The following is a 288,358-nucleotide window of genomic DNA, read 5'->3' on the forward strand; positions in this document are numbered from 1 at the left end:
TTGAGTTGCACCCCCCTTTGCCCTCAGAACATCCTCAATTCGTTGGGGCATGGTCTCTACAAGGTGTCGAAAACATTTCACAGGGATGATGGCCCATGTTGACGCCAATGTTTCTGACAGTTGTGTCAAGTTGACTGGATGCCCTTTGGGTGGTGGAGCATTCTTGATACACACGGGAAACTGTTGAGCGTGAAAAACACAGCTGAGCTGTTGTTGACACAAAAGAGATGAAACAAAGAGATGCGCCTGGCACCTACTACCATACCCCATTCAAAGGCACTTAAACATGTTGTCTTGCCCATTCACCCTCTGAATGGCACACATACACAATCCATGTCTCAAGGCCTAAAAATCCTTCTTTCATTTTCAGGGACCACTTTTGACTTGTGAGCACTATTTTCAGAATTACTGGTAAAAAATAGATACAAAGTACTGAAAAATCTTTCATAATTTACATTTTTGATTGATTAGAAGAATATAAAGATTGCCCTTAGTTGTAAGTGTTTCTATATTTAGGCCTGTGTGTGTAACATTCCATTAGAATTAGGAGACTTTAACCCCTGCAATGTATTAGTCACTCACATTAAGTGAATAGTTTGCAGACCGGTTGTATCATATCTATTTTTATAAAATTTGATTTATGGACAGCAGGTAGCCTAGAGGTTAGAGAGGCGGGCCAGCAACCGCAAGTAGCTATGTACTATTCCATTCCATAAGCCTTGCATTCCCCAGTCTATACAGTCTTATGAAAGACAGCCATACACTATATCCCAGATATCATAACATCCAAATACTAGCAATACGTGTATTAACATCTCAGATAGCTGTTCATAAGATATGTAAAGGTCACTTTCATGTGAGAGCCGAGCCATGTGTGAGATCTTGTTTCAGACAAAACCACCCGGGAGGTCTGTCTATAAGCTGGAGACGTCCTCCCCACCTTCAGCCTCACATAGCCTGCGGCCCAAACGGCAATCTATAATATATCACACTACTTTTGAGCATAACTTTATGGGCCCTGGTCTAAAATAGTACACTGTAAGGAATAAAGTACCATTTCCGACACACCCGCAGATAACGTTCCAACTAGGCCCGCTATCAATTCCATTATTCACTCACCTAAGCCAAGGTGACTTACATTTGTTCATTAGGCTACAGGTCTCTCTCTCTTCCTGTAGCTGTTTGAGTAATCTTCTGGGAGCCAGACATGTACGGAATCACCCCTCACTTTATAGAGTGGCAAAATCCGTCTTGTCATTTTTTATTGGCAAACATGCCTTGGGGCCTTTCCAACCTTGGTTATTAAAGCTGGGAGAATAGTTCAACACAATGATGTCTTGAAAAGGAAGTTTAATTGAAACGTATAACTTTGGGCCTCACTGTCATGTGTGTCAAGGTGTCGTGATGGCTTAGAGTTTTTCATAAAATCATTCAACTTTCAATGTTAGTCTCGCTTCTGCATCAATATGTGAGATAAGGGATGAGGGGCTTTCACTGGTGGTGAACGGTAAGGCTCAGCCTGGCTCATTAGGGTGTGTCTTGACAGGGCTGTTGGTGTGACAGAGAGACAGACAATGTAGCACTAGCTGGGGCTCAGGGCACCTCATCACACCCCTACAGGGAAAACTTTGTGATTGACACACACGTAGGTTCCGTTCGGTGTCTCAGCACAGTGTAGGTAGCTAGGTTAAAAATATATCGCAGCTGCAGCATCAGCACAGCGATAAGAACTGTCCAATCAGATGTCTCTCAGCTGCCAGGTTGTTAAAGAACAGATGAAGAAAATAAAAAACTACCTGACTTTCTAACTTGGCAGCATGCTGAATATCACTCTACAGGATAAAAAAAAAATGCTTTTTGTCTTCCTGACTCATGGTTGCAACATGGTTTCACTAGAATATGTAAAAAAATATATATATATATTGTGACATTTAGGTAGTGGTTGAAAAAGTACCCAATTGTCTTACTTGAGTAAAAGTAAAGATACCTTATTAGAAAATGACTCAAGTGAAAGTGAAAGTTATCTAGTAAAATCCTACTTTAAAAGTAAAAGTTTGTAAAAAAAAAAAAAAAGTTAAAGTCGGAAAGTATTTGGTTTTACATATACTTAAGTATCAAAAGTAAATGTAAATGTATAAATAATTTCACATTCCTTATATTAAGCCAACCAGGTGGCACCATTATTTTAACGGATAGCCAGGGGCACACTCCAACACTCAGACATAATTTACAAACTAAGCATTTGTGTTTAGTGAGTCCGTCAGATCAGAGTCAGTAGATGACCAGGGATGTCCTCTTGACAAGTGCGTGAATTAGACAATTTGCCTGTCCTGCTACGCATTCAAAATGTAACGAGTACTTTTAGGTGTCAGGGAAAATGTATGGAGTAAAAAGTACAGTATTTTCTTCAGGAAGGTTGTGAAGTAAAAGTAAAACTAGTCAAAAATATAAATAGTAAAGTACAGATACCTCAAAAAATGACTTATGTAGTATTTTAAAGTATTTGAACTTATACTCTTGCCTGACGCCTCTCTATCGTTCGCTACATACTTCAGTCTGAGACAGCCATCATTGAAGTTGTTTATGGTGATGTCAAAATGAGGGGCGTGGTACAAAACAAGGTTATCAGCGATTGGATCGTCTCTAACCAATCAAAGTATCAAAACCAATGACACATGTCAAAACACCGCTTTACCCACGTGTGTTCTGGCTCTGGTCCAACCCATCGGTTTCTGGGACCAATCAAAACGGTTAGAATGTGTTTTTACGTTCTATAAAACGTCAGAGAGGTAGTCATGGCAGAGAAGAAACTAACGTGAATGGGCGTGGCGTAGCGTTTGGCCCGGAGCAAGACGTTTGGGTAGCCAGGGCAACGTGGCACATGTCGGCTTAGTCGGAAATTGCCTTTACATTTCTTGCGCGCAATCTGTAATGTCTCAGCGATAAAGACTGAATAGAGCGCCGAACCATTGTAATTATTTGTCACTTAGGTCAAAATATTAGTATGTCAATGAGATGTCTGCACTAACATGGTATAACGTTTATGATTGTGATGTGTCCTAGCTAAAACTTAGAAAGTATAATGTTTCTGATTCTGACAAACAGGAAAGTCGTCTTGAATCATCATGGTACTGCAGCTCAATACTGTCTCACTGAACACGAACGAGTCTGCTTCAGCCAATCAAATACAGCATACAGTGTATGTTTTAGAAGAGGAACGATGGGAAACCACACATTGAGAGATGCTTTCTAGTTTGGAGAGTCAGCCATGCAAATACCTCCGCTAATGGGCCTCTTTTAGTAATGTATTCCCTTTATGTAAGTTGTGAAAACCATCGCCTGCTGCATCAGTTCGGTCGCAATACCATAATTGCAACTCCTGAAAAAACAAAATAACAGAGAAAAAAACACTTGTGTGTATGTTCTCTTTGTTTTCAGTGTGGCTCCCAGTGGATTCATTTAGACAAGGGTAGAGAGGTCAACACATCTTTCCAGCTACTCAGCTCTGCCACAGCTGAATTAATGTCATTCACTCCTGTTAGTTAACGTATTTTAGTCGCACTCCTCTCCCCTTGACTGTCTACACTCCACATTCATCATGCCATATGCTGTTGGAGAGATAAATAGATATATAGAATGGAGGCGGGACTATTCTGAGCCGCACGGGTGACGCAGGTCCTCTGTTTAATCTAATCTTCAAACTGAGAGGATGACACACCGTGCTCCTCTCCTGGGAGGGGGGTACAAAGAGGTGCCTGACCATAAATACTGACAGACTCTCTCTCTCTGTGTATCTGGGGTCATGGCACTGGCAGTGTCAATGCACCAGGTAAAAGTGGAGACTCTTAACAGACCCCTTCTTAAAGAATGTCCTTTCATTTACTGGACACACTTTTGACAGTTTGATGACTTTCTGTGAGGGTGCTGTCCCTGTACGGTCCGTTGTCATACCATGATAAGAGATTATTTACAAAATATGGGATAATAATGCTAAAAAATGTACATGTGATTGAAGACTGATGAACGTAGAGATGAATGAAAATCACTGATATGAGTGACGACCAGATGTCTGACTTTCAAATGTCTGTTTTACTTTTACTGAGCACCGAAAACACAATATGCTAAAGAGACAGACATAGAGCCTAAGATTAGGGCATAACTTGGTAGACAGCTTAACACATCCAACTTGATAGGCCTTTTATTTGAGATAATACAGGACACCTAGCTTCTGTTATTGAGGATGAGAGAGAGAGAGAAAGAGAGAGAGAGAGAGCGAGAGAGAGAGAGAGAGAAAGAGAGAGAGCAGAGAGAGAGAGCAGAGAGAGAGAAAGAGAGAGAGCAGAGAGAGAGAGAAAAAGAGAGAGAGAGCAGAGAGAGAGAGCAGAGAGAGAGAGAAAGAGAGAGAGCAGAGAGAGAGAAAGAGAGAGAGCAGAGAGAAAGAGAGAGAGAGAAAGAGAGAGAGAGCAGAGAGAGAGAGAAAGAGAGAGAGCAGAGAGAAAGAGAGAGAGAGAAAGAGAGAGAGAGAGAGCAGAGAGAGAGAAAGAAAGAGAGCAGAGAGAGAGAGAAAGAGAGAGAGAGAGAGAGAAAGAAAGAGAGCAGAGAGAGAGAGCAGAGAGAGAGAGCAGAGAGAGAGAGAGAGCAGAGAGAGAGAAAGAGAGCAGAGAGAGAGAGAAAGAGAGAGAGAGAGCAGAGAGAGAGCAGAGAGAGAGAGTGAGAGCGAGTGAGCGAGAGAGTGAGAGACGGGCATATTAACGTCTGTGTACTCAGATCTCAAGCAGGAGATGACACAGAATGTCAGAATCTGCATTTTTATTATGACACTATAGCCAGTGTACTGTCTCCAATGGGAAATCAGAGTGGTATCTGATGGTTAAAAAAATTGGCTTCCTCTCCTAATGATCGCTCTCTGCCTACACTCTAAAATAACTCCTGCCTAAGTTGAATCCTTTCACCCCACAGCCTTACCGTTTGTCTAAAAATAAGGGGATAAAAGGTTGATGAGAGCGGCATGGTTTTTCGCGATACCAATAAAGTGAGATCTGTCAGAATGCACCCTTTTCGCTGAAATAACATAGAGAGATACAGTATGTGGAAACACTGCCAATTAAGAAAAGATACACCAATGGAATGGAATCGTTAAATCTTTGGAGCTTCACTTCTGCTGTTGCTAGGTTCCCAGTTCCGGGGGATTTGTGGGTATGCTGTGATTGATGAAATGTATTGTCGATTGTCTGATGTTGTCAGGGTTTCAATTCTTTGCATAAAGACTGACTTGGGGTCAAAAATAACAACTTGAGAACATACATAGAAAGAAACCGATAATAAAAAATCTGAAAGAACTGAAATAATCAATTTGGCTTTTAATCATTTGATTAAAATCAGGTTTTGTCAGATGGTAGGGGAGAGGGGGCTAAGTTGAGCAACCCTTTTTTCTAGGAAACCATATATCAAATAAAAAGGATTTGACCAAATATTAAGGAAGAGGTCATTATTTCATTCGGTCTGTGAAGGAAGAATTCACACGAATAAAGTGGCAAGCAAGTTAGGTCCAAAAAACTGAATTTCACCAAGTCAAATGTATTTATTGTGTTAGACGTTTCATGATGCTTGTATCTAAACCAAAGTAGATAAATTACAAGTCCTTAGGAAACCTTGTGAAATCCATGCATTTCTAATTAATTTCGAACTCTCTGCAGTTCACACACATTTCTGTTACAACACAACTACTGCATATTTTTCCATCTCTCTGTTGTAATTTGAGAGCTCACCCACCGGGATCTGTTACATGCGTGGCATGGTCGTCTCTGTTGTGCACTGTGTGGTCTTGGCTGTGGAGGGGACTGTGTGTGTGGAGTGACTGGCAGACATCCCAGGCCCACAGACTGGCATGGCAGATGTCCTCTCACTAGTGGCACGGGGGACACACTGACCTCATCCGCCTCCTCACCCGACTAACCCGGTTGGGGTGCTGGCAGGGTCACTGGGGTGAGGGACAGTGGCCGAGGACAAATTGTGTGTGTGTGTCTGTTACATCTTCGGACATGGTACACACACACACCAGCAAACACACACACACACACACACACACACACACACACACACACACACACACACACACACACACACACACACACACACACACACACACACACAGCTCAGTGGCATTACTGTATGCAGCATACCATCCAGCACATTGGGAAGCACCACATTGAGTTGATTGATTTCATACAACATGAGGTCAAAATTAGCACTTTGACACAAGAAAGACTTGTCCGTTTTGCAACAGCATGTTGTCCAGAATAGTCGTACTGCATCACTATGAGAATGTAGCATTGTTTCCAAAGACATTTCAAACACAAAAAGGTACTTTTATCTCCTTTATTACAAACAATAGAATACATAACACCCCTTGTTCCCATTCTCTACATAACCTCAATTACACAATTTTCTCTGTGTGCAATCAACCCCCCCATTCCCCTACCCCATCTCCATGTGATGCCTATCCCTCTGAGGGCCAACCTGGATTTGTCACCTTGAGTGGGGCTGCTGTGTGGATGAGAGGGGGAAGGAGAAGGAAGGACATCCTCTCCTCTCCTGTCATTGGCCAGAGGAGGGGTGTAGCAGCCCCTTCCCTTCCACTCTGGAGCCTCCTGGTGTCAGCCCACCTCTTAATTACTGACACCCTCCCACTGTTGGGATGGGGACTGGGAGAGATGGGGGAAGAAGGGATGATAGAAAGGGGAGAGATGGAGGGACAGGGAGAAATTAGAGAGTTGGGGGGAGAAGTGGTGAAGAACTGGACTTGGCTGCTTGTAACCTGTTCAGAAAAGGAGGTTGTTTACTGGGCTGGGACTACAGGCCTGGAGGATGGTGTTTCTAGATTGACATGTATAACCACCAGGAGTGGGGTTGGTTCAGGACTTTATTATTACAGCCATGATGAAATATTCTCCCCATTAGCCCCCCATAATAATGATGGCATAAGCCTTGCAGCAGATCATCACCGTGGATACACCACGGTCAGTGGAGGCAGGACAGGACGCTTCCATCTTCATGGATTAACCTCTGTTCCATAGACAACATCAGCGACCCGGGGGGAGGGGCAGAGTGTAGCTAGCTAACTGTGCATGTCATAGGCTGCTCCATCCCTGAGGCTAGTGTCCAATGAGATGGCTCACTAACTCTCAAGTTGACCTTTACTCTGAAGACCTGCATGCAGAGACTGATGTGAGTAATTTAGTCCCACAGGTTTCTCCTACTGACAGAGACATGGTATGGTTTCTCCTACTGACAGAGACATGGTATGGTTTCTCCTACTGACAGAGACATGGTATGGTTTCTCCTACTGACAGAGACATGGTATGATTTCTCCTACTTTCAGAAACATGGTATAGTTGCTCCTACTGACAGAGACATGGTATGGTTTCTCCTACTGACAGAGTCATGGTATGGTTTCTCCTACTGACAGAGACATGGTATGGTTTCTCCTACTGACAGAAACATGGTATGGTTTCTCCTACTGACAGAAACATGGTATGGTTTCTCCTACTGACAGAGACATGGTATGGTTTCTCCTACTGACAGAAACTTGGTATGGTTTCTCCTACTGACAGAGACATGGTATGGTTTCTCCTACTGACAGAGTCATGGTATGGTTTCTCCTACTGACAGAAACATGGTATGTGTCTTGCTTTGTCGTGGTTATACTACGCACATGACACACCCTTGCAGCTCTGTATGGGGCGGTGAAAGGATTTCAAATGAGTCACAAAACAAAGTCAAAAAATGCTCTAATACATAAATAAAATCAAATTGTATTGGTCACATACCCGTGTTTAGCAGATGTTATTGCGGATGTAGCGAAATGTTTGTGCTTCTAGCGCCGACAGTGCTGTAATATCTAACAAGTAACACGTATCAGTTACACAACATATACCCAATACACACAAATCTAGTAAAGGAATGGAAATAAGAATATAAAAATATATGGACGAGCGAAGTCAGAGTGGCATAGAATAAGATACAGTAGAATAGTATAGGATACAGTATGTTCATATGAAATGGGTAATGCACGACATGTAGACATTATTCAAGTGACTAGTGATCCATTTATTAAAGTGGCCAGTGATTTCAAGCCTATGTATATAGTCAGCAGCATCTAATGTGCTAGTGATGGCTATTTATCAGTCTGATGGCCTTGAGATAGAAGCTGTTTTTTCAGTCTCTCGGTCCCAGCTTTGTTGCACCTGTACTGACCTCGCCTCCTGGATGATCGCGAGGTGAACAGGCAGTGGCTCGGGTGGTTGTTGTCCTTGATGATCTTTTTGGCCTTCCTGTGACATCGGGTGCTGTAGGTGTCTAGGAGGGCAGGTAGTTTGCCCCCAGTGATGCGTTGGGCAGACCACACCACCCTCTGGAGAGCCCTGCAGTTGCTGGCGATGCAGTTGCCATACTAAATGGGGATACAGCCCGACAGGATGCTCTCGATTATGCATCTGTAAAAGTTTGTGAGGGTTTTTTGTGAGGTGACAAGACAAATTTCTTCAGCCTCCTGAGGTTGAAGAGGTGCTGTTGCTCCTTCTTCATCACACTGTCTGTGTGAGTGGACCATTTCAGTTTGTCAGTGATGTGTACGTTGAGGAACTTGAAGCTTTCCACCTTCTCCACTGCGGTCTCATCGATGTGGATAGTGGGGTGCTCCCTCTGCTGTTTCCTGAAGTCCACGATCATCTCCTTTGTTTTGTTGACGTTGAGCAAGAGGTTATTTTCCTGGCACCACACTCCCAGAGCCCTCATACATAGATGACATAGTAAAAAGATCTAATTTGAAGGCCATTCCTTTTGTGATCAGATGAATCCGTATGTCTTACTGGGATTCTATTGTCTTATCATGTATTCCAGCACTACATTCACAGTGTGATACATTGTCATCATTAGGAAAAGGCGTCACTAAAGAACTTGATTAAAAAGAGACCCTAATACCATTGACTATTTGGCAGACAGGCAAATGCCACACATTGCCCTCAACCCATACCACCCTCTAAGCCAGATTGTCAACAGCACAATAGTTAATAATTTCCTTCATTCTACAATTCTAAAACACAAAGTGTTCCAAAGCCCTCTTTGATTGTCTCCCACCGTGAGCTGCTGATGAGATCGATGGGAAGGCACTGCTGGCCACACCACAGGGCGCCCGTCATCCAGGAACTGAGCTAACTAACTTTACTGCCTTTTACACCGGGGTTTCGTTCAGTCAGCCAACAGCAATCCCCTTAATTTAGGCTGCGTCCGGAATGGTAAACTATTCCCTACAGGGTACACTAATTTTGACCAGGGCCCATAGGACCCATGGTGAACTATGAAGGTAGTAGGGTGCGATTTGTGAGGCAGCCTTGCTCTTGGGGTCTCTTACCAACCACGAGTTGCGATCAGATTGAGCATGTCCTGGGAGCTCTCAATTCAGCCTCCTTTTCCCTGTTAATTGGAGGTGAGAAATCTGAATTTTGAAAATGTTCACGTGGGGAGGTGAAATTGCGTACTTTGAGCTAGACATTTTCTTTCCTGCTGTTGTTGTCTTCTCCTTCTTCTTTTTCACAACTCTTTCTGGCGTGCTATTAACAGCGTGTGGAGAAGATTAGCTTCCTGAGTTGTGGAGGGCTGTCTCTTAGAGGAGCACGGCGCAACACAACGGCAATAAAACATCTCATTTTCTTCTTATTTTAAGACTTGCTTTGCCATCATTTTCACCGTCCCCTGACAGCACAGTGTCATGCAGGCCAAAGCTCATAACAACCAGGCTGAAAGTAAAGTAACACCACTTAAGCTTTTATTTTTATTTTGTTACGAGATTGTTTAAGGGTATTCCTGTCTAATGTAACCAAGCAATTCACACCAAAAATGTGGGAGTGCAATGTAATAACGATTCCTTATATCGTGGTTTTTCTTATGTTTTCATGCTACTGTATTCCCTCCTATATCATATAAACCCCTTAATACAAATGCCAAAGAAATCACTCTGAAATTAGAAGTAACTGTGAAATCATGTATCATTGCAGTTATTGTACATTTAGGCCTAGACTCAATCAGATCATGCCTTTACCCAAGTCAGGACATTGGCTATAGTGTCATAATAAAAATACAGATTCTGACATTCTGTTAATCTCTCTCTGTTAATCTCTCTCTGTTAATCTATCTCTGTTAATCTCTCTCTGTTATTCTATCTCTGTTAATCTCTCTCTGTTAATCTATCTCTGTTAATCTATCTCTGTTAATCTATCTCTGTTAATCTCTCTCTGTTAATCTCTCTCTGTTAATCTATCTCTGTTAATCTCTCTCTGTTAATCTATCTCTGTTAATCTCTCTCTGTTAATCTATCTCTGTTAATCTATCTCTGTTAGTCTCTCTCTGTTAATCTCTCTCTGTTAATCTCTCTCTGTTAATCTCTCTCTGTTAATCTCTCTCTGTTAATCTCTCTCTGTTAATCTCTCTCTGTTAGTCTCTCTCTGTTAATCTCTCTCTGTTAATCTCTCTCTGTTAATCTATCTCTGTTAGTCTCTCTCTGTTAATCTCTCTCTGTTAATCTCTCTCTGTTAATCTCTCTCTGTTAATCTCTCTCTGTTAATCTATCTCTGTTAATCTCTCTCTGTTAATCTCTCTCTGTTAATCTCTCTCGCACGCAGTCTCTCAAATCAAATTTATTTAAAATCAAATCAAATCAAAATGTATTTATATAGCCCTTCTTACATCAGCTGATATATCAAAGTGCTGTATAGAAACCCAGCCTAAAACCCCAAACAACAAGCAATGCAGGTGTAGAAGCAGTCTCTGCCTCTCTCATACGTGTGTGTGTATATGTATGTATATATATATATATATATATGTGTGTGTAAGTATATATATATATATATATATATATATATATGTATAGAAACACCTGAACTGTGTTGCGATGACCAATGTGAATATGGTGTGTGCGTGAGTCTGTCTGTGATTGCATGCTGCATGTGATTGTGAGTCTTTTTGAGCACCTTACATTCCCCAGGTGACACACTGCACACATCTGAAATTCCCTTAGTAACAAGCTGATGCACTAGCTACCTACAGTGTCGGTACACACACACAAATTCAGTCTCAGACTTCCTCTCGCGCAGGTGGCTTGGAAGTCTTTGTGACGTGCGACACAGGAGCTCTCACCACCACCTGCTTGCGTCTTTGATCCGATCCTTAATTGGAGCGTTGAGCTCCCAATCTGTTCCCAATCTGTTCCTTGCAAAATGTCTTCTTTGTAGAAAGGAACCACACCCTTACAAAAACAACACATGAAAAAAATCACATCTGAAAAAAAAACGTGGTTTTCAGACACGTGTGAATCACATCTGCAAAATTTCGGACACCTGTGATTTTTCTCATGTTAACAAATCACGTGATATTATGAATTTCCTTTTGTAAATGGCAGGATTATAATCTGGGTCTCCCACAGGAGAAGCCAACGTCTTGACCATTTGAACAAGAGGGCAACATACATTTACGGTCGCAGGGGGGGGGGGCTGCCTCATCACGTGACCATAAGCAACCATCACCCACTCCTGTCGGCTACACTTTCACATGTACATTTTTACATTTGAATGTCAATTAGGGCTGTCAAACTATTTTAAAAAATGCAATCAAGTGTATTGCAGGATTTGCTGTGATTATTCACGTATAATTGCAAATTCATAATTTGCTCAAATTGAACTTTTGATTTTGTCCAAAGTAACAGTTAGCAAAATCAGGTAAATTGATAAAAAACACTTTCTTTAACCTCAAAGTCAACTTGTTTTGACATGGAATTGTTGTTTTGATCTGTATAGATTACGGGTCTTGGATGTTTTGATCTGTATAGATTACGGGTCTTGGATGTTTTGATCTGTATAGATTACGGGTCTTGGATGTTTTGATCTGTATAGATTACGGGTCCTGGATGTTCTGATCTGTATAGATTACGGGTCTTGGATGTGTTGATCTGTATAGATTACGGGTCTTGGATGTTTTGATCTGTATAGATTACGGGTCCTGGATGTTCTGATCTGTATAGATTACGGGTCTTGGATGTTTTGATCTGTATAGATTACGGGTCTTGGATGTTTTGATCTGTATAGATTACGGGTCCTGGATGTTTTGATCTGTAGAGATTACGGGTCTTGGATGTTTTGATCTGTATAGATTACGGGTCTTGGATGTTTTGATCTGTATAGATTACGGGTCTTGGATGTTTTGATCTGTATAGATTACGGGTCTTGGATGTTTTGATCTGTATAGATTACGGGTCTTGGATGTTTTGATCTGTATAGATTACGGGTCCTGGATGTGTTGATCTGTATAGATTACGGGTCTTGGATGTTTTGATCTGTATAGATTACGGGTCCTGGATGTTTTGATCTGTATAGATTACGGGTCCTGGATGTTTTGATCTGTATAGATTTCGGGTCCTGGATGTTTTGATCTGTATAGATTACGGGTCCTGGATGTTTTGATCTGTATAGATTACGGGTCCAGGATGTTTTGATCTGTATAGATTACGGGTCCAGGATGTTTTGATCTGTATAGATTACGGGTCTTGGATGTTTTGATCTGTATAGATTACGGGTCCAGGATGTTTTGATCTGTATAGATTACGGGTCCAGGATGTTTTGATCTGTATAGATTACGGATCTTGGATGTTTTCAGTGTATTTTCAAAGCTGTCAGACAATGCGATAAAAAAAAAGTATGCACAAAAAATGACAAAAAGTTAACTTGAGCTAACTGATTACCTCTGACAGCGCTAATTTGAACATGTCAAAAAGGATAAATGAGGACACGTGGAGCGCTAGCTTCTCTGTTCTTTTTACTGGGTTTCGGCTCCTGCAGCACTAACACAGTCCGAATAGATTGTTCAGAAATAAGAAATCTGTATTTTTTACACTCTTAAATCATTATACTCAAGTAGGCAAAGTTACCTTTTTACAGAATTTGCAATTCCATATGTGGAAACTCCATCTTTTCACATGTGAGGAGAACTATTTCACCGCCAAATTGGAACGTACAATTCCACATGTGAAAGTGAGATTTTCTTATATTTGAAACTGCAAATGTGATTTTTAAATGTGATAGTTTTTTTTGCATGTGAAATGCAATTACATATGTGAAATGCAATTACATATGTGAAAGTTTCACTACTACAGTTTCACTACTTTCTTTGGAAAATCTCACTTTCACATCTGCAGTTTCACATGTAAGAAAACTCTACATGTGAAAGGGAGATTTTCAGTTGTGAAACTGCCTATCCAATTTTCACATGGGAAAGTTAACATGTGAAACTGCACATTTTACATGAGTAACTGCAATTCACATGAGGTGAAAACATGTTTTTCTTCTCACGTGTGAAAAGGTGGTGTTAAAATGTGAAAATGTGAAATTTAAACTCAACATGGGAAAACAACAACCTCACACTGTCACTGGGTTCTTTCCATCACAGAGAGCTAGTAGATATAATAGAGTGTGTGTGTGTGTGTGTGTGTGTGTGTGTGTGTGTGTGCTTGCGTACATGCAGGCGTGTGTGTTGAGGGGATTTGCCGATGTGCTCCTCACAATGCCCTATTTCACCCCTCTGGTTAACCGGTGGTGTGGTTAATGTTTAGAAAGCGGAGAAGGAACGAAACACGGTTGGTGTCTGCATTGGTGAACAACAGTGGGGAGAGTAGGACTTAAAGAGGATGAGGCAAACTACAGTTAAATTCCCATCAACCGCCTGGTGAATTTGAATCTGAAAACGGCAGATTAAAAAAGGCACACTTTCTGTCCGGAGCCACGGCAGCCACTCTCTTCTTGGGGGTGCCTTATCAAAATAGTGCCTGACACCTATCACTTTCCTCTCATTAGCGACAACTTCGTGACTGCTCATGGCATAGAGAGAGAAGGGTTAGGAGCTGAACGTAATAATACCATCCGTCTCAAAGCCGCTCCTTCCCTGCTTTGCTTTTCTGCATATTTAGCGCTCCTCTCCTCCCCGTGTCACCTGTGGTTAAAGCACCTCTGTGACTCTCGTAGCACCTGACCAGCTTCACTTATTTCACTTTTTCTTCTTTCTAGAGAAGTGAAGAACAAAATAAACTTTCCAGCCAGCTGAGCTCCCGAGGTCGTCATGGAAACCATCGCTTCAGAGAGAGGAATGTTGGAAGAGGAAGATTGGTTTCTGCGGCTCGGGTTTCCAGGGTGGTACCAGGAGCAGAGAGGAGCAGAGAGGAGCAGAGAGGAGCTGTGAGGAGTAGAGAGGAGCAGAGAGGAGCAGTGAGGAGCAGAGAGGAGCAGAGAGGAGCTGTGAGGAGCAGAGAGGAGTAGAGAGGAGCAGAGAGGAGCAGAGAGGAGCAGAGAGGAGCTGAGAGGAGCAGAGAGGAGCTGAGAGGAGCTGAGAGGAGCAGAGAGGAGCAGAGAGGAGCTGTGAGGAGCTGAGAGGAGCTGAGAAAATGGAGGTGTGAGGAGCTGAGAGGAGCTGTGAGGAGCTGAGAGGAGCTGAGAAAAGGGAGGTGTGGAGCTTCTAGGACAGGATCAATATTGCCTGTCCATAACTTTATTACAGGTTACACATCTTTAAACAGCCAATCAAAGAGGTACTAATCAACCTTGTTCCTTGTTTAAGGGCAGTACATTCGTCAGAGGTGAAACACTGACACCATAGCATAGAGATACTGGCCACTAAGGGAAAGAGGAAGATTACCCCCAACAAATGTTCATTGTCCTAAGGTGCTTGCACACCACGACGAATGTTCTTCTGTCGATCATCTGGCGTTTATCTGACATTTGTAATATGTTAAATGTATGGTGTGTTTTGGGGACCACCCTCCGATAGCACCTGACGGCCTATATTTTCTAGTGTTGTCTAGAGACATTTCTACTCTGAGACAATCAGAGAGCATGGACCACATGGACACTTCTGCTAGAAGAGAGTGAAAGAAAGAAACAACGACAGCAAAACAATTAAAAATAGGGTGCACTTTCCGGTACGCCATATATAATTTAACTAGCTTGCTAGCTAACTAGGGCCAGAACAGCTCTGGCTTTAAGACATAGGGGACACATTATATTAGTAGTAGTAGTTAGCTAAGACACCACAAGGTAGCAACATGATTTTAATGAAAATGGCACACCTGAAGACCAGGAAGACTCTTCATCTCTATGGTGGAGAAGAGTATTGACAGAGAGACACCAAATCTCTCTGACACAGGCAGCGGATTGCAAGTCATCTGGGCGTTTGGGTAAGTCCATTTCTATCCTTGTTGAACTTGCTATAATAACGTTTTTATCCTTGTAAGGACACAGTCTCCTCTCAAAACACTTTAACTTCTCAGTCCTATAACCCACTGCATACAGGAAGTTTAAACTCTTTTTCTGTGCCAGTGTTGTGTTGTTCAGCACCCCCCCCCCCCCCCCCCCCCCCCCGCCCCCACCTCTTTCCTGTTTAAATGTGGATCCTCTTTGTTCAGACATAAAAGAAGCATGAGTAATTAGCAGAAAGACATTGTTCTCTTCCTGGCTAATTGGTCTGTTCCTCCCCTGAGAGACAGAGATACTCAGCCATGACCCATGATGCCTCTCCATTTCCACTGAGATCCATGCATTAACAAGGCATGTCTAACACACAGACATTGCCTATAAAGGTAAACATTGTCTTACATAGATTGGAAAGCTGCCGCGGTCATACCACTCTTAAAAGGGGGAGACACTCTAGACCCAAACTGTTACAGACCTATATCTATCCTGCCCTAACTTTCTAAAATCTTCGAAAGCCAAGTTAACAAACAGATCACCGACCATTTTGAATCCCACCGTACCTTCTCCACTATGCAATCTGGTTTCCGAGCTGGTCATGGGTGCACCTCAGCCACGCTCAAGGTCCTAAACGATATCATAACCGCCATCGATAAAAGACAGTACTGTGCAGCCATCTTCATCAACCTGGCCAGGGCTTTTGACTATGTCAATCACCACATTCTTATTGGCAGACTCAACAGCCTTGGCTTCTCAAATGACTGCCTCGCCTGGTTCACCAACTGCTTCTCAGAGAGAGTTCAGTGTGTCAAATCGGAGGGCCTGTTGTCCGGACCTCTGGCAGTCTCTATGGGGGTGCCACAGGGTTCAATTCTCGGGCCGACTCTTTTCTCTGTATATATCAATGATGTCGCTCTTGCTGCTGGTGATTCTCCGATCCACCTCTACGCAGACGACACCATTCTGTATACATCTGGCCCTTCTTTGGACACTATTCTAACAAACCTCCAAATGAGCTTCAATGCCATACAACTCTCCTTCCGTGGCCTCCAACTGCTTTTAAAAGATAGTAAAACTAAGTGCATGCTCTTCAACCAATTGCTTCCCGCACCATCCCGCCTGACTAGCATCACTACTCTGGACGGTTAGAATATGTGGACAACTACAAATACCTAGGTGTCTGTTTAGACTGTAAACTCTCCTTCGAGACTCACATTAAGCATTTCCAATCCAAAATTAACTCTAGAATCGGCTTCCTATTTCGTAACAAAGCCTCCTTCATTCATACTGCCAAACATACCCTCGTAAAACTTACTATCCTACCGATCCAGCAGGTTTATTTCACTGGTCATCCCCAAAGCCAACACTTCCTTCGGCCGCCTTTCCTTCCAGTTCTCTGCTGCCAATGACTGGAACGAATTGCAAAAATCACTGAAGCTGGAGTCTTATATCTCCCTCTCTAACTTTAAGCATCAGCTGTCAGAGCAGCTTACCGATCACTGTACCTGTACACAGCCAATCTGTAAATAGCACACTAGACTACCTCATCCCCATATTGTTACTTATCCTCTTGCTCTTTTGCACCCCAGCATCTCTACTTGCACATCATCTTCTGCACATCTATCACTCCAGTGTTAATGCTAAATTGTAATTATTTCACCTCTATGGCCTATTTATTGTCTTACCTCCCTACTCTTCTACATTTGCACACACTGTATATAGATTTTTCTATTGTGTTATTGACTGTATGTTTGTTTATGTGTAACTCTGTGTTGTTGTTTTTGCCGCACTGCTTTGCTTTATCTTGACCAGGTTGCAGTTGTAAATGAGAAATTGTTCTCAACTGGCCTGCCTGGTTAAATAAAGGTGAAATACATTTTTTATATAAAATAGGCTGTGTGTGTTGACTCACTATGGGGTTGTTCCATGTCATTTCATCAAGTCACCTTCTCAGATTGTTACGAAATCGTTTCTGTAGTTAGAAAGAGATAAGATAAGCATTACAGAAACATTATTTTGTTGAACCCTAATTTGATCCGTGAGAAATTAAGTTAATTGATTGCACCCAAATGGGTCCATTCAGGGGTTCGAAGGTGGCTTTTGACAATTCTTTGGGATTCCTCATGTCTTACTAATTGTTTTTTTTTAAGTTTGGTCCAAATTGGATGTTATGTACTATATTTACTTACATTTTATATGAATCCTATAAATTAAAAGTGCCAATTCGGGTGTAATCAAGTAGCTTAATTATATTTCAACAAGATAATGTTGCAGGAATGCTAATCGTATCTGTTTCTAACAACAGAAACGATTTCAGAACATTTGGTGGGTGTCAATCCTCTTTGTAGTGCTTTTTTGAGGTGGAACAAACCTATAGTGAGTGGAAAGGAGGGATAGAGTTGGTGAGGAGCAAACTGGCCTGCCTGCATGCCTGGAAGCAGACCTACTCCCCTGAGAGAGAAATCCACATGGCTAGCTAGGGGAGGAAGCGGGAGAGATGGGCGAGGTAGAGGGGAGAGATGGATGGTTTCCTATAGGTCCTCTCAGCCAGGTAATGAAGGGAGGGATGATACAATGAGGTGGGGAGGATGGATGGAAGAGAGGATGGAAGATGCAGGAAACGTAACAGGGTCACAGGGGAGAATTACACTTTGAGGCCAGTCACAGTGGTCAGGTCAAGCCCAGGGCCTGTAGCTCCATCGCCACCTTGAACTGGGAGAAGTGAAGGAGACAAAGCACCATCATAATGACTTTCTCAAAGGGCGAGCCAAGCTTCCTCTATCTCCCTCCAACTCCCTGGGTCCAACAGCCTCATTCATTTCACCCATTCCTCAATGCTGGATCCAGCAGTGGCTGCCTTAGCGCCGTGGAGGGGGGCGGATGGAGGAGCTTTTCTCTCTCCTTTCCGTTCTTTTCTTTCTTTTTTGGTTGTTTTGCGGTTGGGCTAGAAAGGGCAACGCCACTAACAAAGGAGGCGTAAATGGTGTCCTACTTTGCCTTTGTTGGTGAAAAAGAAAGAATTACAGGGGAGGGAAGAAGGAGGAAATCTCCCAAAGAAAGACAGCGGCGGTGCTGTCGCTAGCTATCGCGTGGCTGAAGCGTCAACACTGGCTAGGTCAGTCACGCGGTTTGCCCAATTATAGAACAGCGGTGACAAGCCAGGGGCGAAGATGGAAACTCAGCTCTCCACCATAATAAATCATAGACAGATAGCTCCTCTTAAGGTGAAGAGCCAGCCACATTTATGGAATTTGGAAAGTCAGACAATTACATTACGGACGGAGATCAGGGAATATGTGACCATTGGAGAAGGAAGAAGAGAAGTTCTCAGATCAGTGACCGGATGACAGTTTATCGATCATTACACATCTCACTTACAGTGAAACTGAAACACTTACAGTAGGCTATGGTTGACTTGAATTAATTGCATGCTGCTATTGATTGTTTAAGTTCCCATCATTTTTTCCTGAACCAATTATAACCCCAGTTTGTGCTACAAATTATTATTATGTTTCTTAATTAGCAATACTCTCATTCTGTCCCAAATCCAGCTTGTTCTCAGTCAAGCCAGACATGTACAGACAGTCACGATATAGACTGAGTGTTCAAAACATTAGGAACACCTTCCTAATGGTGCATGGACTCTACAAGATGTGGAAAGCGTTCCACAGGGATGCTGGCCCATGTTGCCTCCAATGCTTCCCACAGTTGTGTCAAGTTGGCTGGATGTCCTTTACGTGGTGGACCAGTCTTGATACACACAGGAAACTGTTGAGCGTGAAAAACCCAGTTCTTGACACAAACTGGTATGCCTGGTACCTACTACCATACCCCATTCAAAGGCACTTCAATCTTTTGTCTTGCCCATTCAGCCTCTGAATGGCACACATACACAATCCATGTCTCAATTGTCTCAAGGCTTAAAAATCCATCTTTAACCTGTCTCCTCCCCTTCATCTACACTGATTGAAGTGGATTTAACAAGTGACATCAATAAGGGATCATAGCTTTCACCTGGATTCACCTGGTCAGTCTGTCATGGAAAGAGCAGGTGTTCTTAATGTTTTGTACACTCAGTGTATATCAGGGAATGTATACTTTACATGTGCATAATGTTATATTCATTATATTACTGCATGTTAAACTGACAAATAAATAAGTACATTTTCCTGCTTCTAATTGTCTTAACTGCAGGAGGCTATTGTAAAATGACACTGTGTGATTTATGGGCGGTTGAGGTGTGTGAACACGGTCTCTATTGCTGGAGGGTGTGTGTATGTTTGTGTATTTGTGTGTCTGTGTGCGCATGTGTTTCTTGATTGCCTCCCTGTAGTGTGTGTGTGTGTGTTTGCGCACATCTGTGTGTGCTTTATCCACGCAGCACACTGCCTGCATTCTTCACCCTGACAGGAGAGATGAGCTCTGTTCCTGTGGAAGCTCTCATTACTGCCAGCGAAAGAAACAATGGGTCGGTTTGGAACAATGCTGTGTGCCCCCGAGCTGTGGCCTACATGGGTGCCAGAGATCCACAGGAATAAATCACTATGACTGGGCCGGGGGAGCAGCAGGCTTCTCTCTCTCTCTCTCTGCTGTTGTTCTGCTGGTGTATTTAACACAAAAATACAGCTTACATTACATACAGCTCTCATTCTAGTTCGTTAGCAGGAAAACTCATTTTCAAAGGGCAGAGGAACGAACCAATGTGCATAAACCTTGGATTGCTGATGCTATGTATTGGCCAATTAGAGGCTTTGATATATAAATCATTGGGAGGAACTCACGGTGTGTGGAGGGAGAAACATTATTCTGTTCACACCTCTGTATCGGGTTCAGAGAAAAGCCTGCAGTCTGAGTACACTATTAGCTTGGCACAGTCATTACTGTAGGTTCTGGGAGCTCATTGATGCTAATCTGAAAATTGGTACCTTACCTTGAAATGAGGCTTTCCAGATGAACAGATTAAGGCCATCTCATTTCACTCTGAATTCTGCTTGTGTCCTGCATTTCACAAACAGCACATCAGTGTTTTTAATGTGATGTGCCAAACGGCTGGTATTTCTGAAAGGGACTAACATTATATTGGCCCTTTACCGATATTGGATCCCTCTTATTCATTAAGTATTTTGTCATAATATCAGAAGATGAAATGCCTCTGAATGTGAATATCTTAACTTGAATTCCTACAGCCTATGGATACAGTAACTCCTCAACGCAAATGATAAAAATCACAGTTCTGACTCTACAGCAGAATGAGAGAGAGACAGATATTAGAGAGAAGAAGAAGAAAAATGACAGGGGGAAAAAGTGTGATAATTAGTGTTAATCTGATACCATTGCCTAGCAACAGAGGATGGGCTGCAATGATGGAGTAATGAGGCTCTATTTTTATCTTCTCCGTCTCTCCCTTCGCCCCCACCCTGAGATCTCCTCCATCCCCACCCTCAGCCCCCACCCTGAGATCTCCTCCACCCCCACCCTCAGATTTCCTCCGCCAGGTAAAGGTAAATAGGGGAATGACTGGATGGCTAATACAACGAGGAGAAGAACAGGATGCTATGCTGATGATGATACGTTTTGTATTCATTCACACCGTAGAATAGGACGGCAGAATGACCGTAGAACAGGAAACAGAGTGAATTAGGTATTGCTGCTTGATGAACTTAAACAAGCAGTCAGATCAGCCTTCCTGATTGAACATTCAGATCAGCCTTCCTGATTGAACATTCAGATCAGCCTTCCTGATTGAACATTCAGATCAGCCTTCCTGATTGAACATTCAGATCAGCCTTCCTGATTGAACATTCAGATCAGCCTTCCTGATTGAACATTCAGATCAGCCTTCCTGATTGAGCATTCAGATCAGCCTTCCTGATTGAACATTCAGATCAGCCTTCCTGATTGAACATTCAGATCAGCCTTCCTGATTGAACATTCAGATCAGCCTTCCTGATTGAACATTCAGATCAGCCTTCCTGATAGAACATTCAGATCAGCATTCCTGATTGAACATTCAGATCAGCCTTCCTGATAGAACATTCAGATCAGCCTTCCTGATTGAACATTCGTAAACTACATTACAACTTTCTGTGTGTATGTGTGAGTGAGAGAGAGCGAGACACAGAGATACAGAGAGAGAGAGAGACAGAGAGAGACAGACAGACAGACAGACAGACAGACAGACAGACAGACAGACAGACAGACAGACAGGCAGGCAGGCAGGCAGGCAGGCAGACAGACAGACAGAGATGCTGCCTCAGATCTCATTCTAAAGGGGAAGCCACGCCTCATGTTTATGTTTTACTCCAGAGCCATATTAATCTAAATCAAATTAATTTGTATGGACTCTAAACATGTTGTTCCTTCACAAAGCAGCAGAGTTCAATAAATATGTAGAGAAATATAAAGAGCTTTCTAAATTACACTAACATAGGTTACTAACGTGTGATCCATACCGGTTTATTAGAAAAACGTACTTTGCATCTGAGGATTATGATTTTTTTTAAAATTTTGGCTCAATAGAAAAGGGCAGACTTCCATAAATTGTTGTTCATGTTAGTAAGACCGATGAGTATAACATAAATTAACATGTGGTTCTCCATTTCCATACAGATTGCATTAGAAAGCATGTGTGTGTGTGTTAAAGTGCCATTCAAGTATTTAGAAGAACAAAATGGATTGGCTCTCCTCAGTCTCTCTCCATGCATCCACACTCAACAACTGCTCTGAAGGAGAAAGCCAACATATTGTACATTGGTAAAAAAATTATGCTGATATTGAAGTGCTGTGATGGCAATGTTGAAAATAATAGTTTTTTGCTACAGCAGTATCGCCTTTGCTAGCAGCTTTTCTGTGCAGACCGAGGCACGGTGAAAATGCTGATGCACAGGTGAATTTGTGTGGGCAGCAGGCAGTCCCCCGCGTTTTATTTTCTGTGGCGCCTTGCACACGCACCTGCAATTAAAATGCTCCATCCCCTCAGAGAGAGACTCTAATTCACCACAAAAAAAAAATAAAAAAATGCTGACGAAACATAAAGTGTCCAATTGAATCACAGATGACGAATCACGATCATTAATACCGCGAGGTGCCGAGTTTGATATGTCAATTGGGTCATCTGAAACAGGGAGGGAGGCTATTAGACACTGCCTTCCTTCCAAATGGAACCCTATTTACTATGTAGTGCACTACATTTGACCAGAGCCCATAGTGCACCATTTAGAATGCAGTCAAGTGGTTAGTCACATGGAAAGACCATATGCAAATCTACCACAGGGCTCTGAGATTATATTAATGATTAAAGAGAAAGTAATTTAATCAAAAAGGAGAGACCCAACCACAGCAAATAACGTGATATATCAATTAAACACTTCATACTGCCACCAGGACCAAATCAATTATCCTAGCTGGTATATAAAATGGAAATTAGGGTAATTTATTCTAGAATGAATTATGAATCAATAACGAATGGAAAAACATCAGTTTGTGATGTTGTATGGCCATTAGAAAAATATATAACAAATGTCATTTAATTAAAGCATTTTAATACTGTGCTGTAATCTCAGTTAAACCAGAACAAAAATCTTGGGTAATTTGTTCAGATTACGTAGTCTGTCCACAAGAGATTAAGCTGTACTGTGACAGCATGATAAAACAACAAACACCTGGATTGTGTATTCGAGGGAATGTTGCTAATAGAGATATTCTGTCGTGATGGACAAGGTTCTCTACATTGGTACGCACTGCAAGACAATAATACCTGTTTTGGTGAGTGAAGTTTCAAGATTCTTCTTCTAAAAAAACTATCTAGAACCTAAAAGGTTTCTTCGGCTGTCCACATAAGATAACCCTTTGAAGAACCCTTGTTGGTTCCACGTAGAACCTTTTTGGCTCCAAGTAGAACCGTTATGGGTTCCATGCGCAACCCTTTATACAAAGGGTTCTACATGGAACCCAAAATGGTTCTACCTTTATCTTGGCCAGGTCGCAGTTGTAAATGAGAACTTGTTCTCAACTGGCCTACCTGGTTAAATAAAGGTGAAATAAAATAAAATACCTGGAAGCAAAAAAGTGTTCTCTTATGGGGACAACCGAAGAACCCTTTTGGAACCCTTTTTTTTCTAAGTGTCCTCTCAATCCCTGATTATGTGAGAGCATTCAACGTAGAACTTTCAAACTGAATGTAATGTCCATACTATTCAAATCACACAGAATGAATATGGACTGTTTTCATGTTAACACTGTCAGCATTGCCATGTTTTTGTTTCTTAAAATGTCATTTTAAGTGTAACATAATACTCTGCACTTGCCTAAGACCATTCCAACTATTTCAGCAACCACCGAGTAACTTTAAAATAGCTTCCACATGCAGCAATATTTATTTCAAGTTCTTTACCTTTCCAGGTATAATTTATTCATTCACTCATTCAATTGTGATTGATCCATACAGTGGGATCCGAAATTATTCACATCCTTGATAAAGATGAGCAATAATGATTGTATAAAATAAATCATTCAAATATTGAGCTATAGTGTATGTTTTTTTTTTAAAAAGAAGGAAATTATAAGATTTTACACTAATAAAAAATGCTCAGAGAAATAGATTTAGTTTAACAAGTAATCTTTTCTTTTCTCAAAAAGGTAGGGATCAACATTTTCTTATAAATAAATTATAAATTATTCTTATAAATAAAAGTCAAAAGTTTAGTATTTGGTCCCATATTCCTAGAACGCAATGACTACATCAAGCATGTGACTACAATTTTGTTGGATGCATTTGCTGTTTGTTTTGGTTGTGTTTCAGCTTGGGAAATAATGTATTGTGTCATTTTGGAGTCACTTTTATTGTAAATAAGAATATAATATTTTTCTAAACACTTCTACATTAATGTGGATGCTACCATGAATACGAATAATCCTAAATGAATCGGGAATAATGATGAGTGACAAAGTTAGAGGGTCAAGATTATACCCCCAAAGACATGCTAACCTCTCACCATTACAATAACAGAGGAGTTTTCTTGGAGGTATGATCTTTGACCCTCTGTAACTTTCTCACTCATCATTATTCACGAGTCATTCGGGATTATCCATGGTCATGGTAGCATCCTTAATGTAGAAGTTTCAGACCCCACTGTATATATATGTTTCAGACTGGTGGTTATTTCTCTCTCCTCTCTGAGAGGAATAAAACACACCATTCGTAGAATACAGAAAATGATGTTCAGCTTGATCTGTGTGTGGTTGTTTACTTGTATGTCTTATGGCAATATAATCGCTATATGGAATATAACTTGGAATACCAGAGGAACGTGGGTAATTTTCCTAATGCAGTACTCGGTCTCTGAAGACCCCTCTGAAGACCCACTTCTCGAGCAAATGACAGTCGATCACAACAGCAGTTGTGGTTCTGGGAAACGGCATGAAGTTAAATTCTCACACGACTGCACTCCCTGTGTTTTCACCCCCATACTGTACGTCTGTGCGAGGCCTTTTCATATCCTCAGAGATAGGTCCATCAGCAATGTTCATTATACTTCATTGCACACCAGGGCTGATTATCAGCTTTAATAACTAGCAATTACTGAGACGCTGCTTTTGTGCTGCCCACGTGCAAAACAGAGGGACCTGATTGCACTCATCACAGCATCACACCACACATACCCACTGCCTGTCACTAATATTACATCTCTACTAGAAACTGCCTGTCACTAATATTACATCTCTACTAGAAACTGCCTGTCACTAATATTACATCTCTACTAGAAACTGCCTGTCACTAATATTACATCTCTACTAGAAACTGCCTGTCACTAATATTACATCTCTATTAGAAACTGCCTGTCACTAATATTACATCTCTATTAGAAACTGCCTGTCACTAATATTACATCTCTATTAGAAACTGCCTGTCACTAATATTACATCTCTATTAGAAACTGCCTGTCACTAATATTACATCTCTATTAGAAACTGCCTGTCACTAATATTACATCTCTATTAGAAACTGTCTGTCACTAATATTACATCTCTACTAGAGTCTGCCTGTCACTAATATTACATCTCTATTAGAAACTGCCTGTCACTAATATTACATCTCTATTAGAAACTGCCTGTCACTAATATTACATCTCTATTAGAAACTGCCTGTCACTAATATTACATCTCTACTAGAAACATACACACTGCCTGTCACTCATATTACATATTTGCTAGAAACTAACAGTCACTAATATTACATATTTACTAGAAACTGTCTGTCACTAATATTACATCTCTACTAGAAACTAACAGTCACTAATATGACATCTCTACTAGAAACTAACAGTCACTAATATTACATATTTACTAGAAACTGCCTGTCACTAATATTACATCTCTATTAGAAACTGCCTGTCACTAATATTACATCTCTACTAGAAACATACACACTGCCTGTCACTCATATTACATATTTACTTGAAACTAACAGTCACTAATATTACATATTTGCTAGAAACTAACAGTCACTAATATTACATATTTACTAGAAACTGTCTGTCACTAATATTACATCTCTACTAGAAACTAACAGTCACTAATATCACATATTTACTAGAAACTGCCTGTCACTAATATTACATCTCTACATAAAAACTCCAACATCTGTATAAGGGTGATCTATAGTCATAGAGTCATATCTCTATGGAGAGTCATATCTATAGTCATATCTCTATGGAGAGTCATATCTATAGTCATATCTCTATGGAGAGTCATATCTATAGTCATATCTCTATGGAGATAATCTCTTTAGTATTGGATCTGATGGAGTTCAGTTATTTTCATGCAATGAGCGAAAGGCCAATACAGAATCCAAAGTGCTTGTTTTGGTCCTATAGGATCCTACCATGCAACATGTTTAAATTATTTTGAAAACCTTATGCAGGTACAATTCTCATATCATATCATTTTTTAAATATATATGTTTTTATTATACTGGGAGTCCCTTGTAGATTGTGACATGCAGTAAGAGCGGTTAAATTAATATGTGCTCATCAAACTTTAAAGTTTGGTGGATAGAAAGGCGAACATAAGGCCATCTGGCAAAGCCAGAGCTATTTTCAGAGCTGTTCTTCACACTTCAGCTCAGTGTAGGAGTTAATTGAAACAGTCTGAACACTTGTTAAGGGGTGAGAATGTTTTAATTTGTACATGATAATTTGATAGTGAACGTTCCAAATGAGAACTATCCCATGCACCATAGCACCGCTTATGGAAATCAAATGTCAAATTATATTTTATAATTTATTGTTGTGTACGTGCAGATTTTGACGTTCTAATTAAAGCGATAACATATGCGCTGTTAATTTGAAAATAAAGTGTGTAGCAAGACCAAGTATGGAACTTAAGGTTTTTGGGCATTGGCCAGACGATCTAGAAAAGCACTGGCCAGACGATCTAGAAAAGCACTGGCCAGACGATCTAGAAAAGCACTGGCCAGACGATCAAGAAAAGCACTGGCCGAACGATCTAGAAAACCACTGACCAGACGATCTAGAAAAGCACTGCCCAGTTGGGCTAGAAAAGCACTGCCCATTTGGGCTAGAAAAGCACTGGCCAGTTGGGCTAGAAAAGCACTGCCCATTTGGGCTAGAAAAGCACTAGCCAGTTGGGCTAGAAAAGCACTGCCCATTTGGGCTAGAAAAGCACTAGCCAGCTGGGCTAGAAAAGCACTGGCCAGTTGGGCTAGAAAAGCACTGGCCAGTTGGGCTAGAAAAGCACTAGCCAGTTGGGCTAGAAAAGCACTGGCCAGTTGGGCTAGAAAAGCACTAGCCAGTTGGACTAGGAAAGCACTAGCCAGTTGGGCTAGAAAAGCACTAGCCAGCTGGGCTAGAAAAGCACTAGCCAGTTGGGCTAGAAAAGCACTGGCCAGTTGGGCTAGAAAAGCACTAGCCAGTTGGGCTAGAAAAGCACTGGCCAGTTGGGCTAGAAAAGCACTAGCCAGCTGGGCTAGTAGACCACAATTTTTAATAGCCCGGGTCCAAAATATGTGCCATGCGATATTTGAAAATACAACATTTTACTAGCCGGCAGGCTAGTTGGGAACATTTTCTACCAGCCCGGTCTGAAAAATACTAGCCTTGGGCTAGTGGCTAGCTTAATTTCCGTTCCAGATCAAGAAGCATAAACAATAAATGTGGAAAAGAAAAAAAAACACTGTGCATGGTGTCTCTGACAGATAGACTCTAGCTTGTTATGAGTTTTGAATGCTGCTGTAGTTTCAAAAAGTGATAGTAGGAGTCAACTCTAACATCAAATGACTAGAACATGTGTATTACTGTATTATGCAGATGATGAGCTAGAGTTACTGATCAAAAGGAACACTATCATGACAATCTTGGATGCACAATGCACCCTGGGACGGACTAACAAGGGGAGCATGTGTCTATTTTAAATAATAAAAGATTATACACATTTTCATGGCAAGAAAACTTAGAACAAATAAAGGTCCCTTTATACATATGAAATATGTAAAGAGATGGTCTTCAGATCACGTAACCAAACAGACACATATCAACTAAATTGAGTCAAGCAAATATCCAATTTACTTCAAATTAAGACCATTTCTTTGCACATAGGTGTAGGATGCACAGCGGGGGTGTTCATAACCTAATTGTGCTTAATTGGAAGGTTGAGCATGTATTATTTTTTCTTGAAGGAGAAAAAGATCCTGTTCTTGGACGAGATTAACAGTTTAACATAAGGTATGGAGACCTACTTACTGTACGTTATAAATAACATGCATACATACTGCCTGGCAGGCAACGTCAGAGATTCTAAATGTTACCATGGCAGCAACAGACAACCTAGCCTACCTGGTGCTGGCTTTCCATAGAGATCCTATTCAATTACTAATACTATGGGGTTTACTGCCAGGACAACAAGAACTCATTCATTTGTAATAATGTTTCTTTAACAACATGAATGTCTCTAACCAATTCATCCTCTCTTGATCAAAGAACATTGTCACATATTTATTGTTCTTTGCCGTTTCAGAACAGACAGTCCTCCAAAATTTTACAAAATTACTCTCTAAAATGCCCTTTCCACTGTTGAATTAAACATATTTACAATTATTCCAGTGATATGCATCATGTATGTTGAATGGGTTACGTCAATGTATGGAAACATGTGTTATATTTATCAAATCAGTCAGGGGCCCAATTGTTGCCATAATAAAAACAAATAAGTCTAGTCAGTAGGCTAATGTAGTTTCAAGTGCATTGAAGCAAGCACGCTTTTGTGTCACAGACACTGAGACCGACGAAGAGCAGAATAGGATGCTGTCTCTTGTCTTTTCCCTGGCATATACAGTGCCTTGCGAAAGTATTCGGCCCCATTGAACTTTGCGACCTTTTGCCACATTTCAGGTTTCAATTATAAAGATATTAAACTGTATTTTTTTGTGAAGAATCAACAACAAGTGGGACACATTCATGAAGTGGAACGACATTTTTTGGATATTTCAAACTTTTTTAACAAATCAAAAACTGAAAAATTGGCCGTGCAAAATTATTCAGCCCCCTTAAGTTAATTCTTTGTAGCGCCACCTTTTGCTGCGATTACAGCTGTAAGTCGCTTGGGGTATGTCTCTATCAGTTTTGCACATCGAGAGACTGACATTTTTTCCCATTCCTCCTTGCAAAACAGCTCGAGCTCAGTGATGTTGGATGGAGAGCATTTGTGAACAGCAGTTTTCAGTTCTTTCCACAGATTCTCGATTGGATTCAGGTCTGGACTTTGACTTGGCCATTCTAACACCTGGATATGTTTATTTTTTAACCATTCCATTGTAGATTTTGCTTTATGTTTTGGATCATTGTCTTGTTGGAAGACAAATCTCCGTCCCAGTCTCAGATCTTTTGCAGACTCCATCAGGTTTTCTTCCAGAATGGTCCTGTATTTGGCTCCATCCATCTTCCCATCAATTTTAACCATCTTCCCTGTCCCTGCTGAAGAAAAGCAGGCCCAAACCATGATGCTGCCACCACCATGTTTGACAGTGGGGATGGTGTGTTCAGCTGTGTTGTTTTTACGCCAAACATAACATTTTGCATTGTTGCCAAAAAGTTCAATTTTGGTTTCATCTGACCAGAGCACCTTCTTCCACATGTTTGGTGTGTCTCCCAGGTGGCTTGTGGCAAACTTTAAACGACACTTTTTATGGATATCTTTAAGAAATGGCTTTCTTCTTGCCACTCTTCAATAAAGGCCAGATTTGTGCAATATACGACTGATTGTTGTCCTATGGACAGAGTCTCCCACCTCAGCTGTAGATCTCTGCAGTTCATCCAGAGTGATCATGGGCCTCTTGGCTGCATCTCTGATCAGTCTTCTCCTTGTATGAGCTGAAAGTTTAGATGGACGGCCAGGTCTTGGTAGATTTGCAGTGATCTGATACTCCTTCCATTTCAATATTATCGCTTGCACAGTGCTCCTTGGGATGTTTAAAGCTTGGGAAATATTTTTGTATCCAAATCCGGCTTTAAACTTCTTCACAACAGTATCTCGGACCTGCCTGGTGTGTTCCTTGTTCTTCATGATGCTCTCTGCGCTTTTAACGGACCTCTGAGACTATCACAGTCCAGGTGCATTTATACAGAGACTTGATTACACACAGGTGGATTGTATTTATCATCATTAGTCATGTAGGTCAACATTGGATCATTCAGAGATCCTCACTGAACTTCTGGAGAGAGTTTGCTGCCCTGAAAGTAAAGGGGCTGAATAATTTTGCACGCCCAATTTTTCAGTTTTAGATTTGTTAAAAAAGTTTGAAATATCCAATAAATGTCGTTCCACTTCATGAATGTGTCCCACTTGTTGTTGATTCATCACAAAAAAATACAGTTTTATATCTTTATGTTTGAAGCCTGAAATGTGGCAAAAGGTCGCAAAGTTCAATGGGGCCGAATACTTTCGCAAGGCACTGTACCTTTCTCATTAATTTCACCCATTCCTCAATGCTGGATCCAGCAGTGGCTGCCTTAGCGCCGTGGAGGGGGGCGGATGGAGGAGCTTTTCTCTCTCCTTTCCGTTCTTTTCTTTCTTTTTAGGTTGTTTTGCAAATAACGAAGGAGGCGCACATGGTGTCCTACTTTGCCTTTGTTGGTGAAAAAGAAAGAAGACAGGGGAGGGAGAAAGGGAGGGAAGAGGGAGGAAATCTCCCAAAGAAAGATAGCGGCAGTGCTGTCGCTAGCTATCGCGTGGCTACAGCTCTTTCAGGATTGCTTCTCTTTTTGTCCCATGGGGCCACACAACACGATTTCCTGCAGTAGCCAAACGTTGCAGCACCCCTCTGTCCCGATGCACTCCGGAGTCATAAAACATTCAGCATGCCAGATAGCACATGGGAATTATACCTGCGTGTTTCCTAGACAACCAATAACGCAGAAAGTGTGCAAGGCTGGGAGGCATCACATCAATATTTTATAAACCTGAGTGTCAGCGGTTTCAGAGACGAATCTAGTTTTGCTCCCTGACAACCTGAGCTTATAGCCATCAGTCGCAGGGAAGGGAAGGACAATGAGGAGGTACAAGAGACCGTGCAGTATCAGCCCTCACCTTATAGCCAATTCCGGTTAGTACAATGCAAGCATTTAGCTGAATGGTTTCAGTAGCGCAAATCGTTTGACACATCCACCTCTGCCCATTCCCAGATACATCCTGGCGTCATCCAATCAGGAGATGTGGAGCTACACAAATCACAATAAACCCACTTTATAGCCCTGCGAATCCCGGAGCCTCATCATCTCAACCGCAGCCTCTTACCGTCTCCTGCGTGGTGGTTAACATGGTAGGAAAATTAATTGTTGTAATAAAAAGGGATCGGGAGAAGGTTTTGTTTCACCCTTCAGTATCGAACTCCTACAACCACTCAAGCCAATACAGAGTATTGTACTACACTTGTGTATCAAAAATGTTATATCACATAGTGCGGCGCACAATTGGCCCAGCGTCGTCCATGTTTGGCTGGGGTAGGCCGTCATTGTAAATAGGAATTACATAAAGGTTAAAAAAAAACATAGTAATGAATGGTTTACTGGTAGATTTGTTAGTTTGGGTAATTAACATGGCATTTTATGTAGCCTAGATTAAGCATTTCTGAAAACAGTATGAATTCCAGACTGATTAAACGTAGTACAGTTCAGGTCTGATAGCACCTAACTGTTTTTGTCTACACTTCTTCATTAAGGCAAAATAAGAAAATGCCTGCATGAGGTCTTTAAGAAGCAATAGTCATTTTCATCAGAACATCCTCTACATGCATATGAGGACATTAGTTTATTACTTTTAATTCATCAGTTTAGGATTTGACTGCGTAGTTCACAGCATGACAGCCAAACGTTGTTGTATTGATTTTCTATCTCATCCTGGGGGACTTTCTCCCCTTAATAGTCTTCACGCCACACATCCTCTCTGTGTTTATAATGATGACAAACTGGCCCATTTAGATGTGCCAGAGTGTTGCATCCATAGACCACGCAATGGAGGCAGGACAGAAACAACAGGCTGTGGTCTCACCAACAGCAGCCGAGTTTTCTAATCTAGCCTCAGTGATTTGTCACAGAGCTGCCATGCCAAGCAGCATGCAGGCTTCTGGAAAGACAGACCAGCCAACCTGTTCTCTTTCTCTTTCATAGTCAATGATAATTCCTCCAAATATCAAAGCAAACCCTATACCGGTATCCCTGACGTGCAGGGAATAGATAGCGAAGAACAGAACGTCTCACTTCACACAATCTTTAAACGCAGCGAGAAGCCGTTCTTTGCACCCTCTGCTTTCAGATAACACTGGATAACATTTTAATCTGCGCAAAAGGTTAATTAAATTACATAGAGAAGGAGACGGGAATCAAGGATGGTTCTGTTACTAGAGCTCTTAAACCGGAGAGAATAAAGGTCACCTTGCACGTGTACCCTCTGCCTATTCCCAGACATTTCAAATACTCATTAATGAGAATCAATTGTTCTTGATCTTCATTTAAAACAAACATCAAAAGTTGCATTCTGTCCCTTTGGAAGCTGGTGTTTTCTGATTCTTTATGCTTTCCGGCTGCTGCAGAACTCAATACAGTACTCTTTCTTTTCTGTAAAGATCGTTCTTTCGGCAAAGGAGAAGTTCAAGCATGTTGGGTTTCCCGTTCCTCACAGAAACCCCAGGACAATTCTCCAAGAGCTGGGTCCTCCCACCACCAAGGTTCAGATGTATATTGATCAATATTGATACAGTCAGTGTATGAGAACAAAGTCAAATGTAATCTCAAATGGTTTGTCCTCTACAATGTGGTGGGATTTCAAAATTGACACGGTACACGAGGAAGAGGCAAGAAAGAGAACACGGTGCTTTAAGCCAAATGCCAGAACAAATTATTACACGTTTTGAGGTACAAATTAAAGCAATACATTGCAAGAAGAAGAAAGGGAATGTTAGCAGGAGCAGCAGCTAGCCTCTGGAGCTATATTGCCCACACAATATTTCCACGTCGCTTCATTGTTGATACACTTCCATGGCGCTGTGCTTTTCAGTGATCTTTTTGAGCTAATGAAAGATGACAGCGCTGACAGCTGAATACGTCCACAAGACTCACTCTGTGATGGTGAGAGAATATTAATTCATGATGTATACTTTATTACAGAGAATATGGCAACCTGTAAAACAAGGATTAATCAGTTTGGATTGAGAACAGATTAGGCCTAAATTGTGTTGACAAACAGTATTAATGTATGCGTTGCTTCTGTATTTTCCTCAGAGGCCAGCGATGCCTCCACAATTAATCAAAACGTAAACAACAGCAGGACAACAACAGAATGTGGGCCTGTGAAGGAAGGATTATTAACATATGACAGCTAACGCCACTGCCACATCATTAAAGACTGAAAAAATGAAAATAAATTGACCGCCTAATAATGTTGACTGCTGAGTAGGTGTCTTCACCAAGTCTAATTTGGGAATTATTTATGACATAATTTTCAACAGATAATTCCAACAATATAAACGTGTTAGGTCAGCAAAACAGCATGGAAAGTGACTAAATTAACTGCAGAAAGGCAGGCCTGTATGACGATAATGTAATTTGACGATAGTGAAAAGTAAACCTACCTGCAGATTAACCTAATGACAGAACGACAAGTTTATCAGCAACTCCAGCATGATAAACTACTGTGTATCTAATGAATGCAAGGTATTTTTCCACCTTTGCTCCCAAGGCAATAGTCCCGCAACATGGTGCCATAAGGGAAATGCCAGCAGGATTCCGTCAAAACCCGAATTTCAACAATTAGATGGGATTAGGTGGTGCAATCTGTCTGGAACTGCACAGCAGAGGATGGATCAATATCTCTACCCAACACCAAACACAAACTCCCAAACAGCAGTCGGAGACTGGAGACAGACACAACAGTGAACTGCTAGAATCTTCTCAACTCATCTCCAAAGAAATGATTGATGATGTACAGTGCCTTCAGAAAGTATTCACACCCCTTGACTTTTTCCACATATTGTTGTATCACTGGCCTACACACAATACCCCGTAATGACAAAGTGAAATTATGCTTTTAGAAAGTTTTACAAATGAATAAAAAGTTAAAAGCTGAAATGTCTTGAGTCAATAAGCATTCAACCCATTTGTTATGGCAAGGAGCCTAAATAAGTTCAGGCGTAAAAATGTGCTTAACAAGTCATATAATAAGTTGCATGAATGGACTCTGTGTGCAATAATAGTGTTTAACATGATTTTTGAATGACTACCTCATCTCTGTACTCCACACATACAATTGTCTGTTATGTCCCTCAGTTGAGCAGTGAATTTCAAACACAGATATCAACCACAAAGACCAGGGTGGTTTTCCAATCAAATCAAATCAAAGTGCATTTGTCACGTGCCCTGAATACAACAAGTGTAGAGCTTACAGTGAAATGCTTACTTACAGGCCCTAACCAACAGTGCAATTTTTAAGTAAAAAATAGGTTTTAGGTAAAAAAAAATAAAAAAAATATTAAAATGCCTCGCAAAGGGAACCTATTGGTAGATGGGTCAAAATAAAATAACATGCAGACGTTGAATATCTCTTTGATCATCGTGTTATTACAATTTGGATGGTGTATCAATACACCCAGTCACTACAAAGATACAGGAATCTTGGCTAACTCAGTTGCCAGACAGGAGGGAAACCGCTCAGGGATTTCACCATGAGGTCAATGGTGACTTTAAAACAATTACACATATAGTTTAATGGCTGTGATTTGAGAAAACTGAGGACCAGTTTTGCAACAAGGCACTAAAGTAATACTGCAAAACATGTGGCATTTAAAAAAAAAAACCTTCATGTCCTGAATACTAAGTGTTATGTTTGGGGCAAATCCAACACATCACGGAGTACCACTCTTCATATTTTTAAGTATGGTGGTGGCTGCATCATGTTATTTGTATGCTTGTCATCTGCAAGGACTAGGGAGTTGTTTAGGATAAAAATAAATGGAATAGAGCTAAGCAAAGGCAACATCCTGGAGAAAAATCTGGTTGTCTGCTTGACAACAGACACTGTGAGACACATTAACATTTCAGCAGGACAATAACCTAAAACCTAAGGCCAGATATACACTGGAGTTGCTTACCAAGACAACATTGAATGTTCCTGAGTCACCTAGTTACAGTGTTGACTTAAATAAGCTTGAACATCTATTGTAACACTTGAAAATGACAACCAACTTGATAGAGCTTGAAGAATTTTTTAAAGAATGTGTAAATATTGTACAATCCAGGTGTGCAAAGCTCTTAGAGACTTACCCAGAAAGACTCACAGCTGTGATCACTGGCAAAGTGGATTCTAACATGTAATGTCTCATGGTGATTGAATACTTATCTAATCAAGATACAGTATATTACCGGTTAATTTTCATATTTCATGTTTACAAATGTTAGAATTTGTGTATTTTGTGTAGGTCGTTGACCCCCCCAAAAATGACACTTATATCCATTTTAATCCCACGTTATAACACAAGAAAATGTGGAGAAAGTCAAAGGGATGTGAATCATTTCTGTAAACCCTGTAAATATAATTTTATTTCAAACACCTGCATTCTCTTTTCCCTCCTCTCGCAATTGCATTCTGACACCTTTTAGAAAAAGCGCCAGATCTCCTAATTATCACCTCCTCTTCATTGCTTTGAACACACCACGAGATACATGCGTCAATTGAAATATCTGACCTGACTGCTTATCAAAAAATTGTCTCTGATGTGCAGATGGATGAATAAATGTGATGCTTGGCCGGGTGGTATCAACAGGTTGAGGCCGGGGGGTATCAACATGTTGAGGCCGGGTGGTATCAACAGGTTGAGGCCGGGTGGTATCAACAGGTTGAGGCCGGGTGGTATCAACAGGTTGAGGCCGGCGGGTATCAACAGGTTGAGGCCGGGTGGTATCAACAGGTTGAGGCCGGGGGGGTATCAACAGGTTGAGGCCGGGTGGTATCAACAGGTTGAGGCCGGGTGGTATCAACAGGTTGAGGCCGGCGGGTATCAACAGGTTGAGGCCGGGTGGTATCAACAGGTTGAGTCCGGGGGGGTATCAACAGGTTGAGGCCGGGTGGTATCAACAGGTTGAGGCCGGGGGGGGTATCAACAGGTTGAGGCCGGGTGGTATCAACAGGTTGAGGCCGGGGGGGGGGGGGGGGGGGGGGGTATCAACAGGTTGAGGCTTTGCCATTCAAAAACATCTATGTGCAAACTGAATTATTATCATTTTCATCATTATTTGCCTTTAACCCAGTTTCCCCCCCCTTACAGCTCTGCAATTATGAGTCTGGCAGACCTGTGCAAATCAACGCTGATGGTGTTGTTGGCTTCCGTTGCCTAGGTTGTAACCACGGCCTGTTTTATTCTCCTTTTACAGATATTATGCTTTCCCCTTTTCCACCAGTTGTGCCTCTAAAAGTCCCAGAAACAACCAACATTAGTGCTGATTTGGTGAATAACAAATATCTATCTATCTGGGACGCTGAGGTTTATTTTCCTGCTGGTCCCTAGTTGAATCTATTTGAGTAATGTCATTGTAGCCAGTGGTGTCTCTTTTTAATTGATGGGGCTCCATTCTCCCTGTTGGCCTGCCTCCATACACAATGGACGAGACTCAGTCAGGACCCGGTGCCTCGCCGAGCATTCATCATCCCTGTCTACGGAGGGGCGCACGGCGGCTCAAGCTCCAAACAGCATGGCATCCTGGGTCATGGTTGCCTCACAATAACATGCAGAACTCCTAAATGTTATCTTCCAAACCCACAAGGGCCTGAAGACGCCAGAACAGAAGCAGCCCTGAAAGGACCACAGAGGGTCCCATCTGGTGATAACGACATAATTGAACTATACAAGATTATCGCGCCTCCTCTGAATAGAGAGTTTATTAAAAGGGGTATAATAATGAATTTGCCAGCTTCTTTTCAGGTCCAAAATGTCATATTATATATTTTATTTTCATATTTTCTTCTGTAGTATTCTTTGGTCAGACGTTACACATCAGTTGCTGTATAGGCCCTTGGTTCTGTTGGTCATGATTCATGCCTTCTTCAAGAAGAGACGATGATGAATTCCAGTGGAGTATTTATGGTGTTAAACTGTATCTCTTATTCATTCTAAGACAGAGCTCAGTAAGAGACAGATTGCTTTAGTAGTTAGCAGCCGAGTAATGATGCTAAATGAAAAGTGGCATTAGCATCAACTGTGGTCCGCCCCTGGTGCCAGTCTCGGCTTCTTTACTAGCCTTTGACACAGGATCAGGTGCACCACGGTGACAGGCCTGACAGGGAACGAGGACAGTGGAAATAAGACAAACACATAATTCAACACTCACACATTTTCCTGTCTGATGTATGAGGAGGCGCCGTCGTGATGTCTTAACGCAAAACGTTACAATGCATTAGCTCTCATAACAAAGATAGCCATCAATGCCATGGTAACTCCAGCTCACGACTTGGGCTAATTATCTGCCTTAATTGTCACTGACCCTCCCTCCCTTTGCACCCCTCTACCGGGTACGTCGTGATCCACGTGCATTACCATACTAACCACGCCAATTTGCATTCACAGTGTATTTCATCACCTTGTGGCGTGATGAGCAGCAGCTAGAATGCTCCTCCATAATTGCGGCGCTGCTGCGACTCCGTTTCCACTTGGCTTAGTCTCCACAAATGTAATTGTATCTTTACTGTGAACACAGCTGTGCTTTACCTCCCCTTCCCTGTGCCTTTCAGGTTCACTGATGCCTCATATCACGCTTATTACAGAGGTCTTATCACCAACTTTCTTTGTGCTGGTTAGTCTTTTTCGGGAGTTGAGCAAGATGTCGGAGACTACTCCGTAGCTACTGAAGAAGTTGTTGGGAGGTGGTAGAAACAAGTGTGTGCCTCTTTGCCTTTGTTCCTGGGACAATAAGGTAGCCTTATACAGGTAGGGTTAAATGCCAAAAGGTCAGAAATGTGTAGCTTCTGTACTGTTTTTATGGGAGTTGTATACACAGAAACAAGAACCACCACCTTTGTACATCTGTGCCTTGGACAAGCTATAGTCTTATTCAGGTAGCCCACAGAAGGGTAAAAGGCCAAATAACACAGTATTGGGGACTGTAATGGCAATCCAATACAGACCTCCTGGGAAGCTGGTTGCTACATCTCTGGAAAAGAAAAATCAATACCACAAGAAAGCCGTCCACTTGTGTTCCTGGTGTGCTGGTAGGTTGAAAGGGGAGCTGAAGAAAGGCACTAAGGCAGTATTGCTGAAAATGTCATATCCAATTCCCCGGCACAGCTTCTCCAGCACAGCTGAATCGCATCCAGTTGGGGCTGAGATTGTAATCCGTCTGTGACTGGAGGAGAATGGGAGGATAGGGTGGTTAGTCTGGTGATAGCCAGCAAGTTTTAAAACACAGATTGCAAATCACCAAAGGTGGATCTCATCTGTGTGACTTTTGTGCCTTAGACTATTTGCACAAGCACTGGCAAGCGATTGGAGTAGGAGGTTTGAGGTCACTCGTAAAGCCATGATGTACTTGTCTTTTGCCTTTTTCCTGTAGACCTATGGTTTTGTCTTTTGTCTTCAGGTGTATGATGATACAACAGGAGGAAAGACCTCCATTATCAGCAGCAATATTTTTTCGTGGCCAGGACACCCTTGTCTATTTCAGACATTGATGTCTATTTCAAAGACTGGTCCTTTCACTCTGTGTCTAATAATAAATATCTGTAGTTTAGGTCCGGCACTGTACCCACACACTTATGTTCCCTACAGCATCTAGAGGAAAACATACAGAACGTTGATGACGGTTGACTTTTAATAGTTAAAAAAAAAAAGAAGCTGTGTTTCTTATTTTCTGTCCTCCCCGTCCCTCTGTGTTGTTCAGCCTCCAGGGCAGTAGCTGTAGAGCTGAGCTGTGGGGAGTGTGGGCTGAGGGCGTGGGTGTCCTGATGTTCTCCTGGCCCTCGCCCACTGGGGTGAGTCAGAGTGGGGCTTGAAGACATAAAACGTATACTGTGTACGCACACCACTGCTCAACTTCCTCACTCCCACTCACTCACCCCAAAACAAGCCACCTAACTCTTCTTCCTCAAACTCTTCTTAGCCCTGATGCAATGGCCCAAGGGGGGGGTCTTGAAAAAAAATATTATTGAAATTATTTATTTTTCTCTTAACGCATTGTTCAGGTTTGACTTTGCCCAAGGACCGACATGGCTTGGCGTCGTCATCTGATGTATTTTCTAGCAAATCCTTTTAACACGGTTTACCATCAATGCCACTGTGTGTTCTAAATTACAACCAGGCATACAACTAGTTCCAATGACGATGATTAAAATGTGCGGGAGTGATGCCGATTAGCGTGAGCAACAAAACCTCGGCAAACCCACACAAATGTACAGGCACCATTCAGACTAAATGGATCATCAACCGCAGCATAAATGCAATCTCAAGACTTCAATGAAACACCTTATTTTCCTGAATTCGGAAAAACAAATATTTACGTTGAGGTCTATCTGCCCTGAAGAAAAATAAAATAAAACCCCTCACAATACAGGATGTATGAGGCGGGTCAACTGGCCAGTAAAGTGTAGTCTCAGGGAGCTGATACGCCATAGGTACAACAGCAATAAATACTACGGCAAGAGCCCATCTGGGGGTTGGCGGTGGATATACAGAGGGGAGCAGATTGCTCCATTATACCAGGCTAAAGGTTGGTTAAGTAAGAGCAAGGCTAAAGCCTATACTACCAATTTCAACCAGGGAGTCAGCATCAGACACATCCCAGGGAACCGGGGGCTTGCGATCAATTTACAGATAAATAACCAGGGCGGAGAGTGGTGTGAGGAAGGTAACACTCTGTCTGCAGTAAAAAACTGTGACCCCTCCAGGGAGAAGCCATATTAGAAGGAGATGCAGCATTTGAAATCCGCTCTGTCTGGTTTTGTTGTGGGATCTGAGGGACACTGCTTGCTGCCTCTATGTGGAATACTGTTCCAAATGGCACCCTATTCCCTATGTAGTTCACTACTTTTCACCAGGGCCCATAGGCATCTAGTCAAAAGTAGTGCACTATATAAGGAATAGGGTGCCATTTGGGACACATAGGTGGATCTGCGCTGTCAGGAGGAAATAACCACCGCATGCACCTGGGGTGTCAGTCTATTGGTCTGCAGCTGTCAAGCCATCAGCATGGGCCAGGGAGATAAGACCAAATATGTAATGTTCTGTTGATTACTGTATTGTTCTGGCCACAAAAGGGATTTCTCACTGAATGGCTGATGTAGAATGCAATCTTCAGCTATCTTGAATTGAGGCAACAATACCTTAATTGTAATTCTGATCCTGTCATTCCAATTCAAAGGGAAAATATGAATTGTCATTCACTGATATTAATGTAAACAGTTTTATCTTTATAGGTCTAGGCTGTGTCTCACTGTTTATTTCATTCATTATCTTAATTCATAACATTTTCTCAGTCTAAATCAATTTCCTAAATATAGGATTGTTTGCTCAGGCTATATTACAGACAGGAAAGCTCTTCAAGAACCATACAGCAGTGATTCAAAATGCATAACTACTCTTTAATATCCTTTTTTGACTGCAAATCAAAACCCACTTTGTTTATTCAAAGCCGTAGTGTCCATTTCCATTTCCGGGTTTGCCTGATGAATTTATTGGAGTGTTTTGCATAATTTCATTTGTTAGTTCTCCCCTCGGTGAACCAGATTCCAGTTTGAGGGCGCCTGCCTACACGTCGAACAGCTCCAAACAGAGCTTTCCTCTCTCAGCTTCTTATGCAGGGCTTCGGCACTGGCCCTCGTCTTGAATGACGCTGCCTGTCCTCCCACTCAGACGTTATGTAAAGATAACAGGGCATCAGATCACCCGTCTCTTCACAGGAGTATGCACGTCAGTTACTTCGCTTCTCTAAAGTATCAATCAGTCTGGGGCCACAGGGAGACGGTTGTCTTTACCCCAACCTGGCTATTCTCTCTGCTGCATGGACGCCATTGAGGTTTACAAGCAATTCCCCCCCACATAAATGAATCCGAAAGCGACAGAAAGAGAGATGTTATGCAGGCAGAGAAAGACGTGTGGAGAGAGAATGAGAGCAAGAGAGAGAAATGTGGAAAACTGTTAGATTGAATAATAGCATACTCAGCACATAACAAGGTGTTTTAAAGTTGTATTGCTTTGTGTGTGGGGGGGGGGGGGGGGTGTTGAGGTTTGAAGCATAGAAATAAAGGTTCTGGTAGGGCCAACCCTCTCCCTCTATTTATATGGTTTTAAGAGTTTTTGCCATTGTCTGAAGAGGAACGTTTTAGGTTGAAAATGTTCACGGCCAAGGGAAATGAGTAGTGCTCTAAATAAAGCTGGGTAATTTTTGCATTTGCTCTTGTTTATCATGAATATACTGTACATTTGAAGATCACTAATATCCAGACTGTATCCCCCAAAAAACTGTGGACAATTTAAATGGCTCAGAGGGTAAAGTCAGAGAGAATAGATTGTAGGGCTGGGAATTGCCAGGGGCCTCATGATACAATTTTTATTCCGAAATGTAGGTGCCGATACGATATGTATTGCGTTGCTCACGATTTGATACGTATTATTTGATACTGCGATTTTTTTTGCAATTTGATGTTCCAAACATATTGCTCACTATTTGCCCGCTGCAGAGAGAAAGGAGAGAGCATGAGAACATTAGTGTTGCCAGGACAACAACCTCTCCCTCAGTCTTGGAAATAAAAGTGTTCTCACTCTTTATGTGTTTTACAGGTACAGCCGACTAGCGCTAGTTAACGCTACCTAGTGTTACAAATCGATAATTGGAGTCAAAGTATTAATATAATATTATCCAAAATAATAATATCATATTATCCCACCCTCAAATAGATTGGCTGTAAGACAGGGCACTGTCTGAGTTAGCCCAGCTTCTAGACGGATATCGTATTCTCCATCTAGCTGTATAACACTGAGCCCCCCTCCAAATCAAAACCAAACATGGATTCCATGTTGTGTTGTTTGTATGTGTGCACAACTATGTTTCACACCTGTTTGTCCTAGCTAATCAGCCTTGCAGTAGGCAACCGTGCTTACCCAGATGGGAAGTAGTGCAAACGTGTGCACACGAAGCCAGAACAAAACATTGGCATCCATATTAAATTTTGATTTGTGGATGGGGGGGGGGGGGGGGGGGGGTAGCATTTAAAATCTGTTTTTCATAGTTTCCTGTTTACTGCTCGACAACGCTAACATCGATTCCCCAATCAGAGCCATCTACATTCGACTTGGGAATAGCTCTGGACCATACTATTTACCTATATTTTTCGTAGCTGTCTATTTACCACCACAAACTGATGCCAGCACTCAAACCGCACTCAAAGAGCTGTATGGGCCCATAAGCAAACAAGAGAACGCTCATCCAGAGACGGCATTCCAAGCGGCTGGTGATTTTATTGCAGGGAAACGGAAATCCATATTATTTCTGCATGCATGTCACCTGTGCAACTACCGGAGAGAAAAATAAATCTAGATCACCTGTCGTCCACACACACAAACGCATACAAATGCATCATTAATAAGTGCATCGACGACGTCTTCCCCACAGCAACCGTATGTACATACCCAAACCAGAAGCCATGGATTACAGGCAACATCTGCACTGAACTAAAGGCTAGAGCTGCAGATTTCAAGGAGCTCTCAACACTAAAGTGCCCTCCAAGCTCATCAATAAGCTAAGGACCCTGGAACTGAAAACCTCCCTCTGCAACTGGATACTGGACTTCCTGACGGGCCGCCCCCAGGTGGTGAGTGTAGGCAACAACATCCGCCACGCGGGTGCCCCTCAAGGGTGCGCGTTTATTCCCCTCCTGTTCCTCCTGTTCACCCATGACTGTGTGGCCATGTACGACTCCATCATTAAGTTGGTATTTTATTAGGATCCCCATGAGCTGTTGTGAAAGCTGCAACTACTCTTCCCTGGGGTACAAGGTTCCTGGCAACACAACAGTGGTAGGCCTGATCACGGATGATGACGATGAGACACCCTATAGGGAGGAGGTCAGTGACCGGGCAGTGTTGCCAGGACAACAACCTCTCCCTCAATGTGAGCAAGAAGAGTAGCTGATCATGGACTACAGGAAATGGAGGGCCGAGTACGCCCCCATCCACATCAATTGGCCGCAGTGGAGCGGGTCGAGAGTTTCAAGTTCGTCGGTGTCCACATCACTAAGGATCTATCATGGTCCACACACACCTACACAGTCGTGAAGAGGCCACGACAATGCCTCTTCCCCTCAGGAGGCTTAAAAGAGTTGGCATGGGCCCTCAGATCATCAATAAGTTCTTCACCTGCACCTTTTGAGAGCATCTTGACTGGATGCATGACCGCTTGGAATGGCAATTGCTTGGCGTCTGTAAGGGTTTTCCTGTGGTGAAGGAGAGGCGGACCAAAATGCAGCGTGGTGGTTCTTCATGTTCTTTAATAAAGGAACTATACATGAAATAACAAAACAATAAATGTGCGAAAACCTAAACAGTCCTATCTGGTGCAAACAGAGACAGGAACAATCACCCACAAAACCCAACACAAAACAGGCTACCTAAATATGGTTCCCAATCAGAGACAATGACTAACACCTGCCTCTGTTTGTGAACCATAACAGGCCAAACATAGAAATAGACAAACCAGACACACAACATAGAATGCCCACCCAGCTCACGTCCTGACCAACACTAAAACAAGGAAAACACATACGAACGATGGTCAGAACGTGACAGCGTCCGACCACAAGGCACTACAGATTATAGTGCATATGTCTCAGCATATCAGTGGTGCCCAGCTCCCTGCCATCCAGGACCTCTATACCAGGTGGTGTCAGAGGAAGGCCCTAAAAATGGTCAAAGACTCCAGCCACCCAAGTCATAGACTTCTCTGCTACCACATGACAAACAGTACCGATGCACCAACTCTGGAACCAACAGGACCCTGAACATATTTTACCCCCAAGGCATAAGACTGCTAAATAGTCAGTTAAATAGTTAACCGGACTATCTGCATTGACCATTTTTGCACAAACCTTTGACTCATCACATACAGTGGGGAGAACAAGTATTTGATACACTTCCAATTTTGCAGGTTTTCCTACTTACAAAGCATGTAGAGGTCTGTAATTTTTATAATAGGTACAAATATCCAGAAAATCACATTGTATGATTTTTAAGTAATTAATTTGTATTTTATTGCATTACATAAGTATTTGATACATCAGAAGAGCAGAACTTAATATTTGGTACAGAAACCTTTGTTTGCAATTACGGAGATCATACGTTTCCTGTAGTTCTTGACCAGGTTTGCACACACTGCAGCATGGATTTCGGCCCACTCCTCCATACAGACCTTCTCCAGATCCTTCAGGTTTCGGGGCTGTCGCTGGGCAATGGCTATAAAAGTAGCGAGGCTACACACAGACACTGGTTAGTCAGGCTGATTGAGGTAGTATGTACATGTAGATAAGGTTAAAGTGCTATGCATATACAATGGGGAGAACAAGTATTTGATACACTGACGGAATTTAAAATAAAAATCCAGAAAATCACATTATATGATTTTTAAGTAATTCATTTGCATTATATTTTATTGCAAACTGCAGCAGGGATTTTGGCCCACTCCTAGATACAGACCTTCTCCAGATCCTTCAGGTTTCGGGGCTGTCGCTGGGCAATACGGACTTTCAGCTCCCTCCAAAGATTTTCTATTAGGTTCAGGTCTGGAGACTGGCTAGGCCACTCCAGGACCTTGAGATGCTTCTTACGGAGTCACTCCTTAGTTGCCCTGGCTGTTTGTTTCGGGTCGTTGTCATGCTGGAAGACCCAGCCACGACCCATCTTCAATGCTCTTACTGAGGGAAGGAGGTTGTTGGCCAAGATCTCGCGATACATGGCCCCATCCATCCTCCCCTCAATACGGTGCAGTCGTCCTGTCCCCTTTACAGAAAAGCATCCCCAAAGAATTATGTTTCCACCTCCATGCTTCACGGTTGGGATGGTGTTCTTGGGGTTGTACTCATCCTTCTTCTTTCTCCAAACACGGCGAGTGGAGTTTAGACCAAAAAGCTCTATTTTTGTCTCATCAGACCACATGACCTTCTCCCATTCCTCCTCTGGATCATCCAGATGGTCATTGGCAAACTTCACACGGGCCTGGACATGCGCTGGCTTGAGCAGGGGGACCTTGCGTGCGCTGCAGGATTTTAATCCATGATGGCGTTGTGTGTTACTAATGGTTTTCTTTGAGACTGTGGTCCCAGCTCTCTTCAGGTCATTGACCAGGTCCTTCCGTGAAGTTCTGGGCTGATCCCTCACCTTCCTCATGATCAGTGATGCCCCACGAGGCGAGATCTTGCATGGAGCCCCAGACCGGGGGTGATTGACCGTCATCATGAACTTCTTCCATTTTCTAACAATTGCACCAACAGTTGTTGCCTTTTCACCAAGCTGCTTGCCTATTGTCCTGTAGCTCATCCCAGCCTTGTGCAGGTCTACAATTTTAGCCCTGATGTCCTTACACAGCTCTCTGGTCTTGGCCATTGTGGAGAGGTTGGAGTCTGTTTGATTGAGTGTGTAGACAGGTGTCTTTTATACAGGTAACGAGTTCAAACAGGTGCAGTTAATACAGGTAATGAGTGGAGAATAGGAGGGCTTCTTAAAGAAAAACTAACAGGTCTGTGAGAGCCGGAATTCTTACTGGTTGTTAGGTGATCAAATACATGCAATAAAATGCAAATTAATCACTTAAAAATCATACAATGTGATTTTCTGGATTGTTGTGTTAGATTCCGTCTCTCACAGTTGAAATGTACCTATGATAAAAATGACAGACCTCTACATGCTTTGTAAGTAGGAAAACCTGCAAAATAGGCAGTGTATCAAATGCTTGTTCTCCCCACTGTATGTTGCTGCTAATGTTTATTATCTATCCTGTTGCCAAGTCACTTTTTCCCTAGTAATATGTACAGTCGTGGCCAAAAGTTTTGAGAATGACACAAATATTAATTTTCACTAAGTCTGCTGTTTCAGTTTGTATGATGGCAATTTGCATATACTCCAGAATGTTATGAAGAGTGATCAGATGAATTGCTATTAATTGTAAAGTCCCTCTTTGCCATACAAATGAACTGAATCCCCCCAAAACATTTCTACTGCATTTCAGCCCTGCCACAAAAGAACCAGCTGACATCATGTCAGTTCATTATGTGTATGCAAAACATTAGCCCTTGTTCATGACGATCAGTTCCGTTACAGTACACATAAGAGTCAATTGACGAAGGTGTCTTCTGTAAGGGGGAGTTTTGTTATGATTCCCGACGCTCGATCTGAACATTACATGCATCACTTGCGTTACATTTTTGGAAACATAAGGACCTTATCTTTCATATTAGCGAGAAATCATTTAAAAAAAACAAAATGGTTAAATTGATACACACCTTGATAGGGTTAGTGTTCCCACACGGCCATATCTCAATGTTACAGCGCTTGTTTACTGAAAACAGAAGGAATATAAGAGGCCTGTGCTAATTACCTATCTAGCATGCTCCGAAAACCAGTGTGTAACTCAGGAAGTGTAGTGGAAATGTAGTTTTGCTGGATGGAGGCACCCATGCTGTATGGAAACTGCTAAAGACAGTTCACATAATTGTCAATTTAATGAAATGTAGCCAATTTACTCATTACTACATTTAGCTAACATTAGATAGTTAATCCTGAGATTATTGTCCTTGTGGGGACACACCCCCCTCAGAGAGAGAGAGACACAGTCGCATGTGAGCTCTCACATTTTTCAACATGTTTTTTTACAAAAGGATAGATTTGGAGTTAGATACTCTTGGATTTTTCGGCAGGTACACAGCATGGCCTTCGCTCTAGATCAAAACTCCAAACCAACAACCCAATTTTGACCAAAATTAACCGGAGAGATTACTGCTTCCAAAGCTATACGGAGGGTGCTCTAGCAAACAAACAGCAGAGACCTGAGGACATCATCCAACCTGGAACTGAGTGAGTAGTGTTGGGTCTGACGCTGTTTTTGAAAGCCAAGAATAAAAAATAAAAATAAAGTACATTACAATGATTTATTTTATGGGGACTGAATGCTGAGTCTAGGCTCCCAGGCATGCAAGGACAGACCAGATTCAAATTCAATTAGCACTAAGGTGTGAAGTAAAAGGTGTCGAGGCCTTTGAGCCAAACAAGTGGCAGGAGTCTTTAAAGCATCCTCTGAAGCCCCCTGCTGCTGTTCAAAACCATTCACTGGAATTTTCTAGGAGTCTTCCTCCAGAAATAAAAGCCTCTCCCATGTGGGTGTGACACCTTCTCCCATTGCCTGCTACTTGGATTCCACCTGGCGATCTGTTCACAGTCTGCCCTGGTCTGTCGCCCCCTGACTGGTACAGGTACCCCCACCACACTCACACATCTCTACCGAGTTTTCGACTCACCTCGAGCACTCATGCACTGTTGAGGCGATTGACTCTGAACTTACCTTTTTCGGCAAGACAGATCTTCCAAAGGTGGGGGAGTGGCAATCTTTACCAAGGATCACCTTCAGTGCTCGGTTGTCTCCACCAAGTCTGGTGTTTTCTGTAATGACCTTTGTGATCACTGTTTTACAGCCTGTGTTCGTATTGGCAGCTCAGTGAAACGACCTGTCCTGATTTGTCATAGATGCTTGCTAAAAAACTTTAATGAGCAAGCCTTCCTTCATGAACTGGCCTCTGTAAAATGGTATAGAATCAGCTTGATTCCCTCTGTCCAAGATGCTTGGACCTTCTTTTAAAAAAATGTTCTGTGGTATTGTTAACAAACACACCCCCCAAAAGAAAATGAGAATGAAACACAGGTTCAGCCCCTGGTTCCACCGTGATCTTGCAGAGTTACTCCACCACAATAATTGCATTTGGCGAAAGGCTCGGCACACGCATACTCATGCTGACTGGGTATCGTTCAGGCAAATGAGAAATAAGTGCACTCAGGCTACACGGAAGGCCAAAGTTAGTTACTTTAAGGAGCAGTTCTCTCTCTGGGTCTAACCCCAAGAAGTTCTGGAAAACGGTTAAAGACCTGGAGAATAAACCCTCCTCCTCACAGCTGCCCATGTGCCTTAATGTTGATGTGGTTGTTACTGACAAGAAGCAAATGACTGAGCTCTTTAATCACCACTTTATTAAGTCAGGATTCCAAATTGACTCAGCCATCCCTCCTTGCCCGTCCAACATTTCCTCATCTCCTACCCTTTCTAATGCGACTATCCCTGATGCTTCTCCCTCTTTTTCCCCTGCCCCACTACAAAGTTTCTCCCTGCAGGCAGTCACTGAGACCGAGGTGCTAAAGGAGCTCCTTAAACTTGACCCCCAAAAAACATTTGGGTCAGATGGTTTAGACTCTTTCTTCTTTAAGGTTGCTGCCGCTATCATCGCCAAGCCTATCTCCAACCTTTTTAACCCATCTCTCCTATCTGGGGAGGTTTCCATTGCTTTGAAGGCAACCACGGTTCGTCCTTTATTTAAAGGGGAGATCAAGCTGATCCTAACTGTTATAGTCATATTTCTATTTTGTCCTGTTTATCAAAAATGTTGGAAAAACTTGTCAATACACTGACTGGCTTTCTTGATGTCTATAGTATTCTCTCTGATATGCAATCTGGTTTCCACTCAGGTTATGGATGTGTCACTGCAACCTTAAAGGTCCTCAATGATGTCACCATTGCCCCTGATACTAAGCACCTGATACTAATACAATATTGTGCTGCTATTTTTATTGACGGCCAAAGCTTTTGATGTGGTAGACCCTTCCATTCTTGTGGGCTGGCTAAGGAGTATTGGTGTCTCTTGCCTGGTTTGCTAACTACCTTTCTGTATAAAGTTTGAAAATCTGCTGTCTCAGCCACTGCCTGTCACCAAGGGAGTACCCCAAGGCACGATCCTAGGCCCCACGCTCTTCTCAATTTACATCAACAACATAGCTCATGCAGTAGGAAGCTCTTTCATCCATTTATATGCAGATGGTACAGTCTTATACTCAGCTGGTCCCTCCCCGGATTTTGTGTTAAATGCTCTACAACAAAGCTTTCTTAGTGTCCAACAAGCTTTCTCCAAAACAAAGGTCATGTGGTTTGGTAAGAAGAATGCCCCTCCCCCCACAGGTGTTATTACTACTTCTGAAGGTTTAGAGCTTGAGGTAGTCACCCCATACAAGTACTTGGGAGTATTTTTTATTTCACCTTTATTTAACCAGGTAGGCTAGTTGAGAACAAGTTCTCATTTGCAACTGTGACCTGGCCAAGATAAAGCATAGCAGTGTGAACAGACAACACAGAGTTACACATGGAGTAAACAATAAACAAGCTAATAACACAATAAACAAATCAATGACAGAGTAGAAAAAACAGTCTATATACAGTGTGTGCAAAAGGCATGAGGAGGTAGGCAATAAATAGGCCATAGGAGTGAGTAGTTACAATTGAGCAAATTAACACTGGAGTGATAAATGAGCAGACAATGATGTGCAAGTAGAGATACTGGTGTGCAAAAGAGCAGAGAAGTAAATAAAATAAAAACAGTATGGGGATGAGGTAGATAGATTGGGTGGGCTTTTTACAGATGGACTATGTACAGCTACAGTGACCGGTTAGCTGCTCGGATAGTTGATGTTTAAAGTTGGTGAGGGAAATAAAAGTCTCCAACTTCAGCGATTTTTGCAATGCGTTCCAGTCACTGGCAGCAGAGAACTGGAAGGAAAGGCGGCCAAATGAGGTGTTGGCTTTGGGGATGATCAGTGAGATATACCTGCTGGAACGTGTGCTACGGGTGGGTGTTGTTATCGTGACCAGTGAACTGAGATAAGGCGGAGCTTTATCTAGCATAGACTTATAGATGACCTGGAGCCAGTCGGTCTGTCGACGAATATGTAGCGAGGGCCAGCTGACTAGAGCATACAGGTCGCAGTGGTGGGTGGTATAAGGTGATTTGGTAACAAAACGGATCGCACTGTGATAGACTGTATCTAGTTTGCTGAGTATGGCTAGATGATGCACTATCGTTCTGTCAGCACATATCAAAGCTGCAAAAGTTAAATCTAGACTTGGTTTCCTCTATCGTAATCGCCCCTCTTTCACTCCAGCTGCCAAACTAACCCTGATTCAGATGACCATCCGACCCATGCTAGATTACGGAGACATAATTTATAGATCGGCAGGTAAGGGTGCTTTCGAGCAGCTAAGAGATTCTTTACCATTCAGCCATCAGATTCGCCACCAATGCTCCTTATAGGACACAACACTGCACTCTATACTCCTCTGTAAACTGGTCATCTCTGTATACCCATCTAAAGACCCACTGGTTGATGCTTATTTATACAACTCTCTTAGGCCTCACCCCCCCTTTATCTGAGACATCTACTGCAGCCCTCATCCTCCACATACAACACCCATTCTGCCAGTCATATTCTGTTAAAGGTCCCCAAACCACACACATCCCTGGGTTGCTCCTCTTCTCAGTTCGCTGCAGCTAGAGACTGGAACAAGCTGCAACAAACACTCAAACTGGACAGTTTTTTCTCAATCTCTTCATTCAGACTCAATCATGGACACTCTTACTGACAGTTGTGGCTGCTTTGTGTGATGTATTGTTGTCTCTACCTTCTTGCCCTATGTGCTGTTGTCTGTGCCCAATAATGTTTGTACCATGTTTTGTGCTGCTACCATGTTCTGTTGCTACCACGTTGTTGTTGTGTTACTACCATGCTGTGTTGTCATGTGTTGCTGCCTTGCTATGTTGTTGTCTTAGGTTTCTCTTTATATAGTGTTGTGTTGTCTCTCTTGTTGTGGTGTGTTTTGTCTTATATTTATATAGTTTAAAAAAAAATCCCAGGCCAGTCCCCGCAGGAGGCCTTTTGCCAGTCTGTCATTGTAAATAAGAATTTGTGCTTAACTGACTTGCCTAGTTAAATAAAGGTTAAATAAATAAAAATAAATTCTTACTTGTGCCTCGATTCGGCAGTCTCATCCAGATCAACATGGCATTTGTTGTTCTTTATGATAGCTACATTAGCATTTCATTTTTGGGGAGTAAATACAAGCGAATATATTGATAAAAGTCACCTTGTCCTAGAGAGATTTACACGGCTATCAAAACGTGACGCCAGGGTACGCCTACACGAAACCCTGCTCTTATTTGACTTGTTTCTAAAATACCTTGGGAAAAATGAATGGTGGAAAAACGATAGATAGGAACCATTTCCCTGTTTGACCCCTCAGTTTTATGGGTATTACGACTCATACTGTGGTACTCTGTAGAAGTTTAAAGAGGGGTTCGCCCCGGTCTCAGTCAGAGAGCAACTTTTTCAACAACAAAAAAAGTGTACAATAATTGACTTCTCACAGCTAGTACTAGTAGGTAAGTGATTGGACAGGACTCGGGGTGCGTTTGTGAATTGCCTCAAGTATGTCAGAGTGAGTTCTCGGTCGTTAGTAAAGTCAAAGCTTTGTCAGATTATGTTCCTAAATTCAGAGCGTTTTGCTATCAAAGCGTTTAGAGCGCACGCTGAAAGCTCTGGCCGAGGAGTTGGGTTGATATGAGCCTTCCGACCTCACATCAGCAGTCAAGATAACTGGTTAAAGTTGGCTAACTATTTACAGACATTAATGAGAGAACACCTCACTCTGACCATTTTACTCGCCCTAGCAAAGCTAGTTAGACTGTTTTCTTGAGCGTTTGTGATTAACCAAACTGCTGGTAGCAATTTTAATTACGTTTTTTGTTTTTGCCAACGTTTACTGACACCGGTCATATTTTATTCGACGGGTGTTGCGCGTCGTAAATTCATCAATTAGGTCAATGCTTTGGCAGACACGACAGTGCTCTGAAATAGAAGTAGATGGTGAATGTACGGACGCACCCGCCGATGTCACTCATTGGCTCCACTCTGCCTTCCACTGATCTGTCAGACCGTTGCAGACGCGCTGCCTCCCCCTCGCCAAGCTCTCATGTTGCCGATTCTGACTGGAAATAGAAAAATATACACACCGCTGAACAATAACTCAAAAGTTATCGCAGCCGGTAAGGACAATTTTAATGGTTTATAAATGTAACATGTTATTTTGTTATGAACATAATTTGCGCAGCTAAGTAAGCTTGCTAACTAAACGGCGTCCAATGGCGAGGAAGGCAATGTGTTGACGAAGCTTTGGCCTAACTGAAAGTAGCTAGCTTGCTAGCTAACCAGTCGCATAAAAACAAGGGACTCTTCCTGACGTGTCGTGCTGACAGAACTAGCAAACTAGCTAGTCGTCCTTTAAAAATAAAATCTACCAAAAACTGGTTACTAACATTTGTAACTGAGTCGGCTGGTTGGGTCTTTTTTTTTTACAGAAGTGTCTTGTTAGCGAGTATATGCTAACGTTACCATGCGAGGCCTGCCATTACTTGCTAGCCACCAATTAGCTTCGTTCGTAGCTAGTGTCAATGCACAAAGTCCGAGCTACAAGTTAGTTAGCGAGTTTTAGTTAGCGAGTTACGTGTAATAATATAACGTTACGCTCTATTAGTAAGACAGTCGAGGTAGTTATGTGACCTGGTCGAGTTGATAACCGGTAACTGACGTCAGTTCATATGGAACAAGTTATTGCTGTTTGAAAGTAACCTTAACTACGTAAGTTACCGGTGAGGTTGGATTTTGTAATGCGATGAAATGTAACTTTCATGTTTGGAGAGCTTGCAGTGCTAGCCGAACTAAACCTATCTGGCTACAATATCCATGTGCAGTAGTTAGTTACATCGTTGTCACTACAGTAAGTTGACAATGACGTTTATCGTCTGTGGTGTTCCTCCAACTTTGGAAATAGAATGGAGATATTTAGGCCTACTTCTGGCTGACTCGCATGCTGAAACGTATCCCGTAAATAGCTACTGGTGGGCATTCGGAGTTTTGTACCAGCCTAGCACTAAACACCCGTTTCAAAACAATCAAGCATATATATTTTTTTGTATCACTATTTCATTGTAGGTGATTCACCAATGTAGGGTACTTGGTAATTCTACAATGGGAAAATAAATATGACCTAATCATACCTTGGCAGGAGAGGAGTTCATAATCACAGGCATCGATAATCATTGACCTCTTCCTAGTTTGATATTTGCATGGACATATGCCTGCAAACTTGTGATTTTATAGGATTGTTTACCAAATGTATGATTCATCGCTGAGTAATTTAAGTACTTTTGCAATTGTAGGATTTCCCCTCTTGGAACAGGATACACTACATTTCCAATGTCCACATATTAACATTAGTTAGACTATCTGCTCAATGGTTTGCACGTCATGTGCTATATTTAGGCCAAATCTATGGTATTTGTCTTTTTTGATTTATTTTGGATGCCTTATAAGGCTACCATGAACAGACGTTGCTCATAGATTGACAGCAAGACAGGTTATTTCCTGTGTCACAGGTCTACACACAGTATTGTATGTGGTCTACCTTATACCCAGTTTTCATCTTTTATTAAAAGATTGTGGTGGAAATTCACATGGTGAAGGAAGAGATGAGGTGTAATGGCCAAGAAAATGGTTTCTCTATTGTGCCTCACTGACTGATATCCCACAAGATAGATAACAGTACATCCTCCAAAGCAATAAATAGTTCATCACCTGGGGGAAGATCTTCCTCTCCTCCCAGCCCTGCAACTACTGCACATTTCAAAACCACATTATTGGCTAGTTTTCTTTAGGGTTGCCCAGCGGCACCTCAATGTTAAGACACCTGTCTGCCTTTGAGTGGTTCATAATAGCTACATGTGGGGTTTGTCAGGGTAGCTACACTGACTGTCAAACTGCTGAAGGGCAATTCCACTGTAACAGAGTGAATGACAAAAACACATTTACTTGAACTGTGCCTATGCAAAGTTTGGTAACCGAATTACGGCACCAAAAGCACAAAACGTAATTATTTTACCAAACTTTCCATCTGCCCTAGGGATGTGACAAATTTACATTTATCAACATTTAAACAGCCTTTTATCGTTTAAACTTTAAAAAAAAAAAGACATGAATTCAATGTGGTTCTGTATATGACCGCTAGGGGGCAATGCAGTTCAATCTGCCCCAGTCCTGGCACCTACATACTGGTCCCACTAGGTACCACAGCAACAATGTCATTAAGCCTGTCTATTTCTACAATTTCTCTTATGTGATTTAAATCAAACCTTGTCTTTAATCCTAACCTTAACCACAATGCTAACCTTATGCCTTAACCTTACATTAATGAATACACAGCCAATTTTGACTTTGACTGTGGTAACCGCACTTACCTTACTGCTATCCCCCACTCAGCAACGATGGTATTAGTGCTGTTTTATGTTCTGTTGTGTGCCTCCATGTTCTCAGTATGTACTTCATGTCCCACTTCTCATCGACGTGGTGGCTCATTGCAGTGATTTGTGACAAACGTGTTCCTAGACGTCCAACAATCTGTTCAAGCTACGTATGGTGTTTGAGAGCTCGGGCTTTGCACTTGCCAAGCAATCATTGTACAATTGCTTCATCGGGGCTGTCGTGTTTTTTTTTTTTTGGACATGGCATCTTGTAGTCTTCTGGTTTTAGATATGCTATTGACGCCGACATCCTCTACCATTGACAATTGCAGTATATCAACTGCGCTGTGACTCTCACCCTGTCCCTTATTGCACTGTTGCCACTAGGCTCTATTACACCTCGCAAAGTTAGCATTTAATCACCTTCTCATTTGACTCATTAAAGTATTGTCATACAGGACTTTGCTGCTCTCACTCGGGACATTTTTCGACCTGTCAATGACGATGATGTGCGGAGTGCTTATCTGTGGTAGATAATTAGAAAAATGCATATCTCTTCGTAACGTTACAGCATTGTTGCATTAGGTATGTGAACTCAGTGTGGTTGGCAAAACGTTTTGTGGTTTGTGAACGCCAAAGGATTTCAGACCCCTCAAAAGAGCCCCCGAACCAAACGAGAGGGTCTGAGTTTGGTTCGCTTGAATTCCACGGTCCGGTTGCCTTTTTAGGGCAATGTGAACACAAAGCTCCCAGGTTCGCTTGTCACAGACTATTGCAACACTGTTTCCCCTACCATAAACCCTCTCACTTTGTGTGTCACAATAAAGAGAATATGACGTGCCGGTTTGCAGAAAAAAACATGGGCTGTTTTTGGTTAGGGCTATTGATTAGCGATTTTCAAGGATACACAGTTCAAATGAATTGTTTGCAATATGTGCTCTATAAGGCTAATAGATTCAGTAGCTGTTTATTTGATTGTAAAGTTTGATAGGGCTGGATGATATGGACTATCATAACACAATATTTTTGGTAATAGTCATTGGTCTGTTAGTGGTAGATTTGCGATAGTTTTTCTTCACAGTGCAGTTATCTTTTTGGTTTGGGATCGTTCATGTTTAGGGATTTATTTCTATGTTTAAATGTTCACACCCTAATCTGCACTGTTCTTGAAGTAAATGTGTTTTGTAATAATGTCTGTGGAAATTGTTAAAAGTAGTCCTTGTGAATAGTTATGTGGCTTGTTTAACTTTGCAATCATTGGTTTTTGTTTTACATACATTTGAAAGTGAACAATCTGACTGTCACTGTTATACTGTTGAATTGCCCTGAACTGGTTCTGCCTGTGTCTGAGGGTTAGGACATACACTAATGCATCAGGACACCCATTTACTTAAGGACATTTAAGCCAATTTGCAAGATACTCCGCTGAGACAAGGCGTTCAAACAAGTGCTATCGGTCGGTCGGTCCTCTGGTTGCAACTGAAGTGACTTCCCAGCACTGAGCAGCCACTGCTGTGTGCCATGAGGTCCAGACTTTGCCTTGCCTTAGCTCCTAGAGAGACACGATTATCTGTCAGGGTAAAAAAAAAAAACGCTGAATAAAGAAACACCCGTCTAGTATCATGCCTTGGTCTCATCTTTCGTTTCTCTCTCCAGATAGGCTACGTCCCCGACTGTAATGTTCTCAAGTCCAGGTTTGTCAGACTGTCTAATCGCATTACAGCTAATCTCAGCCTCAGTATTGTTTGGCAATGGTCTCTTTCCTCCCCCCCCCCCCCCCCCCTTCCGGCCTGTATCTCTCTGGAAGATATTAATGGAGCTGATGTGATGCATGGGTTGCTCGCTTCCCAAATGGCTCCCTATTAAGTGCATTAGATTTGACAAGACCCCTATGGTGCCTGGTCAAAAGTAGTGCACTACATAGGGAATAGAGTGCCATAGGGAATAGTGCCATATATATGGGCTCCCGGGGAAGGAGAAACAGAAACAAATGTCAGTCTTCATTAGGCCCAGGAAGCTCTCACCTGAGTAACTGCTGGGCTTTGCACGGCTCGAGTTTGCAAACACAGCAATAATGTATCGTTGCCCCACTTAAAATACACACACACACACACACACAATGTTTAGTAGGGCTGTGACAATACCAGTATACATACCATATTTTTTTTCCATGGCAAAAATGAAATCACGAAGCAGACAACTCTTAGGTCCTTTTAAAAACCTGCTGTATGTAAAATACTTTGTTATAGCTTGTAAAATAAATACATGTGACTCTGGATGAAAATGTTTTTTTTTCTTCTGACATTAGAGCTGTTTTCGTATAGAAGTTAAATCCGTTTTGTTTCCTTGCCATGGTACTAGCGAGTATTGCGACACTGTTATCGCCCCGGCCCTAATGTTTACCATACTGTATCCTGATTTCAATTTTTTTTTAATACAGCCTGCATTTTTATTGACCACATTGTGAATGACTAATCTAGCTACATGTTTTCATATTTCATGTAGCTAGCTAGCTAACATATTCATGCTTCACCTATTCCTCTCTGATAAGATACCGTTGGACAAATATGCTTATCGAGGCCCATACCAGCAATGGTACCAGGCAGTATTAATCAAATCAAATTTATTTATATAGCCCTTCGTACATCAGCTGATATCTCAGTGCTGTACAGAAACCCAGCTATGCCGATAACGATTATTGGAGGACAAAAAAAGCCGATACCGATTTAAATCAGCCGATTTTTCTTCTTTTAAACATTTATTTGTAATAATGACAATTACAACAATACTGAATGAACACTTAATTTAACTTAATATAATGCATCAATAAAATCAATTTAGCCTCAAATAAATAATGAAACATGTTCAATTTGGTTTAAATAATGCAAAAACAAAGTGTTGGAGAAGAAAGTAAAAGTGTAATATGTGCCATGTAAGAAAGCTAACGTTTAAGTTCCTTGCTCAGAACATGAGAACATATGAAAGCTGGTGGCTCCTTTTAACATGAGTCTTCAATATTCCCATGTAAGAAGTTTTAGGTTGTAGTTATTATAGGAACATTTCTCTCTATACCATTTTGTATTTCATATACCTTTGACTATTTGATGTTCTTATAGGCACTTTAGTATTGCCAGTGTAACAGTATAGCTTCCGTCCCTCTCCTCGTCCCTACCTGGGCTCGAACCAGGAACACATCAACAACAGCCACCCTCGAAGCAGCCTAACCCATGCAGAGCAAGGGGAATAACTACTCCAAGTCTCAGAGCGAGTGACGTTTGAAACGCTATTAGCGCGCACCCCACCAACTAACTAGCTAGCTATTTCGCATCGGTTACACCAGCCTAATCTCGGGAGTTGATGAGCTTAAAGTCATAAACAGCTCAATGCTTGAAGCACAGCAAAGAGCTGCTGGCAAAACGCACGAAAGTGCTGTTTGAATGAATGCGTACGAGCCTGGTGCTGCCTACCCTTCGCTCAGTCAGACTCTATCAAATAATAGACTTAATTATAACATAACACACAGAAATACGAGCCATAGGTCATTAATATGGTCGAATCCAGACACTATCATCTCGATGTTTATTATTTCAGTGAAATATGAAACCGTTCCTTATTTTTTTCTAATGGGTGGCATCCATCAGTCTAAATATTCCTGTTACATTGCACAACCTTCAATGTTATGTCATAATTATGTAAAATTCTGGCAAATTAGTTTACAACAAGCCAGGCGGCCCAAACTGTTGCATATACCCTGACTCTGCGTGCAATGAATGCAAGAGAAGTGACACAATTTTGCCTGGTTAATATTGCCTGCTAACCTGGATTTATTTTAGCTAAATATACAGGTTTAAAAAATATATACTTGTGTATTGATTTTAAGAAAGTCATGGATGTTTATGGTTAGGTACACATTGGAGCAAGGACGGTCCTTTTTCGCGAATACGCACCGCATCGATTATATGCAACACAGGACACGCTAGATAACTACACATGTTTGATATTACTATTTTAACTAGTGATTGATTGTTTTTTATAAGATAAGTTTAATGCTAGCTAGCAACTTACCTTGGCTTACTGCATTCGCGTAACAGGCAGGCTCCTCGTGGAGTGCAATGAGAAGCAGGTGGTTAGAGCGTTGGACTAGTTAACCGTAAGTTTGCAAGATTGAATCCCTGCGCTGACAAGGTAAAAATCTGTCGTTCTGCCCCTGAACAAGGCAGTTAACCTACCTTTCCTAGGCCGTCATTGAAAATAAGAATGTGTTCTTAACTGACTTGCCTAGTTAAATAAAGGTTGTGGGGATGAATGGATTTAAAATAAAAATATATATAATTCTGAGACACATGCGGTATGCTGCTAGTCAATAGTTATGTGCTTGGTGCCTGCCCTTTGGGTCCATTTGATGCTGTCTGTCAGTCACAAGAGTGCTGCTGGTCAATTAGAATTCATTGTGATGAGAATGGTGACAGGGGTCCAGGTTCTAGAAATATGACCACTCCTTTGTGAAGACTGTAGGACAGGGAAGAGGGACTGATGAATAGGGGGCTTTCTAACCTTTGAGCTCTAGCCTATCATCATTGTGTGACTGACTGGCTAATGGATTCATATTTGGTCATTTGTGGTCATTCATTAATCATCCAAAGGGAGTAAGTAGTTTATTAATTTGTGTCCCTTCGCGTTATTGATATGGTTTATGGAAATGGTACGGCTCTAAAATGTTGGCATGCTCCTGCTCAGCCCAGTCCAAGCTCTGGTGTGCCAGGGCAGAGAAATGGTGGAACCAACTTCCCCCTTAAAGCTAGGACAGCAGAGTCCCTGCCCATCTTCCAAAAACATCTGAACCCCCCCCCCCCCCCCCCCCACTTAACCAGCACGGGCACTTGACCCCCACCCAATCCCCCTCTTCTAGCTCTGACTCTACTGATGGCTACATTGTTACTTTCTATGCCTGTGATATGTGGTTGTCCCGCCTAGCTATCTTAAGATGAATCTGCTAATTGTAAGTTGCTCTGGATAAGAGCTTCTGCTAAATGACTGAAATATAAATGTAAATTTGTTTGGCATTGCTTCTCTTCCTAGTTGTTCGATCCTAGGGGAACTGATGCATTGCAGAGAGCTGAGGGATATCTTTTTAGATAAATCGCCTTTCAACATTCACATTTTAAGTCTGTTTTGGAATAAATCTGATTGACGGAAAACATGCAATGAATGACGTGTGTGCCACAAGAAAAGAGAACAAAAATGTATTAATTCCATAACAAATATGAATGGGGCAAATAAAATCTGTTAAAGAAATGTGCTCTGAAAATGGTCTGAAACATGAGAATCTTTCAGGCTCCATGCGATCTCCCCTCCACAGGCAGGGCTTGACATTAACTTTTTTGTCCAAAAGCTCAAGTAAAAAAAACTGCACACCCAGTATCTCTCCTGGAGGATAGTTGGCCACTCTGCAACATTACAATTACAACTAAATACTTTTGATGTCTTTGTAAAATAATTCCCTATTTCAATGAACCAGGGATCAATTGGCTAAGGTGGGTAAGGTAGATAACTATGATGTTTGTCTATTTCTAAGGTAAAAATCAGAAGTGTTCAGAGGAAATCTTGACCGCATAGGAGTTACTTGTCAATTAGGCTCTTCTAATAATATTTTTTTTTGACTTTGTCAGTATTACATGGCCAATTTTGAATAGAGGAAAATCTTAGCCAATGCTTGAGAATGCAACATTGGTTTCATCAACTGCGCTGCACCATGGGTAGCCCAGTCACTGCTGGCTCCGACAGAGCCTGGACTCGAACCAGGATCTCTAGTGACAGAGCCTTAGACCACTGCCACTCGGGAGGCCCATTGCTGACAATTTTTTGTTGTTGATCTCTACTCTATCACTCTCGCTTGCTCCTCTCTCTTCCTCTATTTTTGCTGTGGAATTGTGAACGGCAGAATCCTGATTCCTCAACACCTTGTTTAAAAGTTACAGCCACATATCCCTGTTTTACCTTCACCCTTTTCATGTGGCTTCCATCAGAACTTTGTTGTCCCAATGTGAAATACCTGACACAAGATTTGTTGGAGTTTTTCCTTTTGAGGCAGGCAGACAGCAGTTTAATCTATTCGCCTATACAGTGGCCCAAGTGCTGGCTTTAAAACCATTACACCCTCACCCCCATCAGTCTTTTACGTTGTATGAATGCGCTCTGAATCCTGAGTCATCCATCATCAGAAAAGGGTCACGGAGCCAATTAAATTTACACAATATTAAGGAATAACCTAGGATGGATGGCTGGCTGGGGGTTTATATAATTCCTTACAGAATGAGTGCATCTCTTGGACAGTGTTAGGTATTTCTATTACGTTCAGTTCCCTGAAAGCGAGTACAACCGATAACATAAAAGAACTGAGTGTTCAGGGTTGCCGTCTGGTCTGTCCTTCGCCTGGGCTTCAATGATACCTTTCCCTCCAATGTTCCCTCCCTCCCTCCCTGCAGTCTGCCATCCAGGTGGGGGGTCCACCAGCACCAGGCTCTGTCAAATCAAGGTAGAGGTCGACCATTAGGATGAGGGTTGACCTAATTAGAATATATGCCTGGCGAAACCCTGCTCTCTCCCAGGCCCCCCACAGATATTTTCTGCGGCAGCCCCTATTCCTGCATATTTTTCACACCAATAGAGAGGGGGAGAGCGGGGTGGGGGGGCAGACAGAGCGGCAATTGTGCAGAACGCTCACCCTGTCATCTGTGCTCCTGTGCAGCGCAGAGACACTGTTGCAGGTAGGGGTTCACAGCTGACAAGCTCCCCTCTAATTGCTACCGATCTTTCCCATGTGCTTCTAATTAGTTTCTTCTCCCCTAGCAATTTTTCTCGTAGAGAATTGCAGATTGCCGATAGAGGGAGAGCGAGGGAAACGCTGTCTCTCTGGTCTCTATAGGGGTTTAATATCGCTCTACAAACACTGTTGCCCTTTCCCTGTAGTGGATACTAAGCTGCTCTGCATATACCTGTGCAATAGAAAAGGTCAATCACTTGGGGGGGGGGGGGGGGGGGGGGGGGGGTTGCACGGAGACTCTCGCCTTAAACAACTGAAGAGGAGGCTGATGATACTCTGCTCCACATGGTGGGGCGTGTGTGGGAAGATGCCAGTCTGGGTGTGTGCTGCATCGTACGCCTGCCTGCCGCTCTGGGAATCAATAAATGCGAGCAGTGACCTGTCACTTCCAGCATTACTATGCCGTGTTTGTTTATGAAGTCTGGGCTGGGGAAACTGTCTGGAGTCGCATATTCATTTTGTTTCTCCGGCTTGGGGGAAGAAAAAACACCAACGATGTAATGTTATCGGTTGCTAAGAAACACGGTGTCCTATAAAAAGCCCGGGGGGGGGGGAACAGTGATCTTCAGATCAATAGATATAGTGTACTGGGGGTCGTCATTTGAGGTTCACGGTGGTTTGCCATCGGAAACCACCACAAATATATGTTCTGCAAACACAATTTTCATTGTTTTAATGCAATCTACAACTTTGCTGTTGCCGTTGTTGATTGGGCTGAAAATTGCCATAGACCTCATAAAACGACATTATCACGATACTTAGGTGCAAATACGATATTGTGTTGCGACTCTATACTGAACAAAATATGAACTCAACGTGTAAATTGTAAGTGCAATGTTTCATTAGCTGAAATATAAGATATGTATATGTTCCATATACACAAAAAAACATATTTCTCTCATTTTGTGCACACATTTGTTGACATCCCTGTTAGTGAGCGTTTCTCTGCCAAGATAATCCTTCCACCTGACAGGTGTGACATATCAAGAAGCTGATTAAACGGCATGATCATTACACAGGTGTATCTTGTGTGGGGGACAATGAAAGGCCACTCTAAAATGTCCAGTTTTGTCATACAACACAATGCCACAGATGTATCAAGCTTTGAGGGAGATTGCAATAGACATGCTGACTGCAGGAATGTCCACCAGAGCTGTTGCCAGAATTTAATGTTAATTTCTCTATCATAAGCTGCCTCCAGTGTCGTTTTTAAAGAATTTGGCAGTACTTCCAACCGGCCTCACAACTACTGACTACGTGTAACCAAGCCAGCCCAGGACCTCCACATCCGGCTTCTTCACCTGCGGGATCGGCTGAGACCAGCCACCCAGACAGCTGATTTAAACTGTGGGTTTGCACGGAAAAATACTTTCTGCTGTCAGAAACCGTCTCAGGGAAGCTCATCTGCGTGCTCGTCGTCCTCAACAGGGTCTTGACCTGATGGCAGTTCGGCGTCGTAACCGACATCAGTGGGCAAATGCTCACCTTCGATGACCATTGGCACGCTGGAGAAGTGTGCTCTTCACTGTTTCAACTGTACCGTGCAGATGGCAAATGGCATGTATGGCATCGTATCGGCAAGCAGTTTGCTGATGTCATTGTTGCGAACCAAGTGCTCCATGGTGGCAGTGAGGTTATAGAATAAGCTATGAACAATGAACACAATTGCATGTTATTGATGGCAATTTGAATGCACAGAGATACTGTGATGAGATCCTGAGGCCAGTTGTCATGCCGTTCATCCGCTAGCAATGGCCCCATGTCTCAAGGATCTGTACACAATTCCTGGAAGCTAAAAATGTCCCAGTTCTTTCATGGCTTGCATATTCACCAGCCATGTCACCCATTTGAGCATGTTTGGGTTGATCTGCATCGACAGTGTAGGACTACGGGTTCCAGGTTCCTAGGTGTTCCATGGATTGGGACCACATGCCACAATCAACAGCCTTATCAACTCTATGCGAAGGAGATGTGTCGAGATGCAAGAAGCAAATGGTGGTCACACTAGATACTGACTTGTTTCTTATCCTATTTTTTTTTTTTTAGTTCTCTGTCCAACAGTTTCCCAGTTGTGAAATCCATAGATTAGGGCCTAAGACATTTTAATTCAATTGATTGATTTCCTTATAAGGAACTGTAAAATCTTTGAAATTGTTGCGTTTTATATTGTTCAGTGTATGTATTGTGGTTCGATATTGCGATTTGATATAACAAATGTATTGTGCACCGTATGTCTGCTGCAGGGGGACATGATAAAGCCACGAGAGAATGAGTTTGAGGTAAAACATGTTGGCTCACCATTTTAAAGCGTTTTTAAAAAAAAGATTGAGAACTAGCTATAGGGGGATAAATATCTGAGTTTTGGTGCAGGTACAGCCGACTAGCGCTAGCTAACGTCAAACCCCCCCCCCCCCCCCCCCCCCCCCCCCCACTTGTCCTTCCATCTCAGTGACATATGCCGAACCCAGAGTCTGTGCAGCCCCGTTTCCTGCCTCTGCTCTAATGAGGATGGAACACGTTCCCCAACACAGAGGGAAAGGAGAGAACGAGGGGGAGAGAAAGAGAAGGCTCTCCCTACACCCCAAGGGACCTCATTAGGACTTTTTTTTGCCTTCCTAGAATGTGCATGAATCAGTATGTCCTTGGGGAAAAATGTAAATAAATGCATTTGTCACCTCTCTCTCTCTCTCATTTTTCCTCCCTCTTTCCTGAGAGCAAATTGCAATTCGAGTCTTAATTAGTAATCGCTGCCATTACGCTTTTTTTATTATGCAAATGAATTGGTCGAGCGCTTTGGAAGTGTTGTCTCACAAGCCCTGTGCCAGGTGTTTCCAAGCTGAATGCCGGGGACTTTGTTTTTGCATGTGAAAGAACAAAAAAAGACAACAGCAGAGTGAAATCGTAGGACAAGCTATAATTATTTGACAGATTTTTCTCTTTTCCCAGCTATAGTGCTGGAATGACATGAGTGACGGTGCCACTTTGATATCCTTTGTTACAGCCTTGTGTGTGTGTGTGTGTGTGGGGGGGGGTTACAGAATGTGGTTGTTTTGTGGGGGTTTGGAGAATGTAGTGGCTGTTGAGTGTGAATTGGGACTGACTGCCACTTATTCAGGATCTCACTTTTTTTTTTTTTGATTTTTTTTCTGGGAAACCGTATTTGCCAAATGTGAATTGATACTCAGAAATCCAGAGTGTTTGCCTGACAACCGTGGCGCTGAAAAGCCTGCCTGTGTTTTTAGTCGATAAGTTGTCCCTTCAGATTCTGTGGTCAAGGCTTCTTTTTATAGGAAGATTAGGGCACCCTGTCTGTCCCCTTCTGCAGTTCCTGGCCTCCTTTTCATGAACACCTAAACCTCCACATCTGAGAGAGGTTTGAGGCAAACAAAACTGAACCATGCATAAGAGCACCAGCTCTCTGGATGACTGATCTCACACACGTCAGCTATGGAGAGCGAGACCTTTTTAAATAGGTTAACATTCACATGGTCAGATGGATAACCAGGACTTGTACTCAGACCGTGCGCTGACTAGGGGTGTGAATGTTAACATTTAAAAGAAATTGAATCATTAACATTAAGAAAAAATCCCTAACCTGATATTTTTGTCTCCACAAAATAAAACCTAATGTAACCTAATTTTAAATGGCACACTGTAGCAGTTAGAAAAAAAGACGACTTCTTTATTATTCCATAACTGCAGCTTGTAATAGGAACACATTTCCCTACTTTAATCAACCAGTCCATTTTGAATTCGTTATAAAGTTTTTGTGATATAGTTATGTTTTATAGGCAATCATGTCTTTAGGCCTAATGGGAGGTGTGTGTGTGTGTGTGTGTGTGTAGGGAGCGGTGAGCTTGGGTGCGCAGCGTGTGTGTGTGGGGTGCGGTTGCATCGAAATTGAGTGATCCACAACAAAGGGAAAAGAGAATGTAGGGATAACTGTGATCATTTGTCTAGGTACATTTTTGTTGTGAGTTGCTAATGCACATAACAATTGAAAGAAACATGAGTCAACGTGAATTAGCGGTTGTCTTCTGGACATAATGTCACCTGCCTCAAGCGGATTTCAGGTGCCGCCTGCTGTAGGACTGAGGTAGATCTTCATTGCCCCCTAGCGGCCATAGCATGCAAAAGGATTTGATGTGGAATTTTATAACATTTTGTTATCGTTTTAACAGTAAACCGATAAAAAAACGGTAGTTTTAAAAAATTAAGAAATTTTCACATCACTAGCTCTGACCATGGCAAGTGTCTTACACTGATATTTTCAACCTCTCCCTTACCCAGTTTGTAATACCTTCATGTTTCAAGCATACCACCGTAGACCCTGTGCCCAAGAACGCCAAGGTAACCTGTCGAAATGACTATTGCCCCATGGCACTCACATCTGTAGCCATTTTGCTTTTTTTTTTTTTTTTGAAAGGCTGGTCATGGCTCACATCAACTTCATCCCATCCCAGACACCATGGACCCACTCCAATTCGCATACCGCCCCAACAGATCCACAGATGACGCAATCTCTATTGCACTCCACTCTGCCCTTTCCCACCTGGACAAGAGAAGCACCTATGTGAGAATGCTGTTCATTTATTATAGCGCAGTGTTCAACACCATAGTGTCGTCCAAGCTCATCACTAAGCTAAGGACCCTGGGACTAAACAGCTCCCTCTACAAATGAATGCTGGACTCCCTAATGGACTGTCCCCTGGTGGTGAGGTTAAGCAACAACACATCCGCCACGCTGACCCTCAACTTGAGGGCCCCTCAGGGGTGCGTGCTTAGTCCCCTCTTGTACTCCCTGTTCACCCACGACTGCATGGCTGCCACAACTCCCAACACTTAAGTTCACTGACGATACGACAGCGGTTGGCCTTATCACTGATGACGATGAGACCGCCTATAGGCAGGAGGTCAGTGACCTGGCAGTGTGGTGCCAGGACAACAACCTTTTCCTCAATGTCTGCAAGACAAAGGAGCTGATCGTGGACAACAGGAAACGGAGGGCCCCAATCCACATCGACGGGGCTGTAGTGGAGCGGGTTGAGAGCATCAAGTTCCTCGTTGTCCACATCACTAAGGAATTAGAATGGTCCACACTAGGTTTGGTTGGTAAACCGTATACTGGGGTGTTTGGAAATGGCAACTGGATGGTCGTCCAAATTTTTTTCCCAATTTGTAGCTACTTTCTAAGTAAATGCCTGCAGTTAACTTGTGCAGTATGTTAGGAGATAAAATTGATAATGTTCTTCATTTAACCTGTCACATTATTTTGCATGATGAAGCTGAGCCAGTCGAGTGTTTGTTTGTAAATGGCACAACGGGCAAAAGCGTGAGCAGGTGAGTCCAGCTGTGTATTGACAGGGGTCGTGTTTTTTATATATACAGTGCCTTGCGAAAGTATTCGGCCCCCTTGAACTTTGCGACCTTTTGCCACATTTCAGGCTTCAAACATAAAGATATAAAACTGTATTTTTTTGTGAAGAATCAACAACAAGTGGGACACAATCATGAAGTGGAACGACATTTATTGGATATTTCAAACTTTTTTAACAAATCAAAAACTGAAAAAGTGGGCGTGCAAAATTATTCAGCCCCTTTACTTTCAGTGCAGCAAACTCTCTCCAGAAGTTCAGTGAGGATCTCTGAATGATCCAATGTTGACCTAAATGACTAATGATGATAAATACAATCCACCTGTGTGTAATCAAGTCTCCGTATGAATGCACCTGCACTGTGATAGTCTCAGAGGTCCGTTAAAAGCGCAGAGAGCATCATGAAGAACAAGGAACACACCAGGCAGGTCCGAGATACTGTTGTGAAGAAGTTTAAAACCGGATTTGGATACAAAAAGATTTCCCAAGCTTTAAACATCCCAAGGAGCACTGTGCAAGCGATAATATTGAAATGGAAGGAGTATCAGACCACTGCAAATCTACCAAGACCTGGCCGTCCCTCTAAACTTTCAGCTCATACAAGGAGAAGACTGATCAGAGATGCAGCCAAGAGGCCCATGATCACTCTGGATGAACTGCAGAGATCTACAGCTGAGGTGGGAGACTCTGTCCATAGGACAACAATCAGTCGTATATTGCACAAATCTGGCCTTTATGGAAGAGTGGCAAGAAGAAAGCCATTTCTTAAAGATATCCATAAAAAGTGTTGTTTAAAGTTTGCCACAAGCCACCTGGGAGACACACCAAACATGTGGAAGAAGGTGCTCTGGTCAGATGAAACCAAAATTGAACTTTTTGGCAACAATGCAAAACGTTATGTTTGGCGTAAAAGCAACACAGCTGAACACATCATCCCCACTGTCAAACATGGTGGTGGCAGCATCATGGTTTGGGCCTGCTTTTCTTCAGCAGGGACAGGGAAGATGGTTAAAATTGATGGGAAGATGGATGGAGCCAAATACAGGACCATTCTGGAGGAAAACCTGATGCAGTCTGCAAAAGACATGAGACTGGGATGGAGATTTGTCTTCCAACAAGACAATGATCCAAAACATAAAGCAAAATCTACAATGGAATGGTTAATGGAATAAACATATCCAGGTGTTAGAATGGCCAAGTCAAAGTCCAGACCTGAATCCAATCGAGAATCTGTGGAAAGAACTGAAAACTGCTGTTCACAAATGCTCTCTCTCCAACCTCACTGAGCTCGAGCTGTTTTGCAAGGAGGGATGGGAAAAAATGTCAGTCTCTCGATGTGCAAAACTGATAGAGACATACCCCAAGCGACTTACAGCTGTAATCGCAGCAAAAGGTGGCGCTACAAAGTATTAACTTAAGGGGGCTGAATAATTTTGCACGCCCAATTTTTCAGTTTTTGATTTGTTAAAAAAGTTTGAAATATCCAATAAATGTCGTTCCACTTCATGGTTGTGTCCCACTTGTTGATTCTTCACAAAAAAATACAGTTTTATATCTTTATGTTTGAAGCCTGAAATGTGGCAAAAGGTCGCAAAGTTCAAGGTGGCCGAATACTTTCGCAAGGCACTGTATGTGTATATATATATATTTATTTTGCCTCAATAGAGTGATCAAGGACACGCAACTATGGTTTTCCTTCAAAGAAAATTGCAACGCTATTTGGCTGTTAGCCACACACGTAAACAAGCTTACAATGAAAAGGCACAGCATTTTTTTTTTTTTTTTTTTAAACGATGCATGGCCATCAGTTTATTATAGAAAGAGTTCATCTTGAATTTTACAGGAGAAAATAGGCTTACCACACCAAGAGAAAAATAACAGGAGAAAAGCTACACCAGTCAGAGCTTTGTCTGCTGATAAATACCAATTTGTGAATTCTCATCCTAGTGAAGTGCATCTGAAGCACAACATTAGTCTGATGCAGAAATTACAATAAGAAGCTTTTTAGCTCTGCATTTAGAAAACGCAGCAAGATATATATTTTCCTGAAAAACAATTCTGCATTAATGCAACCCCTAAGTTTAACTTGCTAGTTATCTAAGTAACTTACTGAATAAGGTGACAGGGCATCATATTGTGTAAACTTTCTGCCGTGTTTGAGAAGTCAAAGCCCTTTGGTTGAGTTATTTGTGCAGCTGCCACAATCTTTTGATTTCCTTGCCTCTTTTTTTTCTCCTCTGCGTTTTCATTCTGAGCAGAGCAGGCAGGCCCGTTGCCTTTGACTCCAGACAGACCGTGTACACAGACCGTTGACACAGACAAGTATGCGTCAACTTTGTTCATTTGTTTATTTTCGTTTGAGCTCATTAGCATATTTACATAGCAGCCTCCATGGACATGTGCTATTACATGTGCAAATTTGGTTGACATTCTGGTAACAGATGCACAATAGTCCTTTTAGGGTTTTTTTGCGCCACCTTGTGTACTAAGCCGGTAATACCATAAATCCTGGAACAAGAGAACTGTATGACTATGAAAATTTGGAACTCCCCCAACCCTGGTCCATACACCCCAACACAGTCTTGAAGAAAGCACGACAATGATTTGGCATGGGCACTCAAATCTTCAAAGTTCTACAGCTGCACCATTGAGATCATCTCGACTGGGTGTATCACCGCTTGGTATGGCAACTGCTTACAGAGGGTAGGGCCCAGGGGCGGAGCGAGCTCCCTGCCATCCAGGACCTCTATACCAGTCGGAGGAAGGCCAAAAGTTGAAGACTGTTCACTCTGTTACTACACTGCAAGCTGTGCCGATTCACCAAGCCTGGAACTAACAGGACCCTGAACAGTTTCTACCCCCAAACTATAAGACTGCCAAATAGTTAGTCCGGGTAGTTAACCATCTGCATTGACCCCTTTTGCACAAACTCTTTTGACTCCTCACACATGCTGCTGCTACTATTTATAATCTATCCTGTTGACTAGTCACTTTATCCCTACCTATATGTACATGTCTACCTCAATTACCTCGTACCCTTGCACATCAACTCGGTACTAGTACCCCGTGTATATAGCCAAGTTATCATTACTGATTTGTGTATTTATTCCATATTATTTTCTAATTCTTTCCCTCTGCGTTGTTGGGAAGGGCCTGTAAGCATTTCACTCTTAGTCTACACCTGTTTACGGATCATATGACAAAAATAATTTAATTTGATTGCGTGGGCAGAATAAATCTGAAAACTGCCTATAAAATTACAGAAGGCATGCAGGAATATAGTTTGCTGGTAGTCTCAGTCCTCATTAAATGTTTTTGGATGGAGTCAAATGATAAACTGTTTTGATTTCACAGCTTTGTATTGAGAATTATACCATCTGTTAATGGCTCAATCTCAAAATCTCTGAAAGGAGATCGAGGGAATAGTGGGTGTGACAACATGGTTAGATCTGCCTCTCCATTTCTCTCTCTTTCCCAAGCTGAGCCAGCGCATTTGGCCCTGCCAAGGCACTTAGTGTATTTATTGCTTAGAAGAACCTACCCATTTCCAGAACTCATACTTTTTAATATGGCTTGATGTTGAAGACCCCCCCCCCCCCCTGTGTGATTTAGATTTTAATCCAGTCTCTGCAATGGGATCCTTCCTCTGTTTCTGATTGGAATTTTCACTGTTATGGTATACAGAATAATGGCCAGCATCTCTGTGGGACGAAATGTAATCTAGCAGATCTAATAGATTTAATGCAGTTTTAACCCATCAGCGTTCAGGATTAGACCCACCAGTTGTTTAAAACCCTGCTGTTGGCATCTGACTCTTGTCTGACTGGAGAAAGGCATGCTCTTTTTAGCTTTGTAAATCACTGCAGAGCAATGCAAGCTATTTTGCCTTGGAACGGCCGTCCAAAGAAGGATCGTGACTCAATAACCCTTTGGCGTGTTTGATGCTTCAAGTTGTTGTTCGAGGGCCAATCATTGAATTGTGCCTGACATCTGATAATATTATTTTGTTTTCCACTGGGTCAAAAACACCCAGCTGATCTTGGGGAATAGCTTTGACAGGTCGGTTGCAGGAAGCGTCGTGATTGGCCATTATCAGCGACCCAGTGTCAAAACCAACTCACATTTTCCCAGCCAGTTAGTTCCTTGTGATTGTAGAATGTTGATGAACCACTGTTTGAGGGGGTGTAGTGTCCGTTGTTCATTATTTTGAGGTACAGTGGAATGTTGCGATCGACTCTTCGAGCCTCAGGAATGTCTGGAATTAGCAGTGCAGTGACACTACTTTTTTATGATTCGTGTTCAGTTTATAGGGTTATAATTTTCCAACAGAGAGTTACCGTGACATATGTTAGTTCTAATTTAATAACCGAGAGGGGGATCATTTTCTTTGGGGACTGACGCAGTCCAGGGCAATTAGATGGCGGGTTGGGATTATGGCATTTGTCTTCTCCTCCACTTACTGTCACCATCGGCATGATGCATTGTTGATTTCTCTCTCCAGGGCTGTCTGAAAACGGTTACTAGCCGCCCGGCATCAAATCCTTGCTTTCTCAATCCTGGTTTCCCTCCCACAAGGAGGTTTGAGAGGAATTGAGGAAACAAGAACGTTGAAAGCAAAGATTTGACTTCTAGTAACGTTGTCAGACACATCCCAAGTGAAGGCCGTATTTGGCTCACATGCACGTATGTTCCTCCTGTTAAATTGAAAGCAGGATGTGTTGCACTACTAGCGTTAGTGACGCGTGGTTTGGGTGCTCCTTGTAAATGCCGCGTCTCCACTATCACGCTTGGGAGTTTGAACTAAGTCAGTGCTAATCTGAATCCATTTCCTCCCCAGCTTGCTTTGCAATGCATAAAATTAATTAGTATGAGTGAATATTCCCCAGTTACGACGGCAACACCAAAAGCCTTATTCGCCAGGGGTGTGTAGTAGTGCACCGGGTGGGTTTAATCTTCCAGAGGTATTTTGATGACAGATCTAGTCAGGTGTGGAATGCTGAAAAGGGGGGCACCAGCACCTTTCTGCCTAGTTGTTTACTTCACCAACACAACATGGTGTGTGTGTGTGTGTTATTTCTCCCCACCAGACCTATCACTCAGCTCCACCTCCCATCACCTCTGTCACACCTCCACATACACATGCAGAGGTGACGGTGTGACTTTGCACCTCAATGGTGTGATGCTCTACGACCAATTCCAATGAGTGAGACATTGTCATTATTTCTCTCAGAATTTAGGTTTGTCCATACAGGTTTCAGGCATTATGGAGTAAAGTATAATGATATACAGTAAGAGCTGCCTCTTAACTTTCACAATGATCGTTTTAAGCCATAGCCAAATACTTTTTATTTCCTGCAGCATAGGGAAGGTTTGTGATCTTGCAATTTAAGTCGTTTAAGGAGCTATCATCAAATATTAATATCACCAGGGAAGCCCAGGGATAGGTTTTAATCTAAGACTCGAGCATGCCAGGGCTAATTCAACAATACGGTTTCAGGGGAAAGGCTTGCAAAAACAAACGCCTGGTTATATATTTTTTTTCTGTCTCTTCCCGTCTTTCCGTCTCTTTCTCCTTCCCTCTCTCCCTCCAATCATCTGGTTATTACTGAGGCATTCAAAGCCCGTGTTATTGCCAAACACCATCTCTTTGTGCTCAACTCCCCATGTTGTTGCAAAATAATGTAAACAAATGTAATGAACACACTGACTCCTGATGGTTTCTTGTCAGGGATCTGTTTATAGATTATTGAGGGAGGTTGGAGGAAGGACTCATTAATTCCATGTTTAAAACTGTAGAATTCTCAAGGTGTGAGAATCACATTTGTTTACAGCAGAGGCAGGGTGCCGCACATGTCTGCTGTAATTGTCGGATGTTATTATTATTATTATTATTATTTTTTTTTAGGTGTTTGTGCGTTTGCTCGAGGGGCTTGTGAGGACCCCACAAAGATCAATGGCAGAGGGAGAAAGGATTTAGCTTTCTGTTTCATGTTCCCTATCCCTGAGAGAAATGCTGTTTTATTTTAGTACCACCCAGATTTTAATGAGCTGTTTAGGAAGGAGAAGCTATTGTTGGGTTGTGTTTTTCTCACTCTAAGAAGCCTGTTTGTGGAGTACAGTAGTAAGATTATGACATTGTTGGTTTTCACACCATGAAATATTCTATGAGGAATGGTGTGCATAAGCAGTGCACAGACCTTTTCTTGTTTACCTATTCAGATCACTGAGCATCTGTATCTTGTTCCTATAGAGTTGATTAGGCCAAGCAGTCTTTGATGAATAATCAACTCTTTTTGTGTTTGTCTTGCAGTAACAATCTCTGGATTATTATTTTTTTTCTCCCACTAAGAGACTTGGAGAAAGGAAGAGACGGGCCAAAAACCTTTCAAATGAGATGTTCAGTTGCTCTTGCTAAATTGTTTGACTACTACAGTCGATCAATCAAATACACCTATAAGGCAGAATTATCTTGGCTTTCTTTACCTCTCTCTACTTCCACAGTATTCAGCTCCTGTGGCCCAACATATCCCCACCTTTCCCACACTCACCCTTACACAAACTCCCACTCACTCGGGGTGGGGTGCGATTTTGGGGGGAGAGTGTTGGTTATTGATGGGAGGGATGGATGAGGTACGTAAAACCTCCCACGGCTCCACTTGACGTTGCGGCATCCGGCTGTATAGCTAATGAAGAGTGCAATATAGCCAGTGACGTGCCGCGAGCCCAGCCAAGCCACCTGAGTGGCTGAGCCTGGCTCTGACGTCACACAGCCCAGCCGTTGATTTGGCGCTGTCTCCGAGGCCTCGGAGCGAGAGCCACAATCCAACCATGGGTTCTGGCACTTAGACAGCCTGGCGCAGACAGAGAGCGCTGCAGAGCAGAGAGCAAGGCAGACACAGGCAGACAGAGTGAGCTAGCTCTGCAGAGAGCGACTGAGTGAGTGTGTGTGTGAGAGAGAGCAGGGAAGAGAGGGAAGAAAGAGAGGGGGCTGTCTCGGGGACCTTTCTCCGACCGGCAACATTCACAGCCAATGCAGCCTCTGGTACTATGGAAACTAAACCCCTGACCAATGGAAATAATGGAGGCTACAATGTGGCAGGTGAGTGAGTGTTATGTTGTCTGCACACTCCGCTCAAGGGGTGTAAGTTCCTACCAGAACAATGTCCAATGAACGAGCACTCTCTGTGTAAGTGGGTTTTCCCTCTGTTTCTCTTGTCTTATTCAAGGAGAAATAAACGTGAGACTGTTTGAACGTTGCTGTAGTGTTCAGCGATTCACGTTTTGAGAGCGAAGTTTCCCGGAGATATGCTGCAGCTTTTCTAGAAGTTCACAAGCTTAGTGTTTACAAAGGAGGGATACGATTGGCAGCCTGGATCTTTGTCATTTTCGGCACCAAGGTTGTCTTTGGCCGTAGTAACATTTTTAACTTTTTCAGTTGAAAATGTTATTTGTGCTGCTGCGATGTTGTTTCTTTGCCAACGGGCTTATTTCCCTAGGTGAGTGGGAGGGAGGCAGGGGGAAGAAAGTGGTGTGCTTGGTCCCCTACTCAATCTCAATCTTTTGGCCCCCTACTCAATCGTGTCCTGAATAGCACCACGGTGCTCGGACCAAGCTGCTCAGTCCCTCGTGCTGAATCCTTACTCGCTGTGCCACGCTTGGACCAGGAGGGAAATGCATACAACAGTAAGACAGGTTTCATCTCTCTCCTTCAATGTCTATTCAAATTGTACACCGTCGTTCACTGGCATTGTCAATTTGTGACACGGCAGCTTTTTTTTTTTTTCACTGGAAAGGTTGTTGTCTAATGGGGTGCGGATTCTGCCGATCTTTTCAACTCTGAATATTATTACTCTGTATGGTAGGAGTAAGCTTCTTCTTCTTATTCACCTAGTAATTGCCCAATCTGCTCAAAAGCTTTTCAGAAATGTTGTAATTTGCTGTTTATCCTCTGGTGCCTTTTGTCAGCGTTTTCAGGCTTGTTTCTGTTTCCAGGTACGTTTTTGTTCCGTCGTCCTCTGGCTGATGAATTGCTTATTATCCCTGATCGTACTGTAGCATTACTATCTTGGTGTTATTTGCTAATACTTCACTGGTCCATTTCCCCCGTATGATACCTTGGGGGACCATTAGCCAAAAAAAAAAAAAAAAAACACACAAAGAAAATTCGAAGTCCTCGTGAACCGTATTGTAATTGGTAGAGCGGGCCGCTTATATTTAGTTGCCCTTAATACTGTGCATCTCATTTCTGTTAAATGGGGCAAACAAAGTCCTGGTAAAGTGGTACAAGGTTACGATGGGAATGGAGTCTGTCGGACTGCTGCTGGCACCACAGACCTAACGGCTACTTTGCATCTATTGGCCATCAGCCGTCCTCATCAAATCCCCCACAATCCTGGTCTCATATTCTTTGATGTCTATTTATTAATTGTACACCTAATGAAAGGGGGCCAAATTAATCATTGTAATTTGATGCCTATCTGAAATGTCTCTTGCCGCCGGTGAGCGTTGGCTCCCATCACAATCCCAGATGGCTGGAGTGGAGAGGGATGGGTGGGGGAGAGAGAGGGAGAGGCGACAAGGGCCATTTTCGCAGAGTCTGGTTAATGATTCAGCTCAGTCTCCTCTAGCCTCGCTCTTAAGAGGGGTTTAAAATGAATGACATAAAGGGACCCAGTGCTACTGCATGCCACAATGCTCCAGAGATGCACTCCAGAGATAGCATTTAACATTACCCAGGAACCCCGGCGTAATTGCATTAACATTAAGCGGAAAGGGAATATATGTCTCAAAAAGGCAATTAAGTGGTGTAATTGCTATATGGATTTAGCTGTGATGGGAGTGGAGCCTAGCGCGTTGTTCTCTAACCTCCTCAGGAAGTCCTCATTAGCAGGACCTAGCGCTCCTTTGTGTGCTGACTGGCGGCTGCTGCCGTCCAGCAAAGGAAAAAAAAACTGCACCATGCCTTTTGATTTTTATCCCCCCCCCCTTTCCCTTGTAGGTTTCATTCATTCTTTCTCCTTTTTCTCCACCGTTGGTAATTGAAAGGAAGCTAGAGGTAGCCTCGTCTCTGGCAGCAGCCGCAGCCTCATCTCTGGCAGCAGCCGCAGCCTCGTCTCTGGCAGCAGCCGCAGCCTCGTCTCTGGCAGCAGCCGCAGCCTCGTCTCTGGCAGCAGCCGCAGCCTCGTCTCTGGCAGCAGCCGCAGCCTCGTCTCTGGCAGCAGCCGCAGCCTCGTCTCTGGCAGCAGCCGCAGCCTCGTCTCTGGCAGCAGCCGCAGCCTCGTCTCTGGCAGCAGCCGCAGCCTCGTCTCTGGCAGCAGCCGCAGCCTCGTCTCTGGCAGCAGCCGCAGCCTCGTCTCTGGCAGCAGCCGCAGCCTCGTCTCTGGCAGCAGCCGCAGCCCCGTCTCTGGCAGCAGCCGCAGCCTCGTCCCTGGCAGCAGCCGCAGCCTCGTCCCTGGCAGCAGCCGCAGCCTCGTCCCTGGCAGCAGCCCTGAGGTCAGCTGGCCCTTCTGCGTTAGTGAATCTCTCACTCTGCTGTGCGAGTCATTCCGCTGAATGGGATGATCTGTTATGTGGATATGATGGTTGCTATTGAAGTCATTAGTGTAGCTCGATCTACTGACAGACTAATATATTCCTGCATTTAATATAACCGCGGCCGGTTATATATTTTCACGGCTTTGTGTTTAAGCAGATAGAAATGGGCAGCGGGGTCTGGGAGTTGAACCTCCCACCCCTAATTCAGATCGTCATTAAAGAAAGCACCCTGGGGGCTGGAGGTGGACTTCAGTGTGTTGAATGCAGCAGAAACTTAGTGTGTGAATGGAACCACGAGTGGTATTGGCACACTTCCAAACTGAAGCCAGGGAATATTTCAGATGGTGATGGAAGGGGCCATGGCAGAAATGGGCACTTACAGAGTTTCCCTCCGGGGTTCCCCCCCCTGGTCTTTTAATTATAATTTGTGTGTTTGGTCCCGTGTGACTCAGTTGGTAGAGAATGGCGCTTGCAATGCCAGGGTTGTGAGTTCAATTCCCACGGGGGACCAGTGAATAAACACTCAACATTTATGCACTCAATACTGTAAGTCGCTTTGGATTGAAGTGTCTGCTAAGTGACACGTGTATGTGTGATAAATAACAAATAGGAAGGAATTTAATTAGTTGTCTTCTCCCTCAGTTCAAAGGATTCTAATCTTGCAGAATGAAATGCACTTTTTTTGTTATTCTGGACAATGCAACAAGTCACTGTTTTTTGTTTTGTTACAATTATAAGTCATCCTCCAGAGTAAATGCTTTCCCCACGGGTAAAAATACATTCGTTTTTTTGTGATTCACATACTGTAATTGCATTTGCAGGAAATACTGTTTACCCAGTTTATTTTCAGGAAAATGACATATGTTCATGGTTAGTTAAAACATGATTGAACTGTCACGGACAGATCAGTCTATTTGACTCTGGTTTATTACAATGTCAAGTTGTAGACACAGTAGCTGGTTGTCCTCGCTCTCCTCTCTTCTGCAGGTTAGTGCCATACTCCCTCACTATTCATGTGTACTAGACACCTGTCTCTGTCCCAAATGGCAGCCTATTCCCTATATAGTGCACTACTTTTGACCAGAGTACATAGGGTACCATTTGGGAAGCAGCCCTGCCTCTCGTTTTGCACACAACACGACAGGAAGAGAAAGCAGCCAACAGTTTATCCAGCCTGACAAAATTAGGACCTTCACGCTAAGCTGTCACTCGTTGACACCAACACAGATGTCATGTGTATCTATTTCATGTGTATTTCCCTGGATCCATTTGCCGATTTTTAGATGAACGCGAGAGACGCGTGTACACACACAGTCCGTTACATTCACCAGGGTCACTCACAAACGTGGCACATCCACCCGTGGTTTTATTCTGTTTCGCTCGGCCACAGTTGTAAATACCTCAACAATTTCCCAAGTCAACTGTGAGGAGAGGAGACTGCCATCTCTTATCTGGCTAGCCGCTCAGCTAAAACACACTGGCCAATTAGTGGTAAATGTGGACTCGAGATCCTCCTCGCCTGCTCTGTTCAGCGCTGCCTGCAGCTGATCAGGCTCCAGCCAAAAAGAAAGACGCTCTGCCCTTTTTTTAATTGAATAAGTGTGATGGAGGAAGAGGAAGAGGACGAGGAAGAAGGGAGAGGCTTCTTCTGTTTTTCTATCTCAAAGGAAAATAAAAATGCCATTTTCTTTTGCCTCTGTAAAGTCTTCCCTCTGTCCTCCACAAATGCATTTGTGTGAACCAAGTGACGTTGTGAAAAGAACGAGCATCTGTCGTAGAAATGATGCACTCATGATGTCATCAGAAAACACAAAGGAGCATATGTACAGGCATGGAATATTAGTCTGAACGTCCAATCGGTGCTCTAGCTGAAACCAGAAGCCCCTGAAGAGTCATGTGTCCGGGGTGGCCTCCTGCTGCTGTAAGATGCTCATCGCACCACAACCCTGTGGAGGTTGATCCTCATGGGGCCTGAGTCAGGCTGCACTGGTCCTCCCACTACCACCACCACCCTGCCCTGCTCCCCTCTCCTCTACCAATGCCACCACCCAACCCTGCTCCCCTCTCTTCTACCAATGCCACCACCCAGCCCTGCTCTCCTCTACTCTACCAATGCCACCACCCAGCCCTGCTCTCCTCTACTCTACCAATGCCACCACCCAGCCCTGCTCTCCTCTACTCTACCAATGCCATCACCCTGCCCTGCTCTCCTCTACTCTACCAATGCCACCACCCAGCCCTGCTCCCCTCTCCTCTACCAATGCCACCACCCAGCCCTGCTCCCCTCTACCAATGCTACCACCCAGCCCTGCTCTCCTCTACTCTACCAATGCCACCACCCTGCCCTGCTCTCCTTCTCTCCCCCCTGGAGAACCTCCATCTGTAGCCGGCCATGCGTGGGCGTCCTAGCACGCCTGGTGCCGGCTGTGCCGCGGAAAACGAAAAGAAAAAAAAAATGGCTCTTCTCTGGTCGCATTAAAAGCATCATTGTCCTTGAGTGGGTGCATTTAGAGAAGAGGCGGAAAAATATGCTTAGCGTCTTGTTCAGTCCCTTGCTGACGGCTGGTCTCTGTGATCCACATAGTGTGTGGGATGTGGAGGGCTTTTGGCAGGCTCACTCTCACATAGCACAAGGCAGGCAGACCAGATGGCCGGAGGCCTTGGGAAAGGGTCCAAGCAGAGGGACTCTAACAGATACCACACGCCCTGTTGACGGACAGGAGGTTGCGGCAAACCGACAGACGTCGCTTTGTGTGTTTTTAAGTGCAAGGATAGGAGCCACCCACACATATACACACACCTGTCCTCTCCACTGACGGCCCCCACCAGCCCCGGGCTCCAGATCTCATGAATCCCAATCAGGCGAGGTTGTCGGAACCATAAATAATGCAAGCAGTTCCTGCTTCAGCCCCGCGCCACCTCCATTAGCCTGATAAACGAGCTACATTGTCAGAGTCAGGAACCCGGCAAGTGTTTGCTTAGCTGTGCCCTGCCATTCTCAACACGTCCCGATGATCTCAGGCCTCCAGCAAAGGCATGGCTTGTTTTAGCGACTGTCTGGACTGGTGTGTGTTTTTACACAACTCAATTCTGGAAGCGCTAACAAATTGGTTTCGATTATAGGAATTTGGCATATGCAACTTGTCTGAGTTTTCCTGGCCAGTGTAGCACTGATCAGACAGCTAATGTTCTGAACTAGCTACCATGTTTCTTGGTACCCATGGCATCGTCTGAGGTGACACAGTGCCCGTTTACCCAGGGCTTCGTAGGGCCGAGAGGTGAGGTGGAGCGAGCTGGAAATCCACTTGACCTAGCTGACCTCTGACTCTGTTCTATAAAAGTGTTGTTGAGAAGTTTACATTGGTCATTATGGATTTAAGTGAACACACATACTAACAAACCATTGTCTCTCTCCCTCTCTCCAGGTCACGGAGGGGCATGAGAGCCTTGTGCGAGGCCAGTGCCGTTGCTTGCCGGACCCAGTGCTGGTGACGGGGACATGGGCCTCTTCCTCAGGGCTTCCAGTACGACCCAGCTCAACACAAGCCAGAGCCTCAGCCACCAGCTGGTCCAGCACCATCCAGACACCCACGGCAGCAGTAGCACCTCGAGTGACCCTGCCTCAGAGGGCTTCAACCTTCTCTCCGGCGCCACCACCCCACGGCAGGCCCAGCACCCAGCACCGCAGCCGGTACACACACACACACACCGTCGCTCACGTCACGACATTACAGCTTATGCTGTCATAGATTGTCACAGCTAATGTCTCTGTCCAGACTAGAGTTGGCAGACTGCAGAGGCAGCGCTGACCAGTCAGAAAGAATAGGATGGCAGTGTGTTGACAGATTGCCAGATTGGAGATGACACTGGGAGATTACTTCTCCCGTTGTCACGATAAGGAGGAGATGAGTCCCTGGAGGCCTAGGTGCTGCTAGCTGCAGCGTCACGTATGGGGGTGTCACCACCGTCTCTCCTCTCTGAGGCAAGCAACCTGGCAGACAGAACACTTACGGCTTGCTGCACCATCTGGCCATGCTGACGTCTGCCGTGGAACCACACACACACACACACCCCCGTCAGGCAGTCCCTGGGTGTAAGGAAAGGACTGTCTCACACACACGCACACACACAGGTTTAGAGCCCATCTCGCCCACTGACGTGATAACGGCAGAGCCCATCTCGCCCACTGGCGTGATAACGGCAGAGCCCATCTCGCCCACTGACGTGATAACGGCAGAGCCCATCTCGCCCACTGACGTGATAACGGCAGAGCCCATCTCGCCCACTGACGTGATAACGGCAGAGCCTGGTGGAAGGGCCAGTTGCTGCTCACTCAGTTTTCATCCGTTTAGAACAAGGGTGGGATGTAGGGAGGGGGAGAGATTAAAGGTTTACAGTGATGCTTTATTACACAATTGGGAGATTTTTGTTATTGATGAAACGTCGTTGATCTGTTCAGTACAAATATCTGCTGCTGAAACGGTAGCCTCGGGGGAGGGCAGGCTGAGGCTGACCAAAGGAACCGTGTCGTGTGTTGTCCATCTCTCTGCTCTCTAGGTCTTGAGCTCTTGTAGACAAAGCTCCAGTAGCTTTCTCTAATGAGAATGTCGTCTGATACTGTCACTGTAAAGGAGACTAGTGCCACTATGAGAGGTCTGGAGACTGAGGAGAGCCACAACGCCAGTGCCACACCGACACCAGCGGGGGGAGAAGAGCCAAGCCCGACCAAGACAGATTGCAGGGAGCAGGCAGAGACCCAGCCACAGGCCCAACCTCAGACCCAGCTCCAACCACAGAGGTCAGATGAGAGCTGCTGTCAAGAGAAGAAGGAAACTCAGGTAAACCTCTCATTACAGAGCAGTGTTTGTATCTCTTCCCTGCATCCCACACCATCCCCACCAGTCAGCCTTTTCCCACTGCTTTCAACCCGTAACCCCCACCCCCTAATCAACCTTCTACCCACACAATTTCTATATGAAAGTTTGTCGTGTCAGTTGAAGGGGTTGTGTTATGTACCAGGGGACTACACACCACTGAAGGTATATTCAGCTAGAAACGGGGGGCTACTGAGACAGGCGGGGGTTTGGTGTATCGGTGGGCAGAGCAGGGAGAAATAATTGCTTTCCAATACAGCACAGGCTCAGGGGCCCGGGGGAGTCTCTGGCAAAGCACAACCAATCAATTGTCAGATAATTGAGTTATGAGAATCTGCAGAAGCGGTATACCTCAAAATCACTACTCAGTTATTATACGCTTCAAGGTTAAGGTTGTGGAGGTTTCTGTATGGCAGGCAGGTTATTACACCCCCCCCCCCCCCCCCCCCCCCCTCCCTCTGATATGTAGCTTGTGAACAGCTAGGCTAGTCTCCCTTGATGCTGTGACATTTCCCTCATGCTTTCTCCCTTTCTGAAGGGCCTTGACCCTGCTTATGTCGGCTCGTTTTCCTTTTCATATCTGTCGGCAGCGCTAGTTTACCGTCAGCCTGGCTGCATCTGTAAAGGTGGTTTATAAGGTATTACAGAGAGCGGCGTCACGGTGCAGCCGTCAGAGGAGAGCTGCATCTGAAATGGCACCACTTTGGACTCTGGTCAAAAGTAGTGCACTTTATAGGGAATGGGGTGCCATTTCAGTCATCTCTTAGCCTGGCTAGCCCCCCTTGAGCATTACTAAAGGCAGTCAGAGAGTCCAGGTCTAAAGGCAGTCAGAGAGAGAAGGGCTGTAAGGAAATGGAAAGGCCAGAAGCCCTGCAGTCAGTCTGCAGAGGAGAGCTAGGCAAGATAGGAAAAGCTGATCATCTCTTAGCTCAAATCCCAGCTTATCCACAAATGTCTCCTGTGTCACCCCTAGGAGGATGGGGAGGGGAGGTGGAACGAATGTCTTTGTCGCCATCTGTCTCCTCCACTTTGCAGATCGAGACGCCTCACTGAACACATGGTGCTGTTTTAGACGCGTGCAGGAGAGAGCGGTTATGATGCCGTTCCCTGCGGCCATCCCCCCCAGAATCTAGAATTCACAGTAGAATGGAGGCCAAGGCTCTCTTTCCAAATCTTCTACTGCAGTCACTTATTTAGCCTTGGGTGTAATGTAGCCTGACGCATTAGGGTTAACAAATATACATGTTATTGTGCATTAACCATTAATAAACAAGGTAGAATCGGTTGGACATTTAGGCAAAAGAAAATATTATAATTTTTTAATATTTTTAATAACCCTTTGTGTAGGGATGGTTTTAGTAGCAGATTCCCGTATTCTTTAGTCTGTCATTTCACTTAGTCCTCCTCAGTCAGTTTGTTGTGAAGGGGAATCATCCCAGGACTTACAGACAATGAGACCCTTGTCTTATGGTCCATTTTGTCTCATTGCCTACTGTGCAGCAGCAGACATCGGAACAGACAGGAAAAAGGCCTAAGGTACAGGAGGCATGTCTAAGTGTTTGCTTGATGAACCTCATCATCCAGTAGTTGACAATGAATGGTTTCCCTTTTCATTTACACACTGCCTGCATTTTTGAAATGTCAGTTTTTTAATTTTTTTTTAAGTGTTTTGTTATTTTGAAAGGAACGTATTTTTTGTGAGTGAATTATATTTTTTTGTTGCTTGTTTTTTTTTGTGTGTGTGTAGTTTTCAGTTATTCAAGTACAAAATTTCAATTTGAATGCATCAGAAACAGGACGAGTGATCCGACCAGTTTATGGTTAACCTAGGGGACAGTGTGCATGGCGTCTTCTCGAGCTTGGAAAAATCTACCTGTAAGTGGGTTGCTATGCCAGTGTGTGCTGTGCTTTGCACGGGAGTTCTGGGTACCTTGACGCGTGTGGTTTGTTTTTAAACTCCTACCTGCAACAATCTCTTTGTCCCATCCTGACTCTGTTCTTAACCCTCACCACTCTCCAATCCCCAGTCTAACTCAAAGTTAAAGTTAGTTCGAAGCCTGGCTGTTTGCGAAGAGTCCTCTCCTCCTCCTATTGCCACTGATCTGCCTCGAGAATATCAGGTAACCACCACCCTCCCATGACAATTCTCAAGCCCTCCTCCTCCCCCTGAACCATCATCTGGTGTTTAACCATCATTTCATTGCATATGTATACCCTTCAAGTGCATATCTTCTAATAGAGAAATATCAAGAGGTTCATAAGAAATTCCTCTGGTTGGTTGCCACTCTCCACTAACCACTCCCCCTTTTTAGTCATCTTGAGCCTCCAGAACAGTAGTGTTCCAACAAACATGAGAATCATTTATTTTAGTAACAAAAATTCTGTCAAGCAACAAAAAAAAGTTGACTATTGAAGTACCTACCTAGATTCAAGCCACTACCTCATGACTCATATTTTAGTTTAGTCTCAGCTGAGGTCTAGATTCAAAGTTTTTTTTGTTTTGTTTAACACGAAATCTGAAATTGAAACAAAAAGTGACACTAGGATTAGCCTATTAAAATAAATCATTTCAATCTAACGGAATGAGGTTAAATTGGATGGAGCCAGGCTTCTGTATAACACCTTTTATTAAGTGTTAGGCCGGCTTTCATTACACTCATCCCAAAGAAGTAAATAGTGTATTTTTGTTCAGATGGTTTACTGTAGAAAAATATTCATTCTGGATCATCATGGAAACTCAACTGTGTGAGTGAATTAAACAAACGGCAGTTAGAATATCTACGGTAGGGTGTCAAACTATGACTCCTTCAGTCAGATACTCGGTAGCTTGTCACACTAAAGGCGTCAGTATGCTTCAGTTCGGATGGCGGCTAGCTGCCGTCGGCTAAGCTAACCGAACGAGTGGGCACGCATACTCCCTTAAAAGACCTTCGCTTGAAAAACGATAAAGCGGTAGTAGTACCGCGTTGTCCATTTTTAGACGCCGTAGCCAGTATACGGTTCCTCAAAATAGTCAATTTTTTATTATTATTAATAATATTATTGCAGCTTCCCTTTCCTCACCCATTAAAGAAAAAAAATCCACTCCTTTCCCTGCGTTTGATGTTGTAGGCTTGTTCTACTTTAGTATTGACCTTGAAAAACGAAAGGGAAGTCACTTTCACCAGATTCTTAATCAATGAGATGGAGGGAAATACCTGCTCGGGTTCTAGATACTCTGTAGGGTGTGAATGAGGAGTGGGGAAACATCTGCTCGGGTTCTAGATACTCTGTAGGGTGTGAATGAGGAGGGGGGGGGAGAAACACCTGCTCGGGTTCTAGATACTCTGTAGGGTGTGAATGAGGAGGGGGGGGGAAACACCTGCTCGGGTTCTAGATACTCTGTAGAGTGTGAATGAGGAGGGGGGGGGAAACATCTGCTCGGGTTCTAGATACTCTGTAGGGTGTGAATGAGGAGGGGGGGGGAAACACCTGCTCGGGTTCTAGATACTCTGTAGGGTGTGAATGAGGAGGGGGGGAAACACCTGCTCGGGTTCTAGATACTGTGTAGGGTATGAATGCTCGAGACCATAGCATTAAACTGACAACCCATAATACCCATGGTTTTTCCAACCAGCTACAGAATCTGTAAACTTGGGAAGGTGGGGGTTTTCATTGTCCTGATGGATAGCAAGCTACTGAGAAAAGAGAACACCTGATCCCATTTTCTGTTTCATAAAATGTGACTACAACAGTCTTCGTCTTTATTTTGAAGGAGAAAATTGAGATCCAGCTCACCCAGTCGTTTGACAAAGAGGAGGAGGCGTCATCGCCCATCAAGAATGAAGTGGACCAAGATAAAGGAGTGGAGAAGCTGCTGGAGAAGACTGAAAGGATGCCCAGGAAGATGCTGTCCAGAGGTAGACATCCTCTGCCTCCCCTGGTCAAAACAAGTGCACTATATACAGAATAGGTTTCCATTTGGGACACATCGTGTGTGGGTAGGCACTATGCACCTACTATGGTCAGTAACCAGAGGTTGTGAAGTTTCTTCAAAGGTCTCACGGACTCAATAAGCCTTCAATGCTTCTGTAAAAGTGAAAATGCAATTGATGGTCTATGTCCTGCAGGCTTAGCCTACACCACCCCCCCCCCAAAATGTTTGTTTCTCATTAAGTACTTGATTCACTTTTGCAAAGTTTCTGTGAAATGAGGAGACGCAATAGAAAAGTTAGTAATCAATGCCTTTTTCTCCTCCCTCCAGATTCCAGTCAAGACTACACCGACTCTACCGGGATCGATGTCCATGAGTTCTTAGTAAATACGCTGAAAAACAACCCCAGGTGTGTAGACATGCCAGCCATTTAGAAACCTTTTGTCTGCATCCACAAGCCAAGCTGAGCTGTTGTTCTTTCACTGGTGATTTAAGCAAACACTCTTTCTCTTAAAGGTTGTTACATTTCGAACATTTGGCTTCTTCATTAGTCGATTACTAATTGCAGTTTCTGTCATACCCTGAGGTAATGAGATGAGTGCTGAAATTACTGAACGGACACCAAACTTATTCTCTCCATGTTCAATCCACTATATTCACAGGGACAGAATGATGCTTCTGAAGTTGGAACAGGATATTCTTGACTTCATCAGTAATAACGAGTGAGTAGTTCAGCTGAGTCATTTTTTTGTTGGTGCATTTGAGTGAGTTGAGTCTCATGTCTTGATTTCTTGGGGGGGGGGGGGGTTTGATTTCAACAGAATAATCTGTTTCTGGTCATTTATTAAGCCCATGCATAATTTCGTGTGATGTCACGTTCTGCTAATGAGATGTCACTCTGGGCTATGTTGGACCGTTTTGCCCAGAACGACTCTTCCTAATTGTCCTGTAATCTCTCTTTTGAATTATTGATTTGATCCACTGTCCTCTCCTCCCATTCTTTCTCACTCTCCGCTCCCTCCTACAACCTCTTTGGTCCTCTCTCCCTCCCCCTTCCTACAACCTCTTTGGTCCTCTCTCCCTCCCCCTTCCTACAACCTCTTTTGGTCCTCTCTCCCTCCCCCTTCCTACAACCTCTTTGGTCCTCTCTCCCTCCCCTTCCTACAACCTCTCCTACCCCAGAAGCCAGAAGAGAAAGTTCCCTCCGATGACCTCCTACCACAGAATGCTGCTGCACCGCGTTGCAGCCTACTTCGGCCTAGACCACAACGTCGACCAAACCGGGAAATCTGTAATCATCAACAAAACTAGCAATACGAGAATGTGAGTAATCTCCCTTTCTGCCACAGCCAATAATTCAATTGCTCAGCCTTACTCTAATTCAAACTGCTTAGGCTGCAGAAATGACTGTCTCCGTATACTCTGCCGAGGGAAAACAGATTTTTCTTTGCGACCCTTGAAATTAGTTTTTGGGGGGAAACTTAATTATCTGCGTTTTCAATATTGCAGTGAGGAAGGTAGGGAGGAGGAGAGTAATGTTGTTAGAGGCGGAAGGGAGATGGTGTAAACATGTCAGGTTTCAACTCCCGTTTTCATTGTTATTTTCTCTGCTCTCTCTCCCCTTTTCTCCATCTCTCTCTCTACTGCTACTCTCTCTCATATATGTGTATGTGTATATATATATCTCTGTCTCTGTCTCTGTCTGTCTCTCTGTCTGTCTCTGTCTCTGTGTCTCTTTTTTTGTGTAGACCTGATCAGAAGTTTTCAGAACACATCAAAGATGACAAAACTGACGACTTCCAAAAGCGGTACATTCTCAAAAGGGACAACTCCGGCTCAGACCAAGATGACAATATGGTAATGAGTTGTTTAATGTGAGCCGCTCCAGATCTATACTAGGCCGCATTATGATCAATTAACTTCCAAGATAAAAGTTACAATTTGAAAATAAAGAATTAGATCTTCACCATGAAAGCCAAAGCCAGGAAAGTTCTGAAAAGACACAAACCCACTGAAAAATGTATTTTCCTCTGCACAAAGCAGTAGTCAATGGCCAAATGGTATTGGTGTTTAGTTCAGTGTTTCCTAGAGTAAATTCCCTAAGCCCTTTGTTGGTGTTAACAAACCATAGTGCTAAATGAGAGTGATGTTAGTGCTAAGCAGGGTGTTTATGGGTCTAGTGCTAAGCTGGATGCTGATGTGTCTAGATGTTAGTGCTAAGCTGGATGCTGATGTGTCTAGATGTTAGTGCTAAGCTGGATGCTGATGTGTCTAGATGTTAGTGCTAAGCTGGATGCTGATGTGTCTAGATGCGGATGAGACTGAAGGAAGACAGGAGGAGTAAGTCTATAGAGGAACGAGAGGAGGAGTACCAGAGGGCCAGAGACAGGATATTTGCTCAAGAAGTAAGAACCCTCCTTTAATATTAATTTAATAGCTTTTAAATGCAGATTGTGAGAGTTTGATTCAATATAAACATGTAGATAACGTAACTTATTTTATTACAGGGTCCAGATGGCTTTCCTCTTGAAAAAAGAATACAGGAGGATGATGCCTGTAACAGCACACAGCAAAGACGGCAAATCTTTAGGTCATTATCTCTCAACATAACATAGCCATAACACTTTCCCCATCTTGTACTCTCTGCTATGAAGGTCCTTAATAGCCTAGAGTGTTCCTGTTTCTTATAATAGCTAATATATGTATAATCCCATAATGGTTTAAAGTGGATCCTTCCTCAGGTTAAAAGATGTCCGCTCGGCCAACAGTTGCCAGAGCAGCTCTGAGAACGAGCCCAAGAACTCTGAACCCCGGCCGTGGAGCAGCACTGACTCGGACAGCTCAAACCGTAACCTGAGGCCAGCCATGACCAAAGCAAGCAGCTTCAGCGGCATCTCTGTCCTCATCAGGGGAGATAGCTCAGGCAGCAGCAAGAGCATGGGTCGCCTCTCTAAGACTGGTAAATAACCTCCACTTCCACCATCAACTAGCCTGGTTAAACCAGACTGAATGCCACATTCCATGGTGAGTGCAGAGTTTAGTCTGGTTTAACCAAGCTAACCATCAACCACCATCTACAGTTCAAGTCTCCACCCATATATTTGGGCAATCTGCAGTGCAGCACCTGTCACAGCCATAAAAATAGATTGAATACAAAGGGTGTCATAATGGGTGGACTGGCAGCCATTTTGAGTGTACCCATGCCAGAAAGTAAAATCAGAAAGTATACGCTTAAATCTGTGATTTGTTTAGTCAACTTAATGAATGAACATTCTACATTACCATGGCAATCCAGCTGAGTTGATAGAACATTCTAAAATACCATGGCAATTATTGCATCACAATACCAGGCAGACATTGCGAGTGTATCAATGAGTTTAGGCCTTCCAAGCCTGTTCTATTCAGTCTATTTATATGGTCACAACCATAGAATTAGCGATTTAGTTAGTGCGTTCCTAAGTGTAATTTTAGCTATCTACTCCTATTTCAGAGCGCAGAAAAACTCATTCACCTTTTTTTCTAATTTTACCCCTTTTTTTTCTCCCCAATTTCGTGGTATCCAATTGTTTTAGTAGCTATCTTGTCTCATAGCTACAACTCCCGTACGGGCTCGGGAGAGACGAAGTCATGCGTCCTCCGATACACAACCCAACCAAGCCGCACTGCTTCTTAACACAGCCAACCCGGAAGCCAGCCACACCAATGTGTCGGAGGAAACACCGTGCACCTGGCAACCTTGGTTAGCGCGCACTGCGCCCGGCCCGCCACAGGAGTTGCTGGTGCGCGATGAGACAAGGATATCCCTACCGGCCAAGCCCTCCCTAACCCGGACGACGCTAGGCCAATTGTGCGTCGCCCCACGGACCTCCCGGTCGCGGCCGGTTACGACAGAGCCTGGGCGCGAACCCAGAGTCTCTGATGGCACAGCTGGCGCTGCAGTACAGTGCCCTTAACCACTGCGCCACCCGGGAGGCCAAAACTCATTCATTTTCAAACGCACAACACTCGTTGAATGGGACAGGTCAAACGAGAGAACACATCACTGAGACCATTTTACTTGCCCTAGCAGTGCTGGTTACTGTTTTCATGTTATCTAGCGTGTTAGTGCTGCTAGCAACAATTTAATATATTTTGTCAGTAAAGGTAGGCAAAAAAAATATATTAAATTGTTGCTAGCAGCACTAACACGCTAGATAACATGAAAACAGTAACCAGCACTGCTAGGGCAAGTAAAATGGTCTCAGTGATGTGTTCTCTCGTTTGTCTGGAAGAAGGTAGCAAGCTAGCCAACTTTAGCCAGCTTGGGCTGCCGTTGTGAGGTCAGAATGCTCCATACATCCCTACTTCTCAGCCAGAGCATCCGGTGTGCACTGTGAATGCTCCGAGAGCATTGCACTCCAAATTTACGAATGGCCCAGTGAGCACTCTGACACAGTCGAGGCAATTTACGAGCGTACCCCTAATAGGATATCTATGGTAATCCATGGACATCCTATTAAATTACTGGAGGGGCTATGTCATAAACCCTCAAAGTTCCAGAATGAGGTAAAAATGCCAGCCATAATGATCAGGGAGAATTACAAACAATTGCCATTCATTTGAATTTTTTTTTTTTTTTTAAACCTTTATTTAACCAGGCAAGTCAGTTAAGAACAAATTCTTATTTTCAATGACGGCCTAGGAACAGTGGATTAACTGCCTGTTCAGGGGCAGAACGACAGATTTGTACCTTGTCAGCTCGGGGATTTGAACTTGCAACCTTCCGGTTACTAGTCCAACGCTCTAACCACTAGGTTACCCTTATGAATGGCAGTAGAGGCATAATGCTAATTTGACTTATGCAGGGAATTAAACGTAAGATGTGATATATTAGAAATTGTGTGTAGTATTGTCAAAGAAAAATATTGTCCTTATAAATAGTTTATGAAGGTTTTAAAATGTTCTGTATAAATATCCTCTAAATTATGTCAACGGACCATAAATGTCAAAATGTTGATTTTCTTGGGAAGCGGCGTTCCACAGAGTGCTTTTTTTAATGATACAATATCTGTACTTGTTGAATTTGCAACTTCTCTAAGCCCTATCAACTGATCTCAGCCAGTCTATGGCAGTGGATTGGAATGTTGGCATATTTGCAGTTAATTTGTGCAATCATTCCACAAACTGTCAGTCTAGCTAGCAAAACCATACAGTGTAGGAAAATTCTTAAGTCATTATTTTACATTATCTTATCACAGCACCATTGTCTCACGTCAGATGGTCTCACTCCTACGTCACGCTTGTCCCTCAGCTGATCTGTCTTGTAGGGCGTGGAACTCATCTCAAAATGTATGGATTTTACCGCCTAACGCTAGTTCCTAATTCAGAAAATCACTTGGCTCTCGGTAGCAATGAAGCACTGGCTACTACGGCAAACCATGCTCAATCAGTTTAGCCAACTTGCTCCAGCCAGCAGCCTCGTGCAAGCTTGTTTGGATGGCCATACCGTAGCTAGTTTGCCAGCTTGCTGATGAAGTTATACGGCGCTAAAATTATGGGACTGTTCTCAGAAATCGACAGCTGGCACTGTGCCTCGCTAGTTTGTAACATTTGGCCAACGTGATGACATTGCAGAGAGCAGTCAGTTGTGCTGTACAACTCTAATCACACTAATCACAGCAGAACAGATGTCATGACAACTAATTTGTGCATTAGCTAGAACTTCACTGCGCTAGCTAGAGGGAGTATTCAGCATTGAGTGTGTGAACTGGTGGTGTTAGCATCCTTGCCTTTCATTTCATATGGATTGATTTGAGACTGGTTCCGCCAGCATGCAGAAATGAGCTAGGAAATTTTCGTGCACATTTTCGAGTTTCATAAATACTGATCCTACCACCACAAAATACCTTAACTAGATGTAGAATTAGGTAGTGCAGACTTCTTCGGGGGGGAAAGTATATTAGTTACAGGTTTGTTGGTAAGATTGCCTCTCTTTTGAGGATGAAAGGGGGTTCAGTGAACAATGTCACCTTGGTAATAGCCATTCCACCTTAGTAACAGTTTTGAATGTTAGTACAGCATATTGTAGCCAAACTTACTTTTAACCATCCGATGCGTGTTTGCTAGTAAGCGCAATGCCCGTCTGCACTGATATCTGACATGAGACAATGATCACAGCACTGGCAAACCATGATTGACAAGTCACAGTCCCTATGACTACTCTGCCAGGTGAAATGGGTGCCTCACTATGTGGTTGTATTCTCAAACCAATGCCGACAGACGAGGAGAACCAAGCCATCCGTTCTTAGTCTCCTCCCGTCTGCCTGCATTAACGGGGTGTTTATTTATTAGTTTAATTTTATTAGATCAGACATTGACGGAGCACTTTTCTTTGCTATTTGGCGACCTGAGATTGATTGCATGTTTTTCTTAGTGCATTGTCACGCCTTGCTCGCACTTATTAACATACCACTCACACACGTTCCCAAGACGGTGTCTATTTTTTTTACATGGTGTGCTTTCTAATGCTTTCCTTTTCAGCATGCTTTCCCCTCCAATTATATCAGCCACTCCTCGTCTCTCATGGTATTAGAAATAATTTGGTATCGCGAGTGTGAATTCATTGGTTATTACATTCAGAGCCTCATCTTAAACATCTTCAGTTTGATAGGTGTGATGTAGCTAACTGTTTCAACAATGCAGGACTTAAGCAGTACTACATTTTCCTGTCATTCCTTTAAACCACACGTGTTATGGTAATATTCTATCAGTGGGTTGGTGTTTTTAGAATTGTAGTAGAACGTCTTTAGTCAATTATGTTTTATTCTATTTAATGTCATAATGATCTAATAATCTATCTGTTCTAGAATCTATTCATTTCTTAGTGTTCTGCTCACCGTGGTGGTGTTGGTGCTTGGACAGTCAAGTGAATAGCTAAACAATGTGAATAGCTAAATGAAGACATTAATCAAGGAATTAATTAACTGGCCAGTTAGAGCTGTTGCAATAATTATCCTCTTTCTATTTTATGACAGCATCACTCCCACAGGTAATTAGAATAGATAATTGGCTATGTAGGTTTGGAGAATCAAACATGACCTTTCGAAATAGTGCATACCTTTTTAATACAAAATAATTTGTTGACCTAAGTAGAAATATCAAGGTATTTATGGCCTCAACAAATGATGTGTGAGGCAGACTACTATAAATACCCAATGAATTCAAGCCGCGTCTCCTCCAGTAGATGCCATCAGTAATATGGCCTTACTGCCTTGCTCCTGTGACCATTGGAGAGCATCTTATGACTCTCCCCATCCATCCCCACATAACCACTCTGAGCATGGTGTCTGTAGGTTAAGGCTTTCCTTCTCACTCCTTCCTTTCCTAGGTTCTGAGTCTTCGGGTAGTGTAGGGTCCTCCACGGGTTCGCTCTCTCGCTCCCAGCCAACCCACCCTGTCCCGGCTCTAACCAAGGCTGGCTACCCCCACAACCACTCTGCGCTTCCCTGCCCAGCGGCCTACCCAGCTGTCTGTGCTAGTAGTACTGTGGTCTATGAGGCGGGAGGCAGGAGCGCGGCACCGCCAGCGAACACAGCTAACACTAGCTACTATTTGCTTCCTCTGGAAGCCACAGGGATACCGCCAGGGAGTGTCCTGGTCAACCCACACACAGGTTGGTAACCGAACCCTACCTACCAGGTTTAGTTAAAGTACAGGGGCTTGCTATGGGGGATGCAAAATGTGTCTTGTGTTTTGTATCCTGTCATTGGGTTTCTTTCACAAACTGATAACTTCTCTTTCAAACTAACATGACTCACACAACTTGCTGCTTATTCCCCCACTGCTTTCTTCTTGTGGTGTTGAGGGAGAGGGAGAGAGGGAACTATAGCTTCTGATGGTTGTGTGTTGTCTTCTTGCAAGCAGCAAAGTGTTGGAACACCACAGTAGAACACAGAACACCAGGCGTCCTTCACTCATTATTTCTGATGTATTTGAGTTGTGATGCTGCTGAGTCTTTTGGGGGAGGTGATAATTACAAGTTGCTTTAACTGCCCTTTAAAAAGTAAACCCAACCGACAGATTGCGCATCGCTTTCCCTCAAATTATTCAGAATTGACACAGGAGTCACTGTCTAATGACGCGGCTTGCATGCAAATGAGAATCTGTGTCTCTGCCTCCCACGAATGAGGAGGGAACGGAAGCACTTTGAAAAACGATGGCTGTCTCGCAAGATCAATATACCCTGACTTTGGTCAAAACAAATTCCCCAAAGTGTTGCTGAGACACGGGATAATGAAGCCACACTGTACAGTGTTATTGGATATAGAGATAATGGATAGTGGGCGAGTCGAAGCTTTGATGTATAATGTATTCCTCTTCACTCCGCTGGTTCAATGGCCATCCGAGAGAATGTTGCTTCTTAAATATGCATGGGACTGGCTGATAAGCCCGGGTATATGGCGCTGGCACTAATATGTTTTTCGAGAGCCAGCCAGGGCTGTGCAATTGCTTATTGACCTTTTCCTAAGGAGTTGGAAAATGGGGAATTCTTGTGTAGAACCCAGATAATTAATTTTGCCACCTGATAGTTAACTCAAGAGGAGTTATTTTCAGGGTCATCGGACGGTCATTTGGGCATTTGAACGTGGGGAAAAAATAGAGCGAACCCACCCTCAACAAGTCGTCCAGGTCCTGAGGCAGTGAAGCATCCCCAAACCATCACACTACCACCACTATGCTTGACCGTTGGTATGAGGTTCTTACTGTGGAATGCATTGTTTGGTTTTCACTAGGTCGTCCAAAAAGGTATACTTTTGACTCATCTGTCTATAGAACGTTCTTCCAAGAGTCTTGATGATCATCCAGGTGCTTCCGGAACGAGATGGATCCCATTTTATGTCTGCCGAAAACAAAACACTGTATTCCACAGTAATAACCTCATACCAACGCTGAAGCGTGGTGGTTTGGGGATGCTTTGCTGCCTCAGGACCCGGACAACTTGCCTTAATAGAAGGAACCATGAATTCTGCTCTGTATCAGAGAATTCTAAAGGAGAATGTCAGGCCATCTGTCTGTGAGCTGAAGCTCAGCTGAGTCATGCAGCAAGACGATCCAAAACACACAATCAAGTCGACATGAAAATGGTCAACAAATTTGAAGTTTTGAAATGGTCTTGTCAAAGTCCAGACCTAATCCCAATTGAGATGTTGTGGCAGGACTTAAAACAAGCAGTTCATGCTTGAAAACCCCAAAATGTTGCTTAGTTAAACCAGTTCTGCATGGAAGAGTGGGCCAAAATTTCTCCACAGCAACGTGAGAGATTGATCAACAACTACAGGAAGCATTTGGTTGCAGTCATTGCAGCTAAGTGGCACAACCAGTTATTGAGTGTAAGGGGGCAATTCATTTTTCACACAGGGGAATTGGGTGATGCATAACTTTGTTAATTAAATTTTTAAAAATGTTATTTGTAAACTCAGGTTCCCTTTTATCTAATATAAATATCATCTAATATCAAAATGGAACAAATCAGAAAGGGGACAAATACATTTCCATTGTATGTGTAACGTGTCTGTGTGAACCCTTGTCCCTGTGATAATGTCTATAACCAACCGGTGCTTCAGTAGACGTGTGTAGAATACAAATGTAAAGGAAAAACCCAGCCTGTTGTGATGTGATGAAGTCACACACTGGAACCGGGTGTCTCTGGATTGCTCCGTGGCACTAACCTCTTTTCTGCACGAAGAAAATACCTTCTTAAACCGATATTCGGCTTTCAGAGCCAGCCTATTTCGGTGAACCACAGAGAAATGCATTTGATGCTTTCATCAAGTAGCGGCTCAGGGAAATTCACTGGAGCACAAGGCATTTTTTCACCAGAGATTTTGAAATAAGCACTTGGATAAAATGATGTGTCATATTCTCCACATAAAGTGCCTCCTCCACACAACATTCTTAGTATATTTTTCCTGCTCATGCAAAGGGCAACATTTATTATAAATATTTACTCACTTGGCTGTGTGAATTCATAAATAGGCTATGTAAATGAAGCCCTCTGGATACTCTGCTGTCTTCAGCTGCTGTAAGGATAATGATAGCCATTACATTTCTGGATACCTAGCAATTTGGCAAACCTGTATGAAAGCGTTGAAGTGATCTATTTAATGTTGATAATGGGGCCAGTGTCGATAGTGATGTTGAAAATATTCATTATTATTATTGATGTGATTTATAGAGATGGAAAGTGTTGCTCGATAGTGTTGACGATAATGCTGAAAATAATGATTGTGTTTTATAGAGATGCTAGTTTTGGTGGATTTCCAGTGTGTTTTCAGCCCTGCCCTTCTCTCTCGCTGCAGGACAGCCGTTTGTGAACCCGGATGGAAGTGCTGTGGTGTACAACCCCAACCACGGCATGGCTCCTCAGCATCATAATCAGCAGGGCAGGACCCAGCAGCCCATGCCCACTCCTCCGCACTTGCCTGGCCAGCACCAGCCCACCAATCACAACCACGTCCTCGCACAGGTTCGCTAACACCCTTCAGCAGGCCATTGAATTTAAATTTAAATTAAATAGAACCCCCTAGGAGTAAATGTATATGTCACAGGCTTAGTCATAACATCTACTATACACCACATTCACATTACAAACACAGTGCTAGTACAGTCTGAGAGGGCAGGGGAAAGTAGGAAGTGAACTGATGCACATGCTCAGTTATTACACAGACATCCTAAGCCACCCTGAAGATTGACATGGCCCCCAATTCAAAACATTACCATGACAGCTCATGGGGGTGGTTGTCATGCGTACGGTGTTATTCGTTGAGGAAAATTTGCAACCTTTCTCCTTAGTTGTCACCCCTGTCAGAGGAAATGAATTGAGTTCAGAGTGTCAGCTAAACCCTGTGACCACTGGTGCGGCACACAGCCCAAACGGTAATCATTAGCGTTTTATACAGGCCCCGAGTGGTAGGAATGGCGATCTCTAATAGCAAGATCCTCAACACAACCTGTCATGGAGAGCCCCTTTTAAAATCATATTTAAAAAACAGCCGGAAGGCTTGACATTCATTAGTGAAAATGGAAGGGCAGGAATTTAACTTCACCTCTGATAGTGTGGGTGCACTACCCAGGGGTCGGGCAAGGATGCCCCCCCCCCCCCATTGTGAAGAAGCAACGTCCCTTCCTAATAAAGACATCATTCCAAACCGGGGGTGCGGGGGCTGATGAAAGGATATTTATTTTTGAACAAAGAGCTGTCCCATTGCTTTCATATCAATAGATTTTCACCAGTCGGCCATGGTAGAGGATGGAGGATATCCATGGTCATCTATTGACTGAGGTTAATTAACTTCATTACTGTTGGATTCTCCCATGTGTAGTTGGATTCCCCCATGTGTAGTTGGATTCCCCCATGTGTAGTTGGATTCCCCCATGTGTAGTTGGATTCCCCCATGTGTAGTTGGATTCCCCCATGTGTAGTTGGATTCCCCCATGTGTAGTTGGATTCCCCCATGTGTAGTTGGATTCCCCCATGTGTAGTTGGATTCCCCCATGTGTAGTTGGATTCCCCCATGTGTAGTTGGATTCCCCCATGTGTAGTTGGATTCCCCCATGTGTAGTTGGATTCCCCCATGTGTAGTTGGATTCCCCCCTGATCTGGCGCTGATTCACTCCGTTAACTAATATACTGTTCCTCTATTGTTTGAGATGATACTTTCTCCGCTTGTGACGTTTGCAATCTCTGCCTAATGTCTGACTAAAACCAATGCCCTCTACCTCTTCTCTACTTCTCTCATCTACCTCTCTCATCTACCTCTGCTTCTCTCATCTACCTCTCTCATCTACCTCTGCTTCTCTCATCTACCTCTTCTTCTCCTCTACTGTTTTTCCTCACCTCTGTCTGTTCTGTCCCTTCCTCAGCCGGTGCGGCCCCTCCAGCCCTCTGCTCAGCCTGTCCACTACTCGTCTGTCTCTTACCCATCTCAGCTCCTCTCCGTCTCCCCTGACCAACTATACACTGTGGTACTTTACTCTTCTTCTCTTCGCTCTTCTTCCCCCCCCCCAGTCTTTTTGTCATTCTATGCCATCTTCCCTCTTCGGGCTAGGGTAAAACAAACAGCTGTGGATAAAACTTTTGTAAATGAGTAGTGAACTTATGCTACTGAAAGAATACACACAGGGATGGAATTGAGAAAAGTTCCTGAATCCACGTGGGTTATTGAAATATGATTTGAGATCCACACTCCAGTCCAGTTGGTAGCGGTAATGCACTTTAGTTGGTTGCCAACTGTCATGTAAAGTCCACAGAAAACGATGAGAGATTAACCAAAGAAAACAAACTAAAAAAAAAAACAGCCAGGTTTCCTCTCTTATCTGTGGATTAATTGTCGGAGTAGAGAACACACAATTTTTTGTGAATCGAAAGGGGTCAAAGTTCCAGCAACAAAAAAGGACCTGAAAAAGCATTTCAGGTAAAATAATAATCCTATGTTTTATTTTCCAGGACAATTTAGCTAGCATCCGCAAGACAGTTAAATATCCGTGAATGTTTCATGTGTGTTTCCACCTGTCCGTAAATTAATATAGTTCGTTGGTTTGATCATTTTTTGCATCTGGTGGTGATGGACAAAATCTCACGTGGACCGACATACGGAGAGGCGTTTGGTCAGCATGCTAATTAGACTTCATTAATATGCCAATTAATGAGGAATTGAATCAGTTTAACTTTCATGTTCGTTTGCTACCCCACATTGACGCAAATCATGTGTTCTACTGACCTCTTTCCTGACGTCCCTCTACGAATAAACATCCCTTAATGACTAATTACATTACATTTTTACCGTCTAATCTGAATATGATATTCTATAAATAGCAATGCTTAAAGTTCCTAACCACTCAACCATCTGCTGCCTAGTAAACCACACCACACTTAAACTGGAGTCATCCTGACTTGCTTAATGTTTTAGGGCCTTCAGGTTTGTTCTTTGCATGGGTGGCTGTATCCAGTTGTATTGCTGTAGGCTAGTACAGTAGTTCAAAGTTCAGTGACTACACTAGGAGCCAGCAGTATAAGTCTTTGGGGTTTCAGAAAAGTGCCATATAAAAGTGCTATGTATTATTTATTTCATACAAGGTCCTGTAGTAGTTCAACTAGAGCCACGACCGAACTGTTAATAATAAATATATCATCTATGCATGTAACACGTTTCTGTGTGTTCCATCCCACAGCAAGAGAACCTGGGAGCCCAGTTCAGCCACATGAGTCTGTCCCGGCAGGCCTCTGGGGAGGGCCCCTCCTCCATGGTGCTCCAGGCCCCCCCGCAGCAGCAGGGCTTCATGGTGCCCCCCCCAGGCCAGCCTGTCCCTGCCCCCCAGGCCTACAACACCCCCGCCCCTCCGCCTGTCAACCAGCCACTCATGCAGCAACAAGGTTACATGCAGCAGGTAGGTTCCTGTACATCTGACCCTTACCTGGTTTATTCCTATTAGGTTATACAATGTAACTCTGTTTTATTAGTACTATCATACGTTATTTCCATCTGACTGTCTTGATCAATGCTTGGCCGGTCTCTTTATTCCTTCGTCTACATGATTGAAATGTTTCATCATCAGTATCTGAGTGATACACGTACAGTACATTTGTTCATAGATACTTTCTCTCTACTTAAAATAACATTTATATTGGACTTGTTAACTAAGCCACTGCAGCTGAGGGACTGTAGTCTAGGTTCAGAGACCTCCGAGAGCTGCTAATCAGTAGTGGTGTTAATGGTATCTCATTTTGGACTGCTTCATCTCTGCCTACAGATGCCAGCGTGTTACTGTGGGCCAGGCCAGTACCCCCTGTCTAACCAGGGGTACAGGCCTGTGGGCACAGTGCAGTATAGTGCCCTGCAGAGCCAGCCAATGCCCCCGCCCACACAACAGACAGGTAAATATCTAACACAGGCTGAACCAGTAACTCAACCATTCATCTCAGCTGCCTAGTTCCTCTATTAAAAACAGGTGTCACATCAGGTGTGTTTTTTTTTTCTCTCTCTGGCGTAATATCTGGAATATGATCAGTGGAGTGGTGTGCTAGACATTTATTTACATGGGGGGTTAAATCCATGTCTTTCTCCCTGTGTGATATGTTTTTTTACATGTTCAATCTTACTGCGGGGTGGGCATGGTTGTTACCGCTCTCTTCACACACTTTATTTTCTATTGAGCTAAGCACTTTGTTGTCTCTGGTTATCTGCTCTTATGGCAGGTACACAATAGGCTCATCTCAATAAACTGTGGCAGGGAAAGTAGACGGTGCCCCTGGGGCAGAGGAGCATTGCGAAAAGCTGACTCCTGTGTTGGAACGCTTTTTCTCTGCAGGCTTGGCCATTGTGTTGCCCTTGGCCTTTTAGCCCACACAATAACCATTTCCAATCAAATGCACCGTTAGCATTGTCTCCCTCGTCTCCACTGCGTATCGCTGAAGCATCATTCATTGGCCTGTCTAGAGAAACAGATGCTCCGCTGCACCATTTGAAATACAAAAGTCAATCGGATCTCTTAAAGGGAATGGGGAATTTTGTTTTAATTACCTGGCAGCCTTTGTACATGCATCAGTCATGCAGATTGGCAGTGGAGAACAGGATGGGGATTTGATCTAGAGTTCCAGCAGCAAAATGTCAGGACCCACAGGCGTATAAACATTGTTACATTCTAAGTCAGGTGTTTTAGAGGGGTTTCTTACCTGGATATCAGCCCTCCAGGTGTGGGTAAGAACCAAAGGGCCTATCCTGGATACGGGTGGAAGTTGACCGTCGACAGAAGAACCAAAGGTCCTGGATACGGGGCCGGGGCGCTGTCTGAGAGGCCTATAATTCTCACAGTGAACCGGTCTCTTTTCCAGCACCTCACTTTCACCTCTTCAGACAGAACTGTTAGCCAACATCCCTCCACAGCTAAGCACTCAATCAAACTGCTGTAAAAGTCAGCCATTTTAAAGCCTTCTGTCTACTGGGTGTACTTGAGGATTGACCATCAACCATCCATCAACCAACCAACCAACCAACTATCTGACTTGACTGAGACATTTCATTTATCTCTCCATGAATATTTGTGAAGGTCTGGGGTATTTTTTTGTTTTTATGCTTGATGTTCCTGCCAAAAGAGAGTCTTCATTTAGCTTTTTACTTCAACATCAGACGTCAACTTTTTTTGTGCTCCACTTGCACAATTCTACAAAACATTCACATATTCTGACGACATTTTGAATGAGGTATTATTCTGATTATTGTTAGCTATCAATGTCTTGTGCAAAAGTCTCAACTGCAATTCATATCATTCTGAAGATAGATTTAATTATAGATTCATAATGTGCGCAATTATCGTAGTCATAACATATCAGCAGAATTCTCTGCTATCAAATGTCAAACTTTTATATGTTTTCTGTAGAAATGTACTGTACTTCTCCAGATATGGTCAAATAAAGCCTAAGGAAACAGTTTTTTTTTTTTTATGAAAAGGAGGATGAGAAATGTGGTAGATCTGAATTGAAGGACACCATTACACACTGAACTCCTCCTTTCCCCAGGCGGCTGAGAAAGCCTAGTCCTATTCCCTTATTCTTGTAAAAATAGATGAAGCTTTTGAATGTGAGAAAGGCAGCAGAAGCCCCAGTATATCTGGTGTAATAAGGAGAAGGGTGGCGTGCCTGTTTCATCTTATCTCCTAAAGCTGCCTGACAGTCAGTGGCTCCTTTTAACCAGGCAGGCAAGACAGTCTGCCAGCAGCAATTCAAGCTTTTTGAGTCCTGAGGTCCAGTGTCTGTGTGGTATGATGAAGCAAAGCATCTCCCTTGTATTCTCCTTCCTCTCCTCTCTTTTCTCTCTTCCATCCTCTGCCCAGTCAGCTGAAGCACAGAGTGTTTAATATTATATTCGCTTCATGCTCGGTTTGTAAGTGGAGGTGAGAGAATGGTACTAAAAATAGCAACCAGCCTCTCTTGTTGCCTGCCTCTCCTCTCACCGGGAGCATCCATTCCTTGTGTCCCACTTCTCTTCTCATCTGGGCTAAATTGATTGCTGTCGCTCTGGCCAAAAGCCAGGAGAAATTGAAAATTGCCCAGACAGCCCTCTCCTCCCTTAACTCCCTCCCTTCTCGTTTTTACCTCCTGCTGTTTTCTCCCCTCCACCACCCCCCTTCTACTCAGGGCGCCTGCTTAAGAGGGGCTTTCAATAACATTCTCCACTATAAGCACTCTCTGGTAACCTTGATGCTGATGTATTTTACCCAGCGAAAGAAAAAGCTTTTTAAATTTAATTTTCCTAACACCTTCTATGAAAAGTTTTTTTAAATGTTTTTTAATCTCGTCTCCCATAATCTTACCAGTGGAGGAGAAATCCTATTGAATCGACTTTGGCGCTGAAAGGTTGTTTATTTACTGAGCCATTTTAATGTTGACTACCCTGAATCATTGATTGCTTCCAATGGAATAAGCACACAGCCTGTTCTGTGGCAAAGTGTTTAGTTTTTGTTGAAAAAAAATAATATTATAATATTCTTACAAAGCATACAAACAACATGCAGACACAAACATCCACAACACCACCCCTGCCCACACCCACCTGTTCACACCTGCACAACACCACCCCTGCCCACACACACCTGTTCACACCACCCCTGCCCAGACCCACCTGTTCACACCCCCGTCTCTAGGGGGATGTATCATTCTCTACCACATGGCCTCAAACTCCACCATTTTGTTTCTCTTCGCCGCCCATGCACTTTCAACATTTTACATAATAAAGCATTTGACTTCCATTGTGTTAACGATGGAGGATTGGTTGATTTCCAGTTAAGTATGTTTTTGTCAAGATGATTGACGAGAAAGGATCGTCCAATCCATCGGGTATCACGCTGCACCCTCACACATGTCATGTCTTGAAATATGCAGACAGATTGATTAATAGTAAATTTACTTTATAATACTTCTGCCAACTTTCTAGCTCCGCCCATAACTTTTGGACTTTATAGGCTTCCCAGAAGAAGGCTATAGAGTCATTGTTAATTTTACACCTAACACTTGACTCTGCCGTTGTGCTGTCGAAATTTGTGAATTTTGTCTCTTGTGTAATAAATTCTATACATTAGTTTATGCTGGATTGTGTACATTTTCACTAACTGTAATTGCGTTAGTTATGTTCCAACATTCCCTTCATCGTGTGCCAATATCAGTTATTTTTAAGTCTTAGTTCCACTGGTTAATCTATCCAACTGAGATTGCCCGTTGGATAGATTGCCCGTTGGATAGATTGCCCGTTGGATAGATTGCCCGTTGGATAGATTGCCCGTTGGATAGATTGCCCGTTGGATAGATTGCCCGTTGGATAGATTGCCCGTTGGATAGATTGCCCGTTGGATAGATTGCCCGTTGGATAGATTGCCCGATGGATAGATTGCCCGTTGGATAGGCTCTCTGCAAGGGTTTGTATATCTTACCCATCAAATGAACATCCTTTTCTGACTCAACTAGGATTACCTCAAGATTACTCTGATATCCAAAATAACATAAATTGAAATTTCTTGATATGGAACTTTTAAGTTGAATGTATTTGAAAATATCTACATTGGTCAGTCCAAAATTGCTTTTGAATTCTGTCATGGAAATACATTTATTAATAAATAAATGTCATAAATAAATGTAATTTACGGTTTCTATACCTTTTTTAGTTTTCCCTGTGGAATTCTGAACGTTTTTAATTTCCATACAAGTGCTGAATTCTAAGAAACAAGACATTTGAATCCACTTTTTGATTAAATCAACTTCATCTCTCTCTCTCCCCCATCTCTCGCTCCCCCTCCCTCCCTCTCTATTTCTCCAGGTTACCAAACTGTGATGCTCAATCATCCACAGAGCTATCAGAGTATGATAGTAGTGCCACAGAGTCAAAACCCAGTCAGTGGCCAGCAGAACCCGGTCAGTGGCCAGCAGAACCCGGTCAGTGGCCAGCATAGCAATATGGGACATCAGATGCAAGGCATGATGGTCCAGTATCCCTCTATGTCATCTTATCAGGTGGGTACTCAGCATTTCAACATCTAATAACTCAATGTCACTTTATAATGTAAAAACACTATTAACAATGATGAACATTAAGAAATGTAAAGCATATTTATTTAAACCTTTGTTTAGCCAAGTAGCTTAGTCATTAAGAACCATTCTCTTTTTCCATAAAGTCTTGTGTAACCGTGAATATTTTTTGGCATCCCATGTCATCCATCTGAACTATGGGTCTGTCTTGGCAGGTATCCATGCAGCCCCAAGGCTCCCAGGTTGTACCACAGCAAACGTATCAGCAGCCTATCGTCATCCACAACCAGTCCAACCAGAGGCCCATGCCTGGCTCTGGTGTCCAGGTTTACTACAGTGTCATCACACCCAATCAACAGAGGTAGGACATCACCACACAGTTTTAACATAAAAAATACCTATACTTAGTGTAAGACCCATTTATAATACCAATACATTGTTGAGTACATATAAATGCATTCCCAGTTGAACAGAACACCATGTGGTAGGACATCGCACAGTTTTAATGTGGACATACTCCGATTATAGACCAATAACATTACTACAGAACATTAATACTGTATCATTCCCAGTTTTACAGTAAGCAGTTTTTTTAAGGTTGAACAGATAACTAGCTCTTCTCTGTGATGCTTCACACTGAGCTGTGTAAAACCCCCCCCTCCTGGGTCCTCTTCTTTAATAGGCCATGTTCAAGATGATTTATAAGGCCAGATATCTACTGAGTCTTAATATAACAGCGCTGGTCCAGTGTGGCGAGCTGCTCTCTACGCCATCCTTCATGCCAGCCCTCTGGTCCGCTGTGCAGACGCACATTATTCTTCAGGGTGCCGAGTGGCACGGAGAGCTGAATGTCTGCTGCGGCAGCTGCCTGCCTCTGCTTTGGGCTGACACGTAACCCTGCCTGCCTTCGTTTTGCTTATATTGTTATAAAATCAAAATGGAGGAGAGTGAAAGAGGAGCCTGGAAAGAAGGAAACCCCAGTGGCACACCGCAATTCCGTAACGGAGACGCAGTGATTTATGCTGTTTTCCCTTGATTTGTTTTGATTTGTTAGAAAATGAGCCTGTAGAGATTCCTAGCCGATTCCCAGCCTTCACCGGTTTCAGATTGAGGATATTTATGGTTGTTCTAATGCAATACAGGGTTATTGATCTCCTGTGTACACAGTGTTCCACTTCAGTAATTTAGCCCATTTTAAAGCCGATGTGCCGAATTCTGATTACATGAATGAATCTGTGCCTCTCTGCTACTCGGCTTTAGTGTGTGTGGTGTTTCTCTCACTGCAGCTCCTCTGTAGAGTTCCTGCCTCCTTCCGGATCAGAGCAGATGCTGTTCCCTCGGCCGTCCTCCCCCTGCAGCTCCCAGCAGCCACTCCATCAGACACATCAGTGCTCAGGTACACGCAGAAACACACACACAGACCAACACACTGCAGTGTTCAGGTATACAGCAGAGAGCCAGTCTAAGCCACATTATGCATTATAACCAGGTCTCAACTAGGAAGTAAAAATCACAATTTATAAATAAAGTAGTCTGGCAACCAGCTGGTTATCAGTAGCTGGCTACAAGACTGCTTTATCCCTTTATGTTGGATCCCTGAAAGAGCATATTTTCTCTTTTCAACTGTATAAGTGTGAAATATAAAATGTTGCTCCTAATGAGTGAGTTCTTGAAACGAGCTGCTGTATGGGTTGTCTCTGGAACAAAACCCACAGACGTTAGCTTCGCTGTACCACCTTTTTTTTTCAAAAAATAAAAAAACCTTTCTCCTACCTCTTTTAGTTCTTTAACACGCTCTCCAATCCAACCGTCACAATGTAGACAGCCCAATCCCCTCTGTTCTGAACAATGGCGTGGAAGAGCCCTAAGAACATTTTAATTAGAGCCCAACTAAACAAAGGCGTCATCAGGAGAAATGACTTGCAACCGAATTCTCCGGCAAATCAAAATGGATTGAATCGATTCTAACGGGTCTTCTTGGGGAGGGGGCGCAGAAAGGCAGCATTCTCATCTCCCGATCTCCCCCCCCCCCCCCCCCCCCCCCCATCTCCTCCTCCTCCTATTCAGTTAGCTTTGAGGCTTCAAGGTGCTAATTGAAATTACACTCCAAGTCTTAACGATGTAATTATTGAACAGATATGGACTGGTAATTAAGAAGTAATTCCTCTGCTGCTTTGTTCCCAGTTATGGTCATCTTATTAAAAAAAGTCCCTTTATGGGCAATCTAATTCTAATTTGAAACGTTTTAGGAGGCCTTAGTTAATGTGATTTTCCTCTGTGGCGAAGCTCCTTTGATCAGTATAGCCACCGTCGGTCTCCCCGTGTCTCAGTCGGTCTCTCAATTTACAATTGCATTTCAATTTAAGGGCTGTATTGGCATGGGAATCATATGTTAACAAGTGAAGTAGATAATAAGCAAAAGTGAAACAAAAAATGAACAGTAAACATTACACTCACAGAAGTTCTTTGTCGCGCTCGCTCTGTCTTGCGCTCTGTCATCTTTTATTTTCTCCTTAAATAACTAATTAGAGGAAAGGGTAATCTTATTTCAAATCCTGAAATTAGATTTCTCTCTCTCTCTCGCTCTCTCTCTTCAGAACTGAGATGGTTGAAATGTTTTTATTTCATGCCAGGATTACCACGTAAAAAATACATTCCCTTCATTTTAAACCTCTTGTGGCAAATGTACACATTTTTTTTTTCAATGTGGAAATGTGTTTTGGTTATTACTATGGGTCAACTTCCTTTCTGTGTGACCCCCTTTTTATTCACAAAGAAATACAAATAGACTGCTGCGTATTACACCAAGACAGTGCTAGTGATGGATTAAATCCAAGGTTGGTAGTACTATAGAGTCCAGGTTCTCTTTTGTTTGTAGACCTCCCTTTTTATTGTCACAATAAAATAGATGGAAAACAAAATATAAATGGAGGTTTTCATCCTTGAGATGGGGTGGGAATTATGTGGCTGTCAGGATGAGTGTTATAGATAGATGCTCGTTACTTTTATCCCCCAGCAGAAATAATTACAGACAGGCTAAGGGCAGTCAGAAGTCTTCCTCAGCAGAAATAATTAGACCGGCTAAGGGCAGTCAGAAGTCTTCCTCAGCAGAAATAATTAAGGGCAGTCAGAAGTCTTCCTCAGCAGAAATAATTAGACAGGCTAAGGGCAGTCAGAAGTCTTCCTCAGCAGAAATAATTAGACAGGCTAAGGGCAGTCAGAAGTCTTCTTTTAATAAGGTGCAGGTCCAGAAAGTTCTCAAACCCTTTGTTGGGCAAACTCATTTAATTGGATGTTTGACGGCAAAACATTTGAGATGATGCAATTAAAAGTATTAATGATCTGAGCTGTCTTGGAAAGAAGGTCCCAACTAGGAATAAAATGCATGTCAACAAACATTGTTCAAACATAGAGTTACATTTCTAATTACATATCAAAGAAGTGGAGGTTAACATCACATGTAATTAGATGACAAAGGATTTTAACGGCAAGTCAGTGAATATGATTTAGTTTTCATACATAATACACTAATGAAATACAAAACAGTCAAAATGACATACTTATCCTATTAAACGTGATTCATATATTTCTAAAAGGCAAATGTCACACACACACACACACACACACACACACACACACACACACACACACACAATAAACGTACTGTGATTCTTAAGTGGAACAGGTTCTAGTATCTGAAATGTAAGACTAAATCTTTACACATCTTTCATTGCCCCTGAAGAGATGCATATAAACTCTCATTGAATTTGATGTAATATTGTAGTGTCTGTCCTTGTTGCCTCTGTGCCCCTCCTCCAGGTGGTGGAATGGTGATGATGCAGCTGATGTTGTCCCCTGGCCAGCAGCCGAGGCCTCACACGCCCTCGCAGTGGAAACACAGCAAGTACTACAGTCTGGATCACACCAGAGGACAGAAGTCCACAGAGCTCTCAGTCATAGACACCTCACAGGTGAGAGTCCCTTGCTCCGCTCCCCCATACAGCCTAAAGAGAACATGCAGATTTGAAGAAAAACATTTTGCAAGTATTTCTTCAGTATCACACTCTTGGTGTAAATATAGTAATGGGGTTTGATGTTGTGGTCTGTAATGTTGTAAGAGAGTAGCCTTGAATACTTTTATTTTGATTTTGATTTTGAACCAGTGGTTTTCCTGGTGTCGGGTGTGTTCACCCAATAACCCTCCCCTGTCCTCCATCTGTCCATACAGAGCAGTCCCCAGCTGGGCAGTCCCTCTACCTCCCCTGCCCAGTCGCCAACCCCCTCCCACCTGACCAATGTGAAGAGCATCCGTCCTGGCCTCACCCCCGTACCCATGATGCCACAGTTCTCCAGACCCTTCGTGCCAGGGCAAGGTGAGGGAGACACCCAGTGTTCCTTTACCCAGTCCTGGGGGAACTTTAACCAGCCATTTCACATGCTTAATCTATTCCAATTAAAGAGGAATATGATATTCCAATGGCTTGCTGATTAGTTGAATTAGGTGTGCTAATACTACATTCAAACAAATATGTGGAATGCTGAGGGTCCCTGAGGCTACTCAGCTGCTCCAGCTTTATGGCAAATGGTAACCCTAAAGAAATGTAGCCCAATTTAGTGTGTCGTCATTTGTGTTTCCCAGGAGATGCTCGGTACCCGTTGCTAGGGCAACCCCTCCAGTACAACCCCCAGAGCCGTCCTCCTCTCCTCCACTTTCCCCCCATGGCCCCCAACCATCAGGTGAGTCTACACAAGCCAGAGGAGGAAATATCTGTGTGGATATCTATGTACCATTTTAGAAATGCTTAGCGACATCTTCTCTTTAGTACCGTGCAAATAAAACAAAAGATCAAAGTCAAACAATGGTCCCCGCTTCTACTTTTGTTCCTCATTTTCTCTTCCAATGTAATCAATATCAAGCATTTGGGATACCTTGAGCTAGAGTCCACAAAGTGCAACAGCAGACTACAAGCTGGTCAACTGAATGTTCTCTCGTCCTCCTTTCTGCTCCCAGGTACCTATGGGGATACGGCACAGCGGTGGAGGAGGCAGAGGGAGGAAGCAGCCGAGGAAAGCTCTGTCTACAGATCTCAGTGTAGGTCAACCAGGTAATGGTAGAGAACACCTCCGTCTGTTAAGAGGACAGAGATGTGGACCTCGAATCAATAAATATCTTACTCTTAGATATATCTTTAAATACAACATTTATCCATGATATTGGTATTTGATCTAAAGAAATATATATATATATATATATATATCCACATGCTTCGTAAACAACAGTGAAACACTTACTTATGGACCCTTCCTAATAATTCAGAAATGAAAAATGTAGAAACAATTATAACACAATGAATAAATCCACAATGACTAACGATAACTTGGCTATGGGGTACTGGTACCAAGTCTGTGCAGGGGTACGAGGTATTTGAGATGGATATGTACATATAGGTAGGGGTAAAGGATAGATAATAGACAGTAACAGCAGTATACTGTAGGTAGGGGTAAAGTGACTAGGCAACAGGATAGATAATAGACAGTAACAGCAGTATACTGTAGGTAGGGGTAAAGTGACTAGGCAACAGGATAGATAATAGACAGTAACAGCAGTATACTGTAGGTAGGGGTAAAGTGACTAGACAACAGGATAGATACTAGACAGTAGCAGCAGTATACTGTAGGTAGGGGTAAAGGATAGATAATAGACAGTAACAGCAGTATACTGTAGGTAGGGGTAAAGTGACTAGACAACAGGATAGATACTAGACAGTAGCAGCAGTATACTGTAGGTAGGGGTAAAGGATAGATAATAGACAGTAACAGCAGTATACTGTAGGTAGGGGTAAAGGATAGATAATAGACAGTAACAGCAGTATACTGTAGGTAGGGGTAAAGGATAGATAATAGACAGTAACAGCAGTATACTGTAGGTAGGGGTAAAGTGACTAGGCAACAGGATATATAATAGACAGTAACAGCAGTATACTGTAGGTAGGGGTAAAGTGACTAGGCAACAGGATAGATAATAGACAGTAACAGCAGTATACTGTAGGTAGGGGTAAAGTGACTAGGCAACAGGATATATAATAGACAGTAACAGCAGTATACTGTAGGTAGGGGTAAAGTGACTAGGCAACAGGATAGATAATAGACGGTAACAGCAGTATACTGTAGGTAGGGGTAAAGGATAGATAATAGACAGTAACAGCAGTATACTGTAGGTAGGGGTAAAGTGACTAGACAACAGGATAGATAATAGACAGTAACAGCAGTATACTGTAGGTAGGGGTAAAGGATATATAATAGACAGTAACAGCAGTATACTGTAGGTAGGGGTAAAGTGACTAGGCAACAGGATAGATAATAGACAGTAACAGCAGTATACTGTAGGTAGGGGTAAAGTGACTAGGCAACAGGATAGATAATAGACAGTAACAGCAGTATACTGTAGGTAGGGGTAAAGTGACTAGGCAACAGGATAGATAATAGACAGTAACAGCAGTATACTGTAGGTAGGGGTAAAGTGACTAGGCAACAGGATAGATAATAGACAGTAACAGCAGTATACTGTAGGTAGGGGTAAAGTGACTAGACAACAGGATAGATAATAGACAGTAACAGCAGTATACTGTAGGTAGGGGTAAAGTGACTAGGCAACAGGATAGATAATAGACAGTAACAGCAGTATACTGTAGGTAGGGGTAAAGTGACTAGGCAACAGGATAGATAATAGACAGTAACATCAGTATACTGTAGGTAGGGGTAAAGTGACTAGGCAACAGGATAGATAATAGACAGTAACAGCAGTATACTGTAGGTAGGGGTAAAGTGACTAGACAACAGGATAGATACTAGACAGTAACAGCAGTATACTGTAGGTAGGGGTAAAGTGACTAGACAACAGGATAGATAATAGACAGAATCAGCATGTGATGAGTCAAGAGTTTGTGCAAAGAGGTTAAATGCAGATAGTCCGGGTAGTTATTTAGTAGTCTTATGACAAAGGAAGCATAGGGTTAGTCTGTACTGCTTTAACTAATGAGGTCATAGGCTAAAGGCTGTCTCCAAGTTGGGTCTGACACTTCTCTCTCTCCTCTCTCGGAGGCAGTGAGTGGGCAGGTCCTGGAGATGACTGAGCTGCCGGAGGGGATCAGCCGGACCGAGGCGGACTCTCTGCTAGGTGAGCTCTCCAGAGTCAGGGCTGTGGTCTGATGGCTCCGAGAGCACCACTACCATCACAGCCGCGTTGTCTGGCAGTCGATGGCTAACGGTGACCACCACCACGCCAAACCCCCACGGTCAAACCCCTGTCAACCCAGCCTCCACCTAATCCCTCCTGGTCACGTTCCCCTCCAGGTACGCTGTGCAGGATGAACCACAACGGCCCCTGATCCTCCATCAGACTTACCACGAGCAGGTGCCATGGCCGAGGTTACGGCCACAGACACTCCCCGAGAAGGCCAGTTCCCAGTAGAGGGCGTTAAGGACACCTGGCTCGCCTTTTAAACCCTGACCCCTCACCAGCACCGCCAGTCACTTCCTGTTGCCATCACTCCCCCCAGCCCCTCCTTTCCCCCTCCCTCTTCACTCACTAGGTTGGCTTGATGTAAAGGGTTGTTTTTCCACTTGATTTGTAGAGACTTGGTTGGGGGGAAATGTGTTGTACTTCGTAATGTTCTTACTAGCGGTTTGATGAAAAAGAACAAAATGTAACTGAACTGACGTGAACGAATATCCAAAAAAACACGATTATTGAAGTTCCAAATATTAATAACCTGTCTGCTCTCTGTTTTGAGAACAGGCCGGAACACATCAAAAGCCTGTATTTCTGTTTTATTTTATTTGTTCATTTGTTTTATAGTTGTTGAAATCTTGAGTCAGGCCCAAAGCTCAGCTCTCTCATTATTACTCACCCAGCCCAGTTGCAGTGTCTGGCCTGGTTCAGTTTAACTCAACCAAAGCTTCCCCACATCCCCAGGGTAGCTGACTATCGGCCAGCCTGCCACCAGCCACTTGCCCCATATTGTGGCCGGTACATGATGAAGTTGCCCTCGGCTACACAATGGGTCTCTAGTTGTGCCTTTCTCTCCAAAGTCTACTGCTTTATTCTCCAAGAAACGCAAAATGAAGTCACCCCCTGTCAGAGTCTATTGTTAAATGAAAAGACCTGCACCTTGTAAATAATTTATATAGTAGCTAAATAATTCAATCAGTTCTCTATTACACAGTGAACGTTCTGTATGTGTGTTGTTCACAGGCAGGCACAGATGAGAGCAACGGGGAAAAAAGGCTTGTTTGAAACCCCTGGTTTTTAACTTCATTTAAAATGACACTCCTCCACCGCAACGGCATATTTTAGCAATCATCTGCTTGGATGGCCTCCCCTCTCTCTCTCTCTCTCTCTCTCTCTCTCTCTCTCTCTCTCCACCACACTGTCCTCCCTCCTCTTCTACAAGGCCTACAGTGTCAAATCTTTCATTAGGTCTTTTTAAATGATATACTTACTGGGTCACTGGAAGAAACAACAGTTTGCACATTTATACAACTGAATATATAAAAAATGATCTATTTTTCCTTTAATTTCTCTCAAAGATAAAAAAAAAACAAATGTGTGGATTCTGAAAGGCTGTTCAATGCCGGTGCAAGTCATTTTTATTTCATTTTGAAACCAATAAATGTTTACACCAAAATATGTGTGATTTTTCAGATCACAGGAAGTCCTTTGAAATGGATGGGTACTCCGGCTTTCTATCTGTCCAGAATATCCAACCGGCTTTGGGTGTCCTCTTTCATGATATTTAAACTGACGATTTAAAAACACTAGGTATAGTCAGTCCTACCTCAGATGTCAGTGTAAGGCATAGAGAGTGGTTTGTTTTGCTATGGGTGGAAGGTGGGCATGTGGGTTTTATACTTGGTCTTATCTCATTTGGTCTTTGGTTGGTGCTGTTCATCTCAATCCAGGTTTTATAGGGTCATTTGTCTGCTACATTAACCTCCCACCAACCTCATCTCTTCCAATGCCTCACAGTTCCCTCTTCCACTGTCATAGTTGCCAGAAACAGTTCAGAATGGATGGCTTCTGCTGTGTTCAAGACAACTGGGGAAATAAGAACCATTTGGACTGAGGGGAAGAAAAAAAAATTGAACGGTCATCCAACTCAGAAACTTGGGTCTCTTTCTGGAACTCGGAACTTTCCAGTTGTCTTGAACACACCATTCATCGTTCTGTCTTATCTGTCATGTGAAGTCTGTTTCGTTGTTGCATTAAGGTTCTCCATTCTGATTCTGAGATTATTAACGGATAATTAAAACAACATCTAGAGTACTTAGCTCTGTGTTGCAGCCAAGGTTGGTGAAATGGCGTTTTTATAATTGAAATTTTCTCAGCAATAAATGACCCTTAGGTTGTTTTGTTATGATTATCGTTTACACTTTTTTTCCCTCTTCTTGTATTCCCCCCCATGATTCCTGTCTAGCACACAGGGGTGGTATTCGGCATATTTATGCATTGTCAGGTTTAAAGCAGCAAATGTAATATTTTTCATTCATCTTGCTCTATAATTTATAGACACCGAAGACCATGGAGGGTTGATGGTAAGTACTAAACCAATTGAAAAAAACTAAGTTGTACTCACTATCACCCCCAGTATAATCCTAGACGTGCATAAATCATTGAACGAAAGTTGCCACACAAGGGAGACCCATACAGAAAAGTTAGTTATGGCAATGTGCCTTAAATGTTTTTATACCCCCATTTTGGTTTGCAGCCTGAATTCAAAATTGATTAACTGTTTTTTAATGACAACTGAAAATGTTTTTAGACATTTTTGTGAATTTATTGAAAATGAAATACAGAAATATCTCATTACATACAGTACCAGTCAGAAGTTCGGACACCGTGCCATTCAAGGGTTTTCTTTATTTTGTACTATTTTCTACATTGTAGTTTAATAGTAAAGACATCAGAACTATGAAATAACACACATGGGAACATGTAGTCACCAAAAAAGTGTTAAATAAATCAAAATATATTTTGAGTCTTCAAAGTAGCAACCCTTTGCTTTGACAGTTTTGCACATTCTTGGCATTCTCTCAACCAGCTTCATGAGGTAGTCCCCTGGAATGCATTTCAATTAACAGGTGTGCTTTGTTAAGTTAATTTGTGGAATTTCTTAATGCGTTTGAGCCAAGCCGTTATGTTGTGACAAGATAGGGCTATATTCTGTATACCACCCCTATTTGGTAAAAGACCAAGTCCATATTATATCAAGAACGGCTCAAAAAAGCAAATGGTAAGGACCGTCCATTACTATAAGACATGGTCAGTCAATATGGAACTTTTCAAGAATTTTGAAAGGTTCTTCATGTGCACTCGCAAAGACCAAGCGCTATGATGAAACTGGCTTTCATGAGGACCGCCACAGGAAGGAAGACCCAGAGTTACTTTTGCTGCAGAGGATAAGTCCATTAGCGTAACCAGCCTCAGAAATTGCAGCCCAAATAAATGCTTCATGGAGTTCCAAGTAACAGACATATCTCAACATCAACTGTTCAGAGGAGACTGCGTGAATCATGCCTTCATGGTCAAATTGCTGCAAAGAAACCACTCCTACAGGACACCGATAAGAAGACGCTTGGGCCAAGGAACACAAGCAATGGCTGTTTGGCCCTGTCTGGGGGTATCGTCGGACAGGGCCATAGTGTCTCCCGACCCCTCAGGTCTCAGCCTCCAGTATTTATGCTGCAATAGTTTGTGTGTCGGGGGCTAGGGTCAGTCTGTTAAATCTGGAGTATTTCTCCTGTCTTATCCGGTGTCCTGTGTGAATTTAAGTATGCTCTCTCTAATTCTCTCAGAGGATCTGAGCCCTAGGACTATGCTTCAGGACTACTTGGCCTGATGACTACCTTGCTGTCCCCAGTCCACCTGGTCGTGCTGCTGCTCCAGTTTCAACTTCTGCGTGTGGCTATGGAACCCTGACCTGTTCACCAGACGTCCTACCTGTCCCAGACCTGCTGTTTTCAACTCTCTAGAGGCAGCAGGAGCGGCCGAGGTACTCTGAATGATCAGCTATGAAAAGCCAACTGACAACTCACCTCTCCTGAGGTGCTGACCTGTTGCACCCTCTACAACCACTGTTAGCTAGCTGTGCCACCATAGACTCTGGGTTCGAGCCCAGGCTCTGTCGCAACCGGCCGCGACCGGGAGGTCCATTGGCCTAGCGTCGTCCGGGATAGGGAGGGTTTGGCCGGTAGGGATATCCTTGTCTCATCGTGCACTAGCGACTCATCGCGCACTAGCGACTCCTGTGGCGGGCCGGGCGCAGTGCATGCTAACCAGGTCGCCGGGTGCACGGTGTTTCCTCCGACACATTGGTGCGGCTGGCTTCCGGGTTGGATGCGCGCTGTGTTAAAAAGTAAGTGCGGCTTGGTTGGGTTGTGTATCGGAGGATACATTGCTTTCGACCTTCGTCTCTCCCGAGCCCGTACGGGAGTTGTAGCGATGAGACAAGATAGTAGCTACTAACAATTGGATACCACGAAATTGGGGGATAAAATAATACAAAAATTGCTAATCCTGACCAGAGTACCTTCTTCCATATGTTTGGGGAATCTCCTTTTTCCGAACACGAAACGTGTTTGCTTATTTTTTTCTTTAAGCAATGGTTTATTTTCTGGCCAATGGTTTGTTTTTCTTCCGTAAAGCCCAGCTCTGTGGAGTGTACGGCTTAAAATGGTCCTATGGACAGATACTCCAATCTCTGCTGTGAAGCTTTGCAGCTCCTTTAGGGTAATCTTTGGTCTCGTTGTTGCCTCTTTTGGAGTTTGCCAAAAGGCACCTAAAGACTCTCAGACCATGAGAAACAAGATTCTCTGGTCTGATGAAACCAAGATTGAACATTTTGGCCTGAATGCCAAGCGTCACGTCTTGAGGAAACCTGACACCATTCCTACAGTGAAGCGTGGATGTGGCATCCAGCTGTGGGGATGTTTTTCAGAGAGACTGGGCGACTAGTCAGGATCGAGGGAAAGATGAACGGAGCAAAGTACAGACAGATCCTTGATTAAAAACCTGCTTCAGAGTGCACAAGACCTCAGACTGGGGGCAAGGGTTGTGGGGGTTAATTTCTTTGTCTCTCCTCATTTGATAGTAAACTTATCACACACGTCAGAGTTATACTTAAACTAAATCTTTATTAGTGAGAGCTTTGCAATAGCGATGGCTGGTTGACGAATCACCCTCAGATTTGTTGAGAGCTCTTAGACAAAAGTACAAAGGTCTTTTATAGCCAAGATACACCCCTTTCAACATACAGTACATGATGAACAACCGATATATAGAATGGGTCACAAGGTTAAGATTTGTATGAAAGATACCTATAATTCATAGCAGACGGTATCTGCTGTAACAAGTCATCTTTGTGTACAGACCAGGGCCTGGCGCTGGGGTCATCTCTCCCTGGTACCATATAGAACAGAAACCTTAACTCATACTCTGGAATGCGGTCTCTTTTTAGGTTTTATCACCCAAAAGACTTCGTAAATCTCCTGTCAGTGTTATCTCCCAGAGGCCCATCCTAAGAACTATACTCTATTCTGTTGAATAAAACAACCATTTGATGCAATAAAACTACAATTTTCCACCATAATCCCCCTTTTCAGAATCCTCTCAATTTAAAAAAAAAATAATTAATACATTTAAGAACATTCATTCACATGTAGAAAATGCATACATTCTACATGAACCAAGAAGCATAAAAGCAATAATTAATTGCATGGGTTCCTGCACGTAACCGGCTGCTATAGCACTGCCTCAGCCTCCTTCCAAGGAACTTAGCACTGTCTCCCATTTCAACCACCAACACATATTCTAAGCCCTCTAGCAATTTTCCTGGGGAGGTTATGATACAGTCACCTGCACGAACCCATGAAGAAATACAAAAGATGCATAGAGTTTGAGATTCAAAGCTATATCTTCCTAGACAGGGAAAAGCACATATGTAATGCATAATGCAGTGCATGCAACAATGGAGTTTAATAAAAATTATTTTAGTTATCTATCACACTCCAATGGATCAGCATGGTGGAAATAACTATTTCCATCCCAGAAACTAAAATTAGCATATCTTGTTGGACAAATCCAGGTAGTGACTCCTGGCTAAAGTAAAATGTATTCCATTGGTGCCTAATGAACATGACCCAAGTCAAGCATCATGATTCCCCTATTCATAAGGCAATGCCTGTAGATCAAATAGATTAGGATCAGTTTCACTCTCCGGGGTCAGAGTTCACCCTCTTCATTCACAATGGCATGCTGAGAATAGTGTCAACATCTTTAGTTCATAACAATCAAAACAATCAATCCCTAATACATTAATTGCTTCACTCATATAGTTATTAACACACTAAACTCAAATGAATTCTTCAGTTTTAAAAATCATTCTGTTTCCAAATCATAATTAAAAACCCAATTAATTATCCAACCAAAATTTAGAATGACATTGCTCAGTTATTCAAATTGGTCCTATTACTCAAAGTCAAAATCCCTCAATTTAACACACATCAACATTGGCAGATGTTGTTATTTTTAACATCCAGTATAATTATCCCGTAATTCTACTATTAACTTTTGTTATCACGATTTATAATACTGATCAGTATCTCAATGCATTCTTAATTTAAATTACTATAATTCTATGTAGTGTGTAGACCTCTACAATCAACCCCCAGGCACTGATTCTTCTAGCATCCCTGTCGTCTTCTTCAGATAGCTTTGCAGTTCAAAGTGGATGGCCCATGATAATGTCCCAATTTCAATGTCTCACCTGAGCCGCCATCACCTTTACCACAATGTCTTGTCCATTCGTCAATCAGTATACCAGCAACATAAGAGAAGTTTAGAACAGATTTCTCTCCAAGCTCACTCCGCGTGGAATCCTATCACATTCCTGAGAAAAGACATGAGAGAAAAGCAGTTGATAGCTTAGATCGGATGCTGTACGCTGGTTGCTGGCTCCGACTCATTTCTCTCGGTAGAAGTGGTGTGGACAGGGCCATATTGATCACCTTTGTCGCTCTTCTTCAGCCAGTTAGAGAGGGGTTTGAGGTACACACACTGTTCGGTCCAATTATCTCTTCCATGCATTAAGATACCATCTGATGTCACTCTTCATGATAACCCCGAGAGGACAGATCAGAACAACAGTTTAGTTCAGTTCATTAACTATATGATAAATTATTACTGTTAACAATTATTCTTAATACAAATGTCTAAACATATATCAAAGAGAATAACAACACATTCTATTGAAACTATTCTTTCAAATTGGCTTATACATCCCATCACACTGTCAGCTTCATCGCAGAGCCACAGGATCAGGAAGTTAGACCTATAACCCATCGGGAACAGAACAGAACAAACAATACACTCCTTCACACATCACTCCATACACTCCTACACATCATTCAAGGTGTGTAAACTTCAATCCAAAACCTCGCTATTTGTGTTGAATAAATTAGTCTTTCAATTTTAATTAAGCAAGCTGTTAACTTAAGGTATAGCGTGCCCAATTTCAACTTCCTGCTACTCATGCCAAGAATATAAGATATGCATATTATTAGTAGATTTGGATAGAAAACACTGAAGTTTCTGAAACTGTTTGAATCATGTCTGTGAGTATAACAGAACTTATGTAGCAGGCAAAACCCCGAGGACTAACCGTTCAGAATATTTGTTTTTTTTAGGTCTCTGTCTGTTCAGTGAATTCTCGTTGGCAAACGATATTCCTTAGGAATTTGTTTTCAGTTCCTACCGCTTCCACTGGATGTCACCAGTCTTTGGAATTTGGTTGAGGTTATTCCTTTGTGCAATGAAGAAGTACGGCCATCTAGGAACTGCGTAACACTGTTGAGAGTTGCGCAAGACTTGAAAAGTAGCTTGGTTTGTTGTCTTCCTGTATTGAACACAGATAGACCCGTCTTAAATTTGATCAATTATTAATGTTTAAAAATAGCTAAAGTTGTATTACAAAAGTAGTTTGAAATGTTTGGCAAAGTTTACAGGCAACTTTTGAGATATTTTGTAGTGACGAAGCTGTTTTTTTCTGGACCAAATGCGCCAAATAAATGGACATTTGGATATACATGGACGGAATTAATCGAACAAAAGGACCAAGTGATGTTTATGGGACATATTGGAGTGCCAACAAAAGAAGCTCATCAAAGGTAAGGCATGTTTTATATTTTATTTCTGCGTTTTGTGTAGCGCCTGCAGGGTTGAAATATGCTACGCTCTTTGTTTACTGTTGTGCCATCATCAGATAATAGCTTCTTATGCTTTTGCCGAAAAGCCTTTTAGAAATCTGACATGTTGGCTGGATTCACAACGAGTGTAGCTTTAATTTAGTATGTTACATGTGTGATTTAATGAAAGTTAGATTTTTATATAATTTTTTTTGAATTTGCCGCTCTGCATTTTCCCTGGCTTTTGGCCAAGTGGGACGCAAGCGTCCCCTATACCATAAGAAGTTAAAACATTTCAGTTTATATCTTAAGCAAACACTAGCGGCCGTATCTGTCCAAGCAAAACATACCAATAGTTGAATTACAATCAGAAACGCAGATTTTAATCAATACCATAGACCCAATGCTATTGAAACCCCGTAAATAACACAATTTACAATTGTCTGTAGTCGTAAAATCAGGCACATAATAATGACACAATTCCCCCCCAAAATTGCCCTAATTAAAGGTCCAAGCGTTTCTCTGGCGAGATTCTCATATGCGCCAAATGGATAGAATAGTCAGACTGTGCTTTTTAATAAAAGTAGTAAAAGTACTTTTATTAAGTGAAGTTAAGTAAAAGTAGTAGTACCCGGACAGAGAGAATCCAATAAGCGTTTTATAGTTACATCGTTAGGGTAAGTTAACCAAAAGCAACCTAAATAATGTGGTCTATTTACCCCTCTTAGTTTCGCCTACTGTTCTGACTTGGTGGTGCACATGTAGCCTGTAACCAGTTTTAGAGAAATGTAATCATTGAATATTGTAAGAGCTTTTGTTGTCTGCCTATATTCCCCCTTTATTTATTATATGGTTCTGACTTGGTGTACAGGGAGAACACTAAGAATGGCCCGTGTTCTGAATTCTGTCGCTGTACTTTTCAAAGTGCTAATCAAATAGTAATATTGACTATGTCCGTCCTAGCTCGCTCATTGTCTTAATTGAAATTACTGATTGCCTCTCATCCACTTGTCGTATCCCATGCCATATTTTGTACATCTCAATTTTCATTAGAAATCACATTTATTTAAGCAAGTCAGCCATATCAGCTATGTATTATTTTAAAGGCAGTAAATGAGGCTGAATTAACTGTTTCGCTGCCAGACTCCGTTGAGAGCCAGGTGTAGCAGTGGTAAGATGTTGGGACAGCTTTATGCAGGCCCTAACAGTTTGTGGGCACCGTTTGTTACCGTTATAGTACAATTAATGTATTGTTTAGTGTTGTGTAGTGGCTTTGCTGGTCTAAGGCACTGCATCTCAGTGCAAGAGGTGTCACTACAGACCCTGGTTCGATTCCAGGCTGTATCACAACCGGCCGTGTTTGGGAGTCCCATAGGGCGGTGCACAATTTGGCCCAGCGTCGTCCGGGTTTGGCTGGGGTAGGCCGTCATTGTAAATAAACATTTGTTCTTACCTGACTTGCCTAGTTAAGTAAAGGTTAAATAAAAATGTACATGTTAAAATCGCCACTGTACCATAGCCATTGTCCCATAGAATTTAGAATGGGTAGAATGGACAGCAAGTAGCCTCTGATACAACACCTGTTATCCTTAGAGTTGCACATTTTGGGGAATATTCAGAGGTGGAAACTTTCCGTGGGAATTAACAGGGAGATATGGGGATTAACGGGAATATGTGCAAATTAATATTAATACCATTTAAGTGTAAGGTTTTTTGCATTGGATATATTTACCACATCATATGGAGACTAACATTTGACATAATTGCAAATGATTAAATCCTTCCAATATACATTTTTAAAAACCATATAGTTATGATTTCTCGGAACAACAAAAGGGAATATTGAATGATCCCCAATGATCCATCGCATATCCCAAAAATGTTTTCAACATACATGATTGTCTAGAAACTAAAGCTGTGGTTGTCTTCCATGTCTTCTCCCTGGATCTCCTCAATGTCCACCTCTTGAACATCAGACTCTGAGGCCTCATCTTCACTGTCACTTTCCAACCTTGGTTTGTTGTCAGGCTCAAAAAGCCTCAAATTTGCCCGGATGGCCACCATTTTTTCAACCCATGTATTGGTCAGCCTGTTGCATGCTTTGGTGTGTGTGTGTGTTCCCAAACAAGGACCAGTTGAGCTCTGAGGCAGCTGATGTTGGTAGGATTTGGAGGATGGTGGAGGCAACAGGGGAAAGAGTCTCAGATCCACAAAGTCCCTTCCACCAGGTGGTTGATGAGATATGTTGGCACGACTGCCGTATTGCATCTCCATCCCAAAGCCCTTGCTTGGAAGTGTACTTCGCCAGACTGCCAAGAACCTTGCCCTCATCCAGGCCAAGGTGGCAAGACACTGTAGTGATGGCACCATAGGCCTTGTTCACCTCTGCACCAGACAGGATGCTCTTGCCAGCATACTTGGGGTCCAACATGTATGAGCTTCAGGCAGAAGTCTTCACGCTTTTTGATGTATTTCAGAACAGCAGTTTCCTCTGCTTGGAGCAACAATAAAGTGGGCAGGGCAGTACGGATTTCTTCTCTTACATCTGCAAGCAGTTTGAACATCAGACAGGATGGCATTGTCTCCCTCAATCCGTGCAATGGCTACTGCTATAGGTTTCAGGCTGCTTACCACTCTCAAAATACATAATCCAGGAGGTTCCTCTTGATGGGGCTGGCCATATCGGCAGACTGTGATATGGCCATTTCTTGGAGAGACTCGTTCCCCTCCAGGAGACTGTCAAACATGATGACAACACCACCCCAATGGGTGTTGCTGGGCAGCTTCAATGTGGTGCTCTTATTCTTCTCACTTTGCTTGGTGAGGTAGATTGCTGCTATAACGTGATAACGCTTCACCCACCTAACCATTTTCTTGTAGAGTGTATCCATTGTTTTCAGTGCTATGTCCCTGAGGAGCAGATTCAATGCATGAGCAGCACAGACAATGGGTGTGATGTGAGGGTAGGACTCCTCCACTTTAGAACAAGCAGCTTTCATGTTCGCAGAATTGTCTGTCACCAGTGCAAATACTTTCTGTGGTCCATGGTCATTGATGGCTGATTCAGCTAATCTGCAATGTAGAGACCGGTGTGTCTGTTGTCCCTTGTGTCTGTGCTCTTGTAGAATACTGGTTGAGGGGTGGAGATGTGGTTAATTATTTCTTGCCCACGAACATTCGATCCCACCCATCAGAGATGATTGCAATACAGTCTGCTTTGTCTATGATTTGCTTGACCTTCACTTGAACCCTGTTTAACTCTGCAATCAGCAAATGAAGCATGTCTGGAGGGGTGTATGCTAGGCAAAGAACATTTGGAAATCTCTTCCAATACACATTGCCTGTGAGCAGAGGAGAACCAGTTGCATACACAGTTCGAGCAAGTTGAGCATTTCTCTGACTACGTTCCTCCATTGAGTCAAAAAAACTTCTGATTCCAGGAGGACCATGAGCTGTTGCTATCGATAAGGTCTCTGATTCATCATTTTCACCTCGAATAGAAGTAGAGGGACTTTTGTCGTGAGCGCTGAGGGAACTTTATGCACTTGGCCAGATGATTCTGCATCTTTGTTGCATTCTTCACATATGATTTAGCACAGTATTTACAAATGTATACACCTTGTCCTTCTACATTAGCTGCAGTGAAATGTATCCACTCATCAGATAGTGCTCGTGGTATTTTCCTGTAAAGATTAGGAAAAAATTAGTTAAAAAAACAAATATAATTCCATGTACAGATACATAGTTAAGAAGTTAGATTAAACAACTCCTTTGTAAGAAAAAATGTTTTAAAATAAAACATGAATGGAAACAGGTGAATTAACACTCCTCAGTTAGCACGCTCAAGCAAGCTAAAACCCACATGGTAGCAAAAACTAACTAGCAGAAATTGTTAAGTTAGAAATGATTTAAACACACTTTGCTGTAGGCTACTATTTACTAGTTAACAAAAAATAATGTATGTCATATGAAATATATATGCACCCCACCCAGTATTGTAATCAAAACTTACCAGAAAGAATGTAGTCCTTGGCTCAGACAGTGTAGTAGAGTGGGAACAATAGCATCTCATTAGTGTGCAAGATCTTGAGAGATCAGCTGTACATGTGATGGACGAATGCACTGTGAATGCAGAGGGTTGCAATTCCATTGAACTGGGGATTGTTTAATCAAAATATGCCACAATACCTATAATTGCCTTGTGTATCCCACAAAAAAAGGTTCACTGTTATAAGCTAACTATTTTGATGAATTTAAGCAAAATTCCCCAAATTCCAGGGCTTAACTTCCCATGGAAAATATCTGGAAAAATGCTGTAAATTTATCGGAAAGTTCCTGACCCTTTGCAACCCTAGCTATCCTCATACAGTATGTGCATTCTGAGATGGAGACCCCCAAAAAATTACCCAATGTGATTATCTTTTTTTCGATTCTAATTCTACGGTCATCTGTACATACCTCTCAGGTTGCTTTTCTGCAACATGTCCAACATCTGAAGCACCCATCAGCGCTCTTGCCATCACAGTGGAACTTCTTGCCTGGTTGCATGGCCACCCTCCAGACGTTCTTTGGGATTGTAACGTTCGAGCCTGGGTGAATTTCGATCTACAAAACATGAATAATTCAGTCAGATGCTGTAAAAGACTAGGAAGTACTGTAAGTAACATAATATCCTCTGTATTTTAAATAGTCATACTAGTAAATACATTGACTTGATTTAAACAATGTACCTTCTCAGTATGTATCATAACCTCATGTACTATGTTTCTATACAAATGTATACACATATATAAGAGAACCTGTCTTAACCTTTAAATAGCTAAATGAACCATAAACCAGTACAGCCATCTCAATACTGAGCCAGCTAACGGTAGCCACTAAGCTAATAGCAACACTATAGGTTTGACAGGCTAGCGGTAGGACAGTTAGAGTATAGTTTTTCAAAACAAAGTACAACTCTGTAATATATAACAATTGAGCGGGAAGATGTCAGAACCTATGCCATGTAAACGGAGTAGAAAATAAACCACAATATTACCTCAGAGGAGCTATAAATCAGCTATAAAGTCCAAACCAGAATATTCGCCAGCTCCATTTTGTCTTATGTTATTCTATGGCCTAGCCTAGCTTGGCCGCAAACCCAGTCATCTCCGTCAAGATCGGTAGCAGTTTTCACTCTGTTCATTTCAACATTTTAAACATTACAATTTCAACATAAAAGGTAAGTATCACTCAGACAAACATTTAGGTGGCTAACTGATTTTTGTACTCTAACGTCCTTGGGTAGGTGGAGGAAGTCTGGAAGGCATCTAGGAATCTTTGTGTTGTCCTAGAATTTATAGAGCGGCTTTTGATAACCCTTGGTTGGAGTCTGAGCAGATTATTTGTTGCGATTGGAAACTTAATAAAATGGTGGTCCGATAGTCCAGGATTATGAGGAAAAATATTTATATCCACAATATTTGACTGTGGCAATGCGTAGGTCCGGAGACCTGTTGGATAAACCCCACTGAGTGGTGGATGGCTCCGAAAGCCTTTTGGAGTGGGTCTGTGGATTTTTCCATGTGAGTATTGAAGTCACCAAAAACATTTATTATCTGTCATGACTACAAGGTTCGATAGAAATTCTGGGAACTAGCTGAGTAACGCTGTATACAGCCCAGCAGGCCTGCAAACAGTAGCTATAAAAAGTGATTGAGTAGGCTGCATAGATTTCATGACTAGAAGCTCAAAAGATGAAAACACAATTTTGAGGGGGTAAATACAACATTTCTGTCGTAAATGTTAGCAACACCTAGGCCTTTGCAGGATGCGCTGGGGGGCAAGGTCACTAGAGTAACCACGAGGAGAGGCCTCATTTAACACGTTTGTCAGGCCAATCTCATCAAGTTTATGATCAGTGATTTGTTCATTGACCATAACTGCCTGGAAGTGAGGGATCTAACATTAACTTGTCCTATTTTGAGATGTGAGATATTTTCCCAATCTCTGTCAATAATGACAGGAATGGAGGAGGTCTTTATTCCAGTGAGATTGCTAACACAAACACCGCCATGTTTAGTTTTGCCTGACCTAGATTGAGGCACGGACACGTCTCAATGGGGATAGCTGAGCTGACCACACTGACTGCTAGTGGCAGCCTCCATTAAGCTGGCAGGCTGGCTTCACAGCCTGCTGCCTGGCCTGCACCCTATCTCATTGTGGAGCTAGACAGGGTTCTATGTTGATAGATAAAATGACAGCACCCCTCCAGCTTGGATGGAGTCCGCCACTCCTCAGCAGGCCAGGCTTGGTCCTTTGTGTGTGGAGTCCCAGGAAGAGGGTCAGTTATCTTCAAATTCTATCTTTTGGGAGGGCCAGAAAACAGTTTTCATCCAGCAATTGAGTTGTGAGACTGCTGTAGAGCTATCACTCCCCCTAACTGCGAGTGGGCCAGAGACAATTATTCGATGCCAACACATCTTTCTAGCTAAATTACACACTGAAGGTATGTTGCGCTTGGTGACCTCTGACTGTTTCATCCTAACATCGTTGGTGCTATACCATCTACACTCGCCAATTTTAGTCTCAGCCAGCACCATCTTCAGATTAGCCTTTATGTCAGTAGCTCTGTCTCCTTGTAAACAATGTATGACCGCTGGATAATTCATTTTAAATCTAATAACCCGGGTAATGGAGTCGCGAATTACTAGGGTTTCCAATTTGTCAGAGCTAATGGTGGGAGGCTTTGACGGCTAAGACCCCGTAATGGGTGGAAGAGAAGACCAGAGAAGGCTTGGGCTCTGACTGTGACTAGTTTCTTAGTGGGGAGAACCGGTTAAAAGTTTCTATCGGCTCAATGAGAGACACCGGTTGAGGATGCTGAACGCATTTTTTCCCCCAGAAACTAGGAGAACATCTGCGGCAACTGTGCAGGGGGATTAACACAACTACCTGTATTTACTGGTGGAACAGACGCTGTATAATCTTTTCCTACACTTAAATTGCCCTTGCCTAAAGATTTGGTTATCCTCACCATAAGGTGATAGATCTCCTGTATTCTAATTATTAATTTGAGAATAATTATATCCTTAATCCAAAAATTAAATCCTCTTATCAATTAAAACATTTTTTTACCTTTATTTAACTAGGCAAGTCGGTTAAGAACAAATTCTTATTTACAATGACAGCCTACCAAAAGGCAAAACGGCCTCCTGCGGGGACGGGGGCTGGGATTAAAAATATAGAACAAAACACACATAAAAGCAATCTACACACAATACCCCATAATGACAAAGCAAAAACGTTTTTTTTTTTTTTTTTAAGTCGGAAGATTACATACACCTTAGCCAAATACATTTAACTCAGTTTTTCACAATTCCTGACATTTAATCCTAGAAAAAATTCCCTGTCTTAGGTCAATTAGGATCACCACTTTATTTTAAGAATGTGAAGTGTCAGAATAATAGTAGAGAATTATATATTTCAGCTTGTATTTCTTTCATCACATTCCCAGTGGGTCAGAAGTTTACATACACTCAATTAGTATTTGGTAGCATTGCCTTTAAATTGTTTAACTTGGGTCAAACATTTCGGGTAGCCTACCACAAGCTTCCCACAATAATTTGGGTGAATTTTGGCCCATTTCTCCTGACAGAGCTGGTGTAACTGAGTCAGGCTTGTAGGCCTCCTTGCTCACACACACTTTTTCAGTTCTGCCCACACATTTTCTATAGGATTGAGGTCAGGGCTTTGTGATGGCCACTCCAATACCTTGACGTTGCTGTCCTTAAGCCATTTTGCCACAAATTTGGAAGTATGCTTGAGGTCATTGTCCGTTTGGAAGACCCATTTGCAACCAAGGTTTAACTTCCTGACGGATGTCTTGAGATGTTGCTTCAATATATCCACATAATTGTCCTACCTCATGAGGCCATCTATTTTGTGAAATGCACCAGTCCCTCCTGCAGCAAAGCATCCCCACAACATGATGCTGCTACCCCCGTGCTTCACGGTTGGGATGGTGTTCTTCGGCTTGCAAGCCTCCCCCTTTTTCCTCCAAACATAACGATGGTCATTATGGCCAAACAGTTCTATTTTTGTTTCATCAGACCAGAGGACATTTCTCCAAAAAGTATGGTCCTTGTCCCCATGTGCAGTTGCAAACCGTAGTCTGGCTTTTTTATGGCGGTTTTGGAGCAGTGGCTTCTTCCTTGCTGAGCAGCCTTTCAGGTTATGTCGATATATGACTCATTTTACTGTGGATATAGACACTTTTGTACCCGTGTCCTCCAGCATCTTCACAAGGTCCTTTTGCTTTTGTTCTGGGATTGATTTGCACACCAAAGTACATTCATTTCTAGGAGACAGAACGAGTCTCCTTCCTGAGCAGCATGACGGCTGTGTGGTCCCATGGTGTTGATACTTGCGTACTGTTGTTTGTACAGATAAACATGGTACCTTCAGGCGTTTGGAAATTGCTCCCAAGGATGAACCAGACTTGTGGAGGTCTACAATTATTGTATTTGAGGTCTTGGCTGATTTCTTCTGATTTTCCCATGTCAAGCAAAGAGGCACTGAGTTTGAAGGCACAGGTACACCTCCAATTGACTCAAATTATGTCAATTAGCCTATCAGAAGCTTCTAAAGCCATGACATCATTTTCTGGAATTTTCCAAGTTGTTTAAAGGCACAGTCAACTTAGTGTGGTGACCTAAACTGGGATATGCTTCAATCAATCAAATTTATTTTATATAGCCCTTCGTACATCAGCTGATATCTCAAAGTGCTGTACAGAAACCCAGCCTAAAACCCCAAACAGCAAGCAATGCAGGTGAAGAAGCACGGTGGCTAGGAAAAACTCCCTAGAAAGGCCAAAACCTAGGAAGAAACCTAGAGAGGAACCAGGCTATGTGGGGTGGCCAGTCCTCTTCTGGCTGTGCCGGGTGGAGATTATAACAAAACATGGTCAAGATGTTCAAATGTATATGCTTAACACCCCGGCCGTCCTACAGTCTAAGCTAGATGCCCTCAATCTCACACAAATCATCAAGGAACCCACCAGGTACCACCCTAAATCCGTAAACATTGGTACCCTCATAGATATTATCCTGACCAACTTGACCCCCAAATACATTTATGCTGTTTTCAATCAGGATCTCAGCGATCACTGCCTCATTGCCTGCATCCGTTATGGGTCCGCGGTCAAACGACCACCCCTCATCACTGTCAAAAGCTCCCTAAAACACTTCTGCGAGCAGGCCTTTCTAATCGACCTGGCCCGGGTTTCCTGGAAGGATATTGACCTCATCCCGTCAGTTGAAGATGCCTGGTTGTTCTTAAAAAGTAATTTCCTCACCATCTTAAATAAGCATGCCCCTTTCAAAAAATGTAGAACTAAGAACATATATATAGCCCTTGGTTCACTCCAGATCTGACTGCCCTTGACCAGCACAAAAACAACCTGTGGCGGACTGCACTAGTATCGAATAGTCGCTGCGATATGCAACTTTTCAGGGAAGTCAGGAACCAATACACACAGTCAGTTAGGAAAGCAAAGGCTAGCTTTCTCAAACAGAAATTTGCTTCCTGTAGCTCTAATTCCAAAACGTCGAGAATGGAGAATAAGAGCACCTCCTCCCAGCTGCCCACTGCACTGAGGCTAGGGAACACTGTCACCACCGATAAATCCACGATGATCGAGAATTTCAATAAGCATTTCTCTACGGCTGGCCATGCTTTCCTCCTGGCTACCCCAACCCCGGCCAACAGCTCCACACCCCCCACAGCTACTTGCCCAAGCCTCCCAGCTTCTCCTTCACCTAAATTCAGATAGCAGATGTTCTGAAAGAGCTGCAAAACAGTCTGGGCTAGAAAATCTGGACCCTCGCTTTCTAAAATTATTCGCCATGATTGTTGCAACCCCAATTACTTGTCTGTTCAACCTCTCTTTCTTATCGTCCAAGATTCCTAAAGATTGGAAAGCTGCCGCGGTCATCCCCCCCTTCAAAGAGGGAGACACTCTCGACCCAAACTGTTACAGACCTATATCCATCATGCCCTGCCTTTCTAAAGTCTTTGAAAGCCAAGTTAACAAACAGATCACTGATCATTTCGAATCCCACATACTTTCTCCGCTGTGCAATCTGGTTTCTGAGCTGGTCACAGGTGCACCTCAGCCATGCTCAAGGTCCTAAACAATATCATAACCGCCATCAATAAAAGACAGTACTGTGCAGCCGTCTTCATCTACCTGGCCAAGGCTTTCAACTCTGTCAATCACCGTATTCTTATCGGCAGACTCATCAGCCTTCTTGGTTTCTCAAATGACTGCCTCGCCGGGTTCATCAACTACTTCTCAGATAGAGTTCAGTGTGTCAAATTGGAGGGCCTGTTGTCCGGACCTCTGGCAGTCTCTATGGGGGTACCACAGGGTTCAATTCTTGGGATTACTCTTTTCTCTGTATATATCAATGATGTCCTCTTGCTGCAGGTGATTCCTTGATTCACCTCTACGCAGACGACACCATTCTGTATACATCTGGCCCTTCTTTGGACACTGTGTTAACAAACCTCCATACGAGCTTCAATGCCATCATACAACACTCCTTCCGTGGCCTCCAACTGCTCTTAAATGCTAGTAAAACTAAATGCATGCTCTTCAACCGATCGCTGCCCGCACCCACCCAGCCCGACCATACTACTCTGGACGGTTCTGACATAGAATATGTGGACAACTTCAAATAACTAGGTGTCTGGCAAGACTGTAAACTCTCCTTCTAGATTCATATTAAGCATCTCCAATCCAAAATTAAATCTAGAATCGGCTTCCTATTTTGCAACAAAGCCTCCTTCATTCACGCTCCCAAACATACTAGAGGTCGACCGATCATGATTTTTCAATGCCGATACCGATTATTGGAGGACCAAAAAAGCCTATACCGAATAATCGGCCGTATTATTATTATTATTATTATTATTATTATTATTATTATTATTATTATTATTATTATTATTATTTATTTTTTTTAAAAATTTTAATAATAAAAAAAAAGGTATTTGTAATAATGACAATGACAACAATACTGAATGAACACTTATTTTAACTTAATATTATACATCAATAAAATCAATTTAGCCTCAAATAAATAATGAAACAAAGTGTTGGAGAAGAAAGTAAAAGGGCCATATGTGCCATGTAAGAAAGCTAACGTTTAAGTTCCTTGCTCAGAACATGAGAACATATGAAAGCTGGTGGTTCCTTTTAACATGAGTCTTCAATATTCCCAGGTAAGAAGTTTTCGGTTGTAGTTATTATAGGAATTATAGGACTATTTCCCTCTATACCATTTGTATTTCATTTACCTTTGACTATTGGATGTTCTTATAGGCACCTTAGTATTGCCAGTGTAACAGTATAGCTTCCGTCCCTCTCCTCGCTCTTCCCTGGGCTCGAACCAGGAACACAACGACAAAAGCCACCCTCGAAGCAGCGTTACCCATGCAGAGCAAGGGAAACAACCACCCCAAGGCTCAGAGCAAGTGACGTTTGAAACGCTATTAGCGTGCGCTAACTAGCCAGCCATTTCACTTCGGTTACACCAGCCTCATCTCGGGAGTTGATAGGCTTGAAGTCAAAAACAGCGCAATGCTTGACGTACAACTAAGAACTGCTGGCAAAGCGCACGAAAGTGCTGTTTGAACGAATGTTTACACGCCTGCTTCGGCCTAACACCGCTCAGTCAGATACTTGTATGCTCAGTCAGATTATACGCAGCACAGGACACGCTAGATAATATCTAGTAATATCATCAACCATGTGTAGTTAACTAGTGATTATGATTGATTGTTTTTTATAAAGTAAGTTTAATGCTAGTTAGCAACTTACCTTGGCTTACTGCATTCGCATAACAGGTAGTCAGTCTCCTTGTGGAGTGCAACGGTTGTTATTGCATTGGACTAGTTAACTGTAAGTTTGCAAGATTGGATCCCCTGAGCTGACAAGGTGAAAATCTGTCGTTCTGCCCCTGAACGAGGCAGTTAACCCACCGTTCCTAGGCCGTCATTGAAAATAAGGTGTTCTTAACTGACTTGCCTAGTTAAATAAAGATGAAAGAAATTAAAATGAATTAAAAATACAGATTTTCCAATTATGAAAAATTGAAATCGGCCCTAATTAAACGGCCATTCCGATTAATCGGTCGACCTCTAAAACACCCTTGTAAAACTGACTATACTACCGATCCTCGACTTCGGCGATGTAATTTACAAAATAGCCTCCAACACTCTACTCCGCAAACTGGATGCAGTCTATCAGTGCCATCCGTTTTGTCACCAAAGCCCCATATACCACCCACCACTGTGACATTTTTGCTCTCGTTGGCTGGCCCTTGCTACATATTCATCGCCAGACCCACTGGCTCCAGGTCATCTATAAGTCTTTGCTAGGTAACGCTCCACCTTATCTCAGCTCACTGGCCACCATAACAACACCCACCCGTAACACGCGCTCCAGCAGGTATATCTCACTGGTCATCCCCAAAGCCAACACCCACTTTGGCCGCCTTTCCTTCCAGTTGCCTGCTGCCAGTGACTGGACAAATTGCAAAAATCGCTGAAGTTGGAGACTTATCAGCTATCTGAGCAGCTTATTGATCGCTGCAGCTGTCCACAGCCCACCCAACTACCTACCTCATCCCCATATTGTTTTTATTTACTTTTTTGCAGACCAGTATTTCTACTTGCACATCATCTGTACATCTATCAAATTTGCTAATTTGTAATTGCTTCACCTCCTTACTCCATTTGCACATATATTTTTCTAATGTGTTATTGACTGTACTTTTGTTTATCCTATGGGTAACTCTGTGTTGTTTTTTGTTGCACTGCTTTGCTTTATCTTGGCCCGGTCGCAGTTGTAAATGAGAACTTGTTCTCAACTGGCCAACCTGGTTAAATAAAGGTGAAATAAAAATGTATAAAAAAAAGTATGTAAACTTCTGACCAATTGTGATTAAGTGAAATCTGTCTAAACAATTGTTAGAACAATTACTTGTGTCATGCACAAAGTAGTGTCCTAACTGACTTGCCAAATCTATAGTTTAACAAGGAATTTGTGGAGTGGTTGAAAAAAGGAGTTTTAATGACTCCAATCTAAGTATGTAAACTTCTGACTTCAACTGCAATATCACATTTACATATTCAGACTCTTTACTCAAAACTTTGTTGAAGCACCTTAGGCAGCGATTACAGCCTTGAATCTTCTAGGCTATGACGCTACAAATTTAGCACACCTGTATTTGGGGATTTTCTCCCATTCCTTACTGCAGAGCTATTTTCAAGTCTCTACAGAGATGTTCGATCGGGTTCAAGTCCAGGCTTGGCCTGGGCCACTCAAGGACATGCAGAGACTTGTCCCGAAGCCACTCCTGTGTTGTCTTGGCTGTGTGCTTAGGGTCATTGTCCTGTTGGAAGGTGAACCTTCGCCCCCAGTCTGAGGTCCTGAGCACTCTGGAACAGGTTTTCATCAAGGATCTCTCTTTGCTCTCTTTCATCTTTCCGTCGATCATGACTAGTCTCCCATTTCCTGCCGCTGAAAAACATTCCCAGAGCATAATGCTGCCAGCACCATGCTTCACCCTAGGGATGGTGCCAGGTTTCTTCCAGACGTGACGTTTGGCATTCAGGCCAAAGAGTTCAATCTTGGTTTCATCAGACCAGAGAATCTTGTTTCTCATGGTCTGAGTCACTCCAAGCCGGCTGTCGTGCCTTTTACTGAGGAGTGGCTTCCGTCTGGCCGCTCTACAAAAACTGTTTTCGTGTTGTCATGAAGGGGTGTATCGTGTGTAGATTGATGAGGATTTTAGAATAGGGCTGTAAAGTAAATAAATGGAAATAGTTGCGGGTTCTAAATACTTTCCGACTGCATTGTATCGCTATCGGGGCTCTAGTTAAGAGTACTATTAGAGTGAGGGGAAATAATCTATATAAAAAGCACTGGGATGTTTGACATGCTAAGATAGACGTGGCTATTTGCCTTGTGAAATAAAACCTACTTCCATAAAGGGCTAGAATACAAATAGTATTTCAACCCTTGAGGCTACAGATTATATTTTAATTTGACATTACAAAGTAATGTAGTGGAGGCTGATGTATTAGCACGTTAATCAAATGCAATGTTCTAATTCTCATAACATATATGTATTATGCTTTCTTAGTTACCACACCCGTTGTTTTTTCAAAGGGCCTCGTTAATCACATTCACAACTCTTTCTAGTTATCGGCAACAAATATTTAATCAGTACCACAGCGCTATCTGCTGTTAATCGGTTGACAATTGTGTGGACTACAAGTCCCATAAGGAAGCGTTAATGCCTACGGACTACTACACCCATCATGCTAATTTAGTTCAGCGATGAGATTGAACGTTCTAGCACAGTTTCTAATACTTTCAGAATAGAAACGACTGGACAGCATTACAAAACAGAAAAAGCCAACACATTTTATTAAAATGCTTTGGTTTGGAGGCTCTATTCCAGCAGCCATCATCTCAGCCAAAGAACAGAGCTCCATCTTCGTGGTCGTAATAACAGGTATTGTTTTGTAGATTACGGTAGCTAGCCAGCGCAGATTTGCTAGCAAACCAGTTGAATGATTCGCTAATGTAGCTAGAACACTGAGACCAAACGAGCTCTGTCATTGTCAGTAAACTAGCTATGAATAACAACAACATGACGAAACGTTAGCCAACGGGTCGTAACAGAAATAAATGACAGCTGTCAAATATCAGCTAACGTTAAATAATACGATTTAGCTAGTTTAGTTAATTGTTAGCTAACTGGTTAGTTCTAGCCGCTAATGACAACCAACATGTCTGGCTAGATTTTTTTTTATTTTTTACGTTACATACAACAGAAACATAGCGTTTGTCATTATTCACCGTTCGTTCCTAGCCTAATTTCAGTAGAACCAGCGACTGTCACCACCAACATACTTGTCTTGTGGGCTGTGCGTGTGAAGCGAATTATTCACACTTCTGACATTCTTGTCTTCTACCAGGCGACGATGAGGTGTCAGCACAAATTATGTCCAGTTGGGAGGACGACAGAGTGGCCGAGGTCTCCCATAACTGCTGTGTCGCAATCAAGGTGGATGCCAAGAGGTAGCCTATAGTGCAATCCTACACTTGTGTGGATATGATACACACTGCTTCCTTACCTTATTTTTCAAATGACGTTAGTAATACCAACATAAATGTTATGTTTTTTTCTTCCAGCGAGACATGCTCTCAGTTCTCTCAAATCTGTATCCTTCTCCTCCAAAGGGTTTTTATTACCCCTATATTTGGACTGTTGTTTCTGATCCCTCAGTCATAATTTTGTGTAGAAGATGTTCCATCTCTTCTAATACCTGTGATTATTCACCAACCATATTCTTTCAGACATATTCTAGACTATGTAATCAAGTCCAATCCCTTTTATTATTGTTATTATTATGTTGTACACTTTGGTTTGCCCTTAACTTCCCCTTGAAGACCCGGTGGTGTGCATCCCGTCCAGTTTCTTTATTGGAGAGAATGGAATCCCCCTGGAAGTTGTTGCCGGGAGTGTCTCTGCAGAGGAACTCATGAAAAGAATCGACAAAGTCAAACAGGTGAGACTTAAATAGAAAAGAGAAACGACAACAGTAACTTGTTTTCAATAGCGCTGAGGGTGTCGCACTGAACATGCATCTCTTGTGCCTTACAGATGCACGCCCAGCAGATAGCAAGCGAGGGAGCGGAAGCAGGGACTCCCGTGGAGGCTTGCCCACCAGTTGTGGTAGCCTCAGAGCCAGCCCCAGCACAGCCCCCCTCACCCCCACTGGAGCTCCAGCCCAGCCACGCACCACCTGCAGCGCCAGCCACATCTAAAGGTATGTTTGTGTGTCAGACCACTGGACGATGCTGATTAATGATGGTTCACCACAGGAGTTTTGCTGCATAACAATGCAACAAAATACGAGCAGTTGCGCTATACAGAAATGTCGTTCGGTGTGTGTTACTAGATATGCTACATGACTAAAATTATGAGGACAGCTGCTCGTCGAACATTTCATTCCAAAATCATAGGCATTAATATGGAGTTGGGCCCCCCCTTTGCTGCTCTTAACAGCCTCCACTCTTCCACTATATGATGGAACATTGCTGCAGGGACTAGCTTCCATTCAGCCACAAGTATTCGTGAGGTCGGGCACTGATGTTGGGCGATTAAGACTGCCTCGCAGTCGGCGTAACAATTCATACCGAAGGTTTTTGATGGGGTTGAGGTCAGGCCTCTGTGCAGGCCAGTCAAGTTCTTCCACACCGATCTCGACAAACCATTGCTGTATGGACCTCGCTTTGTGCAGGGGACATTGTCATGCTGAAACAGGAAAAGGCCTTCCCCAAACTCTTGCCAAAATGTTGGAAGCACAGAATTGTCTGGAATGTAATTGTATGCTGTAGCATTAAGATTCCCCTTCACTGGAACTAAGGGGCGTGGCCTGAACCATGAAAAACAGCCCCAGACCATTATTCCTCCTCCACCAAACTTTACAGTTGGCACTATGCATTGGGGCAGGTAGTATTCTCCTGGCATCCGCCAAACCCAGATTCTTCTGTCGGACTGCCAGATGAGGAAACGTGATTCATCAATCCAGAGAGTGCATTTTCACTGCTCCAGAGTCCAATGGCGGTGAGTTTTACACCACTCCAGCTGAGGCTTGGCCTTGCACATGATGATCTTAGGCTTGTGTTCAGCTGCTTGGCCATGGAAACCCATTTCATGAAGCTCCTGAGGAAAACTTGTGCTGACGTTGCTTCCAGAGGCAGTTGGAACTTGGTAGTGAGTGTTGCAACTGAGGACAGATGATTTTTACATGCTACGTGCTTCAGTACTCGGCGGTCCTGTTCTGTGAGCTTGTGTGGCCTACCACTTCGCGGTTGAGCTGTTGTTGCTCCTAGACGTTTCTACTTCATAATAACACCACTTAGAGGTGACCGGGGCAGCTCTAGCAGGGCAGAAATTTGATGAACTGACTTGTTGGAAAGTGGCCTCCTATGACCGTGCCATGTTGAAAGTCACTGAGCTCTTCAATAAGACCATTCTACTGCCAATGTTTGTCTATGGAGATGGCATGGCTGTGTGCTCGATTTTATACACCTGTCAGCATGGGGTGTGGCTGAATCCACTCATTTGAAGGGGTGTCCCCATACCTTTGTATATAGTGTCCTGTTGATATGAACAAGTGAAAGTGTGCACAGAAATATGAAACAACCATGTAAAAAAAAATATATATATATATTTTTTTTTTCTCCACACTCGTCCTCACAATAACCATACTCGAGAACGTTGTCGAGGAATGCACGCGGAGCATGGAGCACGGCAGTATGCATATTGAGAAACACGCACTGATAATGATTTCTGTAATCCGCTTGTGGTTCTGCTCAGAATCCCTGTCCAGGCCAGCAGAGGAAGGCGGAGCATCAGCCTCAGTGGTCGTCACCCCCGGGGAAGACGGGAGCGCATCGTCTGACGACGCATCAACCAGCTCTCAGCCTGACAGGGGCCTTGATGCTAAGGTGGAGAGGTAGGAACGACACACAACGGAGGAACAGGGATGGAGGGTTGAAATAGGCTTTATCTTCTGAAACTTTCCCTTCTGTAGGTTAACAAAGAAACTGGAGGAGAGACGGGATCAGAAAAAGAAAGAGGAGGTAAAGAATACTGACACCTCCCCTACTGACACCTCCCCTACTGACACCTCCCCTACTGACACCTCCCCTACTGACACCTCCCCTACTGACACCTCCCCTACTGACACCTCCCCTACTGACACCTCCCCTACTGACACCTCCCCTACTGACACCTCCCCTACTGACACCTCCCCTACTGACACTTCCCCTACTGACACCTCGCTGGTGTCCCCTACTGACACCTCCCCTACTGACACCTCGCTGGTGTCCCCTACTGACACTTCCTCTACTGACACCTCGCTGGTGTCCCCTACTGACACCTCCCCTACTGACACCTCCCCTACTGACACCTCGCTGGTGTCCCCTACTGACACCTCCCCTACTGACACCTCCCCTACTGACACCTCCCCTACTGACACCTTACTGATGTCCCCTACTGACACCTCCCCTACTGACACCTCCCCTACTGACACCTTACTGATGTCCCCTACTGACACCTCCCCTACTGACACCTCCCCTACTGACACCTCCCCTACTGACACCTCCCCTACTGACACCTCCCCTACTGACACCTCCCCTACTGACACCTCCCCTACTGACACCTCCCCTACTGACACCTCCCCTACTGACACCTCCCCTACTGACACCTCCCCTACTGACACCTCCCCTACTGACACTTCCCCTACTGACACCTCGCTGGTGTCCCCTACTGACACCTCCCCTACTGACACCTCGCTGGTGTCCCCTACTGACACTTCCTCTACTGACACCTCGCTGGTGTCCCCTACTGACACCTCCCCTACTGACACCTCCCCTACTGACACCTCGCTGGTGTCCCCTACTGACACCTCCCCTACTGACACCTCCCCTACTGACACCTCCCCTACTGACACCTTACTGATGTCCCCTACTGACACCTCCCCTACTGACACCTCCCCTACTGACACCTCCCCTACTGACACCTTACTGATGTCCCCTACTGACACCTCCCCTACTGACACCTCCCCTACTGACACCTCCCCTACTGACACCTTACTGATGTCCCTTACTGACACCTCCCCTACTGACACCTTACTGATGTCCCCTACTGACACCTCCCCTACTGACACCTCGCTGGTGTCCCCTACTGACACCTCCCCTACTGACACCTCCCCTACTGACACCTCCCCTACTGACACCTCGCTGGTGTCCCCTACTGACACCTCGCTGGTGTCCCCTACTGACACCTCCCCTACTGACACCTCGCTGGTGTCCCCTACTGACACTTCCCCTACTGACACCTCCCCTACTGACACCTCGCTGGTGTCCCCTACTGACACCTCCCCTACTGACACCTCGCTGGTGTCCCCTACTGACACCTCCCCTACTGACACCTCGCTGGTGTCCCCTACTGACACCTCCCCTACTGACACCTCACTGGTGTCCCCTACTGACACTTCCCCTACTGACACCTCCCCTACTGACACCTCGCTGGTGTCCCCTACTGACACCTCCCCTACTGACACCTCGCTGGTGTCCCCTACTGACACCTCCCCTACTGACACCTCGCTGGTGTCCCCTACTGACACCTCCCCTACTGACACCTCGCTGGTGTCCCCTACTGACACCTCCCCTACTGACACCTCGCTGGTGTCCCCTACTGACACCTCCCCTACTGACACCTCGCTGGTGTCCCCTACTGACACCTCCCCTACTGACACCTCGCTGGTGTCCCCTACTGACACCTCCCCTACTGACACCTCGCTGGTGTCCCCTACTGACACCTCCCCTACTGACACCTCGCTGGTGTCCCCTACTGACACCTCCCCTACTGACACCTCGCTGGTGTCCCCTACTGACACCTCCCCTACTGACACCTCGCTGGTGTCCCCTACTGACACCTCCCCTACTGACACTTCGCTGGTGTCCCCTACTGACACCTCCCCTACTGACACCTCGCTGGTGTCCCCTACTGACACCTCCCCTACTGACACCTCGCTGGTGTCCCCTACTGACACCTCGCTGGTGTCCCCTACTGACACCTCCCCTACTGACACCTCGCTGGTGTCCCCTACTGACACCTCCCCTACTGACACCTCGCTGGTGTCCCCTACTGACACCTCCCCTACTGACACCTCGCTGGTGTCCCCTACTGACACCTCGCTGGTGTCCCCTACTGACACCTCCCCTACTGACACCTCGCTGGTGTCCCCTACTGACACCTCCCCTACTGACACCTCGCTGGTGTCCCCTACTGACACTTCCCCTACTGACACCTTACTGATGTCCCCTACTGACACTTCCCCTACTGACACCTTACTGATGTCCCCTACTGACACCTCCCCTACTGACACCTCGCTGGTGTCCCCTACTGACACCTCCCCTACTGACACCTCGCTGGTGTCCCCTACTGACACCTCGCTGGTGTCCCCTACTGACACCTCGCTGGTGTCCCCTACTGACACCTCCCCTACTGACACCTCGCTGGTGTCCCCTACTGACACTTCCCCTACTGACACCTTACTGGTGTCCCCTACTGACACTTCCCCTACTGACACCTTACTGATGTCCCCTACTGACACCTCCCCTACTGACACCTCGCTGGTGTCCCCTACTGACACCTCCCCTACTGACACCTCGCTGGTGTCCCCTACTGACACTTCCCCTACTGACACCTTACTGATGTCCCCTACTGACACCTCCCCTACTGACACCTCGCTGGTGTCCCCTACTGACACCTCCCCTACTGACACCTCGCTGGTGTCCCCTACTGACACTTCCCCTACTGACACCTTACTGATGTCCCCTACTGACACCTCCCCTACTGACACCTTACTGATGTCCCCTACTGACACCTCCCCTACTGACACCTCGCTGGTGTCCCCTACTGACACCTCCCCTACTGACACCTCGCTGGTGTCCCCTACTGACACCTCCCCTGCTGACCCCTCCACTGGTGTCCCCTACTGACACTTCCCCTACTGACACCTTACTGATGTCCCCTACTGACACCTCCCCTACTGACACCTCGCTGGTGTCCCCTACTGACACTTCCCCTACTGACACCTTACTGATGTCCCCTACTGACACCTCCCCTACTGACACCTTACTGATGTCCCCTACTGACACCTCCCCTACTGACACCTTACTGATGTCCCCTACTGACACCTCCCCTACTGACACCTCCCCTACTGACACCTCGCTGGTGTCCCCTACTGACACTTCCCCTACTGACACCTTACTGATGTCCCCTACTGACACCTCCCCTACTGACACCTCGCTGGTGTCCCCTACTGACACTTCCCCTACTGACACCTTACTGATGTCCCCTACTGACACCTCCCCTACTGACACCTTACTGATGTCCCCTACTGACACCTCCCCTACTGACACCTTACTGATGTCCCCTACTGACACCTCCCCTACTGACACCTCACTGGTGTCCCCTACTGACACCTCCCCTACTGACACCTCGCTGGTGTCCCCTACTGACACCTCCCCTACTGACACCTCGCTGGTGTCCCCTACTGACACCTCCCCTGCTGACCCCTCCACTGGTGTCCCCTACTGACCCCTCCGCTACTGACACCTCCCCTACTGTCCCCTACTGACACCTCCCCTACTGACGACACCTCCCCTACTGACGACACTTCAACGGTGTCCCCTTCTGACACCTCCCATACTGACACCTCCCATACTGACACCGCCCATACTGACACCTCCCATACTGACACCTCGCCGGTGGCCCATACGGCTCTTTTATTACTATATAATGCACATTATGGCTAATCTAAATGTGTATACATAGTATGGATGGCCTATTCATACTTGTGTGCGCCTGTATCTATTTCTGTGTGATGGTCAGGGTGAAATAAAGGAGATGGAGAGAAGGAAGATGGGGAAGGAGATGCTGGACTTCAAGAGGAAGAACGAGGATGAGAAGACCAAGCGCATTATGGATGAGAGGAGCAGAGAGAAGGCAGAGGAGAAGGCTGCCAGGGAGCGTGTCAAAGCACAGATCGCCCTGGTAAACAAATGCATCAAACTCTCACCCCTCAGGTTCAAAACCCAAAAGACTTTGAACTAAAATAATAATCCCTTGTTGGGCTTCTCTGATTAAACTTTTACTCATAACTCCCTCTAGTGGCCTGAGTGAACACTACAGGGTTTGGTGATGAAATAGACAATGTTTGTTGTTGTGGTGGTGTGGAATGAGTATAGAGGCTGGCTGATGCAAGTTTGTCCCACAGGACCGTGCTGACAGAGCTGCCCGCTATGCCAATAACCAGGAGGAGGTGGAGGCAGCCCGGCTGGCAGCACTGCAGGCCAGACAAGCAGAGGCGGAAGCCAAGAAGGAGATCGTACACAGGGAGAGGAGGTATGGAGCTACTTTAGTCACAGGAGAAAATGTAGATTCACTTTAAACAGTTTTTTTTTTTACACCCATGAAGTTATTAAGTTCACTTTAATAATGGGAATTGATGGGAAATGATGTAAATATATCACTAGCCACTTTAAACAATGCTACCTTATATAAATGTTACTTACCCTACATTATTCATCTCATATGCATACGTATATACTGTACTCTATATCATCGACTGTATCCTTATGTAATACATGTATCACTAGCCACTTTATACTATGCCACTTTGTTTACATACTCATCTCATTTGTACATACTGTACTCGATACCATCTACTGTATCTTGCCTATGCTGCTCTGTACCATCACTCATTCATATATCCTTATGTACATATTCTTTATCCCCTTACACTGTGTACAAGACAGTAGTTTTGGAATTGTTAGTTAGATTACTTGTTATTACTGCATTGTTGGAACTAGAAGCACAAGCATTTCGCTACACTCGCATTTACATCTGCTAACCATGTGTATGTGACAAATAAAACATTTGATTTGATTTGATGTCACCACTAATGTAATCATAGAATAACATTAAAAAAAACATTATTTTCCTCCAGCGCCATAGCAAGAATACAGTTCCGTCTCCCAGATGGTTCTTTCTTCACCAGGCAGTTCTCCTCAGAGGCCAGACTGAATGAGGCTCGGCAGTTTGCTGTCAATGTAAGACTTTTTCCAACTCAAGTTAGACAAGTGAACATTAACAACATGTTCATTCTCTCTGGTGGAATATGATATTAAATATCATAATGCCGGCTGTCACTAAAGAGTTGATATTTCTCCTTTCAGGAAGTGGGAAATCGCTATGGCAACTTCTCCCTGGCGACTATGTTCCCTCGCAGGGAGTTTACGGCTGACGACCTGGGTAAGACTCTACTGGAGTTGGAGCTGGCTCCCGGTGCCTCCATAGTCCTGCTGCCTGTGAGTGACTGGAAACCAAATACAACTCCCATTTTCCACTTTGTCATTTGTGAATTCACAACAAGACCGTGTCATATCACTGCACGTTTAGATTTAGTCCTTGTACATGCGTGTGTAACCGATATGAAATGGCTAGCTAGTTAGCGTTTCAATCAGGTGACGTCACTTCCTCTGAGACCTGAAGTAGTTGTTCCCCTTGCTCTGCAAGGGCCGCGGCTTTTATGGTGCGATGGGTAACGATGCTTCATGGGTGTCGATTGTCGATGTGTGCAGTGGGTCCCTGGTCCAAGCCCAGGTAGGGGCGAGGAGAGGGACGGAAGCTAAACTGCATTGGTCTTGCTTCCCATGTTTGTTTTTTTAGGGACTTTTTGCTTGTTTTCCCTGGTAAAATGACAACACTGAGTATAATGTGTTTTATATCCTTCCTAACCGCTTCCAGCAAACAGGACGGCCCAATAACACGGTGGTGCAGTCTGGAGGGGGTATCTGGGCTGTGTTGGGTACCATCCTCTACCCCTTGCTGGCTGTGTGGAGGTTCCTGAGTGGCTTCCTCTTCACCAGCCCCGCCACCCCTGGAGCAGCAGGCCCCAGAGGCCCAGCCCAGCAGCCCAACACTACCTCAGGCTCTGGTTCCTCCTCCTCATCTGCTGAACCGAAGAGGTAAGGCCCCATCCAGCAGACTCTTCGATATACACTCCTATGTTTAGGAGTAGCTGAGATTGTTGTGATGGTACATTATGGTTAGGAGTTCAGTTGACAAGACTTTGCCCGATTTGTTACAATGTACAATTACATTGAAATTGAATGGTTACGTTCGTCGGGGTTAATCATTATCAGGTTTCATAACAGAAACATGCATTGTTGTTGTAGCCAGAGGGCAAATAATTCTGAGAATGGATCTAGGGGTTTGATTGAATAGTGTGGTTGTGTAAGATTGGGTGTTCTAAAGCCTAATTGGTTTGTTTCACATCCATTTTTAACTTTTTTCAGAGAAACCCTTCGCAAACGCACACTGGAGAAGCAACCAGTAGACTTCAAACGAGACGGTAAAATCCACAGGCTACGGAATCACCAGGACAGTGAGGATGAAAATAACACTTGGAACGGCAACTCTACCCAGCAGATGTAGTGCAATAACACTGTGTCCCCCCTTCCCTCCCTCCTGCTAATATTAGGGCTGTTTGTTTTATGTTTATCTTGTCTAAGCCTGTACTCTGCTCCTCCTCTGCATGGATAGATGTAATCAAGTTTACCTCCCGACCGTTGGGCTTGAACAGAGAAGACCCCCTTTGTGTTGAAATTGTTACTTGATTCATTCAGCCTCTTACAGAATACAACCAGCCCGGGGGGGGGGGGGGGGGGGGACCGTCAGTATCCTGACATGTCTACTATGTGATGAAGGGCTGAGACAGGTGTTGATTGATGGCCTTGTCTAAATGAGAACTTTCGTGTTTAATTTAACATTCAATAGCCAGATAAAATGGTGTTTAATGCTGTATGATATGAGGCCTGTGTGTGTAGCAGTATTTAATCAAGGCTGTGACCCCTTGGTATAGACTACCTCCCTCGGCAGTAGAATGTGTTTCTACTACTAGTTGAACATGGGAAACCACTGTACTGCTCTCATTTAACTATGGGAATAAAAATGTTTTCCAATAAACAATCATTTGGCTGGCTCTATAATTTTGTTAAATCAAGCCTTACCATAATACTTTTTGTTGGTTTGTTTGCAATGTCATCTAATGAGCCGTGAATAACATCAGTGACTCAATCAGATCTTTATTGGTTCAGATGTGCAAAATACAATTGATTTGAGATTCTTGCTTTCGCAGCAGTGCTTTATAATAAATATATATATATATAGCACAGGATACTGATTAATTTACATCTGTCCCTAATTTTAAGGTCACCCTGTTAGGTGAACTCTCGTTTTAATATGGTCAAACTATTTCTTTAGAAAAGAAACAAACAGTCAAATCAGTGTAAAAGCAGGTGAGCTGGTTCTACTGTTCATTTGCTAGTGTTTTGTGGTAGAAAACTGAGTAGGTCGAGCGATACACATCAACCCTGTTCCCCATAGACTGGCTAGAAATGTTATACAAGATGTAAGCTTGCATTCAATTGCCCCTCCGTTGCACACGACAACAAGCTTCTATTTTCATGGCTGATTCAAGATTACTACAGTATTTCATTTAACCCCTTGAAATGGGGAAAACAACTCTTCTTGAACATGCATGTGCTCTTATGATCATGTTAAAATTAGGTGAAGTTACACTTCTCAAAAGGCACTGAATTGGTGGAACGACCCAGCTAACATTGTCATGATAATTTCAAAAACAAACTACACATAGCCATTGAGGCTGTATACAACTGTGTATAAGAATAGTATTTTTGTCTGTCTTTTCTATATATACAGTTGGAGTCTTTAAAACTCATTTTTCAACCACTCCACATTTCTTGTTAAACTATAGTTTTGGCAAGACGGTTAGGACATCTACTTTTTTCATGACACAATTGTCCCAAAAATTGTTTAGATTATTTCACAATTCCAGTGGGTCAGAAGTTTACATACACTAAATTGACTGTGCCTTTAAACAGCTTGGAAAATTCAGTCATGGCTTAAGAAGCTTCTCATAGGCTAATTGACATAATTTGAGTCAATTGGAGGTGTACCTGTGGATGTATTTCAAGGCCTACCTTCAAACTCAGTGCCTCTTTGCTTGACATCACGGGAAAATCAGAAACCTGCAAAGACCTCCAAATTGTTTTTTAGACCTCCACAGGTCTGGTTCATCCTTGGGAACAATTTCGAAACACCTGAAGGTACCACGTTCATCTGTATCAACACCATGGGACCACGCAGCCGTCATACTGCTCAAGTTCTGTCTCCTAGAGATGAAAGTACTTCGGTGCGAAAAGTTCAAATCAATCCCAGAACAACAGCAAAGGACGTTGTGAAGATGCTGGAGGAAACAGGTACAAAAGTATCTATATCCACAGTAAAACGAGTCCTATATCGACATTACCTGAAAGGCTGCTCAGCAAGGAAGAAGCCACTGCTTCAAAACCGCCATAAAAGCCAGACTACGGTTTGCAACTGCACATGGGGACAAAGATTGTACTTTTTGGAGAAATGTCCTCTGGTTTAATGAAATAAAAATAGAACTGTTTGGCCATAATGACCATCGCTATGTTTGGAGGAAAAAGGGGGAGGCTTGCAAGCCGAAGAAAACCATCCCAACCCGTGAAGCACGGGTGTGCCAGCATTATCTTGTGGGGGTGCTTTGCTGCAGAATGGACTGGTGCACTTCACAAAATAGATGACATCATGACGAATGAAAATCATGTAGATATATTGAAGCAACATCTCAAGACATCAGTCTGGAAGTTAAAGTTTGGTCGCAAATGGGTCATCCAAATGGACAATGACACCAAGCATACTTCCGAAGTTGCGCAAAATGGCTTTAGAACAACAAAGTCAAGGTATTGGAGTGGCCATCACAAAGCCTTGACCTCAACCCCATAGAAAGCAAGGAGGCCTACAAACCTGACTCAGTTACACCAGCTCTGTTAGGAGGAATGGGCCAAAATTCACCCAACTTATTGTGGGAAGCTTGTGGAAGGTTACCCAAAACGTTTGACCCAAGTTAAGCAATTTAAAGGCTATGCTACCGAATACTAATTGAGTGTATGTAAACTTCTGACCCCCTGGGAATGTGATGAAAGAAATAGAAGCTGAAATAAATAATTATCTGCTATTATTCTGACATTTCAAATTCTTAAAATAAAGGGGTGATCCTAACTGACCTAAAACACAGAATTTTTACTAGGATTAAATGTCAGGAATTGTGAAAAACTGAGTTTAAATGTATTTGGCTAAGGTGTATGTAAACTAGCGACTTCAACTATAACTTATATCTTATGTTCTTATCTGTACTTTGTCATGTATTTGTATGTGTTATGTGGATCCCAGGTAGAGTAGCTGCTGCATGTGCAGTAGCTAATGGGGATTCTAATAAACTAAACATGTCACAGCATCGACCTGATTAAAGAGATTTAAGGCATTAGGTCTACTTGCCTCCTAAGTACTTGACAATTTTTTTATTGTTTCAGTGCAGCCCTTAAAATAATATTCCCATCTCTCAGATGGTCTTGAAGCTGATGAGGTAGTCTGGATAGGCACCTGCATCACAGAACACCACATAGATAAATGGATTCTGCAGATCATTGACGGCACAGTCATGTAGCCCCTGGCGGAGGTCAGCGGGGTTCAGGGGGTTCGGCTCCTTCATGCCATGCACCCCCAGGCAGGGTGAACCCACCAGCGCCCTGGCACGGTACATGTACTTCAGCCCATTGGCATCTGGTTTGGAGTATGCATCGTGGCACGAGTACCACATCTCTTTGGCAAAGTAAGTCCCGTCGCCGTATGCAGTAGCTAAAAGGAAAACAGACTCAAGGTTAATTAAACACTGAATGAAAATGGAGGGCTTCATCTTCAGGAATCTAGTCAAACCACAAGACTGTTTTTGCTGTGATAAGAACTTAAATCTTTGATTAAGCTCCTCCTAAGAGCACTGTCAGTATCTACCTGAAGAGAGCAGTAACGAGGATATAGATTGTTCCGTACCGTTTCTCCCACAGAAGCTCCTGTTGAAACCACAGGTGTTGATTTTCTGACAGATATCTTTGGTTGTTCCGTGGTAAAGGTGCAGCTCGTTCTTGTTTTTGGGATACTTCTTATCCATCGCCTGTTTTTTCACTGCGTACCGCTGCCACTGGTCTTTGCTCTGAATCCTCTGGATCTGTCAGTGATAATAGAGAAAACCAAATTTTTTCTTCTGGTTATATATGTAATCTATATATCACAGCAGTAACACCTCACTGAAAGCGCAAACCACTGCTTTTAATCAGGGCAAGGCGACCGGAAACATGACCGAATACAAACAGTGTAGCTATTCCCTCCGCAAGGCAATCAAACAAGCTAAGCGTCAGTATAGAGACAAAGTAGAGTCGCAATTCAACGGCTCAGACACAAAAGGTATGTGGCAGGGTCTACAGTCAATCACGGACTACAAAAAGAAAATCAGCCCCGTCGCGGACCACGATGTCCTGCTCCCAGACAAACTAAACAACATCTTTGCTCGTTTTGAGGACAATACAGTGCCAACGACACGGCCCGCTACCAAAACCTGTGGGCTCTCCTTCACCGCAGCCAACGTGAGTAGAGCATTTAAATGTGTTAACCCTCGCAAGGCTGCCGGCCCAGACGGCATCCCTAGCTGCGTCCTCAGAGCATGCGCAGACCAGCTGGCTGGTGTGTTTACGGACATATTCAATCTATCCTTATCCCAGTCTGCTGTGCCCACATGCTTCAAGAGGGCCACCATTGTTCCAGTTCCCAAGACAGCCAAGGTAACTGAGTGAAATGACTATCGCCCAGTAGCACTCACCTCCGTCATCATGAAGTGCTTTGAGAGACTAGTCAAGGATCATATCACCTCCACCCTACCTGACACCCTAGATCCACTCCAATTTGCTTACGCCCCAATAGGTCCACAGATGACGCAATCACGAACACACTGCCCTATCCCATCTGGACAAGAGGAATACCTATATAAGAATGCTGTTTATCGATAACAGCTCAGCATTCAACACCATAGTACCCTCCAAACTCATCATTAAGCTCGAGACCCTGGGTCTCGACCTCGCCTTGCGCAACTGGGCCCTGGACTTCCTGACGGGCCGCCCCCAGGTGGTGAGGGTAGGAAACAACATCTCCACCCAGCTGATCCTCAACACTGGGGCCCCACAAGGGTGTGTTCTCAGCCCTCTCCTGTACTCCCTGTTCACCCATGACTGCATGGCCATGCACGCCTCCAACTCAATCATCATGTTTGCAGGGGACACTACAGTGGTAGGCTTGATTACCAACAATGATGAGATGGCCTACAGGGAGGAGGTGAGGGCCCCCGGAGTGTGGTGTCAGGAACATAACCTCACACTCAATGTCAACTAAACAAAGGAGATGATCGTGGACTTCAGGAAACAGCAGAGGGAGCATCCCCCTATCCACATCGATGGGACAGTAGTGGAGAAGGTGGAAAGTTTTAAGTTCCTCGGCGTACACATCACGGACAAACTGAAATGGTCCACCCACACAGGTGAAGAAGGCATAACAGCGCCTCTTCAACCTCCGGAGGCTGAAGAAATTTGGCTTGTCACCAAAAGCACTCACAAACTTTTACAGATGCACAATCGAGAGCATCCTGTCGGGCTGTATCACCGCCTGGTATGGCAACTGCTCCGCCCACAACCACAAGGCTCTCCAGAGGTTTGTGCGGTCTGCACAACGCATCACCGGGGGCAAACTACCTGCCATCCATGACACATACAGCACCTGATGTCACAGGAAGGCCAAAAAGATAATCATGGACATCAACCACCCGAGCCACTGCCTGTTCACACTGTTACCATCCAGAAGGCGAGGTCAGTACAGGTGCATCAAAGCTGGGACGGAGAGACTGAAAAACAGCTTCGATCTCAATCATTAACTCAGAGGCTGCTGCCTACATTGAGACCCAAACACTGGCTACTTTAAGAAATGGGTCACTAGTCACTTTATACAATGGCACTCTAAATAATACCACTTTTATAATGTTTACATATCTTACATTACTCATATCACATGTACATACTGTATTTTATACCGTCTATTGCACCTTGCCTATACCGCTCGGCCATCGCTCATCCATATACTTATATGTACATATTCTCATTCATCCCTTTAGATTTGTGTATATAAGGTAGTTGATGTGAAATTGTTAGATTACTTGTTAGATATTACTGCATGGTCGGAACTAGAAGCACAAGCATTTCGCTACACTCGCATTAAAATCTGCTAACCATGTGTATGTGACCAATAAAATTTGATTTGATTTACCTGGATAATTTGAATGGTTGGCTGCGTATTAGTATTTGGGTCCTTGCTGGTTGCAATGAACTCCTTCTCAATTCTCTGGTACTCTCCTGAATGGGGAGCCAGTGTGACGATCTCCAGATCCTTGCCCTCCATTCTAGTCCAGCTCTGTGGGAACTGAATGACGGCTGAAAAACAGACGCACAGTGGGAATAATTGAACAGATCATCAATGTAAAAACACGACCATGAGCGTTAACCCCCGAAATTTGACAGGAATATTCTCTTAATATTCTGTATTGGACACTGTATAAAACTATACATTTGTATGAACTAAAAACTATACTTTCATATAAAACATTTTCCTAAACATTAAAACCGAGGCATTACCTGTTTCAGAGTCCGCCACAAGGCTCCTTTTGACCCTGGTGATGGTCCCTTTGCTGTCAGTCTGCTGCATGTCCTTCAGGTCCACAGTGAATGTCTCCCCCTGGTGGTTATATTTAAAAAGCTTCTCTTTCTTGTGGAAGGCCAGCTCCAGATCATAGCTTAGACTACAGTCCAGCTCTCCCCAGGTCTCTCCCTCCCCCGCCTCCCAGCGCACTGTCTCCCTCAGCCTCTTCTCCTCTCCCTCCCGGCTCTCCCTGTCCCTTGCCCCCTGCAGATAGTCCTTAATATGGAGGACGGCGGAGAGAACGTCGTCTTTCTTCCCAGAGATGGTCATCTTGTCTGGGGACGCCAACAGCACATGAACCTGGTTCTTCTGGCTCAGGGCCACGATGGCCTCCTTCTGGGCCTCCAGGAGCAAGGGCAGGTGGCTGGAGAGAATGTCCTGGCTAATGCACTCCTCAGAGATCAGCTCGTCCAGGAGTTTCTTCACCTTGGTCAGGCTGGCAGGGGATGGCCCATACACCACAGCCTCCATACTGGGGAAGACCACGGCTGCTGTGGCACTGGCCAAAAACAGGGCTGGTTTGGTAGGGATGGGCTGGGTTGGTCTGGTTGTTTTGGCAGTTTTTGATGACGTTTTGGCTATGGGAATGAATTAAAAAACAAAGAGTGCTGTGAGGAACCTTACAAGACTTTCAAAAATAACAACATTGTATCCTTTGGTTTTGTATTAATGAAGCAGAAAAAGAACATGATCTAATTCTGTATACAGCCAAATTCTTAAAGGTATATTGATGATTAAAGTCCCACTCCCACCTCCTTAGAACCTCATTTATCCACCGGATTGACTTAACAAAAGGCACATATTTTTGTGCCCTTAAGTGTGTTTACTTTACTGTGGGACTTTAAGTTAAAGGTTGCAGCTTCAACTCTGGTCTTAAAACCCTGTCACCTACCTGCAGCCTTGGGGATCACCTTCTTGAACTTTTTCATGACCTCCTCAAAGTCCTTTATCATCTTGTTTTGGAAGATAACAATGTGAATCGTTGTAACTGACGGAGTTCTGACGCTTATCAGTAAATCAGCTATTGCGGCTATCATTGCATTCCCGACCTGCACTGCTCCCAAGTTACCAGCACCTGTACAAGGGCACAAACAATACCACATCTGTTAGAACAGACACTTGTGTCTTTAGTGTCCAGTGTATTTATTTGTTATATCTTCATACAGTACATGGACAGCAAATAATACACGTCACTGTAAGGTTTTCAACAATAATACTAGATTGTTATCATGCCTACCTGTTCCGAGCGCTGGGAAAGAGACCGATTGTATTTTCTCGTCTTCACACATCTTTAACACTTTCAGCATGGAGCTGGTGATCTCCTTCTCCTTGGTCTGTCCCACCATGTGGATGATGTGCTTGGTCTTGAGATTCCCAGGCTTGGTCATGACAACACCATCACTGGGTTGGGTCCCTGGGATCAGAACGGGAAAAAAAGGATTAGCAAGTTGTTTTTTACTGTGTTAGAATTAATGTATATTAGGGATGTTTACGATTCGATACGTATCTGTTAGCTCCGATACAATACAGGAATAGATTTGTTTGATTAGGGGAACGAATTGACGTGCGTTGGTTTCAATTTAACTCACGTTATTGTTGCATGAACACATTCATTTTCCATTTTAAATTCAAATCTGCTGCTGATGGGAGCTCAGGAACTGGGCCTCTCTGAGCTGACATCTCTGAGTGGCCCTCTGTTAGTGTCTGTCAATGATGTATATAGGCAACTAAGCTGAGCCATTGGTCAGACTAAGTGAACATGTCCCACCCCACTATCAGATTAGAATATTTTGTATTTTATTAGGATCCCCATGAGCTGTTGCGAAAGCAGCAGCTACTCTTCCTGGGGTCCAACACAAAACATGAAATAATACCGAACATTAATAGACAAGAACAGCTCAAGGACAGAACTACATACATTTGAAAACGGCACTCGTAGCCTACGTATCAATACATACACACAAATATCTAGGTTAAAGAGGGGAGAGGCGTTGTGCCGTGAGGTGTTGCTTTATCTGTTGTTGTTTTTTAAAAGCAGGTTTGCTGTTCATTTGAGCAATATGAGATGGGAGTGCCATGCAATAATGGCTTTATACATATTCCTATCTTTTATACAGTGCCTTCGGAAAGTATTCAGATCTCTTGACTTTTTATTTAACATTTATGTTAGTCCTATTCTAAAATGGATTAAATACAATACAAATCCTCAGCAAATCTACATACAATAAACCAATAATGACACAGTGAAAAGTATTTTTGGAAATGTTTGCAAATTTATTGCAAACAAAAAACAGATATACCTTATTTACATCAGTATTCAGACCCTTTGCTATGAGACTCGACATTGAGCTCAGGTGCATCTTGTTTCCATCGATCATCCTTAAGATGTTTCTACAACTTGATTGGAGTACACCTGTGGTAAATGCAATTGATTGGAGGTGATTTGGAAAGGCACACACCTATCTATATAAAAGGTCCCACAGTTGACAGTGCATGTCAGAGCAAAAACCAAGCCATGAGGTCGAAGGAAATGTCTGTAGAGCTACGAGGCAGGATTGTGTCGAGGCACAGATCTGGGGAAGGGTACCAAACCATTTCTGTAGCCTCTATGGAGATGGGAGAACCTTCCAGAAGGACAACCATCTCTACAGTACTCCACCAATCAGGCCTTTATGGTAGAGTGGCCAGATGGAAGCCACTCTTCAGTAAAAGGCACTTGACAGCCCGCTTGGAGTTTGTCAAAAGGCACCTTAAAAAAACTCAGACCATAAGAAACAATATTCTCTGCTCTGATGAAAACTCTGGGCGAAGGTTCAACCTTCCAACAGGACAACGCAGGAGTGACTTCGGGACAAGTCTCTGAATGTCCTTGGGGGACCAGCCAGAGCCCGGGCTTGAACCCGATCGAACATCTCTGAAGAGACCTGAAAATAGTTGTGCAACAACGCTCCCCATCCAACCTGACAGAACTTGAGAGGATCTGCAGAGAAGAATGGGAGAAACTCCCCAAATGCAGGTGTGCCAAGCTTGTAGTGTCATACCCAAGAAGACTCGAGGCTGTAATCGCTGACAATGGTGATTCAACAAAGTAAAGGGTCTGAATACTTACGTAAATGTTATATTTCCGTTTTAAATTTTTAATAAACGAGCAAACATTTCTAAAAACCTGTTTTTGCTTTGTCATTATGGTCTGTCGTGTGCAAATCAATCCCAGAACAACAGCAAAGGACCTTGTGAAGATGGAGGAAACAGGTACAAAAGTATCTATATCCACAGTAAAACAAGTCCTATATCGACATAACCTGAAAGGCCGCTCAGCAAGGAAGAAGCCACTGCTCCAACACCGCCATAAAAACAGACTACGGTTTGCAACTGCACATGGGGACAAAGATCATACTTTTTGGAGAAATGTCCTCTGGTCTGATGAAACAAAAATATAACTGTTTGGCCATAATGACCATTGTTATGTTTGGAGGAAAAAGAGGAAGGCTTTACATGTGGATATATTGAAGCAACGTCTCAAAACAGTCCGGAAGTTAAAGATTGGTCGCAAATGGGTCTTCCAAATGGACAATGACCCCAAGCATATTTCCAAAGTTGTGGCAAAATGGCTTAAGGACAACAAAGTCAAGGTGTTGGCAGGGGCCATTACAAAGCTCTGACCTCAATCCGATAGAAAATGTGTGGGCAGAACTGAAAAAGCGTGTGCGAGCAAGGAGGCCTACAAACCTGACTCAGTTACACCAGCTCTGTCAGGAGAAATGGGACAAAATTCACCCAACTTACTGTGGGAAGCTTGTGGAAGGCAAACCAAAATGTTTGACCCAAGTTAAACAATTTAAAGGCAATGCTACCAAATACTAATTGAGTATATGTAAACTTCTGACCCCCTGGGAATGTGATGAAAGAAATAAAAGCTGAAATAAATCTCTCTACTATTATTCTTACATTTCACATTCTTAAAATGAAGTGGTGATCCTAACTGACCTAAAACAGGGAAATTCCACTAGGATTAAATGTCAGGAATTGTGAAAAACTGAGTTTAAATGCATTTGGCTAAGGTGTATGTAAACTTCTGACTTAAACTGTACGTAAGAATGCTGTTCATTGACTATAGCAGCCTTCAACACCATAGTACCCTCAAAGCTTATCATTAAGCTTGAGACCCTGGGTCTCGACCCTGCCCTGTGCAACTGGGTCCTGTACTTCCTGACGGGCTGCACCCAGGTGGTGAAGGTAGGAAACAACACCTCCACTTCGATGATCCTCAACACTGGGGCCCCACAAGGGTGCATGCTCAGCTCCCTCCTGTACTCCCTGTTCACCCATGACTGCATGGCCATGCACACCTCCAACTCAATCATGACACAACTGTAGTAGGCCTGATTACCAACAATGATGAAAAAGCCTACAGGGAGGAGGTGAGGGCCCCGGTGGAGTGATGCCAGGAAAATAACCTCTCCCTCAACATCAACAAAACAAAGGAGCTGATCGTGGAGTTCAGGAAACAGCAAAAGGAGCCCGGACCTATCCACATCGATGGGACCACAGTGGAGAAGGTGGAAAGCTTCAAGTTCCTTGGCGTACACATCACTGACAATCTGAAATGGTTCACTCAAACAGACAGTGTGGTGAAGAAGGAGCAACAGCGCCTCTTCAACCTCCGGAGGCTGAAGAAATTTGGCTTGGTCCCTAAGGCCCTCACAAACTTTTACAGATGCACAATTGAGAGCATCCTGTCGGGCTGTATCACTGCCTGGTATGGCAACTACACCACCCGCAACCACAGGGCTCTCCAGAGGGTGGTGTGGTCTGCACAACGCATCACCGGGGGCACACTTCCTGCCCTCCAGGACACCTACAGCACCCGATGTCACATGAAGACCAAAAAGATCATCAAGGACATCAACCACCCGAGCCACGACCTGTTCACCCCACTATCATCCAGAAGGTGAGGTCAGTACAGGCTCATCAAAGCTGGGACCGAGAAACTGAAAAACAGTTTCTATCTCAAGGCCATCAGACTGTTAAATGGCCATCACTAGCCAGCTACCACCAGGCTACTCAACCCTGCACCTTAGAGGCTGCTGCCCTATATACATAGACATGGAATCACTGGCCAGTTTAATAATGGAACACTCGTCACTTAAATAATTTTTATATACTGCTTTACTCATATCATATGTATATACTATATTCTATTCTACTTTATTGTAGTCAATGCCATTCCAACATTGCTCGTCCTAATATTTATATACATTTGAAATCCATTCTTTTACTTTTAGATGTGTGAATTGTTGTGAATTGTTAGATACTACTGCACTGTTGGAGCTAGAAACACAAGCATTTCACTACACCTGCAATAACATCCGCTAAAAATGTCTATGTGATCAATAACATTTGATTTGAAGTTGTCAATTGCCAGGAGGTTTGTCATTATTGATTGATAACAATTTTTCCACCTCTCCCACACTAACTTTAGAAAATTAAAATGTACAATGCTTTTCTTTCATTATTAGTTTTTTTTATGCCTGAATACGAAGGCTCACTGTTCGTTGTTGGCATTTTTTCTTGCCTACGTTTGCCCACTTTGCCAATGAAGTGATCATTAAAATAATCGGCAACATTAAATGGTTTTGTGATGTATAAGCCATCTGAGTCGATGAAAGATGGAGTTGAATGTCTTTCTGCCCAGATTGTCATTTAATGTACTCCAAAGTTTTTTCAATCATACTTTATATCATTGATCTTGGCTTCATAATACAGTTTCTTCTTCTTCTTGTTGAGTTTAGTCACACAAAGTCAGAAGTGCAGCCAGACTTATTAGCCACTCCTTTGCCCCATCTCTTTCAACCATGCAGTTTTTCAATTAGTCATCAATCCATGGAGCCTTAACAGTTCTAGCAGTCAGTTTCTTAACTGGTGCATGTTTATGAATAATTGGAAGAAGCAATTTTATTAATTCATCAAGTGCCGCGTTTGGATGCACCTTATTAATCACATCAGACCAACAAATGTGTTTAACCTCATCCACATAGGAGTCAAAGCAAAATATTTTGTATGATCTCTTTTACATTATTTTAGGCCCAGCTTTTGGAGCTTGGGCTTTTCTGGATATAGCCACTATAATGTAATCAGTTCATCCAATGGGTACGGATACAGCTTTAGAACAAAGTTCTACAGTATTAGTAGAAAATGTGATCAATACATTTGGATGATCCTGTTACTAGTGTTTGTTTCCAGAACAGCTACCTTCACCTTGAACCTCAGGAACTTGACCACTATCGGCCTGGACCTGTCATCTGGGCCGGTGCTGGGTTTTCCAAGCCTGTGGACACGCTCCACCTAGCTGCTAGGTCAAACAGCTCCCCAGACCCAGCCTTGGTCGGCAGGATCCCTGGACAGATATTAGCAATCCCAGCAAGTGATGCCAACCGCGTTGCGATATCCAAACTCAAAAGGTGGCTAGCTAGTAACTAAACGTTTTCAATATAACACTTTTTCAGAGACTTTCAAAACAACAAACAGAGCACTCCCTCACTCAACAGGAAGTGACGTCACCTGGTTTATCTCTGTATGAGGTTGAAAATGTACAGTGCCTTCAAAGTATTCACACCTCTTGACTTTTTCCACATTTTGTTGCGTTACAGGCTGAATTTGGATTGGTTTGGTCTTCCACAGACTGATGCACTCATATCTCAAACAATTGAACTGGGGACCGATGCATATCGATAAATCCGTTCCATCCTTAATGTACATCAAGACTCATACCTAAGGCTTTGCACTCGTCCACGACTGTCTGTCCAGCCGCTTTTAGAATGGCTCCTGATACACCTGCAGAGTGAGATAGGACATGAGTATAATCTTCAGCTGAAGACCTGTATGATGCAATAATATCAGGTATGTTTGGCTGATTCGAAAGTTGAAATTGGGGGAGGGGGATCTTACCACAGTTCAGATCGAGGCTCGTGTTTGTACTGCTGACGATGGCGTCCGTTTTCTCCTTAGTGATGTCACCGCACACTACCTTGACCTTCACTGGCCCAATTATTGCTTCAATTGTGTGTCCTGGATGAAGGGATTCACATAGAAAAGTGTAAGTAGCAGGCATTTAGCAGTAGAACAACATTTAGCAACAGACTGGAATTGTACGAACCTGTCTGAACACTGGTGTCATTTTCCTCAGAGTTGGTGTTCCATATATCACTGTCATCTTTATCACCATAAAGATCATCCTCAAGATCATAGTCACTGTTGTCTTCAACCTGGTTTTGGAATCACAATGTTTGCATTTAGTTGGTCAGGAAAGGTTAGTACATCAGATTTGTATTTCCTCAACATGCTGTACCGTCTGGTCTGTCTTCCACTGGTTGAGCCCCAGCTGAAACTCCTGCAGGATCTTGTCCTCATAGATGACGATGCAGATCAGTTTAATGATGGTAGAGGAGGAGCACAGTGATAGATGATCCTGGATGCCCTGGAGGGTGGCACCAATAGAGTCTGTGCCGCTAAGGCCACCACCACCTACAATGGGAATCATACAAAATGACCTGCATTAGGTGGAGCTGAAAAAATAGGACAACAAGAACCAATGGATGACTAGATTTTGAATGTGACAATTAAAAATAGCAGCATGGTGGTAGCCTAAAAAAATTATTTGATGGGGTAATTCAGAGTTTTTAATAACAACAGTTTCTTTTAAGAACCTGTAACAACGCTGAATGACTAATAAACCATTGCCCACCAGTGCCAAGAGCAGGGAAGGACACAGTGGTGATCTGTTTGTCCTCACAGCACTCCAGGACCTTGGTGACTCGTTGTGTAGCTTCAGCCACAGAGTGGGGCCCCAGTATGTGGATGATGAAGTCACACTGAAGGGCCCCGCCACTGGTCACCCCTGCTGCATCAGCCCTCAGAGGGCCTGGATAAAGCAGATGTCACACACAGAGAGCGAGCAGGCGAGAGAGAGAGCGAGCAAGAGAGAGAGAGAGAGTGCACAGAGAGTGCACAGAGAGTGCTCAGATTACACAGATCCACAAAGAATTTGAAAACAAATCCAATTTTGATAAACTCCCATATCTACTGGGTGAAATTCCACAGTGTGCCATCACAGCAGCAAGATTTATGACCTGTTGCTACAAGAAAAGGGCAACCAGTGAAGAACACACACCATTGTAAATACAACCCATATTTATGCTTATTTATTTTATCTTGTGTCCTTTAACCATTTGTACATTGTTAAAACACTGTATATATATATAATATGACATTTGTAATGTCTTTATTGTTTTGAAACTTCTGTATGTGTAATGTTTACTGTTAATTTTTATTGTTTATTTCACTTTATATATTATCTACCTCACTTCCTTTGGCAATGTTAACACATGTTTCCCATGCCAATAAAGCCCTTAAATTGAATTGAATTGAGTGAGAGAGAGTGAGAGTCAGACTGAATGGCTGTGAGCCACCACAGGTGAATTGCTATGGGAGATCGGAGACACTCACAAATGGTTTTGCACTCCTGTTCAACTGCGCTCCCAGCTGCTTTGATGATCGCCGCACTAACTCCTGGAAATAACGTGTTTAAAATGAGGTCATATCCTTAAAATCAATTTGAAAAAAGACTGTATGGAGAAAGTTATATTCACAGAATAGCTACTACTGTATTTTCTGTAGTGTGCTAACAATGTACCATTTTATGTTTGTTTTTTCCATATACAGACCTCCTGTGAAGCTGATATCAGCGTTGGTGCTATTCACAATGCCTCTGACAGTTTCTTGAGTAATGTTGCCTTTCCTCAATTCAATTCTGACACCATGGATCTTAACTAGGGGTCGGAAAAGGTAAACATTTCAGCGACAATCATTATTGTGATGATGACAACCAACGCAAATGTTGAAATAGAACAGCGCAAATTCATGTAAAATGTAAACAAAGATGTATCAAAATCCAACCGTGATTTGGGGGAAGACTGGACTGAGAAGGTGTGGCTGCAGCCTAGATAAAACCCATAACCTTAAGTTATTACACGCATCAACCAAACAAAACCACAGAACATGTCCAACTGAGCCTTAGTCACACTAAATCTACCTGCTTGATTTTGTGTGGGGGCAGGTTCCTTTTGTTAAAGTAATTTCTCAAGGAGTCAAAGATCTTCTGCTCAAAGGCCACTATGAAAATGATTTTGATGCTGGATGAGGTCATCTGTGACGTGTGGCTCTCCAGTCCTTTTAGAATGGCCTTGATGCAATCTTTGGGTTCAATGCCACCTTTCCCTAAAGCATAAGACATCAGATTCCAAAGTGATAAATAGATCATTTGAAACCAATAAATATAATGATTAATCAATACAAGTGACACAGGAATGGATCTTTTAGTTTTACACTACAGTTCAGTTGAATCACCTGTGCCAATAGTAGGGATGGACACTGTGGCTGCATTCTGGCTCTCACACAGCTGAAGGACCTTCTCTATGGAGGTGATGATACCTGCAGAATTCTTGGGCCCAACCATCTGAGCTATGTTTTTACAGTTTAGGTTCCCACCACAAGTGAGCACAACACCATCGGCCTTCAGCATACCTGGGGAAATTGGGACACAACGTAAATTCTACAAACCTCAATGCACTTTCATTTCTAGACAAATAAAGACTTAATAAAATAATACTCAACCAATTAGTTTGCATTCATCTGCTACAGATTTCCCAGCCGCTTGCAGGATGGCTCCAGAAACCCCTGTCAAGTCAATGAGTATGAGATATGTTAAAGAGCGACAATCAAAAAAACAACTTTTCTGGTTGAAAATGGCCTTTGTGGAAACATTTATTCAGTATTTTTTCAGTCAACTTAGTGTATGTAAACTTCTGACCCAATGCAATTGTGATACAGTGAATTACAAGTGAAATAATCTGTCTGTAAACAATAGTTGGACATTTTTACTTGTGTCATGCACACAGTAGATGTCCTAACCGACTTGCCAAAACTATAGTTTGTTAATTAACAATAAATTTGTGGTGGTTGCAAAACTAGTTTTAATGACTCCAACCTAAGTGTATGTAAACTTCCGACTTCAACTGTACATTGGACAATATTTGTACATTTCAATAGGTCCAAATTGCAATGACATTAATTAATTAATTATTATACAAATATTGAAATAATTTAATGAAAAAACAAAAAAGGTGTGTGTAACATGAAAGTATACTCCCATTTATATTGTGTAATATATTGACTAGCCCCACAGATAGGCTATCCAAAGTCAAACCAACTTTGCTAAAGTCGTGCACCGGCTGGCTGAAGTTAATTGGCGAAAGAAGTTTGCTAGCTAACCTAGGCTACTTCCAGACACAAGACCTGGTTTTACGTTATCTAGAAGGGTGATTGATTGTAACTGTGTACTGTTTTTGTCAGGGTGAATGTAGAAACTCTTCCCATGTGCGAACACATACAAGAGACACCCACATCAAAGCAAGGCTCCAAGACCCAAATCTCTTTCTCAGGTGCGTTTCCTAATAAGGAAGATTGAAACCGAGGCTAAATCAGTAAGTTCAGCAACCCTCTAAAGACTTGTGACTAACATGAACTAAAACCTAAAAGTCTAAATTGAGATAATTTAAACATTGAAACTGACACTTACCAGAGTTCAGATCCAGATTTTGGTTGTTGGAATTCACTATGACATCCACTGTCTCTTTGGTGATGTCGCCCTTCTTCAGGATCACTGACACGCCACCTATACTCACTGTTAATAGAGGAGAGAAGTCTGAGTGAGGACACGGCATGCTATAGGTTTCCTGCAGTATTTATCTTTATGTTAACACAAAAATGTATGGTTGAAGGAAATAACCTTTGATGTCTGAACCTGGTTTAGCCGCTAGGGGTGGTAGTGGAGGTGTGTTATGTGAGGCGTTGGCTGCAGGGGGAGAAGTTGGAATTGTGCCTGTTGCTGGTTTGCTGTTTTTTTGTTGACGACGATAACCCTGTTAAATTAAGCAGGACAAAAGAGGTTTCACTTTCAACAGGAATACTTGAACACATTTACAAATGCCACTGTACATGTCCTCTTCAATCACACACAAGAATGTACCGTGGTTTGACTTGGTATGTTAAATCTAAGGTAGAGCCGGGTGGCATTATAAACAAAAAAAACTGTCCAACTAGATCAATATGGAATGTTGTGTGGAGAAGCAGAATTACCTTTTCTTCAATAGCTGATTGGAACTCCCCCACAAGCATGGCATCAGAGTCGATCACAAATATGCTCCTCAGTTTGGGGGGTTTCTGATCAGCGTTGATGAAATCTAGGATTCCCTTGATAACTGCTACACAGCTTTCTTTGACAGAAAAACCAAAGGTGCCATACCCCATCACTGGCATGCCTATGGAGACACACTTCATTTTTTCTGCTCCCAATAAACTGTCCCTGACAGCAGACTGCAGATAGACAATGTTGAGAGGTGTGGAAGCCTTCCCCAATACAGGAATGCCTGCATAGATGAGGTGTTTAGTTCCAAGGGTTCCTGGGTTGGACAAGACCACATCTCCCGCCTGTAGAGTTTGCCTTTCCTTCAGGAACTTGTCACACACCTTCCTGATCTCAGGCCCACCCATCTGAAGGAATTGCTTGGCGATCTGAGTATCGAAGGCCAGGCTGCTGCTCAGAGGGCAGACCAGAGCATCTGCAGCATGTTGGGAGATGTTACCCTGACCCACGGTTAAAGTGACGCACCCTTCTATGTCGTAGCTGTATTTCTGGCAGTGGGTAATCAATGGTGATAGGTAGAGCTTACACCCTAAATCCTTGGCCTTAGCCTGCAGAGCAACTTGGTTCTTCTCCAGGACTTTGGACTTGCCGGCTTCGGAGTATGTATATTTCTCTGTCGTTATTGTACTGACCTGCTGTTTCACTGCATCTAAGGCCTCTTTGATTTTATCCCTCGCTGCAGTGATCTTCAGGCAAGGGGATCCTTGTGTTTTGCATGGCAGTATAGTCACGCCAAGGGCCTTAATTTCAGGGACCTCTGAGAGTTTCATACAAGAGGCCACATACTGTACTTCCTGCACTGATTTGAGAGGGACGTCCACTGTTTCTGGCTTCTTGTTATCCAGGTATCCCCTTAACTTCCCTGACACATCTGCTACAACATTGGAGAATCCACAGACACCGATCTTCTCCTGTGAAACTGAGATGATGACATTGTGGTTGTTCTTAGTGGATTTGAGCTCCCCGTCGAGTCCGGCAAAGAATTGCAGCCATTGTTCGCCCTTTGTCACGTGGGTTTGGTCTGGTGTGAGTTTGATGACTTCCTCTTTGATGACCTCGTGTAGTTTGTCTTCAGCTCTCTGGATGTCAGTTCTATCTGCCAGGATCTGGATGGAATCATTACCAAGGAGGAACACAGACGATATGTTGTTCTGGGCAAAGTGGTTCTTCTCAATCTTCTTCAGGTCCACAGACTTTAGGAACTCCACCAGAGGCATTGATATCTCAAGGAGTTTGGCTTCAACTTTCCCCAGGGCCTCTTTCACGGCACCTTCTGCTGTGCTCACCTGGTTCTCCAAACCCTTTAGGCAGATGATAAAGCTTTCTTCATCTTTAGAAAACCCTACGTCCACTAGTTTACCAGAGACGAGATCACAAATGAAATCAAGCTTTTCCTTAGAGTCCAGTGGGATTTTTCTTAATACCGTGTTCCTCTCCCTCTCAAACTCATCACTAGCATTTTTCACCATTTGCTCAATCTTTTCCACTAGGGTCTTCGCTTCATTCTGCACACACACCACCACTATCTCAGCACTGGTGCTCCTGTAAGAGATGCTAGCGCCAGGGGATTTGAGGCCAAGGCAACCGCTCTCAATCCTTTCCCAGACCTCCACCTCTATGGGCAGCTGAACCTCTTTATATTTATTTAGCAAGGCCAGAGCCTCTCTCCGGGCTTTCCTCTCCCATGTAGGGAACAATCTGAGCATGCCCAAAGACTCATTCTCCATGGTCATGTTCAGTTCCATCTGAGGGGGTTCTGTACTCATGTTGAAGGAAACTCTAGCATGGACCCTAAGGAGTACAGTTGTAATTTCCTGCTTGCGGGTCTCGTCACGGTTAATGAAGTCAAGGAGTTCCACACTGAGTGGAAGGGTCACTTCAGTGGGGATGTCTGGGAGGAGGGCTGTTTGTCCCGTCAAAGCCTTCTGCAGGCTGGAGTAGAACAGCTGAGCTATGAGGTCGACCCCACCAAAATGATGCTTGTGTTCTGCCACCTGATGGGCAACTGGAACAAGAAGAACAGGGGACAGAATGAATTACTACTGAATTGACTTAAAGACATCATATATTTCTCCTGTTGAAAAGTGATATCCCAAGTAGAAATACAGTAATACAGTAAAGTACACACACTAAAGCAAAAAAAATATACAGTGTCAGTCAAAAGTTTGGACTAACCTACTTATTCAAGGTTTTTAAAATATTTGTACTATTTTCTACATTGTAGAATTATAGTCAAGATATCAAAACTATGAAATAACACATATGGAATGATGTAGTAACCAAAAAAGTGTTAAACAAATATTTTATACTCTTCAAAATAGTGTCATGATGTTACCCTCTTTGAGTACAGCGAGCACCATCCCCCGCTCTCTGCTTCTACAACCAGACTGTCACGTTCTGACCCTAGTCCTTGTGTTATTTGTTTGTTTTAGTTGGTCAGGACGTGAGTTGGGTGGGCATTCTATGTTTTGTGTTTCTAGGTTGGTTTTCTGTGTTCGGCCTAGTATGGTTCTCAGAGGCAGGTGTCGTTAGTTGTCTCTGATTGAGAATCATACTTAGGTAGCCTGGGTTTCACTGTTGTGCGGTGGGTGATTGTTTCCGTGTCTGTGTTTGTTCGCCACACGGTACTGTTTCGGCTTTGTTCACGTTTATTGTTTTGTATTCATTGAGTGTTCAGTTTATGTTTTATTAAACGATATGGACACTTACCACGCTGCACATCCTCAGAAGAGGAGGAGGAAAACCTTTACAGAACCACCCACCAAACAAGGACCAAACGGCGTGGTAACAGGCAGTGGCAGCAGGAGCAGCGCAAGAAGGAGGAATGGACATGGGAGGACGAGTTGGACGGAAAAGGACCCTGGGCAGAGCCAGGGGAATATCGCCGCCCCAAAGCAGAGCTGGAGGCAGCAAAAGCAGAGAGGCGGCATTACGAGGAGCTGGCGCGGCAGCGCGGCTGGAAGCCCGAGAGGCAGCCCCAAAAATGTATTGGGGGGGGGGGGGGGGCACAGGGAGAGTGTGGCAGAGTCAGGAGTCAGACCTGAGCCAACTCCCCCTGTTTTCCGTAAGAAGCTAAGGAGGAAATTGGATTGGAGGAGAGTGAACGGAGGGGAGATTATGAGACATTCGAGGAGATGTTGATGAAATTGGAGGAGAGTGAGGAGAGAGAGCTGTTGGTTTGGCGCAGTATGCACGGCATTCGTCCTGAGGTGCGTGCTAGTCGTCTGGTGAAGACTGTGCCAGCCTCACGCACCAGGCCTCCTGTGCACCTTCCTAGCCCTGCACGTCCTGTGCCAGCTCAGCGCTACAGTGCTTCTAGCCGTGCTAACCGTGGCGGGCGTTGTACTGGTCAGGCACCGTGTTATGCGGTGGAACGCACGGTGTCCCCAGTACGAGTGCTTAGCCCGGTGCGCTACATCCCGGCTCCCCACATCTGCCGGGCTAGGGTGAAGATCCAGCCAAGGCGGATGGTGCCAGCCCTGCTCTCAAGATCTCCAGTATGCCTTCATGGTCCGGTCCATCCAGTGCCATCTCCACGCACCAGCCCTCTGGTGGCAGCCCCCCGCACCAGGCTGTCTCTTCATCCTTTGTCTACATCTGCTCCCGCCTGTCCAGCGCTGCTAGAACCTTCCTCCTCTCCAGCGCCGCCAGATTCTCCCGTCTCTCCAGAGCTGCTAGAGTCTCCCGTCTGTCCAGCGCTGCTAGAGTCTCCCGTCTGTCCAGCGCTGCTAGAGTCTCCCGCCTGTCCAGAGCTGCTAGAGTCTCCCACCTGTCCAGAGCTGCTAGAGTCTCCTGCCTGTCCAGAGCTGCTAGAGTCTCCCGCCTGTCCAGAGCTGCTAGAGTCTCTCGCCTGTCCAGAGCTGCTAGTCTCCCGCCTGTTCAGAGCTGCTAGAGTCTCCCGCCTGTCCAGAGCTGCTAGAGTCTCCCGCCTGTCCAGAGCTGCTAGAGTCTCCCGCCTGTCCAGAGCTGCTAGAGTCTCCCGCCTGTCCAGAGCTGCTAGAGTCTCCCATCTGTCCTGAGCCGCCAGAACCGCCAGTCTGTCCTGAGCCGCCAGAGCCGCCAGTCAGCATGGAGCCGCTAGAGCCGCCAGTCAGCATGGAGCCGCCAGTCAGCCAGGAGCCGCCAGCCAGCCAGCCAGGAGCCGCCAGTCAGCCAGGAGCCGCCAGATCCGTCAGCCAGCCAGGAGCCGCCAGAGCCGTCAGCCAGCCAGGAGCTGCCAGAGCCGTCAGCCAGCCAGGAGCTGCCAGAGCCGTCAGCCAGCCAGGAGCTGCCAGAGCCGTCAGTCAGCCAGGAGCTGCCAGAGCCGTCAGTCAGCCAGAAGCTGCCAGAGTCGTCAACCAGTCTGAGCTATCTCTCAGTCCTGAGCTACTTCTCAGTCCTGAGCTACCTCTCAGTCCTGAGCTACCTCTCAGTCCTGAGCTACCCCTCAGTCCTGAGCTACCCCTCAGTCCTGAGCTACCTCTCAGTCCTGAGCTACCCCTCAGTCCTGAGCTACCCTTCAGTCCTGAGCTGCACCACAGTCCAGAGGAATTTGTTATGTTCAGAGGTGTCCCTCAGTCCTGTGGGCCTATTTATTAGGGTTCCCAGGTCAGGGTCGGCGGCATGGGTTATCTAATTATACATCTAATTGTTGTATAAGATGAATGAGTGAGGATGATCCTGTTTGAATAATGGTGTAATATGATTGTGGACTGTTTAATGAAGAAAAATACAATTCCCTTTTGATTTGAACTAAATCAGAAGATCGCCCCTGAGCCCAGTTAGGGCCAGACATCCTGAGACAGCCCTCTTCTGCCATTCTGAATAAAACCCCACTTTGAGAAATTATCAGTAGGCCATGTTTTTCTACATTAGGAGGGGGACTAAAGATTGCAGACCATTGCTGAATCTTTCAACCATACCACGTGGTTAAACTCTTAGACTATCGATACCGACAGAATGAGAACAAGTCTTTGATACTAATTACTAGTCTGCAGCCAGGAATTCGGCATCATTGAACGCGAAGAACGACAACCGCCGAAACATCCATCTATAATGAATGTCACTCTGAACAATCCCCTCTAACCACAACCGAGAGAGAGAGGGAGAGAGACGGACAATCATACAAAATAAAGATTTTTCACCAGCTATCAAGACGACACACTGAGCGTAAATATATATATTGATTGCAATTGTTCCCGACTGAGTGTGCGTTCATGTGTAAGGATTAGCATTTCAATTGTTAGAATTATTAACTCTGTAGTGACTTCTTAGTCGACTACCCCATTGCCCCTTTGTCTAACAAGCTGCCATGCCTGCCGGTTCAGCCCACTAGGGCACATTCTATAATTTCATGTAGCCATATTTACTGTTTGTTTATGCATTTCTGTGAATTACTTAGTTAGTAATAAATAAATTATTTAAGACAATAGACGTATGCATGACTCATAGTGAAGACTGGATTCGTGCAGATAACCAACAATTTACGACGTTTGGAATGAGACTAACGTGAGGTAAAATAAATAAATAATTAATCAGAAGACTATTGATCAGATATGAAAATATCTGAAAGGTTATATTAGGAAATTATAACTTTGTAATCTGAATACTTTCCTTGGTGCCCCTATTTCCTAGTTAATTACAGTTACACGATTAATTACTTTGATCGCGTTATACTAATTACAGGGAATCTTTGATAAAACTATGTCTTCAATTTAATGATAGTAAAGACACGACATTTATGGTGCCCCATGTGAGGACTTTCAAATTAGGATGTACGTTTGGGTCGTGCGAGTAATCTAAGATAGAATTAGACTTTGCTGTGGAATTCTATATATCAATTGTGCAAACAGAATTGTAGAAACAGACTGCTTTGTTTTCATTCAAATCGGTTGTGTGCGTGTTCCCATTCGAAGAGGATACAGAGCCTCCGGTAGTGGTTTTTAGCGTCAGAGCACTGAGTGATAAATTCCAGATTTTAGTCCATTAGGCCAAATGGTACTATTTCTGTCGGTCAATATTAACTTCTAGAGCCAGAAAGGTTAGAAATTAGAAGATATTCGTTCGGTGACCGAGCCGGAGTATTTAGCTGCCTACCGCACAGTGTGGACAGTGTGGACTGACTACAGGCATATCGTATTATGTACCGTGCCGCTCTGGTCAACATAACGCTAGCAAAGTATGCCGAAAGGTTTAATGTGAGACGTCACTAGTAAACCCACCCTTTCCATGGTGAAAGGGACCCTATTTTGTGCTTAGAACGTGATATTTCTGAACAACGTAGGGTTAGCTGGCAAGAGAGGCTAGGCTAACAGAGGGAACATTTTTCACTTCCTGTGTTCAGCTTAAATTCCTCCGCCTTGCGCGACGGAAGTCCCGCTCTTTGTATTTACGTTTGATTTCAGCATTCAGCATCACTGGTGGTGAAGTACATCTCTTTTTTTTTAAGTTTTGGAATTCTAAACGTGGATCACGCTGAAATAATCCAGCAATCTCAATTGCTTGGGTATTATTGTCTCATTCAATTTATTTATTTAAATTGTCGAACATACCTTTCTAGGTTCTTCCAGTAAAATGAGACACTTTAAACTTTGAAATAGTAACCTAGATGAACCAACTTCCCAGGTTAATTTAAAGTTTAATTCCCAGATATCCTATCCAGGTAGGATTAATCATTATCATTGGTTAATTCAATTTGCTTTTGCAAATTCATTCACGTCCAACTTCCACAGTACTGTCCAGTACTGATGGTTCATTAACGTCTATAAATAGTTTTAAATCGTCTTTGCACAAATTAGAGACTACGTTAGAAAACACCTCCCAACATTTGGGAATGCTAAACCTTCCATGTTTGACGGATGCATAAAAATATGCCCCACCTCCGATAAACTGATATCGCGTCTATATGATGCTTTTCAATCTGTTAGCACACCTTCCACTGATGCCATCAAGGCAAAATGGGAGGAAGAACTAGGGACTGACATCTCGGTGGCAGACTGGGAAGAGAGCTTGGAGTATATCTACACATGCTCCATTAATTCCAGACATCGTCTCATACAATTCAAGGTATTACACAGATTACACTATTCCAAAACTAAACTGCATAGGATATTTCCTGACACATCCCCTACATGTGATAAATGTCAGGCTACGGAGGGTACACTACTCCACTGCTTTGCCCTATGCTCTAGCTTGCATGGTTATTGGAGTGGAATTTTTGGGATCCTCTCTGAAGTTTTGGAGACTTCAATAGATCCAGACCCGCTTCTGATAATCCTGGGAGTAAACGGATTAACCAACCCCCAAAAACAACTAATCTCGTACGGTCTCATCTCAGCAAAAAAACGAATATTGTTGTTTTGGAAGAGGAGGGAAGCGCCCTCTACCAAATTATGGCTCAGTGAATTGGCAAACACTGTACACTTAGAAAGAATTAGATATATTCTGAACAATAAATTATCAACATTTGATCAAATCTGGCAGCCTTTCCTCTCCTACTTGGATGAGTCGGCGCTGTGAATTTGTACTTATTAACGCACTCTCAATTGTAATATTTTAATCTACCTTTGGGCAGCATGTGATGGCCCTGCCACCCGAGCAGTTGGGAGGGGGGGAGGGGGGGGGGGGGGGGGGGGGTTGGGGGAATAAGGGGGGGGGGGGGGGGATAGGGGGGGACATCTTCCCTCTTTCTTTCTACGTGTCCTTGTTTTGTATGTCGTGTTTTGTATTATTTGTTCTGCACCCAGAACTCTGGGTCTTGTTGTTCCTATATGCTCTTTTATGTTTAGATAAGAATTGTATACCTGTCTTGTATACCTATACACCATTCTTGTGTGTGTTTAATAAAAATATTTGAAACAGAAAAAGAATTAAAAAAAAAAAGAAAAAATCGTCTTTGCAGCTCCCAATATATTCCAAAACCAAAACTTTGGAAAATTAGGAAAAACATTTTTCCTTTCAAAATGTTCTACTAATGTGCAAGCTATCAGAGGGGGTAGTCCCCACTCGCTATCAGAGGGGGTAGTCCCCTCTCGCTATCAGAGGGGGTAGTCCCCTCTCGCTATCAGAGGGGGTAGTCCCCACTCGCCCGCTAATTAGTGAACCTCCACCCACAAATGGATTGATCTCTGACCTCAGCAGCGATACCAACCCTAATTATGCCATTAGTGGAAAAGCAGACAACAACGCTTTCCAAAATCAACCATCGGGCGCAGGCCTCGTAAAGGTTCTATCCAGTCTAGCCCTGATGTCTTGCCACCCAAGATTGTCATCTGTCCAATACCGCAGTGCACAGCTGAAGCACGAGCAGGTAATGGGGGACATAAAGGGACAGAGGGAGAGAACCGAGAAACCAATGACAAATGCAGAAAAGGGAAAAATTCTGCTAGCTATGGAACTGCGCTTGAAAACTGAACAATTAAATGTAATTGCAAAAACGTATGACGATGAACAAGCACAAGCAACTCAACAAAATCATCTTCTACAGGAACAAAATCATATGCTACAGCAGGGGTGTCAAAGTCAAATGGACGGAGGGCCAAATAAAAAAATCAGCTACAAGACGAGGGCCGGACTGTTCGAATGTTCATTGAAAAATTTTTAAATGACGCATATAGTCTAGTGAACCTAATTGAACCTACTGAAAACCTAACAAATATATTACAATATGATCAGATAAATAAAGCAATATTTTCTTATGGCTCTGTCAGTAATCTTTAATTTTCAACAGACACAAAAGACAAATTTCCTTTATATAAATATCCCCATAACATGAACATTAAATGAAAGAAACCGGTATTCAAGGCACCATCAGTAGACTATATTTTCTATTTTAGCAAAAGTGGGCTAAATTTACTTCAAAGAAAAAACAATAATAGCAATTTTCTATCATCCACTCAACTGAAATATTTTTAAAATATAATTGGATTGAAATACAAAAAAATAAAGTGCAAAAATCTATTAATCAAAAACAACACTTTGTTTAAGGAGAAGTAACATGCAGTGAAAACAAATATTAAATTTTAACTTTTAAACTGAGTAAAAACTCTAAATATGTGATTGCACAGTAATGTTCACTTGTTTGAGGTTGAGGGTGATACTTGGTGGTGTCCCATCTTTTCCACAAGTTCATCAATGTTCGGGGTAAGGCTCTGAGCTGAAGAAATCCTCAGAATTGAGTGGAGGTGTTCAGCAGTAAGTCGACTTCTGTGTGATGTTTTGTTCAGGTTCATCAAAGAAAACAGTTGTTCACACAGGTATGTGCTGCCAAACATAGACAACGTTTGAGCAGCCTGGATGCGCAGCTGGGGCATTGTGCCGGGGAGGAAACGGGCGAACTCCGCAGCACCCACTGCCGCATATTTTGCCCTCAGTGCATCATTGCATTGGAGGTCAATCAACTCCATTTGGAGGTTTGGTGGTGAGCTTTCCACGTCAACAGCAAATGGGTTACCGAGCAGTTCCAACCTGCTTTTTTGTGCTTCAAAGTCAGCAAATCGGCGTCGAAAGTCAGCGGCAAGCATACCTATTTTATCAGCCAACTGTGTGCTCGGGAACGCACTGGTAGAGAGCTTCTCTTTCATGGTCTGGCAGCTGGGAAAGTGGCTCAAATTTTCTTTCCGCATCTGCGTCTCCCACAGAGTCAGTTTGGTTTTAAATGCCTTCACTGTACTGTACATATCAGAGATGACACGATCCCGACCCTGCAGCTGCAAGTTTATTGCATTCAGATGACTCGTAATGTCACACAGAAAAGCCATTTCACACAGAAACATTTCGTCTCGGAGTTGTGTTGTGTCTTTCCCTTTGCTGTCCAAGAACAGACAAATCTCCTCACGAAGCTCGAAACATCTTTGAAGCACCTTTCCCTGGCTTAGCCATCGCACCTCTGTGTGATAAGGCAAATCACCATGCTCCGTTTCTAACTCCGTCAGAAATGCCTTGAACTGGCGGTGATTCAAACCTTTGGCTCTGATAAAGTTAACTGTGCGCGTGATGATGCTCATTACATGCTCCATTTTCAAGGCTTTACCGCACAACGCTTCCTGGTGTATGATACAATGATAAGCTGTCAGCTCACCTGTCGCGTTTTCCTCTTGCATCTTTTCCCGTATCTTCGCCACCAGTTCGCTCCTGTGTCCACACATCGCAGGTGCTCCGTCGGTTGTCAAACCCACGAGTTTTTCCCAAGGCAGCTCCATCTCATTTACACATCTTGACACCTCTTCATACAAATCATGCCCCGTAGTTGTGCCATGCATAGGACGTAAAGCCAAAAACTCCTCTGTCACGCTTAGGTTGGAGTCCACTCCGCGGATGAAAATTGACAACTGGGCAATGTCAGAAATGTCGGTGCTCTCATCCACAGCCAAGGAATATGCAATAAAATCTTTTCCCTTTTTCACAAGCTGCTCTTTTAGATTGATGGACAACTGGTCTACTCTCTCGGCAATGGTGTTTCTGCTCAGACTCACATTTAAAAAGAGTTGCCTTTTTTCTGGGCAAACTTCGTCACAAACTTTAATCATGCAGTTTTTGATGAAATCCCCCTCCGTAAATGGCCGGGCTGATTTAGCGATCTCTTCTGCCAAAATAAAACTGGCCTTGACAGCAGCCTGGCCTTGTGATTTGGCTTTTTTGAACAGAGCCTGTCGAGATTTGAGGCCTCGTTTTAATTCCTCTGCCTTTTGTAGCCTTTGTTCCATGTCCATATTCTTGTTTTTGTCCGCGTGTTTCGTTTCATAATGTCGTCTCAGATTATACTCTTTCAGTACCGCCACACTTTCTCCACACAGAAGACACACAGGTTTTCCAGCTACCTTCGTGAACATATACTCCGACTCCCACCTTGTTTGAAACCCCCGGTTCTCAGTATCCACCTTCCGTTTTGCCATTTTTGATGGGTATCTGAAAGTTAATTTTACTGTGATGCTGACGACTGCTGTGCCAATAAATATTGAAATGAAGCAGCCTACTGCTCGGTGCGTCACCTTTGCATTGTGGGAAATGTAGTATTGGTGCGTGTAAAAGATCTGCGGGCTGCCGGCTTGCTGCGGGCCGGTTCTAATAATAAATCAAGATCATCCCAGGGGCCGTAAAAAACCTTCTTGCGGGCCGGATGTGGCCCGCGGGCCTTGACTCTGACATATGTGTGCTACAGGAACAACTCAATTTAGCCAAAACTAAATACGATGACGTTCACGCCAAACTAGATAAATCTGAAGAGTTATCTACAAACAGGAGCGCTCAGCTTGATAACATGCATGCAGTTTTGTTGAACGTTACTCAAAGTAACACGGTTCTACTCAAAAAGCTGCGACCAAAGACGATCAGTTAATGAACACAATGACAAAGTTGGATGACAAATCAGCAGAACTCATTGAAGTCGCTGACCAAATGAATGATGAGGGAACTCAGGTGATGAAGATGGAAATATTGATTTCTAAGCAAGCGGAGGAAATCTCATCACTGAATCTCTCGCTCCGTGCTCAAGACCTCTATCTGCAAACCATGACAGATAAGTTTGAGGCCGAAAGGAGCAAGTGTGACACTCACGTGTCCAAAATCAGTACTCTAAGCGCTCAAGTGGACACTGCAATGCAGCAGAATACCACCCTTAGGTACCATCTGGAGGAAGTCCAGAATGGTCATGCTCTACAGCGTGACTACCAATCCAAGCAACCGGAGCCCTGTACTCACAGGAGTAAAGACGATAGGTTTCAGACCTTGCCTCCTTCATGTGTTCCTCAGTCTCCTCCTATTGGCTATTCTGCACTGAGTAATATTGCGCCTCTTGGCCAACAACAAGGTTTGGCTTCTCCTCTTGGCCTTTCGGCCCCAATCTCTCCACAGGATGAAGCCAACCCTCTCCGCCCGCTTGGAGCGGAATAACTTGACAAACTCATCAATTTCCCCACCTTTGACCCCGTTCCAGGTCAGCCAAACGATACTGAGACATTCCTAGCTGACATAGAGGACGCGTTGGACGGCTACCCGAACGCTACGGTTTCTGACAGGGTTTACCTGTTGAAGCGAACATCGAATAGACACGTGACAATGTTCATTTGCCTACAACAGCAACACGTGCTAAATGACAACGCTAAACTTGCCACAGCTTTGAAATTAGAATTCAGTGGTTCTGCGACTTGCAAACACGATAGCTCACTGGCTAACACCGTCAAACAAGCTCGGAACGAAAACCCACAAGCTTACTATCATAGGCTCCGTTCAGCTTACTTTGACCTACTCACTGAAACAAGCATGGAAGACCTGTTACTTTTTAAACAAATGTTCCTGTTGAACATGTATCCTACCTTCATTACCTACTTGGGCCCTGCCGCCCACGTTGGCTTGCCTATCTTACAACTCAGAGAGCTTGCAAGCACAACTTTTGAGGCATCAAAAGTTCACAACGCTAAGAGCCCTGACCACTCGGTTTTGAAGTTTGACCAGGAGCACTCCCTCCAGTTAGAGGGTGCATTATCAGGTATTGGAGCGTTAAGAGATGACGCACAACAACAGTTTCCACCACAAAACCATGATTACAATAACCTCCGCGGTCGAAATAACTGTAAATTACGTCGCCATCAGCATGACTACCGCCACAATCGACCTGTTCGCTACGTTCCTGCACCCAACCCCCAAAAAGTGTCAGAGCACAAGGGTAACAAAGGGTTGAAGGACGATCAAAACGTAGACCAATGTTCTCCAGAAGTTCCACTACGGGAAGAACTAAAGAGAGAACGATTTGAGAAAAGGGTAAAAGATAAGTCACAAGAACTAGACGGGGAACTACCGGACACCAGGTCCGCAGGAATTAACACCCATAGCAAGGACGTTAAAGTTCAAATTTCTCCCGACCCTATCCAGAGCCCGCTTGATCAAGAAACAAGCCCCCGGGCTTTATCTATAGACTCTGATACAAAGGTTGCGAAGAAAAAGGTAAAACGTTTCGTTAAAGCCAAGCCCACTCAAAATCGGAAAAGTCAATCTGCTTCCACCTTGAACAGAAATGGCACATCACGTCGTTGCGAACGACCACTCCACTTTGTGGGGAATATGTCCACTAACCACGAATCTAAACGGCCATACCTGGAAACTTGTCATGCGCTAATTGATTTGGGTGTGACAATATCACTCATCTCTCAAACATTGTTTGATGATCTCAAAAAGGCTTTGAAGCCAACTAAACGTTGGTTAAAAGTGGAACGATGCGACACTACACTTCGAGGGGTCACTCAGACTACCTCGTCTCTCACATTGAGAGTCATGCTGAAACTACACTTCAATGACGTATCGCTCGTCCACCCTGTGTATGTTACCAGCCTCGAAACTGTAACCCTGCTACTTGGAGCAGACTTGATGGATCGGTTACTTCCATTGATGGATTGGAAAACCAACCAGGTATGGTCACAGGCCACCGTGCCTCCTCCACTGACCACACTGGCTTCCCCTAACGCTAGCTGCAAAGCAGTCATTCACGAGGGGTACCTGTCGAAAGCACCCCTTGGGAAAAAGATGTTTAAAAACCTCTTGGGGCAGAATTCTATCCAAGGAGATATTACGATATCTCGACACATTCCATCAGCCAACTTGATTGACCATTCTTTTTATGATTTCGAGCCAGCTGTCTCTGTGAATAAGCAACTTCCCTCCTCCTTGCAGTCGTGCAATACGGTAGTTGAGATTAACTCCTCTTGCCCTTCGGACACTTCCGCAAGCACTGTGGCTGTCTCAGCAAGAAAAACATTGATGCGCAGAGTATACTCTGCTTCCGATGACACACCTTCCGCTTTGTTGGGGACTGTCACCCCTTACAATGTCACTAATGGCGTCAGTCCAGCAACTGACCTGATGACTCCCACTAGTGAAACACTTTGCGATATCACAGACCGATATCCTTGTCTCAGTTCGCAGGTTCTGAAGAGGTTGCCACACGCGGACGCGATAGTGACTGACATGCCTCTACAGCCACTAAGCGTTTTGAAGCACAAACACCAGGAGAATTGTTTGAATGGTTACAGCCATTCTCATAACAACGCGGTCGCTGACAACTCGTACATAGGGTCCGACCTTTTCGTTTGCGCCTCAGACACCAACACCACCCGCTGGTGGAGGGGTCCCGAGACACAAAGGGGGGGCATAGTAGCCCAGACCCATGACGAGCCTCATCGAGGCCGGTGGGGGGGTAGAGACTACGGACAACACCGTACGAGGCCGCCAGAGCATAAATTAAATCTAGTTGTAAGTAAACTCCCCAATGAGAACAGTGAGGACAGACAGGCCCCTAGACGGGGATTATCTTAGAACACATCTAAGATAGTACTGAGGTGTATCACACTGATCGTAAAGGAAGTCCAGTGGACTTGTCCACCTCCAAAACAAATGGCAACAATAATCATTCCTTGCCATGTGTAGGTTCAACTACAATACAACTAGTAAAATGCTCTAATCATGTGTTCCGGTAGTATAATATTTCAGAATAAATCGGTAGGATAACTGGTCCCTTCGAGCACCAGTACCAATACCATCGACAGTCAGTCTAGCTACAATCAGTAAGAAGGTTAGAGACCTAACCAATCAAATTACCCTTGACAATAGCGACATAGGAGTCACTCAGAGTGCAACACGTGGAAGGGAATCTTCAGTGCACTATTTCAATGGTTAACACACGTCACTAATAAATAGAATCCTTCATTCAGGAGGAAAATTATTAGAATCATTAACCACGATCACACCGCGTACGACTGGCACACTACTTAAAGAGTACTTCCGTCATGAGGTTAGCTCCTCCGTGGATAACATAGCTATGAAATAGACTTCATACCCATCACCACTACAATAGTGGAAGACACAGTGACTTGAAGTAAAAACTACTACAGACTCCCTCGACACCAATTCTGACTGACCTCCAGGCATTGACTTGAAAATTACCTGACTACGTCAGACTCATTCTGAACAAGTTGTAATCTGCCAGGATACTTGGTTTTCTTCCCTTGACATGCACGCTTGTGTAAGCATAAACACACATGGACAACGGAACATCCAATTAGGATTTATGCTAGGATCACTTAAGGGTCCAAGCAAAATACCAGCCTTAGTAAAGTTGAACATTTACTGCTAGGTCTTTTCATCCCAGAAGTCCATAGGTCATCCATGTAGACTGCCAAAACTAGTGCCTTACAGCTGTAAACTTATGATATAGTTATCAACTTAGGATAGTTCCTAAGCAACACACCAAGTAGGAAAACCCTAGATATGGCGATAGAGACAATGCCATGATAGTCATTTTGCCAGAACATTGGACGTATATAGAATACAGTCCAATTAGATAATTTTTTTTGTGTGAGAACTATATTTGGTAAATCTTTTGTTTATGCTTTCATTCCTTTTCGGTTCAGTTCTTTTGACACTTAGGAAGTGATAGAGCCATAAACAAAGTCCCCATACAACCATCACTTAGTGCCACAACGCCGCTCATTGGAGAATGAATGTAATTATCTATACAGTGCCTTGCGAAAGTATTCGGCCCCCTTGAACTTTGCGAGCTTTTGCCACATTTCAGGCTTCAAACATAAAGATATAAAACTGTATTTTTTTGTGAAGAATCAACAACAAGTGGGACACAATCATGAAGTGGAACGACATTTATTGGATATTTCAAACTTTTTTAACAAATCAAAAACTGAAAAATTGGGCGTGCAAAATTATTCAGCCCCTTTACTTTCAGCGCAGCAAACTCTCTCCAGAAGTTCAGTGAGGATCTCTGAATGATCCAATGTTGACCTAAATGACTAATGATGATAAATACAATCCACCTGTGTGTAATCAAGTCTCCGTATAAATGCACCTGCACTGTGATAGTCTCAGAGGTCCGTTAAAAGCGCAGAAAGCATCATGAAGAACAAGGAACACACCAGGCAGGTCCAAGATACTGTTGTGAAGAAGTTTAAAACCAGATTTGGATTCAAAAAGATTTCCCAAGCTTTAAACATCCCAAGGAGCACTGTGCAAGCGATAATATTGAAATGGAAGGAGTATCAGACCACTGCAAATCTACCAAGACCTGGCCGTCCCTCTAAACTTTCAGCTCATACAAGGAGAAGAATGATCAGAGATGCAGCCAAGAGGCCCATGATCACTCTGGATGAACTGCAGAGATATACAGCTGAGGTGGGAGACTCTGTCCATAGGACAACAATCAGTCGTATATTGCACAAATCTGGCCTTTATGGAAGAGTGGCAAGAAGAAAGCCATTTCTTAAAGATATCCATAAAAAGTGTTGTTTAAAGTTTGCCACGAGCCACCTGGGAGACACACCAAACATGTGGAAGAAGGTGCTCTGGTCAGATGAAACCAAAATTGAACTTTTTGGCAACAATGCAAAACGTTATGTTTGGCGTAAAAGCAACACACCATCCCCACTGTCAAACATGGTGGTGGCAGCATCATGGTTTGGGCCTGCTTTTCTTCAGCAGGGACATGGAAGATGGTTAAAATTGATGGGAAGATGGATGGAGCCAAATACAGGACCATTCTGGAAGAAAACCTGATGGAGTCTGCAAAAGACCTGAGACTGGGACGGAGATTTGTCTTCCAACAAGACAATGATCCAAAACATAAAGCAAAATCTACAATGGAATGGTTAAAAAATAAACATATCCAGGTGTTAGAATGGCCAAGTCAAAGTCCAGACCTGAATCCAATCGAGAATCTGTGGAAAGAACTGAAAACTGCTGTTCACAAATGCTCTCCATCCAACCTCACTGAGCTCGAGCTGTTTTGCAAGGAGGAATGGGAATACATTTCAGTCTCTCGATGTGCAAAACTGATAGAGACATACCCCAAGCGACTTACAGCTGTAATCGCAGCAAAAAGTGGCACTACAAAGTATTAACTTAAGGGGGCTGAATAATTTTGCACGCCCAATTTTTCAGTTTTTGATTTATTAAAAAAGTTTGAAATATCCAATAAATGTCGTTCCACTTCATGATTGTGTCCCACTTGTTGTTGATTCTTCACAAAAAAATACAGTTTTATATCTTTATGTTTGAAGCCTGAAATGTGGCAAAAGGTCGCAAAGTTCAAGGGGGCCGAATACTTTCGCAAGGCACTGTATTTCATGAGTGTGTGTGCGTGCGTTGTTAACATCTGCCTAAATTACTGCCCAGATCTTCCAGTCTGGACAACGACCAGACTACGGGTCCGGAACGGTGACCCCAAATCCAGACACCCACGGCCCATCCTTGCCCCTTCATCAGAGAGCCTACCAAGGTAAACCACCAGAGGGGGGGGGGGACCGCAACGGCGATCGCCAACCAGGACATCCCCTGGCCCTCCCGGGGGTACTTTGCAGCTTCCAGGTAACCTACCAAGGTACATCACTAGAAGGGACCGCAACGGCGATCACCGACCGGACATCCACTGCCATCCTTGTGGTGGACTGCTCCGCTTTCAGAGAAGCCTACCAAGTTCAACCACCAGAGGTGACTGCAACGATGATCTACAAACAGGACATCACGTGTTCATGATTTTATGTTGATTTGTAACTTGCAGGACAAACAAGATCCAAACCACCAGGGGGGTATGTCATGATGTTGCACACTTTGAGTACAGCGAGCACCATCCCCCGCTCTCTGCTTCTACAACCAGACTGCTGTGGGCAGGGTGAGGTCGTAAATTCCTAAGGAAGACGCTGCCTCATGGACACAGTTATAGGGAGTCGTTTTTCATGGAGACAAAGGAAATCCTTCCACCTCACAGAACTTGAGGTACAAACAAATTTCATGTTCCAGAGAAAGTGTAAAAGATCGGTGAAGACGGTGTGGCCACATTACCATACCGCTGTTTATATAATAGCCTCAGATATGAGGTTTACATCTAATTGTTGTATAAGATGATCGGTGAAGACGGTGTGGCCACATTACTATACCGCTGTTTATATAATCAGATATGAGGTTTACATCTAATGGTTGTATAAGATGAATGAGTGAGGATGATACTGTTTGTATAATGGTGTAATATGATTGTGGACTGTTTAATGAAGAAAAATACAATTCCCTTTTGATTTGAACTAAATCAGAAGATCGCCCCTGAGCCCAGTTAGGGCCAGACATCCTGAGACAGCCCTCTTCTGCCATTCTGAATAAAACCCCACTTTGAGAAATTATCAGTAGACCATGTTTTTCTCCATTAGGAGGGGGACTAAAGATTGCAGACCATTGCTGAATCTTTCAACCATACCACGTGGTTAAACTCTTAGACTATCGATACCGACAGAATGAGAACAAGTCTTTGATACTAATTACTAGTCTGCAGCCAGGAATTCGGCATCATTGAACGCGAAGAACGACAACCGCCGAAACATCCATCTATAATGAATGTCACTCTGAACAATCCCCTCTAACCACAACCGAGAGACAGAGGGAGAGAGACGGACAATCCTACAAAAGAAAGACTTTTCACCAGCGATCAAGACGACACACTGAGCGTAAATATATATATTGAGTGCAATTGTTCCTGACTGAGTGAGCGTTCATGTGTAAGGATTAGCATTTAAATTTTTATAATTATTAACTCTGTAGTGACTTCTTAGTCGACTACCCCATTGCCCCTTTGTCTAACAAGCTGCCATGCCTGCCGGTTCAGCCCACTAGGGCACATTCTATCATTTCATGTAACCATATTTACTGTTTGTTTATGCATTTCTGTGAATTACTTAGTTAGTAATAAATAAATGATTTAAGCCAATTGACGTATGGACGACTCATAGTGAAGACTGGATTTGTGCAGATAACCAACAATTTACAACGTTTGGAATGAGACTAACGTGAGGTAAAATAAATAAATCATTAATCAGAAGACTATTGATCAGATATGAAAATATCTGAAAGGTTATATTGGGAAATTATAACTTTGTAATCTGAATACTTTCCTTGGTGCCCCTATTTCCTAGTTAATTACAGTTACACGATTAATTACTTTGATCGCGTTATACTAATTACAGGGAATCTTTGATAAAACTATGTCTTCAATTTAATGATAGTAAAGACACGACAGTGGCCACCCTTTCCCTTGATGACAGCTTTGCATACTCTTGGCATTCTCTCAACCAGCCTAACCTGGAAGGCTTTTCCAACAGTCTTTAAGGAGTTCGCACATGTACTGAGAACTTGTTGGCTGCTTTTCCTTCACTCTGCGGTCCAACTCATCTCAAACCATCTCAATTCAGTTGAGGTCGGGTGATTGTGGAAGCCAGGTCATCTGAAGTAGCACATCACTCTACTTATTGGTCAAATGGCCCTTACACAGCCTGGAGGTGTTATGTCATTGTCTCGATGAAAAACAAATGATAGTCCCACTAAGCGCAAACCAGATGGGATGGCGTATCGCTGCAGAATGCTGTGGTAGCCATGCTGGTTAAGTGTGCCTTGAATTCAAAATAAATCATGAGTGTCACCAGCGAAGCCCCCCCACACCACCACCTCCATGCTTCACTTTGGAAACAACACATGCGGAGATCATTCGTTCACCTACTCTGCACAAAGACACAGCCAAATTTGGACTCCTCAGACCAAAGGACAAATTTCCACCGGTCTAATGTCCATTGCTTGTGTTTCTTGGCCCAAGCAAGTCTCTTCTTCTAATTGGTGTCCTTGCAGCAATTCGGCCATGAAGGCCTGATTCACACGGTCTCCTCTAAACAATTGATGTTTAGATGTGTCTGTTACTTGAACTCTGAAGCATTTATTTGGGCGGCAATGTCTGAAGCCGGTAACTCTAATGAACTTCTCATCTGCAATAGAGGTAACTCTGGGTCTTCCTTTCCTGTGGGTGTCCTCATGAGAGACAGTTTCATCGTAGCGCTTGATGGTTTTTGCGACTGCAATTGAAGAAACTTTCAAAGTTCTTGAAATTTTGCAGATTGACTAACCTTCGTGTCTGAAAGTAATGATGGACTGTCATTTGTCTTTGCTTATTTGAGCTGTACATGCCATAATATGGACTTTATCTTTTACCAAATAGGGCTATCTTCTGTATACCACCCTTACCTTGTCACAACACGACTCAAACACATTAAGAGTGAAAGAAATTTCACAAATTAACAAGGCACATCTCTTAATTGAAATGCATTCCAGGTGACTACCTCATGAAGCTGGTTGAGAGAATGCCAAGATAGTGCAAAGCTGTCATCAAGGCAAAGGGTGGCTACTTTGAAGAATCTCAACTATAAAATATGTTTTGATTTGTTTAACACTTTTTTGGTTACTACATGATTTCATACAGTTGAAGTCGGAAGCTTACATTCACTTAGGTTGGAGTCATGAAAACTCCAACAATTGTTTACAGACAGATTATTTCACTTATAATTCACTGTATCAAAATTCCAGTGGGTCAGAAGTTTACATACACTAAGTTGACTGTGCCTTTTAACAGCTTGGAAAATTCCAGAAAATGATGTCATGGCTTTAGAAACTTCTGATAGGCTAATTGACATCATTTGAGTCAATTTGAGGTGTACCTGTGGATGTATTTCAAGGCCTACCTTCAAACTCAATGCCAGAGCTTGACATCATGGGAAATTCAAAAGAAATCAGCCAAGACCTCAGAAAAAAAATTGTACACCTCCACAAGTCTGGTTCATCCCTGGGAGCAATTTCCAAACGCCTGACGGTACCACGTTCATCTGTACAAACAATAGTACGCAAGTATCAACACCATGGGACCACGTCATACTGCTCAGGAAGGAGACACGTTCTGTATCCTAGAGATGAACGTACTTTGGTGCGAAAAGTGTAAATCAATCCCAGAACAACAGCAAAGGACCTTGTGAAGATGCTGGAGGAAACAGGTACAAAAGTATCTATATCCACAGTAAAATGAGTCATATATCGACATAACTTGAAAGGCCGCTCAGCAAGGAAGAAGCCACTGCTCCAAAACCGCCATAAAAAAAACAGACTATGGTTTGCAACTGCACATGGATGGGGGGGGGGGGACAAATATCGTACTTTTTGGAGAAAGGTCTGATTAAACAAAAATAGAACTGTTTGGCCATAATGACCATCATTATGTTAGGAGGAAAAAGGGGGAGGCTTGCAAGCTGAAGAACACCATCCCAACCATGAAGCACGTGGGTGGCAGCATCATGTTGTGGGGGCTGGTGCATTTCACATAATAGATGGCATCATGAGGTAGAGAAATTATGTGGATATATTGAAGCAACATCTCAAGACATCAGTCAGGAAGTTAAAGCTTGGTCGCAAATGGGTCTTCCAAATGGACAATGACCCCAAGCATACTTTCAAAGTTGTGGCAAAATGGCTTAAGGACAACAAAGTCAAGGTGTTGGCAGTGGCCATCACAAAGCCCTGACCTCAATCATATAGAAAATGTGTGGGCATAACTGTAAAAGCGTGTGCGAGCAAGGAGGCCTACAAAACCTGACTCAGTTACACCAGCTCTGTCAGGAGAAATGGGACAAAATTCACCCAACTTATTGTGGGAAGCTTGTGGAAGGCAAACCAAAACGTTTGACCCAAGTTAAACAATTTAAAGGCAATGCTACCAAATAATAATTGAGTATGTAAACTTCTGACCCACTGGGAATGTGATGAAAGAAATAAAAGCTGAAATTAATGTATGTACTATTACTCTAACATTTCACATTCTAAAATAAAGTGGTGATCCTAACTGACCTAAGACAGGGAATTTTTACTTGCATTAAATATCAGGAATTGTGAATAACTGAGTTTAAATGTATTTGGCTAAGGTGTATGTAAACTTCCGACATCAACTGTATGTGTTATTTCATAGCTCTGACGTCTTCACTATTATTCTACATTGTAGAAAATAGTAAAAATAAAGAAAAACCCTGGAAAGAGTAGGTGTGTTCAAACGTTTGACTGGTATTCTATTTGTTTTGAGCAAAATTGTGTTTTTTTAAGACAACTTCCATCTTCAAGGAGTAGGTCTGATGGTCAGATGTCATGTCATCAGTCTCCCTCCTCGCTTGAGGAACAATAGTAGTAGTAGCTGTTTTTTTATTTTATTTTGTTACTCTTGTGAATTCAATGATTTTTACTAGATTACTTGTAGTTTTTCATGTTGTCTGTCTGTAATTTTTTGTAATGACTTGGTGCTGCCTATCTTGGCCAGGACGCTCTTGAAAAAGAGATTTTAATCTCAATGAGCCCTTCCTGGTTAAATAAAATAAATAAAATAGGAGCAATAGAGAACAGAAGAAAGTCCTCCTCCCTCACTTGTGCCATTTCATGTCATACTGTGACCACCTAGCGGGACAACTTCCGGTGAAACTGGAGGGCAAGCAGTTCAAATAAATAATCATAAAAATTATGGATATTAAACATTTAGGTGCATACACGTGTCTTATATCGGTTGAAAGCTTAAATTCTTGTTAATCTAACTGCACGGCGCAATTTACAGTAGTCATTACAGCAAAATCATGCCATGCGATTGTTTGAGGACGGCGCCCCACATCAAAATATTTTTCCACCGGCACAGGTTTCATTAATTCACAAATAGCGATTTAAATATTCACTTACTTTTTGAAAATCTTCCTCCTATTTGTCATCCAAAGGTTCCCAGCTATAACATGTGGTGTCATTTTGTTAGATAAAATCCTTCTTTATATCCTAAAAGGTCTGTTTAGTTGGCGTCATCGATCTGAGTAATCCACTTGTTCAACGTGCAGAGAAAGGAATCCGAAAATATACCGCTAAACTTTGTTTCAACAACAGCAGGTGCTTCTTGTCTTCATCGCGGGCCCAAACACAAATTTCCCTCTACTAAAACTCATATTCCTTATTCGTTTTGGAAGTTACAAGCCTGAAACCTTGAACATAGATGGCTGACACCCTGTGGATGCCATAGGAATTGCATCCTGGGAGCTAGAATTCAGTATGCCCCTATACTTTCCATTGTAAGAGCATGGGCTCTCAACAAAAAAAAATTCTGGTTGGTTTTTCTTTGGATTTTCTCCTACCATATCTATTGTGTTATAGTCTCCTATATTATTTGAACATTTCTACAAACGTCAAAGTATTTTATTTCCAATGGTACCAATTGTATGCATATCTTAGCTTCTGGGCCTAAGCAACAGGCAGTTTACTCTGGGCACGTCAGTCAGGCGGAAATTGAGAAAAAAAAGGAGCCCTTTAAGTAAATCAGGTGTTTACATTAGGTGAAAATGAGACTGGAGGAGGTCTTGAACACTATATTGTATTTCCATGGTCATCAATTGTAACTGTTTGGAAATACCAGGATAGCACATGGAGGTCATGCATTACGCTTTGAAATGCACAATATACAATGTGCATGTACAACTATTGATGCAACTGTAGGCCTACACACAACATCATTTCTAGAGCATAATGTCATTGAAAAGGGCCCTACCATGACAGTCTTCAAAGGTGATGACCATGCTCTTGCCATGTGTAACCCAAATCTGGGACCTGATAGCCCCTCCTTTGCTCCTCCTGCTGGAGAAGTAGAGATTCAGGGCCTCCTCCACCTCTCCTTTGAATTGGTTCATGTCCCCCTGGACAAGGACAGAGTCTGTCAGCTCTAAACGGCACACCTTAATCTCCATGCCCTGGAACTTCTTTGACAAGCATTTCCTGAGGAAGGACTTGATGTCTGCGGAACATGGATAGTTAGATTGATAGTTAGATTAGTGTTGTATTTCGCTGTTTGGTCATGCAACTTAATTGAATGGTGTAATAGTGATATGATGTAATAGTGATATGGTGTAATAGTGATATGATGTAATAGTGATATAATGTAATAGTGATATGGTGTAATAGTGGTGTAATAGTGATATGGTGTAATAGTGATATGGTGTAATAGTGGTGTAATAGTGATATGATGTAATAGTGATATGGTGTAATAGTGATATGGTGTAATAGTGATATGGTGTAATAGTGATATGGTGTAATAGTGATATGATGTAATAGTGATATGATGTAATAGTGATATGGTGTAATAGTGGTGTAATAGTGATATAGTGTAATAGTGATATGGTGTAATAGTGATATGGTGTAATAGTGGTGTAATAGTGATATGGTGTAATAGTGATATGGTGTAATAGTGGTGTAATAGTGGTGTAATAGTGATATGGTGTAATAGTGATATGGTGTAATAGTGATATAATGTAATAGTGATATGGTGTAATAGTGGTGTAATAGTGATATGGTGTAATAGTGATATGGTGTAATAGTGGTGTAATAGTGATATGGTGTAATAGTGATATGGTGTAATAGTGATATGGTGTAATAGTGATATGGTGTAATAGTGATATGATGTAATAGTGATATGGTGTAATAGTGATATGGTGTAATAGTGATACGGTGTAATAGTGATATGGTGTAATAGTGATATGGTGTAATAGTGGTGTAATAGTGATATGGTGTAATAGTGATATGGTGTAATAGTGATATGGTGTAATAGTGATATGGTGTAATAGTGATATGGTGTAATAGTGATATGGTGTAATAGTGATATGATGTAATAGTGATATGGTGTAATAGTGATATGGTGTAATAGTGATACGGTGTAATAGTGATATGGTGTAATAGTGATATGGTGTAATAGTGGTGTAATAGTGGTGTAATAGTGATATGGTGTAATAGTGATATGGTGTAATAGTGGTGTAATAGTGATATGGTGTAATAGTGATATGGTGTAATAGTGATATGGTGTAATAGTGATATGGTGTAATAGTGATATGATGTAATAGTGATATGGTGTATACATATTTATGATGTATCTGTGGACCTACCAATGTCCTGTTTGAAGGTGACCACTACTCTTTCTCCATCGTCAAGGGTCTCCCAGACATGTTCAGCCCCTTGGCTGCAGCTGCCGATGTATAGAGAGACAATGTCGCACTTGCAGGTCTCGTTGAACCCAGTCAGGATGAAGCGTCTTTTGTCCAGTTTCCCTTCAACAGCTGTCTCATTGTACACCTCCACAGAAATGCCATACTGATGCTCCTTCTTGGCAAGGACTTTCTCTGCATCTGACAGAAGGTAGTAGGAACAGTATTTATTGGTGGGCATGAATGATCAAGCAGAATCAAGAAATTCACTCATGTAAATGTTCACTTGATGATATAAGTAGATGACACGTCACAATGTGATCACGTCACAATGTCATCACATGTCACAGTGTCACAATGTCAATGTCATCACATGTAACAAGGTAAATTATCTGAGATACAAAGACTCACAGGAAAAAAATCAACATATACTTGTTTCAAATAGCAGCCATTGTGTTCTAGTGACCGAGAAGGAATCATTTCCTTATGAGCCCTATTCCCAGCTGAGATGACTAATGGTATTTTACAGTCAAAGGAACGTAACCTCTGAATGATACACAAGTGTCATAGTTGATCTAATTAGTGCTTATCCTGACAGGTACAAAGTTGAACTGTCCACTGAAAGCAATACAAGTTAACAACTCCCACATACAGTAAATCCACAATATAATATCCATTTGAAGAAAGAACATTTGAATTAGATGAGTCTATGGGAAAACACTCCTTACCTGACTGACAGGACAGTTTAAGGACCCATCTATTCTTTCCATGTCTTGTAATGCTGACCTCTCCTTCCTCTGAGGCAAACTGCTCAAAATACAAGTTAAGGACCTCCTTTTCACATTCCTTGGTTGTTCTGACAAGTAGTAATTTTATGTCATTTTCCGTCACTGAATCTGAATAATAAACAGACACACAGAATGAACATTACTGTGATTTCCCTATTGATTTAATATCTTATTAAAGTGTCAATATTTAACCTTTAGATTTTATGCTAGTTTATTTTGTCACATAAACTGAAATTAGAAAAACGATTAGAGTTTTAGCAACCAGGAAATTGCGGAGCGAATTCTGCATAGTGCAACTTTAAGTATATTTATGAATATGAGTCTTACCCGCTAGACTCTCTGATACTGGCTGATACATCACAGACAAAGACAGAGAGAAAACACATTAGTAGGTCTAAATGCTGTAATGCTGTATATTGCCAACTCTAACTTGATACAATATAAGCAACACATAAAGAATTACCTTCTCTTCAACTTTAGGTGAAGACTTTCCTAGAGAAGTCAGTTTGTCTTTTGTAGGGCGAGGGAAGACTGGTGGTTTAACTTTCTTCACTTCTGTTTCACAGCCATCTTCCTTCAGTTTCACTCGAAGCTCAACCACCCCAAAAGGGATTTTGAAATCAATTTTATGGCATTTTCTATCCAACACTTTCTGCAGAGCTGAGGAGGAATTGACAGACCATCATTACATACTTATCTTACAAAGACTTATGTGGCTCCTAAGACACAGGTTACATTACTGAACTAAATTAATTTGGTATTTGGAGCTCTATACCCACTGGGTACATATGTCAATTCAACGTCTATTTCACGTTGGTTCAACGTAACACCACTGAAATGACGTGGAAACAACATGGATTCAACCAGTGTGTGCCCAGTGGGATAGTTCGTAACACCATTATCACCATTCAGCACAGCCTACTCACAAGGCTCAGTGTTACAGTGGGGCAAAAAAGTATTTAGTCAGCCACCAATTGTGCAATTGTGCAAGATGATAGAGGCCTGTAATTTTCATCATAGGTACACTTCAACTATGACAGACAAAATGAGAAAAAAAATCAAGAAAATCACATTGTAGGATTTTTTATGTAGTAACCCTAGATTTGTGTCGGGACTATATCTTGTGGAAGGAAGAAATAGTATGAATAAATTCATCCAAATAAAGTTTTTAATTTAAATAAGTCAAAAAAATGTTTTACCTTTATTTAACTAGGCAAGTCAGTTAAGAACAAATTCTTATTTTCAATGACAGCCTAGGAACAGTGCCTGTTCAGGAACTGCCTGTTCAGGGGCAGAACGACAGACCTTGTCAGCTCGGGGATTTGAACTTGCAACCTTCCGGTTCCTAGTCCAACACTCTAACCACTAGGCTACCCTGCCACCCCAATCATTATTTCAATATGTTGGTAACCCGTAAAAGTGTTACTGTCCTCGAAAATGGTGTTTGGAGAATATATTGGCAGCCCTCGATTTCGTCTCGGGCCTAACAACACCCGTGCGAATATATCCTCCAAACACCGGCTTCTCAGGCATTATACCTTAAATACCATGTTAAGGGTTGTTCTTAAGCACGACGCAACTCGGAGTGCTTGGATATAGCCCTTAGCCGGGGTATATTGACCATATACCACAAACCCCGGACGTGCCTTATTGCTTTTATAAACTGGTTACAAACATAATTAGAACATAAAAATATTTGTTTTGTCATACCCCTGGTATATGGTCTCATACAGGGGTGTAAAGAACTTAAGTAAAAATACTTTAAGGTACTACTTAAGTTGTTTTTTGAGGTATCTGTATTTTCCTTCACTATTTCTATTTTTGACAACTTTTACTTCACTACATTCCTAATGAAAATAATGTACTTTTTACTCCATACATTTTGCCTGACACTCAAAAGTAGTCGTTACATTATGAATGCTTAGCAGGACAGAACAATTATCCAATTCACACTTGTCAAGAGAACAACCCTGGCCATCCCTACTGCCTCTGATCTGACGAACTCACTAAACACGTGCTTCGTTTGTAAATTATGTCTGAGTGTTGGAGCGTGCCCCTAATCTATCCCTACATTTTAAAAATAAGAAAATGGTGCGTCTGGTTTTCTTAATATAAGGACATTGAAATAATTGATCATTTTACTTTTGTACTTAATTATAAACTGGGTGGTTCGAGCACTGAATGCTGATTGGCTGAAAGCCGCGGTATATCAGACCATATACCCCGGATATGACAAAACATTTATTTTTTACTCTTATTTTAAGTTGGTAACCAATTTATAATAGCAATAAGGCACCTCGGGGGTTTGTGATATATGGCCAATATACCACAGCACAGCGCGTTGCGTCGTGTTTAAGAGCAGCCCTTAGCCGTGGTATATTGGACATTTACCACAACTCCTCGAGCCTTATTGCTTAAATATACCTTTATGGATGTGTCTTTATTCATAGGCCTAAATATTTTGTATTAAGACAAATTGAAATAATTACCTGCATCTTCATGGTAAACGAGCAAAGCCTTCCTCTTGTCCCCAGGATAATCTTGAATTTGTAATGTTTCTCCTCCGGACTTTCTTTTGTTTTTGAAGTGCAAATCCAATTTGGGTCTGATTTTGTCTATGTCGTCTGGCAGACCCTCCAATACCAGCGTTTTTTCAGTCATTATGTTCAGACAGTTGTCTCCCTGTCCTACTTCGATTGAAGCAGCATATTTGTATGTGTCAATTCTTTCAGCAACTTCGATTTCCTGTTGTATAACACATATTTTGTTTCCGGTTATTATGGAAAATCACTTGCTATTATTACATTGCGTTGCTCTCTGCAGCAACTTTCACTTTTGATTTCGACCCCACGTGACTTCGAGGAACTCAGAGTAGGTTACAAAAGATAATCAATTCGTCGTGATATTTGACTGTAGGAAACAGTATCAGTCCGTATTTTCTCAGGCCGATTCGGTAAGTTAACATTACTTGCAACTGACCACGAATTAATCTATCTACTTGTAACTGACCATGAATTCATCTGTCATTTAAAAAGTAACATGATCGCAATAATAATTGTTAGACTTTTACGCAGATAATGAGTGACTCTGACGCCGTCAAGCCGCTTGTGAATGGAAAGGTAGAGTAAAATCATGTAGGCCAATTGGACAATAATTTCCTTTGACTATTATTTTTTTTCGAAATACATGAAATATCTTTTTATAAATAGATGGATAACATCGATGATGAAGAACAGAAACTGTCTGTAGCCAAGGAAGAGCTGAATACATTGACGGTAGGCCTATTTGCAGAGTTTAGCTATTTATCTGTCAAATTAATGTTTTTTTACATAAATATTTATTTCCTATTATTATGCAGAAACAACTTGAGAAGGCAGAGGACGAAAAATCTAGGCTGCAGTTGGCAAAACTGAGCGCAGAAGATTCAAAGAAAGAGGCTTCAAAAAATGTGATGGTCCTTCAACGACAGGGGGAGCAACGTCAGGAGGAGTTCTCTAAAACTGTGAAAGGGATACAGGTAGTCATTTACTTGCCCGTGGCGCTTTAAAATAACATTCACTCAGTGGATATTTATATTACATTTACTACTGTAGTTTTATCTGTATAGTCACTCAGATAGATATTGAGGCTGTGGTGGATGAATCAAATATGTTTTTCAAATGTAACCACTTGCATGGTATTGTTACACAGAATGATATCTCGATGCTTGAGAAGGGTAACAAAGATCTGATGGAGAAACTGAAGAAAAGCCAGGCTAAGCTACGGGCTAAGAAGACAGAGTCTGCTACACTTCAGCAGAGGTTTAAGGTAGGTAATGTAACAACAGATGTTAAATATGAATTTCAAATATTTTGAGAGGACTAAAAAGAAAGCAATTCTGGCATGGACAACACTCACACTCTACTGCTGGTTCCAGATCTATGTCCAGATCCCTGAAAAGAAGGTGAAGTTTACCCGTAAGGAGGAGGACAGCGATGACAGCGGTCAACACATCAAGGGGGTGTTCACCATTGCCCAGAGACCATCAGTGCTCCTGAAGGGGGGGCAGGCTCTCATCACTTTTGAGGAGGAGAAAGGTACAGGAAACAGGACGTCCATCTTTGTGGCTTCATAAAGACAGTGCACATTAATCTACATAACTCATCATTATGTTGAATGTGAGGCATTATGTTCCATGTGCGGCATTATGTTCCATGTGAGGCATTATGTTCCATGTGAGGCATTATGTTCCATGTGAGGCATTATGTTCCATGTGAGGCATTATGTTCCATGTGCGGCATTATGTTCCATGTGCGGCATTATGTTCCATGTGAGGCATTATGTTCCATGTGAGGCATTATGTTCCATGTGCGGCATTATGTTCCATGTGAGGCATCATGTTCCATGTGCGGCATTATGTTCCATGTGAGGCATTATGTTCCATGTGAGGCATTATGTTCCATGTGAGGCATTATGTTCCATGTGAGGCATTATGTTCCATGTGCGGCATTATGTTCCATGTGAGGCATTATGTTCCATGTGAGGCATTATGTTCCATGTGAGGCATTATGTTCCATGTGAGGCATTATGTTCCATGTGCGGCATTATGTTCCATGTGAGGCATTATGTTCCATGTGAGGCATTATGTTCCATGTGAGGCATTATGTTCCATGTGCGGCATTATGTTCCATGTGAGGCATTATGTTCCATGTGAGGCATTATGTTCCATGTGAGGCATTATGTTCCATGTGAGGCATTATGTTCCATGTGAGGCATTATGTTCCATGTGAGGCATTATGTTCCATGTGAGGCATTATGTTCCATGTGAGGCATTATGTTCCATGTGCGGCATTATGTTCCATGTGAGGCATCATGTTCCATGTGCGGCATTATGTTCCATGTGAGGCATTATGTTCCATGTGAGGCATTATGTTCCATGTGAGGCATTATGTTCCATGTGCGGCATTATGTTCCATGTGAGGCATTATGTTCCATGTGAGGCATTATGTTCCATGTGAGGCATTATGTTCCATGTGAGGCATTATGTTCCATGTGAGGCATTATGTTGAATGTGTTATATTGGGATTATCCTTCCCTCTCTCTCAGTGGCTGCCCAGATCCTGAAGATGGCCAAGTGTACTGTGTCCTGTGATAAAGACAAGGTGCATGTGAAGCCCAAAAGCCTCACACTGGACCCCTTTGTAAAGTTTGAGGTACACCATTTCACACAATGAATGTGTCAAGTTAAATTAAGTACTTTGAAGACGTTAAAGATAACCGCCTCCAGCCGATAATGATTTAGTTTACTATGGAGTCTGTTTTCTAGAATAGAGTCATCTTATTTACTGCAAAGTGTAAAGGTGTGTTCCAATCAACTTTGAGTAAGGAATTAGCGATTATTTCAAGAAAACTATACCATTCAATTGATACAATGGTGTCTATAATGACTTGTTGATATTGTTGATGATTCACTGCTGTGCTATTGCCCAGGTGACACACCTGTAACCAAGTTATGTGGCTGTTGCTGTGCAGGTACACCTTGATGTCTCCACAAAGACACTCAGCTTCTCCAATGTCCCGTTCACCCTGTCAGAGGAACGAATGAGAGACCGTCTGGAGATCAGCTTCTCCAAGCCCAGTCGAGGGGGAGGAGAGGTGCAGAGGGTGGACTATGACAAGCACACTGGGAGAGGACAAATCACCTTCCTCAACTCTGGAGGTACAGTACATCTAGTGTATGTGTGTTTGTCTGCCAGTGTCAGAACATGATTTGTTTTATTGGAAAGTGCCTTATTCAATATGTTTAATCATAGAAGAGTTCATATTTTAAATACTTGTGTCTACTTTTCTAGTTGCAGAGAGGCTGGCCCTGAAAAGGAAGTACATCGTGGATATGGACCGTGAGGTGAATGTGAAAGTTGACCTTGTTTACAACTACAAGCTGAAGAAGTTTCAGGTGAGATTAAAACAGTCGCTCATCTTTTCTCTGTCATTTGTTTACATACAGTATGCCCTTCCTAAGCATTGTCCCGTTGTGACTGTCCAATCGGATCAAAGGTGTCTGGACTTTGCCATGACTGTTTCAAGTATGTTGGGTTTTCCAAGTCAGGAGCCACAGCTTGCTGTATTAGGTTATTTAGTTTCTACTAGAGCTGGGACGATAAACCAAAATGATCGACACATTTCTCTAGCCTATACTAGAGAGATGTGAAGTTTGAAATGCAATAAGTTATCTAATATGGGTGATTGTTAAATGGGACAAACTAGTAGTAGTAGTAAACTCGGCAAAAAAGAAACGTCCTCTCACTGTCAACTGCGTTTATTTTCAGCAAACTTAACATGTGTAAATATTTGTATGAACATAACAAGATTCAACAACTGAGACATAAACTGAACAAGTTCTACAGACATGTGACTAACAGAAATTGAATAATGTGTCCCTGAACAAAGAGTGTAGTCACCAGCTTCATTAAGTACTGCAGTGCATCTCCTCCTCATGGACTGCACCAGATTTGCCAGTTCTTACTGTGAGATGTTACCCCACTCTTCCACCAAGGCACCTGCAAGTTCCTGGACATTTCTTGGGGGAATGGCCCTAGCCCTCACACTCTGATCCAACAGGTCCCAGACATGCTCAATGGGCTTGAGATCCGGGCTCTTCGCTAGCCATGGCAGAACACTGACATTCCTGTCTTGCAGGAAATCATGCACAGAACGAGCAGTATGGCTGGTGGCATTGTCATGCTGGAGGGTCATGTCAGGATGAGCCTGCAGGAAGGGTACCACATGAGGGAGGAGGATGTCTTCCCTGTAACACACAGCTTTGAGATTGCCTGCAATGACAGCAAGCTCAGTCCGATGATGCTGTGACACACCGCCCCAGACCATGATTGACCCTCCACCTCCAAATTCGATCCCGCTCCAGAGTACAGGCCTCGGTGTAACGCTCATTCCTTCAACGATAAATGCGAATCCGACCATCATCCCTGATGTGACAAAACCGTGACTCGTCAGAGAGAGTCCAGCCTCTCTCAGCCTATTGCAGACAGTCTGAGCACTGATGGAGGGATTGTGCGTTCCTGGTGTAACTCGGGCAGTTGTTGTTGCCATCCTGTACCTGTTCCGCAGTTGTGATGTTCGGATGTACCGATCCTGTGCAGGTGTTGTTACACGTGGTCTGCCACTATGAGGACGATCAGCTGTCCGTCCTGTCTCCCTGTAGCGCTGTCTTAGGTGTCTCACAGTACGGACATTGCAATTTATTGCCCTGGCCACTTCTGCAGTCCTCATGCCTCCTTGCAGCATGCTTAAGGCAGGTTCACACAGATGAGCAGGGACCCTGGGGATCTTCTTTTGGTGTTTTTCAGAGTCAGTAGAAAAGCCTCTTTAGTGTCCTAAGTTTTCATAACTGTGACCTTAATTGCCTACTGTCTGTAAGCTGTTAGTGTCTTAACGACCGTTCCACAGGTGCAAGTTCATTAATTGTTTATGGTTCATTGAACATGCATGGGAAACAGTGTTTAAACCCTTTACAATGAAGATCTGTGAAGTTATTTAGATTTTTACGAATTATCTTTGAAAGACAGGGTCCTGAAAAAGGGACGTTTCTTTTTTTCAGATGAACTCTGATAACTATCAGAATAGTACATCCATATCACCCAGCTCTAGTCTCTACTGGAGCAGGACTTTGACATGTGCCTGTGTGGTACTCTTGTGACAGACTGCTAACATGTGTGTTCACAAATGAACAGGATGGTTCTTTACCAACGTTTTTCTGCTGTCTTGTTTCAGATGTTATGTGTAGAGTTGACTGACACATGCATATCAACTGAGAGTGTTTTACTTGAACCTTTGTTGCAGACGTTCTGCGGCACTCCGACGCGCACCATCCTCCTGTGCGGGATTGCAGACTTCCAGGATGAGGAGGACCTGCAGGATCACCTGGAGATTCACTTCCAGAAGCCCAGTAACTATGGAGGGGAGGTGGAGTGCATCAAGTATGTCTCCGGGGGCAACGAGGTCAAGGCCTTCTTCACTGAGGACATGGCTGAGAGTGAGGCTTAACATTAACAAACGGCCATCCTCTTACGATACATCTATGCTCATGTTTCTCAGTACTTAGTTGGTACCACATGAAGGAACCTTAGCGATGATGTATTCATCCGCATTTACCATAATCTATACCCCACTGACATGCAGCACTATATTATACCAAAACTGATCTGTAAGTCTTGGGAAATTAGTCATGTCATCTTTGTATACTGACTAAGTTTAACAAGGCCTTAAAACGTGCATGATAATGCCTTGTGCAGAGCCTTAAGTTTAGAATAATATTGATTAGAAGGATCTTTATAGTTATATAGTCAAACTCTATTAGAAGGGGACAAATGAAAATGCACAGTAGTTGTTTTCATCTAGAGATACTATGTCTATTTCTCCGTGTCGGGCATCTTTGTGATATGATTAAAGGTGTTTTTTGCTCAAAACTTCAAATCATGGGTTTTTAAATCGGTGATCATGACATGAATCATGAATTTACTGTATGGATAATCCCATTGATCGTGGTATATGAGTAACCCACCTACTTAATTTCACCCCATAAAATGCATTTAATGCATATCACATTGTTTTATTGAACTCCTGTATGCTTTCTGACTACAGTGCTTAAATATAGGCCTGAATACGCACCATTCAAATATTGATAACAGCGCAGGTGATAACATAATCTGTGCTGAGCAAAAATATCAACGCAACATGCAACAATTTCAAAGATTTTACTGAGTTAACAGTGCATATAAGGAAATCAGTCAGTTGAAATACATTCATTGTGCACTAATCTATGGATTTCACATGACTGGTCAGGGGTGCAGCCATTGGTGGGCCCACTGTGGAGCAAGGCCCAGCCAATCAAAATGCATTTTTTTCTCCACAAAAGGGCTTTATTACAGACAGAAATAGTCCTCAGTTTCATCAGCTGTCTGGTCTCAGACAATCCTGCAGGTGAAGAAGCCGGATGTGGAGGTCCTGGGCTGATGTGGTTACACGTGGTCTGCGGTTGCGAGTCCGGTTGGACGCACTGCCGAATTCTCTAAAACGACATTGGAGGCTGCTTATGGTATATAAATTAGCATTCAATTCTTTGACAGCAACTCTGGTGGACATTCCTGCAGTCAGCATTCCAATTGCACGCTCCCTCAAAACCTGAGACATCTGTGACATTATGTTGTGTGACAAAACTGCACATTTTAGAGTAGCCTTTTACTGCACGTGTAATGATCATGCTGCTTAATCAGCTTATTGATATACCACTCCTGTCAGGTGGATGGATTATCTTGGCAAATGAGAAATGCTCACTAACACGGACGTAAACAAATTTGTGCAAAATAGTAGTTTTGTGCTTATGGACAATTTCTGGGATCTTTTCTTTCAGCTCATGAAACATGAGACGAGCACTTTCCATGTTGTGTTGATATTTTTGTTCAGTGTACAACTCAACTGTAAATAAAGACTGCTGAAGGCCACTAGATGGCAGTGTTTTATCATTATTCCCAACTTAATCAAGTATTCCAACACACTTAGCAATTTGGTTTTCGCATCCTAAACTTTACTTGAATGGTAATCAGGTAATTAAGCTATTTGTTACATCAGTGTAGAGGGGCTACAAACACCCCGTAATGCTGATCAATTGATAGGAAATGCAATGCAAAGCACAGGTCACTTAGAAATGTCCTTGTTTTTGAAAGAAAAGCTACATTTTTGTCCATTAAAATAACATCAAATTGATCAGAAATACAGTGTAGACATTGTTAATGTTGTAAATTGCTATTATAGCTGGAAACAGCAGATTTTTTTTATGGAATATCTACATAGACGTACAGAGGCCCATTATCACCAACCATCACTCCTGTGTTCTAATGTTAGCTAATCCAAGTCTATCATTTTAAAAGGCTAATTGATCATTAGAAAACAATTATGTTTGCAATTATGTTAGCACAGTGGAAAACTGTTGACCTGATTAAAGAAGCAATAAAACTGTCCTTCTTTAGACTAGTTGAGTATCTGGAGCATCAGCATTTGTGGGTTCGATTACAGCCTCAAAATGAATAAACAAAGGACTTTCTTCTGAAACTCTTCAGTCTATTCTTGTTCTGATAAATGAAGGCTATTCCTTGTGAGAAATTGCCAAGAAACTGAAGATCTCGTACAACGCTGTGGACTACTCCCTTCACAGAAGAGAGCAAACTGTCTCTAACCAGAATAGAAAGAGGAGTTGGAGGCCCCGGTATACAACTGAGCAAGAGGACAAGTACATTAAAGTGTCTAGTTTGAGAAATAGTTGCCTCACAAGTCCTCAACTGGTGACTCCGGGATGCTGGCCTTCTAGGCAGAGTTCCTCTGTCCAGTGTATGTGTTCTTTTGCCCATCTTAATCTTTTATTTTTATTGGCCAGTCTGAGGTATGGCTTTTTCTTTGCAACTTTGCCTTGTAGGCCAGCATCCCGGAGTCACCTCTTCACTGTTGACATTGAGACTGGTGTTTTGCGGGTCCTATTTAATGAAGCTGCAATTTGAGGACATGTGAGGAATCTATTTCTCAAACTAGACACTTTAATGTACTTGTCACACTTCCAGACAAACTAAACACATTCTTTGCCCACTTTAAGGATAATATAGTGCCACTGTCGCGTCCCGCTAACAACGACTGTACCCTCCCCTCTCCTTCTCCTTGGCTGACGTGAGTAAAACATTTAAACGTGTTAACCCTTGCAAGGCTGCTGGCCCAAACGGCATCCCTAGCCTCGTCCTCAGGGCATGTGCAGACCAGCTTGCTGGTGTGTTTCCGGACATATTCAATCACTCCCTATCCCAGTATCTTGTCCCCACATGCTTCAAGATGGCTACCATTGTTCCTGTACCCAAGAAGGCAAAGATAACTGAGCTAAATTACTTCCGCCCCATAGCACTCACTTCTGTCATCATGAAATGCTTTGAGAGACTAGTCAAGGATCATATCAACTCTACCTTACCGGCCACCCACTTCAGTTTGCATACCGCCCCAACAGGTCCACAGACTATGCAATCGCCATCACACTATACCTATGTAAGAATGCTGGTCATTGACTACAGCTCAGCATTCAACACCATAGTACCCTCCAAGCTCATCATCAAGCTGGAGGGCCTGCCTCAACTCCGCCCTGTGCAATTGGGTCCTGGACTTCCTGAAAGCCCGCCCCTAGGTGGTGAAGGTAGGAAACATCTCTACTTCGCTGACCCTCAACACTGGGGCCCCACAAGGGTGCGTGCTCTGCCCCCTCCTGTACTCCCTGTTCACCCACAACTGTGTGGCCATGCACGCCTCCAACTCAATCATCAAGTTTGCAGATGACACAACAGTAGTGAGCTTGATTACCAACAACGATGAGACAGCCTACAGGGAGGAGGTGAGGGTGTGGTGTCAGGAAAACAACCTCTCGCTCAAACAAAACAAAGGAGATGATCGTGGACTTCAGGAAACAGCAGAGGGAACACCCCCCTATCCATATTCAAAGAGACAGCAGTGGAAAAGGTGGAAAGTTTTAAGTTCTTCGGCGTACAGATCACAGACAAACTGAAATGGTCCACCCACACAGACAGTGTGGTGAAGAAGGCACAACAGCGCCTCTTCAACCTCAGGAGGCTGAAGAAATTTGGCTTGTCACCCAAAACCTTGACAAACCTTTACAGATGCACAATCGAGAGCATCCTGTCAGGCTGTATCACCACCTGGTGTGGCAACTGCACCTCCCTCAACCACAAGGCTCTCCAGAGGGTGGTGTGGTGTGCACAACGCATCACCGGGGGCAAACTACCTGCCATCCATGACACATACAGCACCTGATGTCACAGGAAGGCCAAAAAAATCATCAAGGACATCAACCACCCGAGGCACTGCCTGTTCACACTGTTACCATCCAGAAGGCGAGGTCAGTACAGGTGCATCAAAGCTGGGACGGAGAGACTGAAAAACAGCTTCGATCTCAATCATTAACTCAGAGAAGCTGCTGCCTACATTGAGACCCAAACACTGGCTACTTTAAGAAATGGGTCACTAGTCACTTTATACAATGGCACTCTAAATAATGCCACTTTTATAATGTTAACATATCTTACATAACGCATATCACATGTAGATACTGTATTTTATACCGTCTATTGCACCTTGCTTATACCGCTCGGCCATCGCTCATCCATATACTTATATGTACATATTCTCATTCACCCCTTTAGATTTGTGTGTATTAGGTAGTCGTTGGGTAATTGTTAGATTACTTGTTAGATATTACTACAGTGTCGGATCTAGAAGCACAAGCATTTCACTACACTCACATTAACATCTGCTAACCATGTGTATGTGACAAATACAATTTGATTTGATTTGTACGCCTATGAAGATATTCCATTAAGAATCAGCCGTTTCCAGCTACAATAGTCATTTAGAACATTAACAATGTCTACACTGTATTTCTGATCAATTTGATGTCATTTTAAACAAGGACATTTCTAACTGGTCCCAAACTTTTGAACGGTAGTGTATATATTTTAATGAAGCATTTTCTAAATTCAAAACGGAGCCCCTGCAACTGCACAGACATTTTGAGACTCCTGTTTCCACGAATTGAAGACGAAGATAATATCACCAATACCAGGTCAGTTGAAAAATATCAGCCACCGTTTTGCATAGCCACACCTGTGACTACCAGACAATGGTACATATTTGTGGGGTTAAATCACACTATTGGGTGTTACAGTCTGTAGCTATGCCTCCCTCTGCCTCCCCTCCACCTGCCTCCCCTAACCCTCCTGCCTTTTCTCTCCTACAGCTCCTAATTGGTTGAAATGTGTCTGCTTGTTGCTATAGCCCTGCGTCCTATACAGTATGGTTCATGTTGCATGCCAGTGTTAGTGAGTTAATGTTACAGTAGACGCATTTTTCCAAATCTCCCTAGGTGATATCTCAGAGGATAGGAAGGATATAATCTCTCCAGGTGATATCTTGGAGGATAGGAAGGATGTAATCTCTCCAGGTGATATCTTGGAAGATAGGAAGGATGTAATCTCTCCAGGTGATATCTTGGAAGATAGGAAGAATGTAATCTCTCCAGGTGATATCTTGGAGGACAGGAAGGATATAATCTCTCCGGGTAATATCTTAGAAGATAGGAAGGATAAAATCTCTCCAGGTGTTATCTTGGAGGATAGGAAGGATATAATCTCTCCGGGTGATATCTCAGAGGATAGGAAGGAGGTAATCTCTCCAGGTGATATCTCAGAGGATAGGAAGGATGTAATCTCTCCAGGTGATATCTCAGAGGACAGGAAGGATATAATCTCTCCAGGTGAAATCTTGGAGGATAGGAAGGATGTAATCTCTCCAGGTGATATCTTGGAAGATAGGAAGGATATAATCTCTCCGGGTGATATCTCAGAGGATAGGAAGGATGTAATCTCTCCAGGTGATATCTCAGAGGATAGGAAGGATGTAATCTCTCCAGGTGATATCTCAGAGGACAGGAAGGATATAATCTCTCCAGGTGATATCTCAGAGGACAGGAAGGATATAATCTCTCCAGGTGAAATCTTGGAGGATAGGAAGGATATAATCTCTCCGGGTGATATCTCAGAGGATAGGAAGGATATAATCTCTATGGGTGATATCTCAGAGGATAGGAAGGATGTAATCTTTCCAGGTGATATCTCAGAGGATAGGAAGGATGTAATCTCTCCAGGTGATATTTCAGAGGATAGGAAGGATGTAATCTCTCCGGGTGATATCTCAGAGGATAGGAAGGATGTAATCTCTCCGGGTGATATCTCAGAGGATAGGAAGGATGTCATCTCTCCAGGTGATATCTCATAGGATAGGAAGGATGTAATCTCTCCGGGTGATATCTTGGAAGATAGGAAGGATATAATCTCTCCAGGTGATATCTCAGAGGATAGGAAGGATGTAATCTCTCCGGGTAGGATGAGTGAGTGACATTTTTATTATTCTCTTTTCCCACGTTTTTCCCATTTGACCTCTTAACACACATATTAGGTGTTGGTGTGTTTGATGCTCTTCAGTTGAATTTAAGAGAGATTTGCACCGTGACAGGGTAAGACAGAGGCTGAAAAGAGTGTAAAACAGGAAGAGAAATTGAGAGAGAGGGGTAGAAATATGGTGACATAATTCTAGTTCTTCCAAACAACCCATCATCACCTCTGATTCGATTCTCTGTGTTGGAGTTGTAAGGGATATTCCTCATTAAAATGTTTGCTGGCGTCCGCCACTGTTCCCACTTCATTCATTTTGCCAAGACACAAGCCGCTGGCACCCCGAATGGAACAAAAATAAGCCAAACAAATTTCCTGCCGTTAATTATTTAACCTTCACTCAAAAGGGATGAATGCCTCCCCATAGTGAATAATGCATGACTGAGTGGTCTGCTGGGCCAATTCAGCTGGCCCGGGCCCGCTGATGCAAAACCAGTTACTGGCCAATTTGATGCATATTGCTTTGGGGTCCGGGGACTGATGAGGATCAAAAAACAGAATTAAACCAGATCTTCTGCTCCACCAGTGTCATGGCAACATATTGGCCGCCCTAAGATAGGGATCTGATCTAGCTCCCTCGGCTCAGACTGTACTTTACCTTCCAAATAAGCTGACGGATGCAGGGAGAATGGGTGAGTGACTGAGGGGGAGATGGTGGCCCGCTCTAAGATGTCGGAGCAGTGCACTCTGGGAGTATGGCAGACGGGTGTTGATTGAATGACTAGAGAACCCCAACGTGCTGGGGTCAGCTACTAACTTCTCTTAGGTCACAGACAGTGGTTTAACTGAACATCGGATCCTTTGCAGGTCAGTCACCACGCTGGACGCAGGAGATGGACTCTTGACGACAGATGGTGACAGAGGACTAACAACCCCGACCTTCACAGAGCTGTAGGTGACATCCATCCCTCTGTGACAACACTCACATTCATCCATTCCATATCTATCTTCTCTGTCTCGTTTGTCTGGCTCTGTGTCACACAGTGTGCAGACTATTCATTGCAGTGAGATACCTACTGGTAGGTGAACAAACAGAGGAGAGAAAAAGCTCCAACTAACAAGCGACAAACATAAGCAGTGTGTATCTGCGACACACTAAATACTTATGTGTCATCTGATAAATGTACCGTGAATCTATTAATCCTATCTGGTAAAACTTTTCCCCTTTGAAAATGTTGAGAGACAAGGTTGCCATAGAAACAAGCTATACAGAATGTGGGGGAGAGGTTTGGGGGTGGAATACTTTACAACTTCATTACCTTTTAAGGAGCGCAACAACAAAAGATGACAATTTATGCATACAAGTGCGCTAACCGGGTCTCTTCTTCCTTCCCCCTCTCTCTATTATTGCTCTCTGGGTTCTGTTCATTAATCATAAGGCCTTTTTTAATACACATCTGTCCATCTGTTTTATGTCCATATCGTAGGACCAAGGCTACGGTCAGACTAATAGGAAGAGCCCAGTTTAGATACCAGTCTCTCTTCCTCTTCCTCTCTCTCTTCCTCTCTCTTTCTGTATAGATCGATTCCACACCAGCGGAGGTGGAAAATATTTTTGCTGTCTGAGATTGTTCTGGCAATTCTCACGTAAACTTCATTGAGAGGAAGGATGTTTGACATGCTTTTTACATTTGTATCACATACCATTTTTGAGAAAGTCGTGATGAAAGTGGCCATTTTAGGCCCTTTTTAGACCTATACATGCCTCCTGTAAGACCCTACAGTGGGGCAAAAAAGTATTTAGTCAGCCACCAATTGTGCAAGTTCTCCCACTTAAAAAGATGAGAGAGGCCTGTAATTTTCATCATAGGTACACTTCAACTATGACAGACAAAATTAGAAAAAAAATCCAGAAAATCACATTGTAGGATTTTTAATGAATTTATTTGCAAATTATGGTGGAAAATAAGTATTTGGTCAATAACAAAAGTTTATCTCAATAATTTGTTATATACGCTTTGTTGGCAATGACAGAGGTCAGAAGTCTTCACAAGTTTTTCACATACTGTTGCTGGTATTTTTGTCCATTCCTCCATGCAGATCTCCTCTAGAGCAGTGATGTTTTGGGGCTGTTGCTGGGCAACACAGACTTTCAACTCCCTCCAAAGATTTTCTATGGGGTTGAGATCTGGAGACTGGCTAGGCCACTCCAGGACCTTGAAATGCTTCTTACGAAGCCACTCCTTCGTTGCCCGGGCGGTGTGTTTGGGATCATTGTCATGCTGGAAGACCCAGCCACGTTTCATCTTCAATGCCCATGCTGATGGAAGGAGGTTTTCACTCAAAATCTCACGATACATGGCCCCATTCATTCTTTCCTTTACACGGATCAGTCGTCCTGGTCCGTTTGCAGAAAAACAGCCCCAAAGCATGATGTTTCCACCCCCATGCTTCACAGTAGGTATGGTGTTCTTTGGATGCAACTCAGCATTCTTTGTCCTCCAAACACGACGAGTTGAGTTTTTACCAAAAAGTTATATTTTGGTTTGATCTGACCATATGACATTCTCCCAATCTTCTTCTGGATCATCCAAATGCTCTCTAGCAAACTTCAGACGGGCCTGGACATGTACTGACTTAAGCAGGGGGACACGTCTGGCACTGCAGGATATGAGTCCCTGGCGGCGTAGTGTGTTACTGATGGTAGAGTTTGTTACTTTGGTCCCAGCTCTCTGCAGGTCATTCACTAGGTCCCCCCGTGTGGTTCTGGGATTTTTGCTCACCATTCTTGTGATCATTTTGACCCCACGGGGTGAGATCTTGCGTGGAGCCCCAGATCGAGGGAGATTATCAGTGGTCTTGTATGTCTTCCATTTCCTAATAATTGCTCCCACAGTTGATTTCTTCAAACCAAGCTGCTTACCTATTGCAGATTCAGTCTTCCCAGCCTGATGCAGGTTTACAATTTTGTTTCTGGTGTCCTTGACCGCTCTTTGGTCTTGGCCATAGTGGAGTTTGGAGTGTGACTGTTTGAGGTTGTGGACAGGTGTCTTTTATACTGATAACAAGTTCAAACAGGTGCCATTAATACAGGTAACGAGTAGAGGACAGAGGAGCCTCTTAAAGAAGAAGTTACAGGTCTGTGAGAGCCAGAAATCTTGCTTGTTTGTAGGTGACCAAATACTTATTTTCCACCATAATTTGCAAATAAATTAATTAAAAATCCTACAATGTGATTTTCTGGATTTCTTTCCTCATTTTCCTCTGTCATAGTTGAAGTGTACCTATGATGAAAATTACAGGCCTCTCTCATCTTTTTAAGTGGGAGAACTTGCACAAATGGTGGCTGACTAAATACTTTTTTGCCCCACGGTATATGATCTGTGAAACAAACATGATACAGACATCTTGGTGTCATTATATTCCTTATAGTGTTCTCTCAAATATGGAGTATGTCTAGATTCCGAAATACTATTTCCATGTGAGAATGGCCAGAACAATCTGAGATACCAAAAATGTTTTCTTTCTACGCTGGCGTGGAATCTCCCTGTATCTCCATCTCTCGCTTCATCTTTCTCTTTTTTTCTCTGTCCCTCTATCTATTCCTCTCTCTTTTCATCTTTCTACTCTTTCAATCACTTTGGCTTCTCTCTATTCTCTCACATCTTCTCTCGGCACTTCACTGTCAGGACTGATACAAATCTGGGAGGCTCTCATACTGCTGTTCTGGTTGGATCCTCTTAGGAATCACTGTGATCTAGGAAAAAAAAAAGAAATAAATGATATCTTTAAAGAGGACTTGAGAGAGGAGACATATTACATATCTATCCCTCTTCGAGTCCTCTTTGGTGCTCAGACGTATTGTTGCAGTGAGAAACAACATTGCCGTATGTAATACCTAGCTTCTAGGAATCCATTCTGTCCAGATATGCTATGGGGTCTTGTGCCAGGATTCTTCTGATAGTGTTAGAGGTTGCTGTGATCTCAGAAATGATTATTTGTTTTTGTAGATTGTGGAGGCTATAATGTCAGTATCTGGGGGAATAGCCCGAGTCAAGCCTAATATCCTAATTCCTTACATCCCCATTATAAGGTCCTAGCAGAAGAGACTGGCTATGATGGACAGGCTTGAATTATTCTCAAGTTGATGATGGACAGGAATGATGTGAAAATCGCTGCGTTATTAAACAGCATTACCAGATGGAAGATTATCTTGAGTGACCCAGACACTCATTCTGTTCATGTTGAACACAGACTCTGCAGTTCAAATGTTGCCCTATTTCTGCAGTGTGTGTTGATTAGATGTAGAAAGAAAATAGCAAGTAGACTTTCACTGAAATGAATGAGATTGGACTCATTATTATTTCCCTCTGCATTTCTTTGAAACATCAAACACTTCGTCAATTAATGAGTGTCTCCGATGATAAACCTCAGAGCCACATACACTGATGAAGATGTATATTTTTATTTTAAAAATTCAGTTGAATTCTATAGTTTTCCCCATGTATATAATCTTTTGGTGGAGGGAGATTAGAGCTTTGTGACAGTTACAAAATTTGATCCTGGGTATTAAAAAAAACAGGCCATGGTAAAATGAGTAGGTTTTTTGATGTGGATCTGATCCTAAAAAAACATGGCCTCATTAGTGTTATATGAGTAGTTTCAGCTTCATAACCCCTCTTAAAGCTCTTCCAAAAGAAAGAAAATGACTCCTTCAAGTTTAATATGAAATCTGACTCCTTGTTTTCAACTTCCAGCACTGTGATGCTCCATCCAGCCTTCACCCTGTCCAACATGTATACAGGCCCAGGGAGAGAGTGGCGTCACTGCTTCATTGGCTGCATCCCAAATGGCACCCTATTCCCTATAAAAGTGCACTACGTTTGACCAGAGCCAGCTATTGATAGGGAATAGGGTGCCTTTTGTGAGAGTTATGTGTCGGCATATCAGACACGTTGTATGCGACTGCTCCATCTCATTAGTTCAGGCCTGGAGGCTCCAGGGGTGATTATGGAACAACGGTGACTTCACTGCGTGGGCTGCCGCCAGCCAGGCGGGGAGACCGAGGAGGGCCTTGTTAGTTAAGGATACTTTTCAAACGTAATCAAGGTTTGAAAAATTAACGACCCACATTTTTTTAGGGTGGGGGATGTTTGATGCTAAGTGCTGAGTCGAATGCCAAGTAATCATTAGGATGCAGATCATCGATAGAACCTTAAGCTTTGTGCCATGATGTGGTCCTGAATGCTGATTCATGAGACATGGTGGATGTATGAGGTACATAGGAAACTAAGGAAAACAGTGTAGGCCAGTGTTCTCTCTCTATATATATATATTTTTTTTCAACTTTCCATTTCTGCCCTCTTTCCATTCTATGCCTAATTTCTATGGCTTCCCAGGCTGCACCATGTTCTAATGAGGCATTTCAGTTGCTGCTGGCCCGGAGATAGGGGATTCATCTGCTCCGGTACGTCGTTTAAATGTCCCTAGCGGGAAGGGACACCTCGTCGTGGAGACCTCAACCACTGTTTCAAGAGCGTCCCTTCCTCTGTTGTACAAAAGCTCTTCTGCTGTCTTGGAAATTAGGCATCAACTATAGTGAATGAGGTATGAGTCATTGAAGCACAAGGCTTCAAGTGCTGCTTCAGGTGCTGCTTCAGGTGCTGCTTCAGGTGCTTATCTGTGCTCACTGTATTTCTCTCCAAGACTACTAGTTATTTACCCATGCCCACACCATGCCCACACCATGTCCAAACCTCACAACATTTGAAATACAGGCAGGACATGCATTATTCACACATCAATTACACATCACATCACAAGCTCATTCATATTTCATACATTCAAAGTCTTTTGTATTAATAAATACATTCCCACATGTACACAGATAGACACGTCTGGACAGTGGAGAAGAGCGCAGGGGCTGTATTAATGTGCTGGGGTATTCCGAACACTTAGAGAGAGGGGGCGGGGTACTGTTTACAGCAACACCTGAAGCATGTGACCAGGGTGTAACAGCACAGACAGAACTGCTGCAGAAATTGCTCTCACACTACATCGAACACTGTCAGTGTGCCTTGCTGAATCCTAGACTGCGTACAGCAATGGTGGATGGAGAGAGATTAAACACATGCAGGAGGGGTATAACTCATTCTCTTGAGCACAACGTTTGACTCGTTAAAAAGCAACAGGTTTCAAAGATCCACAGTGGCCGTGTCCAAATACCCATACTTATGTCCTAAATAGTAGGGGAGGGGGTGTGGTGTGCGAGAACACAGGAAGCAGTCCAGTAAACTACCTCCATATGAAAACCATTACCGTGCCTGCCTTTTATCAGACAGTCCCACCATCGTAACCCTGGCAAGAAGTACAGGAGAGATTTAATACACACATCTGAAAAAACTATGGCCGTGTCTGAAATCTGGCTTCCCTTACTACTTACTTTAGAAAAAAAAAAAAAAAATATATATATATATATATATATATTTATTATGTTTACTTTTTGCGTCTTTCGGTTTTGTACACCAGCTTCAAACAGCTGAAAATACTTTTAGTTATGTAAAATATATTTCTCAGCGGTTTAGATGGTACAATGATTCTCTACACTATAGTTGCTTGTTTTGTCACACAAAGTGAAATTAGGCAAACTATCTCCTGGATTTCTTGCCAGGGTCATGACAGTGGGGCTGTCTGATAACAGGCAGGGTAATGGTTTGCATATGGAGGTAGTCTCCAGCATTGCTTCCTGTGTTTTCCTCCACCCACACCACTTCCCTGATTTCCTCCATCTACCATAATGGCTACCAAATGGCACCCCTGACACCCCCTTGTACTAAATATATAGTCATGTCGGGAGAAAGTGTTGTGGGAGTGGGTTTTCTGGTCTGCTGTTGCAGCTGGAAAGAAAGCGGTGTGTTTGTTTGGCTTTGACCTTCAGGGCTAGCCAGTCTGTCATTTATGTTGGCTTCCTGAAAATCAGCCTAAGGAAGTGAATTTCATGCCTAGGGTTTGGAAATGAGCCGAGTAAATGATGCATGCACTTTAAACATTAGATTACTCTATATGAGGCTATAAGCACACCTTGTCTGGAATCCAAGTATGGCTGACAGCATTGTGAGTTCACGGATGGATTCCCATTTAAATCAGAACTTTGTGCCTAACCAATGGAATGATTTGAACGATTATGGCACACTTTCTTTAACACACAAAACATTTTTGAATGCTGTTTTTTTTCTTCACGTGTGTTGTCGTTCTTGGCTGAATGGAAATTAATCAAAGAGAGTCCATGGGGGGGAGCCGGGGGTTCATTGGCCCACAGCACAGATCCGGGCAGAACCAGGCTGCACTTGATGGATGACCCCTGGTCGTCCAACCAGTATGAGTGAGCGTGTCGTCTACTGACAAGGCACTTTATCACAGGCATGGACCCCATGGACCTGCTCCCTGAGATGTTATAACTACCATAGGGGTTGAGGAGTCCAGGAAGGTTGGGACTGACGTGTAACGGTGTGAGCAAGGGCATTCTGGGCTGTGTGGGTGGGCTTGAAGCTCTGTGGAAGTGGTGCAGACAGACTGACGTTAGTCTATCACACCTCAGTGTCACATTATCTTCATTGTTACTCATAGCTCCACATTCTTCACATGAAGCCTCTGATTGTGCAGAAGGAAAGTACGCAGACCAGACTGGCATGTCCCCCACCCCTCAGTGTTACAGACTCTGCATCAGGGTAAGGCCCTCTGTTCTAACTGAGGGTTAAAGGCAGTAGATTCATTTCTACATTCCATTCACATTGATGTTTGGAAGCAGGTCATTTTTTATTTAACTAGGCAAGAGAGTTAAGAACAAACTCTTATTTACAATGACAGCCTAGGAACAGTGGGTTAACTGCCTTGTTCAGGGGCAGAACAACAGATTTTTACCTTGTCAGCTCGGGGATTCGATCTAGCAACCTTTCAGTTACTGGCCCACCACTCTACCACTAGGCTACCTGCCGTCATGCAGTCCCTCACACGGCTGACACTCTGTTTGGATTGTCCGCGGGAGTGGAGGAGGCTTCCTCATTGGTCTTTAACCGTTTTCCTGTCAGTTCAGGTTAAGCCAATCATTGGGCACTCAGGAAAAACAAACAAGGTCTAGATTAAAGAGTCTGTCAGGAGAAAGAGAAAATTCACAGTCCATCATAAGTGGCTGGTTTCTACTCTCGAAACACAGCACAGGTTACAGCCCCGGTTAGCTGAAGCTAAATATCCCTGGTGTCATTGGTAGATCGATATGATCTGTCTGTATGACCGGAGGCACGGGAGGCTGAGGATCAGCTTGAGATGTGCTCGTGAATAAACCATGTTGACTTCTCGGTCTGTTTACCCCAAAGCCAATTCATGGTCGTGTAGCACAAGACTTATGCTTTCCCCTTTTTGTTTTGAGCCTCTGGCACTGAGTGGCTGGGGTAGGAGTGTAGCCTAGCCTATAACCTCCACCATAGTTGGCAGACATTTCCATAAGCCAGGCAGCCAGCCTGTGAAAGCTATCTCCAGTATGTACAACAGTTGCTAAAGGTTATGGTGTAATTGGTAGCTAACGCTGAAAGGCTCTGTCCTTCGTATTACTCTGCCTCTACTGCTGAGAGTCAGGAGGATCTCGACAGGGTTTCCATTACCATCAGGAGCATAAAAGGAGCAAAGCGCTCCAGGCAGCTCCATGGTGGCTAATAGCTCAATTACATTTAAATGAGTAGCTTACCTGGGAAGAAATGAGGGGCTGGCCAATGATGCTATAATAGAAATGTCATTATAGAAAAGGATGAGAGTGGAACATTTGGACAAAACCAACTCTAATGTTCTCTGTACCATTTGGATGCTCACTGTTCTTCCAAACCTTCCAGGAAGTCTAACAAAAGAAGGATACAGCAGCGTGACTTAACCAGTAGTTACAACCACAGGACTACTCTGGAGAGATGATTAACCTCATTCTTCTGAGCAGACCAGACAATCTTTTGAAATACTGTCATTTTGATTGCACTCCCGATCATTTCTACACGCCAAACAAAAACGATGGAAAACCTTTTTCTTTAAGGATAAATAGCGTATGCTTTAAATTCCATTAGTCTTAGTCTACAACTGTGGCCAGTAAAAATAAAATACAATGCAAATAAAATATGATGCAAAAATACTACCCTAAACATGACCCAGAGGAAATATACAATACATTCCCTTAATATATTCTGACAAGGCTCTGATGAAGACTGTGGTTGTACAATATGGCTATATCACAAATGGCATCCTATTCCCTATATAATGCACTATATTTGACCAGGGCTTTGGTCAAAACTAGTGCACTATTTAGTGTATGGGGTGCCATTTTGGGACACAGGCCAGTCTAATGAAGATGCATCTGCTGAATATTACATCAAGGTGCTGTGTGGAGGTAAAGGAGGTTAAGGGCATTCAGGGCAGTATTCATTCATCTGACTGGCTTGCTGCTGCAGTGTGTTTCCCAAAATGGCACCCTATTCCCTACATAGTGCACTAGTTTTGACCAGACACCCATAGGGCTCTGGTCAAAAGTAGTGCACTAAGTAGGGAATAGGGTGTCATTTTAGGGACATCTTTCATCTGGCCAATGCTGTATTACTGTTCTCAGCATGAATATTTAAAACAGTGATTTAGATGCAAATGAGGTGCAATGCATTACCTGGAAACTTTATTTTCCTTTTCCACCCTGAAGCAGCCTCCTTGCACCCCATTGCAGCAACACAGCACAGTTACAAAACAGTGATTTTGCCAGCCACTCCCTTCTGAAGGAGACACCGAAATGAGATTGGTTAAGAAGTGGCTAGATAGTGACGTCTTTGCCAGAGGTATCAATTTACCTCGTAGGACGCGACAATAAAGAGTTAATGTTGACCATCTGCAGCTGATGTCATAATGCCAAGGCTGTCCCTAAGACACACAGATGATGTTAGACTGAGAAATGCTTCAGAGTTAGGCACAATACTCTTCGTGAGTCATTACTCATTCTGTGTTATTGTCTGTTAGTGGCCTGCACAGTGAAAAGTCTCTGCTTAAAGGGGCACTCAGCAGTTGCTACATCCATTTCTGGACTTAGAGGTTAATTATATGCACCCATTGATTCTTGAAGAATATAACTTATCATGAGCTTTAGTTTTACTGTGGTACCCCATCAGAACATAAAATATAAGCTTGTTTTGACTCCAATGTTTGTAAACAAAGAAAATATAAACAAACACTATATAGTCTCAAAACATGGTTAAAACTATCATTTAGATATCATGGATGGTCAATCCTTTCATCCATAGCTCTGTCTACGAAGTTGAGTGATTTTACATTTCTTCAGCCCCGTCCCTCATCTTTTTACCAAACCAGGGGCGAGGAGGCCACATTGTTATTGTTCCTACTGCTGATTACCGCTTTAAATGAACTTTATTCAGGGAGCATAAACACAGTCATTCAACACAACTTTTTTCTTGTCAGCATAATAAGACAAATTACTCTGTAACCAATGGGTAATTGGCATCTAATTGAAGGGTAAAACTCTGATCTTTTCCAGTGGAATGTAGTGAAACACCACACTTGTAAACAACAAAGTGCTGTTGGACTTGCCTGGTTGGTCAGACACAGAGAGGAAGGCTAAGGAGGAGCCAGAGTAAGGAGAACTCCTCTCCTAGAGGAGGTCTGGTCTGGTGGTTTGCTGAGGTCTTGGCCTGGGTCTCTGTCTGTGTCTATGTCTCTGTGAAATCACTCACTGAGCTCCTCTGTGGCCGGCCCCCGTCCCAGAATCCTGAACTGTCTGGGCATGCACTGAGTGTAAACAATCTCCTGGGTGGTTGACATCATAGACCCGGGCCAAGGTTTGCGGAGAGAGGCTGGTTGGGCCAGGGGTTGGGGAGAAAGGGTAGGCTGGTTGGGCCAGGGGTTGGGGAGAAAGGGTAGGCTGGTTGGGCCAGGGACAGTGGTTAGGATGAAAGGGTAGGCTGGTTGGGGAGAAAGTGTAGGCTGGTTGGGCCAGGGGTTGGGGAGAGAGGCTGGTTGGGCCAGGGGTTGGAGAGAAAGTGTAGGCTGGTTGGGCCAGGGGTTGGGGAGGGAGGGTAGTCTGGTTGGGCCATGGTTTGGGGAGAGAGGGTAGACTGGTTGGGCAAGGGGTTGGGGAGAGAGGGTAGGCTGGTTGGGCCTGGGCCAGGGGTGGGGGAGAGAGGGTAGGCTGGTTGGGCCAGGGACAGTGGTTAGGATGAAAGGGTAGGCTGGTTGGGCCAGGGGTTGGGGAGAGAGGGTAGGCTGGTTGGGCCAGGGACAGTGGTTAGGATGAAAGGGTAGGCTGGTTGGACCTGGGCCTTACAGAACTCTCACAGTGCTACAGCAGCTGCCAAATCAGACAAGACGAGTGAGAGTAGCTTTGGGACTGCCTGAGAGGAACATTGAGCCTGGATGAGAAAGACAACTCCTATTTTCTTTCTAGCATTAGGAAAAGCCAAAGAATGTCACAACATTCTTGTCTGATGATGATTGTTGCTGTAAAAGCTGAGATAGGCAGTAAGAAAATAACAATTAATCTAACAAACGTTTACATTCAGCTTTTAAATCAGAGCTCTATGCGCAATAAAGGTCCACATGTTTCCAATTACTACATATCATAAAGCCAAGAAGACTTCAAAACTTCCAATGATTATTTCCATTATGAAATACACATAACAAGAGCAGCCATCCACTCACCTGCTATCTTGTATGTTTGCCATCTAGGGAATAGTTCTGACAATGAAATTGATATTTCCTCAGGGTGCATCAGGGCTTAAGTCATACAACACTATACTGTTACCTCAGTAACTGTCATCTGGTGCTTTTGGCAGACCTTACTTTCTCACCTGCCCATTTTCAAACATTCGGCCAAAGGGTTTATGAGAGACGGAGGGAGCGAGAGAGAGACGGACAGCATCTGTTTAGCGTTTCTGTCGTCGGGCAGGAGAGAGAAGGACAGTAACTCATGTATGTCGAACATTTGAAACAGTACCTCTGCACTGTAAATCTGCACGCTGAGTCGGACTTCAACGGTTCTCATGGGGTGGCTGCGTTCCCAGGCAACGGGATGGTGTGTGTGTGTACATGCTTGCAGAAAGAAGCGTGTGGACTTGGTTAGTGGGGCAGTAGCAGTGGGTAGTCAGTGTTCACCACTCTCATATCTGACATGAGACTCTGTCACAGTAAAGATTAGATTTATCTGAGCTGTCAATCATGCTAGAAACACATCTAACATAATAACAGTGTACATGTGTGCAGCATGGGTACCTACACGTGGATTTTCCTACAGACTGTGTAAGTGCAGGAGTTGGTATCTCAGGACCCATTGCCTACTCCTCTGTACTGTATGTTTATCAAAACACATGGCGTAGAGACAGGAGGACACAGAACTTGGGATGTTTGGCGGTCAATACATTGATCTCCAACCTGCAGGGCCAGGAAACTCATTAGACAGCCTCAGACTTTCCAATAACCTGTATCTATGAAGGCATCTGCAAAAAAGCTTTGACAACCAAACTGATGCAGCAGAGGAGAGGAGAGTGACCTTTATAGAATGGCAAAGGTGTCTGGGTTCGCTGCTGTCTGACGACACCAGATGGGTTCTGTCGACCTGATCAACTCTGTTGCCGTGGAAACCATAGGTGTATGTTTAGCCTCATCAGTGTCCTCCATATCTATGTTCCTTCATCAGGAGCAAAGCCAAGGCCCTGCTCCAGTCTATGGTGTAACACAGGACCAGTTACTTATGACAGATATATTTTGAAATGGAAACGGCATCGATGAATATATGGAGTGACTGATGTAACATAACACCAACGGTTATTCATCCGAAGAGTATCCTGTCTGTGGAATGGCATTATTCCTATAAATAGTTGCTAGTGACAGTCTTTGGAGATTAATTTATCATTGATGAATGGCGGGGTGTTAAAATAGTTGCTTCTGAGCTGTAAACAGCCGGGGTGAGGAAAAATGACCTGTCTAGGCAGTGAGGGGCCATGTGGCGTGAACAGGCATTCTTCAACTGTTACTCTGTGGACATGCACAAGGAGCCTGCATGGTTATTTTGATCTTGCTTGTGTGAGGTCTGGTAAGTGTCTTGTGGTATGTAAGATGCAATTGTACTAGTTTTTGTTTACTTAAAATACCACAAATCAAAACAGTTGTATAGCTTTCAGTTCAGGTTAGGGTACAATAAACGTTTGTGTTGATACTCATTCACATAATTATATCACCTGCTATCTAGCCGACTATTTAGGCAAGGATGGGACAATACTCACCCCCTACCTACATGCACATATTACCTCAATCAATCAATCACCAAACCAAATCAACTTGTACATATTACCTCAACCAATCACCCCAACTACCTTCTACCATACTACACTGACTGGTACTCCTTGGGACGGCAGGGTAGCCTAGTGGTTAGAGCGTTGGACTGGTAACCGGAAGGTTGTAACCCCCGAGCTGACAAAGTACAAATCTGTCATTCTGCCCCTGAACAAGGCAGTTAACCCACTGTTCCTAGGCTGTCATTGAAAATAAGAATTTGTTCTTAACTGACTTGCCTAGTTAAATAAAGGTAAAATAAGAATTTGTTCTTAACTGACTTGCCTAGTTAAATAAAGGTGAAATAAGAATTTGTTCTTAACTGACTTGCCTAGTTAAATAAAGGTAAAATAAGAATTTGTTCTTAACTGACTTGCCTAGTTAAATAAAGGTAAAATAAGAATTTGTTCTTAACTGACTTGCCTAGTTAAATAAAGGTGAAATAAGAATTTATTCTTAACTGACTTGCCTAGTTAAATAAAGGTGAAATAAAGCCTTGTTATTTTATCGTGTTACAATTTTTTTTCAATTTGTAAATTTTTCTTACTTTTTATGTGCCTTGTTTGGAAACGGCTTGTGAGTAAGCATTCCATGGTAAAGTCTACACTTGTATTCGGCGCATGTGACAAATAACAGTTGATTTGAATAGGATGGAGAAAAAATTATAGAATTGGTGGAGCACAAGGTTTTTTCAGTTGGGCTTACTTGAAATGTCTTCTGATGCAACTTTGTAGGCTACTTCACCTGAGTTCTCCATAGAAACCAACCCTAGTGAGAGACCAGAGGTTTCCTCACAGCACAGCAGCCCAGTCTTTAGACACCACATTCCTGTTAGTTTACTCTGGGATGGGAGGCTGGCCCGTGGAGTGTCTGTCTGAGCACGCTGGCCACGAACAGACCACACAATTTCACTCACAGCAGTTTGTGGAAAGTCTCTGGGTCTCTCCCCACCACATCAGGCCGATAGCGACGCGGTGTGCTAGCTATGTGCCTGAATAACCACTAACACTACCTAGCGCTGGGCTCTCTCTCAAGCCCCGTGGGCCTCTGAGGTTACTGAGCTTCGCTTGAGGCCAGGCTTACGGTATGGGCCAATAAAAAGGCATTACCATGGTTACCCTTAATGCCTCTACATGAAAACAACAACACTACTCCCCTCCCCTCCCCTCCCTGTACGTTGTTGGAGTGTTGATGATTCTTAAAGTGTGATGGACATTTTCTAGTCTCTACAGCCAACAATTAATTTATTTCCGCTCATAAAATCTCTTAGGACTTTTCTCTCCCACGTGAAGAGAAACAGCCTTTGTCCAGTTCAATAAAGGTGCAATATGCAGAAATCGCTCCGCCATTTCCTGGTTGCTAAACAAAACAAGCAATGTACAATGTAGAGAATCATTGTGCCATCTAAACCGTTGTGAAATATATTTTAATTAACCCAAAATATTGTATTTTCCGCTGTTTGAAACTGGTGTAAAAATCTAAAGTAAAAGAGCAAAAACAAAACGTAATAATGGGAAACATAGAAGTAGCGCACCTAGAACAGATCTAACAATTCATAGACTTGTTTTCAATGAGAACGACAGATCTATAACTCACAATTCTATATACATTTGGTCGGGTCACCCAAAAAGTTACATATTGCATCTTTAAAAGTGGATAAACTCGGCCCATCCCCCGCCTGCAGCACCTCTCTTCCTCCTCTCGAGCATTACTAGCTCCGGATAATAAAGTCTCTTAAAAAATGACTTTTCTGATGCTTCCCTCACTCGGGAACAGACCGTGTCTGGATCCAAACTGGTCTATACTGAACGGGTCTAGTTGTCTTCAGGTTCGTTCAGAACCGGCCTCTATATTTAATTTTTTTTTTTTATACATATCGGTCCAGGTGGGTAAGCCCCAGATCCATTTCGTAACTGGTCCAACTTTTTGGGACCCGTGAAGACCTCTAGAGCAGCGAGGAGGGAGCGAGAGACAAGAGACAACTACCGACCAAGCTGACTCGCGCAATTGTAGAATAATAGCTGCCATAGCTAGGTTATTCATCATAGAATATGACTACGCAGTACCTGTCTTGACTGGATCAAACTTGGAGTAGCTAGCTAACGTTAGTTACAAACAACAACTCCATTCAGAATATTAAGTAGTAGCCTACCTGTTCGCACTTGGTTATTGTGGCCTATCCTTTTCTTTAACTACACAGTATTTCTGATCAATTTGATGTTATTTTAATGGACAAAAAAAAAAGCTTTTCTTTCAAAAACAAGGACATTTCTAAGTGATCCCAAAATTTTGAACGGTAGTATATATTTCAGGATGCTGTGTGTCCCTGGAAATTATCAGAATCGTGTTAAGATTACATTTTTGAAAACATAGCTTCTCCAAATAAAGTGGTCTCTTGTCACAACCTACCTGAGTGGGCTACCGAGTGGCGCAGTGGTCTAAGGCATTTCAGTGCAAGAGCTACCACTACAGTCCCTGGTTCAAATCCAGGCTGAATCACATCCGGCTGTGATTGGGAGTCCCATAGGGGGTTGCTCAGTTGGCCAAGCGTTGCTGGGGTAGGCCGTCATTGTAAATACGATTTTTTTCTTAAGTGACTTGCCTAGTTAATAAACAGATTACCGACCATTTCAAATCCTACATACCTTCTCCGCTATGCAATCTGGTTTCAGAGCTGGTCATGGGTGCACCTCAGCCACGCTCAAGGTCCTAAACGATGTCATAACTGCCATCGAAATGAGACATTACTGTGCAGACGTATTCATCGACCTGGCCAAGGCTTTTGACTTTGCAATCACCACATTCTTATCGGCAGACTCAACCGCCTTGGTTTCTCAAATGACTGCCTCACCTGGTTCACCAACTACTTCTCAGACAGAGTTCAGTGTGTCAAATCGGAGGGCCTGTTTTCCGAACCTCTGGCAGTCTCTATGGGGGTGCCACAGGGTTCAATTCTCGGGCCGACTCTCTTCTCTGTATACATCAATGATGTCGCTCTTGCTGCTGGTGATTCTCTGATCCACCTCTACGTAGACGACACCATTCTTCTTCAGTCTCTGATAGGTAAGGCGCCGCCTTATCTCAGCTCACTGGTCACCATAGCAGCACCCACCCGTAGCACGCGCTCCAGCAGGTATATCTCTCTAGTCACCCCCAAAGCCAATTCCTTCTTTGGCCACCTTTCCTTCCAGTTCTCTGCTGCCAATGACTGGAATGAATTGCAGAAATCACTGAAGCTGGAGACTCTTACCTCCCTCACTAGCTTTAAGCACCAGCTGTCTGATAGCTTTAAGCACCACCTGTACATAGCCCATCTGTAAATAGCCCATCCAACTACCTCATCCCCATACTGTATTTATTTATTTATCTTGCTCCTTTGCACCCCTGTATCTCTACTTGCACATTCATATTCTGCACATCAATCACTCTAGTGTCTATATGGTATATTGTAATTACTTCGCCACCATGGCCTATTTATAGCCTTACCTCCCTTTTCTTACCTCATTTGCACACACTGTATATAGATTTTCTTCAACTGTATGTTTTGTTTATTCCATGTGTAACTCTGTGTTGTTGTATGTGTCGAATTGCTACGCTTTATCTTGGACAAGACGCAGTTGTAAATGAAAACTTCTAACTTGCCTACCTGGCTAAATAAAGGTGAAATAAATACATTTAAAAAAACCTGGAAGGTAGAGCATATGGTAGTATGAGGATCAGCAGGCTTTGGACTAGAGTGACAGTTCATTACCTTGGCTTTCGGTTAGTCGTTACCAGAGTCATATATACAGTTGAAGTCGAAAGTTTACATACACTTTAGCCAAGTACATTTAAATTCCGTTTATCACAATTCCTGAAATGTAATCCTGCCTTAGGCCAGTTAGGATCTTCACTTTATTGTAAGAATGTGAAAAGTCAGAATAGTAGAGAGAATGATTTATTTCAGCTTTTATTTCTTTCATCACATTCCTAGGGGGTCAGAAGTTTACATACACTGAATGAGTATTTGGTAGCATTACCTTTAAATGGTTTAACTTGGGTCAAACAAGGGTAGCCTTCCACAAGCTTCCCACAATAAGTTGGGTGAATTTTGGCCCATTCCTCCTGACAGAACTGGTGTAACTAAGTCAGGTGTGTAGGCCTCCTTGCTCGCAGATGCTTTTTCAGTTCTGACCACAAACTTTCTATAGGATTGAGGTCATGGCTTTGTGATGGCCACTCCAGTACCTTGACTTTTTTGTCCTTGGAAGTATTCTTGGGATCATTGTCCATTTGGAAGACCCATTTGCGACCAAGCTTTAACTTCCTGACTGATGTCTTGACATGTTGCTTCAATATATCCACATAATTTTCCTACCTCATGATGCCATCTATTTTGTGAAGTGCACCAGTCCCTCCTGCATTAATGCACCCCCACATCATGATGCTGCAACATCATGATGCTGCCACCCCCATGCTTCACGGTTGGGATAGTGTTCTTTGGCTTGCAAGTCTCCCCCCTTTTCCTCCAAACATAACGGTCGTCATTATGGCCAAACAGTTATAATTTTGCCTCATCAGACCAGAGGACATTTCTGTAAAAAGTACGACCTTTGTCCCCATGTGCCGTTGCAAACCGTAGTCTGTTTTTTTTTATGGCGGTTTTGGAGCAGTGGCTTCTTCCTTGCTGAGCAGCCTTTCAGGTTATGTCGATATAGGACTTGTTTTACTGTGGATATTTTTCAGTTTTTGATTTTTAAAAAAAGTTTGAAATATCCAATAAATGTCGTTCCACTTCATGATTGTGTCCCACTTGTTGTTGATTCTTCACAAAAAAATACAGTTTTATATCTTTATGTTTGAAGCCTGAAATGTGGCAAAAGGTCGCAAAGTTCAAGGGGGCCGAATACTTTCGCAAGGCACTGTATATATATATATATATACACAGTGGGGAGAACAAGTATTTGATACACTGCTGATTTTGCAGGGTTTCCTACTTACAAAGCATGTAGAGGTCTGTAATTGTTTATCATAGGTACACTTCAATTGTGAGAGACGGAATCTAAAGCAAAAATCTAGAAAATCACATTGTATGATTTTTAAGTAATTCATTTGCATTTTATTGCATGACATAAGAATTTGATCACCTACCAACCAGTACGAATTCCGGCTCTCACAGACCTGTTAGCTTTTCTTTAAGAAGCCCTCCTGTTCTCCACTCATTACCTGTATTAACTGCACCTGTTTGAACTCGTTACCTGTATAAAAGACACCTGTCTACACACTCAATCAAACAGACTCCAACCTCTCCACAATGGCCAAGACCAGAGAGCTGTGTAAGGACATCAGGGATAAAAGTGTAGACCTGCACAAGGCTGGGATGGGCTACAGGACAATAGGCAAGCAGCTTGGTGAGAAGGCAACAACTGTTGGCGCAATTATTAGAAAATGGAAAAAGTTCAAGATGACGGTCAATCACCCTCGGTCTGGGGCTCCATGCAAGATCTCACCTCGTGGGGCATCAATGATCATGAGGAAGGTGAGGGATCAGCCCAGAACTACATGGAAGGACCTGGTCAATGACCTGAAGAGAGCTGGGACCACAGTCTCAAAGAAAACCATTAGAAACACCACACCATCATGGATTAAAATCCTGCAGCGCACGCAAGGTCTCCCTGCTCAAGCCAGCGCATGTCCAGGCCCGTCTGAAGTTTGCCAATGACCATCTGGATGATCCAGAGGAGGAATGGGAGAAGGTCATGTGGTCTGATGAAACAAAAATAGAGTTTTTTGGTCTAAACTCCACTCGCAGTGTTTGGAGGAAGAAGAAGGATGAGTACAACCCCAAGAACACCATCCCAACCGTGAAGCTTGGAGGTGGAAACATCATTCTTTGGGGATGCTTTTCTGCAAAGGGGACAGGACGACTGCACCGTATTGAGGGGAGGATGGATGGGCCCTTGTATCGCGAGATATTGGCCAACAACCTCCTTCCCTCAGTAAGAGCATTGAAGATGGGTCGTGGCTGGGTCTTCCAGCATGACAACGACCCGAAACACACAGCCAGGGCAACTAAGGAGTGGCTCCGTAAGAAGCATCTCAAGGTCCTGGAGTGGCCTAGCCAGTCTCCAAGACCTGAACCCAATAGAAAATCTTTGGAGCGAGCTGAAAGTTCGTATTGCCCAACGACAGCCCCGAAACCTGAAGGATCTGGAGAAGGTCTGTATGGAGGAGTGGGCCAAAATCCCTGCTGCAGTGTGTGCAAACCTGGTCAAGAACTACAGGAAACGTATGATCTCTGTAATTGCAAACAAAGGTTTCTGTACCAAATATTAAGTTATGCTTTTCTGATGTATCAAATATTCTGTCATGCAATAAAATGCAAATTAATTACTTAAAAATCATACAATGTGATTTTATGAATTTTTGTTTTAGATTCCGTCTCTCACAGTTGAAGTGTACCTATGATAGAAATTGCAGACCTCTACATGCTTTGTACGTAGGAAAACCTGCAAAATCAGCAGTGTATCAAATACTTGTTCTCCGCACTGTATATATATCACATTGTATATTAGAATTAAAGTGGTCTGTTGTTTGGGCATGTGCATGTCTTGGAGCATGAGTCCTCAAGGTTCTGAGCGCTGACTGTGAGTGGAAGGAATGTCTGACTTGAGTCATCTGTGCTGCTGTGGAAGTGAGGTGTGTACTGTATCCCAGCTGTGGCCTTCAGATTCCTCCACTCTGAGCTGTACTGGTTAGTAAGTATCAGTGCTGGAGTCCGTATATGTCCTTAACATTGGAATGTAGACCATATGGTTATGTTTATACCCCTGCACATCAACTCGGTACTGGTACCCCGTGTATAAAGCCAAGTTATCGTTACTCATTGTGTATTTATTCCTTGTGTCATTATTTTTCTATTTTTCTCTCTGCATTGTTGGGAAAGGCACTTAATAAGTTAAGCATTTCACTATTAGTGTACACATTGTATCCGAAGCCTGTGACAAATAACATTTGATTGATTGATTGGTAGGATGAGGATTAGCAGGCTTTGGGCTGGAGGGACAGTTCATTACCTTGGCTTTCAGTTATAAAAATAATAATAATCATTTGGTGGGTGCTTATATTTGTTCTATTTCACAATTGGAATTATTTGTTGTTGTTGCATATCCCAACTCCCCCGAGACACCTTAGTTAGTTGGGGCGGCAGGTAGCCTAGTGGTTTGAGCGTTTGGCCAGTAACAGGAAGGTTGTTGGATTGAATCCCCAAACTGACAAGGTAAAAGTCTGTTGTTCTGCCCCTGAGCAAGGTAGTTAACCCACTGTTCCCTGGGTGCTGTGGATGTCGATTAAGGCAGCGTCCTGCACGTCTCTGATTCAGAGGGGCTGAATGTGGAAGACACATATTAGTTGAATACATTCAGTTGAACAACTGAACAAGAATCCCCCTTAGTTGCTACCTTCACTGTGTTTTGGACACTGATGACCAGCCTGTGATGAGTTTTTACTGATGACCAGCCTTATGTGTTTTTACTAGTGACCAGCCTTCTGTGTTTTTACTGGTGACCAGCCTTCTGTGTTTTTACTAGTGACCAGCCTTCTGTGTTTTTACTGGTGACCAGCCTTAAATGTGATTTTACTGGTGACCAGCCTTCTGTGTTTTTACTGGTGACCAGCCTTCTGTGTTTTTACTAGTGACCAGCCATCTGTGTTTTTACTAGTGACCAGCCTTCTGTGTTTTTACTGGTGACCAGCCTTCTGTGTTTTTACTAGTGACCAGCCATCTGTGTTTTTACTAGTGACCAGCCTTCTGTGTTTTTACTAGTGACCAGCCTTCTGTGTTTTTACTGGTGACCAGCCTTCTGTGTTTTTACTGGTGACCAGCCATCTGTGTTTTTACTGGTGACCAGCCTTCTGTGTTTTTACTAGTGACCAGCCTTCTGTGTTTGTACTGGTGACCAGCCTTAAATGTGATTTTACTGGTGACCAGCCTTCTGTGTTTTTACTGGTGACCAGCCTTCTGTGTTTTTACTAGTGACCAGCCTTCTGTGTTTTTACTAGTGACCAGCCTTCAATGTGATTTTACTGGTGACCAGCCTTCTGTGTTTTTAATATAGGCATAAGCCTATAGAAACCTATCAGGTGTTTTAACGTAGTTCATAAGGCTAGTTAGATGTACACTACCGTTCAAAAGTTTAGGGTCACTTATAAATGTTCTTGTTTTGGAAAGAAAAGCACAGAAAAGCATCCCGGAGTAGCCTCTTCACTGTTGACGTTGAGACTGGTGTTTTGTGGTTACTATTTAACGAAGCTGCCAGTTGAGGACTTGTGAGGCGTCTATTTCTCAAACTAGACACTCTAATGTACTTCTCCTCTTGCTCAGTTGTGCACCGGGGCCTCCCACTCCTCTTTCTATTCTGGTTAGGGCCAGTTTGCCCTCTTCTGTGAAGGGAGTAGTACACAGCGTTATACGAGATCTTCAGTTTCTTGGCAATTTCTCGCATGGAATAGCCTTCATTTCTCAGAACAAGAATAGACTGACAAGTTTCAGAAGAAAGTCTTTGTTTCTGGCCATTTTGAGCCTGTAATCGAACCCACAAATGTTGATGCTCCAGACACTCAGCTAGTCTAAAGAAGGCCACGCCTCTTTAATCAGGTCAACAGTTTTCAGCTATGCTAACATAATTGCAAAAGGGTTTTCTAATGATCAATTAGCCTTTTAAAATGATAAACTTGGATTAGCTACCACAACGTGCCATTGGAACACAGGAGTGATGGTTGCTGACGACGTGTCTCTGTACGCCTATGTAGATATTCCATAAAAAATCTGCCATTTCCAGCTACATTAGTAATTTACAACATTAACAATGTCTACACTGTATTTCTGATCAATTTGATGTTATTTTAATGGACAACAAAATGTGCTTTTCTTTCTAAAACAAGGACATTTCTAAGTGACACCAAACTTTTGAATGGTAGTGTAGTTCACAAGGCTAGTTAGACGTATTTCACACTACCCAACAAAATACTCACAAGAGATGTCGTCACACGTCCAACAAAAAGTGAGAGGCCTATCCTAGTTTTTTATTCATTGTTTATTTTGAAGGTATTAAACGTTTCGATGACGCATACACCAGCACCTAGACCTAGTGCTGTTCATGTTTGTGTGTATTTGGTTCGCTAAATGTCAGCAGAAAGAAACCGTCACTTTTGTGCCCCTCCTAACAAGTCCTGGATCAAAGACATTCCCAGAAACCATCACTTTAGTGCCCCTCCTAACAACTCCTGGATCAAAGACATTCCCAGAGTTATTATAAACCTGGCCCAACAGCGTAAGTGTCGGCATCTGCAACACAGCTTGCTTTTTATGGAAGTCATGCAGCGGGCTGGAGAGAGGATGGGTGCAATACTGCATTCCTTACTGTCAACTGAGCCCCCAAAACCAATGTAGCCCTGTAGAATAGCTGTCCCCATGCTGTACAGCTGCTACAAGCCTTGGCTAACATGGTGAGGCATTTCAAAGGATAGGGTTAATAGCAACAAGTTTTGGTAAAATGGCTTTTGTTATATATACAGTATATATATATATTTTTTTTTAAATATATTTTTTATATTGTTTTATATATACTGTGTATATATATACTGTATATGTGTGTGTGTGTTTTCTGGTTTTAACTGTACCCGAAATGAAAACAAAACCAGGCCCTATTTCTGTGGTAGAGCTGTGACATGAGTGCTGTGGCATGCTCTGTGCCCTGCATGAATTCCCCCAGATCCATTTTGCTCCGCTCCCTTCCAATAGCAGTTAGCACCAGTCTACACCCTCACTGTTCAGACATACTTATCATCTGTTCCAATGGTTAGAGTAGTGACGATAGTGGGATCCCAACACACAACACTGACAGTCATTCTTTGACAACCATACAACAAACCCTATACAGGTCTACTGATGTGAGCCAGGCAATGCAATCCGTAACTCCCTGTGAGTCTGGAAAACATGTTCTGCATTGGATTTTAAGGCTGAGAAAGCTGTCTCTTTAGCAGGGGAGAGCTGGCTGGTTGAAAACCAGCGATGACTCCTATGACAAGCTCACCACACACACAAGGACCCACCTAGTGTCAGATTCACCCACACGCCAGCCGTCTCCAGACATAGAAAAATGCTTACATCCCTGGAAGAACAACTCATCTGGACCACGTTAGTTACTGTACCTGGAAGAGGTTCAGACTGGCAGCATAGGGAATATCCTAATCCCCACAAATACTTAGAATGTTCCACACTCACGTTCTACCAGTGTATTTACTGAAGAGAAGAACAGCTGCTGCTTTGGAGGGGATAACATGTTTTGATCATTTTCTTCCTAATTCACAAATCTACAATGAGTTGCTACAGTAACATATGGCAGCCTAATCGGTCACAAAGGATTTTCTAATATTTTGTAATCACCGATTTGCCCATACTATGTGTGAGCAACCTGACTCAAGCTTGTAGGAAAGCAACCTGACTTGTTGGAAAGTCCGGGACTAAAAACACACCTTTCCCCAATCTCTTGTAGTAGGGAACTTTCCCTTTGCCAGAAGTCTGAAAAACACACTAGTGATAGGTTGGCCTGTGAGTTACTGACAGAGTTGTAGAGTTTATTCAAGTTTAATTGAGGGACTCTTGCCAAGGTTTTCTGGTAAAGAGATTGAAGCGATTGAGCAATATCCTGTTTTCTGGGCGATGGCTTGATTTCATAACCTCAGGTCAACACACTGAAATATAGCTCTACGTAGGAAAACAGTCCACTCTGTAGAATTTAACCAAGTATCAAGGGGGAATTATTTGTTTTTTCTTCTGTGTATTGAGGTAGATTTGTGCTGAGACATACAGTGTGCGGTCACATGTTTAATGAAATACTGTTCTTATTAAAAATATGAATGGATTCTGGAGTGTGAGGGATCATGTACACATAACAGTCATCTTTACAGATAGCTGGTACTAAATAGCTGGTACTATTTATGACCAGAGGCTGGTACTATACACATAACGTTACACTCATTTACTCAACTTCCAATCCACTGTACAGTCCTGTCGACATGTCTGTATGACGCTTTTATATGACATCACTTCCACCAATCATTAACGTTAGCCAGTTGATGTTTAGTTTGCTGGATATTTAAGATTCACATCACCATACCAACTTATGTAAGAGATTTATCTACATGGACACGAGACTCTTCAACCTCAGGGCGTTTTCCCAGTAAATGCTATTGCCTCGGTCCCCGTGAGTCATTTACATTGAGTTTAATGTGTTAAAAATAGATTTGCAGAGGTTACTACATCCCTCTACGGCGCTCAAGGCCCTATTCTGTGCTACGGTGGGTCTTGTTTGATGATCCAATCCCTTAACAGTGAATTAAGAGCAGAATGTCACTGATGCCTAACATACCTGCTGCATGTTGGAACAGCCTGGTCCCACATATGTTTGTGCTGTCTTTGCCAACTCCTATTGTCAAGCTATGTCACAATGACCATAGGAGTTGGCAAGATGACACAAACAGATCTGGGACAAGGCTGGTGTTGGAATGCCATGATTCCACAATGATTCTGTAATGCCCCTCCCATGGTAATCATGTTGTGGGCTAATGGGTATTAAAGTCCCTCTGTCTCCCTAGAGGGACACAGGCAGTGGCTTTCCAAGCTGTCTGAGTGCCTGGGAGATTCAGGACTCACTTGGAGATTCTTCTCTCATCCCAGCGATGATTTCAACCTATTACAGCCATTCATATTACTCTCTCAGGACCTGCTTTAACCACCATTTGAATAAAGGTGGGCTAGAATTAGGTAAATGGAAGGAGAACGTTTTTAAAATATTATATTAAAATGGAGAAACTATTGAAACTAAGTCAAACGGAACTCTTACAAAAGGAGCAAGATCTGTCTTAACCTCCCCCTTTCCTTCCTTTCCTCTTCATCACAGTGCCTACCATGATATAGACAAGGTCCCGATGGCGATGCACATACTATGATACAGAGAGGAGGGGTCAAAAGCTAAACGTGAGCATTATGGATGCGTTGAGGGGGCATATCAATCACTGAAATACACAGGGCCTGTCGTTGCGCCGTAGCGAGGGCCCAGACTGGCAGAGCTGAGGTCATGTGTTATTTCATGTGTGTGAGGTGGTCCCGTCCCATTGGAGGGCTCATGTTTCAATAGTGAAATGACAGCTTGATTTATGCCTCACTTCCTGTTGCCAGGGGTGATCACGAACCGTTCCATGGGACATGTTAATGTGGCACGCTGAACCTATTGCTCTTGCTGAATTTTGATACTAATCTAAGGCTGGTTGATACCTAGATTATGAGTATCAATTCAATGTCTCCAAGACATAGTTCTGAACTGAATGTGAAATTCCAGCAATTTCTTAAATGCTTAAATCAAAACATTGTAACTAAAACTCTGACAAGAACTGACTCATGTCAACCTCTAATTTTCCTACTGTACTAGAGACACCGCCTCTTTGTCAATACCAGTGAGCCCATGCCAACCTACTGGATAATGAAGTTGAATACCAACCATGGTCAACCATGTTGACACTTATGGATGGTTCACAGTTCCTAATTACCATGGGAACACAACAGATAATTACTGTTAATGATACTCTTAGCTAGCGGGGTTGAGAAAACGAAAGACACAAAACACTGTCATTACCTAGTTTCTTTTGCAGTAGCTGACAGAGGAGATAACTACCCTGTTGTGCAGGAGGCTGATGATGATGATGCAGGCAGCCATATGAACTGTAGTAACCACTGGTCTGTTAGCACTCCCATTATCCCTGATCTGACGGTTGAAAAGAGATAGAACATGCTGCATTATACTGTATATACATAACAATGGACATATACTGCGTTATACCTACAGTAGAGAATCATAACATGTTTAGTTGAACGATTCGGATGGCGGACTAGATCTTTAAGTGATGACATCTGGTCATGTAAATATTGAATTCTACACATCTGTTTGAATTGATGAGAGTGGTATGCTCATGAAGCACACAGTTTATATTGATCCGCAGCGCCATGGGTTTGTGTGCTCTGTTCTGCTCTGTTTCTGTGGTAGACTGGTGTAGTTGGGCAGTCAGCAGAGGGCTCAATGCGAGGGTTCAGAAGTCAAAGGTCAGGCTGCCGCAGGAGATGACTTTCTCTGGGCTAGACGATGGGGACTTTGAACTTAATGTACAATCTTGTGATTTTTATATAATTATCATATAAAATCGTATTAAATTGTCAATCGTATTCAAACAAATGAACGCCAACTGAAATGTAAAGCTCATGATGTTCTTCCCAATGATTTTAGTGCTCCTCACACAATCCTCTGAGAAAAGGGAGAGAGTGACTCTTCAGCTAGACCTGAGTCACGATAAAGGAAGATGGTCCTCGAGTCCATTACAACTCTGAAAAGAGCAGCTGCAATCAAAGAAGGCTCAGTGGGTAATGGGATGGCTGTGGGCCTGGGTCTCTCTGGAAAATGTTGTCTCATGACAGACTGGGCAATCTTCCCTGTAGCAGAGATCCAATTAGGACTGAGCCCGACGCACCTGGCCCCTCATCATGAGGGAAGTCATTAGCAAACCAATCCTATTCACTGTATCCCTTTAACATGGTAGATGGCACTACACAACGCTATACTCTCACTAAAAGCATGAACAGATGGAGAGAGAGATTGTATTTTTTTTTTTACAGTGTTATGTAAAGTGGGGAGAAGATGGTAATTGTGGGGCTAGCAGACATAACCCACTGGGCACAGACTTCAGTTCAATGTCTAGTTTTGATTTAAATTTGAAATCAACAAAAAGTGTCACCATGACGTTGGATTTAGGTCAAAAGTTAGTTGAAAAACAGACGAAACGCCCTTATGCTGATGACTTTATGCAAATCCAATCAGTTTTCCACGTTGTTCCAACATCATCACATAGATGTTTTTTTGTGGTTGCAATTAAGTGGAAACAATGTTGATTTAACCAGTTTTTGACCCGTGGGAATATGGCTTTTAACATACTTTTCACCGTCTTAAAAGAAAGTTTAATCTGTGGAAGAAACCATTTCTGATATAACTTCGGCTGAAACTTTCCAGCTAATGAAGGTGGTTTTATTAAACGTAGCTCCACTCACTAGCTCTATGTCAGCGGGTGTATAAGAGGTGAAGTCAGATGCAGGAGAGTAGAGTGGGGTAAACACGTGCACTTTTTATTTTAGTTCCAAAACGAGAGCACTACATAAATGAAATGTTCTCAAAACACGGAACATAACAAAAGTAAAGCGCATAATAAAACACCACAATAACATGAAACAATTACACACAAAACATGATGTGAAACAGAAGGTTAAATACAAGTAGATTGATTGGGGAAATGAAAACCAGGTAGTGTATGGAAACAAGACAAAACAAATGGATATACGAAAAATGGAGCGGCGATGGCTAGAAAGCCGGTGACGACGATCGCCGAACGCCGCCCGAACAAGGAGAGGAGCCAACCTCAGCGGAGATCGTGAACCTCTATTACAAAAGCCAATAGACTCACTTCCTAGAGTCTTTATTCTTAAGCCAAATGACTTATCAAAGAAATTGTAGAGTGCCGTCGGAAAGTATTCAGACCCCTTTACTTTTTAAAACATTTTGTTACGTTACAGCTTTATTCTGAAACTGATTAAATAGTTCCCCCCCTTATCAATCTACACACAATACCCCATAACACCCCCAAAACAGGTTTTTGCTCATTTATAATTAAAAATAACTGATATCACATTCACATCAGTATTCAGACTCTTTACTCAGTACTTTGTTGAAGCACATTTGGCAGCAATTACAGCATTGATTCTTCTTGGGTATGAAGCTACAAGCTTGGCACATCTGTATTTAAAGAGTTTCTCCCATTCCGCTGTGCAGATCCTCTCAAGCTCTGTCAGTTTGGATGAGGAGGGTCGCAGCACAACTATTGTCAGGTCTCTCCAGAGATGTTCGATCGGGTTCAAGTCCGTGCTCTGGCTAGGCCACTCTAGGACATTCAGAGACTTGTCCCAAAGCCACTCTTGCGTTGTCTTGGCTATGTGCTTAGGGTCATTGTCTTGTTGGAAGGTGAACCTTTTCCCCAGTCTGAGGTCCTGAGTGCTCTGGAGATCAAGGATCTCTCTGTACTTTGCTCTGTTCATCTATCCCTCGATCCTGACTAGTCTCCCAGTCCCTGCCGCTGAAAAACACCCCCACAGCATGATGCTGCCACCACCATGCTTCACCGTAGGGATGGTGCCAGGTTTCCTCCAGACGTGATGCCTGGCATTCAGGCCAAAGACTTCAATCTTGGTTACATCAGACCAGAGAATCTTGTTTCTCATGGTCAGAGATTTTAGGTGCCTTTTGGCAAACTCCAAGCGGGCTGTCGTGCCTTTTACTGAGGAGTGGCTTCCGTCTGGCCACTCTACCATGAAGGTGGTTGTCCTTCTGGAAGGTTCTCCCATCTCCACAGAGGAACTCTGGAGCTCATTCAGAGTGACCATCGGGTTCTTGGTCACCTCTCCGATCAAGGGCCTTCTCCCCTGATTGCTCAGTTTAAGAAGGATGGAGGCCACTGTGTTCTTGTGGACCTTCAATGCTCCAGACATTTTTTGGAACCCTTCCCCAGATCTGTGCCTCAACACAATCCTGTCTCGGTGCTCTACGGACAATTCCTTTGACCTCATGGCTTGATTTTGCTCGGACGTGCACTGTCAACTGTGGGACCTTACAGTATATAGACAGGTGTGTGCCTTTCCAAATCATGTCCAATCAATTGAATTTACCACAGGTGGACTCTAATCAAGTTGTAGAAACATCTCAAGGATGATCAATGGAAACAGGATGCACCTGAGCTCAATTTAGAGTCTCATAGCAAAGGGTCTGAATACTTATGTAAATTAGGTATATTTGTTTTTCTAAAATTTCTAAAAACCTGTTTTCACTTTTTCATTATGGGGTATTGTGATGTCATTATGGGATATTGTGATGTCATTATGGGGTATTGTGATGTCATTATGGGGTATTGTGATGTCATTATGGGGTATTGTGATGTCATTATGGGGTATTGTGTGTAGATTGATGAGGAACATTTTGTTTTATCCATTTTATAATAAGGCTGTAACGTAACAAAATGTAGAAAAAGTCAAGGGGTCTGAATACTTTCCGAATGCGCTGTACAGTTGTGGTCAAAAGATTTGAAAATTACACAAATATACATTTTCACAAAGTCTGCTGCCTCAGTTTGTATGATGGCAATTTTCCTATACTCCAGAATGTTATGAAGAGTGATCAGATGAATTGCAATTAATTGCCATGCAAATGAACTGAATCTCCAAAAAACATTTACGCTGCATTTCAGCCCAGCCACAAAAGGACCAGCTGACATCATGTCAGTGATTCTCTCGTTAACACGTGTGAGTGTTGACAAGGACAAGGCTGGAGCTCATGTTGAATTTTTTTTATTTTTTTATTTTACCTTTATTTAACCAGGCAAGTCAGTTAAGAACAAATTCTTATTTTCAATGACGGCCTGGGAACAGTGGGTTAACTGCCTGTTCAGGGGCAGAACGACAGATTTGTACCTTGTCAGCTCGGGGGTTTGAACTCACAACCTTCCGGTTACTAGTCCAACGCTCTAACCACTAGGCTACCCTGCCGCCCCAGACTGGAAGCTTCAAAAGGAAGGTGGTACTTGGAATCATTGTTCTTCCTTTGTAAATCATAGGCACCTGCAAGGAAACACGTGCCGTCATCATTGCTTTGCACAAAAAGAGCTTCACAGGCAAGGATATTGCTGCCAGTAAAACTGCACCTAAATCAACCATTTATCGGATCATCAAGAACTTTAAGGAGAGCGGTTCAATTGTTGTGAAGAAGGCTTCAGGGCGCCAAAGAAAATCCAGCAAGCGCCAGGACTGTCTCCTAAAGTTGATTCAGCTGCTGGACAGAGCAGGAATGGCAGCAGGCAGGTGTGAGTGCATTAGCATGCACATTGAGGCAAAGACTTTTGGAGGATGGCCTGGTGTCAAGAAGGGCAGCAAAGAAGCCACTTCTCTCCAAGAAAAACATCAGGGCCAGACTGATATTCTGCAAAAGGTACAGGAATTGGACTGCTGAGGACTGGGGTAAAGCCATTTTCTCTGATGAGTCCCCTTTCAGATTGTTTGGGGCATCCGGAAAAAGCTTGTCCGGAGAAGACAAGGTGAGTGCTACCATCAGTCCTGTGTCATGCCAACAGTAAAGCATCCTGAGACCATTCATGTGTGGGGTTGCTTCTCAGCCAAGGGAGTGGGCTCACTCACTATTTTGCCTAAGAACACAGCCATGAATAAAGAATGGTACCAACACATCCTCCGAGAGCAACTTCTCCCAACCATCCAGGAACAGTTTAGTGATGAACAATGCCTTTTCCAGCATGATGGAGCACCTTACCATAGGCAAAAGGGATAACTAAGTGGCTCGGGGAACAAAACATCGATATTTTGGGTCCATGGCCAGGAAACTACCTAGACCTTAATCCTATTGAGAACTTGTGGTCAATCCTCAAGAGGCAGGTGGACAAACAAAAACCCACAAATTCTGACAAACTCCAAGCATTGATTATGCAAGAATGGGCTGCCATCAGTCAGGATGTGGCCCAGAAGTTACTTGACAGCATGCCAGGGCGGATTGCAGAGATCTTGAAAAAGAAGGGTCAACACTGTAAGTATTGACTCTTTGCATCAACTTCATGTAATTGTCAATAAAAGCCTTTGACACTTATGAAATTCTTGTAATTATACTTCAGTATTTCATAGTAACATCTGACAAAATTATCTAAAAACACTAACGCAGCAAACTTTGTGGAAATAAATATTTGTGTCATTCTCAAAACTTTTGGCCACGACTGTATGTGTGCCGTACGAACGCTGTAGGTTACATAATTGTGTGGCTGGTAGTGTTTACTTCTGTATGGATCATGTAACTTTGCAAGATGAAGCCCTGTAACCCGAAGGTCCTGCCACAGTCAGTCTCCAAATCTAAGGATTAGTGAGGTCTGTAACAGAGAACCAGTTAGCCGAGGTAGGGGCATGGGGTTAAGGGGAAAAACATTTATTTATCCTCTGTTCTGTCACCCATTTTAAGATAATCCTATATTCTCATTATTTCACCTCAACACAAAGCCCTGCTACACAAACTCACTTGCTTCCAGAAAAATCTGTCGAAACAGGTTAAATCCTTGCGTGAATCCTGTCTGTATCCATTTGTCCCTTCTTGCTCTATAAAAGTAAACATAACTGTAGGCAAATGCCCTAACTCTAGCTTGGAGAACAAATGAGAAAATGTGAGGCCTTATCCCAGACAATGCATCTCTCTGACTCAATGAGCTCTGACATTACCACTGTCTTGGGTGAAGACAAAGCTGACGTTACCGCTGTGTGGGGTGGAGACAAAGCTGACATTACCACTGTGTTGGGTGGAGACAAAGCTGACATTACCACTGTGTTGGGTGGAGACAAAGCTGACATTACCACTGTGTTGGGTGGAGACAAAACTGACATTACCACTGTGTTGGGTGGAGACAAAGCTGACATTACCACTGTGTTGGGTGGAGACAAAGCTGACATTACCACTGTGTTGGGTGGAGACAAAACTGACATTACCACTGTGTTGGGTGGAGACAAAGCTGACATTACCACTGTGTTGGGTGGAGACAAAGCTGACATTACCACTGTGTTGGGTGGAGACAAAGCTGACATTACCACTGTGTTGGGTGGAGACAAAGCTGACATTACCACTGTGTTGGGTGGAGACAAAACTGACATTACCACTGTGTTGGGTGGAGACAAAGCTGACATTACCACTGTGTTGGGTGGAGACAAAGCTGACATTACCACTGTGTTGGGTGGAGACAAAGCTGACATTACCACTGTGTTGGGTGGAGACAAAGCTGACATTACCACTGTGTTGGGTGGAGACAAAGCTGACATTACCACTGTGTTGGGTGGAGACAAAGCTGACATTACCACTGTGTTGGGTGGAGACAAAGCTGACATTACCACTGTGTTGGGTGGAGACAAAACTGACATTACCACTGTGTTGGGTGGAGACAAAGCTGACATTACCACTGTGTTGGGTGGAGACAAAGCTGACATTACCACTGTGTTGGGTGGAGACAAAGCTGACATTACCACTGTGTTGGGTGGAGACAAAGCTGACATTACCACTTTGTTGGGTGGAGACAAAGCTGACATTACCACTGTGTTGGGTGGAGACAAAGCTGACATTACCACTGTGTTGGGTGGAGACAAAGCTGACATTACCACTGTGTTGGGTGGAGACAAAGCTGACATTACCACTTTGTTGGGTGGAGACAAAGCTGACATTACCACTGTGTTGGGTGGAGACAAAGCTGACATTACCACTTTGTTGGGTGGAGACAAAGCTGACATTACCACTTTGTTGGGTGGAGACAAAGCTGACATTACCACTGTGTTGGGTGGAGACAAAGCTGACATTACCACTGTGTTGGGTGGAGACAAAATTCTCCGGGGATATATACCAGGACCTCACAGCAGCTGAGCAGGTCTGAGTAGACCGTCCATGCGATTCACTGATATGAAAGGAGAATGTTAAAATAAATGTTTGTAAAGCAGGATAAATTATGTTGATGCTTAATACTACCTGGTGTCATTACGCATGAGATGATATTGTCATTACAGTAGTAGCTGCCATACAATGTTACATTCTCTATAATTATGTAGCAGAATTTGAAGTGTCTCATCACTCTGAATAATAGTGTGACTACTTGTCTTAGCCTACTAAACCTGCTATTTCAGAATGTAATTTAATATCTGTGCTCTCGCATTGTCTTATATTTGAGTTTCTCATATAATATATTCATGGCTCATTTTCAAACTACACTACATGACCAAAAGTATGTGGACACCTGCTCGTTGAACATCTCATTCTAAAACCATGGGCATTAATATGGAGGTCATCCTCCCCCTGGGCTGCTGTAACAGCCTCCACTCTTCTGGGAAACCTTTCCACTAGATGTTGGAACATTGCTGCGGGGAATTGTTTCCATTCTGTCATAAGAGCATTAGTGAGGTCGGGCACTGATGTTGGGCGATTAGGCCTGGCTCAGAGTCAACGTCAGGGCTCTGTGCAGGCCAGTCAAGTTCTTCCACACCGATCTCAACAAACCATTGCTGTATGGACCTCGCTTTGTGCAAAAGTGGAATTGTTATACTGAAACTGTAAAGAGCTTTCCCCAAACTGTTGCCACAAAATTGGAAGCACAGAATCGTCTAGAATGTCATTGTTTGCTGTAGCGTTAAGATTTTCTTTACTGGAACTAAGGGGCGTGGCCCGAACCATGAAAAACAGCCCCAGACCATTATTCCTCCTCTACCAAACTTTACAGTTGGCACTCCTGGCATCTACCAAACCCACATTCGTCCATCGGACTGCCAGATAGTGAAGTGTAAATCATCACATCGGATTACTCCAGAGTCCAATGGCGGTGAACTTTACATCACTCCAGCCGACGCTTGGCATTGCGCATGGTGATCTTAGGCTTGTGTGTGGCTGCTCGGCCATGGAAACCCATTTCATGAAGCTCCCGGCGAACAGTTCTTGTGCTGACGTTGTTTCCAGAGGCAGTTGGAACTTGGTAGTGAGTGTTGCAACCAAGGACAGATCCTTTTTACATTACACGCTTCAGCACTCGGCTGTCCCGATCTGTGAGCTTGTGTGGCCTACCACTTCGCGGCTGAGCCGTTTCCACTTCACAATAACAGCACTTACAGTTGACCGGGGCAGCTCTAGTTGGGCAGAAATTTGACAAACTGACTTATTGGAAAGGTGTCAGCTTCATTTCTGAGCTTATTTCATGTCTACAAAAATAAATTAAAATGGCTGCCATCAGATATGTTCACCTGAGAGTTTTCTGTCTCGACTCATTCCTCCATGATGACCACTACAAAACCCTGTGACCCTCCATACCTGACTATTCCAGATATGATATGGTATACTGAACAAAAATATAAACGCAACATGGAACAATTTCAGATTTTACTGAGTTACAGGTCATATAAATTGAAATTAATTAATTAGGCCCTAATCTATGGATTTCACATGACTGGCAATACAGATATCCATCTGTTGGTCACAGACGCCTTAAAAAAAATAGGTAGGGGCATGGATCAGAAAACCAGTCAGTATCTGGTGTGACCACCATTTGCCTCAGGCACCGCGACACATCTCCTTCGCACAGAGATGATCAGGCTGTTGATTGTGGCCTGTGGAGTGTTGTCCCACTCCTCTTCAATGGCTGTGTGATGATTAGTCTCCTCTTGTAGGTGCAACTTTCTAGTGAGGCACGGAGAATGTCAGTTTCCAATGTCATTATTGACAGATTACTGCATTGCAGCTTTGCAGTTTTTTTTAAAACATTATTTAAATGAGTTTACGGCATTACAAAAGCACAGGTACCAGAGACTAGAACGCTGTACCATTTTCTCCTTCCTCTCTTATAATTTTAAGGAGGTTGTTCATTTCTTCCGCAGATGAATAAAGAGGGCAATTATGACTTCGGGTCTGCTCTGATGCATACAAGAGCTTATTTGCCTTAGTTAAGGACTGCACGCATGCACACCTACAGGTCTCCTTAAAAGGGAGGCTGAACAAATGCGACCTTCAAGTAAACATCTGTGCTGGGATTTGATCTCTGAAAGATGGAAACCTACCTCCTTGTCCAACTCCTGCCATGTTAAATAATAAATACATACAGAACAGTGACAATGAGATCAGCGGATCCCTTTTTACATTCAGACAAGTAGGCATTTTAGATGCTTTGTCATTTGACCGTATCTGGGTTGACCTTTAAGATTCATCTAGCCGGTGTTTTTCAGAACACCAGTTTGTATGTAGCCTACTTATGAACACTCCCCGATGAAATCATTTGTCATTTTCACCAAATGAAGTAAACAAAAACAAAACATTTAGATATTACAGAAAGGCAATCTGAGATGCACCAAACCATATAACAAGCTAAGGCTGTCTATGAGTCTGGCCAATTTACTGAGGATAGAGAGGAGTTATTGTTCTATATATTGAATTTAGACCAGGGTTGCAGGTCTGGTAATCAGACCTAAATGTTTTGTTGTGATATGCTGTATTGGGTGCCTCTGGCTAAAGGGTAGAAGCTATTGTTAATGGATTTCCCTCTAACCTTAAATCCTATCTTTCTGAATTTTGTATTGAGGACCTACCAACCAGTGGTGGACCCTTACTGTATTTGATCGACCCTATGGCTCGCGGGACTCCTGCAGTCAGTCATTGGTAGCTTTGCTTTAAGACTGGGTGGTAGGGTCTATAGCACATTCACAATCCTCTCCTCAACGAACCTCCTCCATCTACTGTGCGCTGGCCTCAGACTGTAGAACGTGGGTGTTTACAGACAGCGGAACATGTGGAGTGTGATTGATTTTGAGAGAAGAGTAACTCTTGCTTGAGATGACAGTTCATAATTGAGGCGTTTCATCAAAATTATGTACACAGAACATTTGACTGAGCGAGAAGTGCTTTAAAACTTGAATACTGTATATTGTGCTTGAACAAGTAGCTAGTTGTCTTTTATTTTCCCATATCGTCCAATTCTCCCTGTGTTACAAAACAGACATGGGCATGTTTTTTCAGTCCAAGTCACAGCAGGGTCACATGAGGTCACATTGAGCTTCCAGATAAAAATGAGGTGCCAATCTGCATCATACTCCTCCTCGGCTGTTAAAACATATATTTTGTCCAGGAAATGAACGACTGATAAATTGGATATATCTCTTCTCTTGGCAGGCCCATGCACCCGTCCTTCACTGTTGGGAGCAGATGCATTTTCAAGACCGCAGTTGAGGATTTGGGAGAAAGGGACGGGCAGTGATTGTGATTCCCCCTATTGCCACCCCTATCCATCTGGCTTCACAGGTTTCTGGTGATATAACTGTATGTCATGACAGTGGTCATGGCAGCACCTTCCTGAAATCAGCTAAAAGAGAGATGTTTTGTTTTAAGAGTCTTTGGGTCAATGAAAAGCTCTATATAAAATCCATGTATTGATTTCTCGATTTTCTTAAATCCTCTATGTGCTATTTTCACACTTTAACTAAGCTAGAGTAGACATGGTTGTTAATGGTTGAGAGATGGGGTGACCTAGGAATAATGATATGAGGGTGTGATGGGGAGAGGGAACAGTCAGGTGAAAAGGTTTAGTCCACAAAGCCCACTAGGCATTCATCTGTGGGTAACGTTATTCAATGATACGAGGAAGTCAGAATACAGACAATGTTATGGAAGGCCACGCAACAACGGGGAAAATGGTCAGTGATCATCACTTGTGTCATTTTTCTTCCCTCTTTAGTATAATCTGGTTGATGTATACATGTCAGTGTTATTCCAATGGTTATTAGGCTTATCACAGGGTTATTACAACTGGTCCGATGAATAAATCCTTGTTGTAACGTTTTCCTCTGCTGACACACTGACTAAAGTCTAGACTGACCATTAGCTACACACACATCTGAGGAGAGGTGGCCAGACCGGCTGGCGGTACATATTTGGCACAGTTGGGCTAATCATACGTGGTATAAATCACTAATTTTGGTGTATTTATTTAACCTTTATTTAACTAGGCACTCATAAGGCTGTGTGAGTAGGATGTCAAGGCGTATGACCTTGCCTCCACACAGCTCAGGCTCTGACGGGCTTGACTTTATCACTCCAGAAATCCCATAGATTTTTCCAACCTCGTTAAATTTTAATGTCTGAAAATATTGAGTGAAAGTCCTTTGAAAATAGCACTGCTAATCCATATATCAGAATGGATTAATTACTTTTCATTTTACCTTAATGAAAAAGTGAGGATTTATGTCATCAACCTCCACTCCCATAGCCTCACCCTATTAAATACCCAACCAAACTATCCCATAAATATCAAACCTATCCCAAAAATCACCATTTTGATTTTCCATCGCAGAAAAAACATCATAATAACCAATAACCTTGGTAACTTCCAGGCACATCATGTTGTACAGCAGGTGACTCCTTATCAACAGTCACTATGCCTGGTACATAGGGTTCAACTTTAGTCTACTTCACCCCTCTGTCACTAGGGCTACATAAAACAGACATGGCTGTTTATGACATCTGCCATGTCATTATCATGATAGTTTTACATAGCTCAAGTTGTGTTACCCAACAAGACTAGGCTGACATGATCACATGAGGCCCAGATGTCAGACCGCACAACATACTCTTCTGTTCTGCCTTTATGGAGTTACCTTCAGCAGAGCACTGGGGAAATCTAGCACTAATTCTGCCTCAATTTAGCACTAGGGCTTTGAAGTGAGGTGGGTTACAGAGAGAGAACAGGAAGGAAAATAATATTCCAGAACAGCAAGAGCTTCTTTAGAAAAATGGAAAGGAAACAACAGTTGAGTTTTCCATTGCTCACCTCTCCCAGAGCAGAGCTCTAGAACATGAGACCAACAGACATTGCTGTGGTTACTACTGAGTACAGGACATTCCCCATCTAATTTGTACCTGTACTGTAGGTAGGGGTGAAATGACTATGTATAGGTAATAAACAGCGAGTAGCAGCAGTGTACAAAACAAATGGAGTTGGGGGGGGGGGGGGGGGGGTCAATGTAATAGTCCGGTGGCCATTTGAGTAAGTCCTATGGCTTGGGGGTAGAAGCTGTTAAGGAGCCTTTTGGTCCTAGACTTGGAGCTCCGGTACCGCTTGCCATTTGGTAGCAGAGAAAACAGTCTATGACTTGGAGGACTGGAGTCTGACAATTTTATGGGCTTTCCTCTGACACCGCCTATTATATAGGTCCTGGATGGCAGGAAGCTTGGCCCCAGTGATGTACTGAAAAGATTTGGCATGGGTCCCAAGATCCTCAAAAAGTTCTACAGTTGCACCATCGAGAGCATCCTGACCTGTTGCATCACTGCCTGGTATGGCAACTGCTCGGCATCAGCACTACAGAGGGTAGTGCGTATGGCCCAGTACATCACTGGGGCCAAGCTTCCTGCCATCCAGGACCTATATAATAGGTGGTGTCAGAGGAAAGCCCATAAAATTGTCAGAGACTCCAGCCACCCAAGTCATAGACTGTTTTCTCTGCTACCGCACGGCAAGCGGTACCGGAGAGCCAAGTCCAGGACCAAAAGGCTCCTTAAACAGCTTCTACCCCCAAGCCATAAGACTGCTGAACAATGAATCAAATGGCCACTGGACTATATTTGTTTTGTACACTGCTGCTACTCACTGTTTATTATCTATGCACAGTCACTACCTACATGTTCAAATTACCTCTAACCTGCACACTGACACAGTACCAGTACCCCCTGTATATAGCCTCCACACTGACACGGTACCAGTACCCCTGTATATAGCCTCCACACTGACACGGTACCAGTACCCCTGTATATAGCCTCCACACTGACACGGTACCAGTACCCCCTGTATATAGCCTCCACACTGACACAGTACCAGTACCCCTGTATATAGCCTCCACACTGACACGGTACCAGTACCCCTGTATATAGCCTCCACACTGACACGGTACCAGTACCCCCTGGATATAGCCTCGCTATTGTTACTTTATTGTGTTCGTTTTAATTTTGTTTATTTGGTAAATATTTTCTTAACTCTTCTTGAACTGCACTGTTGGTTAAGGGCTTGTATAAGTAAGCATTTCACGGCATATGCTCGGTCTGTACACACCATGCCTATTTTACTTGGTTTTTCAAAAACCTGTTATGCAGTCCCGTGCATGCAGTTCAAAGGTACTTCAGGCTCCGCCACTGATCATGTCATGCTGTTAGTAATTCAAAGAACTCAAGCAAACACACCCTAATAAGTCAAATCACAGCGTCATTGTAGATATTGGGCAATTCTATAGAGGAGTTTCCTACCCTGCTACGCCTGTTAGACCTAATGGCCACGCATTCCAGAAAGAGTGAGTCAGAGCGGGGCGACACATAAGGAGGAATTACACAGGAATTACCTCACCAAATAGATCCACCCTGCTGTTAAACAAAGAAACCCATATTGTGTGTGTGTGTGTCTGTGTGTGTTTTGTCTGTGTTTGTGTGTTTTGTCTGTGTTTGTGTGTGTGTGTTTTGTCTTTGTGTGTGTCTTAGTTCGTACGTGCATTGCTAACATGCATCTGACAGGACAGGCCTACTGGACTTCACAGCCTGGGTGACCAATCAAATACACACTCCCTCACACACTACACTGACACTAAACCCACACACATTCACATACAGCGTATACGTACACACACACGCATACCGACACAGCACAAACACACATACACACACAGTTTTATTTACACTCGTCATATGCTGCTGTCCTCCTGCCCCACTTCATCTCTTCTTCCCTTTTCCCTTGTCGGCTTTGTTTGTCTGTATCCTCTCTTTCTCCCTCTTCTTACCACTCCTTCCTCTCCCACACCATCTCAGAGGAGTCTCTATTTCTCTTTCTTGCTCTCTCTCTCTCTCCCTCTGTGTGTGTTTGCACACTCACACAGTGCCTGCAGACACCCAGATTCTAATCTGCGGTCACTTGATCCATGGCTGTGACAGCCCCACCAGGACCCTAGGCTAGTTTGTAGCCCACCAGTGGGTCTCTGTGAAGGCTGACCAGCAGCTGACTAGTGTCTCACTAGCAGCCAGACACGAGTAGACCCTGCGGCTGCAGCCATTTAAGCTAGCTCCAACACATGGAGTGTAATTGAGAAAGCATATGAGGTGTGAAAATAACAGGCTAACAAGTTAATGTGGTTTAACAACACAACTATTGATCTGGTTTACGGTAATATAGGTTTTTTTTTTTTCTTCTCCTCAACACTGAGACAAAGCGGAACCGATGATGACAGCATCTGTCTGTCACACCTTGTCCATGTGATGCCTGTTTCTAGCGGGTGGATGCCATTGTAACGGATGTGAAACGGCTAGCTTAGTTAGCGGTGCGCGCTAAATAGCGTTTCAATCGGTGACGTCACTTGCTCTGAGACCTTGAAGTAGTAGTTCCCCTTGCTCTGCAAGGGCCGCGGCTTTTGTGGAGCGATGGGTAACGATGCTTCGTGGGTGACTGTTGTTGATGTGTGCAGAGGGTCCCTGGTTCGCGCCCGGGTATGGGCGAGGGGACGGTCTAAAGTTATATGCTTACACCATTGCACATTGCCAGGACCCAATACATATAACTGTGAACTGTTGTGAGCTGTTGTGAGCTGTTATCTGCAGTGGCGACCCATCATTCAGGGCAGATGGGACAGAGCCCCACCTGTTTTGAGCCCCACATTTTTTTGTTAACAAAATAACAGGCTTACCTGTTTTGCATGTTGTTTTGGCATTAATACATGTCACATATCAGTTTGCAAACAATGTAAAAAAAAAAATTACAAAATCTTTGAGTTAATACAGCTGCATAAAAACATGGTCTCTTCTTTACTTTCCTGAGTAAAGCAGCTCCAAATACAGGTGTTTCAGCCTAGCTCAGTGCTTTCTGTGGTGGTGGGACAGCCAGCGGAAAATACGTGTTCTCGCCATGATTAGCTGTGTTCTGTCACTCGTGGGACAGTACGTCACCGCCAAGTCTAAGGTTAGACCTCGAAAATCCAAGCCCCTTAGGAGCTGCCATAGATGTTGCAATATAGGTGCCCATCCAAGAAGTCTCAAGGTCATTGGCCACAGATAAAATGACGTCAAATCCCGTTATAGCTACAGTAGCTTTGATTGGACTGTCAACATGTTGACATCTTACTTTCAAAATCTTAGCTAGCAGTCATCATCATGAATCAAGTCGACAATCTACTGGCAAATCCTTCTTAATCCTTGTCAAATGAAGAGAAATAATGAAGAGAAATTATAGATGAAACATATCGGTGCTCATCGGCCATAAACATTACACAAGTTGGAAATCTCAAAATCAACAATGAGTGGTTTGTAAGGAATCAGTGACAGTGGCTAACTGCAAGAATTGCAGGCAATCACAAGCCAGTGGAGTGGCTGTGTGGTCCCAAATCTGGGATTAAGTGTCTCTTTTCCAAGTTTAAAATGATAAACATTCAACATTCAACTGTTAACTCGGAACTGCAAAAACTTGACTTGAGTTCAAGACAATTGGGAATTCCGCAAAAAAAATGTGCTCTGATTGGGGAAATACATTTTGAACGGACATCCAACCCGGAATTGTAAGTCTGGAACTCGGGCCTCTTTCTAGAGCTACGACCTGAAGATCAATGACATTATCATGATTAATCATCTGCGCAATCCACAAGGGCACGAAAGCCAAAAAAAAACACACAGCACAGGTACTCACACGCACCAACGGACATTGTAACAATAATCGACCAAGACAAATGGAACAGTGGGCACATATATACAAATAGAATCAGTTGGAATAGGGGCCAGGTGTGCGCAATGAAAGTTCCAGCGGGATCCGTGACACGTCCGTCCTAGCTCGCTCATTAATGTCTTAATCACAATTGCGGATCGCCTCTTATCCTCTTGTCGTCCCCTTATGCCATAGTTTGTACATCTCAATTGTCATTATAAACCACATTTGTTTAAGCAAGTCAGCCGTATCAGCTACATTTCTTGACCAATATACCACGGCTAAGGGTTGTTCAAAAGCACGACACAACGCAGAATGCCTGCACACAGCCCTTAGCCGTGGTATATTGGCCATATACCACAAACCCATGAGGTGCTTATTGCTGTTACAAACTGGTTACCAATGTAATTAGAGCAGTAAAAATACATGTTTTTTCATACGTGCTATATGGTCTGATATACCACGGCAGTCAGCCAATCAGCATTCAGGGCTCGAACCACCCAGTTTATAATTCAGATTGACTTGCATTGCTTCCCACCGATGGAAATCAATAGCATCAAACTATGAGGTGCATTGCAGTAAAATGTATCATAATTCTCCTTTTCTCACTGTTTTGTTTTTGCACAGTAGTTTCATCAGTTGTACAACTGAATGCATTCAACTGAAATGTGTCTTCCGCATTTATCCCAACCCTTCTGAATCAGAGAGGTGAGGGGGGCTGCCATAATCCACATCCACGTCTTCGGTGCTCAGGGAACAGTGGGTTAACTGCCTTGCTCAGGGGCAGAACGACAGATTTTGTAACCTTGTCAGCTCGGGGATTCGATCCAGCAACCTTTCGGTAACTGGCCCAACGCTCTAACCACGGTGGTGGTGGTAAATATTCCCAGCTCTCAGCATCTAATCACACACACTAATATTTCTTCATATTTATATCCTCCGTTTACAATGATTAGCTTATTCAGGAAATGACAGCATGTGAGACCGCATGGTGAACATCATTAGCAGTAGTCGACACCATTAGTGGCTAATTTTAATGAAGAGGAGGGGAGGCCCCGGGGCAATGCTGCAGAATTAAGTGCTTTCCTTAACCCAAAGCAGAATCCTCTCCCTTATTTAGAGCCTCATTGTGTGTTTACTATGACGAACAGCTGCAGGGCAAAGTCAAGGGAACTCATCATATCTCACAATAAGTGCTGCTCAGAGAGAGTGTGTGTGTGTGAGAGACGTCGTTTCCTCCATCGTGCTACAGAAGAACACACTGACTGATGGTGAGATAGGTGAGAGACAGCAGATGTTGCCTATGGGCTCTGTCATCATTCATATTCATCTCCTCTATGCACAAGAACCCACAGTCCCAGGAAAGGACCTTTAAAAGAGTAGACCTTTAAAAGAGTAGAACTTTTAAAGAGTAGACCTGTTGTGGTTGTTTACATTTTACATTTACATGTTAGTCATTTAGCAGACACTCTTATCCAGTGCGACTTACAGTTAGTGCATTCATCTTAAATTAGCTAGATGGGGCAACCTGTGAAATAAAGATCCCTGCACATTTTTCTCATGTTATTTATTAATGTGTCCTTTCATTCATTCATACACTGTATTCAAAGTATGTTCCATTCACGAATTACATTCATCACCCATCTCATCCCTGATGGGCCTACTTAACCCAAAACAAATGTAATTTCCCTCCCTCTTAATCTTGAACCACTCCAGTGTCCTTCATCTCAAAGTGAATTGAATTAATCTCACTGCTTTCCCTTGCCCGAACCCAAGGGAGGGAAAACACAGGTTTAGCCTGTTGCTACCAGACGCAGAAGCAGACCTACCAGAAGTGAAGAAAAGTCTCTCCATACATATGCCTGTTTCGCCCTGGGGCAGCCACATGTTCTAAACACGAGTTATGTGTGCATTAGTTCACCAGATGTTGAACAGACACCTTGTTCCAGCCTTCCAGGTATTTCTGCTGAATTACATAATGGACCGTTTAGTTAATTAACTTTATTAATACCTTCATCTTGAGGTGTCCCACTTATTCAGCCACAGTGATAATGACTCCTTTCTTTTACTATCAGGGAAATAAACTTGCTGGCTTCTTTTCATCTCTGAACATGTCTCTATGTTCTGCTCCTCTGAGATCCTGAAATACCAAGAAATAGAGGGCGCTGTCCTCGTGGTAATGTTGATTGCCTCCACGAGGGAGAAAGGGGCGGACTACTGCTTCACAAAATTACCGGGGAAAGCGATTGGTTCACCGGCGGCCCATATATACACCCCCGTACGCATCGCTGGGCATTAGCCACAGTAGTTTTTCGGTGCAACGAGGACGCGTGTGATTTAAAGGCTGAACAATATCACAGCACAGGAGCAATTGTTATGGGGGATCTGATTTCTATGCGGAGTTTTTCTCTTTGAAGTCGGCAATCTACATACATTTTAAAAAGTCAATGAAGGATACAGGATCCAGTCAAAAGCTTTCACCGAAATCCGGGATGGATCCTAACCAGAGCGTGAAGCGTAAAATCGTGGTCGTTGGGGACAGTCAGTGTGGAAAAACTGCTCTTCTTCACGTCTTTGCGAAAGATTGCTTTCCAGAGGTATGTTGTTGGATGTCGTTTGGGTAAATGCAAATAAACGTGCGGGTTTGTAAGGCGTTACCTGGGGAAGTGTTGGAAAAGAATATCGAACTTTCGTGTGCGCTTTAGTACATGCCAAGTCTTCCATTATTCAAATGATATGCTTGCAGCGTTATGGATCAAATTGTGATGGAAAATGTTTTTGTGGGTACAATTCATTTTAACATTGTTGGACAATTGTGTGTGTGTGTGAGATCGACAATAATGCGTTGTAAATTCTTTATAGAATTATGTCCCAACGGTGTTCGAGAACTACACAGCCAGTTTCGAAATCGACACGCAAAGAATAGAACTCAGTCTCTGGGACACTTCAGGTGAGTAACTTTGCGTTACAATGTTTTATTTAATCTCTATAGAATTTCTTAAATATGACAGTGTCACAGGGAACGAGTCCGACTGGAATTAGGATTGGAACAGTGAGCCTTCGAATTAGTCAACATTTCTTAACATTTGAATTTGTGGGGAATTAGACTGCGCTCTGCCTGAAATCTTAATTTGACGGGTCATTAATATATTAAACAACCCCAGTGAGTGGAGACTCTACAGAGATTGAACTCGGTGACGCATCTCTAGCACGTTGGGATGGACCGCTGTAGCGCGAGGATTTGTCTTCAATGTGCAGTGTTTACATCCACACCTCTCGGTGCATCTTGGTCCAGAGCTGAGTAAAAACAGATGAAGCCATTTGGCACTCAGTTGCGGTACCAGCTAAGAAAACACAATACATTTGCAAATGAATTGTTTATATTGTGAGTTTTAAATAGCATAACATTTAGAAAAGCCCTGATAGGGGACAGCAACAGGCTAACTGAACTTAAAATCACTCGGCTGCCATTTGGAATAGTTTTTGACTCAATAAATGCTGACACATTCCTTACACATGTTCTTGCTACAAACATTTCCCCCATAGAGGTCCCGGGAGATCTAAACCTAAAGGCGTTCGCATCGTAGGTTCAGTTTGCTCCTAACAGAACTCGGTCAGGCGAAGTGAACGTATGTGCCTCGCATACTCTTAAAATATATTTGCTTGAAAAACGAGAGAAGCGGCATTAGTACTGTCTGTTCGTCTTGATACACCGTAGCTATTTAATTAAGTGTAAATTGATATAAGAACTTAAGTTTATTACAGGTTTCTTGAGTTACCGAGGAGGTCTCCGTCTTCAATTTGACATGAACTAAGATGTTTGGTCCGTTATTTCTCAAGTGAAATCATTTGCATGACAACGAGTAGTCTCGTTGATGACTAACTCACTGTAGAATTTGGCTTCCGAATTTAGGCTTGCCTCAAGAAAAAAATGGGTGCATGAACAGCCGAAAACCCTTGTCAAAGATCATCATGTTTCGGATGGGAAGCATGTGGACACCCCTAAGGCGTCAGTATGCTTCAGTTCGGCTGCACTCAGCCGCACTCATCTAGGCGAACTGAACGAGTGTGCTCGCATGCTCTCTTAAAAAACAACAACTTTCGTTTGAAAAACGACAAAAGCGGCAATAGTACTATTTGTCCATTTTGACTTGCCATAGCCAGTATACGCTTCCTCGAAATGGTCAGAATTAACATGGCACAATAAATCTGTCATTCATTTTCTAGTTTTTGAAGACTAGATCTAAATAGCGCAATTTACATCAAACGAAGGACTTGGTGCAGTATTTGTGAAATGTTAATGAAAACAAGTCATATCATTGAAAGACAATACTTTAATTGAAGAATCCCTACTGTTGCCCAATAACGGGCGTAGACTACCGATGTCTGTTTGCCTCGAGTCGAAAATAAAACCTTACCGAAGTCCAAAACGAACGAAAACGTAACAATGTCATAAAGTATACATGCCGTCTTCCGAACTGTTTCGGCTGGGAAGCATGCGGACGCCTTTAACCCAGCCCCAGGTGGTAATAATTTCCTATCTACAGTCTCTGAATCAGCCTGGACTGGCTGGGGGATTGGGCTGCTCAACTCCCACGGCTGGCTGCTGTAGGGGGAGGAAGAGCTGTGGGCTGCTTCTCCAGCTGGGGGGGATAAGAGCGCTCTGGGCACCTCCCCTCCTATGTCCACCAGCTGATTGTAGCTTCCCATGTGTCTGTCCAGGACATTACTCCGTGACTACACCACAGCTTCAGGAAAAGCTCAGCTCACCACACCAGGCCTGATATGGGTCATGTTGGGGACTGCCTTAGCTACACTGGGCAATATTATTTTACAAATGTAATCTTATAGCAGAAGCTGTCCATGAGGGATATTTCTGTCCAGCACTACGAGAAGCCTGATGTTTTAGTGTCTTGTGCTAATGTTAAAGCAGTTTTTTTGTTTGGAAGCATCACTATATACTGTATGTTACTGGATCTCGGGTCTAGCCATTAGAGCAGATGGTTGCAGGTACCTGGCACACAGCAAGTGTAGGTTTCTCAGTTGTCTCACCTCTTAGCCTCAGGCTCACCACTACACTGTTACTATCTGTGCATAATAAACAAGGTCATGTTTGTTATTGAACCCATCGTTATTACCCAGTGTAATGAATGGGGTAGTTTTTTAAAGAGACACTGACTTGTAATCAGGTACAGGAAGAAAGCGGGGCACCGCCCACCCTCTATTGCTGACTGGGTCCATCTTTATTGTCTTTATGCAGTGGTGTTTTGATTAGAGGCTTATTTCAAACTGGATGTCCATGTTGGGGCGGCAGGGTAGCCTAGTGGTTAGAGCGTTGGACTAGTAACCGGAAGGTTGCAAGTTCAAATCCCTGTTCTGCCCCTGAACAGGCAGTTAAACCACTAGGCTGTCATTGAAAATAAGAATTTGTTCTTAACTGACTTGCCCAGTTAAATAAAGGTAAAATAAAATGTATTTATTTACATTAGAACTCCCACTGACATCCACCCATGTTTCATGTAGATGCCCCGAAGGCTGGTCATTCACCTCTTGGAGGAGCAGGTCAGAGAAGGAGTGCCCGGGGGGCACTGGTGTAGCTCTGGTGTTTAGGTAGGGTGTAGTAATCAAGCACACACAGCATTTGCTCATTGCTGTCACTTGTTTGCAGCTTCTTGATGTCTTTAGTCTAATGAGACAAAGGACAGCATGTTTATAAGGCCTACCTGGCTTTTTAAGGATTTCATGATTTTGTAGTTCAGCCCTTGCCTGATATGGCTGGGTTGCCCTCTAATATGGTACCACTGGCAGAGCTCTTGACTCTGGGTTGAGTGAGTTTGAGCTGCATGCCATTCACAAGAGGCTGGATCTATTCACAAAGACCTCATTGTTTGCATCGCTTTATTTTATTTATTAAGCTCGTTTTCAAAACTCTGCCTTTATTGTGAGCAAAACATTCTCACCTTTTATATCTGAAGTACAATGCCTTCGGAAACTATTCAGACCCCTCAACTTTTCCCACATTTTGTTACATTTTAAAAAACAAAAAAACCAAGCCATGAGGTCGCAGGAGTTGCCTGTAGAGCTCTGGGACAGGATTGTGTCGAGTCATAGGTGTGGGGGGGAGAATGTCTGCAGCATTGACGGTCCCCAAGAACATAGTGGCCTCATCATTCTTAACTGGTTTGGAGCCACCAAGACTCTTCCTAGAGCTGGCCGCCCTTGGTCAGGGAGGTCCCCGGTCAGGGATAGTCACCTCAGTGTTTTTAGAGGTCCCCGGAGACCCTTCTGTGTAGAAACATGTCCTCCATCATACAGGGGTGGCTAAGGAGGAGATGGGTACATGGCTGCCGGAATCAGGAGACTGAACAAGCCTCAGGGCTGCACTGAAATGGGGCTAATGAGCTGTCTGTCAGCAGTGCCATCGACCATCCTCACCTTTTTCCTGTGCTCCTGTATTCAGTGTCCCTATTTGAATTGTATTTAACTAGGCAAGTCAGTTAACATTCTTATTTATCCTCAGTGACTACTGTTTCTTTTATAGTACATTTAACAATCCGTCTCCATGAGCAATGTATACTTTTGCTGAATCTATTCAATGCCGTTAAACACTCCTATCTTCATTCTTTAGCTGATCGATGAGTAGTCCCGTTGTTCAGAAGGGTAAAGTCCAGGGAAGGGTCACGTGTCATCGCTGAGTTATCAGGTTAGACAAACCAACCAGGGTGGTCCCCCTAACAGACCAGTTAGGGGGTTGATTGTATGCTGGGGGGCACGCGCAACTCTTCTGTTTGGCGCTCTCAAAGGATCTCCCAGACATTGCTTGTAATCTCACTAAACAAATATTCCTAGTATTCTTGGCATAGCATTCCACATCTGTAAGCTCAATGTTCCACTGCTAGTCATCAGACTGTACACGTATTGTTGGGCTTTAATGAAGTAGTCACTATACACTGTCCTATTCCAAATTCAGTTTGTGGAATCTCAGGTGTCTTGCTTTTTACATGTGGCATGCCACCTCTACTGGATAATAAGTAAAACGATTTGTCTTCAATTTGCCTTGTTTTTACCTGACTTTGTTGGTGACTCCTCCGGGCATTATTATATTAGTGTGCAGTAGAATTGTGGAAATTAAAATGCATGTGGAAAGATGCCTCAAAGAAATGCAAAAGAAAAATGATCATGCCATATTTAGGTTCCAATCTAGCCTGCTCCTAATCAGTTGCCCAGTCCCCCTTTTTATGTTGAAACACTCTGGGGGGGATAACCGGTGGGATCTCATGTACTAACTATACAGCAGTGACCAGGGACGGGAGTGTATAATTTTGGTCCTTTAGATGAAGCTTTGAATAGCTAGCCTAATCAGTGAAACCCTCCCTTATCTGCTCCATTTGGAAGAGGTCTCCTGTCCTAATTCTGACTGAGGGCTCTGGGCTGGGTATGAATGGACGCCAGAGCTCCGAGCAAGGAGCGCGCGTGTGGGAGAGCTCTACGAGCAAATTTAAATGATTACACAAGCTGTTACTATGGATGTCCCTAGGTGTTGACTCGCACAGTGACATGGTGTCAGGGAGTAAGTTTGCTATCCCTGGGTCATTCTAACACATGCACTGTGTAAAATCTATGTCTGTAACTGATGAAATGTTAGTTTTAGCACAGTTACAGCACAGAGCTGAGGAGATGTGATGGTGTATTAATTTGACCTTGTTTGCATATTTTGACCTTGATCTTATGCTTGTCTTTGCAGGTTCACCATACTATGACAACGTGCGACCTCTCTCCTACCCGGACTCTGATGCAGTCCTCATCTGCTTTGACATCAGCAGACCAGAGACCCTGGACAGTGTACTGAAGAAGGTGCGTTTCAGGGCTTGTATGTCCTGTATGTTGTAAGCTACCTCTGCTTTGCCCCTGAATTATAGTAGGAAGTGGCCTGTCCCACTAGAATTTTCAATCAGCCCCCTTGACCCTCTCTAAAAGTCTTCTTTGTTACTGGGTCAAGTGGCTTTTCGGAAACCCCAGCGCTCCAAATTACTTTACCGGGCTGTAGCAATGAGGGGACTAGAACTAGGGTTGTACCATTTGAGAGGAATGTGAAAACAAACTCACGTGAGGCTCAGCAGTAGTCCAACCGGTCTTGTTCACACATGGTCTCCCAGATCCCAGACACGGCTATTGTGGGTCTCGGTGCCCTTTGACCTGTAACGTCACCAACGCTCAGTATTGCACCAGCTGAGAGGCGTGTGGTCCTGTGTGTTGAACAACTCTGAGGGGAAACATGATGTTCAAGGCTCTGAATAAGCCTGGAAAAGTGGAAGAGGGTGTTTTCCATTACTTAAGTTGCGCGACACAGAGCTAGCGCTGTCAGAGCGACTTTTTTTTTTCTCTTTCTTTTCAACGATGGCATGATAGAAAGACAACGAGAGGGTGTGTGGGTGGTTGAGATGCTCCAGTGTCCATCAATACAGCCCTTTATGCACATGTTTTACTCACAGAAGCCCAAATCTTAACTTGATCTGTGCGCATAACAAAAAGTCACGTTATTCACTTAAAACTCATGTTGGGTTGTCTGACGCTGAATATAAACCAATCCTGTAAAAGCACAACTTTTTTTTTTTGTACTAGAAGTGTTGCTGATCTCTCCCGTTCTCTTTTCTCCGTATAGTGGAGAGGAGAGATCCAGGAGTTCTGTCCCAACACCAAGATCCTGCTGGTGGGATGCAAGTCAGATCTCCGCACAGACCTCACCACACTGGTGGAACTATCCAATCACAGACAGACACCCGTGTCATATGATCAGGTAGGCGCTACATGCATTTTGCTCGTACTTTGACACTCGCTTACTAAGATGCAGTTCATAGTTGTTATTGGACTTGTACTGTATGTCTTTCACTTGGCACTATTAATGAATAAATGTGGCATCTGTTTACAGCTAAAAATAATAATAATAAAATTGCATAGATTTTCAATTCTGAAATATGCTTTAGTTCCAGACTCTTTGTTCATCTCTCCCCCCGATTCTCTGTCTCAGGGCTCTAACATGGCCAAGCAGATCAGTGCTCCGTACATCGAGTGTTCGTCTCTGCAGTCTGAGAACAGCGTCAGGGACCTCTTCCACGTGGCCACGCTGGCCTGCGTCAACAAGGGCAACAAGAACGTCAAACGCAACAAGTCCTCCAGGAGCACCAAGAGGATCTCACACATGCCCACTAGGCCCGAACTAACCGCTGTCACGTCAGACCTTCGCAAAGACAAGGCCAAGAGCTGTACAGTCATGTGATTGCCTTAGACTAGGGCGACTGACTGTTATGGACTGGCAGGAGCAGGTGGGTGGTGAGGACTGTGCATAGAGCCCCTCCCCTCCTTCTAGACATGCATGCAAAGCAGTGAGAAGGCGGGTTATCGCCGCACATTAAATCAGCCCCCCCCCAAAAAAAACTGTACCAACCTATATCTAGCTGCCCTACTCTGTCATAGGAGAAGTGCACCGGAGAGACTGAAAAAAAGGTCTTCAGTTAATTTATTTTTAAAGGTCAATAAAATAATCCACAAAGAGGTGTGGACTTCTTGTCGACATTTCTTCACCCGCGGAAATGACGTGCACTTTTTTTTGGTCCGGGACCTGGACAGTAAATGCGCTAATCTGGTTTCAGGTTTTGACTTTTGTCCTCAAAGAGAAAAGTGTACTGTGGATTCACCACTGAGTGAGAAGATCCTTGTTCAGATGCGAGAGACCGCTACTGTGTTCTGCTCAGTAAAATGGTATACGAAGAGAAATGGAGCTCTTGCGCTGGCCCCCAGGTCTCGCACTTACAGCCAGAAGTTCAAAGCACTGCCTGTTGGAGTTTTGTTACTGCCTTGAGTTTGTCAAATGGAAATGGGATGTTTGTGTTATAAACTGTTGCACACTGTTACGACAGAGCTGAAAGCCTTTTTAATGTGTTTTAGTACATTGCATATTGTTCTAGCGCTGTTTCCGATCAGCATTGCCTGCTTCCCCCTTGTTTTGCTGTCTTTATAAGTTTACAACCAAAGAAAAGCTTGACAGTGGCGATATCGCTCAGAGTAACAGTTGCCGACTACTGTTGTGACTGGCTGCATAACGATCATAGCCAATGATTTTGAAAGGATGTGCTACATCTCTTTGAGGACGTATCCTACACCCTGGCTCCTCTGTCACTGGGTAGATTTCAGCGGTGGTGTCTAGCCCCTCTGTAACTGTAGGGGTGAACACCCACGCCAAGTTTTACATGCAGGATGGGGTTAACGATGCCAGTACTGAGAAGGTCACTGAGCTCAAATCCATTATTGCACAGATTCTTTTTAAGGATGTCCTCAGCTATGCAATGCACAGATTCTGATGACCAGTGTCTAGTTTTCAATGTTAGCTGGTTGAAGGACTGTACAGTGCTGTTTGCTTTGTGTGGTGCTCTAGTGCAGGCTACACACTACTCAGTCGATCTCTGGTGCAAGTGCACCAAAATCCATAGCCTACTTTAATTCAAACGCATATCTCATAGCTAGTATCATTGTTTGGTCCTAGGCTTTGACTAGTTCATTGGGTCAGTAGGCTAAGTCAAGTAGCGAAGTAGAACTAGCCTGCAGACGCTGTAGCTATAGATCCCTCCGCCCTCTCCAAGCAGCTGCAGGTGTAAGTAGTTCTAAATCTAACAGCTGAAATTTTATTTTCTGTTCTGTCATCATAGTACTTTGGTGTTTTCCAATTTCTCATAACTGGAGAAGTCTGAACTGCTTTGAGAAGTATTATCAGCCAGCGGGTGTTGCCTCTGTATGAAAATGGTTTAAATTAACCACAGTGTTAGCTGTAGAACATCAACCTCTTTTTGAAATGTAAGTCCATTTGTGCGTCTGTATGATTGTTACCACAGTATTTATTGAAGTTATATATTTTCCATTTGACAATAAAGTTCAGTGTACAGTACAAGGTCCATTTCTGTCTTGACTAAGACCTTATTTTTGTCAAACTGTCTGGAATACCACAGATTCTGCCTGGATATTTTATCAGAACACATTTCAGCCATTTTGTTTTTCTTGCTGCATCCTCAGTCTGCAAGTCTCCTTGCAGTAAAATAATTGCTTCGCTTGGGATAATTAAAACATTGATTAATAGTCAATTAAATATTTCATCCTTCTGGCACATTAATAGTCTGAGAACATCATGGACATGGTAACCACAGTCTTTTCAGAAATAGAAATACTGTTTGATGAAATTGTTCTCATCTACTTGGCCAGCTTGCACTTTCTCACCAGGTTCAAACGACTGCCTCTTAAGATGGCAATTAGGTTTGACTCCCGTAGATATGCTTTCACTCGCAAATTAACAGAATTAAGGCAAATGTATGCAGTTTAGTCAGATACTCCATGATAGGTTAGTCAGTTTCTAGCTTGAGTTTCACATTCTGTATAACATCTTGACTTATTTCAAGACTGGCTGTAAGCCTACAGTGTTACTTTGAGTGTCTAGGTAACCACGATTACCCTGGAAATTCATCTGACAACCTTCCCTGAGATGCAATAAGTAGCTATGTTTCGTTACATTTTTTTGCTAAAACTAAATGTGGTTGGAGTTACTGTTACTCAACACATTAAATTGGTGACCCCCCCCCCCCCCCCCCCACCCCCTCTCCGCTACATGTAGACCGCGAAAGCCCGGATGGATAGAATGCAATAACTAAGACTTGCCATTCTAATAAATTGGCTGCCTAGGCTAGTCTGTGCCATGGTGGAACATGTACTCCTGTAGCTCTGAAACAATTGGCTGGTGAAAGTTGCCAGCCAACCAGAAAAGCAAGGTGAAGCATTCTTGAAAGTCAGGCAGATCCTTGTCCTGCAAAGAAACAATTTTTTTAGAATTAGAATTAAATGGAGTGAATCTTAGATATCACGTGGCCTGCATACCTTAACTTTAAGGTAGTCAGCAATCATTTATTTGTCAAATCGTTTCAATTTTTCGCAATTAAGTTCGACAAAATAAATCTACCCCGTCTAACGAATGATCTTCAGAAAATGTTTATCTGCCATTTCCATTACATGTGGCAATGATTATTATTATTTTTTTTAGCCATTGCTTTTGTGGAAACCTGCCTACTGAATGTGATTCAGACATTTTACAGAACCATGCAGGACAGAACGGTGGCTGTTATGCTCATCAGATCACAGAGATGGAAGCGTTGATCCAGTGGGTGTACATCAGTCTTCTCTGGTGAAAGAAGTTGGACCTGTTCCAAAAAGGATCGGGGATTTCCTCCCTGGACCCTACCTGAATAAATTGTTTAAGGGAAATGTAAAAAAATAATTTTAAAAAATCAGCTTCTTCCTCTCCAGCACCACATGTGAAAATGGCACGTTTTATAGTAAAAGATGGGAGAGAAGTGTTTCCAATGTCATCAACCAATTAATTGGCAATACCTAGTCAAAATCACGATGCACACCGATGTCATTGGAAACACATCTTCTGCCATCTTTTGTACTAAACATAAATGTGTAATTTTCACATTTGTTGATGTTTGGGTGGTGCTCGAGATAATGAATATGAAGTAGATTTTAAAAATATTTTTTCACATTTCCCTTGAAATATGGAGACCCGGTTTGAACGAACCCGAGAACAACCAGACCCGGCACCGTAAAGACCCGGTGTGATCCAATCCGAGTCAGGGAAGCAACTGAAGATGTATCATTTTTTTTAGATGTTATTAATTAAAACTGTTAATGCCCGCATCGAGAGAAAGAGGAACAGACTTGGCAGCAGGCCCACGTTTGTGAAAAGAAGCAGCAGCATAAATTAGTTATCTTTCCACTGCAGCAGTCAGGTTCAGGTCTGTACAGGTCCTTACCGGCAAATCAGTTCTAATTACACACACCCAAGAACCGTGACAATCAAATCTGTTCCAACCCGGATCCGATGGGCAACTACAGAATTTCGAACCCGGTCGGGTCTCGGGTCGACCCTGGGTAATCGGGTTCGGGTGGACCCATGAAGAGCTCTACTGTGCATGTCTCTGTGTGGAATGCACAGCATCATCCAGCATCATGATGGATTACGTGCTGATATCGCAGTTGTTTGCCAAGCTGAATTTCTTTCCGACCCCCCCTCCCTTCCTTTCCTCCCCAGTGAGCAGTTGTTCAGGCAGAACCTGAAGGTAAATTTGTGACACACAAGTATAACACATACATTTGTCATCAGCAGCAAGGCATGTTGATTGCAGACAATTTGCCACGTGCATTGTGAATGCATAGTAATTATATCTGTAGGGGTCTTGTCACATGCACTAACTCCGTGAATGTCCCCCTAACCATGTAATGCTTTAGATTGTTTAAAAAAATAATAATCTTATTTATCACCTGCTGGTCAATCAAGGTTACAGCTCAGATGACCCCTCTTTCCCTACAGCCCCAGTAGTCCCTAAAGAACCTGTGTCCTTGAACCCTAGAACATCTGCTGTACAGTCATTGGCCTATCCCGTGATATTCCACGAGGTATAGGGAGCGTGATGCATGACAGTTCCTCAAGTAGTATGAACTACACTACAACAATCTTAATGTGTTGTGAAAAGTGTTATTAAATGTAATGTCATGTAATATTTGAAATTGTATATAACTGCCTTAATTTTGCCGGACCCCAGGAAGAGTAGCTGCTACCCTGGAAGCGGCTAATGGGGATCCTTAATGAATACAAAATACAAATAAATACAAATCTCCCTTTGACCTCCACCTGATGACCTTTTGGCAGTTCAACATAATACTGTTTTTCAGCTTGTGTGTAAACTGTTTGGGAATAAAGAGTGTGTATTTCGGTTTAGTGTATGCATGGTACTTGGTTTAGTAATAAACAAAGCAAATATGTATGCCCTGCTTTTCCTCCAGCTGCGCATGGCACCTAATGAAAGAAAACTTGTGCATCAGTAGTTATGTCCCAGGAATCCAATAGAGACAATGAATTTCTATTATCTTTTGATGTGTGTGTGTCTGTGACAAGCTTGTGACAAAGTGGCCCCTGCTTGACTATAGAGAGAGAGGTGGAGGAGGGAAATAGAGGATAGGCTTTAGGGAACATTCTAATCCCCAGAAACAATTGGCCAGATTGTGAAGACGGCTACACACCAGCTCAAGCAAAGAATATTAACAGACTTCTAAAGTGCTTTAGAAAGAGACAGTGAATTCAAAACAGTGTATTCCTCCCTTGTTCTATATTCAGCTTGATGGCAATTTCATGATTTTTTTTATTTCAGGGTTCAAAGCGTTGACATATCAGTGTTTCTGCACATCAGCTTTGATCATTTAGTACACAAACACAGGTTGGTGGCACCTTAATTGGGGAGAACTTGCTTGTGGTAATTGCTGGAGCAGAATAAGTGGAAAATCATCATTCCACTTCCTTCGCTCCAGACATTATTATGAGCCGCTCTCCGCTCAGCAGACTCCTGTGTCGCAAAGATACAAAAAAAGGTATGCAAAGTTGAATCGCAGACTTTCTAAACCCAGAGACGCAACATCACGAGACTTCCGGAAACAGAACAGGCGACCAAGTAAAACAAATATTCCTTAGTTGTTCTCTATAGTCTGGTTGACACCAGCTCTCGAAGTCTTCTCGCTGTCTGGTCACGGGTCAGACAGGCTACATTTTTCTCGAAATACAACCTAGGCTACGTTTCAAACTCAAAGTAGACAGCCCTCGGCCCTAAACCCTCAGCCCTTGAATGACATTTTACATTGTCACATCCTTAAATGTCCCTTGCCCAAGCGAGGGAAAGTGATGATCGAAGAGGCAACGTCCTTGGAGAAAATCTTCAAATTGAGCTTAAAAACAACCAACCTAAAGCTATTAATGTACCTAGTAAACTAACATATCTAGCTAGCACTCATGTCAGGTAGCTAGCTACAGTTACCCATAGCTGGCTAGCTAGTTTTATATTTTGGTAATTTATTCCAATACATTTCAGAATTGCAAAAACATGTTTATGAATCTAGCAACATTTTATAGGCTCCTCACTACGAGACTAAGCCAATTTGCCAACGCTAAAATCAATGTATATATATTTTAGCTGAAAATGCAGCCTTGTTGATTATATTTGACACTTCACGGCCATCAGAGTTTGATATGTGACTACCGTTTGAATTGTGGGTCATATCCGGTGGTGATTTTAGCATGTAAATCTTGGTGGGTCAAAAAAAATGGTGGTATACATGCCAGCAAAGTCACACTAAACAATACATTAATTGCACTATTAACGGTGCCCACCAACTGTTCGGGTCTACATAAAGCTGTCCCAACACCTTACCTAACACTGCTATACCTGGCTTTCAGTGTAGCCTTGTCTAGCAGCTAAACAGTTCATTCAGCATCATTTACTGCCTTTTAAAATGCTTTTTTTTTTTGCTAATATGGTTGACTTGTTTAAACAAATGTGGTTTCTACTGACAATTGAGATGTGCAAACTATGGCATAAGGGGATGACAAGAGGATAAGAGGCAATCCGTAATTTCGATGAAGACATTAATGAGCGAGCGACGACGGACGTAGTCAATACAACTATTTGTTTAGCACTTTTGAAATGTACAGCGACAAAATTCAGAACATGGGCCGTTCTTACAGTGTATTACTCTCAGCAGGACTGTCAAAGCTATACACAAAAAGTTTGCAAACAAGCACACACCTGCAACGAACGATATTTGGTGAAAATAGACCAAATGATTAGGCACATGGGCTACGTAACAGCACAACATACACTTAGTATTACTTTCTTAGCTACAGTATATATATATATCTCTCTGGCATTCTACGTAATTTATGAAGCAGCAAAACACATTTTTGGACTCACGTTGTTGTGATGTGCTTGAACAGGAAAGTGGCGCGATGGTCCTTTGTGGGCACATTTTGTCATCAAAGAGAAATATGTCGGATTTACAATTCCGAGTTGAATGACCATTCAAAACGTATTATTCCCGACTTCCCAGTTGCAATGCTTGCAGTTAGCCACTGTCACCAATTCTTTTACAACCCACTCATTGTTGAATTTGTGATCTACAAATTGTTGTGTAATGTTTATGTCCAATGGCCCATGAGCACCAATGCCTGTTAACTATATTTTCTCTTCATTATTTCTCTTAATATGACAGGGATTAAAAAGGATTTGCCAGTAGACTTGATTCATGATGATGACTGCTAACTAAAATTGTGAAAGTAAAATGTTGACATGATCAGTCCAATCACAGTTATATATAATGTGATTTGACGTCATTTATGTGGCCAAAGACCTTGAGTCTTCTTGGAAGGGCACTTCTATTGTAACTCTGTGGCAGCACCCAAAAGGCTCACATTCTTGATGTCTACCCTTACTAAAGGCGAGTGGCAGTGTCCCCATGAGTGACAGAACACTGAGCCAATAATGGTGCAATGGTGAGCCAATCATGATGCAATGCTCTTATTTTCTGCTGGCCTGCCCTACCTCCACAGAAAGCACTGAGCTAGGCTGAAACACCTGCATCTTGGAGCTGCCTGTTTGTATGCAGCTTTATTAACTCACTGATATATATATATATATATATTTTTTTTTTTGTTTGCAAACTGATATGTGATACATATTAATGCCAAAATAACATGCAAAACAGGCTACCCCACCCCCAAAAAAATATTTCAAAAATCATATATATATATATATATATATATATATATATACACATGTATTTTATTTTTTGCCAAAAATATGGGGCTCAAAACAGGTGGGGCTCTGCAGGCCAAATTGAGGGCCGAGGGGGCAACGTTAGTGAATTGGACCTCCACTTAAGATTTCAATCAAACTACATCCGGTTTCGATGGGGATTCCCCCGAGGGAAAGTGGATAGCACCAGGGCTAAGGGGGTAAAAATAAGGTGTTTGGACTGCAGCCCTAGATTCGAACCAATGTCTTATGCCGCGTTCAAGTGCTAGTCGGAACAGGGAAACTTGCATTAGCAAGTCAGACATTTCAGAGTTTCCTAATGCAGCATTAAGTAATTGAATATGTTATTTCTTGTGAAAGTGACAAACTGACATCTATACATTTTCGTCAAAATCAACTTTATATCGAACAAGTGCTTTTGATTTGACGGCCTGCACATCCACAGTCTGGCTCGAGATGACTGTTAGACCCAGTGACGTGTTTCTCTGAACATGAGCTACAAGCATGATCAGGGCACATCCACAGTCTGGCTCGAGATGACTGTTAGACCCAGTGACGTGTTTCTCTGAACATGAGCTACAAGCATGATCAGGGCACATCCACAGTCTGGCTCGAGATGACTGTTAGACCCAGTGACATGTTTCTCTGAACATCAGCTTAGCTACAAGCATGATTAGCGATTTCCATGTTTTGGTTAATGTTATACTTCATCTTATGTCTTTTCAGGATCTTTGTGAAGGAGTGTGAGCTTGAGGGGCAACTGTCACCTGCATGGGTGAAAAAGAAGTGGAGGAACCTTAGGCTTAAACAAAAATAAACTGCATCTTTGGGCTTGAATGAGATAGACAACGAACCAATTTCAATGTCGCCAACCCACGTTAGCTGAAGAGGCTAGCTTCCAAGAGTTCCCCACAGAGCCTACGCAAAGTGACATACTGGCTGCCATAATATCACTAAGCAAGAAGGTGGACACAAGGTTGGCTGATATCTCAAAGAATATTGGGACTTTGGCTGAAACTGTGAAGGCAACTCAGAGAAGGGTGCATGAGGTTGAGCAGACGACAGTCGATCACGGGCTACAGCACATAGATAAACAGTGACAACAAAACCCTGAAAGGCCGACTGGAAATGCTCGAGTCGCATTCAAGACGCCAGAACATCCGAATATGTGGCATCCAGGAGGACACTGAGAAAGGGAAACTCACTGAATTTGTCTCGGCGATGATACCGGCTCTGCTGGGGAGTGAACACTTCAAAACGGCCATCCTGATCGACCGCGCACACAGATCTCAGGCAACGAAGCCGGCCAAGGGCGAGCCACCAAGGCCATTCATTGTACGGATGCACTATCCCCAGACCAGGGATCTCATCATCAAGCTGGCTAGTCAAAAGTTCCCCCTTAACTTCAACGGAGCCAGGGTGTCTTTCTACCCAGATCTTACCTTGGAGGTGAGGAACCAACGGAAAGAGTATGATGAGGTACGCAACAAATGCAGGGCTGCCAACATCCGATATGGATTCCTCTTCCCAGCCCGGTTTAAGGTGACAGTCGAAGGATCAACACGTCCGTTTGACAACCCAAAAGAGGCCGATCTGTTCTTGACAAGCAAGCTCCCTGGCTGAGGATACAGAACGGCTGTGTCAGCCGGCTAAATGACCAAATACAGGCCAGGAATGTGTTTGGATTTCCGGACTATGTCTTTTTCGATTAGAAGATCAGAATTTGGGACTTATGATTGGTGAGATGTTGTGGCTAATATAGCATTGTTTGGCACATCATGTTTTAGCGCCACTCACCCCCTAACGTGAGAGTTAAGTGTTAAGTGTTATTTACTATTAGCGTATATGCAGAGCATCTATAGACGACGAGTTAGTTCAAGCTGTATGTTCACGTTTATTATTAGTACAGGTGGCATGACAAGCTCCCGCACGGCGGGACGTTTTTCTTCTGAGTTTTGTATGACAGCAACAATTTGCTCTAAAATAAGAAATGCCACATAGTGACGGAGCACAGAGTAGACCAGGCGGTATAAAGATAGTGAGCTGGAACTGTAATGGCTTAGGGCATGTGGTGAAACGAGCTAAGGTTTTCTCTCATCTTAAATCACTGGGTGCTGACATAGTGCTTCTTCAAGAAACTCATATTAAACGCTCCGCTCAGGCCAAGCTACTAGTCGGCTGGATCGGTCAGATATACCAGTCTAACTTTGATGCAAAAGCGAGAGGGGTAGCAATCCTGATAAGGAAAAACATTCCGTTTGTTTACTCATCCTCGATTTCAGATCCTAATGGTCGGTATATTATTGTGGCTGGTACACTGAATTCAAAACCAGTAACCTTATTCAATTTATATGGACCCAACTTCGATGATCCATTATTTTTTCAAAGGGTGTTTAAGGACATACCAAATATCTCGGATACAAGTGTTATTGTTGGAGGGGACTTTAACTGTACGTTAGATCCTCTTTTAGATAAACAGCTATCAAGGTCACTTCAACAATCAAATGCCAGTGTCTGTCTAAATACATTGATGACAAACCTTAACATTGTCGATATTTGGAGACTGACGCACCCAACAGACAGGGATTACTCTTTCTTTTCATCAGTTCATAAATCATATTCCAGAATTGACTATTTTTTGTTGGACTCCAAACTAATTTCAGCAGCTGAGTCGGTTACCTATCACCCTATTCTAATTACGGACCACTCTCCTGTGTCCATGGTGCTGAAACGTGACAATATGTCGACAGGTCGGCGACCGTGGCGCTTAGACGCATACCTGCTGAAAGATGAGGCTTTTTGTCAGTATTTGAAGGAGCAGATTGCATTTTTCCTCGGAACTAACGACACGGGGGATGTTGACGACTCCACCCTTTGGGAATCTCTAAAGGCTGTGATAGAGGTTACATTATTTATTGTACATCAGAGAGGAAGAAACGCGCCAATACTAGGCTGAGAGAAATTGAAAGAGAGTTAGGGGAACGAGAACGTTTTTAGGACGAATTCCTCGTATACAGTCCTTGAGAAGATCACAAAGTTAAAATATGAATACAATACCATCCTTTCGAAACGGGTGGGCTCTTTACTTGCTAGAACGCAACAAAGTTATTTTGAACTGGGTGACAAACCAAATAAATTATTAGCAAGACAGCTAAGGCATGTACAGGCATCTAGAGCTATTCACAAAATAAAAGACAAGAAGGATAAAATAGTAACAGATCCGATGCTTTGCGCAGTTTTACTCAGAGCTATACCAATCAAAATGCGATGCTACTGATCCACAAACTATGGAACGCTTTCTCGCTGAATGTGAACTTCCTAAACTAGACAGGGGGGCATCTGCTGCACTCGATGCAGGGATAACTTCAGAGGAAATTAACACAGCGATAGCACAATTTCCAAACAGCAAGGCCCCTGGGCCCGATGGATATGTAATAGAATTCTATAAGAAGTACTGCGCCAGTCTATCTCCACTTATGGAGATGTTTAAACACTCCAAAGAAAATGCCAAACTCCCGCAAACACTGTATGAGGCTACAATAGCACTGATCTTGAAAAAAGATAGAGATTCCATGGAGATGTCGTCTTATCGCCCCGTGTCGTTACTCCCCATAGAAAACAAGGTGGTGACAAAGATATTGGCAAACCGATTGAAAACATATATTTCTGACATCATACACCCTGACCAGATAGGTTTTATCCCGGGCCGACATATACACTACAATTTGAGACGTAATTTTCAACGTAATGTATCACGATCATAAGGTTGATGCAGTGGTAATAGCTCTTGATGCAGAGAAGGCGTTTGATCAGATTGAGTGGAAGTATATGATGTCGGTTCTGGAGCACTTCGGGTTCGGAAAGGAATTTATAATTGGATAAGAATTATTTATGCACACCCAATGGCGTCTGTGGTAACCAATCAAGAAATGTCGCAGTCATTCCGCTTGTTCAAGGGGTGCCGACAGGGGTGCCCTATTTCGCCTGCTCTCTTCGCTATAGCCATGGAACCCCTTGCTACTCGCATTCGGGCATGTGCCGATATAGCTTCTGTTAAAATAAAGGACACACAGCACAAAATGTCCCTATATGCAGACAATGTTCTTTTGTTTTTGTCCAAGCCTAAAACTTCTGTTCCACCCTTACTTAACTTGATAAACACATTTGGCTCCTTCTCTGGCAAAAAAAGTGCCATTAATACAAAAGTGCCAGATAAACTGGCAAAAAAGTGAGTTGATGCCAATATCACGGCCTGAGGATATGCAATTTCTGCAATCTACCCCGTTTAGAACAGTGATGGACAAGTTCACAAGCCTTGGCATTGTAGTGACAAGAGACCTTGATCAGCTATTGAAAGTGAATTGGGACATGAAAATATATCAGCTTAAACAAAATATCGATTTTTGGAAAACTCTGCCTATCTCCTTGGTTGGTCGTATAAACGCTATTAAAATGGTTGTCCTACCCAGGTTTCTTTACCTCTTCCAATGTCTATCCAATTTCATACCACAAAGCTATTTTAAGAAGCTGGATTCAATAGTAACTCCATTTTTATGGGACAACAAGGCAGCCAGAATTTCAAAGAAGCATTTATGCAAGTACAAGATAGAGGGGGGCTTTGGCCTTCCTCACTTTAAACTGTATTATTGGGCTGCTAATCTGAACATTGTGTCTTTCTGGAGGGAAAGCTTACCTGCGATGAGACAGAAGGATTTGCCTGCATGGCTTTTGATTGAGCAGGCCTCCTGTCAACGTTCCTCACTCCCTGCACTTGTTAATAGCCCATCATATGTGAAAAAATCCACTTATGACTCTAACCCAGTAATTTGTCATACGCTTAGGATCTGGAAACAGATTAGGTATTTTCTTAACATACCCACTGTATACATTGACAGCCCGATTTGCCTGAATCGTGCTTTCCACCCCGCATTGGATGATGTGGTGTTTTCACAGTGGAGGGAGAAGGGGCTCACAACAATTGGTAATCTATACATAGATGGTCAGTTAGCTTCATTTCAACAATTACAGGGAAAGTTCAACATGCCAACAACACATTTTTTCAGATACCTCCAAATCAGGAATTTCGTAAGGACACATATCCCACAGTATGGCATGAAGCCAAATAGTCCTACATTAGATAGCTTGATCCTTGTCAAACCCCATTCAAAAGGGTCAGTATGTGGACTGTATGATGTGCTACAGGCCCACATAGAGGTATCCACAGACACCATTAAAAGGGTTTGGGAACAAGAACGGGTCAGAAATCTCAGATGAGGACTGGGTAGAAGCTCTCAGGAATATAAACCACAGTTCAGTGAATGCCAGACACAACCTTGTACAGTTTAAGGTGATACACAGGTTACATTACTCAAAAGTAAAACTGCATAAAATATTCCCGGACACCTCACCACTGTGTGAGAGGTGCAAGCAGGATGAGGGGACGTTGACCCACTTATTCTGGACATGTCCTAAGTTACATGTTTACTGGGCTCTCATTTTTGATTACTTATCTAGAGCCTTTGATAGAGTTCTAGCCCCAGACCCATTGACCGCTCTGTTTGGTACAGTTGATGGGAATAACCACGAAGGGAAAGCTGTCTCTCTTTGTACTCTATTAGCCAAAAGGCTCATATTGCAATTTTGGAAACTGGAGACTGTACCTACCTTTGAAATGTGGTTACGGGATTTAGGGAATGTAATACATATGGAAAAGATTCGATACAACACCTCCAATAGAAGTCCAATGTTTTACAAAATATGGCAGCCGATACTGGATAAATGGTCTAGTCCCGCTTCATAACTGGGTTGACGATCTGCTGCTACTCTGTGCTGTACTCCACTCAATATTTATTTTTGGCTTAACTACACTGCTTGTAATGTCTATATGCTGTCTTCTTATACATGTACCACCTAATAGGATTTAGTTTTATTTTGTGTATGTGTGAGTTAAGTTTTGTTTTGTCCTCTAAATTGGTCATCCCATTCAACAGTACAATGAATGTCATTGTTAGTATTGCTGTCTTTTTTATTTGATTTTTTTTATTGTAAAATAATAAACATATTATAAAAAAATATATATTAAAAAGGAGGGAAAAGCAAAGGGTTTCTTCAAAATGTCCCTCTTTTGTCCTATCTGTTGTTTAAACCAATGTGTTTTCCTCAAATACAACATGCAAGTTAATTATAGTGATTCAGTATGTTGCTATCTGTCCAGTGTTTTAGACCATGTGGTAAAGTGGTAGCATACCAAATCACCAAAAAATGGGTAGGCTACAAAACGTTCTCTCCACAGTTGTAACTCACATGCCACTTTCCACATACTCAGTGCTGTAATCAGTAACCATGGTATATATAGGACTTCCTAGCAACAAAGGCCTTGAGGCTTCAAAAACAGTGACCATAATATCCTCTATGATTAAAGCAGTAATGTGAGAAAAGCTAAATCTTATTTGAACTGTATTCGGCACTGATGCAGCAATTTTCCACCCATCACATATTTCCACTTCACTGTACCCCTCTAGACCTCTTCTCTTCCCTACTGCTCTGCTTTGGTGAAATCTCCCAGGATCCTCCACTGTGTGGCTAAATTGCACTGCAGGCTCCTGTTCCTCTTGTTGGGAGACTGGAGTTTAATCAGACTGCACCATTAAAGAGAGGCTATAGATCTACTGTACACATACAGACAACACACACACACAAAAACACACACACACACACACACACACACACAAAAGCACACACATAAACTAACCCTTGTTCTATCGAAACAATCACATTTCTTTTCACATAGTCACATACACTCTGAGGCAAATTCCTGACTGGAGTAGCCGTCCCTCCCCGCAGTCTGTTTCATATAGGATTGATGTCATAAAACAAAGGTCTGTTAGTGATTATATGTCAGCATCTCTCTGTAGGGAATCCTCCTCATCTCTGTTGGAATCAACAGCAACACTACAGAAGAATAGAATCTCTCTGCAGCCATCTGCAGACAACACTGTCTCCTTATACCACCAACAGATATTACACCGGGCTGAAGTAATAATAAAAGAAACTCCAGCTCATAAGAGTATGATCGATATAGAGATGTATCTCTTTGTGACAGGGGATTCAACCGCAAGTGGCTGTGCCACTGAAATACAAGGCAATGGAATATGATATGAGTGCTGCTGGCAATACTGACGTTATTCACTTTGTCATTGAGATTGTGCTCGGATCAAATCAAATTGTATTAGTCACATGCGCCGAATACAACAGTGAAATGCTTACTTACAAGCCCCTAACCAACAATTCAGGGTAAAAAATATGAATAAGAATAAGAAATAAAAGGAACAAATAATGAAAGAGCAGCAGTAAAATAAATAGCGAGACTATATACAGGGGGTACCGGTACAGAGTCAATGTGCGGGGGTACCGGTTAGTCGAGGTAATTGAGGTAATGGAAAATAAGTATTTGGTCACCTACAAACAAGCAAGATTTCTGGCTCTCACAGACCTGTAACTTCTTCTTTAAGAGGCTCCTCTGTCCTCCACTCGTTACCTGTATTAATGGCACCTGTTTAAACTTGTTATCAGTATAAAAGACACCTGTCCACACCTCAAACAGTCACACTCCAAACTCCACTATAGCCAAGACCAAAGAGCTGTCAAAGGACACCAGAAACAAAATTGTAGACCTGCACCAGGCTGGGAAGAATGAATTTGCAATAGGTAAGCAGCTTGGTTTGAATAAATCAACTGTGGGAGCAATTAATAGGAAATGGAAGACATACAAGACCACTGATAATCTCCCTCGATCTGGGGCTCCACGCAAGATCTCACCCCATGGGGTCAAAATGATCACAAGAACGGTGAGCAAAAATCCCAGAACCACACCTAGTGAATGACCTGCAGAGAGCTGGGACCAAAGTAACAAAGCCTACCATCAGTAACACACTACGCCGCCAGGGACTCAAATCCTGCAGTGCCAGACGTGTCCCCCTGATTAAGCCAGTACATGTTCAGGCCCGTCTGAAGTTTGCTAGAGAGCATTTGGATGATCCAGAAGAAGATTGGGAGAATGTCATATGGTCAGATGAAACCAAAATATAACTTTTTGGTAAAAACTCAACTCGTAGTGTTTGGAGGACAAAGAATGCTGAGTTGCATCCAAGGAACACCATACCTACTGTGAAGCATGGGGGTGGAAACATGGGGGTGAAAACATCATGCTTTGGGGCTGTTTTTCTGCAAAGGGACCAGGACGACTGATCCGTGTAAAGGAAAGAATGAATGGGGCCATGTATCGTGAGATTTTGAGTGAAAACCTCCTTCCATCAGCAAGGGCATTGAAGATGAAACGTGACTGGGTCTTTCAGCATGACAATGAATTCAAACACACCGCCCGGGCAACGAAGGAGTGGCTTCGTAAGAAGCATTTCAAGGTCCTGGAGTGGCCTAGCCAGTCTCCAGATCTCAACCCCATAGAAAATCTTTGGAGGGAGTTGAAAGTCCGTGTTGCCCAGCAACAGCCCCAAAACATCATTGCTCTAGAGGAGCTCTGCATGGAGGAATGGGCCAAAATACCAGCAACAGTGTGTGAAAACCTTGTGAAGACTTACAGAAAATGTTTGACCTCTGTCATTGCCAACAACGGGTATATAACAAAGTATTGAGATAAACTTTTGTTATTGACCAAATACTTATTTTCCACCATAATTTGCAAATAAATAAATTAAATATCCTACAAAGTGATTTTCTGGATTTTTTTTCTAATTTTGTCTGTCATAGTTGAAGTGTACCTATGATGAAAATTACAGGCCTCTCTCATCTTTTTCAGAGGGAGAACTTGCACAATTGGTGGCTGACTAAATACTTTTTTGCCCCACTGTATGTACTGTACATGTAGGTAGAGATATTAAAGTGACTATGCATAGATAATAACAAAGAGTAGCAGTGACATAAAAGAGGGGGTGGGGGGGGGCAATGCAAATAGTCTGGGTAACCATTTGATTAAATGTTCAGGAGTCTTATTGCTTGGGGGTAGAAGCTGTTTAGAAGACTCTTAGACATAGACTTGGTGCTCCGGTACCTCTTGCTGTGCGGTAGCAGAGAGAACAGTCTATGACGAGGGTGGCTGGAGTCTTTGACAATTTTTAGGGCCTTCCTCTGACACCACCTGGTATAGAGGTCCTGGATGGCAGGAAGCTTGGCCCTAGTGATGTACTAAGCCGTATGCACTACCCTCTGTAGTGCCTTGCCTTCAGAGGCCGAGCAGTTGCTATACCAGGCAGTGATGCAACCCGTCAGGATGCTCTCGATGGTGCAACTGTAGAACCTTTTGAGGATCTGAGGACCCATGCCAAATCTTTTCAGTCTCCTGAGGGGGAATAGGTTTTGTCGTGCCCTCTTCACGACTGTCTTGGTGTGCTTGGACCATGCTAGTTTGTTGGTGATGTGGACACCAAAGAACTTGATGCTATCAACCTGCTCCACTGCAGCCCCATCGATGAGAATAGGGGCGTGCTCGATTCTCCTTTTCCTGTAGTCCACAATCATCTCCTTTGTCTTGATCACATTGAGTGAGAGGTTGTTGCCCTGGCACCACACGTCCGGGTCTCTGACCTCCTCCCTATAGGCTGTCTCGTCATTGTCGGTGATCAGGCCTACTACTGTTGTGTCATCATTAAACTTAGTGATGGTGTTTGAGTCGTGCCTGGCCGTGCAGTCATGATTGAACAGGGAGTACAGGAGGGGACTGAGCACGCACCCCTGAGGGGCCCCCGTGTTGAGGATCAGCGTGGCGGATGTGTTGTTACCTACCCTTACCACCTGGGGGTGGCCCTTCAGGAAGTCCTGGGTCCAGTTGCAGAGGGAGGTGTTTAGTCCCAGTGTCCTTAGCTTATTGATGAGCTTTGAGGGCACTATGGTGTTCAACACTGAACAGTAGTCAATGAACAGCATTCTCACATAAGTGTTACTTTTGTCCAGGTTGGAAACGGCAGTGTGGAGTGCAATAGAGATTGCATCATCTGTGGATCTGTTGGGGCGGTATGCAAATTTGAGTGGGTCTAGGCTTTCTGGGATAATGGTGTTAAGGAGAGCCATGACCAGCCTTTCAAAGCACTTAATTGCTACAGACGTGAGTGTTACGGTTTGGTAGTCATTTAGGCAGGTTACCTTAGTGTTCTTGGGCACAGGGACTATGGTGGTCTGCTTAAAACATGCTGTTATTACAGACTCGGACAGGAAGAGTTTGAAAATGTCAGCGATGACACTTGCCAGTTGGTCAGCGCATGCTTGCAGTACACATCCTGGTAATCCATCTGGCCCTGTGGCCTTGTGAATGTTGACCTGTTTAAAGGTCTTACTCACATCAGCTGCGGAGAGAGTCGTCCGGGAACAGATGGTGCTTACATACATGTTTCAGTGTTATTTGCCTCGAGGCGAGCATAGAAGTAGTTTAGCTCGTCTGGTAGGCTCGTGTCACTGGGCAGCTCTCAGCTGTGCTTCCCTTTGTAGTCTGTAATGGTTTGCAGGCCCTGCCACATCCGACGAGCGTCAGAGCCGGTGTGGTACGATTCGATCTTAGCCCTGTATTGACACTTTGCCTGTTTGATGGTTCATCGGAGTGCATAGCGGGATTTCTTATAAGCGTCTGGGTTAGAGTCCCACTCCTTGAAAACGGCAGCTCTAGCCTTTAGCTCAGTGCAGATGTTGCCTGTAATACATGGCTTCTGGTTGGGGTACGTAGGTACGGTCACTGTGGGGACGAAGTCATTGATGCACTTATTTATGAAGGCAATAACTGAGGTTGTGTACTCCTCAATGCCATCGGAAGAATCCCGGAACATGTTCCAGTCTGTGATAGCAAAACAGTCCTGTAGTTTAGGGTCTGCTTCATCTGACGACTTTTTTATTGACCGAGTCACTGGTGCACTGGATGAGAAAGCTTGTGAGTTATGGGTTCGAGAAAACATGCTCATGTTCGTTCATGTTGTTTGCCTTTTTTTTCTTCTTTTAATTCACCTTTATTTAACCAGGTAGGCTAGTTGAGAACAAGTTCTCTCGTTTGACTTGATTAGAAGGAGATAATATATTACCACTGAAGTTTAATATACAATCTGCAGGTATCGTAATGTTTAATGTCAGAGGTTGGAGCCAGTGGAAATATAAGGTGGGATGTTTCTTATGGTTATCCAATGAATACATTTTTCACAACCAGTTCTATTGGAAGCGAGCCGTCTTGTAGAGATGGAGACAGATTGTTGAAGATGTATGTATTCAAACTGAACCGATACAAAATATAGAGAACGTAGCAGCAACCCCTGGACCAAATATGGTAATTTACATACCATTATACTACCCTCTCCCCCACACAAGAAATTAGCTGGAAGATCAAACCCGTTTTCAAGGAGAATTAGCCTTTTATTAATATTGTAGGCAGCACGAGCACTTGAGGAATGCCCATCCCGAACCATGTTTGTGACACAAATGGCACCCTATGCCCTATATAGTGCACTACAATAGACCAAGGCCCATCGGGCTCTGGTTCAAAATAGTGCACTATTTAGGGAATAGGGTACTATTTGGGATGCACCCTGTGTTAGATCTCAATGTACAGTACTCTCTGTTCCAGACCAAGCTGAGCTGTGCTGACGGAGCTGTGGACCATCAAACTCACTCTGTCTGGCAGAGAGAGGATCTCTAGATCTGGAGCTGAAGCTCAGTCAAAATCATGTCCTGTAATGTCCTGCATTAGACAGACAAAGGCCCTGTGTCCCAAATTCCCCTTATAGTGCGCTTCTTTTTACCAGAGCATTATGGGACCTGGTGACAGGTAGTGCACTATCAAGGGAATAGGGAGCCATTTGGTACGCACTCAGTCTGAGCAGGCCTGGAAGTGAGATCATCAACACGGACAGTGTAGCTGTGGATCAACCAGTATCGATATCACCCCAGGGCAGGGACTAACAGGAGAGGCTCTAGCACAGGACCGAACTGTACACATTAGAGATATACTGAGTAGACATTATCCGTCAAGCCTGGACCCAGAGGGCAGGGTTATTGAACTCCGTTCAGAGTATTTGGAGAACGGAGAAAAAGATTGAACAGCCAACAGGCTGTGGTAAACGGTCCATGTTGAACCGGTCCATGTTGAACCGAAACATGTTGTTGTTGCCTACTGCTCTGTGTGTCAGTGTTTTCGTCTGACGAGCACTGCCTGGGGTGACTGACTCAGCGGGGGGGAATGTCAGATTGTGAGGTCAACATTAGTCTCGTAACACACCCTGTCTTTCTAGTCTTGACTGCCTTGTTTAGACAGAGCCTCCTGTTAGTGCAGAGTTGGCCTGTCCTCCAGCGGACTCTTCAGCTATGTCCTCCAGCGGACTCTTCAGCTATGTCATCCAGCGGACTCTTCAGCTATGTCCTCCAGCGGACTCTTCAGCTATGTCCTCCAGCGGACTCTTCAGCTATGTCCTCCAGCGGACTCTTCAGCTATGTCCTCCAGCGGACTCTTCAGCGTTTTCCTGGAATCCCCACAAATTCACCCCTGTTTCACTCACACACCACTCCACGACCCTCCACCCCGACCTCCCCACCTCCTTCCACTTGAATTAGCATTACATATAACCTGTGTCATTTGTCATGATGAACCACCAGACTACTTTGTCATCCCTGAGTGGGGAGTTGATTGAAATGCTGTCCTCATCCCTTGGTGTCAGAGGGGTCACGGTGTTATGGAGTAATGGTGATTATCAGGGGACACTGAAGAGAGAGGAGAGAGAAAGAATGAGAGAGAGAGAGAGAGAGACAGAGAGAGAGAGAGAGAGTGAGAGGGAGAGAGAGCAAAAGGGAGAGGTAGGGAGAGAGAGAGAGGGGGGGGTCTGTCATCAAGAGGTAGGGAGAGAGAGAGAGAGCAAAAGGGAGAGAGAGTGAGGGGGTCAGTCAGTGAGAGGTATGGAGAGAGAGAGAGAGAGAGAGAGAGAGAGAGACAGAGAGAGAGAGAGAGAGAGAGACAGAGAGAGAGAGAGAGACAGAGAGAGAGAGAGAGGTATGGAGAGAGAGAGAGAGAGAGAGTGAGGGGGTCAGTCAGTGAGAGGTATGGAGAGAGAGAGAGAGAAAGAGAGAGAGAGAGAGGGTCACAAAGAGATAGAGCGTGGTAAACAAAGTGTTACTGTCCAGATTAACCTCCCGGTCTTGACGCTGGCCCTCCTCCACAACAGGGGGCGTTGTATTTAAATTCACACTTCATGTTGGGTCAGTGCTCTCTTTCATCTCAGAGCGTCCCTATGGACAATTAACCTGACAGGGTGTCACTCTGAGGAGCGTCAGACATCTCTGTGGACACATCAGACTCTCTGTGAGAGATGGCATTTCCTGTCCACTCCTGACCAGTGACCCATAGGTCCTTATAGGAGCTCATCTAACTCTAATAACCAAGTCCGGATTTAGAAATCACAGGCACCGGGGCTTTGTTTGTTTTTTTAAATATCAAATTGGGAGTTGTTGAGAAAATAGTTTTTCTGTTGGTTCTACAGACAGACTAGTCTTCTCTCATCAGCACTAGGCATTCTCTTTCCAAAATGTGCGTTTTTCCCGCGATTGTATTTAGAAATCTGCAAACGGCAAATTGACAGCCACAACCAACCATCGAAATTATAATCCATAGATGGTAGTTCCCATTCAAGCCGTATGAATGGCATTGTTTGCTAGTGTCCCCATGAGTTTAACAGTCAAATTGCCAGGGTAAGAGGTTACAGAACCTCTCTATAGATTATATGTCTATGGCCACAACACAAAAGCTGTAGCCTGTATTTGGAGCTCATGCTGCCCAAATTGAGGCTTTCCTGTGACTGCAGGCATACCGTAGCTGCCAAAATAAAGTAAACACTTCAGTAAATGTTCTTGGCATGGTTTATTAGGTCCACTTGTAGAATCTATGCCAAAGTGCATTTAAGCTGTTCTGGCAGCTCCTGGTGGCACAGCATCATTTTAAGACACTTTAGGTTGGTGTTTCCTTCATTTTGGCAGATACCTCTATGTCCTTGTGATAAAACTTCATCCACAGTTATTATTAATTAACTATTTATCCTCTGCGGCTAAATTATACCCTTCTGATGTATTTCAAATCAAATCAAATCTAATTTTATTTGTCACATACACATGGTTAGCAGATGTTAATGCGAGTGTAGCGAAATGCTTGTGCTTCTAGTTCCGACAATGCAGTAATAACCAACAAGTAATCTAACTAACAATTCCAAAACTACTGTCTTGTACACAGTGTGAGGGGATAAAGAATATGTACATAAGGATATATGAATGAGTGATGGTACAGAGCAGCATAGGCAAGATACAGTAGATGGTATCGAGTACAGTATATACATATGAGATGAGTATGTAAACAAAGTGGCATAGTATAAAGTGGCTAGTGATACATGTATTACATGAGGATACCGTCGATGATATAGAGTACAATATATACGTATGCATATGAGATGAATAATGTAGGGTAAGTAACATTATATAAGGTAGCATTGTTTAAAGTGGCTAGTGATATATTTACATATTTTGAACATTGAAAGCGAGCTCCTGTGGTTGGATAATATATATATTATATTATTACGTACTTTAATTACATTTTTGCCCGACTCACATAATTAACCAGTCACATGTATGTGTTATGCTGTTCATTTTTTATTTATTTTATTAATCAGTTACCCAATGAAGGCAGGGCCCCCCAGTTACCCAATCTAGGCAGGGCCCCCCAATTCTTACTGGTTGGTAGGTGATCAAATACTTATGTCATACAATAAAATGGAAATTAATTACTTAAAAATCATACAATGTGATTTTCTGGATTTTTGTTCTAGATTCCGTCTCTCACATTCGAAGTGTACCTATGATAAAATTTACAGACTTCTACATGACGCTTTGTAAGATGGAAAACCTGCAAAATCGGCAGTGTATCAAATACTAGTTCTCCCCCACTGTATATATTTCCTTCATATTTATTTTTTTGTTACTATTTTGTTGTTGCTGCCTCATAGGCCCCCCATGGGGACTGGGCACAGTGGCTTTCAGCCCTGGTAAACCCCTGCATTAATCTGGCCCTGCTAATGACTGAAGGGGAGAAGGGGAGGATGTCCTTGTAGTAATGGGAGACCAAAGGTCAGGTCTTCTTGAATGGAAAAGAAAACACTGTCTTACGTCCCACCCTTCCACCTTTTAACCTCCTGTAACAGACACACATTAATCGGTTTGACGTAGGCTACTAACTGTTCTATAATTAAGAAATAAGGCCCAAGGGGGTGAGGTATATGGCCAATATACCACGGTTAAGGGCTGTTCAAAAGCACAACGCAACATGGAGTGCCTGGATTACAGCCCTTAGCCGTGGTATATTGGCCATATACCACAAACCCCTGAGGTGCCTTATTGCTATTATAAACTGGTTACCAACGTAATTAGAGCAGTAAAAATAAATGTTACACGGTCTAATATACCACGGCTGTCAGCCAATCAGCATTCAGGGCTCAAACCACCCAGTGTATAATAGAGTCTAGAATCGACTGAGAAAGGAGTCCAGTGGAGTGAAGGAAAGTTTGACTGGATTATTATCAATGTGTTGAGCTCCCCCCTAGTTATGAGCATTTAGATGGAGTCAGATCCTTCATTTCTTCCGTGGTGGGTGTCCTTATCTCATTTGCTCTCTGCTGGAGTCTTGTCTCTGGCATGTACACCTCCATTATTCATCTCCCCGACACAGCTGGGGGGGGGGGGACCCATGAGGCAGGAACGTTGGTTTCTGGTTCCCTCTAACAACACACACACACAGACACATATGGATAATGTTGCCATGACAACGGGTACAACAGGCACTCTTTACATTTGCAGGAGAATGAATGTGAATTGTGAGTCCCCCCCCCCTCTTCCGCTTTTACCTCAGTTCAAATGGGTTTGTTGATGGAGGATAGTGAATGAATTACACACTTAGGAAGATGAAAGCTTTTTGGTCCTGTTTCCCTGTATTACCCCCCTGTGTTGTCTGTGCTTTTCCTCACAATATTTATGGTACTACCTCTTCAAGGCCTCCAAAATGTTTATGGCCCAGTGTGTATTCATTTTTAGAGCAAAGAGCTGTGCTGTTGCCACAGTTACTGTGTGAGCACTCTGAATACAGTATTAGTCCTATAATGAGTGACTGGGGGGTGGGGGGGGGGTATCTTCATGATCAACTATTGTACTTGTTCGGTGTCTGGGAACAAAGAAGAGATGCTCTTGAGTATGTGTCTGCTACTGAGAGTCCCTCCTCTATGGACTAACTACAGTCTCTGGTTGCTGCTGGGAGGAACAACCATCCTCCCCAAGCTCCTTATAGGAACACATTTAATACGGTATGTGATATTAGGCCATATCCCATTAGCGACATGAATGATTTTTAATACATTTGATACGCGTAACAGAACACACAGAACACAGTACTTCAATATGTTTGATACGCGTAACAGAACACACAGAACACAGTACTTCAGTATGTTTGATACGCGTAACAGAACACACAGAACACAGTACTTCAGTATGTTTGATACGCGTAACAGAACACACAGAACACAGTACTTCAGTATGTTTGATACGCGTAACAGAACACACAGAACACAGTACTTCAATATGTTTGATACACGTAACAGAACACACAGAACACAGTACTTCAATATGTTTGATACGCGTAACAGAACACACAGAACACAGTACTTCAGTATGTTTGATACGCGTAACAGAACACACAGAACACAGTACTTCAGTATGTTTGGCAAAATAGAATCAACATGACAGTTTTCATGGAAGACTGTTGTATATATTTTTTTTCATTGAAGATAAGATTTTACCCAAGGCGCAGATTTATCCCACCAACGGTGTTCAAATTAAGTTAGGATACAGTACATGATAATGTCGTATGACAAATGTTTGTGAATGATATTACGGACGCCTACCATCATTTTTTATTATGTTAGCCTTAACATGTGGCTGAAATTAGTCTTCACACCTGTGTGTAACTAAATCCCATCTCATTCAAATGTATTACATCTAAGGAAATACGTGAATGAGGGCTTTAATGTTCTCAAATGTTTTGGGGGAAAGACCAGGTGTGTAAAATCAGCACAAATCTACAGCAGCCTTGAGCCAAAAGGATATTACATAGCAGCCCTCCAAACACAGGAAGCTGGCTGTGTGAGTATAATCTATTATAGTCCGTTTTCGGCAGTCTATATGGGTTTGGGTTATATTTAGTTTGGACTAATTCAATCCGCGGGTCTCTGGTTCTGCTCCACCTGTTGAGTGACTCACAGAGGTTCTGAACCTGAGAGGAAATGACATCATTCACCTACGTTCACTCACCATTGCTCTCCTAGCGAGTCAACACAGTGCAGGTTACGTTCACAGTGTGTAGACATGATTATTTTACTGCACTCTACATTGAATATACTCCCGATGTTGTAATGAGTCATTTCCGTAACATAGTCACAATCACAATCTTGTGTCCGTCACATGTTTAATTTGACATGTGATTAGCCATTAGTGAGCTGATTGTATTCTGTGTCCTTCTGGTGTAATATGAACCTGTGCAAACAGATAAGACCGACTTAGAGTGAAAACGCCGGAGATGATAACAAGCAGGAATCAAGAGAATTAAACTGTGTAAAATATCACTGATAGCATCCCCACATTATCATGCATCAGTTAAGACCAAAGCCAGAGTCTAATGTTGAGTTCTATTGTCTCTGCTGCTACAGATATTCTCTGGGATTACTGAATCAATAGTCTGGTTCAGGGTTTTAATTTGTGGCTTGATGAACCCATTATCCAAAGGGTGCCTTAATCAGATTTACAGTAGTTGTTGACCTTCGAAACGATGCTGAAAGTAATTAAGCCAACACATTGGTCTGATTTCTCATGGGAGGTGGGAGGGAGGTAGGAAGGGGGGAGGGAGGTAGGTAGGAAGGGAGAGAGAGAGGAAGGGAGAGAGAGAGAGAGAGAGAGAGAGAGAGAGAGGAAGGAAGGGAGTGAGAGAGGGGAAGGGAGAGAGAGAAAGCATGCTGGGGTGGATGACATACCATATGGTACGGTATATTGGAAATTGAAAAATTGAGATTCTGTCAGCGTTAAATTGATTGGGCATGATGGGGAGTTTAATTGCGTTACAGGACTAACCTTGTCATGCAGTACACCACTGTTACTTTACATTCATTTAAGATGGTACATGTAGCACTAGGCACTATTTGTAGCTGATGTACTGCATTCTGTAACTGCATGTCACACTTGAAGTGAACTTGAGTGGTGCATGAATGACATGATTCTCTTTACAGCTATACTGCTCTGTCAATGTAATTGTTTTCACCAGTACATGGTTTGAAAATTAACCGCCCATTTCCCCATTTATAGACATGGTCCAATAGAACCATACAAACCTTCCTGCTGCTGTTGAATACCTGCTTCTTTCTGTCTTATTGCTCATTCATAGAAGCTATGTTTATACCTGGTTCTAACATGTGTCCTTTGTCTTGATCTTGTCAACATTCTGATTATGCCCTGATTATGCATTTACACATGGTATTAAAATGTGACTCTTATCCATCTACTGTGTCCGCATTGTGACCAGATTTAATGGTCCCTTCCTGTATTTGCATGTGTAGGCGCATATTATTGCGTCATGACTGCAAGATGTCCCGAAATCTTTTCCAACTGTCCCGATATCTATTTAAATTCTCCCTTTATCTGGTTTTAATGTCCAATCTAAAATGCCCTTCCAGCCAATCAGAAACTAATATTCAACAATGCTGTGGTATAATTTAATATAATATTTATTTATTTTAAGACACAATTTGATGCCGTAAATCAATGGTGCCACCTGTAAATGATTTTAGATGGTGGGATAAGGATTATTTAAAGGGTTTCACTGTCCAGAGCCTGACTACCTCCAGTTGAGGTCAGGAAGATCTGACCACATTTAGATCACACCTGTCCAACGGTTTGGGCACCATAAGGATGTGGACAAAATCAGGACAAAGGATACATGTTAGAACCAGGTATTAACAGGGCTAGTGTATCATGTATAAATTGTTTTTTAGTTTTTTTTAAACCTTGAGACACAGGAGCACTGTGGGCTTTCTCAGTACCCTATGTGTGATGGATGTGTGAGAAATGAGTGGGACTAGATTGTGAATCTACCTCTAATTGGTTTCCATGTTAAAACGTTCCTCTGGAGCTGGAGTCACTGTTCAGAGTGATGTTCAGTTTGTGGACATGCCTTTTGCCTTTTGTCATTTTTAAATATAATTAACAGTTATTTGAAAAGAAGTAAACCTTAATTATAGAGGAATTGGCTCTGAATATATATTTTTTTGTTGTTGTTTTTTTTTTTACATCTAAAGAGTAAACAAATAATTGTTCTTAATTGACCATGACATACATATACATAAAGTTCAACATTTGTAGTAAAGAAAGCTGAGTAGCTAAGGTAATGTTGAACAGATGTGTTTAGTCTGACCTGCCTAAATGTTTTGGGACCAGCATTACTTACACACACAGTCAGACCAGTGGTTTCCAACTCCAGTCCTCGTGTGGAATCAGTTTTTTTTTTTGTCTGCGGCTACAACACAAATGTGTGTGGTTCAGGTACTCGAGGACTGGAGTTAAGAACCACTGCTTTAGACACCCACACACAGACAGGGCCCAAGCCCACCTCCTCCTCCTTGTTGTTGAAACATGACAATTAATGACATTTGGCTTGTGGACCAGCCAGCTACCCAGCCACCCCGAGCTGACCTCCATGGTACCAATGACCAATGGCTGGTCTTTACTTTCTACTTCCTGTGCCGACCCATACTTCCTGTTCTGACCCAATGGGGGCAAAGGTCATATCTCTGGAGGTCTGGAGGGGTGTGCTGTCCCTCGCTACCTAAGCCAAATATAATTTCCTGATTTCCTGATCTCACACAGTGTAACTGTGTGAGATCATCTCTTTCTGCTCCCAGCCCTGGGCCGTTGTCCTCTCTGTGTGGAGTCTGTCTCTTTCAGATACTCCGTTGGTAAATAAAGATGGCAAATTGAAACCACAGATGTATGATAAGTCTCTAAGGATGAAAGAAATATGGACACCAGAACACTGTTGAATGCTCCCACAGTTTTATTGAGTGCAATGTTTCAAGCCAAAAGTCTTCATCAGGCCACTAAGGATGCGCTGGGGAAGACCAGTCTCAACAGTTGTCTCAGCCTCCACCTCTAACTAGTGTCCACATCTCCAGGCTCTGTGTGTGTTGCTTGGCTCTCTCTATATGCTGGGTCCTCAGGCTGTGCTGTGCTCAGACCAGGCTCTGTGTGTGTTGCTTGGCTCTGGCCCTCTTCTCTCCTCTCTAGTCTCCTCTCTCTATATGCTGGGTCCTCAGGCTGTGCTGTGCTCAGACCAGGCTCTGTGTGTGTTGCTTGGCTCTGGCCCTCTTCTCTCCTCTCTAGTCTCCTCTCTCTATATGCTGGGTCCTCAGGCTGTGCTGTGCTCAGACCAGGCTCTGTCTTCTATCTCTGGACCCATCTGGTCCCCTACTTTTTGTTTTCTTTCTCTCGCTTTCTCGGAGGAGCTCCGGTTCCTAGTAGTAGAAACCACAGGAAAGTAGAAACCACAGGAAGCCCACAGGCCTCAACTCGCCTGTGTCTGTTAATGTGTCTGTACATAACCATCCCTACACATCACAAAGACATCAGTGTGTATGTTGTCACTGTGCTCATTTCGCAGGCTCCCACCCACCCTTGTGCACCAACTGGGCTTGAGTCTTAGCGTGAGACTGTGAGCTATCCCTCTCTCAGTGTGTTGTTATTCAACAAATCCCCTCGGCCAGACGGAGTAAGAGTGAAAAAATTGCGTCACCTCTCTGTAATGGCCCCAGCAACAGTCTATAGAAGGGCTATATCTCTGTCTCATCTGTTTCTATAAAAACACACCCCTACTGTGAGTCTTTCCTTGCAGACTGTAATTTATTTAGATTTATTTGCAGGACAAACAGCCAGCCAGCGCCCAGACCCTCACAGTCACTAAAAGGCGGATAGCTGGGATGGGGGGAGTGAGGGGTGCGGTGGGGAGGGGAGAGAGATACTTCTATAGCGATTAGACCTCTGTGGGGGGAGGCACAGCTGGGGTAGAGAGGTGTGTGGGAGGGGTGCGGGTGCTGCATGTGACGATTGTCCAGCGGCAATCCGATTATGCAGAATTGAAGGGCGATATCGTCTCTGACATCGCTCCACATATGAAGCCTCAGCATCCACATGCATCTCTATGCCTCCACCGGTATAATTACACTTCCCAACCAGCTATCTGTGTTTTAATAAGCAATTACAGCTGGGCTAGTACAGTGCAAATTGTCCATTTGTCTGGTGTGATTAAAAGAGCCAGTCTCTATGTTGTGGCTGTGTAGGATCCTGCAATGCTACAATACTGTTTGGGCCCCATTATCTGTGACCTTTTAGGAAATTGAAAACGATGTGCCCCGATGTTCAGGGACCGGGAGTGTAGAGAGGCCTTTTGTTTGTTATTCAACTACATTAAAACAAAGATAATACATAAAAGATGAGCAAATCTACATGGGTGATTTCTGCGGTGGAAATAATGAAGAGTTTAATGAGCACTTCTACATCATTATAATGGCTATTGATGAGAAATATAACCTTCATTTAGCTGTTGGAAAATGTAACAGACTGACCCCATCACTCAATCCCAGGCCAAACACCTGAATTGATCCTGAGGTTGAATGAATTGCGTGTGATTGTTGTGGTCAGTGTCTTCGTATGGATCAGTTGGGACTTGACCTTTTCCCTAAGGAGATAGGGGCAATTTACAAAGACAATCAATCCCCATTAACTCTGTTCTACTGAGATGCATTCACCACTTGATTCCACATCCCTGGAAAAAGTAATGCAGTAGGCAAGACATCCACCAACAGCTGTGATAGCATCAAATGCAATTGACATGATCGACAGTTAGAACACTGTTCATGATAGCCTGGATTCAGATCGGTTTGTGTTGTATTGACAACTGATATGACAGTGACCGCAGGGGATGGCAAGACTAGGGGTTACATTTACATTTCAATAGTTGTGCATACATATATATATTTTTTTTTAATTAAACATTTATTTCACTATTATTTAGTCCGAGGTGTCCTCGGATGGAGCCACAGTGTCTCCTGACCCCTCCTGTCTCAGCCTCCAGTATTTATGCTGCAGTAGTTTATGTGTCGGGGGGCTAGGGTCAGTTTGTTATATCTGGAGTACTTCTCCTGTCCTATTCGGTGTCCTGTGTGAATCTAAGTATGCTCTCTCTAATTCTCTCTTTCTCTCTTTCTTTCTCTCTCTCTCGGAGGAGGACCTGAGCCCTAGGACCATGTCTCAGGACTACCTGACATGATGACTCCTTGCTGTCCCCAGTCCACCTGGCCGTGCTGCTGCTCCAGTTTCAACTGTTCTGCCTGTGATTATTATTATTTGACCATGCTGGTCATTTATGAACATTTGAACATCTTGGCCATGTTCTGTTACAATCTCCACCCGGCACAGCCAGAAGAGGACTGGCCACCCCACATAGCCTGGTTCCTCTCTAGGTTTCTTCCTAGGTTTTGACCTTTCTAGGGAGTTTTTCCTAGCCACCGTGCTTCTACACCTGCATTGCTTGCTGTTTGGGGTTTTAGGCTGGGTTTCTGTACAGCACTTTGAGATATCAGCTGATGTACGAAGGGCTATATAAATACATTTGATTTGATTTGATTTGATTTAACAAGATGGCTAGTTGAGAACAAGTTCTCATTTACAACTGCGACCTGACCAAGATAAAGCAAAGCAGTGCGACACAAACAATAACACAGATTTACACATGGAATAAACAAACATACAATCAATACTACAATAGAAACATCTATATACAGTGTGTGCAAATGCGGTAAGATAAGGGAGGTAAGGCAATAAATAGGCCATAGAGGTGAAATTACAATTTAGCAATTAAACACTGGAGTGATTGATGTGCAGAATATGAATGTTCAAGTAGAGATACTGGGGTGCAAAGGAGCAAAATAAATCAAATAAATAACAATATGGCAATGAGGTAGTTGGATGGGCTATTTACAGATGGACTATGTACAGTACAGGTGCAATGATCTGTGAGCTGCTCTGACAGCTGGTGCTTGAAGTTAGTGAGGGAGATATGGGTCTCCAGCTTCAGTGATTTTTGCAATTCGTTTCAGTCATTGGCAGCAGAGAACTGGAAGGAAAGGTGGCCAAATAGGAATTGGATTTGGGGGTGACCAGTGAAATATACCTGCTGGAGCGCATGCTATGGGTGGGTGCTGCTATGGTGACCAGTGAGCTGAGATAAGGCGGGGCTTTGCCTAGCAAAGACTTATAGATGACCTTGAAACAGTGGGTTTGGCAACAAAAATGAAGCGAGGGCCAGCCAACAAGAGCATACAGGTCGCAGTGATGGGTAGTATATGGGGCTTTGGTGACGAAATGGATGGCACTGTGATAGACTGCATCCAATTTGCTGAGTAGATTGTTGGACGCTATTATATAAATGACATCGCCAAAGTCAAGGATCGGTAGGATAGTCAGTTTTACGAGGCTATGTTTGGCAGCATGAGTGAAGGATGCTTTGTTGTGAAGTAGGAAGCCGACTCTAGATTTAATTTTGGATTGGAGATGCTTAATGTGACTCTGGAAGGAGAGTTTACAGTCTAACCAGACACCTAGGTATTTGTCGTTGTCCACATATTCTAAGTCAGAATCGTCCAGAGTAGTGATGCTGGACGGGCGGGCAGGTGCGGGCAGCGATCGGTTGAAGAACATGCATTTAGTTTTACTTGCATTTTAGAGCAGTTGGAGGCCACGGAAGGGGAGTTGTATGGCATTGAAGCTCGACTGGAGGTTAGTTAAGACAGTGTCCACAGAAGGGCCAGAAGTATACAGAATGATATCGTCTGCGTAGAGGTTGATCAGAGAATCACCAGCAGCAAGAGCGACATCATTGAACAGAGAATTGAACCCTCATAGAGACTGCCAGAGGTCCGGACAACAGACCCTCCGATTTGACACACTGAACTCTGTCTGAGGAGTAGTTGGTGAACCAGGCGAGCCAGTCATTTGAGAAACCAAGGCTGTTGAGTCTGCCGATACAAATGTGGTGATTGACGGAGTCGAAAGCCAAGGCCAGGTCGATCGTTGGCGGTTATGATATTGTTTAGGACCTTGAGCGTGGCTGAGGTGCACCCATGACCAGCTCGGAAACCAGATTGCATAGCGGAGAAGGTACGTTGGGATTCGAAATGGTCGGCAATCTGTTTGTTAACTTGGCTTTCGAAGACCTTAGAAAGGCAGGGCAGGATGGATATAGGTCTGTAGCAGTTTGGGTCTAGCGTGTCTCCCCCTTTGAAGAGGGGGATGACCGTGGCAGCTTTCCAATCTTTGGGGATCTCAGACGATACGAAAGAGAGGTTGAACAGGCTAGTAATTGGGGTTGCAACAATTTAGGTGGATAAATTTAGAAAGAGAGGGTCCAGATTGTCTAGCCCGGCTGATTTGTAGGTGTTCAGATTTTGCAGTTCTTTCAGAACATCAGCTATCTGGATTTGGGTGAAGGAGAAATGGGGGAAGCTTGGGCAAGTTGCTGTGGGGGGTGCAGGGCTGTTGACCGGGGTCGGGGTAGCCAGGAGGAAAGCATGGCCAGCCGTAGAAAAATGCTTATTGAAATTCTCCATTATCGTGGATTTATCGGTGGTGACAGTGTTTCCTAGCCTCAGAGCAGTGGGCAGCTGGGAGGAGGTGCTTTTATTCTCCATGGACTTAAAAGAGTCCCAGAAATGTTTGGAGTTTGTGCTACAGGATGTAAATGTCCTACTTTTAGTTTTTCTCCTCTGTACTGGTCCCCCCCCGTGGGAATCGAACCGACAACCCTGGCGTTGCAAGTGTCATGCTCTACCAACTGACGGGTTGCATGTCATTCAGTGGCAAAGCATCTGGTTGTGTTTTCAGTGTAGACATGTTTAACCATGTGCTCTACCCACAATGTCAACAGTAGAAACCACTGAATGTTGTGAGAGCCACCAAACACCCCTTAATTAAACAAATACATCAATCACGTCTGGTCAACACTGTCTAGTTGTCTTCATTGTGGTGAGTTGCAATGCACTTTTGTGGTGAAGAAAAACAAAATAAATGTATAATGAATTCAACGTTGCCCAGATACATTGTTTACCTAAACAACGTCATATTAAGTGTTATGGTTGACACCGTGTTGGGTACTACTGTTCAACTATTCTACGGTATCTCATTCACGTTTACATATCTGGCATTACTCATCTCATATGTATATACTGTATTCTATACTATTCTACTGTATCTTAGTCCGTTCCGCTCTGACATCACTCGCCCACATGTATATAGTCTTAATTCATTTCTGCTTAGATTTGTGTGTATTGGGTATATGTTGTGTCATTTGTTAGATATTACTTGTTAGATATTACTGCACTGTCGGAGCTAGAATCACAAGCATTTTGCTACACCCGCAATAACATCTGCTGATCACGTGTATGTGACTAATATAATTTGATTTGATTTGAACAGGGTTCTTCAAGGTTGTTTTTCCGTTCATACTGTATCAACTATTGACAGTCTTTATTGTTTATCCTCTAAAGAAAATCTGTTTGACTGATTGTCAAGGGCTTGTCTTCCACTTCAACATACCTTTGCTCTGTTAGTGCCCTGACGCCATTTTGTCCTCTCCTCCATTAAGGGCCAGTGAACAAATCTGCTCTCTGAGGAAATATGTCTTTCCATTCCTATTTACCACAGGATTCCTCTATGTCTCCTTCTGTTTCTGAGACCTATCTAACGTCTCCCATCCCTGGTGAGCTCAGCGAGAGCGGAAGAATATGCAAACCTGTCCCTAGGCATTGAATTCCATTACCAAGAAGCCCCTTGTTAATCATTGTAATCAACGGTACTAGATTTAATGGGCACATAGCCTAGCCCATAGCTACAAGGGCTCTCTCACTCTGACAACGACCACAACAACAGCAGAAACCCTGTGACAGCCATGTTGTCACGAATGGAGTGTGTTCACTGTTGTTCATGGCAACAGTGGCCTTAGGTTATGTGGCGATGTTCTTACTGCAGCTCTTTGACTTGCTGTTTGGAATCCATTTTGTGGTAAATGCATTTAGGTGACTGCAGGTATGAGATGCTCTTATCAACATTATTTTCAGCTTCACCAGGCCTTGCGCCTAAGGACAAAAGGTCCATTCTGACAACATTTGACTAGTCAAGTGAATTTCTCTGTTTCAGCGTGGTGGTTGTGTGCTGTGGATATGTCCCGCCACCCAATGTTTGTTGTCATTCATTGCAGACGTAGGCTTGGATTCAATGTGATAGCCGACACCTGCATAGCTGATGTTTGGCAGTGTCAGAGGTTTGTAGCTGTCAAACCAGTGAGCAGCTGCTCTTCTGATCATTGTCACAAAGCCACACCCCTCCCACTCAGGTTAGAAGTTCAGAACTAGAAAGTGTAGGCTGTATAGAAGTAATGACACTCTAATTGAAAATCACTAAACAAAATGATGATTTCTATCAGCCGAATCGAGGTGTAGATTACATCTCACGTTCCAGTCTACAAACTTGCAAACACCGCTGCATGGGATTTCTCTTAATGCAACTCAGTGCAGCCAAAGACAATGTCCACTGGTGGATCTGACAGCTCAAACACAGTTCCACCTCCTACACCACCAAAACAACCGCTTTGCGGATGTTGGCTAAAGTTGATCTGATCGAATAGAGCCCTTTCGCTTGATCCCAGAACAAATTGAATTACTTAATATTTGAAATTGCTCCGTTTTTAAAGCAACAAACGATACATCATCTTGACATTTTGTCAAATTTATTTATTTACACAATTAAGATAAAAGCGTTTACTCTGTGAAATCAGAGGAAGTGATGAAAAGCCATAATTTAGCAGACAGCTCATTAAATTGACAGCGAGAGCTCATATTTCAAACAGCACAGTAACGAGGACTTGATCATTTTAACAATGATGGGAATGTGTATGAATAGTAATGATTGGAATGTCTCCGTGTTATTCTAAAATACATGAGTGAAATGCATAGAGAAGGGGCCTCACATTTACTGTCTGAAAATGGTCTTATTGAAACATCATCCAGTTGCTATGGAAGTATCCCGCGCTTGTTCAATTATATTCTAGTCCTCCCCACATGAAGAAATACTATAGTTTCCATAGAATACTACACTACCTATTCTAGAATTCTGTAGTAAACTGTAGTATACTGTAGAATACTACACTACCTATTCTAGAATTCTGTAGTAAACTGTAGTATACTGTAGAATACTACACTACCTATTCTAGAATTCTGTAGTAAACTGTAGTATACTGTAGAATACTACACTACCTATTCTAGAATTCTGTAGTAAACTGTAGTATACTGTAGAATACTACACTACCTATTCTAGAATTCTGTAGTAAACTGTAGTATACTGTAGAATACTACACTACCTATTCTAGAATTCTGTAGTAAACTGTAGTATACTGTAGAATACTACACTACCTATTCTAGAATTCTGTAGTAAACTGTAGTATACTGTAGAATACTATACTACCTATTCTAGAATTCTGTAGTAAACTGTAGTATACTGTAGAATACTACACTACCTATTCTAGAATTCTGTAGTAAACTGTAGTATACTGTAGAATACTACACTACCTATTCTAGAATTCTGTAGTAAACTGTAGTATACTGTAGAATACTACACTACCTATTCTAGAATTCTGTAGTAAACTGTAGTATACTGTAGAATACTACACTACCTATTCTAGAATTCTGTAGTAAACTGTAGTATACTGTAGAATACTACACTACCTATTCTAGAATTCTGTAGTAAACTGTAGTATACTGTAGAATACTACACTACCTATTCTAGAATTCTGTAGTAAACTGTAGTATACTGTAGAATACTACACTACCTATTCTAGAATTCTGTAGTAAACTGTAGTATACTGTAGAATACTACACTACCTATTCTAGAATTCTGTAGTAAACTGTAGTATACTGTAGAATACTACACTACCTATTCTAGAATTCTGTAGTAAACTGTAGTATACTGTAGAATACTACACTACCTATTCTAGAATTCTGTAGTAAACTGTAGTATACTGTAGAATACTACACTACCTATTCTAGAATTCTGTAGTAAACTGTAGTATACTGTAGAATACTACACTACCTATTCTAGAATTCTGTAGTAAACTGTAGTATACTGTAGAATACTACACTACCTATTCTAGAATTCTGTAGTAAACTGTAGTATACTGTAGAATACTACACTACCTATTCTAGAATTCTGTAGTAAACTGTAGTATACTGTAGAATACTACACTACCTATTCTAGAATTCTGTAGTAAACTGTAGTATACTGTAGAATACTACACTACCTATTCTAGAATTCTGTAGTAAACTGTAGTATACTGTAGAATACTACACTACCTATTCTAGAATTCTGTAGTAAACTGTAGTATACTGTAGAATACTACACTACCTATTCTAGAATTCTGTAGTAAACTGTAGTATACTGTAGAATACTACACTACCTATTCTAGAATTCTGTAGTAAACTGTAGTATACTGTAGAATACTACACTACCTATTCTAGAATTCTGTAGTAAACTGTAGTATACTGTAGAATACTACACTACCTATTCTAGAATTCTGTAGTAAACTGTAGTATACTGTAGAATACTACACTACCTATTCTAGAATTCTGTAGTAAACTGTAGTATACTGTAGAATACTATACTACCTATTCTAGAATTCTGTAGTAAACTGTAGTATACTGTAGAATACTACACTACCTATTCTAGAATTCTGTAGTAAACTGTAGTATACTGTAGAATACTACACTACCTATTCTAGAATTCTGTAGTAAACTGTAGTATACTGTAGAATACTACACTACCTATTCTAGAATTCTGTAGTAAACTGTAGTATACTGTAGAATACTACACTACCTATTCTAGAATTCTGTAGTAAACTGTAGTATACTGTAGAATACTACACTACCTATTCTAGAATTCTGTAGTAAACTGTAGTATACTGTAGAATACTACACTACCTATTCTAGAATTCTGTAGTAAACTGTAGTATACTGTAGAATACTACACTACCTATTCTAGAATTCTGTAGTAAACTGTAGTATACTGTAGAATACTACACTACCTATTCTAGAATTCTGTAGTAAACTGTAGTATACTGTAGAATACTACACTACCTATTCTAGAATTCTGTAGTAAACTGTAGTATACTGTAGAATACTACACTACCTATTCTAGAATTCTGTAGTAAACTGTAGTATACTGTAGAATACTACACTACCTATTCTAGAATTCTGTAGTAAACTGTAGTATACTGTAGAATACTACACTACCTATTCTAGAATTCTGTAGTAAACTGTAGTATACTGTAGAATACTATACTACCTATTCTAGAATTCTGTAGTAAACTGTAGTATACTGTAGAATACTACACTACCTATTCTAGAATTCTGTAGTAAACTGTAGTATACTGTAGAATACTACACTACCTATTCTAGAATTCTGTAGTAAACTGTAGTATACTGTAGAATACTACACTACCTATTCTAGAATTCTGTAGTAAACTGTAGTATACTGTAGAATACTACACTACCTATTCTAGAATTCTGTAGTAAACTGTAGTATACTGTAGAATACTATACTACCTATTCTAGAATTCTGTAGTAAACTGTAGTATACTGTAGAATACTACACTACCTATTCTAGAATTCTGTAGTAAACTGTAGTATACTGTAGAATACTATACTACCTATTCTAGAATTCTGTAGTAAACTGTAGTATACTGTAGAATACTACACTACCTATTCTAGAATTCTGTAGTAAACTGTAGTATACTGTAGAATACTATACTACCTATTCTAGAATTCTGTAGTAAACTGTAGTGTACTGTAGAATACTATACTACGTGTTGTAACATACCTTCATCATGTGTAGTTCTTACCAGAGGTGGGACCAAGTCATTGTTTTACAAGTCACAAGTAAGTCTCAAGTCTTAGCACTCAAGTCCCAAGTCAAGTCCCAATTCAAGACAGACAAGTCTGAGTCAAGTCTCAGGTCAAGACCGTCAAGTATCAAGTCAAGTCTCAAGTCCTAAACTTTGAGTTTCGAGTCCTGAACAAGTCATAATGTGCTCTTCACCAATGTAATACCATTTCATATTTTTAACAAGAGTAATAGTATATTACATTTACGCAAATCATGAATGCTTTTCAAAATATCTATATATTTATTACTTTCCAAATAAACTTTATGTTTCCATGGAAATACACGGGTAGCCATGAGAAAAAATCTATAGCTGTTGGCTATATTAGCCACGACTTACAGTTCTTTGTGCAGCTACAAATGTCGGAAAAAGTTGGAAATTGTTGCGCCTCCGTCTGGAATTTTCTTCCTTTCTCAGCTGGCACAATTTGATTGGCTGCTGTCCGATTCAAACTGCAATCCGTTAAATGAAGAGTTGATGCGCTGCACACTCTTTTTTTAATAGCACAATTTTAAATATTTGG

At 43.1% G+C, this 288,358-nt stretch overlaps 6 protein-coding genes across 21 annotated transcripts; 5 read left to right on the plus strand and 1 right to left on the minus strand.

Annotated features, from left to right (window-relative positions):
- The first annotated feature begins 51,156 nt into the window (after positions 1–51,156).
- On the plus strand, positions 51,157–111,457 carry LOC110501870 (R3H domain-containing protein 1). Of its 14 annotated transcripts, none has more exons than XM_036959308.1 (27): positions 51,157–51,284; positions 79,355–79,620; positions 80,561–80,767; positions 82,304–82,339; positions 82,831–82,923; positions 84,558–84,702; positions 85,047–85,125; positions 85,379–85,438; positions 85,899–86,039; positions 86,465–86,573; positions 87,026–87,121; positions 87,224–87,306; positions 87,458–87,675; positions 92,083–92,367; positions 95,054–95,220; positions 96,618–96,719; positions 97,926–98,141; positions 98,505–98,628; positions 102,560–102,753; positions 102,984–103,129; positions 104,055–104,164; positions 106,588–106,739; positions 106,997–107,141; positions 107,408–107,505; positions 107,780–107,873; positions 109,874–109,945; positions 110,122–111,457. In XM_036959308.1, exons 2-27 carry the CDS (start codon positions 79,429–79,431, stop codon positions 110,154–110,156), a joined length of 3,399 nt encoding a protein of 1,132 aa, XP_036815203.1. In that variant the 5' UTR covers positions 51,157–51,284; positions 79,355–79,428; the 3' UTR covers positions 110,157–111,457. The 14 variants fall into 14 exon arrangements, 13 of the variants coding, with proteins under 13 accessions (XP_036815203.1, XP_036815202.1, XP_036815209.1 ...); XM_036959307.1 differs by lacking the exon at positions 51,157–51,284 and adding an exon at positions 51,742–51,947; XR_005038837.1 differs by lacking the exon at positions 51,157–51,284 and adding an exon at positions 73,192–73,494 and having other exon boundaries at positions 107,780–107,860.
- On the plus strand, positions 73,443–79,421 carry LOC118943589 (antifreeze protein Maxi-like). The gene is made up of 4 exons (XM_036959078.1): positions 73,443–73,494; positions 73,622–73,632; positions 75,394–75,887; positions 79,355–79,421. The coding sequence occupies exons 1-4, from the start codon at positions 73,443–73,445 to the stop codon at positions 79,419–79,421; spliced, it is 624 nt and encodes a 207-aa protein (XP_036814973.1).
- A 20,916-nt stretch (positions 111,458–132,373) lies between the features above and the next one.
- ubxn4 (UBX domain protein 4) lies at positions 132,374–142,688 on the plus strand. Its single transcript, XM_021579720.2, has 13 exons — positions 132,374–132,578; positions 133,045–133,147; positions 133,262–133,290; positions 133,520–133,638; positions 133,734–133,899; positions 135,456–135,594; positions 135,673–135,721; positions 139,545–139,706; positions 139,930–140,057; positions 140,662–140,764; positions 140,891–141,022; positions 141,462–141,682; positions 142,013–142,688. The coding sequence occupies exons 1-13, from the start codon at positions 132,497–132,499 to the stop codon at positions 142,149–142,151; spliced, it is 1,572 nt and encodes a 523-aa protein (XP_021435395.2). The 5' UTR covers positions 132,374–132,496; the 3' UTR covers positions 142,152–142,688.
- A 2,118-nt stretch (positions 142,689–144,806) lies between these two features.
- On the minus strand, positions 144,807–187,984 carry LOC110501872. Its single transcript, XM_036959321.1, has 26 exons — positions 187,750–187,984; positions 185,724–185,920; positions 185,588–185,609; positions 185,201–185,368; positions 184,434–184,673; positions 183,050–183,292; positions 159,591–161,662; positions 159,241–159,373; positions 159,031–159,135; positions 158,067–158,129; positions 157,800–157,976; positions 157,486–157,670; positions 157,350–157,392; positions 157,118–157,222; positions 156,900–156,962; positions 156,139–156,315; positions 155,743–155,918; positions 155,551–155,659; positions 155,343–155,462; positions 155,166–155,228; positions 149,632–149,808; positions 149,287–149,469; positions 148,331–148,972; positions 147,966–148,129; positions 145,653–145,827; positions 144,807–145,460 (listed from the first exon to the last, which is right to left on the minus strand). The coding sequence occupies exons 1-26, from the start codon at positions 187,919–187,921 to the stop codon at positions 145,165–145,167; spliced, it is 6,270 nt and encodes a 2,089-aa protein (XP_036815216.1). The 5' UTR covers positions 187,922–187,984; the 3' UTR covers positions 144,807–145,164.
- A 91-nt stretch (positions 187,985–188,075) lies between these two features.
- Positions 188,076–193,868, plus strand: nmi (N-myc (and STAT) interactor). 3 transcript variants are annotated; one of them, XM_036959323.1, is made up of 10 exons: positions 188,076–188,213; positions 188,323–188,379; positions 188,470–188,535; positions 188,619–188,777; positions 188,951–189,067; positions 189,177–189,336; positions 190,346–190,452; positions 190,772–190,958; positions 191,092–191,195; positions 193,100–193,868. In XM_036959323.1, the coding sequence occupies exons 2-10, from the start codon at positions 188,338–188,340 to the stop codon at positions 193,301–193,303; spliced, it is 1,146 nt and encodes a 381-aa protein (XP_036815218.1). In that variant the 5' UTR covers positions 188,076–188,213; positions 188,323–188,337; the 3' UTR covers positions 193,304–193,868. The 3 variants fall into 3 exon arrangements, with proteins under 3 accessions (XP_036815218.1, XP_036815217.1, XP_036815219.1); XM_036959322.1 differs by having other exon boundaries at positions 188,078–188,213; positions 188,335–188,379; XM_036959324.1 differs by having other exon boundaries at positions 188,078–188,213; positions 188,335–188,379; positions 190,346–190,401.
- Positions 193,869–243,282: 49,414 nt separating this feature from the next.
- Positions 243,283–251,959, plus strand: LOC110501874 (rho-related GTP-binding protein RhoE). Its single transcript, XM_021579725.2, has 5 exons — positions 243,283–243,608; positions 243,874–243,961; positions 248,756–248,865; positions 249,674–249,808; positions 250,040–251,959. The coding sequence occupies exons 1-5, from the start codon at positions 243,459–243,461 to the stop codon at positions 250,286–250,288; spliced, it is 732 nt and encodes a 243-aa protein (XP_021435400.1). The 5' UTR covers positions 243,283–243,458; the 3' UTR covers positions 250,289–251,959.
- Positions 251,960–288,358: the final 36,399 nt, after the last annotated feature.

The sequence above is a fragment of the Oncorhynchus mykiss genome, chromosome 22 (assembly GCF_013265735.2).
Source record: "Oncorhynchus mykiss isolate Arlee chromosome 22, USDA_OmykA_1.1, whole genome shotgun sequence".
Taxonomy (NCBI): Eukaryota; Metazoa; Chordata; class Actinopteri; order Salmoniformes; family Salmonidae; genus Oncorhynchus; species Oncorhynchus mykiss.

Bases quoted from the DNA above. Each gene is read 5' to 3' on its own strand.
- LOC118943589 (XM_036959078.1), top strand. From the start codon at position 73,443: ATGGAAACTAAACCCCTGACCAATGGAAATAATGGAGGCTACAATGTG. The intron at 75,888-79,354 runs GTCAGCTGGCCC...CCCTCTCTCCAG, and splicing joins TCCCTGGCAGCAGCCCTGAG to GTCACGGAGGGGCATGAGAG.
- LOC110501870 (XM_036959308.1), top strand. From the start codon at position 79,429: ATGGGCCTCTTCCTCAGGGCTTCCAGTACGACCCAGCTCAACACAAGC. The intron at 98,142-98,504 runs GTAGGTTCCTGT...CTCTGCCTACAG, and splicing joins AACAAGGTTACATGCAGCAG to ATGCCAGCGTGTTACTGTGG. The intron at 103,130-104,054 runs GTAGGACATCAC...CTCTCACTGCAG, and splicing joins ATCACACCCAATCAACAGAG to CTCCTCTGTAGAGTTCCTGC.
- ubxn4 (XM_021579720.2), top strand. From the start codon at position 132,497: ATGCTTTGGTTTGGAGGCTCTATTCCAGCAGCCATCATCTCAGCCAAA. The intron at 133,148-133,261 runs GTAGCCTATAGT...TTTTTCTTCCAG, and splicing joins ATCAAGGTGGATGCCAAGAG to CGAGACATGCTCTCAGTTCT. The intron at 133,900-135,455 runs GTATGTTTGTGT...GGTTCTGCTCAG, and splicing joins AGCGCCAGCCACATCTAAAG to AATCCCTGTCCAGGCCAGCA.
- LOC110501872 (XM_036959321.1), bottom strand. From the start codon at position 187,921: ATGACTGAAAAAACGCTGGTATTGGAGGGTCTGCCAGACGACATAGAC. The intron at 185,610-185,723 runs GTAATTCTTTAT...GTGATGTATCAG, and splicing joins CACCTAAAGTTGAAGAGAAG to CCAGTATCAGAGAGTCTAGC. The intron at 145,828-147,965 runs GTAAATCAAATC...TATCACTGACAG, and splicing joins CAACCATTCAAATTATCCAG to ATCCAGAGGATTCAGAGCAA.
- nmi (XM_036959323.1), top strand. From the start codon at position 188,338: ATGAGTGACTCTGACGCCGTCAAGCCGCTTGTGAATGGAAAG. The intron at 189,337-190,345 runs GTACAGGAAACA...CCTCTCTCTCAG, and splicing joins CACTTTTGAGGAGGAGAAAG to TGGCTGCCCAGATCCTGAAG. The intron at 191,196-193,099 runs GTGAGATTAAAA...CCTTTGTTGCAG, and splicing joins ACAAGCTGAAGAAGTTTCAG to ACGTTCTGCGGCACTCCGAC.
- LOC110501874 (XM_021579725.2), top strand. From the start codon at position 243,459: ATGAAGGATACAGGATCCAGTCAAAAGCTTTCACCGAAATCCGGGATG. The intron at 243,609-243,873 runs GTATGTTGTTGG...AATTCTTTATAG, and splicing joins CGAAAGATTGCTTTCCAGAG to AATTATGTCCCAACGGTGTT. The intron at 243,962-248,755 runs GTGAGTAACTTT...TTGTCTTTGCAG, and splicing joins CAGTCTCTGGGACACTTCAG to GTTCACCATACTATGACAAC.